The 288358-nt window shown below is 39.0% G+C and overlaps 8 protein-coding genes across 10 annotated transcripts in view; 2 read left to right on the top strand and 6 right to left on the bottom strand.

Annotated features, from left to right (window-relative positions):
* The window catches only part of LOC5565610, a gene marked incomplete in the record, with an annotated part of 686619 nt that extends 611378 nt beyond the window's left edge, over positions 1–75241 (bottom strand). The window contains 2 exon segments of the mRNA XM_021838090.1: positions 51350–52348; positions 74708–75241. Coding sequence (XP_021693782.1) covers positions 51350–51521 — 172 coding nt within the window.
* Positions 75242–121885: 46644 nt separating this feature from the next.
* Positions 121886–123555, bottom strand: LOC110674166 (signal peptidase complex catalytic subunit SEC11A). The gene is made up of 3 exons (XM_021838089.1): positions 123374–123555; positions 123153–123289; positions 121886–122575 (listed from the first exon to the last, which is right to left on the bottom strand). Exons 1-3 carry the CDS (start codon positions 123440–123442, stop codon positions 122227–122229), a joined length of 555 nt encoding a protein of 184 aa, XP_021693781.1. The 5' UTR covers positions 123443–123555; the 3' UTR covers positions 121886–122226.
* Positions 123556–136029: 12474 nt separating this feature from the next.
* Positions 136030–136843, top strand: LOC110674684 (NTF2-related export protein-like). Its single transcript, XM_021838731.1, has 2 exons — positions 136030–136461; positions 136520–136843. Exon 2 carries the CDS (start codon positions 136554–136556, stop codon positions 136836–136838), a length of 285 nt encoding a protein of 94 aa, XP_021694423.1. The 5' UTR covers positions 136030–136461; positions 136520–136553; the 3' UTR covers positions 136839–136843.
* Positions 136844–140046: 3203 nt separating this feature from the next.
* Positions 140047–276154, top strand: LOC5564378. 3 transcript variants are annotated; one of them, XM_021838087.1, is made up of 6 exons: positions 140047–140275; positions 167753–167788; positions 187753–187793; positions 259523–260668; positions 275716–275895; positions 275946–276154. In XM_021838087.1, exons 4-6 carry the CDS (start codon positions 259541–259543, stop codon positions 276132–276134), a joined length of 1497 nt encoding a protein of 498 aa, XP_021693779.1. In that variant the 5' UTR covers positions 140047–140275; positions 167753–167788; positions 187753–187793; positions 259523–259540; the 3' UTR covers positions 276135–276154. The 3 variants fall into 3 exon arrangements, with proteins under 3 accessions (XP_021693779.1, XP_021693780.1, XP_001648724.2); XM_021838088.1 differs by lacking the exon at positions 187753–187793; XM_001648674.2 differs by lacking the exons at positions 140047–140275; positions 167753–167788; positions 187753–187793 and adding an exon at positions 237786–237935.
* On the bottom strand, positions 140247–156377 carry LOC5564382 (probable cytochrome P450 304a1). The gene is made up of 3 exons (XM_001648677.3): positions 155642–156377; positions 141173–141444; positions 140247–140970 (listed from the first exon to the last, which is right to left on the bottom strand). Exons 1-3 carry the CDS (start codon positions 156289–156291, stop codon positions 140345–140347), a joined length of 1548 nt encoding a protein of 515 aa, XP_001648727.1. The 5' UTR covers positions 156292–156377; the 3' UTR covers positions 140247–140344.
* Positions 166637–180634, bottom strand: LOC5564381 (probable cytochrome P450 304a1). The gene is made up of 3 exons (XM_001648676.3): positions 179893–180634; positions 167432–167706; positions 166637–167375 (listed from the first exon to the last, which is right to left on the bottom strand). Exons 1-3 carry the CDS (start codon positions 180543–180545, stop codon positions 166750–166752), a joined length of 1554 nt encoding a protein of 517 aa, XP_001648726.1. The 5' UTR covers positions 180546–180634; the 3' UTR covers positions 166637–166749.
* On the bottom strand, positions 192595–213492 carry LOC5564380 (probable cytochrome P450 304a1). The gene is made up of 4 exons (XM_001648675.3): positions 212802–213492; positions 194061–194358; positions 193501–193784; positions 192595–193443 (listed from the first exon to the last, which is right to left on the bottom strand). The coding sequence occupies exons 1-4, from the start codon at positions 213154–213156 to the stop codon at positions 192815–192817; spliced, it is 1566 nt and encodes a 521-aa protein (XP_001648725.1). The 5' UTR covers positions 213157–213492; the 3' UTR covers positions 192595–192814.
* Positions 276155–282277: 6123 nt separating the features above from the next.
* The window catches only part of LOC5564379 (eukaryotic initiation factor 4A-III), a 21900-nt gene continuing 15819 nt past the window's right edge, over positions 282278–288358 (bottom strand). Inside the window, exon 3 of the mRNA XM_001648673.2 lies at positions 282278–283028. Coding sequence (XP_001648723.1) covers positions 282521–283028 — 508 coding nt within the window. The 3' untranslated portion in view covers positions 282278–282520. The remainder of the gene's footprint in view (positions 283029–288358) is intronic.

Raw genomic sequence — 288358 nt, 5'->3', positions numbered from 1 at the left:
TCCGGAAGCAAGCTTTCTCATAACCTGGAAGTAAGCTTCTGGAAGGAAGCATTTCCAGATTGGAAAAGGATTCTCTCAGCTACTGATACTGATAGCTGGGTTCTCCTCAGAATCCTGAGAGGATTCTCCTCAAAAATCGTAAATCTCCTAAAAATCCTAAGAGGATAGTCCTCAGAATTCTGAGAGGATTCTCCTAAGTATCCTCAAAAAATTCTTTTCAGAACTGATTCAGAAGTGATTTTTTTTCAAAAGAGAATCCTGAGAATATACTCCTCAGCATTCTCGAACGATTCTTTTCAGAACCCTGAGAGGATTTTTCTCAAAATCCTGAGATTACTCTTCTTACAATCCTGAGAAGATTCTGCTCAAAATCCTGAGAGAATTCTTTTCACAATCCTAAGAGGATTCTACTCAGAATGCAGAGAGGATTCTCCTCAGAATCCTGAGCGGATTCTCTTCAGAATCCTGAGAGAATTCTGCGCAGAATCCTGAGAGGATACTCCTCATAATCCTGAGAAGATTCTCCTCAGAATCCTGAGAGGTTTCTCTTCAGAATCCTGAAAGGATTCGTCTTAAAATCCTGAAAGGATTCTCCTCAGCATCCTGAGAGGAATCTCTTCAGAATCCTGAAAGGATTCTCCTCAGAGTCCTGCGATTCTCTTTATGATTCTCTTCAGAATCCTGAGAGGATTCTGCTCAGAATACAGAGAAGATGCTGCTTAGAATACTCGCTTCAGAATCCTGAGAGGAATTCTGAGAGGTTTCCAGTCAGAATTCTGAGAGAATTCTCCTCAGCATCCTGAGAGAATATTCCTGAGAATCCTGAGAGTATACTCCTCAGAATCCTGGAATGATTTTTTTCAGAATCCTGAGAGAATTCTATTCAAAATCCTGAGAGGATTCTGCTCCGAAGCCTGAGAGGATTCTTCTCAGAATCCTGAGAGGATTCTTCTCAGAATCCTGAGAGGATTCTTCTCAGAATCCTGAGAGGATTCTTCTCAGAATCCTGAGAGGATTCTTCTCAGAATCCTGAGAGGATTCTTCTCAGAATCCTGAGAGGATTCTCATCAGAATCCTGAGAAAATTCTATTCAGAATCCTGAGAGGAATCTTTTTAGAATCCAGAAATGATTCTCCTCAGAATCCTGAGAGGAATCTCTTTAGAATCCTGAGTGGATTTTCCACAAAATTCTAAGAGGATTCTCCTAAGTAAACTCAGAAAATTCTTATCAGAACCTTGAAAGGAATCTCTTCAAAACCCTTAAAGTGTTCTCTTCAGAATCCTAAGAGGATTTTCTTCAGATTCCTGGGAGTCGTCCTCTTCTTGGCATTAACGTCCTCACTGGGACAGAGCCAGCTACTCAGCTTATTGTTCTTATGAGCATTTCCACAGTTATTAACTGAGAGCTTTCTTTGCCAATGTTACCAGTTTCGCATTCGTATATCGTGTGGCAGGTACGATTATACTCTATGCCCAGAGAATTCAAGTAAATTTCCTGGGAGCATTCAATTCAGTATTCTGATAGGATTCTTCTCACAAACCTGAGAGGATCCTCTTCAGAATTCTGAGAGGATTCTTTTCAGAATTCTGAGAGGATTCTCCTCGGAATCCTTAGAAAATTCTCCTCACAAACCTGAGAGGATTTTTCTCAAAATCCTGAGAGGATTCTTCCCACAATTCTGAAAGGATCCTCTTCAGAATCCTGAGAGAAGTCTTCTCTGAATCCTAAGTTGATTCTCCTCAGAATTCTGAGAGGATTCTTCTAAGAATCCTGGAAAATTCTTTCAAGAACCCTTAAAAGATTCTTTTCCAAACCCTAAAAGGAATCCTGAGAGGATTCTCTTCAAAATCCTGAGCAGATTTTCTTGAGATACCTGAGAGGGTTGTCTCCAGAAATATGAGAGGATTCTCTTCAGAATCCTGAAAGGATTTTCCTCAGAATCCTGGGAGGATTCTCTTCAGAATATGAGAAGATACACCTCAGATTCCTGAGAGAATCCTTCTCAGAATCCTGAGCGGAAAGGACTCTGCTCAGAATCCTGAGAGGATTGTCTTCAGAATCCTGAGTGGATTCTCTTCAAAATTCTGAGAAGATTCTTTTCAGGATCCTGAGAGGATTTTTTTCATAATCCTGAGAGGATTCTACTCAGAATCCTGAGTGGATTCTCTTCAAAATCCTGAGAACATTCTGCTCATAACCCTGAGAGGATTCTGCTCAGAATCCTAAGAGGATTTTGCTCAGAATCCTGAGAGTATTCTGCTCTGATTCTTGAGAGGATTCTGCACAGATTCCTGGAAGGATTCTGCTCAGAATTCTGAGAGTATTCTGCTCAGAATTCTGAGAGTATTCTGCTCAGAATCTTGAGAGGATTCTGCTCAGAATACTGGGAGGATTCTGGTCAGAATACTAGGAGGAGTCTGCTCAGAATACTGGGAGGATTCTCCTCAGAATCTTGAGAGGATTCTTCTCATTATCCTGAGAGGATTCTTCTCAGAATCCTGAGAGGATTCTCTTCAAAATCCTGAGCAGATTTTTTTGTGATACCTGAGAGGGTTGTCTCCAGAAACATGAGAGGATTCTCTTCAGAATCCTGAAAGGATTTTCCTCAGAATCCTGAGAGGATTCTCTTCAGAATATGAGAAGATGCACCTCGGATTCCTGAGAGAATCCTTTTCAGAATCCTGAGCGGAGAGGACTCTGCTCAGAATCCTGAGAGGATTGTGTGAAGCTCAGAATCGATGTTGGCAAGCGGGAGCCCCACGAAAAACCTTTCATTCCATTCTGACGTTACTATAGGAGTGAGACGTCAAAGTTGTGCCATGCCTACTAGATCGTTTGATGTTCGATCCGCTGCTACATCCTCGGATATCTTTCAACAGGCTTTTGATTGTCAGCCATCATAACAGGGTTGGAAGACAAGATCTATGACAATGTTCATTCAGTACCACACATCCTCCCTCTTCTCAGGAAAAAAAAAAGTTTTAAGTGATGAGTTTTCACATCGTTTTCGTCATCACGAAAGCTTTTAGGAATTCAGGATATATCTTTCACATCGCTAAGAACTTCCCCGATGTATACTCTCTCATATCTCAACTGTTTACTTGTACATGCGACTTGGAAACATTTTTCCGCTGTAGGATACGGTGTTGAACTTATTGATCGGTTGAATGTCGTTCCATTCATTAAAAACGGCAAGCTAATTCTATGCAATGACATCTCTAAGACGAACTAATTTCGGACAAAATATTGCTATTAATAAACTGACATATACATGTTGAACGGAAATACTCACTCGAAGACTTGTTTGGCTGTTGTTACTTGTTTTGATATAACATACCTTGATCTACTAAGTTACTAGACATCATTGAGCTTACATATATTATTCTATAGATACATTTTCGACCGCCAGTCGCGCATGCATGTGAGCATCACTTTTATTAGGAACTAATTTGTGACCACTAGTCGCGATAGCAAGTGTACACCACCATTGCTTAGAGCAAATATACGACCACTAGTCGAGCTTAAAACATCAATAATACTTGCTAAGAACAAGCATACGACCACCAGTCGAGTTAACAACATTAATAGCAGTTACTAAGAACAAGCATGCGATCACCAGTCGCGGTAGCAAGTGTACACCACAATTGCTAAGAACAAGTATACGACCACCAGTCGAGTTAACAACATCAATAGCAGTTATTAAGAACAAATACGCGACCACCAGTCGCGGTAGCAAGTGTACACCACAATGGAACAAGCATACGACCACCAGTCGAGTTAACAACATCAATAGCACTTCATAGGAACAACCATGCGACCACCAGTCGCGGAGGCAAGTGTACACCACCATTGCTTAGAACAAATATGCAACCACCAGTCGCGCTAGCAATATCAATAACATAGATTGATAGGAACAAGTTTGCGACCAACAGTCGCGTTAAGGACATATTTTGCAACCATTTGTCGCGTTAGACATTACTTTTATATTGCAACCACCAGTCACTTTTAGGGACATTTTTTTTATTGCAAACTCCAATCGCGGCAAGAATATTTATTTTTATTGCAACCACCCACGTTAAGGACATTTTTTTTGCATTGCAAATACCAGTTGCGTTAAGGACATTTTTTCCATTGCAACTACCAGTCGCGTTAAGGACATTTTTTTGCATTCATACTTGATGTTCGATCCGCTGCTACATTCTCGGATATCTTTCAACAGGCTTTTGATTGTCAGCCATCATAACAGGGTTGGAAGACAAGATCTATGATAATGCTTATTCAGTACCACACAGATTGTCTTCAGAATCCGGAGTGGATTCTCTTCAAAATTCTGAGAGGATTCTTTTCAGGATCCTGAAAGGATTTTCTTTATAATCCTGAGAGGATTCTACTCAGAATCCTGAGTGGATTCTCTTCAAAATCCTGAAAACATTCTGCTCATAATCCTGAGAGGATTCTGCTCAGAGTCCTAAGAGGATTTTGCTCAGAATCCTGAGAGTATTCTGCTCAGATTCTTGAGAGGATTCTGCTCAGAGTCCTGGAAGGATTCTGCTCAGAATTCTGAGAGGATTCTCCTCAGAATCCTGAGAGGATTCTCCTCATAATCCTGAGAAGATTCTTCTCAGAACCTGAGGAGATTCTCTTCAGAATCCTGAGAAGAAACTCATCAGAATCCTGAAAAGATTCACCTCAGAATCCTGAGAAGATTCTATTCCTGATTCTCATCAGAATCCTAAGAGGATTCTGCTCAGAATCCTAAGAGGATTCTGCTCAGAATCCTGAGAGTATTTTGCTCAGAATCCTGAGAGGATTCTAATCAGAATACTGAGAGGATTCTCCTCAGATTCCTTTCAGGATTCTTTTCAGATTCCCGAGAGGATTGTCTTCAAAATCCTCAGCGGATTCTCTTCAGAATCCCGAGTGGATTCTTCTCAGAATACTGAGTGCATTCTCTTCAGAATCCTGAGAGGATTCTGCTCAGAATCCTGAGAGGATTCTCCTCAGAATCTTGAGAGGATTCTTCTCATAATCCTGAGAGGATTCTTCTCAGAATCTCAGAATTCTCTTCAGAAAAGTATTATTATCAGAATCCTAAAAGGATTCTCTTCAATTGCCCAAATTCCTCAGAGGCTTTAAGTAACACAGGGGTTCTTTTCAGTATTCCTTCAATGTTATCAAGTAAATCTTTGGATGCGACTGGCAAAGCGCATGGTGGGTAGGTGAAGTAATACTTCTTAATGGGAACATTTTTTCGAGTAACGTCGATAATGCATCCATGTCTCGGTTGCCTGCCAAGTGCTCCAATGTTTCGCCCAGAATTGGGAAGTAGTGCATCACACATCGCAGCATGTTTACCGGAAAGTGCTCCACTCACGTAGCTCACGTTTTGCAACGTGCGCCTCGCCAAGCAGAAGAAACCATTCCGTCCGCAATGATAGATTTCGGTGCTGTTGATTCACCAGTAAAATCGATCGAAATCCATCAACCGAACGATAACACACTATCAGTCAGTGTCTGACTGTATGTGGCTGTGTGTGCAAGCACCTCAAGTATCAATTTCCGATTTGTAATTTTCCGCAACATTCCGCTCTCGATTCAGTTGATCCTGCCGCAATCACAATCGCAAAGTTAGAGAGGAACGAAGACCGAGAAACCACTTCACACCTCTCCGATTCAATCCATCACCTCTTAGTTTGCAAAACAAAGTGCGCGAGCCAACCAATGAGAAAAAAAAATCGGAAAATCGCAACCATCTCGAGGCATCTTCTGGCGTCGGTCGGCGTCGAGTTGGGTCGTGTAGCGCAGCTTCGTAGTTTATAATTTAACGCTTTGTTTCCCGTCAGCTTCTCGCATCGATTTCAGCAAAAAATAAGCAATACTCTGATCGATCCACCTATAGGTAAGAATGCTTTTCCCATGCGCACCCAAGAAAGCATTGTTCACTGGAATAAAATCATTGCCTACTAAGATACCACAGCCTTTCCGCCTACTGAGACCCTTTGCAGTGCCGTTCGCTCTCTGGAAGAAGTTTGAAGCATTCACAGCATGAAACTGACCGTGTCGGGCAGCGCAATCCAATCGCACTCGCTCGCATTCACATTACATCACAATTAGCTGCTTCGGAGCAGCCCAGCCCGTTTGGACCCTAACAAAGAGGATGGGTGAGTGGGGGAGGGAAAGGGGTTTTAGTTCACTCACACCATTACACCCAGATTGGCATCTTTTTAGTTTTTGCCTCATGGGTACTTGAGAGGTGAGAAGTGTCTACAATTGAAAGTACTGAATCAGATTGGTTTGGATATGAAATTGTTTGAATTTGATTTTACTTTTGTGCTTGGCTCAATGTTCGTCCAAGCGAAGGGTTGGATTTGGATTAGATTTGGATTGGATTTGGATTGGATTTTGATTGAAATTGGATTGCATTTGGATAAGATTTGGATTGGATTTGGATTGGATCTGAATTCTGGATTTGGATTGGATTTGAATTGGATTTGGATTGGATTTGGATTGGATTTTGATTGGATTCGGATTGGATTTGGGTTGGATTTGGATTGGATTTGGATTGGATTTGGATTGGATTTGGATTGGATTGGATTGGATTTGGATTGGATTTGGATTGGATTTGGATTGGATTTGGATTGGATTTGGATTTGGATTGGATTTGGATTGGATTTGGATTGGATTTGGATTGGATTTGGATTGGATTTGGATTGGATTTGGATTGGATTTGGATTGGATTTGGATTGGATTTGGATTGGATTTGGATTGGATTTGGATTGGATTTGGATTGGATTTGGATTGGATTTGGATTGGATTTGGATTGGATTTGGATTGGATTTGGATTGGATTTGGATTGGATTTGGATTGGATTTGGATTGGATTTGGATTGGATTTGGATTGGATTTGGATTGGATTTGGATGGATTTGGATTGGATTTGGATTGGATTTGGATTGGATTTGGATTGGATTTGGATTGGATTTGGATTGGATTTGGATTGGATTTGGATTGGATTTGGATTGGATTTGGATTGGATTTGGATTGGATTTGGATTGGATTTGGATTGGATTTGGATTGGATTTGGATTGGATTTGGATTGGATTTGGATTGGATTTGGATTGGATTTGGATTGGATTTGGATTGGATTTGGATTGGATTTGGATTGGATTGGATTTGGATTGGATTTGGATTGGATTTGGATTGGATTTGGATTGGATTTGGATTGGATTTGGATTGGATTTGGATTGGATTTGGATTGGATTTGGATTGGATTTGGATTGGATTTGGATTGGATTTGGATTGGATTTGGATTGGATTTGGATTGGATTTGGATTGGATTTGGATTGGATTTGGATTGGATTTGGATTGGATTTGGATTGGATTTGGATTGGATTTGGATTGGATTTGGATTGGATTTGGATTGGATTTGGATTGGATTTGGATTGGATTTGGATTGGATTTGGATTGGATTTGGATTGGATTTGGATTGGATTTGGATTGGATTTGGATTGGATTTGGATTGGATTTGGATTGGATTTGGATTGGATTTGGATTGGATTTGGATTGGATTTGGATTGGATTTGGATTGGATTTGGATTGGATTTGGATTGGATTTGGATTGGATTTGGATTGGATTTGGATTGGATTTGGATTGGATTTGGATTGGATTTGGATTGGATTTGGATTGGATTTGGATTGGATTTGGATTGGATTTGGATTGGATTTGGATTGGATTTGGATTGGATTTGGATTGGATTTGGATTGGATTTGGATTGGATTTGGATTGGATTTGGATTGGATTTGGATTGGATTTGGATTGGATTTGGATTGGATTTGGATTGGATTTGGATTGGATTTGGATTGGATTTGGATTGGATTTGGATTGGATTTGGATTGGATTTGGATTGGATTTGGATTGGATTTGGATTGGATTTGGATTGGATTTGGATTGGATTTGGATTGGATTTGGATTGGATTTGGATTGGATTTGGATTGGATTTGGATTGGATTTGGATTGGATTTGGATTGGATTTGGATTGGATTTGGATTGGATTTGGATTGGATTTGGATTGGATTTGGATTGGATTTGGATTGGATTTGGATTGGATTTGGATTGGATTGGATTGGATTGGATTTGGATTGGATTTGGATTGGATTTGGATTGGATTTGGATTGGATTTGGATTTGGATTGGATTTGGATTGGATTTGGATTGGATTTGGATTGGATTTGGATTGGATTTGGATTGGATTTGGATTGGATTTGGATTGGATTGGATTTGGATTGGATTTGGATTGGATTGGATTGGATTGGATTGGATTTGGATTGGATTTGGATTGGATTTGGATTGGATTTGGATTGGATTTGGATTGGATTTGGATTGGATTTGGATTGGATTTGGATTGGATTTGGATTGGATTTGGATTGGATTTGGATTGGATTTGGATTGGATTTGGATTGGATTTGGATTGGATTTGGGATTGGATTTGGATTGGATTTGGATTGGATTTGGATTGGATTTGGATTGGATTTGGATTGGATTTGGATTGGATTTGGATTGGATTTGGATTGGATTTGGATTGGATTTGGATTGGATTTGGATTGGATTTGGATTGGATTTGGATTGGATTTGGATTGGATTTGGATTGGATTTGGATTGGATTTGGATTGGATTTGGATTGGATTTGGATTGGATTTGGATTGGATTTGGATTGGATTTGGATTGGATTTGGATTTGGATTGGATTTGGATTGGATTTGGATGGATTTGGATTGGATTTGGATTGGATTTGGATTGGATTTGGATTGGATTTGGATTGGATTTGGATTGGATTTGGATTGGATTTGGATTGGATTTGGATTGGATTTGGATTGGATTTGGATTGGATTTGGATTGGATTTGGATTGGATTTGGATTGGATTTGGATTGGATTTGGATTGGATTTGGATTGGATTTGGATTGGATTTGGATTGGATTTGGATTGGATTTGGATTGGATTTGGATTGGATTTGGATTGGATTTGGATTGGATTTGGATTGGATTTGGATTGGATTTGGATTGGATTTGGATTGGATTTGGATTGGATTTGGATTGGATTTGGATTGGATTTGGATTGGATTTGGATTGGATTTGGATTGGATTTGGATTGGATTTGGATTGGATTTGGATTGGATTTGCGATTTTGGATTGATTTGGATTGGATTTGGATGGGATTTGGATTGGATTTGGATTGGATTTTGGATTGGATTTGGATTGGATTTGGATTTGGATTTGGATTGGATTTGGTATTGGTATTTGGATTGGATTTGGGATTGGATTTGGATTGGATTTGGATTTGGATTTGGATTGGATTTGGATTGTTTGGATTGGATTTGAGATTTGGATTTGGATTGGATTTGGGATTGGATTTGGGATTGGATTGGATTGATTTGGAATTGGATTTGGATTGGATTTGGATTGGATTTGGATTGGATTTGGATTGGATTTGGATTGGATTTGGATTGGATTTGGATTGGATTTGGATTGGATTTGGATTGGATTTGGATTGGATTTGGATTGGATTTGGATTGGATTTGGATTGGATTTGGATTGGATTGGATTGGATTTGGATTGGATTTGGATTGGATTTGGATTGGATTGGATTGGATTTGGATTGGATTTGGATTGGATTTGGATTGGATTTGGATTGGATTGGATTGGATTTGGATTGGATTTGGATTGGATTTGGATGGATTTGGATTGGATTTGGATTGGATTTGGATTGGATTTGGATTGGATTTGGATTGGATTTGGATTGGATTTGGATTGGATTTGGATTGGATTTGGATTGGATTTGGATTGGATTTGGATTGGATTTGGATTGGATTTGGATTGGATTTGGATTGGATTTGGATTGGATTTGGATTGGATTTGGATTGGATTTGGATTGGATTTGGATTGGATTTGGATTGGATTTGGATTGGATTTGGATTGGATTTGGATTGGATTTGGATTGGATTTGGATTGGATTTGGATTGGATTTGGATTGGATTTGGATTGGATTTGGATTGGATTTGGATTCCATAAGAGGATTTTCTGCAGACTCCTGAGGGAATTCTCCTCAGAATCTTGAGGAAAATCTCTGCAGGATCCTGGGTGGATTCTCTTCAGAATCCTGAGAGGATTCTCTTCAGAATCCTAAGAGGATTCTCTCCAGAATCCTAAGAGGATTCTCTCCAGAATCCTAAGAGGATTCTTTCCAGAATTCTAAGAGGATTCTCTCCAGAATCCTGAGATGATTCTCTTCAGAATCCTGAGAGGATTCTCTCCAGAATCCTGAGAGGTTTCTCGTCAGAATCATGAGAAGATTCTCTTCAGAATCGTAAGAAGATTCTCTGCGGATTCCTGAGGGGATTCTCTTCAGACTCCTTATAACATTTTCTTGGGAGTCCTGAGAGGTTTCTCTTTAAAAACCCGAGAAGAATCTCTTTAGAATCCTGATCCTGATGTACGTAAATAAAAGTTTATCACTGGCAGCCAGCCAGCTGCCTAGAACTCTAAAGAATGAGTAAAGAATTAGGGATGACGCAGGAAAATCTGCACTCAAAACATACGGTCCCAACAGATTGCCGGCTCCAGATCCTGTTTTTTTTTTCTTCAACAAAACACTCTTCGTCATCATCGTCATCGCGTCAGGATACGCTTCCTGGAGTGCAAGGATTTGCTCCAACAGGATTGTGAACGCACTCCAAACCCGACGACGAATGGATGTTCCGTTTCCGTGGAACAAAGTGCTGACTCGATATGTGTCCGAGTTGGTTGTTGGATTTGTCACACGAAAAAAAGGAAGAATCATAAAATGCAATCTTTCTCTTACGGTGCTTGCTCGACCAGTTCATCCTAAGTGGCTGCTGCACAGTAGTGTGTGAGTGCAAGAAAAGGATTACCACAATGGACACGTGGCAGAAGAGAATGACGTTGGTAATGTGCTTGGTTTAGAGGTTTAAAGTGGACATCATATTGCTGAGAAGCCGTAAGAAATGTGCTTTTGTAGGGGCGATAAGTACTGGTTATTTCAAAGCAAGTGTTTATGGAAGATGTATTATCCTGGTGATACCGGAATCAGGGGAATCGCAAACAATGAATGTGACTTATTATTGTGTTTCTAATCCTGGAAGGATTCTCCACAGAATCCAAGAAGGAGACTCCACTGAATCCTAGAAAGATTATCGACAGAATCCTAGGAGGATTCTCCACAAAACCCTGGAAGGATTCTCCACAGAAGGATTCTCTACAGAATTCTAGAAGAACTCTTCGTAGAATGCTAGAAGGACTCTCCACACAATTCTAGAAGGATTCTCTACATAATCTCAACTCAATCGTAGAAGTAATCTCAACAAAACTCTATAAGGATTCTTCAAAAAATCCTGAGAAGAATTTTGAGGGGTTTCTCAGCAGAATTCTGGAAGTATTCACCACAAGATACTTTCTGAATCTTGTAAAAAATTTCTGGAGATAATTTTCTCAGGATTCTAGAAAGGATTCCCTCCGGATTATAGAGAAAACTATCTGAGGGAGTAGTTTGAATTCTTTGAATGTATGCATTGACTTCTTGGGCATGAGATCCCCACACATCATCATGTTCGGTCAGGATCACTCACTAAAACCACAGAATTTGCGTTCCAAAAATCGATCCAATAAATTACTCCCAATCTGTTCGGGAAATCTCATTTATCTTGCCCTCATTTCCACTTGTTACCTAAGTAAAGTTTCGCAGCTGGAGTTTTTTCCCCCTAACCTCGAACTTTTGCACCACAGCAGGGACCATTATTACACCGGAAGTTGCATAGTTCTTCATTAGCGTTACCCTGCTAGCGAGGTTTTACGGCGTGAATTACAATCCGGAACACCGCCCGACTACAATGCAATACTCTGTAAGGTTGTTATGGAAAAAGGAAAAGCGGGGGCTGTGAAGGAGATTCGCTTCGAACGTTCGCCTGCTTTGAATACTAATATCGAACGGAAGCGACCCTCTCTCCCTCCCAATCGGTTCCGAGCGTACCTTCAGCAGAAGCAGAACTATAGCAAAATGTTTTCGCAACTGCTGCAAAACGCAATCAATTTTTAATAAACTTTCCCATGATCAATAATTGCATTTTCGTCCAAGTTTATAATTAAAATCAGCGAATCGGAAGTGCCTGGCCGTGTCCCAGCTTGGGCGCGAAATCCTTCCCCCCTCCCCCGAACCGTCCACCTTTTGTCAAGCGAGTGTAAATTCAATTCCTGTGACTCGGAAGGATTGTTACGTCGATTCTCGCCTCGTTAAAATAGTCCCACTAGAGGTATATGGTATGAATATTATTCATACCGGTACAAAACCAAACGATCAGGCATTGCAGAATTCGTTCTCATTTGACTTCGAAGCACGATTAAAGCAATAAATTCGTTCCTCTACTAATCATTGAGAATTTTCTCCACTGACTATTTCTGATCAATCTAAAAAATCATCAAGTAATTTCTTCAGTAATTCTTCAGGGCTTAGTCCAAGGTTTCTTTTAAGATCTCCTCCAGAGATTCCTTCAAAGGTTCCTTCAGGAGTTAGTTCCAAGGATTCCATCATATTCCAGGAACTACATCACAGTTTTTCTGGTGGTACTTCTGATGAAATTTCTTTAAAAAACTCTTCTTTTTTTGATTACAGTGAAATAAATCGAGAAAAAAAAGGTGAAATCTACATAGGAAATAATGGTCAAATCCAGGGCTGTTAAGAATCATGACCGGCTTGCGACACTGACGAAACAAGTCTAGGCGAAGCTATATTTCATGAGCTCACTCCGTCAGGTCGCAATGACTGGGCTCTCATGAGAGCAATTTTAAAGTTGTTTTGCTTCTAAAACTACTATCTAATTTTGGAAAATTTCGGGAAGCAAATGTGATCGATGATTCTAGCACTATAAATAACAATCATATCTGATAATGAAATAAAAATGGTATAGTTTCTGGTAGGACACCAATTCCATGTTTCATCATTACGATTCCGCAATCTGTTATAAAACTGTTAACTTGAATCTTGATATGATCCTGAAAAGAAAAAAGAAAATTCAGTATTTCCCAAACAGCTTTTTGAATTCTTTGAGTAGTGTTCGTTTCCTGTATCCATCACGATTGAAGATATTATCAGCTGCGTTTTTTCAACGTTTGCTTCAAATTGTTTCTTCTTCGGATACCTACTTCTCCTAGAAAAAATCAAGGTTATAATTAGTTTTTCTGCGTTGCCTTGAATTACATTCGAAACAATTTTTACTTCCATAATACCTATTCCTTAACACCAAAGTGAGCTTACAAAAATTGAAGTCTTCTAAAATTACAATAGCAAAAAAACGGTTTATACATTTAAATACCATATTATACTGAGTATCAATGCTTTTGGAAAGAGCTTTCTCGACTCGTGACGTCAAAGTGAGCATAAAACTTCAACAGCACAAAACGCGTTAAACATTCCAATACTATTGAACTGGCTATACCTATTTTCAATAATTAAAGTATAATGAAAGAGTTTTCCAGGTTCCAATATCAATGTGAGAACGAGATTTTCGGAAATTTCAACAGCAGCTCAAAATGTTTTACACATACTCATTCTATGTAACTGGTTATCATTGTTCTCAAAATACTACTTCGTGAAAAGTTGTTCAGACTAATAACGTAAAAGTGATCATAATAGTTTGAAATTTTCCAATACTTCAACAGCAGAAAACGCTTTAACATTTTAACCCTATTTAATTGTATATGTGGTTTCAAAATATTTCTTCGGAAAGAGTTTTCCATGCTAATAGCGCTCATTCGCAGCCAATCTCTTGATAAACTTGCTTTTTTTGCCAATACCTTCTCAGGGGTCTCACTTTTCGTAATTTACCTTATCAGATTTAGTTTTATCAGACTAGTTTTTTTTTTTTAGTTTATCCTCTTAGAGGATTTGTTTTTTTTTTTTTGTTAGCTACCCTCTCGAGGGACTCGCATTTTATTTTTAGTTTACCCTCTCAGGGTACTTGTTTCAATTCAGCTACCCTCTTAGGAGACTCTTTCAGAACAGTTATTCTGATCTCAATTATGAACTTATTTATTTTATTCATTTTTAATTACTTTTTTGAATCGAACTTAAGCGGGCACAACAAATTTTAAAAATGTTAATTTTAACAATTTGTATGCATTGATTTTTATTTCTTTTAAATAATAAAAACGTTTTAGCTTCGTATTCTATTTTCTCTATCTATTTTTCAGGCTCATAACGTCAATGTGTGCTTAACTGATCAAAATCTTCCAATATTTAAGAAGCATTATATGCTTTACACTTCCTAATCCTTTGTAACTGGTGCTCTATTTTCTTAGCATACTACCTATAAAAGTTTTTTTTTAAGCTCTTTACCCTTTTTTCATTTTGTGTTACTGGCTATATATGTAACGTAAATACTTGTTCTTCTAGCTCATTACTTTAAAAAAAGTATGAGAGATCGAAATCAGTTAAAGCTTCAATTACACAAGTCGCTTTATACATTCTCATCATATTTTTACTAATTATCTACTTTGGAAGAAAGGGGACTCGCCTTGGAACTCGCTTTCTGAAAGATATTCTCTCAGAGAACTCGTTTCGTGTAAACTATTTTCTCAGGATCAGGGATTGAATCCTGAGAAAATTGAGAGAATCTCTCACGTATCGCTCTCTGTAACTATCATAACATGCTGCACATTATGAGAGACTGTTTATCGTATACTGCTACAACTTTGATCAGATTGGGGGGATAGTAGTGCATGATAAAACCCCTCTAAACATGCTCCAAGCCTGGGGGACACTATTGCTATTGGAAGTTCGTGGATTGTTTATCGTGCCAGTAAAGAAAAACACCTATCCCCAATGGTAAACAAGCGAGAAAAATGGATTTTATCATCGCTTTTGGACCGCAACAGATGGGATGTTTTTCTTTGCTTGCTTTGATCGTGCTTCATACTCAAATGAGAGCGAATTCTGCAATGCCTGCTCAGGATTCTAGTTCTTTTTTTACAGTGGCTATTTCAGAAAACTCACTTTGTCACATATCAATTCAGGTAGTCGTATTATTTATGTTATTTTTTTACAGGTCTCCCTATTTTTCTCTTCCCTTTCAATAAACTCACTTTATCTCAACTACTCTTTCATTATATTCACTTTTTGTTAGGTACTCTTTAGGTAACTTATGCTCTTTTTAAAATTTGATCTATATATGGTCTCAAGAGACACGCTTAATTTACCTATTTAGTTTATTTTTTTAATTGCCTTTCGTAGTCGCCCTTTTAAAAAAAAAATCGCTTCTGCCAGTGACCCTCTCAGGGGATTCACTTTTATCAGATACTTCCATTAGAAACTCGCTCTTATCTAAAAAAAATACCTTTTAAGGACACTCACTTTGTGTAGCTTTTCTCGCCGTCCAATGACAGTGAGAGAAGCATCTATGTAAAAGTCGCGCGACATCCTCTATTTACGATGACGCTTTCCAGCACTGGTCAAATCCCTTGAGAATTTTCTTGTGTTCATCCCTGGAGATAATCCGGGAGGAATTGTTTGAGAAATTCCGTGAGGCCTGCTTCGAGGATTTGCGGCGATTAAATGCTTATAAGAAATTGCTGGTAAAATCCATGGAGGAATTGTCGATAACCCACGAGAATTATTGAAGATATTCTAGGATGAATCCCTTATGGAATTCCAAGAATAATTCTAAGAGGAATTTTGAGAAGCATCCCTTTATTAATTCCAGGAGGAATCTCTTGAGGAATTCCAGGAGGTCTTCCTAGGAGAATTTCTCGAAGAATTTCCTAGAGAAACCCCTGGCAGAATAAATCAGCAGTAAATAACCTGCTGGAACCCAGAATGAACGTAGAGAAATACCCGAAGTAACCTTTAGAAGAATTTTATATTTTAGAGGAATATCCGGAAGAGTTTCTAGATGAATTCCTGAACGAACCTCTGGAGGAAGTTTCACAGGAAATTAATGAGCAAAAATCCTTCCGTAGGAACTCCCAGAGAGAATTCTGGGTTAACGTTCGAAGAAATTCCTGAGAAATCATACGGAGCTTTCGAAATAACATCAAGAAGAACTTCCGGAGAAACTACTCGGGGAGCTTCCGGAGGAAATCCTAGAGAAGCTTCCAAAGAAATTTCAGGAGATACTTTCGGAGAAATTCCTTCTGGTAGGTCCTCCATGAGAACTTTTAGTTGATCTTCTGGAGGTGGTCCTATTTAAACTTCCGGAGAAACTCCTTGTGAAACTTTCGGTGTTACTCCTAGGGAAACTTGCGGGCAGTGCTGGGAATGGTAATAGTAGTAGGCTTGACTTTTCGCGAAAATCACGTGGTTCTCCCAGTACAGTAGTTCAAAAACGTGAATCTCATCAAGTAGCTTCTGTTGGGTGCACGAATTTTCTAAATCATGAGTGTCATTGAAGGCTCTAAATGCGGGAAATGCAGCGGGAAATAGAACATTTTTCTACAGTAATTTCGGGTTGCCCTTAGCAACGGGTGTTTTGCAATTTTCAAGGCATTTTGCCTACAGCAGCGATGGGCGTGAGTTTCACTGACTTCGCTGACTGTGATTGGCTTTGTTTGGCTACTGTAGAGTGAGTTTCAGATTTTTTCCCAACCTTGCTTGCGGGGGAACTTCAAGAGGTTTTCCAGAGAAATTCTCACATGTGGGGGAATTTTAGAAGATATTTTAAAGGAACTTCCAGAGGAACTTCTAAGGGTTCATTCACTCCGGGTCCAGCTAAGCGTAACAAGCCTTACAAAATTGTCAGAGTTCTCGTACAAAAGCGTGATAGAGGGAGGAGTTAGTCAAAGAAGTTTAAATTTAACGTGGTATAATTCGTGTACCATCCCTAAGGTAATTTCCGTAGAAATTCGTTGCGGAACTCAGAGGAATTTTTGAAGTAACTGCTACTAGATATTCCTAAGAGAACTCCTAGAGGAGCGTTCGAAGGAACCTGCTGAATGATTCCTAGAGGAGCAGGCGGAGAACGAATTCTCGGAAGAATTCCAAGAGAAATTTTTGGAGAAACTACTTTCTGGAAGAAAATTCAGAGGAAATTCTGCATGAACACCTAGCGGAACTTCTGGAGAAACTGCTTGCAAAACTTCCGGAGGAACTCCTAAGAAAATTTGCGGAAGAACTGCTAAGTACACTTGCGAAATAACTCCTAGATGAAGTTCTCAAAGACATACTAGAAAAAAATTTCCAGAAGGATTAAAAAAATTAGAAACGTTCGCTAGAACTCCTACAGGAACTTTCGGAGCATCTTCTGGAAGATATCCTAGAGAAAATTCCAGAATGAATCTCTTGAGAAATTCCAGGAGACCTACCTGGGGAACTTCTGTAAAAACCTCTAGTGCAACGTCTGAAGAAACTTCTAGGGAAATGTTTTTAGGAGCTTCTTGAAGAACATCCGGAAGAAATTTAGCATTCCTAGCATAAATTTTTGAGAACTTGCTAGCAGAACTTCTGCAAGTATACTTAGGGGAACTTTTGAAGAAACTACTAGTGAAATTTCTAGAAGCTCCTAGTGGAACTTTCGGAGTAACTCGTGGGTAAACTTCTACAGGATTTTCCGAAGGAACTTTTGAAAAACTTGAGGAGGAACAATTAGGGGAACTTATGGAGGAACTTTTAGAAGAATTCCAGAAGTGGGGAATCTTCTGGAGGAACTGGAAAACTGGAGAAATTTTAGAGCAATCCTTAGCAGAACTCCCAGAATTAAATTTTTAGGGAAGTTCTGTAGGAACTCCTGGCAAAACGTCTAGAGCAATTCCTGGGGAAGAAATTTCCGGAGGAAATCCTTGACGTATTTCCTGAGGAACTTCTTAGCGAACTTATGAAGGAACTTCTGGTTAATTTCCGGAGTAATTGGGTCCTAAAATGTTTAATGAATTCTTGTTTTTAATAATACGAAAGAGCATGTTCTTGCAACTACTTTAGCATTTTTTCTAGCTCAAATAACGGCTATAACCTTTTTAAAATTCAATTTTAAAAATAGTTCCAAACATGAACCTTGACACTTGTGATCATGTTTGACATTCACTTTTTCAACAAAATTGCCACAGGGCTTATAGTTTTAACAATGGGGTTGTTCCTATCTGACATTTCGGAAGGGACACGGAAAACAAAATATACCCAAAATTTTAGTTTAAACCAAGGGGCGTGACAAAATCTCAAAAATCATAGAAAAATGTTTTTTGTACTTAAATCAATAAAAATCATTTAAAAATTGACTAAACATGTGTTTCTGCCCTAAACCTAAGCGTTTGATACTAAAATTGGGACAGGGCTTTAGGACCCTATTCTCGTTGCATAAATCATAGAAATTTCCGAAAGAAACTTCTACAAGAACATCTAAAGGTATTCCTAGAGGAACTTCCGAAGGAACTCTAAGGAAAACTTCCGGAAGAACTTCTAGAGAAGCTTCCGGAGGAATTCCTAGATGAACTTCCGGAGGACTTCTAGAGGATTAGCTGGAAGAACTCGTAGGGGAATTTCTGGAAGATTTCGGGGGAATTTTTGGGATAATTTATACTGCAACTTTCAGAAGAATTCTCTAGATAAAATCCAAGATAAACTTTCAGAAAATCAGCTAGAGGAATTTCAAGAGAAACTGCAAGCGAAACTTCCGGAGGAAATCCGTTAAACTTTCGGAAGAACTAGAGGAGCTACTTGAGAAATTGCTAGAGAAATTTTCGGATAAACTGCTACAGGAACGTCCAGAGGAACTCCTACAAGAACTTCAGGAGGAACTCCTACGGGAACTTTCGGAGGAAATCCTATACAAACTGTTGGACGAATTCCTACAAGAACTTTCAGAGAATCTTCTACAGAAACCAACGTACGAACTTCTACCGGAACTTCCGGAAAAACTCCTTCCGAAGAATGTCCTAGCGGGACTTCCGGAGACACTTCCAGCAAAATCCAATAGAAAGATCCGAAGACCTCCTAGAGGAACTTCAGGAAAAATCCTGGAGGAATTTCCGGAGCAACTTCCAGGAGAAATTCTTGAGAAACTCTCGTAAAAACTTTACGAGGACTCGCTGGAGGAACTCCTACAGGAACTTCCAGGAAAAAAAATAGAAACTTCCGGAAAAATCCAAGAGAAACTTCCGAAGAACCACTAGAGAGACTTCAGGAAAAACTCCTAGAAGAAATTCTGGAGGTACTTCCGGATGAATTTCCAAGGGAGCTTCCGGAGAAAATTTTATGATTTCCGAAAAAAAAATTTAGAGCAACTTACGGAAACACTCCTAGAGGAAGTTTCGGAAGAACTCCTTGAGCATTTTCCTGAGAAACTACTACAAGAGCTGCTGGGAGAATTTCAGATACTGGTCTTAAAAGAAATTCTACATGAACATCTAGGGGAACTTCTGGAGAAACTCCTTGCAGAACTTCCGGAGGAGCTCCTGGGCAAATTTGGGCAGGAACTATTGAAAAAAAACTTGCAAGAACTCCTAGACGAAGTTCCCAAAGACATACTAGAAAAACTTCCAGAAGAACTTCAAAAATTAAGAAAATTCTGCCAAAACTCCTACAGAAACTTCCGCAGGATCTTCTGAAAGATAACCTAAAGAAAATTCCATAAGATCTTCAAGAAAAATTTCCATAAGTCTACCAGGAAAACTTCCGAAAAAACTTCTAATGCAACGTCCGGAGAAACTTCTAGGAAAATGTTTATAGGAGCTTCTGGACGAACATCCGGAAGAACTTTAAGGGTAACTTTCAGAGGAACTCCTAGCAGAAATTTTGGAGAAATCTCTGGTAGAACTTCTGAAAGTATTCTTAGGGGAACTTCTGAAGGAACTCCTAGCGGAATTCCTGGAGTAACTCCAAGTGGAACTTCCGGATTAACACCTGGGAGGGACTCCAGATGTGGGGAAACTTCTGGAGGAACTTCAGAACTGGAAAAATTTCTAGAGGAACTTTTAGCAGAACATTCGGAATGAACTTTTCAGGGAACTTCCGAGTGAACTCCTGGCAAAACATCTAGAGTAGGTCCTGGGGAAGAAACTTCCTGAGGAACTCCTTGGCGAACTTTCGGATGATCTTCTGGTTATCTTCCGGAGTAATTCGTTGCAGAAATCAAAGGAATTTCCGAAAGGAACTTCTACAAAACCTTTTGAAAGTATTCCTAGGAAGACTTCCGGAAGAACTCTTAGAAAAGCTTCCGGTGGAATTCCTAGATGAACTTCCGGAGGACGTCTAGGGGATTTCCTGGAAGAACTTATAGAGGAATTTCCGGAAGAAATCCGAGAAACCTTCGAAAGAATTTCTAGAAGTGCTTTTTGAGAAATTCCTAGAGGAATTTTCGGATAAACTGCTACAGGAACGTCCAGAGGAATTCCTATAAGAACTTCCGGAGGAAATCATACGGGAACTTCCGGTGGAAATCCTACAAGAACTTCCAGAAGAATTCCTACAGGAACATTCGGATGAATTCCTACAACACTTCCACAACACTTCCAGCAACATCCAATAGCCTTCGATCTCCTGAACAACTTTATCGAAGATGGTTTTTCTATATTTAATCTAGAACGCGAGGTATTTCATGTAGAACATGAAAGTCTAAGGGTTTTGCCATGGAAATCCCTTTAGAGATTTCGCTTACAAGTTTTTGAGAGATTCCCTCAGGTTTTTCTCCGGGGATTGTTCTAGGGAATCCTCCAGTGTTTCCTCAAAAGATTCGTTCTGAGATTTCTTCAGGTATTACTTCAAGAATCTACCATAAATTCCTCCGAGGATTCCTAATGAAATTTATCCATCAATTCCTTCCAGTATTTCTTACAGGATTTTTTCCAAGGAATCCACCAGGAATTACCAGGATTAGGAACCCCTTCAGGGATTGCTTTAAAAGTTCTTCCAGTGATTTCTTTGGTGATTCCTCTAAAAATTTATCAAGAAACTGCTCCATGATTTTTTCCACAAATTAAAAAAATCTTCAGGTGTTCCTGGAGGAATAATCTTTTGGAATTTTGTAGAAGCTTTCTGATGGAATACCTAGAGAAATTATTGATAAGATTTCTGAAAGAATTCCTGGTGGGATCTCAGGAGGAATTCCTTATGCAATCCTTAAAAGATATTCTGATGCAGTTCATTGAGGAACTCCGGATATTATCTATGGAGAAATTCCAGGCAGAGTCTCTGAAGAAACTTCTGATGGAATCTCTAGAGGAATTCCTGATTGAACACCTGATTGAAACCCTGGAGGAAATCCAGATAAGATTCCTGAACAGAACCCCTAGAGGCAATCCTTATGATATCCCTAGAAGAAATCCTGATGGACTTCCTAGTGGAACTCCTGTTGTATTCTCTGGAGGAACTCCTGATAGAATCTTTGCAGAAAGTCCAGGTGGAATCTCTGAAGGTACTTCTGATGGAATCCCTGAAGGAACTCCTGATGAACTCAGATGGAAGCCCTAAAGATACTTCTGATAGCATATCTATAGAACTCCTGATAGAACTCCTGGAGAAATTTTAGGTGGAATCTCTGAAGGAGTTCTTGATGGAGTCCCTGGTAAAACTTCTGATGGAATTGCTAGAGAAACTCCTGATAGAAAACTTAGAGTGGTTCCAGGTGGAATCTCTGAAGGAATTCCTGTTGGATTCCCTGGAGGAATTCCAGATAGAATCTCTAAAAGAACTCCTGATGGAATCATTGGAGGAACTCCTGAAAGAATACTAAAGGAACTCCTGAAAGAATCTCTAGAGGAATTCCAGATGGAATCACTAGAGAGACTTTTAATACAATCTCTGAAGAAACTTCTGATGGAGTTGCTAGAATCTACTCTTGATGAAATCCACAGAAGAACTCCTGTTGAAAAACTTAGGGGAACGCCTGATGAAATCCCTAGATAAACTTTTGATAGAATCCCTGAAAGAAGAAATCCAAAGAAATTATTGATAAGATTTCTGAAAGATTTTCTGGCGGAATCTCTAGAGGAATTCCTTATGCAATCCCTAAAAGAAATCCTGATGCATTTCCTTGAGGAACTCCTGATAGAATTTATGGAGAAATTTCAGGTGTAATCTCTGAAGGACCTTCTGGTTGAATCTCTTTACAAACTCCTGATTGAACACCTGATGAAATCCCTGGAGGAATTCTAGATAAAATTACTGAACAGATTCCCTAGAGGCAATCCTTATGATATCCCTAGAAGAAATCCTGATGGAATTCCTCATGGAACTCCTGATATACTCTCTGAAGGAACTCCTGATAAAATCTCCAGAAGAACTCTGATGCAAGCCCTAAAGGTACTCCTGATAGCATATCCCTGGAGGAATTCCAGGTGGAATCTCTGAAGGAACTCTTGATGGAGTCCCTGGAGAAACTTCGGATGGAACTGCTAGAGGAACTCCTGATGGAATCACTAGAGGAGTTCCAGGTGGAACCCCTGAAGGAACTCCAGATGGAATCTCTGAAGAAACTGCTAATGGAATCCATGAAGAAACTTCTGGTGGAATTGCTGGAGGAACTCCTGATGGAATCACTAGAGGATTTCCAGGTGGATTCCCTGAAACAACATTTGCTGGAATCCCTGGAGGAACTCCTGATGGAATCCTTAGATGAACTTCTGATGAAATTCCCAGAAGAAATCTTGATCGAATCTCTAGAGAATCTAGAAAGAGACTGGCACCTTGTACGATGCATCACATTCGGTGAAGCTTCATTGTCATCAATGCCCCACATCTTTCTAAGATTTCCGGGCCATTCCGCAACTCGATTTCGATACAATTTGTTTCCTGCGGTATGTCAGATCCGCAAGACATACAATCCACTATCCCTAGCCGCTTGTACATAAGCCCCCTACATTGACTTAAATTCAAGATACTTCTGTCAGATGTCTTTAGGAAAATCGTGGCTATCTCGATGATATCATAAAAATAATATACCGTTTTGATTCGAATCCCGGACAGCTTCAAATTCCGGACACTCTACTTTGTATGGGAAAGATTTCACTCGAAATGTTTCGAAATGGGCCGTCAAAAAGTTTCCAATTTGAAAGATGATTTTTATAAACATGTTACATAGCAATCCATGAAAATTTACAATGTTCAACTAGTTTTGACGTCTTTCTAACGGAATAGTGCATTTAGTTAATGATTCGACTATTCTAATTGTGTTTTTTATGAGCTGTCCGGAATTCGAATCAATGTGTCCGGAATATGAAGCAAAAGTGTGGTTGTGTCCGGAATAAAAATCATGAAGAGGCCGAACATTTTTGTTGATTAAAGTTAATTAAAGCTGTGGAATCCAAATCTTCACCCAGCATTCGAAATGTAAGTGTTTGCAAGGCCTGATTACGCTAAAGTTGTATAGGGAACGATTCAATTTACATATGTTTCGATTAGTTGAAGTTCACTGAAGCCTTAAGTGTCCGTAATATGAATCAAAACGGTATATTAATCCGTATTAACGGATATTATTACCAATATTAATGAGTGTCTTACCCCATGGGATTTCTGTTGTAATCCCGGTGGAAGGAATCTGGTGGAAGTTTTGGTGTATTTTTGCCGTATTTCTTGTAGAATCTCTGAAGGTTTCCTGGTAAAACCCTTGGAGGAATTATTGGTGGAATCCCTGGATTTCCTCATGATTTTTTGGGTAGAATCACTGTTAGTTTCTGGAGTGAGTTTCTGCATATATTTCTGAAGGATTTTTCCCGGAGAAAGTTTTGGTTGAAAATGTGGATAAATTTCTAGAATTATTGATAAAATTCCAGGTTGAATCCCAGGAAGATTTTTTGGTGTAATCCCTACTATATCCCATGGATTCCTGGAACAACTCCAAACAGAACTGGACAGAATATTTAAAGAAATTCCTATAGCCTAACTGTTCAACATAGTCCCCGACAGAGACCCCATATAATTTTAGAGTTGTGCCGGAATATTTCGTGCGAATTATAACTGAAATTCCTCATCAACATCCATTTCTTTCAGTACATAAATTTAGAAAGTTCTGCTTTTTATAACTACGATTCCATAGAAATTTGAGAATCAAAATTTGAACAATTACGAGTCAGATTCAATCTATTTTAAATAACAATAACGATTTTTTCAGGATTGTGTGCAGATCCTTTCAATCTGTAAACATTTTTTTTTTAATTCTATGGAGAACATCCACACAATTCTATGAAGACACCTATCTGATTTCCGTGAAGAATCGTTTCAGTATACTGTTCAAAATCCTCTAAGGAATTATTTGAAATATCGCATACCCTTAGCCCAACAGTGGATTCAGCACGACGACGACGATGGTGTGGGTGCAGGAAAGTTTTCCACCCTCCTTTTCACGGTATAACTCTATGGTGCAAAGTGCGCGCTCCCGCTTCTATAGGAGCAGAGCGCTCACGAAGGCAAGGCGAAAAATAGAACCATTAAAATTGGAAAGTTATTGCTTCCGATGTGTAATCTCGCCGGCACCTGACTAAGGATGGAACCCGTCGTGGCACATCGATTGAAAAAGTCGAGGCTGCAGATAACAACGTTTCTAGCGATGGTAGACACATTGGTCTCAAAGTCATAGCTGGGAGGACAAGAATGTTTGCGCCTAAGCCGCCAGTTTTAGATATAGTGCTATTTAACGACTTATTGGCATTATATCAGCCATAAATCAATATTTTGGCTCAATATACGGCTTAATGGTTACCTGGGTGATGTCCATTTCATTATCAAGTTCAATTTTTCCTTTGAAATGAAACATGTTCTCCCAAAAAAGATGATCTGTCTAATGGCATTAAAAGATTTAAGATCTGTTTGCGCCCTTCAGGGATATCAACATTTGAAAACAGTCTTTTAATAAGAAAAATAAAAAAGATCTCCGGTGCTTCTGTAACTATAAGAGACTACTTGCGCAATCGAAAATTATAAAAGCGATCGCAACAAAGATTTAGCGAGAAATTATTAAATAAAGATTTATCGAGAGAAAACTGATTCTTTAGGAACCATCCAAGTAACCAGCAAGCAATATAATGTGGCATTATAACAGCATTTTATTCACATACAGGGCAGTCAATTGAAGCTTGACAGCATAAAATCTGCGATTGTGGTAGTGAAAAAAAGTATGTGTTGCTTCCTCTTACCACTACATGTAAACACTGAGCACGTGATATATATGTGAAAACAATGGATAGCATTTAAACATGCTCTATATGCGCCTTTTCATTGCATGTATGCATCAGGCTTAGAAGCATTAATGATGCAGTAATACAGTATGGCCCATAAACAAATGCGAAAATTGTTTGAACGTGAATTTAGCATCCACATGCGTTATTTTAATTGTTTTTGTTAGTGAATGTAATTTTTGATTATTGTAGTATATTCTGACATAACTTCGCTATCCAGGACAATTGTTCATATTTTTCTTACTGTCCTAAATAATTTATTAAAGCAAAGAAGCTCAAACTTTTTGTCCGCCCAAAGCTAGAAACAGCGTCTGATTGTCGTATACTCTGGTGATAAACTTTCCACCTTCAAATATCACACTTTATTGTTAAAAATTTGAGTTTGTTCAGTATGGAGGAGTTCTTACAGAACGTGATCACAATAAAATATTTTGCTAAGGTCATAGTTTTGAGATCGTTTGCGTCTTATAGGTTTAATATGCCTTTATTTTCTGTTAAAGTTGAATAAAAAATACATATGGAGCCCTATAATAGATTTTTGAGGATGAAATTTGTTCCTTCGGTTACAGACAACTTATATCAATACTAGCTCATAGATTTTGATCAAAACGGAGCCGCTTATCACACTTATATGACAATGACCCAGGTATGAACCATTTCTATCATTTGATATGGGCGTATGCTGGAGACAAGGCCTGTGAAGTATCTCACGCCATCGTTGGTGTTTTAGAAGATTTCATCAAACAGATATTAAACTCGACGTCCGCATGATAAAATTTAAAGGGATGTTTCCAATTCCTTTCTGGTAAGGTGAAAGTAACAGATAAAAATCATGCCCAAAGCGAAAAACTGAGTCTTAATAGATTTAACAATACACGTAATGAATAATATTTATATTTCATTCACGTTTTCCATGTAAAAACTTGGGGCCTAGATAGCCGTAGCGGTAAACGCGCAGCTATTCAGCAAAACCAAGCTGAGGGTCGTGGGTTCGAATCTCACCAGTCGGATTGGAAATTTTCTCGACTTCCCAGGGCATAAAGTATAATCGTACCTGCCACACGATATACGCATGCAAAAATGGTCATTGGCATAGTAAGCTCTCAGTTAATAACTGTGGAAGTGCTCATAAGAACACTAAGCTGAGAAGCAGGCTCTGTCCCAGTGGAGACGTAACGCCAGAAAGAAGAAGAATGTAAAAACTATCATAAAACATGATGTAACAATTTTCGTATTTTTTATGGGCCATACTGTAGAGTGAAAAGGAAGTGCTGTTATTAAGCGTGTCAGCAGTGCTATTATGATGCCTGTATGCATCTGTGATGCTGATTAAGTGCTTATTATCAGTGTTTTTGATTACTTGGACACACTAATCTACTTGTTGAAAAAAATCTTGACCTAAATCAAATCAAATTGATCTGCAAAGTTACTCGAAAGTGGTTGCTCTAAAACATTGTACGGAATTGAATGCGTCAGAAACCGGCTTATAATCTGATTGCTAAACCTTTACAGTACTTGGTCTCGACTCGAAGTTTCAAAGTTCTCTACTTTCACCAGCGTTAAATCGATTTTGATGAGATTAATAAGAAAAACCACAAGAGAAATATTTTTGCTTGGAGAAATTATGCCGAAGATATCATACAGGGCTGGTAGCAGTCAGACAGTAAAATAATAGTGACTTTAGTGACCAAAATGATAAAAATAGTGACCAAATAGTGACCTAAAAGTGACGGGGGGACGCCATTTGGCATAAAGCCGTTTGGCATACAATAATTTGGCATAAGTCATTTGGCATAATGGACCTTCGGCATAATCATTGCAAACTGAGTTGCTATGTTTTTGGCATTACCTTTGAAAACATTCTCATATGTGATTTTCCCTTCTTTTGGTCATAGGCTGTTCTTTCTCAATACGTTATTAAACTAGTGGTTTTCATTGTGACTACTAACATTTTCATTGGCAATTTTGCCTTCTTTCCTACGTTGGCATTATAACTACTAACATTTTCATCGACGATTTTCCCTTCTATTGATCTCCGGATCTTTTTTTAAGTAGCACTACATAAATTTCTAATTTCTTTTCTTTTATGCCAAACGTCCATTATGCCAAACGACTTTATGCTAAATGGCATTATGCCAAATGACTTTATGCCAAACGGGGTAGCCCGAAAAGTGACTTCAAAACTACATATAATAGTCATGAAAATGACTATAAATGAAAATACGTTCTATGTGGGTATCAACCAATCTACATTTTGGGTGAATTTAGAGTGTAGAGAACTGCACTGCCCATGTTCGCATAGTCGCAAAATTCATATTTTCGTTGCTATGCAAGTTAACACCCATTAATTCGAGTCATCAAAATAACACACCGGATACCGATCGCCTGCGATGCGCTGACGCTGCACCACGCGCTGCAATCAACCCGTGTGGAATCTAGGCCGTTGTCAACGCCGACTTGCTGCTTAGGTTGCATTTTATGTTCTCATTATAATTGAAATAAAATTATTCCTCACTTCTGTTTCGACCGTCAACGAGTCCGCGTTCTTTTTTAAAAACCCGAACAGGCCCCTCAGGTCTTAACTGGCGCCCGAAAACGGGACCCTTTTTACCCAGTAATCGTATAAGTGTTTAATCACGAAGCTGTCTTCAGCCTCCGGATAGGATCCTCATCGACCGGACCCAGCTCCACTCGCTATCAAATTGGCGACTTGCGTCTTCGAGGAACGGCGAAAAGACACACTGGGAAAAGGAACACCCGCTACCCCGCATCAGTGGCCACAAGAAGTCGAATCGCTGCCACCGACAGGGATATGAACACCCTGCTTCTCTATTTGTAAGTAAATACTAAACATAGAAAGAAATTAGATTAAGATTAACACGACACTGCTTGCCGTTAGTGTCTTAAAACATAATCCCTACTAATTCAGAGTGACTAGGCCGGACCAACCGTAACCGAATCACTGAATATCACAGATTAATCCGAAAAACTAACCCTAAAAACTACTGCAAAAGATAACCGAGAACAAACCGCGAGTGACAGTGAAGTGAAGTGCTAGTGAAATCTTAGTTAGAAAAAAATGGCAAACCCACCAAATCCAATCCCTCTTTTGCAACCTGCACGTTTAACGGTGCGAAATAATTCTTCAAATCCAAATGCCACCCAGGCAACACAAAGATATGCAATCGATGCTTCTGTTAGCTTTTTAGATAGAGGTAAAATCCCGAGTATTGTGAAGGATTTACCTGAGTTCAATGGTAATGCACGAGATTTATCCACTTGGATTCTCGATGTTGAAGATTGCTTGGAATTGTTTGATGATTTCCGGGACAGTTTCGAATATCATCTCGTGATGAAAACAGTCAGGAGAAAAATAAAAAACGAAGCAAATGACATTTTAATTTCAAACAATACATCCAACAATTGGGATGAAATCAAAGGGTTCTGCGGTTATATTATGCCGATAAACGGGACCTCATGACACTCGACAATCAATTGAAAACCATGGTTCGAAGGCAAAATGAAACTATCGAAACTTATTACAGTAGAGTGCGAGAAATGATCACCTTGATCAGCTCAGCCATCTCTACAGACGAAACTTGGAAAGGACATGAGGCCGCCTTGATAAAACTGTACAATATGATGGCGCTAGACACATTCATTAGAGGTCTAGGTGAACCGCTATCACTTTTTTGCAAAAATTACAAACCAAAATCCCTTGCTTCAGCCTATCATTATTGTGTTGAGTTCCTAAATTTGAACGCTCGCAATGCACCCTTCAAATCACATCCTCTACCACCTATCCCAGCTCCTCGAGGTAACATTCCGGTACCACCGCCAAAACCTATTCAAAGGCATCTTCAACAAGCACCACCGCCTCCACCTAGAAACAATTATCAGCCTCCACCAATAAATTTCAGACAACCACCCCCTTTCCAAACACAAACTCAAAACAAACCCTACATTCAAAACCAAACTCCATTTAGAGCGTATGCTCAAAACTCGCCTAACGTCTTTGCTCCTAATAGAAGCATTTATCAACAGCAACCCAAGCCTGAACCAATGGACGTTGATAGATCGATCCATTCTCGTATGTTAAATTACGGAAATAGACCAAATTTCAAAATGTCTAGACCAATAACCGAATCAATGCAAGCTCATAACCCCCCGACAAAACGAGTTGCTCATCAACTGGAAGATTGTTCAAGAGAGGAATATGACGAAATAAGAGAATACAATTTCAACCCTCCCGCAGAATTATCAGATACTTTAGAACCACAAGAACCAGTTGAGCCTCAAGAAGGTGAATCTGAAAACGAGCCAAATGTGAATTTTTTAGAGAACGATCTGGAATGGGTGAGCAAATGGTTCGATTAAAATCTACAATCTCTCCCCTTCCATACATTAAAATCCCTACTACTAGAGGTGAAATGAAGTTTCTGATTGACTGTGGAGCCAACGTAAATTTAATTTCAAAAAAATGGGCATACCACTCCGGTAAACCCGTATTCAAAATTCCAGATGCACCCGTAAAAGGAGTAACCGGTAAAGGTTTTATTTCCGAAATGATGCATCTTTCATTATTTGAGCCAGTAAGAAAAGAACCTTCAGAATTTTTGGTTTTTGACTTCCGGTTCGGTAACGACACAACCCTTAACATTCCTTTGCATTTTTACTTCCCTTCACCGAGCCCACGCAAAATTAACCACGTTAACCAAACTTCCGATATTAGAACTTCACATCTCACCGAAGAAGAAAAAAATGCTTTACTACCAATTTTGAATTCTATCAAACAAGTTTTTCACAATCCGGACAACAAATTATCGTGTACAACTAATGTTGAATGCGATATACGCACAGAAGATGATATCCCCATCTACCAAAAATCTTATCCTTACCCCGTCGCTTATAAAGAAGAAGTTAATGCACAAATTACAAAACTATTAGATGATGGAATCATTCGACCATCCAGATCTCCATGGAACTCACCAGTTTGGATTGTTCCAAAGAAGATGGATGCGTCTGGTAAAAACAAATTCAGACTTGTAATAGACTTTAGAAAACTAAATCAGAAGACAATATCTGACAAATACCCGATGCCGGAAATTTCTAATATACTAGATCAGCTTGGAGGTAATTAATACTTTACTACTTTAGATTTAGCCTCTGGGTTTCATCAAATAAAGATGAATCCTAGAGATGTTGAAAAAACAGCATTTTCCGTTAACCAAGGCAAATACGAATTTGTTCGTATGCCATTTGGTTTAAAAAATGCTCCAGCGATTTTCCAAAGGGCAATAGATGACGTTTTACGTGAACACATTGGCAAAATTTGTTATGTGTACATGGACGATGTCGTTGTATTTGGAAAAACATTGGAAGAAGCTACAAAGAATTTGAAAATAATTTTAAAAACATTACAGGATGCAAATTTGAAAGTGCAACCTGATAAATCTGAATTTTTGAAAAAATCTGTTGAATTTCTCGGATACGTAATTACAAAAGACGGAATAAAACCGAACCCAAAGAAAATAGAATCAATAGAAAAATGGCCTGAACCTAAAACAGTTAAAGAATTAAGAAGTTTTTTAGGATTAATCGGATACTATCGAAGATTTGTAAAAGATTTCGCTAAAATAGCAAAACCTCTTACAAATCTCTTCAGAGGGGAGAGAGACCCTTCATCTAACAAAAAAATTACCTTTGGAGATACAGAGAAGGAAGCTTTTGAACAACTCAAAACCATACTTACTTCCAGCGATATATTAACGTACCCAAGCTTTGATAAAAAATTTCTTATTACGACAGATGCTTCTAATTACGCTATAGGAGCAGTTCTTAGCCAAGGTGAAATAGGGAAAGACAAACCAATTCACTTCGCTTCTCGGACGCTGAACAGAACCGAGGAAAACTTCTCAGCTACGGAAAAAGAAATGCTTGCCATCTATTGGGCTTTGAAAGTTTTCAGGAACTACATTTACGGTCAAAAATTTGTAGTAATAACAGATCACCAACCCCTAACTTTCTCTTTATCTTCAAAGAACACTAATGCTAAATTAAAACGTTGGAAATCGTATTTGGAGGAACACGATTACCAAATCATATATAAACCTGGACGGACAAATGTTGTAGCGGATGCATTGAGTCGAATTCAAATTAATTCTCTCACTCCAACACAACATTCGGCCGAAGACGATGACAGTAACTATATTATATCGACTGAAGCCCCACTTAACGCATTTAGACTTCAAATTATAATTGAGCATACCAAAATTAATCCCGAAACGATAGTTACGACTCCCTTCCCAGGTTATAAAAGAATTTTGATAAAACGGACTCAATTTACGGAACAAGTACTTACTACCATTTTAAAAAACTTTTTTGTACCTAGTAAACTCATTGGCCTACATACATCTGAAACCATCCTCGGACAACTTCAAGAAGTATACAGAAAATATTTTAGCAGAGCAAATTTATTAAAAATCCGATTCACACAAAATCTCCTTATTGATGTAACCGACCCCAATGAACAAGATAAATTAATTGAAAATACTCACGAAAGAGCACATCGAGGCATCAACGAGAACAAGCAACAAATTTTACGCACACATTACTTTCCAAAACTCTCTGCAAAAGTGAAAGATTTCATACGAACCTGTGACACTTGCAATACAACGAAATACGACAGACACCCTTTAAAAATCCATATCCAAGAAACTCCTATCCCTAACCATTCTTACGATATCATTCATATAGATATTTTCCAGATTGACAACAATTACTTTTTGTCCAGCCTAGACAAGTTTTCAAAATTTGGAAGAATGATACCTATTAAATCACGCCATGTTGTTCATATTCGTCGAGCATTTGAAGAAACCATAACGTCTAATATCATTCCTTCAGCCGTGACAACGGATAACGAGAAAGCATTTCTGTCGCCGGAAATAAAAGGCATTATGTTAGATCTGAATATTCAAGCATACGTTACCCCCAGCAATAAATCTGAAGTTAATGGACAGGTTGAACGATTTCATTCAACCATCACTGAGTTATACAGAATTCAAAAATCCCTAAACCCATCTTATCCTTGTAGAAGATTGATGGCAATATCCGTGAACAAATATAACGACACAATTCATTCAACCACCGGGAAAACTCCAAAAGAAATTCTTTTCGGTAAATCCAGTAATCCTGTCCCTATTGAAGAAATTGACCATGTAAGAAATAGACGCTACGACGAAGTTATTGTACAATTAAAAGCGAAACAAGAAAAACTTTTGGAAACACATAACAGGAAAAGACAAGAGCCCCCAGATTTAGAAACAGGGCAAGAAATTCTTGTAAAAGACAAAATTTTCAAAAGCAAACATAAACCCCTCTTCAAAAAACATTTTGTTCAAACCAATCAAAGAGTAACGGTGAGAAACGAGAAAAATCAAAATTTACATAAGTCAAACATAAAGAATATCAACATACGAAATCAAAACTTGTAAGATTCCAGCGAACCAATAATCCTTCCTCTAACACCGCACCATTCTTTTCATTCCAGCATACCCCCTATCCTTGCATCCCTGCAAATCCACAACCTGGATAAAAATCCCATTGCTATAGTAAAATTAGGAAACGGAAGAATATTAGAAGGCTACACAAAATTCATACACACTGTCAATGTGACGTCTATTCAAACTACTGTAACCTACCTTGAAGATATTGTAAATGAAAAAAATTGTTCTAATCCAATACTTACTCATAGAATCGAAACATTAAAAAATAACCTAGCACAAGTAAAACCCTTAAATAGCAAAAGAGTCAGAAGATGGGACGCTTTAGGTAAAGCATGGAAATGGATGGCTGGATCTCCTGATTCAGACGACCTCAAAAATATAAATAGTTCGATAAATCACCTTGTTGACAATAATAACGATCAAGTAGAAATCAACGAAAAATTAGAGAAAACACTTACAAATTTGACTATCTATTTGAATGACATAAGCCTCTTAGATTCTCAAAATTTTAACGAAATATCAAAGGAGTTAGATTCACTGAAAATTATGTTTCATCTAGATCTAATAAATGACGAAATCGAAGCTATTAGAAATGCAATAATATATTCAAAATTGAATATTTTAAATAACAAATTGTTAAGCCCAACAGAAACCGAAGAGATTACATCCAGATTAGAGACACAAGGAATTCACCAGAACCTGATAGATGAAGCCTTGCAGTTCGCTACCACATCAGTCGTCACCAACGGAGAAGTCATCTTGTACATTGTAGGCATCCCCAACTTCAGCAACACTACATTTCAACAACTTCGAGTCGAAGCTGTGATCAATCAAGCAGAACGTATTATGATACCCGGCAAAATCTTCTTTAAAAGCGTGTCAAACCTTTATCTGTTGATAACACCATGTACGGAATTGGCAAATTGGACCATTTGCAAAACATCTGAACTTAAAGACGTGTCCACCGATGGTTGCATTAGCAACGTCATAACAGGTTCTCCAAGTAACTGTTCATACGAAGTCATCTACAATCATATTCCAGTCATCGAAATGGGAACCACAACAGTACTTCTAAATGATGTACACGACACTCTACAAAATACCTGTGGAGCGACGAACAGACAGTTACGAGGCTCATATCTCATCGTATACGAAAACTGTTCTATCACCTTTCAGAACTTTACATTTACAAACGCTGTAACCAGAATCGTAGAACAACCGTTCTTTGCACCATCAACCGACCTAAACATATCCAGGACCCAAACTTATCAAACTGTTGGCATTAACAGAATACACCAACTTCATCTGAAAAACATCAAAAAATTGGAATATCTGCACACAAAGACAGATGTAACATCGTGGTCATTGTGGGGAGGATTTTCATTCACCACAACATTGATCATTCTACTAGGATTCTACATCTTCGTTAAGGCACGTCAACAAACAGCTTCAGTTAACATCATCACACCTCAAGAAAAACCACAAGCCACTCCGCTACATTACATTTATCAACCACCGACACTTGCTGACACATACAGTTCTTCCAGTCGTTGATCCAGGAGGCTCAACACTTCAAAGGGGGAGTAGTTAACACCCATTCATTCGAGTCATCAAAATAACACACCGGATACCGATCGCCTGCGATGCGCTGACGCTGCACCACGCGCTGCAATCAACCCGTGTGGAATCTAGGCCGTTGTCAACGCCGACTTGCTGCTTAGGTTGCATTTTATGTTCTCATTATAATTGAAATAAAATTATTCCTCACTTTTGTTTCGACCGTCAACGAGTCCGCGTTCTTTTTTAAAAACCCGAACAGGCCCCTCAGGTCTTAACTTGCATTCTATGCCTAGTAACATACTCGTTGGACATGCGAACAGCACTTACTTGTTAGCACATACACTACCTTATGAGAATATTCACACGGTTTGTCTAGTGTTTGTTCGGATAGGTTAGCGTATAAACCAGTCTGCTATGTTCATGATTGAAACTTACTGTTTGGTCGCATAAAATACCATGCGAATATGGGAAATGCAGCAGTTAGGGTGTCCATTCAAAATCAGTTTTTCAAATTCCCGAATGTCCAAAACAAATTTAAAAAAAATATTTTAGTTTTTTTTATACAAAATAGTCAAAATCGGAAGACTTGAGATTATGAAATAAATTAAAACTGCAAAGTTCAATAACAAACCTTTTAAGACTGTCTTCGAAATTATGCGTTAGCCATAGACCATGATTGATTCCTGGGAAAAAAATTGATCTGGTGAAACTTATGTTGGATCTTTTTAACAGAAACGGTATCTTTGAAAACATTTTATTTTTCTCCTTTGAAGCTGGCTAAATTTTTGACATAAATCTAAAATTGCATCTTACAAGCAATCTGTCAAAAATATGGCTAAGAATTGCGTAAAAAACTTAACAAAAATCTGACCAAGATTACCTAAAGGACCTCGCATTTTATTTACGTTAAAAGATTTTTCCATGAATTTTTGAACAATTTTACATGAAATTTGTTGGGAATGAATGGAAAAATGCACCGTAAATCTGCAGAAATCAATGCAAAATCTCGTCAGGGGCCTCATGAAAACGTTGTCATAGATCAAGGAATAACTAATAGGTAATCCAGACAAGACTTCATCAAAAATCAGTATTATCTCAGAAATCCGCCAATCGTACTTCTGAATTAATCTAAGATTTCAGTGATTCTCCCAAGAAATTTGTCAAATATTCATTTAGCTCAGGTTTTCATAAATGGCAATATCATCAACCATAACAACTTACTACAACTTATTTTGGTAGTTTGTAGGTTTAGTGCTTGGAGATGTTCGTTCCAAATTATTTTCCCGGTGACCATCTCAAATTTCCGGTTTTCCCGTCTTTTTCCCCGGTCCAGTAGCCACCCTGGAATTATTGAAAACTAATCGTATCACTTAGTCACGACTCGTAGGTTTTATCTGTTTTACGACCCGTTTTGTATAGAAATAGTTGACCTAAGATGAAGTGATTCCTATCAATATTAGTACTCGCCAGCCCTGTACCATATGACGAATTCCATGTCAAATCGGACAGTCACAGGGCACGGCCTTCTTCGATTTGCAGTTAATTTTACAAATATTTTTGGATTGGTAGAATCAGTATTTTCCATATATAAATCAATCATTTCCAAAACTGTTGATTTGGAAGAAAAATATTGTATGGAAGAGTTGTAGTGAACCATTTAAGCTTAAAAAACCAAATACACTTTTTTTTAAATAAATTGCATGCAACAACTCATAATTTCATTTTCAGAAGCTAATCTTGAGTCAAACATGTGTAAAATTCCCAAAATCAATGTAAATCAAAATTATTGGGTACAACATATACAAAATATCTAAAGCTGACGGTTTATGAGCAAACATTTTTGTCCTCCTCAATATTGCTTCGGGATCGATGTGCATCGGTTGGTTAGTCGTTCGTCGTTTTGCAACGTTGGAGTTGTTCTGGGCTGTTGCGGTTATTTAACGCCTGGCAGAACTAGTCAACATCGAACCATGGAATGGCTGGGAAAAGTGGCCCAGGCCGGGACGGAGAACTTTACCCACCACACGTTACTGTTAGTTAACTTCAGAACATCCCCAGAGTATGGAAACCGCGTGGCGAGAGAGTGCAATGGACTGGCGGAGTAGATATACGCACAGTTCGCCGGAGAAAGCCTTCTGCTTCTGATAATGCGTAGCAACTCTGATGGGCCAAGTGCAGATGCGAACGGCGGTGTGAGAATCGCATATAATAGCATAATGAAGAGCCGTTGCTGCGTTGGCTGGATTGTTGAAAGATTGGGGGGAAGAAGTTTTGCCCAAGAAAATTGATTCGCTACTATTCAATGGAACAACGGCTGGAACGCGTTTTCCACACCTTATCGCGCTTTTGAAGTGGGAGTAGGTGGGCGGGCTGCTAGCTGAATGTGATTATGATATACACAAGAGATTCGATCAGGGTCCGGAGAATAGTTCAACCGTTTCTCAGGGTTCATCGAACGCGGGGTTTATTCGACCGTATCAAAGCTATTTCTATTTGAAAAGCTTGTAGCTGAATAATGGATATAGTTATCTGAGAATAACAGAAATTTTACCTTCTATGACTCGAGATGTTACAGCTGAATTATCATTTTCCGGAAAACCAGAGTTGATTGACAGTTAAACAAGGATTTCGTCAATAAAATAAATAGCCAACTCATGACTTGAATGTTGACATTTGGGAAAATTTGCAAGAAATTTTATCGAACAAATTTATTTCTTGTCCAGACCAATACTTAATATTAATATTCGATGTCTTCAAAAAAAAAATCGCCTGGGGATTTTCAAAATTTAAGGAATTCTGAGAAGAATCCTTTCAAGATTCTGAGAAGAATCCTACCAGGATTCTTTGAAAAATTATCTCAGGATTCTGAGAAGACCCCTCAAGAAGAATCCTTTCAGGATTGTGAGAAGAGTCCTTTCAGAATTCTGAAAATAGAAAACCTCTCAGAAGATACCTCTAATAATTCTGAGAAGAACCATCTCAGGTTCAAGAATATAACAAGGATACTGTACAAAATCTGGTGGATCAATCGATCAAGTTTGTACTCTTGAAAATTCAATCAATCACAAGATTTTTTTTCTTTGAGTTAAGACTGCTTGTATCAAACCCACGTCTATTTCTCGTCGTTCAATTATAAATCTGGCTAAACATAGATATGAGCAAACCAAAACCTCCGCGAGTTCATCCAGATAGGGGGAGATCCCCCAGTGCCGGACAGCACCCAATACCGGACAAAGTCGAAAAATTGAGAAATCATGGTCCAATTAAGATGGTGTATTAGTAGAAAAGGAAGCTATTATGGAGACTAATGTTTGCGTAGAATAACACATCCTTGAAAAATGCACGCCTTTTTAAAAAAGTACAAGTTTGAAAATTTTAAAAAAATTGACGTATCGCCTTAATTTTAAGCCTATTTAGTTATTATTTCGATTATGGAAAAATAATTTGGATCACGCAAGCATGTTCGAACATAATCCTTATTTGATAGTATGAATGTATTTTGTACCATAATTGAACTAAACATGGACACATTACAATTTTGGTTGAGCACCTCCTGTCCCCCAGTTTCGGACAGCTTGATTTGTTAGATGATATCTTTGTAATTATTGCACCATTGTCTCAAAATACATTATTTTTTATGGATTCCGTCGATCATGGTATCAAACATGCAATAAAATTAAGAAGAATGAACATTCAGAACAACATCGTAAAATGTACTTATTATACCATCATATATGATTTCGATGGACATCTTGCAAACTAAGAAGAACTCAAATTGTTCTTGTAAATGTTGCAAATGCATAGAATAAGCAATTATATACTATTCCTATAGTAAATACATTCAATGATGTTCAAATTCACATAATTCGAGACATTTCCAGATCGTGTCCGGTATTGGGTGCCACCTTTCAAGATCGATCAATTTGGTACTAAAATACATCATCGAAATGCAATGTCAAAATTCATATTTATATTTTCAAATTTATTTTTGTACACCATAAAAATGATAATATTTATCATAAATGGGTAACACGAGCACATGAAACTAATATTTTTCTAATTATAAATTTACTGGCTTAAGTGTCCGGTACTGGGGGATCAATCCTGCCTTCGTACCTATTCATCAAAAAAGAGCCAAACTCATGAAACCTAAATAATGCAAAACTGGTGAAACCGAACGAGACACTCTGACCCAGTTTATGCGAGCTTGGTTCCCTCGAGCTCACGTCTCACTATCCCAGCTTGCCATCATTCCAAATTACTAGGATTTCTTGCGGAGCAAAACCTAAAAACGCACTATACCAGGCGAAACACCACCTCCCTCCCCTTCATAAATCACCCCCCACATAAAGAGTCATTGGCGCCCAACGACCCATTCAGTATTCAGTCCAGTCATCCATCACCATTAGTGCCCCTGATGCAGCTGCAACGAGCGCGAACAAGCTCACAGGAGCACACCTGGGTCCGAATTCCGTCCGTTCTCTACAGTCAAAATTGTCGAACAGAACAAAAAAAAAGGTCCGACACCGCGAATACAACAGAGTTCGCCCTTTTTGACAGACCAAAAGACAACAAAGTGCAACAAAGTGCTACATTAGGGTGGTGCAAATAACAAAAAATGGAAATCCCATCTTCCATTCCTTACAATCTTTATGATAAAAATAGAGGCCCTGGCCAACCTTTTCGAACCACGACACAGTGGTTTAAAACGCCATTCAATTAACAGCTCCCTGGATTGAAGAGGTGGACGTAGGTCATGACGTCTTTAGCAAAATTGATCGGTGGCATGTGTCATCTTTTGGAAGTATTGATTAATCCCCCTAAAAAAAATAGAAAGTTGGTGATTGCAACAAAGTTGTGGCATTCGTTACTAGCTGAAGACATGAATATCCTATATATTACTTTAAACGTTATCAACTCAAGAAGATACTCAAACGGGCTCCATCCCATTACCCCGAACGCCATTACCCCGAACGCCACTACCCCGAACGCCACTACCCCGAATGGGTCACTACCCCGAACGCCATTACCCCGAATGGGTCATTACCCCGAACGCCACTACCCCGAATGAGCCATTACCCCGAAAAGTACTATGCAGTATCTTGTTTTGCGTGCAAAAATGATGTATGGTCATAACGTTATAGAGGATTGACCATTCGTAAATGCGTCTCTAATGTAAACTGGAAATCAGTGGTGTGTAAAATTCGTCGGTGAAATGCTTTCCCTTTGCTTTCTATTTTCCCTTCTTTCATATGTCAGCTATTCTTTCGAAATATCTTGTAGGCAACTATCTTCTTCTTTTTCTTTCTGGGACAGTGCTTTCTCTCAGCTCAGTGACTACTACCGCAGTTCAAGGGTTTATTCACAAATTTCATAACGCCAAAAATTGTCATGTTTGACACCTATCCATTCGTTACCATTTTGTATGGAAATTCTACAAATGTTGTATGAGGTGTAACATTTCGATGACAACCACCCATAACCCCCCTTAGCGTTATGAAATTTGTGAATAGGCTTCCAACAAAACAAGAATTTTATTGACTGAAAGCTGTCCTTGTCAATTTATCATTCTTGTACATGTGCCTCTAAGCCCCGGGATGTCAAGGAACTTTTTAATGCAATAAGATCCACAATTGGAGAAACTCGAACCCTTACCCTCAATATGGTCTCGCTTAACAGCTGCGTGCTCGCCGGCATTTGGACTTCTTGGTGGTGTTAATGGACCAATGCACGGGTTCACTATTTGACGTTTCAGCGGTGCCGTGTTATTTATGTGACCATGACAACTAGTGAATTCGGCACCGCTCAAACGTCAAATTAGTGAACTCGTGCATTGGTCCATTAACACCACCAAGAAGTCCATCAATCAGCAAAGAAAGCTCTCAGTTAATAACTGTGGAAGTGCTCATAAGAACACTAATCTGAGAAGCAGGCTCTGTCCCAGTGGGGACGTAACGCCAGAAAGAAGAAGATTCTTAAATTTCTATCGAAACTATTCTGTCAGAATTCGACCTTGTATATTTTTAAAATCATGGCCTTGTTTTTTGGAAATACAACGAAATATTCGATAAAAATTTTCCCTAAGTTTCCGTTATAATCTCTCAAAAGATGTTTTTTTTTACATACAGTTTGTTTCTGTAATCTAGAGAATGATGCCCAGGATTTTATGAGAATCCTACATAAAATTCTGTGCGAAATATCCTAGGATTGTGTGAACACTCTGCCCACGACTACCTTGGATTTATTGGTATTCCTGTCTAGTTTTTCGTAAAAAACATGTCAAAATTATGTTGTGAAATATCTGCGTACAATTGTGTTCTAAAATTCATGCTCATACTTGTGATTGACTACTTCAACCATTTGGCAACAATAATTTTGAAAATGTGTTGGAATTTTAGTCATGTCTATCATATAGTTAAGAAAACCCTTTTACCTAATCTTCCTTAAATGAATTGAAAATCAATCTCTTTTAATCATTCTTATCTAACAAATTACAGTAGAAACTCATTTTCACGACAACTTTTCTAGTGATTTGTCACTCTCTATAGCGAAGTGTTTCGGTCCCTTGAAAAATATTTAGATGTTATAACTATTCTTTATAACGACTTTTTCCTATAACGACGGTCCCTTGCGATATCATAATACCAAGCTTCGACTTTACTAATCACCTCGATATATTCTAACTTCGAGTTGGGTAATGGTAACTTGCCAAGGGCGAAAATCAATGATAATTAAGTTAAATACTAGAAATGGGCCAGATATGAGAAGATCCACGTCAGCCCTGGTTCACATAAAAAAAAATAATGCAAAATAAGCTAAAATGGTAAGGAGACGTACAGAACCGGTTCAACTATTCTGTCCACGTTGATGCTAAGTCGCAATAACTTATTTCTTCTGCTTTTTATGAGAAAAAAACTGAATAAATCAATTGATTTAGATCTGACTTTGTTTGAAGTTCTTGTATGAGTTTACACAAATATTATACCCATAGAGTAAGGTGGGACGAAAGTTCGACCTTAGTGGTATAATCAAGATTTCCATAAAAACCATAGCAGTTGAAAAGAAATAAATACCACACAGTGATCATTCAACATATTGGCTAAAATTTGGCTGAATAAATTTCTGTCAAATTTTTTGCCCATTTTTAGTTATAACTGTAAATAAATACATATATAATATATATATACAGTATTGGACAAAACATTTGCAACTTTTTCGATTTTCCATAAAAAATGACCAACTTTGGTAAGCTAGATCTTAGTTATTTATGAACCGATTTGAACGAAATTTTCACAGAACATCAGATATAACTTGAATTTTAACATATAGTTTTGAATATTTTTCCAAACACGAGTTTATAAGTTATAACGGTTTATCTAAAGTGTAATTTTCGACGAAAAATTCAAAACTATTTATCTCAAAATCTGATAGCCCTACACAAAAACTGTCTTCAACAAACTTGTTCATCTCGTTAAAATCTACAACTTTGCTGAAGATACCATGAAGCTATTCCTTCAATATGAATAGTTATGTCATTTATAAAAAATCGTCAAAAAATTCACTTTAGTCAAACCGTTACTACTTCTGAACTAGTGATTGGAAAAATCAATCAAAAATATATGTTAAAATTCAAGTTATGTCTGATGTTCTGCCAAAATTTCATTCAAATCGGTCCATAAACAACTGAGATTTAGCTTACCAAAGTTGGTCATTTTGTATGGAAAATCGAAAAAGTTGCAAATGTTTTGTCCAATACTGTATACATATATATATATATATATATATATATATATATATATATATATATATATATATATATATATATATATATATATATATATATATATATATATATATATATATATATATATATATATATATATATATATATATATATATATATATATATATATATAATTTATAAAAACAAATACACACTAAATTTTCATCAAAAAAATTACCCAAACAGGCCTAATTGTAATACTAAGTCAAAATGCGATATTGTGGTAACTTTTTTCGCATGATCAGGCTAATTTCGCTAAATTTCAAGATAATATGTGGTTTTGGGCAATTTTTATTTTTTTCCGTTAGTTTATCTATAGGTCGAACTTTTGCCCCACTATGGGCCAAAAAATGATTCTAAGAATTTATGTAAAAACAAATACACCTCTAAGCATCTTTATAATAGGCAAAAAAACGCCCTTATATAGAAAATCGAAAAATATTTTATCTTCATTTGGTTCCATGCAATGAAAATTTGACCAAATATTAGAATTTTTACGGTAAAAAACAACAAACTTTTCCAAATCTCTATCGATTCTTATGATATTTGTAGTGAAAGTCTCTTAACTGAATAGCATTCGTACCACCATGGCATTTATAAGTTTTGTTTTGAATTGAGCAAGAAATCTTAAAAAGAAACTTTTACCCCACTCGTTCATTTGCCCCACTTTCCTCTAGGGAACTAAAATTAGCAACCAAATTTCCCAGACAACCAGAATGTACGTATAGCGAAATCACCTTTTGTGTTATGCGATGCTTGTATGTGCAAACTTTCCGTATGTCGTTCACATGCCTTATACGTACGAAAGTGGAAGTGGTAAATGTACATATACTCTATGATGAGAAATGGAAATACAGTCATACTTCGACATAACGTAACCTCTTTATAACGTAACTCGATATACGATATAACGTAACTTTAACCTCGATATAACGTTTTTTTTTTGTCTCCCATTTATTTTTCTAAATTTTGTTGAAAACATGATTTATGAACTACAATAAACATTCTTCAAAATTCAAACACTAATCAATACTAAATCAGAGCAATTAAAACGTTCACTCTCAATACAGTCATGAATTTATATCGAGAGAGCTATGAGCTCAATGGTAAAACCATTTTTTTTTTAATTTCTGTACATTTGTATACATTCTTTATTTTTATTGCATTTACGCTCCCACTGAAACCAAGCCTTTTACTTCATTTTTTATAAAAACTTTAATAATTATTGATTTAGTCTTTCCATTCAAAACGACACTAGATCAAACTCAGATTAGACTTGTGTATCGCCGGGCCATGCTGCCTTCGCCGATCCATTTAACGTATATTTGATATTTTGTCTAAAAAATTCTTAAGTGAATATTTAGCTATTGCTTTAAGAATTCCTACAGATATTCTTCATATAATTTCTCCAAGAATTACATGTTTCTCCTGAAATATCTCCACAGATTTCAACTACATTCATTCCGAGGATACCTCCAAAGATTCCTCCAATAATTTTTCCATGGAATTATCCTTAACCCTCTTGATAATCATGTTTGTAACTTAAAACATATTCTTTAAATAATTCCGACAGTGATCTCCCAGAAATTCCATTAGTTTAAACTCCTGATATTCATGTATAAAACTTTTTGAGATTTTCTTCAGAAATGATTCAAGGGATTCGACCAGATTTGTTTTCAAAGCGATTTCAGATATTCCTAGGAACATTTGATCAGTATTGACCTAACGCGGCATTCCTTTAGGAATTTCATCAGAAAATTCTCATTCAATTTTACCAAGAAGTCGTTGAAATATTTCTCCAGGAATTTCTCCCAACTATCCAAAAACTATTTCCAAAAAATTCTGGATTCTAAAAATTTAAAATTTTGAATTTCTTCAATAGTTAAAAAAAATGAATTCTACTATGCCTTCGGTCAAGAACTTCACAAGTAATTTCTCCAGGATAAGAAGTGAATTCAACTTCGAATTCTTAAAACCATCCCCCCTACGATACCTTATTTTTTCTGAAGTGTAGAGATTCATAAACTATTCCAGCATTTTTTCGTGAATTCTTCCAGCAACCCTTTTAAAGAACAACCCAGTAATAATTTTTTGAATGTTCAAGAAATTATTCCAAAAAATCGTACAGGTATTCGTCCAGAAACCAGAAAAAAATCTTCTCGAAATATCTCCAGCCATTTCATTATGAATTTCTGCAGAACGTTACAGCTATTTATACAAGAACCATCCTAGGTACTAATTAAGTTTCTTCAAGGATTCTTTCATTGATTCCATAAGAAATTTCTAAAGAAAGTTCTCCTTATTTATTTTTTTCAGTTGGTTCTCCAAGTAATTCTTGAAGTATTCGTGTAGAGATATTCCTCGGGATTTTTCTATTACAAAAATATATTCAGGGATTCATCCAAAAACTGATCAAGTTCCCCAGATCCCCCATGACTTCTTCTAGAATACTGCCCTCAAGAGAGTTTTAAGAGTTTTTTTTAATGATTTCTTTCATACATTTTTTAAAGAATTTTTGGGAAATGCATTCTAAAATTCTGTCAAAAAAAGTAAATGATTTTTTTTATTTCTTTATTTTTTTTGAGAATTTTACCGCGAGTTCTTCATAATAAAGCCACAAAATGGCTAACCAAACAGTGCTACCTCAAATTGCCTTCAAGCTTCTGAACATCTTTCTATGTGACCAGGATCATGAGCTGAAGTATGCTGAAATATAATCAACTTTATATACATTGGCTAATAACAGTGCTGTTTCAAAAAGCATTAAAACTTCTAAACAACTTTACACGAACTTTCTAGGTGGTCAGGATCATCAGCTAGAGCCTGCTAGAGTATGATCGAATTTACTTGCAGACTAGCGCCACATAGCGGCAAAATTGTCAATAAAAATGCCACCTTATGAACGCTATAAAGCTTCTGAAAAAAAATGTTGAGCCGGTCTACTTTGGTGGATATCTATATATCAATCTATACCTAAAACAAATGGATAGGTGTTTGTATGTCACGAGTTGGCTTGAGAATGGGTCAATGGATTTGAATTTGAAACCTTTCATTGTCGAAAAAACGAGACAAAACTAATGTATCATTTTGTAAGGGAAATTTTATGCCGTTTTTCAACAATTTACTTAATAGACCAATAAAATTTTGCCGGGACTACTAGTTGCATATACAAAAAAAATCTACCGTGTTATAAATTTTTCAAAACTTCTGGATAGTAATATCCAAGAGGGCCGCGAAGCCACATTTTCTCGTTTTTAAGTAGTTTTTCTCATGAAGCAATGTTTCCTTGCTTGTCTTCCAGAATTGCATCAAACATTTCTGATGTCAACAACAACATTAAGTTTTGACCGGTTTTCTGCGCCATGACACCTTGAGCTTAATTGAGTTATGCTGAGCGAAATCTTTACGAATACTTCAGCAGGATATTTGATAATATTTTGGTGATATCTGTATTTGTCAAAATTAAGAAGTCTTCTGAAGTTCCTTGGTTGATTCCTAAGAAGCCAAATAAAAAGATTCTTAAAACACACAAAACAGCTTTCAAACAGCTCTCAAACTATTTTAAGATTGTTCTCGTAGAAATTGCTATTGTGCACCTTGGAATATCTTTGACACTTTGTTTATTAGATTTTAGCAAGCTCATTTTCAAAATTTCCTCATCGAAACTCATGGAAAATTCTTAGTGGATTTAGTGCATTCATATGATCTTGGTTTCATTCTGGCATTATTTGTGACCTGTAAGTAATATCTTTTGATTTATTATGAGACTTAGGAAATCTTCTTACTTCCTATACTTTCATTTCAACACAAAATAATGTTTCAGAGTCCGTGGCATGTTTGTAGGGTTGCTGCATCAAAAAGGTTTGGAACCACTGATAGCTTTTGGGCCAAGCTTCAGAGGAAAATAATCATCAGCGTTTTGCTAAATTTCTAAACCAGATGTTTTGCTCACAATCGAGGCAATGTTCATGAAAATCTATTATTGCACTGAGAACAAATTCTGAAATCTAGTGAAATAATTTAGAATTGAACGAAAAAACTGGTTTTAAATTTTTGATGATTACTGATCATCAAATGATAGATTCTGGAGCCTTAAATCACCTCCAAAGTGACTGAAAAATTGATAGAACACTGTTTTCATCATAAAGATTGTACGGCAGATATGGTATATTGATTTTTCGAACTTTTTATAATATGAACCACCCTAGTAGTTTGCGCTAGTGTGGCGCCCCCTGGAGGCGATTCGTTTCCGTGTTTGCGTCGTCCGTCGTGTCGCTTTCCGGTTGTTTCGTGGCGAATGGGCACCACACTAGTAACAAGCAGCAACAGCTAGATGGCCAGGTAGATGAAGCGGAAAGTAAATAAATCATTATTCTTTTCTCGCGCACACGGCGAATCGTAATGATGACGACGAGGAAGGCAATGGTTGACCCCGATGGAACACATAAAAAAGCAAGGCAACCTACGAACAAAGCAAGCCATGACGAGTTCTGTCCCGTTTTGTTTTGTTCTGACTTCTGACCCTTGACATGGACGACTTGGATCGTTTCTGGGGAAGCAGGGCTGAGGAAAAGCAGGGGTTTCTCGTGCCCGAACTGGACAAAGAATCTCAAGCTGCAAGGGTACCTAGATACGATGAAAAGTTAGTTGTAGAACCAAAGTAATAGTTGGTTTACATGGCTACCTCGATGGTCTCAGTTGCTCTGGTTTTGTGTTTCATTACTCAATATCTTCTTAACCCAACTGTCTGGAAAAGCTTCGTGTCCAGAAACCGGAAAAGCTTCTCGTATATAGAAGTTGGAAAAGCTTCTCTTCCAGAAGTTATAAAGCTTCTCCCAGATGCTGGATAAGCTTTTCTCAGAGGCTGGAAAAGCTTCTGCTAGAAGCTGAAAAAGCTTCTCCCAGAAACTGTTAAAGCTTCTCTTAGAAGCTGGAAAAGCTTTTCGCAGAAAGTGGAAAGAACCTCCCAAGTAGCTGAAAAGCTTCTCCCCAGAAGCTGGAAAGCTTCTCCCAGAAGCTGTAAAAGATTCTCCCAGAAGATAGAAGAGCTTCTCCCAGAAGCTGGGAAAGTTTATCTCAGAAGCTGGGAAAGTTTTTCCCAGAAGCTGGGAAAGCTTCTCCCAGAAGCTGGGAAAGCTTCTCCCAGAAGCTAGGAGAGCTTCTCCCAGAAGCTGGCACTCCAAAACAACTGGCACTCCCAAAAGCTGAAAAGCTTCTCTCAGAAGCTGAAAAGCTTCTCTCAGAAGCTGAAAAGCTTCTTCTCAGAAGCTGAAAAGCTTATTCTCAGAAGCTGAAATTTTTCTTCTCAGAAGCTGAAAAGCATCTTCTCGGAAGCTGAAAAGCTTCTTCTCAGAAGCTGAAAAGCATCTTCTCAGAAGCTGAAAAGCTTCTCTCAGAAGCTGAAAAGCTTCTTCTTAGAAGCTGAAAAGCTTCTTCTCAGAAGCTGAAAAGCTTCTTCTCAGAAGCTGAAAAGCTTCTTCTCAGAAGCTGAAAAGCTTCTCCTCAGAAGCTGAAAAGCTTCTCCTCAGAAGCTGAAAAGCTTCTCCTCAGAAGCTGAAAAGCTTCTTCTCAGAAGCTGAAAAGCTTCTCTCAGAAGCTGAAAAGCTTCTCTCAGAAGCTGAAAAGCTTCTCTCAGAAGCTGAAAAGCTTCTCTCAGAAGCTGAAAAGCTTCTCTCAGAAGCTGAAAAGCTTCTCTCAGAAGCTGAAAAGCTTCTCTCAGAAGCTGAAAAGCTTCTCTCAGAAGCTGAAAAGCTTCTCTCAGAAGCTGAAAAGCTTCTCTCAGAAGCTGAAAAGCTTCTCTCAGAAGCTGAAAAGCTTCTCTCAGAAGCTGAAAAGCTTCTCTCAGAAGCTGAAAAGCTTCTCTCAGAAGCTGAAAAGCTTCTCTCAGAAGCTGAAAAGCTTCTCTCAGAAGCTGAAAAGCTTCTCTCAGAAGCTGAAAAGCTTCTCTCAGAAGCTGAAAAGCTTCTCTCAGAAGCTGAAAAGCTTCTCTCAGAAGCTGAAAAGCTTCTCTCAGAAGCTGAAAAGCTTCTCTCAGAAGCTGAAAAGCTTCTTCTCAGAAGCTGAAAAGCTTCTTCTCAGAAGCTGAAAAGCTTCTCTCAGAAGCTGAAAAGCTTCTCTCAGAAGCTGAAAAGCTTCTTCTCAGAAGCTGAAAAGCTTATTCTCAGAAGCTGAAAAGCTTATTCTCAGAAGCTGAAAAGCTTCTTCTCAGAAGCTGAAAAGCATCATCTCAGAAGCTGAAAAGCTTCTTCTCAGAAGCTGAAAAGCTTCTTCTCAGAAGCTGAAAAGCTTCTTCTCAGAAGCTGAAAAGCTTCTTCTCAGAAGCTGAAAAGCTTCTTCTCAGAAGCTGAAAAGCTTCTTCTCAGAAGCTGAAAAGCTTCTTCTCAGAAGCTGAAAAGCTTCTTCTCAGAAGCTGAAAAGCTTCTTCTCAGAAGCTGAAAAGCTTCTTCTCAGAAGCTGAAAAGCTTCTTCTCAGAAGCTGAAAAGCTTCTTCTCAGAAGCTGAAAAGCTTCTTCTCAGAAGCTGAAAAGCTTCTTCTCAGAAGCTGAAAAGCTTCTTCTCAGAAGCTGAAAAGCTTCTTCTCAGAAGCTGAAAAGCTTCTTCTCAGAAGCTGAAAAGCTTCTTCTCAGAAGCTGAAAAGCTTCTTCTCAGAAGCTGAAAAGCTTCTTCTCAGAAGCTGAAAAGCTTCTTCTCAGAAGCTGAAAAGCTTCTTCTCAGAAGCTGAAAAGCTTCTTCTCAGAAGCTGAAAAGCTTCTCCTCAGAAGCTGAAAAGCTTCTCCTCAGAAGCTGAAAAGCTTCTCCTCAGAAGCTGAAAAGCTTCTTCTCAGAAGCTGAAAAGCTTCTTCTCAGAAGCTGAAAAGCTTCTTCTCAGAAGCTGAAAAGCTTCTCTCAGAAGCTGAAAAGCTTCTCTCAGAAGCTGAAAAGCTTCTCTCAGAAGCTGAAAAGCTTCTCTCAGAAGCTGAAAAGCTTCTCTCAGAAGCTGAAAAGCTTCTCTCAGAAGCTGAAAAGCTTCTTCTCAGAAGCTGAAAAGCTTCTTCTCAGAAGCTGAAAAGCTTCTCTCAGAAGCTGAAAAGCTTCTCTCAGAAGCTGAAAAGCTTCTTCTCAGAAGCTGAAAAGCTTATTCTCAGAAGCTGAAAATTTTCTTCTCAGAAGCTGAAAAGCATCTTCTCAGAAGCTGAAAAGCTTCTCTCAGAAGCTGAAAAGCTTCTTCTCAGAAGCTGAAAAGCTTCTTCTCAGAAGCTGAAAAGCTTCTTCTCAGAAGCTGAAAAGCTTCTTCTCAGAAGCTGAAAAGCTTCTTCTCAGAAGCTGAAAAGCTTCTTCTCAGAAGCTGAAAAGCTTCTTCTCAGAAGCTGGAAAAGCTTCTCTCAGAAGCTGGAAAAGCTTCTTCTCAGAAGCTGAAAAGCTTCTTCTCAGAAGCTGAAAAGCTTCTTCTCAGAAGCTGAAAAGCTTCTCTCAGAAGCTGAAAAGCTTCTCTCAGAAGCTGAAAAGCTTCTTCTCAGAAGCTGAAAAGCTTCTTCTCAGAAGCTGAAAAGCTTCTTCTCAGAAGCTGAAAAGCTTCTTCTCAGAAGCTGAAAAGCTTCTTCTCAGAAGCTGGAAAAGCTTCTCTCAGAAGCTGGAAAAGCTTCTCTCAGAAGCTGGAAAAGCTTCTCTCAGAAGCTGGAAAAGCTTCTCTCAGAAGCTGGAAAAGCTTCTCTCAGAAGCTGGAAAAGCTTCTCTCAGAAGCTGGAAAAGCTTCTCTCAGAAGCTGGAAAAGCTTCTCTCAGAAGCTGGAAAAGCTTCTCTCAGAAGCTGGAAAAGCTTCTCTCAGAAGCTGGAAAAGCTTCTCTCAGAAGCTGGAAAAGCTTCTCTCAGAAGCTGGAAAAGCTTCTCTCAGAAGCTGGAAAAGCTTCTCTCAGAAGCTGGAAAAGCTTCTCTCAGAAGCTGGAAAAGCTTCTCTCAGAAGCTGGAAAAGCTTCTCTCAGAAGCTGGAAAAGCTTCTCTCAGAAGCTGGAAAAGCTTCTCTCAGAAGCTGGAAAAGCTTCTCTCAGAAGCTGGAAAAGCTTCTCTCAGAAGCTGGAAAAGCTTCTCTCAGAAGCTGGAAAAGCTTCTCTCAGAAGCTGGAAAAGCTTCTCTCAGAAGCTGGAAAAGCTTCTCTCAGAAGCTGGAAAAGCTTCTCTCAGAAGCTGGAAAAGCTTCTCTCAGAAACTGGAAAAGCTTCTCTTAGAAGCTGGAAAAGCTTCTCTCAGAAGCTGGAAAAGCTTCTCTCAGAAGCTGGAAAAGCTTCTCTCAGAAGCTGGAAAAGCTTCTCTCAGAAGCTGGAAAAGCTTCTCTCAGAAGCTGGAAAAGCTTCTCTCAGAAGCTGGAAAAGCTTCTCTCAGAAGCTGGAAAAGCTTCTCTCAGAAGCTGGAAAAGCTTCTCTCAGAAGCTGGAAAAGCTTCTCTCAGAAGCTGGAAAAGCTTCTCACAGGAGCTAGAAAAGCTTCTTTCAGAAACTAGGAAAGCTTCTGCCTTTTTCTGAGCATTATTCCAACACATAGGGCTTTGCTAATTGCTCAATTGTCAATATTTAGCCAACTGTCGCTCGTTCGCTTGAGACAGTAACCAACGTACATGAAATGTCGCTCACCCGAACCGTGAAAAAAGCATTTCTCTCGTAACAATTAACCCTTCAGCTGCAACGAATTGCACAGCGACCGACTTCCAAAGACGACAATTAGATAATTGGGTAAACGCGACGACAAGCACAGCAAAAATTCCTTCTGCACCTCCTCACCGTATATTTTGCGCAATGAAAACAATTTCTTCGAATTAATCGAATGCATCTCGTATAATGAGCGCTCTGGCAAGGAGTTGCGTTGCGATACGGTGCGCTATGATGTCGGGCACATTTCCTTCACGGCTTGACGCGTTTTTGGGTCAATCGTCACACACAAAGCCGCTAACCACACGCGACGACAACGTGTGTGTCTTCTCGCGCCTTCGCTAAACCCGCAACCAGGGATGCCAAGTTGGAAGACATTCTAGAATTTGCAAATACATTTTCAAGACAATTTTTTTTTAGTTTTCAAACCTAGATATTCATCCGCGGTTTTCATTAGAAAAGATTTTTTGGATTTTTCCAAAGATTTCTTCGAAGAATAAGCTCTTTTACGCAAGTTTAGATAACAGACTTTTCGTCTTTAACCCAACATAACAAACATTATGTAGAACATTGGCAGACATTTTTCCTTCAATTCTAAAAAATCACCTGGCATCCCTGCCTGCAACCAAAGCAATGGGTTGCTTTGATTGCGGCCAGCTGTTTTCTCAGTAAACCAAAAGGTGACGCGCCAAAGCAGAATACACACTGACACTACTATACTGGACTAACCTGAAGTGAGTGGTGTCCCCTGGACGGCTGCAATCTGTCCGCCATGGTTCAGTAGGCTGACGAGCAGCGACGGGGCCGACGAAGGCGAAGACTCCGCCAGCGAGGAGGGATCCCGGCGAAGCTGCGGCGTTAGGATGAAAACCACCCCGAGTATAATCCAATTCATTATCATCCGCTAGTACTGACATCACCAAATGCTCATTTAAATTTTAATTGAAGGGAGCACATGACTGGCTTCTGCGGCTTCCTACTACTGCTTCAGGTGCTGCTGGAGATGACGAGAACAGCAACGAGTAAACGACGCGAGGAATTGAGACGATGCATCTGGCAATACCACGCTTCTTGCTTTGATCACAAACACTAGGAAACATCTGGCAATAGACACTGATTTGCTAATTATTTGCCCGGCGGAACTTTTGATGAAATCTCATACACTAGCACTTTGATAATTACGAGCTTCACACGCTTCCAATAATGGGAAGAAACAATTACAAACAGGGGCCCTTCATTTGCATGCAAATTTTTCGGGACTTCTCTCTCACAAATGCTACGAAACTTCTTCAAAATCTTCTATCGGTAATTTGGGGTGATCTTCTTTTGCACTGATCGTGATTTCTCGCCAAACGCGATCACTTAATGGATTTATCGGCAAAATCTGAACACTCGATTGCTTCTTGATCTTGATCTTCTCTCACACACTCACACGAACACGACGAAACACGCGCGCGCGACGAAAACGCGAATCGAAGGTGGCGCTGCCGTTTAGTTTTACATATCGGACGCAGTAGGCGGCGGTGTCCAAGCTTGATGTGGCTCCTCTTGCTTTTGCGCTATCCCCATGGGATAGTCCAATTAGACCTGGTAATTTGATCGAATTTTCGGTGTGCGCGAATTGTTTTTGATCGCGGATTGGAGCGCAGCGTGGTTTCACGTGGTCGTTGTTTGATAACGTAACTTCACCACTGTGAGCCGATGTTAGCCGGTAATGACGGTCGGTGACTGCAATGAAAATGGAGAAAGGGGAGAAATTGATAATAAGTGGATGGAAAAGTTTGGTTATGATAACGTTTCTTATTTTAATTTGAAATTGTGAGGGGTGCTAGTGGACCAGCCTGACAAGACGTGGAAATACTCAGGCCTATTGACAGTTTTCATACAAATCGAATGGTCTGCGATTTATTGTATGATTCCAGACATTGAAAGTAAAAAAATACATTTTCAATTGGTTCCCAGATGAATGGTGTCAGTTTACGATTCCAAACCCTCTCTTTCCTTATTTTGAGTGCATTTAAATCTCCTTCTGTTCGATAAAAGCACCTTTTTTCATAGAATATTCTGCTTTTTCACGATTTTTATGACAAAAATCCACAATTGGCGCCATTTGAGATTCGTGTTCTGCCAATTCAAGTTTGATAGCTTTTGCAGCGAGGGGCCCAGATAGCCGTAGCGGTAAACGCGCAGCTATTCAGCAAGACCAAGCTGAGGGTCGTGGGTTCGAATCCCACCGGTCGAGGATCTTTTCGGGTTGGAAATTTTCTCGACTTCCCAGGGCATAGAGTATCTTCGTACCTGCCACACGATATACGCATGCAAAAATGGTCATTGGCATAGTAAGCTCTCAGTTAATAACTGTGGAAGTGCTCATAAGAACACTAAGCTGAGAAGCAGGCTCTGTCCCAGTGGGGACGTAACGCCAGAAAGAAGAAGAAGAAGAAGAAGAAGCTTTTGCAGTACTTGATGATAAGCCAAATTTTCCAGCTTCTGGGAGAAAGTTTTCCATCTTCTGGGAAAAGTTTTTCTAGCTTCTGGTAGAAAATTTTCTAGCTTTTGGGAGAAGCTTTTCCAGCTTTTTTGATAAACTTTTCCAGCTTCTGAGAGACGCGTTTCCAGAATCTTGGAGAAACTTTTCCAGAATCCTGGAGAAACTTTTCCAGAATCTTGGAGAAACTTTTCCAGCTTCTGGCAGAAGCTTTTCCAGATTCTGGAAGAAGCTTTTCCAGCTCTGGGAGAAAATATTTCAGCTTCTAAGAGAAACTTCTCCAGCTTCTGGGCGAACCATTTCCAGCTTCTGTAAGAAATTTTTCCAGCTTCCGGAAGAAGCTTTTCCAGCTTCTGATTGAGAAGTTTTTCAAGCTTCTGAACGAAAAGCTTTCCCAACTTCTGAACGAGAAGCTTTTCCAGAATCTTCGAGAAACTTTTCCAGCTTCTGAAAGAAGCTTTTCAAGCTTCTAGAAGAAGCTTTTTCAGCTTCTGGGAGAAGCTTTTCCAGCTTCTGCGAGAAGCTTTACCAGCTCCTGGAAGAAGCTCTTCCAGCTTTTGGGAGAAGCTTTTTCAGCTTCCGGGAGAAGCTTTTCTAGATTTTAGGAGAAGCTTTTCCGCTTCAGAGAGACGCTTTTCCAGGGAAACTTTTCCAGCTTTTGGAAGAAGCTCATCCAGATTCTAGGAGAAGCTTTTCTAGCTTCTGGAAGAAGCTTTTCCATCATCTGGGAAAAGCTTTTCCAGCTTCAGGGAGAAAATTTTCTAGCTTTTGAGAGAAGTTTTCCAGCTTTTGGGAGAAGCTTTCCAGCTTTTGGGAGGAGCTTCCAGCTTCTGGAAAGAAGCTTTCCAGCTTCTGGACGAGAAGCCTACCAGCTTCTGGACGAGAAGCTTTCCAGCTTCTGGACGAGAAGCTTTCCAGCTTCTGGACGAGAAGCTTTCCAGCGTCTGGACGAGAAGCTTTCCAGCGTCTGGACGAGAAGCTTTCCAGCGTCTGGACGAGAAGCTTCCGAGCTTCTGGAGAGAAGCTTCCGAGCTTCTGGAGAGAAGCTTCCGAGCTTCTGGAGAGAAGCTTCCGAGCTTCTGGAGAGAAGCTTCCGAGCTTCTGGAGAGAAGCTTCCGAGCTTCTGGAGAGAAGCTTCCGAGCTTCTGGGGAGAAGCTTCCGAGCTTCTGGGGAGAAGCTTTCCAGCTTCTCAGCTTCTGGAAGAGAAGCATTCCAGCTTCTGGAAGAGAAGCTTTTCAGCTTCTGGAGAGAAGATTTCCAGCTTCTGGAAGAAAAGCTTTCCAGCATCTGGAAGAGAAGCTTTCCTGTTTCTGAAAAAGCAGCTTTCCAGCTTCTGGAAGAGAAGCTTTCCAGTTTCTGTAAGAGAAGCTTTCCAGCTTCTGGTAGAGAAGCTTTCCAGCTTCTGGTAGAGAAGCTTTCCAGCTTCTGGAAGAAAAACTTTTCAGCTTCTAGAAGAGAAGCTTTCCAGCTTCTGGACGAGAAACTTTCCAGTTTCTAAAAGAAAAGCCTTCCAGCTTTTGAAAAAGAAGCTTTCCAGCTTCTAGAAGAGAAGCTTTCCAGCTTCTGGTAGAAAAACTTTCCAGCTTCTAGAAGAGATGCTTTCCAGTTTCTGGAAAGGAGCATTCCAGTTTCTAAAAGAAAAGCCTTCCAGTTTCTGAAAAAGAAGCTTTCCAGCGTCTGGACGAGAAGCTTCCGAGATTCTGGAGAGAAGCTTCCGAGCTTCTGGAGAGAAGCTTCCGAGCTTCTGGAGAGAAGCTTCCGAGCTTCTGGAGAGAAGCTTCCGAGCTTCTGGAGAGAAGCTTCCGAGCTTCTGGAGAGAAGCTTCCGAGCTTCTGGAGAGAAGCTTCCGAGCTTCTGGAGAGAAGCTTCCGAGCTTCTGGAGAGAAGCTTCCGAGCTTCTGGAGAGAAGCTTCCGAGCTTCTGGAGAGAAGCTTCCGAGCTTCTGGAGAGAAGCTTCCGAGCTTCTGGAGAGAAGCTTCCGAGCTTCTGGAGAGAAGCTTCCGAGCTTCTGGAGAGAAGCTTCCGAGCTTCTGGAGAGAAGCTTCCGAGCTTCTGGAGAGAAGCTTCCGAGCTTCTGGAGAGAAGCTTCCGAGCTTCTGGACGAGAAGCTTCCGAGCTTCTGGACGAGAAGCTTCCGAGCTTCTGGAGAGAAGCTTCCGAGCTTCTGGAGAGAAGCTTCCGTGCTTCTGGAGAGAAGATTCCGAGCTTCTGGAAGAGAAGCTTTCCAGCTTCTGGAAGAGAAGCTTTCCAGCTTCTGGAAGAGAAGATTTCCAGCTTCTGGGAGAGAAGCCTTCCAGCTTCTGGAAGAGAAGCTTTCCAGCTTCTGGAAGAGAAGCTTTCCAGCTTCTAGAAGAGAAGCCTTCCAGTTTCTGAAAAAAGAAGCTTTCCAGCGTCTGGACGAGAAGCTTCCGAGATTCTGGAGAGAAGCTTCCGAGCTTCTGGAGAGAAGCTTCCGAGCTTCTGGAGAGAAGCTTCCGAGCTTCTGGAGAGAAGCTTCCGAGCTTCTGGAGAGAAGCTTCCGAGCTTCTGGACGAGAAGCTTCCGAGCTTCTGGACGAGAAGCTTCCGAGCTTCTGGAGAGAAGCTTCCGAGCTTCTGAACAGAAGCTTCCGAGCTTCTGGAGAGAAGCTTCCGAGCTTCTGGAGAGAAGCTTCCGAGCTTCTGGAGAGAAGCTTCCGAGCTTCTGGAGAGAAGCTTCCGAGCTTCTGGAGAGAAGCTTCCGAGCTTCTGGAGAGAAGCTTCCGAGCTTCTGGAGAGAAGCTTCCGAGCTTCTGGAGAGAAGCTTCCGAGCTTCTGGAGAGAAGCTTCCGAGCTTCTGGACGAGAAGCTTCCGAGCTTCTGGAGAGAAGCTTCCGAGCTTCTGGAGAGAAGCTTCCGAGCTTCTGGAGAGAAGCTTCCGAGCTTCTGGAGAGAAGCTTCCGAGCTTCTGGAGAGAAGCTTCCGAGCTTCTGGAGAGAAGCTTCCGAGCTTCTGGAGAGAAGCTTCCGAGCTTCTGGACGAGAAGCTTCCGAGCTTCTGGAGAGAAGCTTCCGAGCTTCTGAACAGAAGCTTCCGAGCTTCTGGAGAGAAGCTTCCGAGCTTCTGGAGAGAAGCTTCCGAGCTTCTGGAGAGAAGCTTCCGAGCTTCTGGAGAGAAGCTTCCGAGCTTCTGGAGAGAAGCTTCCGAGCTTCTGGAGAGAAGCTTCCGAGCTTCTGGAGAGAAGCTTCCGAGCTTCTGGAGAGAAGCTTCCGAGCTTCTGGAGAGAAGCTTCCGAGCTTCTGGAGAGAAGCTTCCGAGCTTCTGGAGAGAAGCTTCCGAGCTTCTGGAGAGAAGCTTCCGAGCTTCTGGAGAGAAGCTTCCGAGCTTCTGGAGAGAAGCTTCCGAGCTTCTGGAGAGAAGCTTCCGAGCTTCTGGAGAGAAGCTTCCGAGCTTCTGGAGAGAAGCTTCCGAGCTTCTGGAGAGAAGCTTCCGAGCTTCTGAAGAGAAGCTTCCGAGCTTCTGGAGAGAAGCTTCCGAGCTTCTGGAGAGAAGCTTCCGAGCTTCTGGAGAGAAGCTTCCGTGCTTCTGGAGAGAAGATTCCGAGCTTCTGGAAGAGAAGCTTTCCAGCTTCTGGAAGAGAAGCTTTCCAGCTTCTGGAAGAGAAGATTTCCAGCTTCTGGGAGAGAAGCCTTCCAGCTTCTGGAAGAGAAGCTTTCCAGCTTCTGGAAGAGAAGCTTTCCAGCTTCTAGAAGAGAAGCCTTCCAGTTTCTGAAAAAAGAAGCTTTCCAGCTTCTGGACGAGAAGTTCCAGCTTCTGGAAGAAGCTTTTTCAGCTTCTAGGAGAATCTGCTCTAGAATCTTTAAGACGCTTTTCCAGCTTTTCGGGAAAAAATCCAGCTTCTGGGAGAAGATTTTCAAGCTACTGGAAAAAGCTTTCCCAGCTTCTTTGGGAAGGTTTTCAAGCTTCTTGGAGAAGCTTTTTCAGCTTCTGGGAAAAGTTTTTTCAGCTTCTGGGAAAAGCTTTTCCAACTTCTGGGAGAAAAAAATCAGTTTCTGGAAGAAACTTTTCCAGCTTCTGGGAGAAGCTTTTCCAGCATCAGGTAGAAAAATTTCCAGCTTCTAGAAGAAACTTTTCCAGCTTCTGAAAGAAAAGTTTTCCAGCTTCTGGAAGAGAAGCTTTCCTGCTTCTGGAAGAGAAGCTTTCCAGCTTCTGGAAGAGAAGCTTTCCAGCTTCTGGAAGAGAATCTTTCCAGCTTCTGGACGAGAAGCTTTCCAGCTTCTGGAAGAGAAGCTTTCCAGCTTCTGGAAAAGAAGATTTCCAGCTTCTGGAAGAGAAGCTTTCCAGCATCTGGAAAAGAAGCTTCCCAGTTTCTGAAAAAGCAGCTTTACAGCTTCTGTAAGAGAGGCATTTCAGCTTCTGGAAGAGAAGCTTTCCAGTTTCTGGAAGAGAAGCTTCCCAGCTTCTGGAAGAGAAGCCTTCCAGCTTCTGGAAGAGAAGCTTTCCAGCTTCTGGAAGAGAAGCTTTCCAGCTTCTGGAAGAGAAGCTTTCCAGCTTCTGGAAGAGAAGCTTTCCAGCTTCTAGAAGAGAAGCCTTCCAGTTTCTGAAAAAAGAAGCTTTCCAGCTTCTGGACGAGAAGCTCTCCAGCTTTTGGAAAAGAAGCTTTCCAGCTCCTGGACGAGAAGTTCCAGCTTCTGGAAGAAGCTTTTTCAGCTTCTAGGAGAAGCTGCTCTAGAATCTTTAAGACGCTTTTCCAGCTTTTCGGGAAAAAATCCAGCTTCTGAGAGAAGTTTTTCAAGTTATTGGAAAAAGCTTTCCCAGCTTCTTTGGGAAGGTTTTCCAGCTTCTGGGAGAAGCGTTTTCAGCTTCTGGGAGAAGCTTTTTCAGCTTCTGGGAAAAGCTTTTTCAGCTTCTGGGAAAAGCTTTTCCAACTTCTGGGAGAAAAAAAAATCAGTTTCTGGAAGAAACTTTTCCAGCTTCTGGGAGAAGCTTTTCCAGCATCAGGTAGATTTCCAGCTTTTAGAAGAAACTTTTCCAGCTTCTGGAAGAGAAGTTTTCCAGCTTTTGGAAGAGAAGCTTTCCTGCTTCTGGAAGAGAAGCTAGCTTCTGCAATAGAAGCTTTGCAGCTTCTGGAGAGAAGCTTTCCAGCTTCTGGGAGAGAAGCTTTCCAGCTTCTGGAAGAGAATCTTTCCAGCTTCTGGACGAGAAGCTTTCCATCTTCTGGAAGAGAAGCTTTCCAGCTTCTGGAAGAGAATCTTTCCAGCTTCTGGACGAGAAGCTTTCCAGCTTCTGGAAAAGAAGCTTCCCAGCTTCTGGACGAGAAGATTTCCAGCTTCTGAAAGAGTAGCATTCCAGGTTCTGGAAGAGAAGCTTTCCAGTTTCTGGAAAAGAAGCTTTCCAGCGTCTGAAGAGAAGCTTTCCAGTTTCTAAAAGAAAAACCTTCCAGCTTCTGGAAGAGAAGCTTTTCAGCTTTTGGTGGAAAGCATTTGTAGTTTCTGCGAAGAATCTTCTTCGGCTTCTGATGTAAACTTTTGCAGTTTGTGCATGGGGCAGGACACTAGATCCAGTATTAAAATATTAATATTTATTAATGATATTAATATTGATATTGAGAAGATTTTCAAGTATGCATGGAGTTTTGCTGTTTGCCTGTTGCCGGAGTTGCCATGAGAAATACGTCCGATGCAACATAGACCACACTGTTTGATGCCAACATCCATCTGGTAGTCTGGCTAGAAGGAGATTGGCACCTGTACGATGCATTAATCAGTGAAGCTCCATTGTCATCAATGCCCCACATCTTTCTACGATTTCCGGGCCATTCCGCAACTCGATTCCGATGCAATTTGTCTCCTATGGTATGTCAGATCGGCAAGACATACAATCCACAATCCACAATCCCTAACCTCTTGTTTATAAACCACCATTGACTTAAACTCAAGATACTTCTGTCAGATGCCTTTAGGAAAACCGTAGGTAACTCGATGATATCATAAAAATAATATATATTAATCCGTATTAACGGATATTAATACCAATATTAACGAGTGTCTTACCCCATGAGTTTGTGAGAAGAAGCTCTTCAAGCTTCTAGAGAGAAGCATTGCCAATATCTGGACAGAAGGTTCCCTAACTTCTGGAAAGAAACTTTCCAGCTTCTGTACGATAAACTTAAATTTTTTGGGTAAGAAGCTTTCCACCTGATGAACAAATGATTTTCTTACCCAGCTTCTAATGAGATCATTCGGGGTATTTTAATTCTGTGATCAGCCTATTTAGATTTTAGAAGAAGCTTTTTCAGTTTCAGTAAAAATTCTTTCTAATCTTTGGGATGGTTCTGCTATCTTTCCCCAAACGCCGGTTCCCCGAATGTCAGTTACCGTAATTTCGGGTGAAATTGATTATTTTTCACGGTTCTCCTTGTCTATTTTCCATAATGTTGATAATGCCATACAATTAAATGCAGGAAAATAAGTGCTAATAAATATCTATAAGATAAAAAAAAATCGGGGGATCTCATTTCGGGGTGAAATTGATCTTGTCATTGCGATTATTGTTATTTTTCCAAACAACTCTACATAATATATTTAAGCTCCCTGAATCCGAATATGCTTGCTAAATTCTTAGAAGAATTAAGCGGAAAACGCTTAAACGTATGCAATTTCCTAAGGAATTTGTAGCTTTTGTAGCTTGATCAAGAGAGCGCATTTTTCTGAGCATAACACGATTTTATTGTTTATTGTTTACATAGTGACAGCTCGTCCTGCAGTAAAATTTGCCGACGGGTGATTCAAAAATAATTTCCATACTAATTTCAAACGTGTTTTAAAAATAGTTTCAGGTCACGGAAAATTGTGAAACATTGGATTATAGTTCAATTTTTAACTTAGATTAAGATTATGTCAGAAACTTGATAGTTCTAAATAAACCAATTGACCGTGGGGGCGATTCAAATCTGACGTCCATAGTTTTTCGGGATTTCTAGACCCCCCTCCCCCTCTGTCACGCTTTTTCCAATACCTAATACATGCACTGTCACACTTTCATAGACCCCAAATGATGGACTTCTTTTTTTTTGGATGACCCCTGATTGGAAAAAAATCGAAGAGCACTAGATGGAAAAAAGTGCAAATATGTGCAGCTAAATTGTACACTATATTTTTGGTCACATCTCATAGTATCCTTGGAAATAAATTTTAGCCTAGGACAACTTGAGACAAAAATGTATGTAAGTTAAATATATTTTTTTCAGTGTAGTTCTCACATTAACCCATAATTAAGTACGATTTTGTATTTTTTTATTTTTTTCCTAAGATAGCATTTTTAATCAGCTTTCGAACAGCGTATGAATATCTGTATAAAATATTACGCTTTAACTGTAAATTTCATCTAAAATTCACCTTGTGTTTACATTTTACATGATTTTTCTATTTTTCCTTGAAACTCTTACTGACATACTGTAACTATGAAACTACAAATGATCTTGCTCTTATAATCGAGGAATGTCTTAATAGAAGTGTTTACTATGTAATGAATTACAAGAAAAACCTATCAGAAACAGTCATTTATTCGATTATTGGCCACCTGATCGTCCATAGTGGGCTGCCCAACGTACGGCCTTCATTTTGTGCGGCTCGAGGAGGATTTGAAGATTCATCTCATATTTGGTCCGTTGACAATCCTACCAACTTTAAGTTAGAACGTACCAAGACTAACTTTTTTAGTTTCAAACTTATATTTCAGCTCGATGGATATTTAAATTATATTTTAACTAAGAATTTGTCATTTAAGAACAAATAAGAGGGCTAGGGCTAACTTGGACCCAGATAGCCGTAGCGGTAAACGCGCTGCTATTCAGCAAGACCAAGCTGAGGGTCGTGGGTTCGAATCCCACCCGTCGAGGATCTTTTCGGGTTGGAAATTTTCTCGACTTCCTAGGGCATAGAGTATCTTCGTACCTGCCACACGATATACGCATGCAAAAATGGTCATTGGCACAGTAAGCTCTCAGTTAATAACTGTGGAAGTGCTCATAAGAACACTAAGCTGAGAAGCAGGCTCTGTCCCAGTGGGGACGTAATGCCAGAAAGAAGAAGAAGAAGAACTTCTTCCACATTCGTTAAAAGCTGCATGAACAAAAGTCATTGCCAAAAAACTTTATTTTCTAACACAATTTGACTGAGTCATATTTTCACATAATCCTGGAAATGAAGCCTATCAACTCCTCGGAGTAATGTACTTCTTTTTTGATTGAGTTTAAAAAACTACACATACTTACCACAAAATTTGGGAAAGGATTTCCAGAAAATATTCAAAAGAATTCTTTAAACTTCTAGTCACGGTTTTCTTCGAATTCAACACGTAGTTTTATAAATTTCTTGGCACATATATCAGATGCTATAGTTATGTACGAATCCTTGTAACTTCCTAACAAAACCAATTCCCGATACCGGTATGCGCAAACGTCAGCAATCCCAGCACGTGGAGACAGTGATCATCGAGTTACCAGCAGACGACAAGGTATGCAGACATAGCAACTTACATCCGGCCATCATGATTGCATCAGCCAGGAGCAAACCGAAGAGTCAGCAGTTGATCGCCCAGCAACGGAAGCCAACGGCCAATACTTCGACACGACGCACCCGGATCAGCTGAGGTAGCAGTTTCCATGTCAGTCAGTTAGGACCTAGGAAGCTTTTAGTCAGGGAACAGTCAGTCAGTTCTAGTTTTGGTTTAAGTGAAGAAGGTGTACATCAAAGTGAATAAGTGAATAAAGGGTAAAAACCCTAGAACAATCTTTTTTTAAAAACTCAGTGATGATAATCCATCCATAAGTCTATATCAGGATTTTCAGAATCGTGATTGTTAAAATATCCTATGCAGGATTTTGATTAATACTAGGTGAGATTCTAGAAGAATTCTGATTATGTATGCTTTTTTATGAAACACTGGCAATATTTGCATTGCATTTACAATCATGAAAAAATGTTGAGATTTTAAATTTCATTCGTTTTTTGAAAACAGGCTAATGCAAATTGTTTGGAATTTTAGAAAATGTGTATCAACTCAAGCTCTAACGATCGTTTTAAAATTTAATATAGATCCTTACAGCCCATGAAAGTTTAAGTGTCCCATATGTATTTTCAAACTAACACATATTTTCATAGCAACAATCATGATACGTTACAACGAAAATTAACTCACATTGTTTGAAAATGTTGTGGAAAAGTATAAAGTAAGTATAGTCCCATCTTCTTCTTCTTCTTTTCTGGCGTTACGTCCCAACTGGGACAGAGCCTGCTTCTCAGCTTAGTGTTCTTATGAGCACTTCCACAGTTATTAACTGAGAGCTTACTATGCCAATGACCATTTTTGCATGCGTATATCGTGTGGCAGGTACGAAGATACTCTATGCCCTGGGAAGTCGAGAAAATTTCCAACCCGAAAAGATCCTCGACCGGTGGGATTCGAACCCACGACCCTCAGCATGGTCTTGCTGAATAGCTGCGCGTTTACCGCTACGGCTATCTGGGCCCCTAGTATAGTCCCATATCGAAGCATAAAGACATAAGAGTCTCTATTACGAACTTAAAACTCCAATAGGCAAAACTTGAATTTTATGTTCTTGCTGATCAGTAGTAGCAGGAAGAGTCATATGTCACTAAATTAAAATGGCATGCGGAAATGTATTAGAAAATTTTAAACATTTATATAAGAAAGCGAATTTCAAACTTCGAGTGTTATTAACTCAATGCCTTATTTTATCATGTGTGAAAAAGAAAATATTAATCCCAACTGAAATGCCCTTCAATAATGTTTCATCAAATCATTTATAAAGTAAACAAACAAAAACTCCAATTAGATTATGCACAACTACCATATAATTCCCAATCTACAGGTTTACACACGCATATGCACCCCCTATCAATGACCAGGTGATTCCAGTAAGAATTCACCTTCCTTACTTTCATTCTGTTGAGTGTGTCATACATATAAATTTCATAAAACGCAATACACATTCGTGCACCACAGGGACCATCATCATTGAACGATCTTATGTGTAGCGCACCACTAACAAAATTTGATGTGGATGAGACACTACGACGACGATGACAAAACATGTTTCTTCCTTGTCGCTCACCAGTACTGACTGCTTCTCCAACCGGTTCTTTTGTGTTCCCTGGAGTTTTGATTACGACATAGGTATAATAACAATCCCATATGAAATGCACACCATTCTATTAATAATTTGTTGTCAAACGAAAACCACACTAATTTTAACGTTAAATGTTAAATTTTTAAGCTAAATGTATCAAATTTCTGTATACTTTTTCAAAGTGTTTGGCTAACCCCACTTTTAAACTCAGTAGGTTTTTGTTTACGAATTGAACCCTTTTTATAATTAAAGTGTTATTATGAACAGGCCATTTTGATCGAGAAAATTTGCAGAAGTAGTTACAAGAACATGCTCTATCGTGTCATGGAATAGAAACAGAAAGATAACAAAAGCTTTAGAATCCTATTGTCATTTTCTATCGTTTTCATAGTGTTTAACCTGAAAAGAATGAAATACAGTATCTTTAGTTTGACTTTTTTTTTCCTTCGACAGACAACATTTATCCACTCCAACACTGTGCGAGAGAGCTTGCCATTTCCCTGTTAGACAAAAAACATTGAAATCTCTTCAAGACGCCTTCCAACAGAGGCCGCCCAACCCCTCGATTATCCCATTTCCCAATTGGATTAGTCCCCAGACCTTACTCGAGCATCTATCATCTTGTACCTTTCTTTTCAAGAGCAAAGTGTATTTGTATGTTCAATTTAATATCCAATTTCGAATTGCGTGCGTGATTTTATTCTTCATTTTGTTCCATCTCCCCATCCGTCTCACCCCCATCCCGCTCAACGAACGGATTTCGCATCACCCCAAGAAAAATAAAAACCGGCTCACAAGGTGCCCAAAAGAATCATAAATTAGAGAACCCCTCCCCCCAAGCACGGTGCTCCCCTGACCGTTATTATCAGAAAAAAATCTCCATCAAATCTGTGCTCACAAGTCGATTTCTATAGCTAAGCTGCATGTCTGGGCAAAATTTAAAAAAAATCGTAGGGCCCGTTTTGAAGTTACGCCCTTTTGAATGTGTAAGTCCACTAATTCTAAGGAAATTTGATATATTCAAACGAGTTTTCATTGGCCGTGATTATCAGGATAGATATAATATTAAAATTTGAACCAAAGTAGGTTTATATAGTTATTTGTAAGTTCTGGGAAGAGTTTTGAATGAGAAGATAGACGAAATTTGGAGTTACGTCCTTTTGGAAGGGTAACCATTGAAAACACTAATTTCCAATAGTTTAATTAGGCATTCTTATACTTTTGAGCATATTCAAATGTTTTCAATGGCACATTGCACTTATATGCCGCCGAAGTATTTCACAATTAACTGATTTTCCATAGGCTCCAGTGTTTTAAGGCATTACGGAGCTAATTTCATCATGTAACCAAATTAGTTCTTGTAGCACGATATTTTGGCTAGCTTGGTAAACTTATGTAATCACGATTCAGTTTATTTTACATGCAATTATTGTTACCTGTTGTACATCGAAGAGAAGTATACGTCAAGGAATACTTTACGAGGTAAGTTTTTGGTTATGGATAACAGTGTATGGAATAAAATAAAATTAAAAACGTAGAAAGCAGCGATACAAAATGGAAGAAAACAATGCAAAGTTTAGAACATCCGTTGTTATTTTGTTAAATGGAGTTCAAATTTGTAGCATTTACAGAGCTTAATTTTATATGTTTGTTTTTGTAAATTTGGAAAACTTTGTGAGGCTCCAAAGTTATGATTTTTTTTACTTCACAAGCACAGTCTGCGATCGAAAACAAATAAGTTTAAATGGAAATCTTCAGATTGAGTGAAATCGAAAAGACCGAGAAACCCCATGGTTAAATTGTAGATTTTTTTAAAAATATAAATGTAGTAATGCTACAAATGATCACAAAAGTGTTGACAGTGGTCTAGAGTTCTATAGTTTGGCCAATTGTGCATTACTCAGCAATTGAAGTTTATGTTCTAAGGTAGTACAAATAAGTCGCAATAGCTGGTAGCTTCTGCCTCTTCTTATTGGCATTACGTTCCAACTGGAACAGAGCCTGCTTCTCTACTTAGTGTTCAATGAGCACTTCAACAATTATTAACTGAGAGCTTTCTTTGCCAAAGTTACCATTTTTGTATCGTATATCGTGTGGCAGGTACAAACATACTCTATGCCCAGGGAAGTCAAGGAAATTTTCATTACGAAAAGATCCTGGACCGACCAGAAATTGAACCCAATCACCTCTAGCATGGCTTTGCTTGGAAGCCACGGACTCTAACCACTCGGTTAGGGAAGGCCCAATGTAGCTAGTTGGGCCATAACAATATTTTATGAACAATAATAATGACACGAACATTGCTCCGTAATGCCTTACAGCGCTTGAGCCTTTGAAATGATAATCAATTGTAAAAGACTTTAGCGACATATAAGTGCAATGTGTCGTTGAAAACATTTGAACAAGCTTAACGGAATGCCTTCTTAAAAGAATGCCGAATTAATCTATTGGAAATTAGTGTTTTCAATGGTTACACTTCCAAAAGGACGTAACTCCAAATTTCGTCTATCCTCTCATTCAAAACTCCTCTCAGAAGTAACAAATAACTATATAAACCAACTTTGATTCAAATTTTCATATTATATTTATTCTGATAATCACGGCCAATAAAAACTCGTTTAAATATCTCAGGTTTCCTTAGAATTAGTGGACTTACACATTCAAAAGGGTGTAACTTCAAAACGGGCCCTACGATTTTTTTAAAATTTTGCCCAGACATGCAGCTTGGCTATAGAAATCGACTGGTGAGCACAGATTTGATGGAGATTTTTTTCTGATAATAACGGTCAGGGGAGCACCGTGCCCAAGACGAGTTGCAAAATATTGCACGCCCCAGTAGGCCTTGCGCTATTGTCTGATAACGAATTTTACTGCCACCAAAGGGCCTATGAAGCGCAATTCTGCTGCTGCTGCTGCTGCTGTCTTCAGTCTTTCCGAGGGGTCGCGCATCATTTTTCCGTCTTTTGTTCATTGCCTCCGCCAACGTCTTCGACGGCTTTATTTATTTACCGATGAACCGGAAAATCCCATCAAAACTCAGCAAAAACACGGAGACCAAATTGAATTTTTGGGGGTGGGGTGAGGTTGAGTCAGCGCGATGGATGAAAAAATCGATTACATGACTGGTGGTGAATCGGGCAAAAATCAGCAGAATAAAAGTGCCTCACCCCTGCACCTAACTGTCATCGGTAGGGGTGGATTGCTTCGCCCAGTGACTGAAGATAACGGGTGGTTTGGTTGGTTTTTGCGGTTTGACGCAAGAATCGTTTGATGTCGGGGAAAAAAAGGGCCGAGAAAACAAATTTAGTTGCGAAAAACTGTTTGGCGATTGGTGCGGTGACTTGGCAATAGCGAATAAATTGACTTTTCGACAGTTCATGTCGAGGGGATGACAAAAGATAAATGAAGCTTTGAGGTTAAGTAGTCCGTTTTTCGTTTTGGCAGCCATGAAGAAATTGTAAGTTGCATTGTCAAAGTAATAAAACTCAGTCCATAAGTTTATATTGATTGAAAAAAAAGCATCACCAGATGCGTATACATGACGAGAGTATGCTGGTTTTTCAGCAGATTCAGTAAAAAGCCAAATGATTTTCATTAATTTGAAACCATAGGATAGTTCAGTGGAAAAAGTTTCCTGCTTCTATGGAGAGAAGATTTCCAGCTTCTGGCCGTGAAGCTTTCCAGCTTTTGGATGAGAAGCTTTCCAGCTTCTAGACGAGAAACTTTCCAGCTTCTGGACGAGAAGCTTTCCAGCTTCTGGAGAGAAGCCTTCCCAACTTCTGGAAGAGAAGCTTTCCAGCTTCTGGAAGAGAAGCATTCCAGCTTCTTGAAAAAAGCTTTCCAGCTTCTGGAGAAAAGAAGCTTTCCAGCTTCTGGACAAAAGGAAGCTTTCCAGCTTCTGGAGAAAAGGAAGTTTTCCAGCTTCTGAAGAAAAGAAACTTATCCAGCTTCTGGAGAAAAGAAAGCTTTCTAGCTTCTGGAGAAAAGGAAGCTTTCCAGCTTCTGGAGAAAAGGAAGCTTTCCAGCTTCTAGAGAAAAGAAAACTTTCCAACTTCTGGAGAAAAGGAATCTTTCCAGCTTCTGGACGAGAAGCTTTCCAGCTTCTGGAGAGAAGCTTTCCAGCTTCTGGACGAGAAGCTTTCCAGCTTCTGGAGAGAAGCTTTCCAGCTTCTGGAGATAAGCTTTCCAGCTTCTGGAGAGAAGCTTTCCAGCCGAGAGAAGCTTTCCAGCTTCTGGACGAGAAGCTTTCCAGCTTCTGGAGAGAAGCTTTCCAGCTTCTGGGGAAAAGCTTTCAAGCTTCTGGCGAAAAGCTTTTCAGCTTCTGGACGAGAAGCTTTCCAGCTTCTGGACGAGAAGCTTTCCAGCCTATGGAGAGAAGCTTTCCAGCTTCTGGAGAGAAGCCTTCCCAACTTCTGGAAGAGAAGCTTTCCAGCTTCTGGAAGAGAAGCTTTCCAGCTTCTTGAAAAAAGCTTTCCAGCTTCTGGAGAAAAGAAGCTTTCCAGCTTCTGGAAAGAAGCTTTCCAGCTTCTGGACAAAAAGAAGCTTTCCAGCTTCTGGAGAAAAGGAAGTTTTCCAGCTTCTGAAGAAAAGAAACTTATCCAGCTTCTGGAGAAAAGGAAGCTTTCCAGCTTCTGGAGAAAAGGAAGCTTTCCAGCTTCTAGAGAAAAGAAAACTTTCCAACTTCTGGAGAAAAGGAATCTTTCCAGCTTCTGGACGAGAAGCTTTCCAGCTTCTGGACGAGAAGCTTTCCAGCTTCTGGACGAGAAGCTTTCCAGCTTCTGGAGAGAAGCTTTCCAGCCGAGAGAAGCTTTCCAGCTTCTGGACGAGAAGCTTTCCAGCTTCTGGACGAGAAGCTTTCCAGCTTCTGGAGAGAAGCTTTCCAGCTTCTGGAGAGAAGCTTTCCAGCTTCTGGAGAGAAGCTTTCCAGCTTTTGGAGAGAAGCTTTCCAGCTTCTGGGGAAAAGCTTTCAAGCTTCTGGCGAAAAGCTTTCTAGCTTCTGGACGAGAAGTTTTCCAGCTTCTGGACGAGAAGATTTCCAGCTTCTGGAAGAGAAGCTTTCCAGATTCTGGACGAGAAACTTTCCAGCTTCTGGACGAGAAGGTTTCCAGCTTCTGGACGAGAAGCTATCCAGCTTCTGGAAGAGAAGCTTTCCAGCTTCTGGACGAGAAGCTTTCCAGCTGCTGGACGAGAAGCTTTCCAGCTGCTGGACGAGAAGCTTTCCAGCTCCTGGACGAGAAGCTTTCCAGCTTCTGGACGAGAAGCTTTCCAGCTTCTGGACGAGAAGTTTTCCAGCTTCTGGACGAGAAGATTTCCAGCTTCTGGACGAGAAGTTTTCCAGCCTCTGGAAGAGAAGCTTTCCAGATTCTGGACGAGAAACTTTCCAGCTTCTGGACGAGAAGGTTTCCAGCTTCTGGAAGAGAAGCTTTTCGGCTTCTGGACGAGAAGCTTTCCAGCTTCTGGACGAGAAGCTTCCCAGCTTCTAGACGAGAAGCTTCCCAGCTTCCGGACGAGAAGCTTTCCAGCTTCTGGACGAGAAGCTTTCCAGCTTCTGGACGAAAAGCTTTCCAGCTTCTGGACGAGAAGCTTTCCAGCTTCTGGACGAGAAGCTTTCCAGCTTGTGGACGAGAAGCTTTCCAGCTTGTGGACGAGAAGCTTTCCAGCTTGTGGACGAGAAGCTTTCCACCTTCTGGACGAGAAGCTTTCCACCTTCTGGACGACAAGCTTTCCACCTTCTGGACGAGAAGCTTTCCAGCTGCTGGACGAGAAGCTTTCCAGCTCCTGGACGAGAAGCTTTCCAGCTCCTGGACGAGAAGCTTTCCAGCTTCTGGACGAGAAGCTTTCCAGCTTCTGGACGAGAAGCTATCCAGCTTCTGGAAGAGAAGCTTTCCAGCTTCTGGACGAGAAGCTTTCCAGCTTCTGGACGAGAAGCTTCCCAGCTTGTGGACGAGAAGCTTTCCAGCTTGTGGACGAGAAGCTCTCCAGCTTGTGGACGAGAAGCTTTCCACCTTCTGGACGAGAAGCTTTCCACCTTCTGGACGACAAGCTTTCCACCTTCTGGACGAGAAGCTTTCCAGCTGCTGGACGAGAAGCTTTCCAGCTCCTGGACGAGAAGCTTTCCAGCTTCTGGACGAGAAGTTTTCCAGCTTCTGGACGAGAAGATTTCCAGCTTCTGGACGAGAAGTTTTCCAGCCTCTGGACGAGAAGATTTCCAGCTTCTGGACGAGAAGTTTTCCAGCCTCTGGAAGAGAAGCTTTCCAGATTCTGGACGAGAAACTTCCCAGCTTCTGGACGAGAAGCTTCCCAGCTTCCGGACGAGAAGCTTTCCAGCTTCTGGACGAGAAGCTTCCCAGCTTGTGGACGAGAAGCTTTCCAGCTTGTGGACGAGAAGCTTTCCAGCTTGTGGACGAGAAGCTTTCCACCTTCTGGACGAGAAGCTTTCCACCTTCTGGACGACAAGCTTTCCACCTTCTGGACGAGAAGCTTTCCAGCTGCTGGACGAGAAGCTTTCCAGCTCCTGGACGAGAAGCTTTCCAGCTTCTGGACGAGAAGTTTTCCAGCTTCTGGACGAGAAGCTTTCCAGCTTCTGGACGAGAAGTTTTCCAGCTTCTGGACGAGAAGATTTCCAGCTTCTGGACGAGAAGTTTTCCAGCCTCTGGAAGAGAAGCTTTCCAGATTCTGGACGAGAAACTTCCCAGCTTCTAGACGAGAAGCTTCCCAGCTTCCGGACGAGAAGCTTTCCAGCTTCTGGACGAGAAGCTTTCCAGCTTCTGGACGAAAAGCTTTCCAGCTTCTGGACGAGAAGCTTTCCAGCTTCTGGACGAGAAGCTTTCCAGCTTGTGGACGAGAAGCTTTCCAGCTTGTGGACGAGAAGCTTTCCAGCTTGTGGACGAGAAGCTTTCCACCTTCTGGACGAGAAGCTTTCCACCTTCTGGACGACAAGCTTTCCACCTTCTGGACGAGAAGCTTTCCAGCTGCTGGACGAGAAGCTTTCCAGCTCCTGGACGAGAAGCTTTCCAGCTCCTGGACGAGAAGCTTTCCAGCTTCTGGACGAGAAGCTTTCCAGCTTCTGGACGAGAAGCTATCCAGCTTCTGGAAGAGAAGCTTTCCAGCTTCTGGACGAGAAGCTTTCCAGCTTCTGGACGAGAAGCTTCCCAGCTTCTGGACGAGAAGCTTTCCAGCTTCTGGCCGGGAAGCTTCCCGGCTTCTGGACGAGAAGCTTTCAAGCTTCTGGACGAGAAGCTTTCCAGCTTCTGGACGAGAAGCTTTCCAGCTTCTGAACGCGAAGCTTTCCAGCTTCTGGACGAGAAGCTTTCCAGTTTCTGGACGAAAAGCTTTCCAGCTTCTGGACGAAAAGCTTTCCAGCTTCTGGAGAGAAGCTTTCCAGCTTCTGGACGAGAAACTTTCCAGCTTCTGGGAAGCTTCTTGTGAGAAGCTTCCCAGCTTCTGGGGAGTTTCTTATGAGAAGCTTTCCAGCTTCTGGGAAGAAGCTTTCCAGCTTCTGGGAAGAAGCTTTCCAGCTTCTGGGAAGAAGCTTTCCAGCTTCTGGGAAGAAGCTTTCCAGCTTCTGGGAAGAAGCTTTCCAACTTCTGGAGAGAAGCTTTCCAGCTTTTGGAAGAGAAGTTCTCCAGCTTCAGGAAGAGTAGCTTTCCTGCTTCTGGAGAGAAGTATCTGAAGGAAATTGTATATCAAGAGCGTTATAGGACATCTATCAAATATTCTCATGTAGTTGTTATCTAAAACCACGTGCTTCCGTTAGAAAATTAGTTACTTCTACCAGAAGCCTAGAAATTTCGATGAAACTTAGGTTCAAATCATAAAATCTTCAAATCTTATTCTTGCCAAATTCCTAAATTTACTAGCAAAATTTGAAAGAATCTGTCTGAATCAAGCTTTTAAGCCTTGTGTTTCGTTCTGGATTTCAACAGCTTCCGATGTTTTGCATCAATTTCCACTCAAATTCATGAGTTAACATCCCTCCCCTTGGTTATGCGACCTTGCCGCGATGGGAGGGCATAATCCATTAGCCCATATGATGGAAACCAAAGGCGTAACCTGTAGTGGTGGTATCACATTTTGGCATTTTTTGCTTAAAGCCACGCCATAATTCATATGGCATAGACGCAATAATATCTCGGATGTGATCCAACGGACATTCTGCGTCATTGATAGAACTGATGCCCATTTCAAATAATTAATCTATTCGAAGTGGACATTAATACTATTGGTGACGTTCAGTTTGTCTTTTGCTTACCAGAATGATCCGTAGCCACTCTTACTATTAGCTAGCTAGATACATCGTTATCATGTACGACGTAGGGAATAATACTCTGAGGAAAATGACTAGTAGATTCACTGAGTAGAAATAAGTGGCGACAATTTAATTTATTTTAATATGGTTTTTACATTGCCATAATAAAAAATACCTCTTTTGTAACAGCGGTATAAATAATCTAATTCCAGCTTCATTTTCGCAAAATTTACAAGTAGAAAGTAGGCGTTGTGAAGCATTACATTTGCCACCGAAAAGTGAATCTTGTAGGAGATTGTAATAGAAGCCTAAGGTAACTTTACTCTTCAATATTCACTATAAAAATGACTATGGAAAGTAAGACGCTGAAATCGATCATTAGGGTACTTGCTAGTTTCGAAAAATTGTTGAACAGACAAGGAAAGCGACTTTTTTCTTTAAGGATATATGAACGTAATGACCAATAAATACTTTTAACAACAAATAATGAAATCAACAGCCTAATTTTGTTAAGACTTGACGACAATTGACATTTAATACTCTAATCTTACGTAAAAGACAGGAGTAATCAGAAATGACAAATTATTCAAAATCATTTCGGCTAGACAGTATTAGTAATGACACTACTACACTACTATTTCAAACAAATTCTGATGGAGCTGCTGATTTTCACAATGCTTCCTTTTCTCAGAAGCAAGGGAATGTGGGTATTTTTCAAAAACTACCATGTCACAATACTAATAAAAAAGCAGTGTTCATGTGGGCGCCATTGCCTAGTTCGTCTGAGTATTGGTCCTGGTAGAGGGGAAACTTGGCAAAAGCCAGACCGAGGGTTCAGCCTTGACAAGTTAAGCTGTCAGGCAGCTCCAACTGAATACCATACAAAAAAAAATTTATGAGTTAACATCGATCTGAGAGTTTTTTGTATTCTCAATATACTGATGTACTAGAGCACAACGCCTAAATTCAAACTGTTCTATTACCTAATCTATTTTTGGATCCGATGCTACGCTGTCTCTTTACGCTTTCTACTTTTCGCAGGTAGATCGAAGAGCACGCAGGGATTCTTCTCTCAGTCCAAGAGAGGTCCATTTGTTCATAGCCGTTTTTTGTCGATTGCCATCTTCATCCGGGTGCCGTTGAGCGTTTGCCCAGAGGAGGGTCAACATTTCAGTCCGCTTCCAGACGGCCGTGACATGTTGGATGGATGGGCTCGTGTTGTTCTTGAGCGGACTGACGAAATTTGTTGTTGAGGAGGCTGGGAATCAAACCCATGACCATCCGCTTATGAAGCAAACGTGTAGCCAACAACGCCACGTTGCCCCCTGATTTGAGAGTTACAGCCGTAGTTCTGTTGGAAATTACAGACATTTTTCAGAAATTCTACAATGTTTATCTTGACAAGGATTCTTCTTCTAGAATCATAGTCTTTTCTTAAACTTTCTGTCCCGATTGAATTTCTACTGTCACAATCCAAAACATTCACTGCAATTCTGTAGATCCGATTGTAGAGCATCGGATTCCTGAAGGAATGTTGAAAGAAGACGAAGGTGCTTCTTTTCAAATTCAGTTGATTCTGTTTTTGGCCAGAATTCCATAAAAATGTGCATTTCTTGGACGTATTTGTCGATCTTTCTAGTAAAATATTACACCTGTTTGTGATTATAGGCTGAAAATTTGCTGAAGTTTTGAAGTTTCCACCACAGATTTGATGCTTCCGTTTGCAATCCGATTGATTTTCATAGTATATCTGGCTTCTTCGAAAACTTCTGCGGTAGACATCAGAATCTACTCAAAATTGAGTTCTGCGGAGCTCTAACGGTATTTCGCACAGATGAATCGCTGCTCGATTCAATTTTTTTCTATTAATGACACTTTACACTATAAGTGCATTCGTGTCAACACCTAACTCTACATTGCTCTATAAACATCAATTACAATATTTAGCGATAAATTTGTCTTGTCGTTCCTCATTATTAATTATCATGTGAACGATCCTCTATAAAGCTACTTGCTTCATTGTGATCGGTTTCTACTTAAATGGCACTTACAAATGAACGAAAATTACAATCACGTTTGGATAGCAGTTTTTTAGATACTTTTAGGTTATCTTCGACCGTTTTTCCACTAGAATATGTTATTGCTCATTATCTCAATAATCGAATTGACACATTTTCATGTGAAGCTGTCGGCCTTGGGGAGCTTTGGCAAATTGTTATATTGTTATTTCATTATATTTCCTGCGTTTATTCGGCTTTTCATTTTTCTAGTTCGGATTCGAAGAACACTTTTCCACCTAAGTTTATTCATTGTTTTCAACACCTCACCAATTGCCTCGTAATTCAATCTAACACCAAAGGCTCTAACAGCAAATTCCACCACAAAATTCCATTCAAAGTTTTTTGTTGCATGCGAATCTGCTTATCCGGTCTGCTCTGGCTTTCGCAAGCATCATTCCATTACAGCAACACCCCCGCCAGTACACAGAACACTTCGTCAACTGTATCATCATCACCGCACCATCCAACCATCCATCCAATATCATATTCCAAAAGTCCGAAATCTATCCTCTTCGTTCCTATTGGAACCGTCCCATTGAGCCTCGCATCGCAAAGCCCAATAGTTCAACACCCCCCGTTCCACGTCGTTCTTCTTGCTGTTGCTTTGCATCTATCTTCGTCACAATCGTCGTTCTTCGTCACACCGCTCCTCTTCGTCTCTTCGTCCAGATCTGTCCTCCTAGTCATCGACGGCAACAGCAGCAGCAGCAACAGCTACTAAAACACAAAACATGGCCCGTTCCGTTTTACCTTTCGCAAGAGTGCCCATCAACCCACGGCTAGCACTATAATCCCATTCCTATGGCTGAGCCATGCCGAAGAAGGAAGAAGAGAGCTTTCACGCACACCATCGCAAGGAACACTGCCGTCCAAGTAGGCCTCTCATTATGGTCGCGAAGAATCGCGAAAATTTGCTTGGTTTACTTCGATTCTTTCACGCAGCGATCAGACGCCCGTCAAGGATGACTTGACGAATCCATCGCGAGCACAGACATTTGTTGATTTCGCAATGATTTGGCTGAATTTCTGAACGAATCATTCTCCGCACACACACACCCGCAACTTCCCAAAACACACTCCAATTGGACACTTTTTTGCACAACGAGAACATAAAACACCCGAACATTGCGATGGGTCGATTGATGTATGATACGTGTTTTCCCTAGAAGTGGATCATTACCTTTTAGAAACTGAAACTTCCGCGTAGCACAGCTTGTCCTGCTTCCTTTAATTGCCACGAATTACGTCACGGTCACAACACCAATTCTGGTTCCACCAAAGAACCAACCAAACAAACTCATACACAAAAACACGACTTTTTTGCTTCGTTTCTCTTCCACGGAACGGCAACTAGTTTGTCGCCTGCTTGTTTCCTCCTGCTGCAGCAGCCCACCCCCGTGGAATACGCGAACTCTTCAGCTACAAACGCAGCAACCCACACGCACTTCCCCGCGAACCATCGAAGTAGGCTCCCGCGGGAGCACAAACAATAGAAAAATCACCGCCACCGCAACTTTCAAGTCAAAGACTGAGCATACAAAAACACGGCAGCTTTTTCCACCTTGCCCCCTAGTCCTACACCTCTATACGGAGGGGGGTCCTATTTGGAAACACACAATGCAGAGCAGACAAGAACCCGGCGCGACCACGAACGGCCGTGGAGACGTCCTACCGAGACTAAAGTTCCACTACAACTGACGAGCGCCGAGCAGCGCCACGATTGCGACGACCGAATCGCCGCCGCCGCAAGTTAACAACACAACACCACCAATACAGAAGCAGCTGGTGCTAGAGCCGAGCGAATGACACTTCGAAAGCACCCGAAGTAGGCGGTGGGCAGGGGGAAAACCTGTTTTTCCTCCAGCTTGGCACAGCTGCTCTGAACCGACCGACCGCCAGTAATCACCACAGTGATCACGAAAACACGGATTTAGAATCGCGCAGAGAGAGCTTTTCGATGGTTTTGGGAGACAAAAGCTTTGGACTATTCTCTCTCACACACAATCAAGTTTCACGAATGGATTCGTTTTGATGATTTCAGGGCGCCATCCATTGAAATAGTGACAATTTTACAAAGTTGGCACTCAATTTCGTAAAATATCAATTATTATGTTTGAACCAAGGTTTGGACCCATAACCTAACGGTGACGTTAGTGACGTAATTTATGAACGTCACCCGGCTCACTTGCACCATCGCAAGCAAGTTGTGTTGAATTTCCATCCATAGAGTGGTGATATAGGTGAAAATGGCATGCTTCGATTGTGTTGACATGTTTCGGGAAAATCGCCTCCCGAGAAAGCATGGCACACTGCCATGCCGCGAAGGGTGGTGGGGTGGATAATGTTTTAATGGTATTCACATTGTTTACTACCCTAACGGACGACGTGACAGCTCCCGAGAACGAAGGGATGTTTGCGATGGTGAGTGATTTCGATGCCTTTTGGTCGGTTCATGCGCAAACGTCTGCGAGAGCGAGAGATTTGTTGTGATGGTGGGTTTCTGACAGGGAACCCGGAAAATTGCTATCATCTGATAGCCGGTTGAGAGTCTAATACTATGCTCTGCTACGAGATGGCAGCAAAGCTACGGAAAGTTTAGCGATGGGAAATGGGACTGACACTTAGGGAAATTGTTTCCTTCATAATTTTTTCCAGGATATTGAATCTCCCATGGAGGTCCTGGCATTTGGGACTTACGCTGATACAGCTCTATAGCAGGGCGTGTACTACCTGTAAAAAACTGGAAAACCTAGAATTATCAGGGAATTTTATTGAACCTGGAAAAACCTGGAATTCTCAGGGAATTTTGGCTACAGTCAGGGAAACTATTTTAAAGCAGTAGAATATGGTAGAAAATGTCGTTCATTCTCTTCCTGAAAATGTGAAACATTCCACATTCTCTTCCTCATTCTTCTGGAATACTTCCAGAGGGCTACCAGATAATTTTCAATGGATGCTTAATAGAATTTCTTCAGAACTTGGTTCAGAAAATACCAGAGCACACCAACGCTTTCACAAACGTTTATTCCACAGAGATAACTCTAAAAAAAATCCTAGCGATTATCCCAGGATTTCCTCCAGATGCTTTTCCACTAATTTATTCACAGATATCTCCTGTTGTTACTTCTAAAAGAATTCAAACAGATTCTTCAGGTTATCTTTTTATTCAAGAGTTCTTGTAAAAAATCGTTTTCACATTTTTCCAAGAAACCCTTCAATAATTTCTACTCCGATTTTCCATTTATTCTAGGCATTTTCATTTGGATTCTTTTTCAAAATTCATCCACGATTACTCTCAGGATTTGATGAAATGTATTATAAACTTTTCCAATGATTCTTCGATAAATTTGACCTGGGATTTCTAATTAAGTTCCTGCAGAACTTTCTCATGGCATTTCTCCAGCATTTCATCAAAATATTATTGCTAAGGTTGAAAGATTTCTCAAACAAAACAAAATCAATTAAAATTTCCAAATCTTCATGCATTCTTCAAAACATTACTCAAAACTCCACACAAGTTAATACTACAGCAATTACTACAGTTATTGTTCCGATTATTCATCGATAGTTTTTTCAGGGATTCAGTCCGAATTGCATCAAAGAATTTCTTAGAAACGTCTTGTAGGACATTACTTAAAGATTGTTATTGTTTTCAGTTATTTTAGCAATTTATCAAAAAAATTCTAAGAATAATTTTATTAAAAATATATGGGTTCTTTCAGAGATCCTTGTAGAAATTCATCAAGGCATACTTAGACCTCACACAAGTTTCAACAGAGGTTACTTTAAGATGTTTTTTTTTTCGAAATTTCTCGTGAATATTTTTAACAGTTTTCTCCAAAACAATCTGAAAAATTTCTTTGACATTTCTGTATAAATGACTGGAGGAATTTCTGAAATACTTTTGAGTTTTTAAAGGTATTTCAATCGGGAATGTTGGAGGAAGTCCAAGGGAAATTAATGACATATTTTTGACGTAGAACTACGTCTTTCTTCTCTATACAGGAGTGAAATTGGAATTTCAAAACCAAGAGCGTTACGTTGGCATGAAATATTTTAAACGTTTATAACTTTTTGCTGGTTTAACAAAATTCCTTGATTAGCACCTCAATCGAAAGACAAGACATCGAAGGTTCATGTCGTTCACTTACTGAATCCCACATACCTGTCCAAATAGTTTAATAACTGTTTTAAAAGAGAACGTTGATTTCAAGCAAATCTATAAATAGGGGTGCTAGAAAAATTTTGACGTCATTTGCTTTTCACTCTCCGATTGGCTCGCATCTCAGCAGGCAACAGATCGGCTTGCTCTGACCGGGCGTGCTTCTCAGGCACAGACATCGATAGCGAAGAACCCTCCCGTTTCTCTTGCTTCGCCCAAATCAAACTGTCAATCGAGCAAGAGAAGATGCCGTCCGAAGCCAAAGCCATCACCCAAGGTGTCACCAAGAAGAAGAAGAAGGGGAAGCAGTCCAAAAGAGAATTTGCGGTCGAGATGTGAACACGGTCGGGCGAGTCATTCTCGCACGGGTAGAAATCAGAATCCAAAATCATGATTTTGCACCCGGATATCATGATTCCAGTGTGTTTTCATCTTATGAAAATACACCATGATTTGGACTTACGATATCATGAGTCAGATTGTCGTAACGCGACACAAGTTGCAGCGGAGTGCTCGAAATCATGCATCGTATGCTCGAAAATCATGACTCGCGCATCCGTTTCGGATCTATTTATGAAATATGAAAATACATTATAAACATACATTAATGTCAGTTCTGTTCATTACTATCGTACTAAATACTGAAAAAAAAACCTTTTTGACAAATTTTTAATCGACTCAATAATATTATATTCGTACAAAGTCGACCTTTTCAGAGCCCCTCCTGGCTACACCACTGGTCCATCACCCGAAAGGCTTTAGGCTTTTTCATATTTCGACATGTAGAATCTAACAAAAATATTCCGGTTGAAAACCCCGTGTAACACCATCGTGACCTTCTCTTGTCAGCATTGCATGGCATTTCTAACAGCAATGTTGATTTATCATATAGTGGGGGAACACTTCCTAAATTCTTGAGTACGGTAATTGGGAAATGTATCAAAATTGCAACAGATTTTAAATACTGTTTACTAAACTGTTTCTTGACCAGTTGTAATAAGCATCTATTAATCTGCAATTTTTCTACATGTTAGTTTCAATAAACAAATCCATTGAAAATGTCATTGTAAAGCAGAGCATACATATTAACGCTTGTATTGGGTTTCGAATTCCGATTTCTCTAACTTTTACGTACATTGATCAGACATGTTTAAAATTTGCTCGAAGGCAAAACATTCGTGATTTTCATTTATCGTAAACTATTGAAATAATGTTTTATCGTCCATCCGAACGAGTCCATGAATTTTCAAAGATATGTAAATCCCTAACCAAGACATCAACTTTATATACCTTATATCCCAGATTGGTCGATCAGAAGAAGGAGAAGAAAACGAAAGGGAGGAACATCGTCTGCTATTCAAATTGTGGAAACATACTACTTTCGACTGATTCGGTTCGTTTCATTTAAACTTTCGAGCTAGTAAGAGCTCCTCGTGATAATCGCAGCATCGGAACAGTCAAGATACAATCCCGTTAGGCACCACTACAAGAAGCCTCATGATCGGCTGATCTGAAAAGCTGCCAATCTTGGGGTATGTGAAATTGCTCAAGATTGAGCTACGTTTCCAGATTTTGACTTAATCCATGTGGTTGTCATATAGCTTATTTCCCAGATCAGGAAGCGAAGAAATAGGCTAAATAGAAAATAGGCTATATAAAATTGATGTCTTGGCAAGGGATCTACAAGATGAGCATTATGCTGTTATTGCATCCCGACGGCACTGCAGCTGCGTCCTCGGAAACATCCTCAAATTGTCAATTATTCATAATAAATCAGATATTGTATGATGCTACGAAATGAATTAAGAGATTATAGCAAGTATGTGGCAAACATATTAGGAAATATTGCACAAATAACTCTTTAGAACACATTTGTTGACTCTGAAAAGGGCCGATAGAATTGTTGAATTCGAGTCACACGGACGAATTTTGACGGCGCACTGGTTGAAATCCTCCTCGCCCGATGAGGTTTGCGGTGGCGCCTTCTTCAGGGTCTTCTTCATCACGGTGGTCTTTGAAATTTGGTGGGGTTTTGCTGAGGGACTGCCTTCTTCTTCTCCTCCTTTCTCGCGGATACCATACCAGCCACAGTCTCAGTTTAGGACTGCGATGGCGGCCACAACCATCTATTCTTCTGTGGACTGCTTCCTCTTCTTCTTGGCGGCGGCAGTGGTGATGACTTTGGCTTCGGACGGCATCTTCTCTCGGTCGCTCAACAGTTGGATTTGAGCGAACCACGACAAACGGGGGGTTCTTCGCTGTCGATGTCTGTGCCTGAGAAGCACGCCCGGTCAGAGCAAACCGATCTGGTGCCTGCTGAGATGCGATCCGAGCGTAGAGTGAAAAGCAAATGACGTCAACTTTTCTCTAGCACCGCTACTTATACACTCAGGCAAATGGACTATCGATAAACATAGGAACCCCTTATGAAAATTCGCCACAAGAAATCGGGTTGATTTTCATAAATTTGCCTTATGAAACCAGAATTTGAAAACAAAAAACGTTTACGCGGCAACCTGGAATCGAACCAAGAACCTTATGATCGATAGGCCCGAGCGTACACCACGCGCCTATCGACGCCTTGATGTGGAGTGATACTAAAACGATACATTAAGCGTTCGTATTGCAATAACCGTTCCACCTTTCATAAGGCAAAATGTATGAAATTCGATAGTCCAGTTCGCTGCGTGTAGATTTGCTTGAAATCAACGTTCTCTTTTAAAACAGTTATTAAACTATTTGGGCAGGTATGTGGGACTCAGTAAGTAAACGACATGACCCTTTTATGCCTTGTGTTTTGAATTTCGTTGAGACAGCAAACAGTTCCTCTTCTTCTTTCTGGCGTTACGTCCCAACTGGGACAAAGCCTGCTTCTCAGATTAGTGTTCTTATGAGCACTTCCACAGTTATTAACTGAGGGCTTTCTTTGCCGATTGACCATTTTTGCATGTGTATATCGTGTGGCAGGTACGAAGATACTCTATGCCCTGGGAATCGAGAAAATTTCCTTTACGAAAAGATCCTCGACCAGCGGGATTCGAACCCACGACCCTCAGCATGGTCAATGCTGAATAGCTGCGCGTTTACCGCTACGGCTATCTGGGTCCCAGCAAAAAGTTATAAGAGTTTAGAATATTTCATGTCAACGTAACGCTCTTGGTTTTGAAATTCCAATTTCACTTCTGTATAGAGAATTATTATTTTAGTATCAAACTGAGCGGCATAATCAAATGCAAACGCATTCAGTTTCCGCTGGTTAGTGCTAAAGCAGCAATTCTCCCAAGATGGTTGACTGGAGGAACGAGCACATTGATGAGTATTAAAGTACAGAGCCTAAATGCTCATGCAATGGATATTTCTACAGACCAAATTCTGACCAGTGTAGGATTCCTTGCACGGAGTGAGACTTGGCCAGCCGATCAATCCTCCGTTGACATTGCTGCCCACTGCTGCATAACCAGTTCGAACGCCCAGGCGTGAGAGCTGGAGGTGTAGCGATTTACCAGAAGGATACGGCCTTTAACGTAGCTGTACCTCACACAGTTCAAAAGATTAGTGAGAAATATGATGCAATGCTTGGCGTAGCATATCAGGTTGGCAACATTTGTTCGGTACCAATTTATTATAATTATGGACATTGAAATACTGCTAATAACAGTGTACATTTCTACAGGTACTAGGTACTGTGCAAGATACGAAAATGTTCATGATCCGTAATTTATTCAATGTTCAATTATGTAAAACAAGATACTCCTATTGTAGTCACCGGTGGCTTTAATATTGATGTTTCCAGACAAGAAAACATTAATTTGTCAATTTCATGAATAATAGGGTAACACAGTTTATCTAATGATCAAAACAATTAAACAAAATTATCTGTTATTGTTAATGTATCACAAACAGTTGCTTTTTTGTTGAACAATACGAGTCCTTTAGCTTTAGACTATAAACTACGGTTTGAGTAAACTATCCCAGACAGTGCAAATATGCAATAATGTCCAAATATAGTTGAATGATACGAAGATAAAAAATGTTGAGAAATGGTAGAAATATAGCTTTACCATTTGCCAAACGAATTTTCTTCCAATTTTCACTACACACTCACCCATGTGAATTTTACTGTATACAACGTTTGTTTAACAGTTAGACAAACAGTAAGTTTTCATTGATTCAACACACTTTCAAAAAAATACATTCTGGATGTAGAATGTTCCGCAAACCGGTGTTTTATTTTTGTTTTTTTTTTATTATTATATACCATTATAGTCTAAGGTAGATTAAATTTAATGCATCAAATATATTTTTCAATATTCTGTATCTTTTCAGTAAACATGTGTAAAAACTAAATTTTATGGGACTTTTTTTCGTGAAAATTACTCCAATAACTGGGTTAAGTTTTTCGAGCGTGCATTTTTGCATTCTTTTTTTCCAAAACCGTGAGTGCAAACAAAAAAAGGTTTGAGAAACAGAAGTTCCAGAAGTCCAGAAGGAATACCGGAGAAAGCTACTGGTAAATATTTAGAAGTGAATGATCGGTTCTTCAGCGGCTTACAAAAGTGCACCATCCAATGCTGGGAGAAGATCCGGCGACCTTTCAAAATCAACGGTAGCTTCTGCTGTTTTATCTTCGTTGATCCGGAAACGTAAACATCAACGAAGTAGGAACTAGTGATCCTTTATAGAGAGATAAGCGGAAGTAAAATGGAATGATTTGGCAACAGACCAGCAGTGCTAATTTTGCTTGGCGTCGAGAATAATATTGTAACACGGACATGACTTCCTCATTGCTATAAAATGTATTTTGTTTCAAAATATTCAAAACTAATAAACAGGTTTTTTGCTGTCGCGTTTATATCGGAACCGTAAAATATTGAATTCGGCTGGTGAAGTGCTTAAACGGTTTTGGTGCTATGCCACCCGGAAGATAATTCGAAGAAAGAAGTGATGTGAAGTGATATTTTCTGCAGTTTGGCTAGTGATACACAATTTGAATTATAGCCCATGGGTGAAGTACCGTTTTGTCTCAAATTCCGAACAGACTCATATTCCGAACACTTGGTTTTTGTATGGCGATTCGGTTGAAATGTTTCGCTGAAATATGTCACCAAATAACAAGGAAATGGCAGTCAAGTGCAATTTAATTTTAACATCCCCAATATAATTTATACCACGGGAGTAGTGATGATTCTCTAGTTTGAGACCAGTAGAACAAGCTCAGATACATTTATTTGCGAAATCATTCATTTGAATACGATTTATTCGTGCTGTTCGAAATTTGAATCAAGGTGTTCGGAATATGAGACAGAATTAACACAGTGTTCGGCATTTGAATCAAAATGATGTTCCATACTTTAACGTAAAAACAATACTAAAACTAATTAAATCAACATTATTATCGGTACATCCAATAGCTAACAATTAGGCTTTGCGAAGAAATTAAAATTTACACAAATATCAGTTAATTTATGCCAATCAGATGCATTTGAAGTCACTGTTGGCCTTAAGTGTTCGGAATATGAGTCAAAACGGTACAAAGTTCCTGCAATCGCGTGGGTTTGGCTGTGTTGTTGTGTGTGTTGTCACGGTTTTTTGCGACTTAGCGGCTTTCGGCCGGTGAATATGGTGCTATGCAACCCGTCATATGTTGAAGAAACAACTGTTTTGTGAAATAATATTTGCGTATGCTTTCCATCACAATGTTGAGAAAATGAACCGTGTGTTTTACGTTCGCTGAATATTTGCGAATATCTACGGCATGATGAAAAAAAAGATCAGTGAGGCGCTTGGCAGGTTTCCATGGTGATGACGGCGCCGCGGCCGACTTGGATGAAATCGGTGAGATTGTTCTGGTTATGATTGTTGCTTTGATAAACTTAATACGAGCCAATTCTAAAAAGTATATTTTTAGAATTTGGAAGTGTGTTTGTATTATCATTATCCATTTGATAACGGTAATGCATACATGCGGGGCTTATTGTAAGTGAAGGTGACTTCTGAATGGACGTGTCTCTCCAGCCATTCTGAAATGGGTCACTGGATCTGCAATAGGATTTATAAAGGATTTCTAGTAGGAACCATCCTCCAAGTCGCCACTGTACAGACGGTTGGATTTGATCACAACGTAAGTATTTTTCATATTTATCGTGCCATTAGAATTGGAATTAGAAATTCAAATGCCAGCACTAACGTCTTATCGATTTTTTTTTTTCAGGATGATTGACATGACGACGAAACTTCCGAAGCATCGAGTGCAAACAAGTGGCACAAACTTACATCCGCTGTGGTGAGGATCCAATCCAAGAAACCAATAGGAAGCTGCCGGAATATATTACCCCGAACCACATTTGCGAGATGAATTCCTGCATAAAGGTTATTCTGGCTATGATGTCCTGAAAACTTCCAAAGTCTGCAACAAGTGAGAGGGAAAGGCGTCATCGAGAGCTATTAGTGCAAATAATCGACTACAATATTCAAATGATGTATATATGGTGAAATATGAACACTAAAGATAACCCTATATATAACAACTATTGAAATAGTATAATAAAATTTCAAAAATAAATAAATAAAATGCATTTTATATTTTTTTCTTTTATGGTATGAACACAAAGGAACAGTACGGTAAAGGGTAGAAATACAATGTTTCACAATTAATCAATCATTACACATACGTTATTTGTTTCATTTCAATTTTATAGTCAGACCATTCAACAACTGTTTGCATTACATTGGATTTGGGTAAAATGGATAGTATATAAACAGCTTCACAAACTGTATACGAAAAATTTTGTTCGGAAAAATCAAGGTTTTTTTTATGGTTACATAACTTAACCGCCTATTACCCATATTGTGAATTTCCTAATTACAATTTCACAAACTGTAAAAATCGTTTGCGGTAAGGTTGGTTTATTGTTTTTTTGGGTGTTATACCAAATTATTCAGATACAGTCACAAATGGTTCTAAACAGAATAGGAAATAGTTGAAATATGAATCACAATTATGCGGGAAACATTTTAATTTAAAGTAGGCAAATCGCCCAATGAAGCGACCACATTAGGTGGTTCTTGAATTGATTTAACGTTTATTAAAAATATAAGTGTAGAGTGCAGTCGATATTGTTCATACTTTTCTTACCATAGACCGATTCTATCGATTATCACGATCGAAGCACCCGTGCTATCAAACGTCTAATCTACTGCAGGAGTTTGGCAAACTACAACTGGAGCCAGAAGTGAATCCTATCACCCATCCAAACAACACAAAGAAACGACGACCAAACAAACAAACTTAATCATCTGGCACATCACTAAATTATTCCTAACACCAAACACTGGTTCCCGGAACCACAGAACGACAATTGGTCCTTTTCAGGACCACCAAAATGAGTCCAAAAAGCGTTATTTTCTGAAAACTTCATCCGATCAATAACAACACAAAACTAGTACACTTACAAATTCATACACATGACAAAATTTTTAATAATCTTCCAATACACTCATACTCAAACTTCACTGTCATTCAATCGTCATAAACAAATCAAATCCTTTTTAAGTATTCTACTTTGAAATCCGAAACTCTGAAAAAGCTTCCAAACCAAGTGACAGATCTCCCTTAAAACCATAACATTATTGATTACTCACAATCACATGGCTTTTAGGGCGAGATCACAAATTAGAGAGAATTCTCGCATACTCTGAGATAACGCCCTAAAAGCCATTGGTAGCCACGTGTGTAGCTCGTTGTTTCTGAGCAAATGAAAGAATAAGCATCCAAACCAACGTCACGGGCAGGTAGATGATGATCCTTTCTTCCCCATAGCGTTGTGAAAACCATTCAAATGCTTAGAAATAATGAGCTACACACATGGTTACCAATGGCTTTTAGGGCGAGATCAGAAGTTATGCGAGAATTGTATGCTTTAACTGCATTGTATGTTGCCTAAATGCGGTTGTAGGGTTCTATCCTCATGTTTCAAGCTCTCACAAAAAAAAACTTTGTAGAGTTTTGTTTTTATTTAATGTTATTGAATGACTATCATATCCATCGTGACTAGACACGTTCCAACGAATTTTGAAAGTTAAAAACTATGTATTATCTTGCAAAGATTGATAATGTCTATGTTCAACTGCAAAATGACAAAATTTCTTCGGTAAAAACTGTGAAAGTGCTAAGTGCTCTATGAATACTAAGCTGAGAAGCAGACTCCGTTTTAGTGAACATATAATGTCAGAAGTAGAGGATAATGATTATGGATTATTATGACCCGACATCGACACGCATGATTCTAATAACCGCAAAATCGCCCAAATTTATGCTCTGAGTATACTACATTTGACACGTGGCCTTTATACTGTTGTAATGTTCTAATCTGAATTGATTACAGCTTTTAATGTTGTTGTAGTGCTTCTTATGCTGTGAAACATTTCAAGAGTATTCTATGATTTGTACATAACATTTTCGAAAATCTTGTGATGACTACGCTCTGCTACCAAGCGGGGGTATTGAGGTGGACAATCCCGTAGTCCTACGTCATTCGACCTAAGCGGCGAAACCCCTTCGCGCGCATTTTTTTCGTCAGTAGCAACAACAACAACATTAGCTGAAAAACGTTTCTGTGAGAAACACGCGTTTTAATAAAAGTTAATTTTCTTTTGCTTTGTAACAACGTTTGTTACTTTTATTTCGACGATCGAACCATTCCCTCATTAGGTTATGGGTTCCAGTATTCGCGAGTGTCGGAAATTCGGTCGGAAGTAAAAGTTTTGCACGGTACGGAATCATGGAACGAGAGGGCGATCTTGCGCGTGTGCCACTTTTTGATGGCTCAAACTACCCGGCATGGAAGTTTCGGATGCTGGCCTTGCTCGACGAGCACGAGCTGATGGACTGCATCGAACAGGAGGTGGCGGAAGTAGAGGAGCTGGAGATCAAGCAGGAGGACACGGCTGAGGAACGCCAGCAGAAGACGAAAGCGGTGGAGAAAAGGAAGAAGAAGGACAAACGATGCCGATCGTTGTTGATTTCCCGCATCCACGACAGTCAACTCGAGTACATCCACGACAAACCGACCCCAAAAGCGATTTGGCTAGCGCTGCAGCGAATTTTTGAGCGACGGAGCATTGCTAGTCGCTTGCATCTGAAGAAGCAGCTGATTACTCTTCGGCAGGACGGTGCCAGCCTGCAAGAGCACTTCCTCCGGTTCTGTGGGAAGGTACAATGTTCACCTCTTACATCAATATACTTTGTACCTCTTTCGCCAAACCTTGATGTATGCACCTTCCGTGCGCACGCACCTTGTTTATGGTGTGTGCTTCGCTAGAGAGAAAAACTCACAAGTAAAAGTTCGCTACTAAGTGCGCGACGTGTTTTTCATTCGCTAAATAAAGTCTCTGTTAAATCGTAGTTCTCACGTGCAATTTCTACTCAACAATTCCGAATATCCTTCGCTGGTATTCCGCTGTGTGATCCTGTACTCCGCCGACAGGTTATGGGCCCAGCAAGTGGCCAAAGAAGGAATTAATTCGGTAGTTGGAAGATTCGGCCGGGAAGAGCCGAATAGTGCTTTTGGGACTTCGCCACTGCATCGGCAGGGCAAGCGTCGTTCGAAAGCGACGGGGAAAAGTGTGCGTGTATTGGTGAGAAAACGGCCGACAAGTCTGCTGGTGTGAAAAGCGAAAGTGGTACAGTATTGCAAGTGAGAAGAGGGGAACTGCATTTGTTCACCCCGTGCGCAGTGTGTTGGTGACGATGAGTGAGGCAAAATTTTCGATCGCCAAGTTGAACGGTTGCAACTGGCAAACGTGGAAAGTGCGGGTGGAGATGCTTTTGGCTCGGGATGATTTGTGGGGCATTGTCGAAGATGCTCTCCCCGACGAAGCAGGCCGCACCGAAGAGTGGAAGAAGAACGATCGTAAGGCTAAAGCGACGATTATTTTGTTGCTGGAAGACAGCCAGTTGTCGCTCGTTAAGAACTGTGTTTTCGCGCGCGACACGTTCAACGCTTTGAAAAGTTACCATCAAAAGACGACTCGGTCCGTTCGGGTTTCGCTTTTGAAGAAACTGTGTGCGTCGAATCTCGCCGAAAACGGAAATATCGAAAATCATTTGCGCGAGTTTGATGATTTATTCGATCGCCTTGATGCAGCCGGTACAACCTTGGACAAGGACACTAAAATTTGTATGTTGCTCAGGAGCCTACCGGTTTCGTACGACGGTTTAGTTACCGCGTTAGACAGTCGGTCTGACGATGACATCTCGCTTGATGTCGTCAAGTCGAAGCTTGTCGATGAATATAATCAGCAACTCGAAAGAAAAGGTAGTGGATCTGTTAAGATCGAAAAGGCGATGCGATCCGCGAAAGGCAAGTCGACTGGTGATTTTCGCACTTGTCACTTCTGCAAGAAGGCCGGCCACATCAAACGAAATTGCCGGAAGTTTCTGGCCACTCAGAAGAAGGAAGGGGATTCGTCCAGTGCAAGTGGTAGTGGATCCGGAAAAGCCAAAGCTGCCCAGAGTGAATTGCGAGGGGTTGCTTTTGTCGTCGGTGATGGGAAATCGTGCAGTTGGGTCATTGACACTGGCGCCAGCGCGCATATGACCAACGATCGTTCGTTTTTCGATTCGTTGGAGGAATTTTCGGGTGGATTTATCACGATGGCAGATGGCAAGAAAACCCAAATCCTGGGTGAAGGAAGTGGTGTAGTGTTTGGTGTTGACGGTTCCGGCGAAACCATGAAAATTGAAGTGAATGAGGTGAAATTTGTGCCAGGACTCTCCACAAGTTTGATTTCGGTTGGAAAATTGAACTTCCGTGTGTCGTTCGATAATGACGGATGTGAAATTGTGGCTGCTGGTGGTGCTGTTGTTGCCACTGGATTTCGGCATGGTGGTTTGTATTACCTTCGTGTAGCAGAGGCGTCGTTGGCTGCGTCGGTAAACCGGCATAAAGTGAACTGCCAGCATCAGTGGCATAGGAGGCTCGGCCACCGTGACTGGGCCGCTGCTGAACGGCTTCTGAAGGAAGACTTGGCTACAGGAATCAAGGTGAGTGATTGCGGTTTGAGAATAGTTTGTGAGTGCTGCCTGGAGAGTAAATCGGCAAGGCTACCTTTCAATCCGGTCGTCTCGTATTCTGGACATCGTCTACACAGACCTTTGTGGACCGATGGACAATGAGACACCGAGCGGAAACCGTTACGCGATGACCATAACAGATGACTTCAGTCGGTTTACGGTGACTTACCTCCTGAAACACAAATCCGAGGCTGCTGGGATCATTAAAGAGTATGTAAAGTGGGTTGAGAACCTTTTTGATCGCAAGCCATCGGTTATCCGATCCGATGGAGGGGGAGAGTTCATTAACAAAGAGCTCCGCAGTTTCTATAAGCAGCAAGGAATTCAATCGCAATACAGCGCCCCCTATTCACCGCAACAGAACGGCGTTGCCGAACGCAAAAATAGGTCGCTGACGGAAATGGCGACATGTATGTTGGTCGACGCGGGAATGGAAAAGCGCTTCTGGGGCGAAGCAATGCTAACCGCCACATACATCCAGAATAGGTTGCCATCAAGGTCAATCCAGAAAACCCCTCACGAGCTCTGGTGGGGAAGAAAGCCCGATCTCAGCCACATTCGTGTCTTCGGTAGCCAAGCGTATGTCCACGTGCCGGATACCAAGAGGAAGAAGCTGGATAGCAAAGCAAGAAAGCTAACGTTTGTTGGCTATGCGATGGAGCGGAAAGCGTATCGCTTCGTGGATCTCGAGACGGATCGGATCACGGTGAGCCGAGATGCTAGCTTCATCGAGATGGACAACGGGTCGACGTCAGTGGAAGTATCGGCTGAAATGAAGAAGAAAACTGAAAGTGTGGAAGAAAAAGAAGAAGTGATTGACTTGATTCCCTTCAAAGAAGAGAAGGGAGAAGTGTTTGATGAAACTGACGAAGATTACTATGAAGCCGAAGTAGATGATGAAGTCGAAGAACCTGATGCAAGTTCCAGTCCGAGAGTTCGTCGGTCGGGTAGACCGAACCTTGGAGCAAAGCCGCGACATTTGGAAGACTACGACCTGGAATATGCCGTAGATTTTGCCGCCTGTGCAGTTGAAGGTCCAGCCGACCACAAGGAAGCTTTGCAAGTCCCTGTGTGGCGCGGAGCGATGCTGGAAGAGCTGGAATCTCATCGAAAGAACAAAACTTGGAAGTTGGTCCCGTTACCAGAAGGCAAGAAGGCTATTGGTTCGAAATGGGTGTACAAGGAGAAGAGGAATGAAGAGAACCAAATCGTAAAACATAAGGCGAGGCTGGTAGCCCAAGGCTACGCTCAGCGCTCCGGAGTTGACGTTGGAGATGTTTTCGCACCCGTAACTTGCCAATCAACTTTCCGTACCTTTCTTTCGATAGCGGCGAAGAGCAATATGCTCGTTCGTCACCTAGATGTGAAGACGGCCTACCTGTACGGTTCACTCGAGGAGGAGGTGTTCATGCGACAACAGCCAGGTTTCGTCGTTCCTGTGGAAATGTACATCGTCTACCACTACACACATCCCATTCAACAGTGCGCACCTTCGTGTGCACCCCTACCTTGCGCCGACTGCAAGACGAGAGAGGAGAAAGACAATAACGTGTTTCATTCCTAAAGTAGCGCTTCCCGCAATCAGTTGTGTTTTTCATTATCGCTTATTAAACGAATCTAAACGTAGTTCTCGCGTGTGCTTTATTGCTGCTGCTGTTCACTCCGAATCCCATTACGCTGTCTTCCACTGCTGTGTCCCTGACTTTGCCGTCAGGTTATGGTTCCCAGCGGGATCGGTGTGAGGATTTTGTGACCGGTTTTTCCGAAACGGTGCAAATCGAGTTTCCGCCGCGTGTGCGAAGAGCAGAGTGAAAAAATCGCGAAAGAACGTGTTCGGACGGAGGCCATTTTGTTGTGCAAGTGGTTGCTCTCCTGCCGGAGGATAAAAGAAGAGAAGAAAGCGACCCGAAGAAAAAGGGAGTAAAAAGTGTTCCGTTTTTCCCAGTGTTCCGCTGATACAGCGAAGAGAGGGAGAGAAGAAAAGTGTACCGAGCGAACACTGCTCGAGATCCTGAAAAACGAAAAACGAGCGGTGTGTTGTGTTGCCGTCGGTGCGGGAAGTACGTTTGCCTGAGTGAGAAGAACGCAAACAGGCATGAGTGATGCGAAGTTTTCTATTCCACGGCTCAATGGGGCAAATTGGGCTACGTGGAAAGTGCGCGTAGAAAACTTGTTGTGTCGAGAAGATTTGTGGGACGTCGTCGCGAATGACATCCCCGCCGAAGCGGACCGTACGTCGGCCTGGGTAACGTCGGATCGAAAAGCGAAAGCGACACTAGTGCTGCTACTCGAAGATAGCCAGCTTTCTCTGGTGAAAAATTGTGCCCACGCTCGCGAAGTGTTTGATGCGTTGAAAGCATATCACCAGAAGGCCTCTCGTTCGGTGCGCGTTTCGTTATTAAAGAAACTGTGTTCGACAAACCTTCCGGAGCGCGGTGATTTAGAGCATCATTTGCTTGAAATCGATGAATTGTTTGATCGATTGGATGCCGCCGGAACAACTCTCGATTCGGACACGAAAATTTGTTTGCTTCTTCGAAGCTTGCCCCCATCCTTTGATGGACTCGTGACAGCTCTCGATAGCCGGTCGGGTGATGACATCTCGTTAGATGTAGTGAAATCGCGGTTGATGGACGATTATCACCGACGGCTAGAGCGTGAAACCGGTAGTGCGCGAAAAGTGGAGAAGGCGATGCGGTCTGCTGAAAGTCACTCGGAGAAGGAGAGCCGGGTCTGCCACTTCTGTAAGAAGGTTGGCCACCTCCGGCGAAATTGCAGGAAGCTTCAAACTTCGAAGAGAGAAGAAAACCCTGTGAAGAAAAGTGACAATGCGAAGGCAAAAGTGGTCCAGAGCGACAGCAAAGGCATAGCCTTCACCGTGAGTGACGATAAAAGTCGATCGTGGGTAATCGACAGTGGTGCAAGTGCACATATGACAAACGATAAATCGTTTTTCGCCTCGCTGAGAGAATTTGCCGGCGGGTGGATAACCCTTGCCGACGGGAAGAAAACCCAAATTCTCGGCGAAGGCAGTGGTGTGGTTTACGGAATTGACGGTGACGAAGAGCCGATCAGAATTGACATTGGTGAAGTGAAATATGTTCCGGGCTTGTCGACCAGCTTGATTTCCGTGGAAAAGCTGGCGCAGAAGAATTTGGAAGTGTGCTTCAACCATGAAGGCTGCCGAGTGGTCAACTTGAAGGGATCTGTCGTAGCGACGGGCGTTCGTTACGGTGGTCTGTACCATCTTCGTCAAGCTGAGTGTTCGATGCAGGTAACGGTAGGTCAGCATAAACCCGACTGCCAGCATCAGTGGCACCGTCGTCTAGGTCATCGCGACTGGGCGGCTGCCGAGCGGCTTCTCAAGGAGAATCTTGCCACCGGAATAAAGGTGAGTGACTGTGGTCTAAGATTGATTTGCGAATGTTGTATGGAGGGAAAGGCCGCTAGAGCCCCATTTCCGGCTGTTGTCGAGAGGAAGGCGACCCAGGTCCTTGACATTATCCATACGGACTTATGTGGGCCGATGAAGACAACTACGCCGAGCGGCAATCGGTATGTAATGCACCTGGTGGATGATTACAGCCGATTCACCGTTACCGTTTTGATGAAGCACAAATGGGAAGCCACGCAGAATATCATCGATTACGTTCTTTGGGTGGATAATATCTTTGGACGAAAGCCCCGTGTAATTCGGTTGGACGGTGGGGGCGAGTTCGACAATAAGGAGCTAAGGAGTTTCTACAAGTCCGAGGGAATTCAGCCGCAGTTCACCACCCCTTATTCCCCCCAGTCTAACGGCGTAGCAGAGCGGAAGAATCGGTCGATCAACGAGATGGCGACCTGCATGCTCGTTGATTCGGGACTCGAGAAACGGTACTGGGGTGAGGCCGTTCTAACCGCCACGTACCTGCAAAATCGTTTGCCCTCTAGGTCGGTCGCGAAAACCCCTTACGAACTGTGGTGGGGTAGAAAACCGGACCTTGGGAATTTGAAGGTGTTTGGGAGTGAAGCCTACGTCCATGTCCCTGAAACTAAGAGGAGCAAGCTCGACTCGAAGGCGAAAAAGTTGCATTTCATAGGCTATTCGATGGAACACAAGGGCTATCGGTTTGTAGATCGAGAGACGGATTCCATAACCATCAGCCGGGATGCGCGTTTCATCGAACTCGGTAATGGGACGTCATCTGTGGAATTGCCATGTTCGGTTCCAGTTACCAAGAATGATAATGGAGGGAGCGAACCTGAAGAAGCGATCAAGCCGCCTGTGAAGCCTGTGAATCGTGAAGATGATGACGACACCGAAGGAGAACAGTACGACACTGCCAGCACGGAAGATGAAGATGAAGGTGCTACTGGCGGAGCTCGACGGTCGAAAAGGAAGAACCTTGGAGCAGTACCAAAGCGATACGATGATTACGTCGTGGGGATAGCGGCGTGTGCTTTCGAAGAGCCGGTTAGTTATCGAGAAGCAATTGAACATCCGGAGTGGCGAAAAGCTATGGTCGACGAAATGGACTCCCATCATCGCAATGGTACTTGGGATCTAGTTCCGTTGCCAAAAGGACGCAAGTTGGTCGGATCCAAATGGGTGTTCAAGCTTAAACGCAACGAAGTCGACGAAGTAGTGAAGTTCAAAGCGAGAGTGGTGGCGCAGGGATACACTCAACAATTCGGGGTCGATTATGACCAGGTGTTCGCACCGGTTACTCGTCAAGCGACACTGCGAGCATTTTTGACAGTAGCTGCGAATCGGAAACTAGTGGTCCGCCATCTAGACGTTAAGACCGCATACCTTAACGGGACGTTAGATGAGGAGATTTTTATGCGCCAACCACCTGGCTTCAAAGCAACCGGACAGGAGGAGCTCGTTTGCCGACTCAAACGCAGCATTTATGGGTTGCGCCAATCGGCACGTTGCTGGAACAGAAAGCTCAACGATGTCCTGGTCAAGTTGGGATTCAAGGCATCGTCAGCGGACCAGTGCCTATACGTGAAGACAGATGGTGATGTGAAGGTATTCCTGTTAGTTTATGTCGACGATATGCTGCTTGCATCGAGCGAAGAAGCGGAGGTGAAGCGTGTTTACGAAGGACTTGCCAAGGAATTCGAAATCACCAGTCTGGGCGAGATCCGGCACTTCCTTGGACTGGAGGTGCGTCGCGAGGACGGAGCGTATCAGGTTCGGCTGAAGCAATACATTGAGAAGTTGTTGGACAAACACGGTATGGATCAAGCCAAGACAGCAAAGTGTCCCATGGATCCGGGGTACTTAAAGTCGCAGGAAACCAGCAAGTTGCTCGATGATGTCACCATGTACAGAAGTTTGGTTGGAGGATTACTGTACCTGTCAGTCATAGCTCGGCCGGATATCGCGGCTGCAACGGCGATTCTCGGCAGGAAGTTTTCCACGCCGACCGAAGCGGATTGGACCGCTGCCAAGCGCGTATTGCGCTATTTGAAGATGACGAAGGAGAGCTACCTACGATTAGGAGGAGATTTGAGCCAACAATTGGTCGGGTATTCAGACTCCGATTGGGCTGGAGACCCCCAGAGCCGGCGATCAACTTCCGGTTCCGTGTTTTACTTCGGTGGCGGAGCAATATCCTGGGCTAGCCGCCGACAGTCGTGCGTAACGCTCTCATCAATGGAGGCGGAGTATGTTGCGCTTTCCGAAGCCTGCCAAGAGATGATCTGGTTGCGGCAGCTTCTGCGAGATTTAGGAGAGATCCAGAACGAGCCAACGGTCATGAATGAGGATAACCAGGGATGTCTCGCGTTCGTGAAGACAGAGAGAGCGAATCGTCGGTCAAAACACATCGACACCAAAGAGAAGTTCATTCACGAGTTGAGCGAGAAGAAGGAGATCAAGTTGGTGTACTGTTCAACGGAAGTTATGGTGGCCGACGTCTTAACAAAACCTCTGGGCCCTCAGAAGCATAAGCAGTTCTTCGAGATGCTCGGGATGGTGGACGACGTGTGAAGCGGATACCCGATGAGGAGGAGTGTGGAAATGTACATCGTCTACCACTACACACATCCCATTCAACAGTGCGCACCTTCGTGTGCACCCCTACCTTGCGCCGACTGCAAGACGAGAGAGGAGAAAGACAATAACGTGTTTCATTCCTAAAGTAGCGCTTCCCGCAATCAGTTGTGTTTTTCATTATCGCTTATTAAACGAATCTAAACGTAGTTCTCGCGTGTGCTTTATTGCTGCTGCTGTTCACTCCGAATCCCATTACGCTGTCTTCCACTGCTGTGTCCCTGACTTTGCCGTCAGTTCCAAGGAAGGAAAATCTCGTGTGTCGTCTACAACGCAGCATCTATGGGCTGCGGCAGTCAGCTAGATGCTAGTACCGGCGATTGGATGAAGTTTTAGTGAAGAATAGGTTCAAGGCTGCCTCGGCAGACCCGTGCCTGTATATCAAGGACATTGGAAGTGCCAAAGTGATTTTGATAGTGTACGTGGATGATCTGCTGATTGCGTCTACGGACGAATCGGAGATCGACAAAATATGCGACAAGTTGAAAACGGATTTTGAACTGACATCTCTTGGAGAAGTGCGACATTTTCTGGGGGTTGAAGTTAAGCGTGAAGGAAATGTGTTCAAGTTGGGACTGCGTAACTATATTGACAAGTTGTTGAAAGCCTTCGCTATGGAACAATGTAAAACGGCAAAGCCGCCAATGGACCCCGGATATGTGAAGATGGTGGACAGTAGTGAACCGTTCGAAGATCCAACTGGATACCGTAGTTTGGTTGGAGGGCTGCTTTATTTGGCCATCGTTGCACGGCCGGATATTGCAGCAAGTGCAGCGATTGCGGGATTGTGATTGGACTGCGGCGAAGCGTGTGCTTCGATATTTGAAGTTAACGAGGTGCTACCAGTTACATCTTGGAGGAGATCAGCAACAGCAAAGTCTTACCGGTTTTTCGGACGCAGATTGGGCTGGCGATGTTGCTAGTCGTCGCTCGACATCCGGTATTCTGTTCAAGATTGGAGGAGGTTGCATTATGTGGGCCAGTCGTCGTCAACCATGTGTAAGCTTGTCGTCGATGGAAGCTGAGTACGTGGCACTCAGTGAAGCGTGCCAGGAGGCTTTGTGGCTCAGACAACTTCTTCGTGACATGAGTGAACCTCAGAAGCAACCAACGATCATTATGGAAGATAATCAAGGATGCTTGGCGTTTGTTCATTCGGAACGGGTAAGCAGGAGATCCAAACACATTGACACAAAGGAGCGTTTCATAAAGGAGCTTTGTGATCGAGGAGAAGTTCGTTTGCAGTATTGCCCAACAGACCAAATGCAAGCCGACATCCTGACTAAACCATTGGGTCCCGTGAAGCACCGAGAGTTCTGCGAACTGCTTGGGCTGTACGAGGAACGTTCAAGTGAAGAGAGTTCACATTGAGGGGGAGTGTGGGAAGGTACAATGTTCACCTCTTACATCAATATACTTTGTACCTCTTTCGCCAAACCTTGATGTATGCACTTTCCGTGCGCACGCACCTTGTTTATGGTGTGTGCTTCGCTAGAGAGAAAAGCTCACAAGTAAAAGTTCGCTACTAAGTGCGCGACGTGTTTTTCATTCGCTAAATAAAGTCTCTGTTAAATCGTAGTTCTCACGTGCACTTTCTACTCAACAATTCCGAATATCCTTCGCTGGTATTCCGCTGTGTGATCCTGTACTCCGCCGACAGGTTCGACCGGATCGTTCGGGAATACAAATCCACCGGTGCTGGTATTGATGATCTCGATATCGTCTGTCATCTGCTGTTGACGCTGGATTCAACATACGCGACGGTTGTGACAGCCATCGAGACTATGCCGGAAGATGCATTAACGCTGGAGTTCGTGAAGTGTCGATTACTGGACGAAGAAACGAAGCGGAAGAGTGCAGATGTCGAATCCCTTTCGACGAAGCCAGATGCAGCAGCTTTCTCTGGATCGCGAGGCCGAAACTCATCGAAGCAGCAGCAGAAGAAGAAAGTGTGGAAGTGTTTTGGCTGCGGCCAAGAGGGACACAGAGTCGCTGAGTGTCCAGAGAAGAAAAAGAAGAACGACTCGAAGAAGACGAGTGCGCACTACGGTGCAGGCGGAAAAGGTGTGTGTTTCGTCACGGCGGAAACGATTCCGAATAAGAAGAAAAACGTAGTGACGTGGATTATCGATTCCGGCTCATCGGAGCATATCGCGAATGATAGTGAGCTTTTCGATGAGTTGATACCGTTGCAGAAGCCGATAGAAATCGCTGTCGCCAAACAGGGACAGTCGATCGTCGCGAAACATCGCGGCGTGATTCGTTTGTGTTCGGTTGTAAACGGTGAATCGATTCCGATAACATTGCGGGACGTACTTTACATTCCGGAAGCAAGTGTCAATCTCTTGTCGGTGCGTAAAATTGAAATGAACGGACTGAGAATAGTGTTCGCTAGTGGCGCAGTCAGCATCGCACAAGAATCGGGTGTAGTGGCGATTGGGAAACGACGTGGAAAACTGTACTAACTGAGCCTCCACCGAGAAGAGGAGTGTGGGGAAAAATCGTCGCTCTACTCGTGCGGTCGCGTACCCAAAGAGCTGGAACTGTGGCACCGTCGGTACGGCCACTTGAGTGCGAAAAATCTAGAAACTTTAGTGCGAGATAAGATGGTCGTTGGACTTGATGCCGAACTTGGTACGAAAGACAGTGACGAAATAGTTTGTGAGTCATGCATCGCCGGGAAGTAGACTCGAATGCCCTTCTCCGCGCGCGAGGGTAGACGGTCGTCGCGAGTTTTGGAACTAATCCACTCGGACATGTGCGGCCCTGTATCGCCTGTGGGGATCGACGGTGAGATCTACTTCGTCACGTTTATCGACGATTGGAGTCGGTTCACGGTAGTGTATCTGATGAATTCCAAGGACCAGGTCACCAGCAAGTTCAAGGAGTACGAAGCCTACGTGTCGGCGAAGTTCGGAAACAAGATCTCGCGATTCCGCTGTGACAACGGCGGTGAATACAGAGCTGGCGCATTCCGGAAGTTCTGCAAGAAGATGGGAATTCAGATTAAATGGACCGTCCCTTACACTCCGGAACAGAACGGCGTCAGCGAACGGATGAATAGGACGCTAGTCGAGAAGGTGCGTTCCATGCTGGAGGATTCCGGAATCGACAAGAAGTTCTGGGGTCCGGCGATCCAGACTGCGGCGTTTTTGTCAAACCGCAGTCCAGCGAGTGCTCTCGACAGCAAGAAAACCCCGTTCGAAGTATGGGAAGGACGAAAGCCAGATGTGCACAAGCTGCGAGCGTTCGGAGTGGATGTTTACGTGCACATTCCAAAGGAACACTGGAAGAAGCTGGATTCGAAATCATGGCGAGGGGTGTTTATTGGTTATTCCCATAATGGCTACCGCGTATGGGATCCAAGGCGGAAGACCGTTGCAGTCGTGCGTGACGTGATTTTCGCCGAAAATGGTAGAAGCGATGTTCTCTTGGATCGGGGGAGTGCAGCCAGTCAAGACTACGTTCGTGTGCCGGGAATACCGGAAGAAGCTGACGACGACAACGAAGTAGCTGTGGAAGATGTCATGGATGAAGAAAATTTTGATAGCTGTGTAGAGGAAACCATTCGAGAAGATGGAGGAGAAAGCACAACGGAAAATGATCAGGAGGAATGGCGAGGACAACGTCGTCGAAGCCAGAACTCACGGCGTGCGGAAAGCACTCCGAAAAGTACGCCCCGTCCGCGGCGAGAACGTCAGCCTCCAACGTGGCAACGGGACTTCGAGATGGATTACACCGGATTTGCTCTCAGTGCTACCAGCTTCGTGGAGAATCTTCCGAGTTCGCTGTCGGAAATGAAGAAGCGAGCTGATTGGCCGAAGTGGGAAGTAGCTGTTCGGGAAGAAATGGAAGCCTTGGAGAAAAACAACACCTGGTCGTTGACGAAGATTCCAGAAGGTCGTGTGCCGATTACCTGCAAGTGGGTGTTCCGGCTGAAGCGGGATGAAGACGGCGGCAAGAATCGCTACAAGGCCAGGCTCGTAGCCCGCGGATTCACTCAAAGGTATGGATTCGATTATGCGAAGACTTACTCTCCAGTTGCGAAGTTAGACACACTTCGGACGGTCTTAGCGGTTGCCAACCACGAGAAGATGGCGGTCCATCAGATGGACGTAAAAACCGCCTTCTTAAACGGAAAGATTTCGGAGGAGATATATATGGTCCAGCCGGAAGGATTCGAGAAAGGTAAGGGTCTGGTGTGCCGCTTAAACCGTTCACTGTACGGCCTGAAACAGGCGTCGAGGGCCTGGAACGAGCGGTTCCACGTTTTCGTCGAGAAGCTTGGGTTCAATAGAGGAGCAAGTGATCAGTGCCTTTACGTGAAGCGAACCAAAAACGGTCCACTGTTTCTGATTATCTATGTGGACGATATTTTGATTATCGGTTCGCAATTGAAGGTGATTGAGACGGTGAAGAGATCCCTGGCCAGTGAATTTGAGATGAAGGACCTTGGGGAAGTGAAGAGCTTTCTTGGCATGAAAATTGAGCGCGACGTCGATGAGAGGTACCTGCGGATTAGCCAGCGCATTTTTCTGGAAGACCTGTTGCGGCGGTTCAATATGCAGGAGTGCAAGCCGATTTCCACACCAATCGAATGTCGTTTGCGGTTGTCGAAAGGAGAAGAGTCCCAACGAACGGAGAAGCCGTATCGCGAGTTGATTGGGTGCCTTATGTACGTCGCCCTGACGTCGCGACCCGATCTGTGTGCGGCCGTCAACTATTTTAGTCAATTCCAGAGCTGCCCAACGGAAGAGCACTGGGTGCACTTGAAGCGAGTGTTGCGGTATATCCGTGGCACGTTGGACCTAGGACTGGAATTTCGAGGAAGCAACGAGGCACCGGTTATGGAAGCATTTTGTGATGCCGACTGGGCAAATGATCCGATAGACCGGCGATCACTCACCGGATATGTGTTCCGGGTTCATGGATGCACGGTTGGTTGGCTTACCAGGAAGCAATCGACTGTGTCCTTGTCATCGACCGAGGCCGAGCTGGTTGCACTTAGCGTGACCGTGTGCCACGGTATCTGGATGAAGCGACTGTTGCAGGATTTGGGCAAAGAGCTCGAAGGACCTGTGACTTACTACGAAGACAATCAGTCAACCATCAGGGTAGCAGAGGACGAGAGGGATGCTGGTCGTATGAAGCATGTAGACGTGAAGCACCGTTTCGTGCGAGAGCTGATTCAGCAAGGACAAGTTGCCCTACGCTACAAGTCTACCAATGATCAACTCGCTGATGTCATGACCAAGGGATTGCCAGCAGGAGTGTTCCAGAAACATCGGGCCAGCCTTGGATTGATGGCCTCCGGGAATTGAGCGGGGGTATTGAGGTGGACAATCCCGTAGTCCTACGTCATTCGACCTAAGCGGCGAAACCCCTTCGCCCGCATTTTTTTCGTCAGTAGCAACAACAACAACATTAGTTGAAAAACGTTTCTGTGAGAAACACGCGTTTTAATAAAAGTTAATTTTCTTTTGCTTTGTAACAACGTTTGTTACTTTTATTTCGACGATCGAACCATTCCCTCATTAGCTTGGTGCTTCCTTTGCCTCCCTTGTCTGGCCGTGTGAACTAATTATGACGAATTATAATGATGCTCGGCCATTTTTTGTGCATTGAATTCATGCTTATTTTGATTAATTTTACAAAGTAATTGGTTTGCATGTTATGAGATTGACCGAGAGGTCCTTCAGCTTTGAGCTTAAATTTGTAATTTTTAAAAATGTTATCATTGTTGTTGTTTTTGCCTTAGTCGTTTATCTCGGCCAGACGGTAGACCTCAGTTATTCTCACTCTCGGAGGACTGTTGAGGATCATCCGAAGGAATTTGTTCTGAGTCCTTTGGAGCCTCAGATGGTGGGTTTTGGCGCAGCTCTCCCAGATTGGTATTCCACATTCGATGACCGGAAGAATGACCTGTTTGTAAACAGCAAGCTTGTTCTTCAAATACAAGGTTGACTTTCGGTTGATCAGTGGGTATAGTGCTTTACGCAAGATGATGTATTTGGTGACCGTTTTGTCAACCTGCTGTCTGAAGAGAAACTTGCTGTCTAACATTAAACCAAGGTAGTCGGCCACATCAGACCAGTTCCACCGTTGATCCACCCAGTGTGATTTTACAATCCTCAGCCGGAACAAGTCTGGGGAATTTGGAATAGGGAAAGAGAATGACCTGGGTCTTCGCCGCGTTGATACAGATCTTCCAGCTATTCAAGTAATCTGACAAGACATTCAGGCCTCTCTGGAGTTGAGATTTTAACGATCTCGTGTATCTGCCGCTGTAGACGACTGAGGTGTCGTCAGCGAACAGCGATAGAGAGCCACCTTCAGGGAGCTGAGGCATGTCCGAGGTGAACAGGTAATATAGTAGGGCACCTAAAATACTTCCCTGTGGAACACCTGCGGGGATGTTGAGTGGGTCTGAGTTAACTCCATTGAGGGAAACCCTGAACGTCCTGTCAAACAGATAATTTTTGATGGTTTTCACCAAATAGGTGGGAAGATTGTATCGGTGCAGCTCATGCCAGACGTTGTCGAATGCTTTTTCAACATCGAGCCACGCCATGACAGATGATTTGGCGAGGGACTTGTTCTGCCTGAGAATGTTGGTTACTTTTGTTTCGAGGCCCAAGCTTTAAGTAGATATCTTTTACAGTTTAGTATTATTCGAAAGTTTTCGTAATTTGTGCCTGCCATGCCTGCATGTATAATATGTATTAAGTTGCACACCGTAAAAGATTGACACTCAAAGCCCAATGTATTTACTCAGAAATAAAAAAAAAGCTTACACGCAAACAAATTTTGTTGTATAATCTACCGAATCCATGGTAGAATTAAGAACTGCACCAAAGATTTTCAACCGACTTCAAAAATCTGTTAAGTTTACTATAATCTGGTGAAAATCACTGAGCAGTGCAGTAAATTTGACTATGTTCATAGTAGCATCCACTACAAAGCATTGTATTTCAATCCGTGACACCCACCGTACAACACAGTGTGGTCAAAAGTATGATGCTAAACTTCTCAAATCAAGAATGTTTCTAGTCAAAAATACTACAACTCTGGTTAAATCAACAGAAGAAATTTTCTTGTGTAGTGATGTTGACTATGATTTGGTAGAGTTAACAGATTAATGTAGTCGGTTGAAAATCGTTGGTGCAGTTCTTTATTTTACCATGGATTCAGTAGTTTCTACAATAAAATTCATTTCAGTGTATGAATCTAAATTAAATAATGTACCAAAATTTCGAAGGCACAAAGCTTACAATAGAAGCATCAAACAACAGTGTAGCTCAGACACAAATGCCATGACAAATGGCAAAGTGTCTTAAATAAAACATATTAATAATTGTCGTAATTCATCGTGACTCGACGTCGAAAGGTTCAAACGAGGAACCCGATGAGTGAGCTAGTAACGAGGCCTACCGCTCGGATCGATGTTCCGCTTCGAAAAACCCGTCGGCAAGATCACGAGCCTAACGCACGACTCGCTGCGCTATCTGGATCGATGACCACCCACTCGGTACGAAGACTGACGCACAGTGATGGTTACGAGACCACACGCTCGTTTCGATGCTGCTGTTTTTTTTCTTCCACTGCAAGACCTTTCGCTTGCTGCTGCGGTTCCTTTCCGACCGATCTGCACTCGCCGAATTTCACCAATAGAATGAGCGCTCCCTTTTTTTTTTTCATTAAATTCATTTTTATTTTCATTTGGATTTTTTGGTACAAAAGTATTTTACATATTAAGAGTTTGACCCCGAAGGGGTCCTTCAACTTTGTTTGTCATAGTTTTTGTTTGGCTGGTTTAATTTTGTGGTGTTACCCTAGTTTTTTTTGGCCTTATGGGCTCTGGTAGTTTTTATAAAAAGAGAATTTGATAACCTAACTAACTATTTACACTACAAGAAAAATTTGATAACCTAGGGGGGAACGAGGTCCCGGATGACCTGCTGGTCCGATTGATGGCAACGAGCCCTAAATCTGCCGATCGAGTCACCAAAGCGCTCCTCTAGTGTTTTGATCTCAGCCAGACGGTGGACCTCGGTTGTCCTCGTTCTCGGAGGACTATTGAGGATCATCCGGAGGAACTTATTTTGGGTCCTCTGGAGCCTCAGATGGTGGGTTTTAGCGCAACTCTCCCAGATTGGAACGCCATATTCAATTACTGGAAGAATGACCTGTTTGTAAACAGCAAGCTTATTCTTCAGAGACAGAGTTGACTTCCGGTTGATCAGGGGGTACAATGCTTTGAGCAAGATGTTGCTTTTAGTGACCGTTTTGTCAACCTGCTGTCTGAAGAGAAGCTTGCTGTCTAACGTTAGCCCAAGGTAGTCGGCTGCATCAGACCATTCCACCGTTGATCCACCGAGGGTGATTTTACAATCCTCAGCCGGAACAAGTCTGGGGGATTTGGAATAGGGGAAGAGGATGACCTGGGTCTTCGCTGCGTTGATACAGATCTTCCAGCTGTTCAAATAATCTGACAAGACGTTCAGGCCTCTCTGGAGTCGAGATGTTAGTGCTCTCGTGAATCTGCCGCTGTAGACGACTGATGTGTCGTCGGCGAACAGTGACAGAGAGCCGCCTTCAGGGAGCTGAGGCATGTCCGAGGTGAACAGGTTGTATAGTAGGGGACCTAAAATACTGCCCTGTGGGACACCTGCGGGGATGTTGTGAGGGTCTGAGTTGACTCCATTAAGGGAAACCCTGAACGTCCTGTTAAACAGATAGTTTTTGATGATTTTCACCAAATAGGTGGGAAGATTGTATCGGTGCAGCTTGTACACCAGGCCGTCGTGCCAGACGTTGTCGAATGCTTTTTCAACATCGAGCAACGCCATGGCGGAGGATTTGGCAAGGGACTTGTTCCGCCTGAGGATGTTGGTTACTCGAGTCAGTTGGTGCACGGTTGAACGACCGCGTCGAAAGCCAAACTGTTCCTCGAGCAAGATGTTGTTTTGATCGGCTGCCGAAAGCAGCCGTCTGTTGATCGCTTTTTCAAAGAGCTTTGATAACCCTGAGAGAAGGCTGATGGGTCGATAGCTTTTGGGGGAGGAAGGATCCTTCCCAGGTTTCTTAATGGGGATGACTTTTGCTGACTTCCACGACGAGGGGAAGTAGCTAAGTCGAAGGCACTGATTGAAAATCAGTGCCAGATGTTGGTAGAACTGGAGACTCAATTGCTTGAGCTCCAAGTTCAGGATGTTGTCGAAACCTGGGGCCTTCATGTTTTTGGATGTTTTGAGATAGGCCAGCAACTCGTCAGCAGTGATCTCCAACTCCTCCGAGAAGTCGTTGGGAGATCGGTGTAGGTTAGCTGCGTGTTCGGAAACAGCAGCGTCGTGTGGGCTAGGAATGTCTAGCCCTAGATTGTGGGAGCTGACGAAATGCCGACCTATCTCAGCAGCCTTCTCCGCAGGGGTTATCAAGCGATCCTTAGAGTCGGTGTTGTCTAATGGGATCAACGGTGGAATAGGTCTGGGTTTGGATTTCAAAAGTTTGGTCATCTTCCAGAATGGCCTAGCACAATCTGGGAGAGAGCGGATCTTGTTGGAAAAATCATCGTTCCTGAGGTCCACCATTCTGGCCTTGATTATTTTGGATATGCGATTGACTTCGCTTTTCAACGCAGGCAGACCAGAGCGTTGGTACTGCCTGCGTTTGGTGTTCCTTAAACGAATGAGATCTTTGGTAACACGATCGATAAAAAGGGTGTTGCTCACCTGACCAGATGCTGGTACATGCTGTTCTCGGGCCACGGAGATGGCCTCTTCGACGCTCTGCAGGTGCCGGTCGATGTCTTCAGCGGACGCCAGGGGGGCCTCGTACTGGATGTTAGCGTCGACACACCGCTGGAATTGGCCCCAGTCGACACGGTGGTAGTTGCGCCGGGTGACCCGATGCCGGTTGACCAGGGAACCAACTTCTGCCACCACCGGGTAGTGGTCCGAGCTCAGGTCCTGGTGAACGACCGGTTGGGAGATGTTGTCGGCCATGTTGGTCAGGAAGATATCAATGGTCGCATGGGCCCCGGACCGGCTCAGGCGGGTGGGTGAATCCGGGCTCAGGATGGTGTAGTGGCCTTCCTCCAGGTCCTGTTGTAGGATGAGGCCGTTCCTATTTCGCCGGGGGTTTCCCCAGATCTCGTGCCTTGCATTCAGATCGCCAGCCAGGATGAACTGCCCCTGCCGCCGTGTCAGTTTGACGATGTCTTGCTTTAGGGCCGCCGATGTTCCGTCGTTGATGTTGGTTTGCTTCGGGCAGTACGCCGCGATGATCGTGATTGGGCCGATGGAGGTTTCCACCCGAACACCTACGGCCTCGATGACTTTTAGTTGGAAGCTCGGCAGCAGGGTGCAGTTTACGTTCCTCCGCAGAGCAACCGCAACGCCTCCACCTTCGGATCCGCACCGGTCAAGCCGCACGAGCCGGAAGTCGGGGATGAAGATGTTAACTTCCGGCTTGAGGTGCGTCTCCGTGATCACGGCTATGTCGATGCCTTCTTGGTCCAGGAAGGCGGACAACTCTCGGTTTTTGCTCCGGAGGGAGCAAGCGTTCCAGTTGAGGATCTTGGTGGTGGCCTCACGGGCCATATTTGGCGAGAAAGGCGAATACCACCGAGTTGGCGGCGTTGATCTGCTCCGACTTGGAACGGCAGGCGCGCAGCCGTTGGAACAAGTCCCTGGTGTACTCCAACATTTGCTCCGGAGTGTACAGGGAGCCGTCGTCGGAGGGAGGAGTGCCGGGGACACTGCGTCCAGGATTCCCCCATCCAGGAGGGGGCGCATTCTGCACCGGTGGGGCGGCGGCGGCGGCCGCGAGGCGATGCTGAACGGAAGGGGCCGACTGGCGGGATGCCTGCCGGTGGGTTGGTTGAAGCGGTGGCAGATTGGGCACTTGGTAGCGGGGCGTCGGGAAGTGCTCCTCAGTCAGCGGTGGGGGTGGTTGGCGCTGGCGTTGCCGTCCCAGCTTCTTGGCGGACGCTTGCTGGCGGATTGCCAGAAACTCCGCACGTTTGGGGCAGTTGCGGCTGCTGCCCTCGTGGTTGGCGCCACAGTTGGCGCACTTCGGCTCGATGCCCTCCTCCATTGGCTGGCATGTTATCGTGGCGTGCGCGCCGGCACATTTGCCACAGCGAGGCTTCATGTGGCAGTTCCTCGTCCCGTGCCCGAACGCGAGGCAGTTGCCACACTGCGTCACGTCCCGTTTCTTCGGGCGGTAGCGCTCCCATTCCACCACGATGTGGAAGAGCGCTCTCACCCTCGTCAGTCCCGCCATGGTGGTGGACCCCTTCTCCAAGTGGGCCAGGTAGAGCTGGTCCCGATGTCGTCCTCCTTGTGCTCTCCGGATGGGGAACACATTCGTCGGCTTGAGTCCAGCCGCCTTCATTTCGTCCACGATTGCCTCCGGGGTGAACTCCGGCAGCCCTCGAACGAGAACTTTCAACGGCTTGCTGCCGGGGGCATCGTGGGTGTAGAATTCCACCCCTTTTGCCTTCAGCAGCTTGCCGGCCTTGTCGTAATCGGCGCCGGAGGCGCACATGATCTTAGTGCCGGTATGGCACAGCTTGAACAGCGGCCGGATGTTGTTGGCCGCTAGCTCGGATCGCAGCGCCGAGAGGTCCTTCGACGCCGTGAAGAGGGGGGGAACTTTCGCGCCCGGGGGGGCTTGGTCCACAGGCAGGGAGGCAAACTGGTTGTTTGCCAGCAACCTGCTGTACGCCGCCGGGTTGGCATCCTCATTTCTTGCGCGTTTCGGCGCGCTGGTCTGCCCACTGTCGGCCAGCGGGGCGGGGGTCGAGGCGGAGTCCGCCTTTTGCTTCCTGTTGCGACCCATCGCTATGGGCCGCGGTTGCTCTGCTTGCAGAGATGCCTTTTGGCTAGCCACCCCAAGGAGGTAGGTTAGCGCCGGAGAGCAGTCGCGGGAGCGGGAAATCGCGGAAAGTGCACTTCGCACACGAACGGGGGAGAATTCGAACTTGTCTCGCAACTCAATAGACACAACCGTTCACAACGGCAGTTCGATTCGGAATGAGGATGAGCGCTCCCTCCGTAGCGTGCTGCTTTTATACACCTGAATGATGCAATGAACCGATGAATAATGCGACCCGTTAGGCACGCCCCACATGGATACGGAACGATTCTGTTGCTGAATGTGAGAGTGGGGTATTGAAATATTAGGAAAAGCCGTCATTCACAGCATTAAGCTTTGCTAATGGGAAGTTTGTGATATGAATATTTACGATACGCGTTTTTCAGCTCATATTTGTAAATTTAGATGTATATTATTTTCAATCAGTATAATATCCTACATTTCTTACTATGTCTACTCTAATTTATAACTGTATAAACGAATTTGTCGTCAAACCTCGATGGTTTACGTAGAACGGCTCGGGGACGAAAATTTCTATTTTTAGCCGGGTTGTTACCCGAGAAAGTTTTCTAAGAAAAACCCGAATAGAACCCGAGTTCGAAAAGATGATAAATTCATCGGTTCTGATGCATAGGGAAGCTTTCCGGTTGTTACTTTGTGAACAATTATCCCCAAACCCGACCCAAACCCGGCAAAACCCGATTTTTTTCAAGCCCGAACCCGACCCGTACCCGATATTTTTTTAACCTTCAAACCCGACCCGAACCCGAACCCGAAAAAATAAAAAGTTTCAAACCCGAACCCGACCCGAACCCGTCGGGTTCGGGTTCGGGTCGGGTTTCGGGTTTGAAAACCCGAGACCCGACCATCTCTAGTTGTTAGGTGCGGCATCGTCTCGGGAATCGTCAAAACCTTCGTTGTCATGAGCCGGGGATGGTAGTGATGAGAAGCCTTCTTGATCATCTTTGTCTGCATAACTTGAGTTGTTGTCCGTGTCGAATTCTGGCGGTTGTATTATTGTTTGCTCTTCGAAAAATGGTACACGTTTTACTTCCTGGATGTTTCTGGAGTATTGAATACCATTTTTACTCATCACAGTGATTTTTGGTCCATCGATAGCAATAACGCGGTATCTGTCTGCAGGAAAAGTAGGATCAGTTTTGCTTTTTTTATGTTGCGCCAATAGAACCCAATCTCCCATCACTATATCGGAGGCCGTAGCGTGTCGTGTTTTGTCCGCATATCGTTTGCTTTTCAGTTTGGATTCGGCGTCTCTTTCTCGAATGTCTGTTCGATCCAATCTCTTAGCTGACCATAACGAAGGAAACGTTCCTCTGAACTTCCATCCTACTAATAACTCGAAGGGGGTGGCGTTCAAACGAGAATGTGGTACTACTGTGTTGTGATGGTGTACATACTTCTGAACGGCATTCCTCCAACTGAGTTTGTCAATTTTTGAAGCTGCTACCGCTTTTATAATGCCCTGATTTTGGCGTTCAACTGAGCCGTTAGACTGAGGGCTCAGTGGAATCGACTTACGAACTCTTACTCCTCTATCTTCCCACGTAGAAACAAAATTAGATCCTTGAAATGGCGGGCCATTGTCACTTTGCATAATCTTCGGGAGTCCCCAGAGCTGGAAAATACTGCATAATGCTGCATTCGTACTTTCCGCATCCATGCATCGCATTTCGACCACGGACAGGTAACGTGAATATATGTCAACGACGATAAGAAATTCTCCAGAGCCACAACCAGGAAGGGACAAGAAATCGATTTGTATTACTTCCCAAGGTCCATCAGGAAGTTCGCGGGATGATAATGGAACTGGTGGATTCTTCTTAGATAACCTTATACATGTTTCACAGTTTCTGACAAACTTTTCCACACCTGCTGACATACCTGGCCACCAAAAGAATTCTCGCATAATCCTTTTCATCGCCATTTCTCCAACATGTCCTTCGTGTGCTGATTTCATCGCTTCATTTCTTAAAGACAAAGGAAGAATCACTTTATTGTCTTTGAAAAGCAGATTACCTAGAAACCGCAGCTCTTTCTTATGAGGCTCGAATTTGGTCAAATCGGATCCCCAATAACCACTCTCGATGGCCTCTTTCACCGATTGCAACTCATGGTCATTTTCGGAAGACAATTCAATGCGATGCCATGTAAGTTCCATACTTGCGAAATTGAGTGAATACAAGAAATGGTTTTCATTATCACTTTCAAATGGAACTGCTTCCTTTGCATTATGTACCAATCTAGAGAGCGCGTCTGCCACATTGCAGTTACCTATTATAAGAAATCGGTGAGAACATGTTTAAGGTCTGTTACCACAGGAACTCACCTGGAATTCTTTCGATGCGAAAATCGTATTGCTGTAAACGTAAAGCCCATGACTCAGCCCTGGAGACTGCGCGTCTTCCCAATCTGTACTTGCCATTGTAGATGAACTGATTAGCTTCTGAGTCCGTTCGCACGATGAAGGACTTGCTCAAAAGGTAGGTCGCAAATCGCTCCACTCCCCATACCACGGCTAGTGCCTCCTTATGCGTTTGGGGATAACGTTGCTCTGTGGCTGTCAGTGACTTGGAAGCACACGCGATCACTCTAGGTATGGACTGGCTGTTGAACTGGACAAGAATGGCTCCCAAACCTATTGGGGAGGCGTCAACAAAAAGTTCCGTTCTGTCTTCCGGACTATAGTACCCCAATCTTTTGATAGTATATGTTGATATGTTGCGAAGTGATTCAAATTCGTTATCTTCATCGGTGGTCCAATAGAAGCTTTCGCTATTTGCCAACCTGCGCAAGTATTCCGTTTTCTCGGCTCGACTGATCAAGAATCGATCAATGTACGTAACCAGTCCAAGGAAGCTTTTCACTTCTTGGCACGATGTTGGCTTTCTAAAGTTTTGTATTGCGTTAATCTTTTCTTCCTCAACTTCCCATCCATCTGCCGTTAATTTAAAGCCTACAAACGTGACTGACTGCTTCTTGAAGTGGCATTTAGCATCGTTCAGTTTTACATTATGATCATTCAATCGGGCCATGACTTGTCGCAGATTTTCATCGTGCTCTGCTTCTGTACGGCCGAACACCAATACGTCATCGAGGTAGTTTTTTACTCCGGGACATCCTGCCAATACTTTCCGTTCCAAAGCCTCCTGAAACAAATCCGGGGCATTGCATAATCCAAACGGTAATCTGACACATCTGAACGTTCCAAACTCAGTAAAAAAGTTCGTGAGATGTCGGGACTCTTCTGCTAGCTCGATATGAAAAAACGCGTTTGAAAGATCGATGGTCGAAAACCAACGGGCTCCGCTAAGTTCAGCGAGGATACTTTCAAGAGTTGGCATGGCGAAAGGTGTTCTCATTATATAACGATTTGGACCTCTTAAGTCGATTACCAATCGAATGTTGTCCTTGCCTTTCGGAACCACCAGCATCGAAGAACAAAATGATGTATCCATATTTGGTTTTACTGGTTCAATGATATCCGCTCTGACCAATTCCAACAGCCTTTGGTGCACGATTGGTTTCAATGAAATCGGAATATTCGTGAAAATATTCCTGCATGGTGGCGCTGACTTATCATAGTGTATTACAACAGGCGGAATGTTGAACTTAGGAAATGCTACACCTGTGTTTAACGATCGTATGCTTTTTATTTGGTCATTGGCCTCCGTGTTGCTGGAAATTGAGTGTGCTGGAACTTTAAAGCCCAGTAATAACACGCAGTAGCGGATTGCGGTCGACCTTCCGAGTAAAGAGTAACGTTCATTTACTATGTAAAACTTTTCTAGGAGTACTGGTCTGTCATCCGATATATACAGAGGAGCTTCGAACGTGCCGAGCACTTTAATGTACTCAGAAGATGCATATGGTTTCAAAGAACGATCCGTCTGCCTACGGAAATTGAAAATTTGTTCTCGGTATTTCCCGTCACTGTTCAATTTTATGAAATTTTTCTCAGAAATTGTGTTAACTTGAGCCCCGGAGTCGATCAGGAACTCGCAGGGCATGCCAGCTAACGTTACTGAGATCATCCCATCATCTCCAATGTTAAGTGCAGATACCAATTCGAATATATCAGATGATATTACCTGGACAAAAAATAATCAAAATGCTTCAGTTTATTATATTTATCAATAAGTCAAAAAAAAGATACATGATTTCATTCAAAAAAAAGAAAAACCAATATTTCAGAATTCAAATTTAGCGACTTGAAACTTTAGGCTTCGTCAAATCCACTTACTTCTTCTTTGTCAACGTTCTCTACTTTTGGAGCTTCGATAGCTGCCATCCGCTTCGCACTTGGACCATCTCCAGTGATGTCCGCTTCCGAATACCTCTTACGTGATGACGAACTTGTGGGGAATCGTCGGGTACATGCTCTCGCAATATGTCCCATCACACCGCAATTTCGACATATTTTGTCTGCCGCATCGCAATCCACCGGCAAGTGGTAGACGCTGTTACACCGCCAACATCTGCCTTCACGTTCACGAGATGCACCGATGCTCCTATCACGAGGTGGTACTAGATTCCTGTCACGAGGTGATCTGTAGTACCTGCTGAACTCACGGCGACCGCCAGTGGAATTCGCACGACTTCTCGAGTACCTCCCCGACCCGGTGCTCGAACGATTGTAGCTTCTTGCTGGGAAATAGTGTTGTGGGCTTCTATGCTCGTATCTTGGTTGGCTTGGAAAATCCGCTCGTACTGGTGCTAGCGCTGCTGCAGGCTCAGACTTCATTCGCTTCTTCATGAAAAACTCTTCGTTTAGCCGAATCGCCTCCAGCTCTCGGATTTTATCCACGAGGTCCGTAAATGATGCGTTTCTACTCAACATTTTGAGAGCAATGGCACGAACTTCCTTACTTGTAGCATGTTCGGCGATGGTACTTACGATCTGTTCAAACTCTTTGCCTTCTTCATAGTCGCAAAGCCGAGCCACTGCTCCCACACGACTGATGTAGGAGAGATCGGATTCATTCGATTTTTGATCCATCACGGCCAACTTTCGTCTTTGCAATAGAACGTCTGAACCAGACCCGAAGTACGACTTAAGCCGATGTAGAGCATTCGAGAAGGGAAACTCATTTTCATCCGGCGCAAGAGAGTCTGACTTCGTATTTTTAAAGATTTCAAGAAGTTGTTGTCCAGCTTTCACTCTAAAAATGGTGAACATGGTCGGTTCATCATTTACTCCCAGCAACTTCATCGAATCAATCAGTAAGTCTCGCCACATTTCGAATGAATGGCGCTGTATGCCTTCACCGTCTACATCCGGTTTGCATTCCGGAACATTTAAAGAAGAAATGGAAAGCTGATGAACACTAGACAACAGCTTCGACTCCTCATTTTTGACCGCCGACTCGGTTTGTTGAGTGCCACTTGGAACCATATTGGTTTCCACATCATTACTATTCGTAGCAACCGCAAGAACATCTGCGCTCGATTTGCGCAACTGTTCATTTTCCTCCCGCAATTGTTTGATCTCTTCGAGCAGCGCAGCAGTACGAGCTTTTTCGGATTTTAGTTTATTTCTGAGTTCAGTTTTTGTAACTTTTGGTCGCGTGATGTAAATCGTGTCCGGCGATTCGCTGCGAAAAAAAAACAAAGACACTTCATAAGATGTTTGTTTCGTTTTTCTTATCACAGATACAAGAGGCCAAACGCTCTGACAGTTTCCAATTCTAACACGCGTTCCAAAGTCTTTTAAAATTAGCGAAAAATCCATACATTTCGATTTTTCATCTCGGAGAGTCCACTCACATCTTCCGAATGAAAAAAAATCCTATAATTACTCTTTAATTCTTGTAGCTCCATGACAAGAAATAAAATTTCTACTGACATCACTTTTATCTGAGATTTTTCTTGCAATCTCTTGCCAAACCCTATCGCTTGTCCTAAAATGCTTCAATGTCTTAATGGAATTTTGATGCTGAAATCAAATTGACACTCTCCGTTTTTTTTTCTTTTCCCAGGAGGCCGCTCGCTCCTTCCAATTGTGAACAAAAAATCAATAAATACTCTCAAATTCTTGATTCAAAAAAAATCATCGCACGGACTTCACATAGATTCTTCTTAAATTCTCTTGTCAAGTCCTATCGCTTGACCGAGCATACTTTAATGTCGAAATAAAACTTTGATGCCGGATGAAACCCACACACTCCGATGTTTCTTTTCGAGGAGGCCTCTTGCTCGTTTTAATTGATAAAATCAATAAATAAATTGAAATTCTCATGATTCAAAATCAATTTCTCATTACACTTCACTTTCGCCGGAGATTCTTCTTGCATTCTCTTGTCAAGTCCTATCGCTTGACCTAGAATACTTCAATGTCTTTATGGAATTTTGATGCTGGAATCAAATTGACACTCTCCGTTTTTTTCTTTTCCCAGGAGGCCGCTCGCTCCTTCCAATTGTGAAAAAAAATCAATAAATACTCTCAAATTCTTGATTCAAAATCAATTTTTAATTACACTTCACTTTCGTCGGAGATTCTTCTTGCATTCTCTTGTCAAGTCCTATCGCTTGACCTAGAATACTGCACTGTCTTAATTGATTTTTGATGCCGTCGTTTCTTTTCACTTCACTTCAATTATAAAAAAAAATACTTACCTCCGCCGAGAACTGCTTTCCTCCACTGCGCCATTGTCGTAATTCATCGTGACTCGACGTCGAAAGGTTCAAACGAGGAACCCGATGAGTGAGCTAGTAACGAGGCCTACCGCTCGGATCGATGTTCCGCTTCGAAAAACCCGTCGGCAAGATCACGAGCCTAACGCACGACTCGCTGCGCTATCTGGATCGATGACCACCCACTCGGTACGAAGACTGACGCACAGTGATGGTTACGAGACCACACGCTCGTTTCGATGCTGCTGTTTTTTTTCTTCCACTGCAAGACCTTTCGCTTGCTGCTGCGGTTCCTTTCCGACCGATCTGCACTCGCCGAATTTCACCAATAGAATGAGCGCTCCCTCCGTAGCGTGCTGCTTTTATACACCTGAATGATGCAATGAACCGATGAATAATGCGACCCGTTAGGCACGCCCCACATGGATACGGAACGATTCTGTTGCTGAATGTGAGAGTGGGGTATTGAAATATTAGGAAAAGCCGTCATTCACAGCATTAAGCTTTGCTAATGGGAAGTTTGTGATATGAATATTTACGATACGCGTTTTTCAGCTCATATTTGTAAATTTAGATGTATATTATTTTCAATCAGTATAATATCCTACAATAATAATAATAAGTGTAGTTTTTATTTCAGCTTTACGCACTAGTAGAAAGTTTGAAATAGAACTTAGTGCGTTCAATATTGACCGTTCAGTTCCTAACTGTTCGCGACCGTTTGAAACAGTCGTCGTTCTAAACGGTCGGTGAAACAGTCGCTGTCAGATTTGGCAGCAACAACGAGCGAGAAGATTTTCGCGCGCAAACTAGCTCCCCTACTCTTTCAAGTAGAGCAACAAGGACAGCAGAGTGGGCGTCGAGTCAGATTTCCAAAACAGCTGTTGTTGACACTCGGCTGCCGGCTGCACGGCTCGGAAAATGAGGGGTGGTTGAATGGAATGTTTATCAAAGTATGTTTCACTAAACAAAATTCAACTTGTGACAAATGTTTCTAATGCTCAAAATACAGGTTCAATGAAACAATTCAATAAGTGGCAATAGTTATGTATAGTGTATAGTATGTATAGTTATCCTAATTATGTGTTTCAACAACATTGCCAACATTGTTTCATCTGGATGGAATACATTGAGATTCCCCTCGATTTCCGACGACTGCTTTGAACAGTCTTCTAAATAGACGGGATAATCCAACATTGAAGTGGATTTACAATATATCTATAAATTAGTGCCTTTAAAATCGTGAATAGGGGCTGTACTGATAGTACTCTATACGAGCGTTAATTTACAAAATAATTCGAAAGATAAAAAAAAATCTGAACGCAACAAACCACTACTTTAACAACAACCTTCTATTTTATACTGTATGTACTGCCCCGTTTTCTTTAGCCCCTTTTTGCAGTTGCTGTTCCACAATCAAGCTTTTTTCAAATCTTTGGTAATCCTGTTCAAGTTACATAACCTAGGACAGCTCTGATAAATTATTCTGATATTGTGCTCTGCAAGATAAATCCACGTAATGCGATTATCTGAAAATGTCGATATACCGTCGCAGTGATAATGAAAATCATCCAATTTTTCAGAATTAGCAAATTTGAAACATTTGTGTCCTTGAAGGACGAAAAATCCAAGCCTACTTGAATTTTGACGTTGCGTTTGAATTGCGCGCATATCTTCTGCGCGTCGCCGCCGCCGCTGGATGTGGATTTAATATAAGCGCCGCAATATTGACGGGGATCTGAAAAACGTTTTGAAAACGGGGCTGACAAATTCGTGTCCTCTATATGATCCCAGATGTAAACTTTTGTTAGTTTCGCGCAGCAGAAGGGATAGCGTTGATTTTTTTGATATTTCTCTACTTCAGTGCTTCCCAAGCTTTTTTGACTTTCGCCCCCTTGAGGTCAATATTTTTCAAAATCGCCCCCCTAATATGTAATTTATATTTTTGTCATGGGCGTAAATAGCCATCAGACTTGAGGGGGGCCACGGCCCCTTCTCATGAGAGTTAAAAGTCGTAAAAAATTTAGATAACTTAACAATGCTTGTTTCGATAATATTTGAGAACCGATTATAGTCGCGTACTTTCATACAGAGGTAGATCAAAACCTAAAAATTGACCAAAACCGACTGATCAATTTTCTTCGATACAAATGTCACTTTTATGGAAAAATAGTAAAAATTTATTTAAAAATCTATGTTTTCGTTTTATATTTTCAAGATGACGTATTCAACCCAATCTTATATTTACATTTCGAATAGAATACAAGGATTAAAAAGCAGATTGTTATCAGGATTTACCTTTCCAATTCGATTTGAACTAGATGTTTGCAAAGTTATAAAATAAGATAAAAATTTAAATGTATCACCCAAGCCTTTGTAAAAAAATGCTTGCTAGTTTGAAAATATGGATTATTGTCGCTCAGCATTTCTGTAGCAAACGATTCTCTAAACCTCTCGAATACAAAATTTGAACATAGGATTGAATAATACCTTTTTTTGTTAGAGTTAAAAACTTTAAATCCTATAGCTGCTTGGCTACCATCGTATTGAAGGATATGATTTTTTTGTATTCAAATAAAGCTGTTGTCAGAAAATTCGTACGATAACAGTTATTTGAAGAAACAGGATGGAAGGTATTTTGCTCATGGATTTATTAATATCCAATCATAGTAAGGCAGAGCAAAAGTTCCACCTTAGTGGTATAATCAATTTTTTTTATAAAAACAATAGCAGTTGAAAATAAATACCATACAGTGAACCTTCAGCATATTTGCTACAATTTCGCTGATTGTCTTAAACAAACTTTTGCCCCATCGGTGGGGCTCGACACTTTTACGATAGACATACTTTATATAAACTTATGTTTACAGATAAATACACTCTAATTGGGTCCTAAAATGTTTAATGAATTCTTGTTTTTATTTAATAATACGAAAGAGCATGTTATTGCAACTACTTTAGCAAGTTTTCCAGCTCAAATAACGGCTATAACATTTTTAAACTTCAATTTTAAAAATGGTTTCGAATATGAACCTTGACACTTGTGATCTTGTTTGACATTCACTTTTTCGACAAAAATGCCACAGGGCATGTAGTTTGAACACTGGGGTTGTTCCTATCTGACATTTAGGAAGGGACACGGAAAACAAAATATACCCAACATTTGAGTTTAAACCAAAAGGTGTGACAAAATCATAAAAAAATATTTTTTGTACTTAAACCAATGAAAATCAATTAAAAATTGAGTAAACATGTGTTTCTGTCCTAAACTTAAGCGTTTGGTACTAAAATTGAGACAGGGCTTTAGGACCCTATTTTTCAGCAAAAAATTGCCCATAGCCCAAAAAAAACGGTCTTTTACAAAACTAGGTGAAAATGTGAAATGTTGGTGACTTTTTTCGCACGATTAGGCAAATTTTGCTAAACTTAAAGATAATATGTGAATTTGGGGTAATTAGTAAATTTATCTGCTAGATTATATCATGGGTCGAACTTTTAGCCCGCTGATTGAACTTTTGCCACACTATGGGCCAAAAATTGATTCCAAGCAATTATGTAGTTATTAATACACCACAAAGCATCCCTAAAAAATCGAAGAAGATTTTTATCCTTATTTATTTTCATGCAATGGAAGTTTGATAAAAAATTATAATGTTTACGTTAAAAAACAACAAATAGTCATTATTTTTCCAAATCACAATCGGCTCTTACGATATTTGTAGTGAAAGTCTCTTACTTGAACACTATAGCATTTATAAGCTTTGATTTGATTTGAGCTAAATCCTAAATCAAATCCTAAACATTCGATTTCTTATCATTAATCTAGAAACAAGTTTTATCTATTTTTGTTACAAATAACGCAACGTCTTCTAATTGGTGGGGATTGCTCATCAAACCTTCCGGTCCGCCTCATAGTTACGTACTATTTGGTGCTGGGTGTAGTTCTTGTTTTTCCAGCTGTATTGAAAAGCATGAGCCATAGTCTTTGGCATACAATCGGATCTATCTTTAGCAGAAAAGAACCGAAATGTCTATCGACGACCGGTGATTGCTAGCAGATATAGTGGAGAGCTTGTCTTGAAACGTTCATCGCTTCAAGCTAGTTGAAAAACTGAATACACTAATTGCCTGTCGATCAGAGCCGAACTAGGCATAGATCGTATACATACATCTGAATCTACATGTCTCCGATGTATTACATCGTTCCAGGTGGAAGTTATCTGATATGTGAATATGGTACCATAACAGAATTTTCCATCTGAACGAAGTGATAAATCATAATATTCCGCAAACTGTATCACACATCTACAGAATGTATTGCGTGAAGTTAAGACACAGCAGAGTATTGGGTACATAGGACCAAGTCCCTGCCGGGTGGCGCGAAACTGATGAGCGATAGACAATAGAATCAACAACACTGCCATAAGGGATAGTAAGCATGTGACTATTGTCGAAACTATGATCAGGAGGCAAATCAACATCCCAAGATCAAATTTTTGTTACAACCCAATGTAGGTATTATTAAATTAGGCTGTAGAAAATGATAAATATCTGATCACTTAGGAACCTTGCAACAGGTAATAAATGCTCGTAGTCTGTTTTCTTCGAATACACATGTATAAATTGTTAAAATTGCCGAATCATACGCGGAATTTATTAAACGGATCATGAAATTAGGACTGAAATCATAATGATGATAGATTATCAACTTTCCTTTCGTCGTGCTATTTGTTACCGTTAGCGTTCACCAAAGAACGTTAGAATCACCAAACTGATTGGTTTCCCACTACATACACCAATACTACAGCACGAAAACTGAAGTATTATAATCGCGCGTTGGAACTTTCAATATCCATATATTACATCAATAGTGAATTCTTGTATGTAGCCAGTATAAATAACAGAATCATCAACTTCTTGAACATTCTTTAACTGAAAACAGGATGCTTGTTTTATCAAACATGCTCAATCTGCACCTAAAATCTCGGATCCAAATAGTTTTCTAAATAAAAATTGTGTCTAAATAAAACGTGTAGGCCAACAAAACATAATTGAGTAGGAGTTTACAAGTTACTTAGCACATGAAAAGCAGTTTAAATTAATCTATTACTAGATCAACACTAATGCTCACATTTTTATATTCTCATTTCATCATGGTCCTCATTGCTCGAGCGGAGACGAACACCCTGGAGATGGAAAAAATCGACAGCGCTACGATAAGGAAACGTAACAGATGAGAAACTATCGATACATTTATCAATTATAAAACCCCGTTTTAATGTTAACACTTTGTTTCTGTTTTTTCTGTTTTTTTTTTTTTTTCGTTTCAGCAATCAAATAACCGAACCAACTCTACTATCTTTTCATTTCCTCTTCGTTATACTTATAGTCCTTCTGGCACTGAACCGAGTGGTGCGCCTTCCGCTTTCTTACTGGTGCTGTTTTTCCTGTACATTTGGCATAGTGTCGGAGGTGGTGTACTGTATTTGCTATACAACGCGCTACTTTCGATATTGTGCTTGGCGTGTGGGGAGGCAGTACTAGTGGTGAAGCGGAGGGCGCCATTCGGTTTAGTGCCAGAGGGACTATATCTATTTAATGTATCTGAAGCTTGTGGGACCGCTTTAATTCCGGCGCCTGCTTGTGGAAGATCCCGGTGTGCTAAACGGTATAGGACATGTTAACGGGGGAGGCTTGGTAGGTCCTCACCCAGCCCGTGTCTAGATGGGCGGATAATTGTCTGCCAGGGTGTGGATTGAGCAATTACAATTACAAATAACGCAACGTCTTCTAATTACAGAAATTTTACATGAATGCATATATATTTATAACGAAAATAACATCTCTGAACCGAATTGATGTGGTTCCCATTCTGGAGATAGTCACTTATGACTTAAAAAGTTATTGTGGCAACTTCATTTGGAAGCGTAGTGAAACTGTTCTTCTCGAAATGAATTATCCCAGGGTTAAAAATCTCGTTAGCAAAGACAAACAAAAATCGTGTCTTAAAACAATCTTCAGTATGAATAAGGTTTACGTTTATTCTACAGAAACAAATAGTAACATGGTCTTATTATCTTTCCAATCAAAAAACTTCAGAAAATTGGTGTCAACATAGCATAGAAAATTGTTGCGACATTTACGATTTTACATGGTTCGATGTGGTTTTTTGTACGAATCCGCCACTATCTTACTATATGTAAAGGAATTTCAATGTTCACAGTTTTGTTGTCACATTTGAATGCAACTGCTTCACTGTCGTCTACGTACGAACTGATACGCTTACTGCACAATTTTTGTTTGTGTGGAACTTTACCATAACTCTCATACACAAACATTTTCCAGTAACAACGATTCGTTCTAGATAATTGATCACAAAATATCCCAGCTTGTTTTAAAATATGAAAAGACTTTGGTTTTCTAATTAACAAAACCACTACAAATGGATCAAGCCAATTCTTATAGTTCTAAAACAAACAAGACAAAAAGGAAACAGTATGGCAGTATGTGACGTTTTAAAAGTACATATTGCTATTGCCTGTCAAACAATGATCATCCATAAATTCATATTCAAAATGCATTTAATGCGTCTAGTACCATAAGTGTTTGATACTAAAAACTAGTTTTAACTGTATTGTCATTTCTTCTCCAAGGGCAAGGCCATGGTTCGGGGCGGCCAGGCCCCCCCTGGCCCCTCCCTATTTACGCCAATGATTTTTGTTTTAAACGATCGATATACTGTGTTGAGATTATGATCAAACTTTAAAAGTTACTAATGAAGTATTTTATATGTAATAAAAATGTTTAACATTTTTGATTTTAAAGCATATATGGATTTTGTTGTTATAAATGCTTAGAGTACGTTTTCCAGAAATCACTAAAAAACACTTAATCCGGTCTTTCCAACTTCATTGAATCTATCGTCTTTCTTTCCAATATCATTTAATCTATCGTCTCCATTTTCTCTACGCCAAGAAAACTTTCCAACATATGTATCTTTTTTAAATTACGATAATGTACAATTATAAAACAGTCAACTAATCAGTAACTTATAATTGCAAATGCTCAATCATCTTGCGTTAATAGGGTCCTAAAGCCCTGTCTCAATTTTAGTACCAAACGCTTAAGTTTAGGGCAGAAACACATGTTTACTCAATTTTTAATTGATTTTCATTGGTTTAAGTACAAAAAATATTTTTTTATGATTTTGTCACACCTTTTGGTTTAAACTCAAATGTTGGGTATATTTTGTTTTCCGTGTCCCTTCCTAAATGTCAGATAGGAACAACCCCAGTGTTCAAACTACATGCCCTGTGGCATTTTTGTCGAAAAAGTGAATGTCAAACAAGATCACAAGTGTCAAGGTTCATATTCGAAACCATTTTTAAAATTGAAGTTTAAAAATGTTATAGCCGTTATTTGAGCTGGAAAACTTGCTAAAGTAGTTGCAATAACATGCTCTTTCGTATTATTAAATAAAAACAAGAATTCATTAAACATTTTAGGACCCAATTACTGGCTTCAGAATCAGTTTTCACTCAACCGCGTCCATCGATATACTTTTGGTCGACTTCCTGCTTTTCAAATCGTATGAAGATTCGTAAATATTCCATTTTTAAAAACCTGATATTGCTAGGATTGTGAAAATAAATTTTAGAAATTTTGGTTAGATTTTTGACAATTTTGAAGACGCCTTTTTATCCTTTTCAAATCATGAAAGAAATATTTGAAAATCCAGAATATTTGACCCCTTCTATTTCACTGCAACATAACATATTTAAAAAAAATCAAGAGAACTCAGTTTTTATCTGGGTGCTGCGGTTTGACTCAATTTGCTTGTCAAGCGGGAGCCTGATTGTCGGAGCCAAACATTCCAGATTGTGGTTATGTTACTTGTGAGAGAATAATGTGATCTCGTGAGAAAGTATTGTAATCTCAGAGATGAAAAATATATTTATTTTTGTTATTTTCTTTATACTGCAACAAATTGTTTAATAGTCTAAATAATATTTAAGATTTATTTCAACAGTGTACCTAATATTCACACAAGGATAAATACTTGACACTCCATGCGCAACATTTTGTCGGTTGAGTATTTCTTCTCCTTTTGGCTTTTGGCCACCCAAATAATCTTTAAAATTGAAGCGTTCGAGATGCTGACGCTATCGGTGTTTCCGAAATTGATTAATCAGAATCGTCGTTTTCGATGTTATTCGGTTGGATGCTAGGAATCGAGTTTATACATCTTTTTAGCTCACCTTCTTGATTGAGGGGGTATGCTACGGCCGAAATAATAAAACCATCGACATGATCCTTTCAATTGCTCCTCCGGCAACTTTTGCACGAACTCAGCGTTGTAATCCAAAGGCACAATCACATAAAAATGGAATAGATCCACGAACTTCTAGCAGACCCACTATTAGCCGATTTCACAATGAGAAAGTCATTCGAGCTAGGACGCATGTTGAATTCGCCCACTTTGGGAATCACTGCTCTACTTTGATAGGGAATGTGAAGAGATGTATAAGTATACGGTACAGTAAGATTCAGTACGGTTCGAAGAAGTTTGACCAGTTTGTGTATTTTCGTTCTTATTTCCACATTTTACATATTGTAATTCAGTTGTTCTATTAAAACCTAATACTTAGCATCGAACGAGCGTAACCGCAATTGGAGCAGATGTGCATCGCATTTTTCAATGTTTTACAGTTACAACGAAATGGTTTCAAGTCTCAAGAATTTCTTACATTTGTTTAAGTTACACCAGTACGACGCGAAATGCAAGATTTCTTTTAAATTGTCTCGGAAATCGAACAATCTGCTGGTGATCATTGAATCTATAGAAAAAATGCGCCTCTTTTTTTTCCTAAACAACTAAAACGAGATCTATTCCCTATGCAGCAGCACATACAGCGCCAATAACCCCAGAATGCCGTACTTCAGGTTCGGGTACTCGTTCATGTAGATCGTGATCATTCCGACGTAGGGCAAAAATCCCCTGGCCCTGCCCACGATGTCCTTCTTGGTGAGCCAGAGCTGCCCGGGCGCATACAGGCCCCGATCGTCCACCGAGTTGTTGTCGCCCTTGGTCAGGAACTTGACCGTGCCGTTGTTCTTCTCGTGCAGCTTGATCACCCGATGGACGATCGGAATGTCCCGGCCCTCGATTTTGAACACAACGATTTCTCCTACGCGCACCGGTTCTTCCTGGTTGGTCAGGAACAGCAGGTCACCGCTGAAAGAGACGATTTTTTTTTAACTTATAAGTCTACAATTGTTTGAATTTGGACGATGAGTGACCTGGTAGCGAAAAAGTTTGTCTAAAAAAGTTATAGTGACTTACGGTTTTTAAAAAAAAGTGACTAAAGGAATATCAAAACGTAATAAAATAATTTCATTAGAATAACAGAAAAAATCGGCGTGAGAACTCCTTGGGGAAATCTTGTAGGGGTTTCTGAAATAACTCTTAAAAAAATTGTTTAAACACAGGAAGAAATCCTGTAGAAATCACTGGAAGATTAAATACTAGAATTGGTGAAAAATAGGAAGGAAATTTGGAATAGTATTGTGAAATATAATTTAGAGAGATCCGTGTGAACATTCCTGTTTAAGTATTTCGAAAAAGTATTCACTGGAAGTATAATGTAAATAATCCCTTTAGAGACCATTTTAATTAAAAGAAGAGCCTAGATAGAAATAGTAACTTGCATGTCTCCAAAAAAGATCTGCTACCAGCCCTGCATTTATCAATTTGGACCCATTCACTTGTTACGCTACATTCAAAAGCAAGTCCGATTGCCAACCAAACTCACCGATGAAAAGCCGGTTCCATACTGCCACTCAGCACCACCACAATCGGCGATTCGCTTCCGGTGACCACCATCAGGCCCTTCCAGATCATCAGCGCCGAGGAAACGATCATTCCGAAGCTCAGAACCTGGAAGAAAAACTATCGGACCGAAGCCGGACCCAGAAAAGCATCGCTCTGATAAATCTTCCCTCGTCACAATAATCCTGACTTATTCGAACCAACCTGTCGTTTGTCCATCCGCTGGACATCGCTGAGCAATCCGTCGACACCGAGAGATTCCATGACACCCATTTTTGTGCGATTTTCCGAGGTAAAATTCACTTTCCAGCTAAAAACGATGGCGTGTCCCTTCGAAAGTCGCGTAAACTTCGATCGGCAACGTACTTTGACAGCTTCGTGACGTGTCTCGCGCAAGCAAAACTGAAACATACCATCGATTTTTCTATGGGGAAGTTGTGTGTTTTTGCCAGATGTCACGCACACTAATCCAAATCATTAGGGTTCATTCAAATATTACGTAACGCAAACTTTGCCAATTTTGGACCCCCTCCCTCCCCCACGTAACAGCTTTTGTATGGGAATTTTTAAATTTTTGTATGGATCGTAACACTAGGTAAGACCCCCTCCCTCCCCCTGTTGCGTTACGTAATATTTGAACAATCCCTTAGCCGAGATACGGGGGTATTGAACGATTTGGTCGAATTACGCTTGATGCCGCTACGAGGAAAAAACCGATTGCACGGAGACGGAATTAAACTCAATTTTGAGTTGTTTCAACGCAATTCCGTAGTTGAGCCCAATAACTCAATTTTGGCTTAATTTCCAAGGTCCCCACTAGGTAGTTTGGCTTTAATTAGAAAAATATACTCAATTTTGGGTTGATTTAACGCAAAATTGAGTTATTTCGACCCAAACATAAGGAAAGTTGCATTTACCCAAATTTGGCTTATTGGGCCAAAGTACCCCCATTGGGGTAAATTAAAAGCTTACGCGAGGTGCGCGCGTGGGTCAAATAAAAATGTTTATTAAAAAAAAGTTAAAAGGTAAAAATATATACAAGAGCGCCGAGACAGCGCGTCCGAACACAACGGAGGTTCGTAATGCAATCAACCGGATTCCAACCGGAATCCTGAGGATTCCAACCGGAATCCTGAGTATTCCAACCGGAATTCTGAGGATTCCAACCGGAATCCTGAGGATTCCAACCGGAATCCTGAGGATTCCAACCGGAATCCTGAGGATTCCAACCGGAATCCTGAGGATTCCAACCGGAATCCTGAGGATTCCAACCGGAATCCTGAGGATTCCAACCGGAATCCTGAGGATTCCAACCGGAATCCTGAGGATTCCAACCGGAATCCTGAGGATTCCAACCGGAATCCTGAGGATTCCAACCGGAATCCTGAGGATTCCAACCGGAATCCTGAGGATTCCAACCGGAATCCTGAGGATTCCAACCGGAATCCTGAGGAATCCAACCGGAATCCCGAGGATTCCAACCGGAATCCTGAGGATTCCAACCGGAATTCTTGGGATTTTTTGGATCCTTTTTTTAGAATTCCAGTCCCCTCAGTTGGAATCCTCAGGATGTCCAGTCGGAATCCTCAGGATGTCCAGTCGGAATCCCAAGGATTCCAGTCGGAATCTCAAGGATTCCAGTCGGAATCCCAAGGATTCCAATCGGAATCCCAAGGATTCCAGTCGGAATCCCAAGGATTCCAGTACACTGTTTGTCAAGTGTGCAAATTTTTCCACACGCATAAACTAACACTTCATTATCCACTTGACACTTCAGATGTTTTGTCATTGTTGAGACCGACGTTTGCATATTGGTTTATGCGTGCGGAAAAATTTGCACACTTGACAAACAGTGTACTGAGGGCTTAAGAAACAATGAAACAAAGAAAAAGTTTGTTCGCATACTTCCTTGTTTCATTTTTTTCTTATTTATTCTATTTATTCAATTTGATTCGCATATTCATTTTTTATAATATAATCACAACATGACAATACAGTATAGTGTAAAAATACATTAAAGAACCGTAACCTAATAATTACACATACGTTATTTGTTTTTCTAATAAATATATGGTTGAACTGTTCCTCAATTGTTTGTCGTATGATGAATTTAGCAAAAAATGGATAATGAAGCTACCGTTTGCAAAATTGTCGATCTAAAATTTTGTTCGAGAAAATCGATGATTCTGAATGGTTACATAACTTAACCGCCTATTCCCCACATTGTTATTTTCCTATTTACTGTTTGCCGAATTGTGAAAACCGTTTTACGTAGGGGTGGTATATTGTTATTCAGCAAACTATACGAAATAGTTCAGATACTGTTGAAAATGATTTAGGAAGCTATGGGAAACAGTACTGAAACGGTTCATATTTATTCGGGTAGTTTCTTTAGTAATCTAAACCAGTTTTGAACACGCTTATTACTTTACTTTTTTGCTGGTAGTAAAAAGATGGTGTATCAGCAAATTTGACCATAAGGAATAGATCACTAAAGTGACTCAGCGTCAGGAACTGATGGAATATTATTGATGTTTTTAAAAGCTCTACCTTAAGTTGAATAGTAAAGAAACCAACATACAATTTGTTCATTAAAATTAGGATTTTTTTCATGCGAAAAATAATGCTTAAACTTGACGAACAGTTTTTCTTAGGAGTTTTGGCAAAAACTATTTAGTTCTTCAACCGAAAGCATTTTGTAAGTTTCTGTATTTTCATAACATTGTAGAATAATAGTTGAACGATACACAGAAAACCGTTTACGATTTCATCAATAAATAAAAAAGATATAGCATAAACAAGGTGTCCACTTTATAAAATGAACAGTCCTTACTAACTACAGTCGGAATCCCTAGGATTCCAGTCGGAATCCCTAGGATTCCAGTCGGAATCCCTAGGATTCCAGTCGGAATCCCTAGGATTCCAGTCGGAATCCCTAGGATTCCAGTTGGAATCCCTAGGATTCCAGTTGGAATCCCTAGGATTCCAGTTGGAATCCCTAGGATTCCAGTTGGAATCCCTAGGATTCCAGTTGGAATCCCTAGGATTCCAGTTGGAATCCCTAGGATTCCAGTCGGAATCCCTAGGATTCCAGTCGGAATCCCTAGGATTCCAGTCGGAATCCCTAGGATTCCAGTCGGAATCCCTAGGATTCCAGTCGGAATCCCTAGGATTCCAGTCGGAATCCCTAGGATTCCAGTCGGAATCCCTAGGATTCCAGTCGGAATCCCTAGGATTCCAGCCGGAATCCCTAGGATTCCAGCCGGAATCCCTAGGATTCCAGTCGGAATCCCTAGGATTCCAGTCGGAATCCCTAGGATTCCAGTCGCGGAATCTCGAGGATTCCAGTTGAAATCTGGTTGGAATCCTAAAGATTCCGGTTGGAATACCAAGAATTCTTGTTGGAATCCCAAGAATTCTTGTTGGAATCCCAAGAATTCTTGTTGGAATCCCAAGAATTCTTGTTGGAATCCCGAGGTTTCGGGTTGGAATTCCAAAGATTCGAGGTGAAATCCTGAAAGATAAATTCTTTCGAGGAATCGAATATATCAAAAATTTCTCCCGGATTTCCAATAATCACATCAGATTCCTAGTATTCTTAAAAAACCTTGAAATTTTACTCGAATTCCCAAAATTTCATAATTTCCACTTTATGCGCATCAAATTTTCAAAATTCCCACCAGAATCTCAGAACTCCCACTGTATGCTTAAATTAAAATCGAATAGCAGCGCTACTATCGCGCAACTAAATTTACTCACCCGATGCTTCCCGAAAGCAGCGCTGTCTTTTTGCTACCCCGGTTAGCAGCGCCCGGTACGGATCAGCGTTATGATGCTGCGCAATGTAATTTAGTTTAGTCGCGCACCGCTAAAGTTGCTCTTAGCCGAGATACGGGGGTATTGAACGATTTGGTCGAATTACGCTTGATGCCGCTACGAGGAAAAAACCGATTGCACGGAGACGGAATTAAACTCAATTTTGAGTTGTTTCAACGCAATTCCGTAGTTGAGCCCAATAACTCAATTTTGGCTTAATTTCCAAGGTCCCCACTAGGTAGTTTGGCTTTAATTAGAAAAATATACTCAATTTTGGGTTGATTTAACGCAAAATTGAGTTATTTCGACCCAAACATAAGGAAAGTTGCATTTACCCAAATTTGGCTTATTGGGCCAAAGTACCCCCATTGGGTAGATGCAGCTCTCTCTATTTTTGACAACATTCGTGTGGGAGAAAGAGAAAACCGAGACATTTTTGGTTGAAACTATAATCGATATACTTAATTTTGGGTAAAGTAAACTCAAAAATTAGGTAAAAATATATCTCCGTGTGGAATTACGGTTTAGCTGAATAGGCCTTTTCATGTGACAGATCCGTCTATGGAACGATGCACGAGTTCGCTATTTGACGTTTGAGCGGTGCCGTGTTATTTATGTAGCCATGGTAACGGGTGAATATGGCACCGCTCAAACGTCAAATTAGTGAACTCGTGCATTGGTCCATGGACCGGTGCAAAGGTTCACTATTTGACGTTTGAGCGGTGCCGTGTTATTTACGTAACCATGGCAACAAGTTGTGCTATACACGCATCGACCCAAAACATCCTTCCAGCATCTATCAGCCAAGCAATAAATACAACACAGAATGTTTTGTCACAAATTGACTAGGTCAGGTCAGCATGGGTGCGATGGCCAACATGCGTAAGCAATTTGCATCAAGGCACTCGAGTGCGCTACATGTTATGCTGACTGCATGTTTACTCGTTGGTGGTCGTCCGTTTGGACGATGCGCTAGGCTCATATTTCAACCCAAATTGTTATTGCCAAATATTGTCACCGCCGACCCAGGCATCTTTGCCATTAGCATAAGATTGTATGATTGTATTATTTGTGTTAATGTATTACAGCAAGCCACTAAATAAAAGGAGCTGATGTTCCAATGAAAGAACAGTCTTGTTCTGACTCTGAATCTATGCGTTTCAATGCACCTCTGGTGTATACCGAAACATCCCTCTAGCAACCTGGTAATCAGGTACTGCTAACTATTTAGGAATAGACTAAGATCAGTAACATATCGATGTGCAATACATAGTCCACGGACGGGCTATGAAAAAGTGAATTCGGCACCGCTCAAACGTCAAATTAGTGAACTCGTGCATTGGTCCATGCATTTGTTTACATCGGTGGAGGACCGGTGCTAACACAAGCCTGTCATTTTCATAGAAGAACTGTCAAAAAGCTTCCGGATCAGCTGATTTGAAACGTCATGTGAAAAGGCCTATGTACAAGGAGAAACCACCCAAGTAACCATGGAGCATTATATAATTGCATATATAATGCAGCTGCATTGCCGTAAGCCTACCATTAAAGTAGTTTAAAAGTGGAAAAGGGCACTTTTACAGTTAAATTAATGCAAAAAGGACGATAAAGCAATGAAGCAACTTATAAAGTAATATTAATGCAGCAGTACAATTTATAAAGTGATGTTAGTGCATTGATACATTTGTAATGTAGGGTTAATGCTTTATTGCTTGACTAAGATAAAGATCGGACAACTGGGTATAGAATTTGATCCAATTTTTGATCCAGTCGCTGATTGGTTGATTTTGATGTCTCCGAGTGTAGGGCTGCGTGTAGAAAATTACCATCGGACGCGTTTGTTTTGGTTTTGCCTGTGTTGCCGGATTACATTGTTAGCCTGTTATTTTTTTCGGGTGTTCATAAAAGTTCGTGTCAACCTGCCGACTGATGTGCATCAAAGAAAATATTGAAGCAAAATCAGCTTGAAAATATAAGAAATTAAGAACAAAGCTTTAAATTGTGTACGGGATAGTAAATTGCATCCGGATCATCTTCTTTTTTTTTTTTCAAATGAAGTGGTGTATCGTCTTCCACATAAATGGCATCACTGTTTAGCGTAACACGCAAGGGTGGGAAATTTCAAACTGGGCTCATGGATGAAAATAAGAACAACTAAAAGAAGCCAGTTGTCCGATCTTATCTTAGTTGCTTGACAGCTCTTGAAATTTGTTGAATAAAAGCAATGTTGCATCAATGGTGTTGATATGCAGTAGAATACGTGCAATGTTATAATGCTTGTGGTTACTGTTGGCAAGCAGAGTTCTCACAGAGCACAAGCGGACACACACGTACTGGTCTCGGAACGATTAAATAAAACGGAACAAACACCGCGATACTTTTACGAGCAAGGACGAACTATATTTACATACAATGGCGGTATCGAATTCACTAGTGCTAAAAATAAACTTTGTTGTTGTCGTCTTCTTTAAAAACATAAACACTTACAGTGTTGCCAGAAGGGCCAAATATAAAAGGGGTAAGAATGTCAAAAACTCAAAGATGTAGTAAGGGGTGAGACATTGCCATATCCCATCAGTTACTTGGGCAGACAACCCAGAAAATAAGTTATTTTAACTTAAATTTTATCAAACTGTATTTAGTTTTTACTCACGGCAGGGTTGTTTTGTCACTCTCGCAAAAGCAATGTAGTCAAAAACAGAGAGAGACGCACCGACCCAGCGTCGAATGTCCGTGAAATAAGCCGAATGGGGTCCTAAAGCCCTGTCCCAATTTCAGTGCCAAACGCTTAAGTTTAGGCCAAAAACACATGTTTACTCAATTTTATAATGTTTTCCGTTGATTTAAGTCTGAAAAATATTTTTTTTAGATTTTGTCACATCTTTTGGCTTAAACAAAAATTTTGGGTGTATTTTGTTTTCCGTGTCCCTTTCGAAATGTCAGATAGGAACAATCCCAGTGTTAAAACTAAAACACCTGTGGTGTTTTTATCGACTAAGCGAGCGTCAAACATGATCAAAAGTGTCAAGGTTCATTTACGGACCCAATTTTTAAATTGGGTCCTAAAATGTTTAATGAATTCTTGTTTTTATTTAATAATACGAAAGAGCTTGTTATTGCAACTACTTTAGCAAGTTTTCCAGCTCAAATAACGGCTATAACATTTTTAAACTTCAATTTTAAAAATGGTTTCGAATATGAACCTTGACACTTGTGATCTTGTTTGACATTCACTTTTTCGACAAAAATGCCACAGGGCATATAGTTTGAACACTGGGGTTGTTCCTATCTGACATTTCGGAAGGGACACGGAAAACAAAATATACCAAACATTTGAGTTTAAACCAAAAGGTGTGACAAAATCATAAAAAAATGTTTTTTGTACTTAAACCAATGAAAATCAATTGAAAATTGAGTAAACATGTGTTTCTGCCCTAAACTTAAGCGTTTGGTACTAAAATTGAGACAGGGCTTTAGGACCCTATTAAAGTTTAAAAACATGATATAACCGTTATTTCAGCGGGAAAAATTGCTAAAGTAGTTGCAGTAACATGATCTTTCGTGTTGTTAAATAAAAACAAGACTTCATTAAAAATTTTAGGACCCAATTTGCACATCGTTCAGATTAAAAATGGTTCAAATGTCATTTAGCTCATGGAACGAAGTGAAGTGAGATGGAACACCGTGTAACCAGGTCCGTCACACTCGCGCTTAGATTGGGTACCACTTCTAGTACTGCATTTGGTCCCTCGGTAGTGCAAAAGGTACCCAAGTTTGACACATCGCAGTACACTTTTCACGGCATTCTAGATTACCTTATGAGCCATAAAATTTTAGGCATTTGCAAGGGACATGAAGGTCTTTAATTTGTCTTTGGTGTAACGGAACGCAGAATCAAAACAAAACAGTGAAAGAGGTAACCAGAAACACGTTTCTAGGGTGACTAGATGTTCAAATTAAAAATGAACCCCGATGGTTTGCATGAGGTACACGGTGCACGGTATCCATAAAGGGCCCATTCATAAATTTCATAACGCTAAAGGGGGTGGCTGGGTTTTGTCGTGATGTTACGGCTCATACAAAATTTATAAAATATTCATACAAAAAGTGTTATGAGGGGGTGGGTGGGTGTCGAAAATGGCCATTTTTGGCGTTATGAAATTTGTGAATAAACCCAAAGGATTGTAACCCATTCAAAAAGAAATTTTAAAATATCAAATTTGACATCATATCATAACGAAATGCACCTCACTGAAAAATCTCAAAACCACCGAGCTGAAAGTTACATCATTTTGAATTTTCCAAAATCTTAGTTTTGGTTGATATTCTCACTTCGATTGACCTCTGTATTAAGGCGAAGTAGGCCGTCATTGAAATTTGTACGCGTCGTTGATGATTGTTGCTAATTCATCTCACGTTTTCGAATCAAAGAAAATCATTTGGTTTTGCACTGACACAGCTGAAAAAGTATCAGCATACTTTATGCATGTTAGCGCATACAGTGATACTTTTTCAAGTCAATATAAACTTTCAAGACTGAGTTTTATCACTTTGTAATGCAAGCTGAAAAGTAATCATTGATGCCAAAACGAATGACGGGCTACTTATCCTTAACCTGAACACTTCGACTTATGCTCTAAGTCATCCGTGCGTGATAAACATTAATTGAAATTAGTTTTTCCTTCGTAAGAGGCGCGGTGTTCATTTTGCCACCACTTCCTCTATTGTAATCTCACTTTCAGGCAAATAAATTAACGAATTTCATAAATTTTCCATTATGATGCGTTGAAAATTATATAATAGTTATTTATGCAACAAGTTGCAAAATGATGATTTTTTCAGCACGAGTTGTACAACGAGTGCTGAAAAAATCGAGTTTTGCAACGAGTTGCATACAACATTTTTTGCTATTTCAAAAAATGCCGTTTCAACTCGATGAACTCTAAAAGCACAAACAAACATTGCAAGAGAACCCACATGGGCATACAGCCATGCGTAGTTTCAATTCAGTATTTTTCAATCACGTAGGCTGTGACACAGTAGTACCCATGAATGTCACAATTCTCGCGGAACATTTCTAAAGGACCTATGTACAAATGAGAGATTCTCTCCTCTCTCGTTCTCTTTCGATTATAACAGTGGAACACTAAAGATTTTGGGAAGTTTTTCACTATAGATCGAAAGTCAATTTCCTTGACTAGCGTTTCATACAAAAAACGCAACAGAAGAGATTAATGTGACTCAGTTATTAATGAAAGAGAAAGTAAACAAAGAGAGCCTCTCAATGTTAGATAGGTCCTTTAGTAATGTTCCGCGAGAATTCTTCTCGTTCCCATCGGTATCTTGTAGATCTATATTCCCTATTAGATGAATGAACAGGTAAGAAAACACAGTGACTACAAATGCTGGGCGATCCGACCCCACATCAGTATCGCCAACCTGTGTCGGAGCCTGATCGCACAACGGATGTAGACTCTAGTGAAGAGACTCGCCGTGTAAACCAAATGGAAAGTCACTTCGCTCGAGTCGAGAATTGTCACCTCGCTATAGGACACCGACAATAGGGTCCTAAAGTCCTGTCTCAATTTTAGTACCAAACGCTTAAGTTTAGGGCAGAAACACATGTTTACTCAATTTTCAATTGATTTTCATTGGTTTAAGTACAAAAAACATTTTTTTATGATTTTGTCACACCTTTTGGTTTAAACTCAAATGTTGGGTATATTTTGTTTTCCGTGTCCCTTCCGAAATGTCAGATAGGAACAACCCCAGTGTTCAAACTATATGCCCTGTGGCATTTTTGTCGAAAAAGTGAATGTCAAACAAGATCACAAGTGTCAAGGTTCATATTCGAAACCATTTTTAAAATTGCTAAAGTAGTTGCAATAACATGCTCTTTCGTATTATTAAATAAAAACAAGAATTCATTAAACATTTTAGGACCCAATTCTCACCTCACGCCAGACATAGAACAAACTCAAGAATCAGATGCAATTGTGCTTTTTCTGTGCGGCATATAAGGCAAGTATAAGGCAAGACGATCGGTGAGGTGTCGGCTCGCTTCCATTTGATTAACATTAGTCGCATCACGTCACCCGTGGTGAGAACGACTCGTCTCGACTCACACACCGAAAAGAGTGCTGAAAAGTAGCACTTTTCAGCACTGTTTTATTTGGTAGGAAAAGTAGGCCGTTATGTTGATCAACTTCTCAATGAAAAGTTGATTGATTTGCAACGGAATAGCAAAAAAAAACCTTTTTCAGAAGGCTTTTCATCCCGTTGAAATGATAATCATAATTGAAAAAAAGGTTAATAATAATGAACATTCTTAAATTTTATTGCGCGTTTTATGATTTCTATTGCTATTATTAGTCATTTCCTTAATAATACCATCTTTCATAACGCTATTATGGATTTCATATTAGAAAGATTTCATATTATGAAAACCATAATTGCGAAGCATGTTATACCTCATTAACGTATATCAATTTCATTAAGCCACCTTATGAAGCACATAGCTGTTACTAGTGTGAAAAACTCATACGGTTAAGGCTGGTTTGCTACTGACAAGAAAAGGAATCGCCTATCTCGATGCGAGGGAAATTTCTTCCCAGAAATTCACGTTTTCCTGATCGCCGTACGCAGTTGAGAAGAAATGTCATTTCAAATGGGGCTCTCTCTAGGAAATTTCTTGACCCATTCAGTCAAGAAATTTCTTTACTTTTCTTGAGCGAAACAGCATACTTAGCTTTATTATGAAAATTTGCAAATTGAAGCATAATTGGACGCTGGTTGCGGATCCATTTACGGAATTCGTTCGAATATTCTCAAAGGTAATAAGTTGGTAATTTTTCAGATAATTTGATATACTGCTTCGCTACTAAAAATGGATGAACCAACGTGCGAAGTTCGATTTTGAATTTTGAATCTGTGGAGGAAAATAAATTTTCCTAAAGGAAGACCTGAATCGGGTTGGGGTTGAAACTGTGAACAACTGTCAGAACGGGTTGCGCAAGTTCCAACCTGGTTCTAAAACGTTTGTTTGATTAATTTCAGGTTAGTTTCGTTGGCGCTCCTGTTTGGGGCGCCCTGACCGGGATCACGGTCAGTTTGAGCGCGCACCTGATTTGGCGTTTCCAAATGTAAACAAGCATCGCAATGCAGGGGTGGAATCATAAAACTGTAGCAAAATCACCACGCTGATACCCATAGGGTTGTGCCGCATCTCGAATTATTTTTCAAAATGTGTTGAGCATCCATGTTTTCAAAAATTTGTGAGAAAATCAGGAGTGCATATAATCAAAATCTGGAAGCGTTAATCTATATAAATAAAAATGGAATGGTGTTTGTATGTCACGAAATGGCATCCAAACGGGTCAACGGATTTGAATGATTATAATTCCGTTTTGTTCGTCAAGTGTTCCGACGTGTTTGTGTGTATAAAAATCCCAGGATATTCACCGGGAAAGTCGGAAAAACGAGCGTTAACGGAACTGTCATATTGTATGGGAGGTTCCATGACATGTTTCAACAGCCTACTTGATGGCAAGACGAAGTTTGCCGGGACCACTAGTATTCATTAAAAATGATTATCTTTCGAAGAAAAATACAACAACTGGGGGTTAGATCTGACGGAAACGGTCTATTGATGTGAACATATCAACAAAAACAAAAAGATTTTAGAAAACCGCGTTTGAAAATAGGGTCCTAAAGCCCTGTCTCAATTTTAGTACCAAACGCTTAAGTTTAGGGCAGAAACACATGTTTACTCAATTTTTAATTGATTTTCATTGGTTTAAGTACAAAAAATATTTTTTTATGATTTTGTCACACCTTTTGGTTTAAACTCAAATGTTGGGTATATTTTGTTTTCCGTGTCCCTTCCTAAATGTCAGATAGGAACAACCCCAGTGTTCAAACTACATGCCCTGTGGCATTTTTGTCGAAAAAGTGAATGTCAAACAAGATCACAAGTGTCAAGGTTCATATTCGAAACCATTTTTAAAATTGAAGTTTAAAAATGTTATAGCCGTTATTTGAGCTGGAAAACTTGCTAAAGTAGTTGCAATAACATGCTCTTTCGTATTATTAAATAAAAACAAGAATTCATTAAACATTTTAGGACCCAATTAGAGCAAACGTTACTTTTAGCTCGGAAGACTTGAGGTTTTTTCAGTAAGGTGAATATCGTTGTGATATGATGCCAAATCTGATACCTTTAGAATTATTTTTGAAAGGGATACACTCATTAATGGTCATATTTTCGGGAATGCAATGAAAATTTTCAAAAATATTTGTTTTCCTCACGTTTTTTGCATGATGTTCATATTACCTCCAACAGCTGTTCATTTAACCCACATAGTGCAGGTAAAATGAACATTTGCATCGTTTTTTGCTCGCGATGAATATATGTGAAAAAAAAACTATTACAGATTGAATTCGTGTCACCACTGTGGATAACATCCCTATTTTTGATGTTGTGCTATAGAACTATACAATTTCCTCGTTTTTCTATCAGAAACAGGATGATACCCTTAAGGTATTAAGGTGTTCATTTTACCACCCCTTCCCCTACTTGAGCTTGAGCTTGAGCTTGATATGGCCGCCCGTGGTTGCTACTCCAGTATCGTCAGATCAGCTGCACTTACACAAGGAACCAACCAGATGACTGCTTGGGATTAACAGACACCCTCAGTGTATAAATACTGGTGATCTTCTATTTTTTAGAAAACAATGGTGTCTGCCACGTCAGAATGCAGACCAATAAGGAGAAGGGGATGGAGTTGATGATGCATTCAACTGGTTCTCGCGGTATGCTGTATATACCACTGTATCTACGCCAGTTCTTGTGGGAAGGGTGAAGGGGTGGGGTATTTTTTATGGCAGAGAGGCTTGCTGGTTTGGTTAGCAGACTGCCTATCCGCATAGCAAAATACAGTTTGTCTTACTTTAGGAACAATAAACATCTTGTAACGGTTACTGTTAATGTATCAGAAATAGTTGCTTTTATGTATAACCATATGGACTTCAAAACTGTTCACCATTTCAAACAGTAAGATTAACCCATACCTATCAGTAACAATATATGATACTGCTCTGATATTGTTAAATTATATGGGAATGGATTCAAGCAAGATATGGTGGAAATATACCGCCACCATTCGGCAAATTGTTTTTGTTAAATTTGTGCAACACACTCACACATTTGCATTTGACAATATTGAACTACATTTTAACAGTTCGACAAATAGTTACATTTTGTTGGTATTTGTAGGCGACATTTAATCTAGCGTTGAGTGCAGAAAAAAAAATCGCCGTCGGATTGCCGTCGAAGGAAAACTGTCAAGCTGAATTGTTTACTTCTTATTCTAATATTAAAACTGTTCAAGGCTTGCAATTAATTTATAAAAGTCGAGTTAAAATTAAGTTTACAAAACAGCAATTCACATAAAAAAATGACAACTGCGATCGACCCAGTAAGTATATATCTTTCGCCAATCTGTTGGATATTTGGTTCAAACCCAATCCCCGTAGGAACTGCGCACCAAAAATCGATACCGCTTGCCGGATGGAGGAGGAATTCACCAAACTGTACAACGAAAAAGTAGACAAGAAGCGGCATCAGATGACCCGGCTCTACATGGACAACGGTTTGCTGGTGTGGAACGGAAATGGTGCCAACGGGAAGGACAACATCCAGAAGTACTTCCAGGAACTGCCCCGCTTCGAACACATTATGAACACCCTGGTCGCTCAGCCGATCATTGGCGACACTGTGCCCTCGCAGCTGACGTTCATCGTCAAGGTTTCGGGAACGGTCATCTTCCAGGACAATTCTACCAAACATTTCTAGAAGACATTCACGGTTACAGCCCAGGGCGACAAGTGGAAGATTGTGAGTGATTGCAGCGCTGCTTCTGGTTGCTAGATGCTATCTTTTAAGGGAATCGATCAATACATGGATGCATTGGAAGACGATATTCCGTGAGTTTCAGAAAGAATGAAAGAATATTCTTGAGGTGATATTTAACTGCAATTGAATCATCGTAGGGCTGGTAGCGGGTCTAGTTTTTTCTATTTTAATTCGAATCTTCAAAAAGTGAAAAATTAAGAGGTTATTTATTGCGCATTTCTTTCACCACTGGACTATCGCAGTAGTTTTTACAAGTGCTGGAACGCTAATCAAAGTGCGCAATTGAATCAAATCGGGTAGGTGTCTTCGGGGGACTTATTCTTCGTAAATCAAAGAATAAGTGCTCTGAAGACACCAACAAGATTCAATGCGACCCCGCACTTTTATTGACACTTTCGCACTTATGAGGTCGCACTTCGCAGTCCAGTAGTGAAAGAAATACACAATACATAACTATTCATCTGATTCTTCAAAAATTTCTTCTCAAATTCCTCGAGAAAAACCTCAGAAATTATCCTAGTGGATAGGGTAAAAATACAATAAAGAACCGTAATCCAATAATTATGCATACGTTATTTATTTCCCTTAGAAACATATGGTTCAAATGTCGAAAAAAGGACAGTATATCTACCTTTTGGAAAACTGTTGATGAGAAATTTTGTTCGAGAAAATCGACGTTTTCAAATGGTTACATAACTTAACCGCCTATTTCCCACATTGTGATTTTCCTATTTACCGTTCGTCAAATTGTTAAAAACGTTTCGGGTATGGTGGATATACTGTTATTTTTCATTGTAACCAAAATCATTCAGATATTGTTGCAAATGGTTGTGGACCTTTCGGGAAACTGTACTGATATAGTTTTTGTTTATGCGGGTATGTATCAGGCGTAAGGATAGGCATGCTATAATGATGAATGAATGGAAGCGTAGGGAAACGGTTTATTTCTGTCCGTCTCGGGTTCTAGCAAATGCTATGAACTGTGATAGGATTAACTGTGATATATTATTGCTGTTTGCGTTTGACGTGCAAACCTTGGCTAATTGAGCATCAAATGCGGTAACACAAAGCAATCAAAGGATACTTAGCAACCATGATCCAAATCACCGCCAACCTAGCAAAGAAAATCAAATTTTGACTTCGCCTTCCTTGTGAAAAATCTCACCGCATTTGGTGTTACCGCATTTGAAATTTGCGTTTCAAACGCACACAGCAATAAGAGTTGTAGATAGAAGCAAGTGAAAGATACAACTACAAAGTATGATGAAAGGGACGGGCCTGGGATTGAACCCATGACCTTCTGTTTATGAAGCAGAAGCGGTAGCCATTAGACCACCAACCCCGTCATTTTACCACCCCTTCCCCTACTAAAAAAAACTTTGTGTTTTACTTATAGATTTGCGCAATGAGGAAAACCACATGATTTTGTTGGGCAGAGGTGGACAAACCACAACGCAGAACAGGGTCACCGAAGCGGAACGTGGAACCAGGATTTCGGTAGGAAAGAAACAACTACAACTTGACTACTGTACGCAACGAGAAAGCTTTAATAAACACGTCTGAACGGATCGAACATCACATTACGGATGAATGGCAAAACTTTCCATTCTCCCTTTCTTCCTTCTATTTGGCGCTCTCGCCGCCTGCCCTACTGGCGCATGCGTCGCAGCCTCATTCTCCAAATTCTACACATTCAGTGTTGCCGCTTTGCATACGAGGCACAATCATTGCATACTCCAACAGATTTGAGTGTGGTAGCCATATGGATTTCATCATTGATTTCACGGTATAATAACATGTGTATCAACATTAGGTTGTCATGTGAAACAAACATGAATTTCCAAATATTAAATCATGAAAACCAACTGTCATAAACGTCATGGGACTGAAAGAAGAAATTTGGTAGAAAAACTTTTGCTCCCCAAAATATGGATCCGAGGCTCCTCTGCTTGTCGAGCTCTCTTGATTTTTTTTCAAACCCGTGAGCCAGCAACAAGCGGGGCGCCGCAAATCCATAATTTGGGAAGCCAGGGATAAGCACATTCCATTTTTTTTTCGAAACTGAAAGCCGGGAAAATCTGTTAGTGGAATCCGATTTTTCTACTAAACTATACATTATAATCAATGTTTTCTTATAGAAAGGTAGAATTCTCGTATATCGGTCAACTTCACTAATAAAAGAAAAATCGAATTCACAAATTTTCATCTAACACTTTCAGCTTCAAAATTTGCTTCTTCTCTTTGGAAGCATGATGATGACTGTCGTTCGACACGAGGTCCAACCGCAATTCAGTTCACTATGCATCCCATGGGTTGATCACAAAGGGTCCTAAAATGTTCAATGAAATCTTGTTTTCATTTAATAACACGAAAGAGTATGTTACTGTATCTACTTTAGCATTTTTTCCCGCTCAAATAGCGGATATATCATATTAAAACTTTAATTTGAAAATTGGATCCATAAATGAACCTTGACCCTTGAGATCATGTTTGACGTTCGCTTAGTCGACAAAAATACCACAGGGGTTCGCCTTTTTAGCACCGGGGTTGTTCCTTTCGGACATTTCGGAAGGGACACGGAAAACAAAATACACCCAAAATTTGAGTTTAAACCAAGGAGTGTGACAAAATCTTTGAAAAAAATTAAAAAAAATTGTCTTGGACTTAAACCATCGGAAAACATTACAAAATTGAGTAAACATATGTTTTTGACCTAAACTTAAGCGTTTGGCACTAAAATTGGGACAGGGCTTTAGGCCCCTATTTAGAAGCTTTGAACATGGAAATCGATAGCATAGCTAATGGATTTCATCATAACAATCTCATTGCGCATTTCAATGAATCGACCAACTTGAACATGATGATTATGACACAAGATAAGCAAAACAAACTGAATCCGTGTTGGAGTGATGATCTATGCGTCCATAGGTTGACACATACGAATCTGAAGAGAAAGCTTCGGGAACTTATGTGGAAAAAATATGGAATCCCTGTTGTCGGTTGATGAATCAATCCATGAAGCAAAACACAAGAATTTAATGTGTAACACACACGAAGTTTGCAAGAAAATCATAGCAAATCGATATGGACGTTCATGAATCGAACCATAATTTTAAACACACAGATCGAGCGTGTGGATTTTTATCAGTGTGGGCACAAACGGGTTTTCGATTGGCTTGTTCAACACCTCTTTTGTCACGTTGTTTACGGCAACAGTGCTTATTTACATTTCCCAATCATAACAAAAACAGTCGTCTTTTTCGGATGACTCGTCGCGGTTCGTTTTAGGTGAAATTTATTCAAGGATTTTGGATAGAAACGGCTAGAATCTAAGTGAAACAGTGAACCGACGATAACAGATCAACATTTATTCTTAGGTAAGTCTCTGACTGGCACTTATATTCTTGGTTTAAAATCCTTACAACTACCGGCATAATTTCCGCTCCCTATCTCGCCTCGAACCGGAGCCAAAAGGGTTCCATCGATGTGACCACCCCGGTTATCCTCTGGCCCAGGTCCGGCAGGGGATCGCCCGGTCTTGGCTTAATGTTGAAGTTTTGCATCAAAGCGGTAAACATCAGAAACAGAGTATTCCGGGAGAAAGTTTCCCCAACGCAAAGTCGTTTCCCACCCCCAAATGGAACGGAGATGTCCTTTTTGAGCGACAGTTTGCCACTCTCGTCCAGGAAGCGCTCCGGCCGGAAGTTCTCCGGATCGCCCCAAAACTCCCGCTGGTTATTGATCACATCTAAGCTGAGCATGACGAAACAACCCTTCGGGATATCATACCCGCATAGCTTGGTGTCCTCGAGGGCCACGTGGGAAATTCCGGACGGAACGAGGGTATCGATCCGGAGGGCTTCCCGTAGAGTTGCCTCGGCGTAGGGAAGATTTACGCGGTCGTCCAGAGTGGGAAGCCGCCCGTGTCCGACGACTCCGTCCAGTTCCTGTTGGACTTTGGTGGCCACTCGAGGATTGAGGAGTAACCGTTCCAGAAGCATCGATAGCTGGATGGCCGAACCGGAAAGGGTGGGCAGAAGCATGTCCCACAGGATCATCACCAACTGGTCATCTGGAAACCGAATTGAAAGAAGAGATATCTTCTTATTAATATATATAATAATCAACTAGATAACTCGAAAATCATCGTTTTGAGTAAAACGAATTTGAAAACTTGACCGTTTTTCAAGGACATGGTTCTGCGTTTCGGAGAGTTTCTCAATATATTATATATATTTTAATTGTTTTTGGCAGGAAAAAGATCGTAAACTCACATTGAAAAGTGAAGGCATCCCCTTCCAGCGGTTTGCTCTGTTTCATCTCGTAGATGTACCGATCCAGGAAGCACCGCATATGGTTCTCGTCGTATGAGGCCAGGTATTTCTGGACCATTGCTTCTATCAGGTCGTTCAGCCGGTTGTTCACCTCCCGGAGAATCCGATAGTTGGTCGCTTCCGGGAAGTAGTCTTTCAGCCAGGGCAGATAGCTCAGAATGGTACCGTAGTCGTCGCCCTTCTGCTGGAAGTTGATCGCGTGGCGGCCGGTTCTGAGAACGAAGGAAACATAGAAATATGAGAACTAAGGTAACCTATTCTTCTATGGAGAATATCAACTTGTAAAAATGGTTATCCTTTTTTTCCCACAACTTTATTCGACTATTTCTTTATGAACAAAGCGTTTTGATAAAAAGTTCTTGAATTAATGTTATACCTATGGAAACTGAAACAAGGACACCTTTATGCCAACAAAATAATGGTTTAATGTCTTTGAATAATGATTTCATACGACTGCCAGGCATATCGCATAAAAGCCCTAATTTGTTTATACAGTTAACTCTCCCTTACTCGATATTCCGTATCTCGATATCGAGTTAGAGAACCATAGTAAAAGTTGGTTTTCATGGCTAACTCGATGGTCCCTTGAATCGCAGTTGCACTGGTTTTGTGTTCTGTAACTCGATACCTCCCTAACTCGATGGTCCCTTCAATATCGAGTAAGGGAGAGATGACTGTAGTATAATAGTCGTGATGTAGCAAATCATGACGACTTTTATATACTGTTGTGAAAGCTTACTTTAAAACAAAACTTAAATCGTGCACATGACTTTGGACGAAAAAGAAGGAAATAATTCTGAAGATATTTTACAATTTTTTCACAACATATTTCTAAGAAATTTGAAGAATCTTTTTTTCCACATTTTTGTGACTTTCCAAGTGATGTTTAATATTTATGTACGGGGTTTACACTTTAGATCAATCAATCAGCAGAATGAGTTAACACGCGGGAAGAGTACTAAACTATCAAAGTACTGTGAAAGAGACTTCTTTCGGAGCATGTTCGAGAAACGTCCTTATCGTTCGGTGTCCACAACCCAAGAGACCCGACAAATATCGGTTTGAAGGCATTCATTATAAAACCTTTTATAGTAAATGCACTCATATTCGTATGAAATTCATGTACAAATCATCAACATTTTCGAGGACATATCAATGTTGGCGTTAGTTTTATGAATATTCATGACATTTTATCTGTCCGTAACGATTTGAATGCAATCAAAAGATCAGGAAAAAATCATGATTTATGAAAAATTTAACTCTGAACTCACATTGCCATAATTTTGATTATTAAATATCCCAGACAACCAGAAGTCGTATAACAGTTTACGAACAAAGTCGTTTATTTATACAAATGGCATCACACCCGCACTACATGATGGAAGAAATCGTTTGATCGATGGGTTTCCTCGCATAAGACGTTATTTTATGAGTTCATATGTATATTTTTTTGTCCCGTATACTCGTACAAAGTTAGTCGGATCAATCCGTAGCAGCTGTCAAATGAGCTTTGTTATCATAAATTGAGTCGCATAAGAGTACAGATTAGTTCGCAATAAAATCTACACACTCGCATTGTATGCTATTTTCCATCATATAAAAATGCACGTATATCGCCTCCACTTTTGTACGTATAAGGCCTTTTCGCATCATCTTATACGTGAAACTTTCCACATATAAGCATCGCATAACGCAAAAGGTGATTCCGTTATGCGTACATTCTGATTGTCTGGGATGTCTCTTCCAACTGGTAGATTGCCAAAGGGCTGGAAAAACATCATTCCTAATACAAATATAGAAATCAGATAAGGTACCGTGGGGCAAGTGGGTAATGAAAATCGTATAGTGGAAGTTCTTCAAATCATAAAGACTTTAAATTGAAATAACTGAGGCCGTGTATATTTTTTAGCTTGACTCCCACCAAATATTACCGCTTATATTATGCTGAAATAGATTTTTATGTAAAATTGATGAAAAAAATACAGACATTTTTATTTTGGAAAATGTATTTCTACTTTTCATTTGACCCACAAATGGGGCAAGTGAAAAGTTTGTCGTTTCCACGACTTCTACTAACTTCAACATTTGTTAAGGAGTCTCAAAGAACAATAACATAAGTAGCATGTGAACAACGAAAATTGTATTCTTGTCATTTCAATTTTCTTCTGTTCAGTTACCTGCCGTGAATCGCAAGTCAGTCTCATCTGCATTTTCGTCAAAATTGAGTTAAGTTCAGTTTTCAACATATCTTCCAATGCTCTTTCAGCCGAACTAATGAGATAATATGATTTGTTCGGGAAAAAAAATGAAAAAAACAGCAAGTCAAGTTGTCCCATAATGAAAAGTAATCGCATATCAGTCTCACTACAGATTTCCGCATCGTGTAATACAGAAATGAATCGTGTTTTGATCATCTTTATATTTTTCTCGGAAAAATTTCGTAGGAAAAAGCATATTGTGAAAGTTTCATTAGGATTATCGAACCTATCGAACCTACGTGAAAATTAGGTACAAGGTTCAATTCATTCCGGTCGAGTTCATTTCTCGAATCATTTTGTGTTGTGAAGTTGGCGTCAGTTGTAAACAAACATCGAGAAGTAGATGAGTGCGCATCGTACCTTCGTGCTGTGCGTACACGAATTCTCTCTGCTCTTGGAAGTTTTCTTAAAAACTACCTAAAGCAATAAAACAGTACTTTTCAGTGCTACAAAAACAGTACTTTTCAGTGCTAAAATTAAAAACGGTACTTTTCAGTGCTACTAAAACAGTACTTTTCAGTACTATTTTTCTACTATTGATCCCTTTACGATCCTTGTTTGGACCCGTGCCTTCGATTTTTCGTTGGACCCGTTGGCGAAAGCTAGCGGTGGTAATCCTTCTTGGACACCGTCTTGGGAAAAAACCTTTCGAAGGTCACGTCTTCTTTCGTTTATTAATTAAACATGGTATCAACAACAAACAAAAGGAAGGGTGAATCTCTGAATTCACTACTTCCTTCCAAAAAAGTGGGTTTTAAAACTGTCACTACACGTGGCAAGAATGGAAGAAAGGACGCTTCCCCGGAATGCGAACTTTCTTCCAAGGGTGAAATGAATAATTGTATCGAAATGAGCAATCAGTTCGATGCTCTAGACAAATTTTCCGAACACCAAATCGAAGCAGCCTCTAGCCCAGGCTCTTTGATTCAAGTGAGGAAGCAAAGAGTGCCGCCTATCGTGGTCAGTTGTTCCGAATTTGGGGGATTTAGGCAGGAGATCTTGAACTCCATTAGGGGAATCAAGGTTTCCTTCCAAATCGCAAAGAAAGGAGACTGTCGCATTTTGCCGGAAACTCTTAAAGATCGTGAACTTCTTCTCAGACATCTTGAAGAGAAGAAGCACAAATTTTTTACTTATGACGACAAAACTGAACGTTTGTTCAAAGTTGTCTTGAAAGGTCTCTCAAGTGACTATAAGTCACCTGAAGAGATCAAAAATGGAATAAATGATTTACTTGGATTTTCCCCAGTCCAAGTAATCATTATGAAAAAGAGAACCCAATCTGGCATTGTTCGGAAAGGGCTTTCTCAAGAATTTTATTTAGTTCACTTTAACAAAAAAGAACTAAATAATATTAAAGCTTTAGAAAAAGCAAAACTTTTGTTTGATGTCCGTGTGACATGGGAACATTTCCAGAAACCTGGAGGAAATTACCAGAACCCCACTCAGTGCCGTCGGTGCCAAAAGTGGGGTCATGGTACAAAAAATTGTCGCATGGATGCTAAATGCATGATTTGCGGAGGTTCTTCTCACGCCAAAGACGTCTGTCCAGTGAAGGAAGATACCACCAAATTCATATGTTGTAATTGCGGGGCTAACCATAAGTCCAATTTTTGGAATTGTCCTTCACGCAAAAAGGTCATTGAGGCTCGTGCCAGGCAGATGAAAGATAATATCCGTTACGATAACGGTCGTTTCCGGAATTTGCCTGGTAGAGTATCGAACAATGCTCATTTTTCAGTTAACGATCGCTTGATCATGAATCATACCCATCAGGAAGATCATAATCATGCTCATTCACAAACTAATTTTAATCCGTCGGGTAGCCGTTCGAATCTTTCTATTTCGAATGTATCTACCCACGGTAAATCCTTTGCCGATATCGTAGCAGGAAATTCGAACTCCTCCCCTGTTCGATCCATGGGTACCCATTCTACTTGTTTCAAATCAAATGGAAAAAACCCTACCGCCACAGGTAACTCCGCTTCTTCGTCTACCGGAAATTCCAATGGGAAACCACATGACATGTCTGCCTCTGATTTTAATTTTCTAACTGAACAATTGAATCTAATGATTGATGCAATGTTCAAAGCCACCACTATGACTGAAGCAGTCCAAGTAGGTGTAAAATTTACAAATCAAATTGTTATTGGATTACGTTTTTCTAATGGATCCAAATAATAATTTAAATATTTTAAATTGGAATGCTCGTTCTCTGAATGGTAAAGAGGACGAGCTGTTTAATTTTCTTACAGCTAATAAAGTGCATATAGCAGTTATTACCGAAACGTATTTAAAACCTGGATCTAAACTCAAAAGAGATCCTAACTTTTTTGTTTATCGTAATGATCGACTTGATGGGGCATGTGGGGGAGTTGCAATCATCATTCACAGGCGTATAAAACATCAACTGTTTTCATCATTTGAAACTAAAGTTATTGAAACTTTAGGTGTTTCTGTTGAAACACAGTTTGGTAAATATACTTTCATAGCTGCCTATTTGCCTTTTCAATGCTCTGGACAGCAAGTTAATTTGCTCCAAACTGACTTGCGTAAATTGACTCGCAATAAGTCAAAATTTTTTGTCATTGGTGACTTTAATGCCAAACATCGGTCATGGAATAATTCTCAAAGTAATTCCAACGGCAGAATTTTATTTGATGAGTGCTCTTCAGGATATTTCTCAATTCAATACCCTGATAGCCCCACATGTTTTTCCTCTTCTAGAAATCCATCTACGATTGATTTGGTCTTAACCGACTCTAGTCATCTTTGTAGCCAACTGATTACTCATGCTGATTTTGATTCTGATCATGTCCCTGTTACATTTCAAATATCCCAAGAAGCGATTCTCAATCCTATCAGCTCCACTTTCAATTATTTACGAGCCGACTGGAATATATATAAAACGTATGTTGACTCCAATCTTGATGTTAACATTTCTTTAGAAACTAAAATTGATATTGACAATGCTCTTGAAACTTTAACAAATTCCATTGTTGAAGCCCGGAGCATTGCAATTCCAAAATGTGAAGTAAAATTTGAATCCGTGATTATAGACGATGATCTTAAACTCTTGATCCGTCTTAAAAACGTGAGGAGAAGGCAATTTCAACGCACTCGCGATCCTGCTATGAAAATTATATGGCAGGATTTGCAGAAAGAAATCAAGAAACGTTTTGCTCAATTAAGAAACAAAAAATTTGAAAATAAAATTTCTCAATTGGACCCTGGCTCTAAGCCCTTTTGGAAATTATCGAAAATCTTGAAAAAACCTCAGAAGCCAATACCGGCATTGAAAGAGGGAAACAAATTATTACTAACTAATTGCGAAAAAGCTCAAAAACTTGCTATGCAGTTTGAAAGTGCGCACAATTTTAATTTAGGACTTACTAGTCCAATTGAAAATGAAGTTACTCAGGAGTTCGAAAATATTCTCAATCAAGAGAACGTTTTCGAAAATGCCTGGGAGACTGATTTGGAAGAAGTGAGAACTATTATTAAAAATTCAAAAACATGAAAGCTCCTGGCGATGATGGAATTTTCTACATCCTCATCAAGAAACTTCCAGAAAGTAGCTTATCATTTTTAGTTTATATATTTAACAAATGTTTTCAATTAGCATATTTTCCTGACAAATGGAAAAATGCTAAGGTTGTTCCAATTTTAAAACCAGACAAAAATCCTGCAGAAGCTTCTAGCTATCGTCCAATCAGTTTGCTTTCCTCCATCAGTAAACTTTTTGAAAAGGTTATTTTGAACAGAATGATGGCCCACATCAACGAAAATTCAATTTTTGCCAATGAACAGTTCGGATTCCGCCATGGACATTCGACCACTCATCAACTTTTACGTGTAACAAATTTGATCCGTTCCAACAAATCTGAAGGCTATTCTACTGGTCTTGCTCTTCTAGACATAGAAAAAGCATTCGACAGTGTTTGGCATGAAGGTTTGATTGTAAAATTAAAAAACTTTAATTTTCCAACATACATTGTTAGAATAATTCAAAGTTATCTGTCAAATCGTACACTTCAGGTTAATTATCAGAACTCCAGATCTGAAAGACTTCCTGTAAGAGCTGGTGTTCCTCAAGGCAGCATTTTGGGACCAATATTATACAATATTTTCACATCTGACTTACCTGAGCTACCTCAGGGATGTCAAAAATCTTTGTTTGCGGATGACACAGGCCTCTCCGCCAAAGGACGAAGCCTGCGTGTCATCTGTAGTCGATTGCAAAAAAGTTTGGATATTTTTTCTTCATACTTGCAAAAATGGAAGATTTCTCCTAATGCTTCCAAAACTCAACTAATAATATTCCCACATAAACCAAAAGCTCTTTATTTGAAACCTTCAAGTAGACATGTTGTCACGATGAGAGGGGTTCCAATAAATTGGTCAGATGAAGTTAAGTATCTAGGGCTCATGCTAGATAAGAATTTAACTTTCAAAAATCACATTGAGGGCATTCAAGCCAAATGTAATAAATATATAAAATGTCTCTATCCCCTTATTAATAGAAAATCAAAACTTTGTCTTAAGAACAAGCTGTTGATATTCAAACAAATTTTCAGGCCAGCCATGTTGTATGCTGTACCAATATGGACTAGCTGTTGTAATACCAGGAAGAAAGCTCTGCAGAGAATTCAAAATAAAATTTTGAAAATGATTCTGAAGCTTCCTCCCTGGTATAGTACCAATGAGTTACATAGAATATCCAATGTTGAAACATTGGAACAAATGTCAAATACAATCATTAATAATTTCAGGCAAAAATCGTTCCAATCTTCTATTGCCACGATTAATGCGTTATATGTTTAGGTTAAGTTAGGTTAAGTATATTAAAAACGTTTTTTTTCTCTTATAAGCAGGTGAAATCAACTCACCTGTAAAAAAACTGAACTGCTACGGCAAATGAAATGTAATATGTTGTTAACAAAATGTTAATAAAATCTTAAATTTGTGTTACCAAATTAGGATGATAGTGTTGTCAAATAACACAGAACACCTAGATATAAGAAATGAATGTAATGTTTGGAATGATACTAATAAAAAAAAAAAAAAAAAAAAAAAAAAAAAAAAAAAAAAAAAAAAAAAAAAAAAAAAAAAAAAAAAAAAAAAATCGAGAAGTAGATGGTGAATTTAAATACTTTCCCATTTTGGCAATAGTCAAAATAAAGCGTGAGTAAAACATTTATTCAGTGTGTGATACGCTTACGAATGTTATAGCTGTTACTATCTTTTTTCGGTAATCTTTTTCTGAAACAGGAACGTTGCCTATGACTATGCAGTGGAGGGTTCCGTGCTCTTTGACTTCTGTTGGTACACGCCAAGGCAGACGAAGGCCGTCCACTTCAATATACAGCTGTGTTCTAATACCTAACCACCTTGATTAAAACTGTGCATCGAAGATTGAATAAAAGTGAAAATGTACACAGTTTAGTATCGTTTTATAAAAAATATAATGATAGTTTAGAATACAAAGTAAAACTAAACGTATTACATCTCAACGAAATTCTATTGAAATTTACCGGAAACATTCTGTAGGAATCATCAAATCGCATGGTAAGAAGAATGGGAAAATCAAGTAGCTATTACGCGGTTCTTCGATAGAGTGAAGTAAGTTCATTCATTCATTGGTTCATTCTTCGTCTCCTATGGACCAACGCACGAGTTCATTAACTTGACGTTTGAGCGGTGCCGAATTCACTAGTTTCCATGGTCACATAAATAACACGGCACAGTTCAAACGTCAAATAGTGAACTCGTTCATCGGTCCATGATTCCCGTGAGAGCTACGTAAAAAGTACGATGGAAAAAAACCACGTATGCTTTAACGTAACAATTACGTTTGAATTATTTTGAGTGTATTCTAAACAAGCTGACATACGTGTTTTTTTTCCATCGCACTTTTCACGTAGCACTTACGTAAATCGTAGGTACCACAGAATGAACGCATGAACTACTGAGTCTCGTCCGTTCCACCAACGATACACGTAAGAGCTACGTGGATTCTCCCGTACTTTTTACAAAGCGGTTCAGTAGGCCCGAGATGATTTTTCAATGGAAGTTATTAAAATATTTTGATATCAACTGCCTTGGTACTGTTTCTCATCTTTCAATTTGGGAATAAAAAGATTAAATTGGCGAGATTTTAAGACATTTATTCTACACAGTACCAAAAAATAATGTGATTTACATCTTTTGAGATGCACATAAAAGAAGCGAGCAGAATGACGTAAATTTGTGTCGAATTTCAAATACGTTGATGTCTGATTCGGGAAATGTCGATCACAGTTCCATTGTTTTCGTGTCCTTTAACATGTACAATTACATTTTTCGTTCAATACATCTTCAAGGACACGTTTTCGTGTCGTTCCATCACTTACATCATGTGTCATTCAGTCATAACCAGAATTACAGTATTGGACAAAACATTTGCAACTTTTTCGATTTTCCATACAAAATGACCAACTTTGGTAAGCTAGATCTCAGTTATTTATGGACCGATTCGAATGAAATTTTCACAGAACATCAGATATAACTTGAATTTCAACATATATTTTTGAATAATTTTTCCAATCACGAGTTTATAAGTAATAACGGTTTGACTAAAGTGTAATTTTCGAAGAAAAATTCAAAACTTTTTATCTCAAAATCTGAGAGCCCTACACAAAAACTGTCTTCAGCAAACTTATTCATCTCTTAAAAATCTACAACTTTGCTGAAGATACCATGAAGCTATTCCTTCAATATGTTCAGTTATGTCAATTATAAAAAATCATCAAAAAATTCACTTTAGTCAAACCGTTACTGCTTTTCAACTTGCGATTGAAAAAATCACTCAAAAATATATGTTAAAATTCAAGTTATGTCTGATATTCTGTGAAAATTTCATTCAAATCGGTCCATAAATAACTGAGATATAGTTTATCCAAGTTGGTCATTTTGTATGGAAAATCGAAAAAGTTGCAAATGTATTGTCCAATACTGTACGTCCAGAGTAATTTTCATTATTTTTAAGAGTGTATGCAATCACTGCTCAAGTAGTTCGCTCACGGGTACTTGTGCACTGACGGTATATAGATCAAGAAACTTAAAGTCGTGGTTAAATCAGAACACTGCTTGGATTTGTTTGCCGGCAATTGTCATTTATTAATGCTCTTCATCTCTGGGGTTATGTTGAATTCTCCTTCAAAAGTATCCATGTTCCAGTTAACTTTGCCGCTGTATGGAATAACATCAGATATAAAACACTAATTAATATGTAAACTTTGCAAATCCAAACTCTTTTTACCTTGAAATTGTTTTTAAAATTGTTGTCAAGTCCGGCAGCTCCTCATGCTCTTAGAAAAAAAAACAGTGGACGTCTTCTTCGCGCTTGAACACAACATTGAATGAATGCGAAATGCGGTTGTCAAAATGATAAACATTACCGAGCCACCATTTGGTGTTTAATAATAGCATGGTAAACATCAACTTCGCCAGGTGAAGTCGAGGCAAAATGAATTTCAAACGGTCTACGTGATTTTCCACGTAGCAACGACGTGTCGATTTTTTTGAGTGTATGGATTCTAGGCGAAACAAACAGTGAAAACGGCTAGTGTCCGATTCGACAATTCGATGCAGCACGGTATAGGGAGCCGGATCCTTTTCGTGGCACTTTTCACCTCGGAAGTGGGTCTTTTTGAAAGCTACAAATCTTATATTTGGCCATAATATGCGTCGTATCCAGCTTTTTACGCTAGCTATAAATCAACAAGGGGAATTTCAATTTTGACATTTCTTGCCTATACATTTTATAATTAAGTCTTAGCAGGCAATGATTTTATGTTGTTGATTGAACTGTCATCAATTTTCATTCGATGTGTTTGACAACAAAATTATCTTCGTGTTCAACTTTTTATATTAAGATAAACCATTTTCTCATAATTTTTAATTATTTTGTATGATTTTAGGCAATCAAGAATTATATTCCATCAAAAGTTTCCTGCTGTGAACGAGTTCCCATACAGTTTTTGGATGGTCGGACTAATCGATGTGTAGTGTAGGCAAGAAATGTCAGAAAGGGGTGATTTAACCATTATGGCATGCTAGCGTAAAAAGCTGGATTAAAACGTTTCTTATAGCAAAGTTTCAGACAATTCGGCCGAGAAGAACCCCCCCATGCCAAAGTGAATCATGGGAGTGCCTAAGTAGCTCTGCACCCTACCTAAATGCTGACGAAAGGTATCTTTTTTAATAATAATAAATGACGATGATCATAATGTTTTTCGAATGAGATACAATTTTTTTTTTTATAATTTACATGATGAAAGCAGTTTTTATTATACGCAGCCTGAATTACGGTTTGTCAGTAGGGGTGACCTGAGCAATATAAGCCACCTAAGGAAAACGTAGAAAAACTAAAAAAAAAATGTTTTAATTTAAAACGTAAGAGACTACAGATTATTTGCTTCGAAGTTATGTCCAAACTCATGTTTTTTAGCGTGTTCGTCAACCAGATGGGGCATAATGAGCCACCTAACGGAACAGTATGAACCATATTGAAAGCATCACTACGTAAAATGTTGTAAATCGGTTTAAATCATGTTTTTAGTGGCACAGTGACCTGTCACTATGGTTTCCTGAAAATGTTCTTCATTTTTCGAGGTTCTGGGAATGATCGCGGGACAATTTTCCTATAAAAGTTAGGGTGTCCATACTGCCCCATGGGGTGTCCACTTTGCCCCGCTAGCTTGATCGTGACTACCAAAAATAAGCTTTTTTTAATCCTTTTTTTGGATACAAAATATTTTTTTCTAAATTATGCAACAATGTTTAACAAATGCTTAAGAACTCTATAAAGCATACTGCAAATAAAAAACAGTATAATATTCATGTCTTTACAGTCAAAATTGGCAAATTCCTTAGGGTGTCCATACCGCCCCTACATTGCAAGAACATACATTAATGCAATAACAGCGCTCAGAATTGACATTTATAAAAAAAGTGCTAAAATCTTAATATGAGTATACCGTGTACGCACCAAACTTTGCGTCAAATAAGGCTAAAATATGTATTTTTTAATTCAAACTTCTGGCAACGATAGGCTTTTACCCCTTTAGTAGAACGCATGATTTAAAAAGAATAAAAATAATTCATACAAAAATTAAAAAATACAAAAGGTGATACAATATCTTGTGCCTAACATTGCGCACAAAATCTGAATTGTTCCTAACTTTGCGCATGAAGTGCCAAACTTTGCGCATGCCTTAAAATGCTCGTTTGCTCCAAATAATGTTACTATTTTACTGGTTTTGTATTAAGTACAAAAGGGGTATAACTAGTATGAGTTTCATCAGAAGTTTTTCCGTGAATTTCAATTTAATTTGTTCATCCACCCCAAACATAGAATGGCCACGAATGATGAATTACTCTGTTCTTCATTGTTTTATTATATATTCACAAGATTACAATCTGAACAATATAGTTTACAGCCGTAGTTTATGCTTATTTGTTTTCGTACGTTGCTTTATATAATTTATTCTCTTTTTTTTAAATTCTTTACCTTTTTTTTCTTGTTGTTTCTGTTTCTCGTTTTTCTTATTTTATACCATCTCTTTGAATAACTATCAGAATTCAACGTTCGTATTCACTGCTAATGGTCGTGAACAATTCGATTTCGCACAATTTGGAAGCTTTAAAAAAAACCTTCTCTGTTGTACATGTCGTCAGCTGGAAGTGGGGGATTTCCAGATGAACTTGACGAGTTTTTAGCAGTGATGTGCTTCAACTGATGCTCAGGCGAGCTATACTCGAGAGTTTTCTCGTTTGCAGTACTGTCTATTAGGTAGTATTTCAAGCTGCAAATTGCTTAGGGGCTTTCCCTTAATAGACGGACCCTTACTTTCCACTGAAATCGAATCCATAGAAAGCATCAATTAGTTCGGGAGATGTATCGTTGATCACTAGCGATTCATTATTTTTTATTGCCATACGTACCTGATATTGAATCGTTGTCCATCAACTGGGAAGCCAACCGCTATCAATTATCCATGTTTACAGTAAAAGTCTCCTCCTGCGTCCAAACAGTGGGTTTTCCGAGATTTTTCGATGCACACCTTGCCTTCAGCTTCATGCAAAAGGTACTTTCAGGAATATTAAATGTATCCGCTGACTTATGGATTGAGTGACCATTCCTGGTAAGATCGACAGCTTTTATCATTTGCATTGACGTACATGCATTGCTAGAAGTGCGCAAAAATTAAGACCCTTATGTAAAAAATGGGTCCTAACATTGCGCATCGTTTTTTTTCAAATAAAAATTCGACACATTGTATGGAAAATTAATGGAATTACTAGAATATTACCTTTTTTGCAAATACACCGCAAATATACTTCCCACAATATAGTTTTGTTCAGAAAAACGTTGATTTTTGGCAGAGCCACTCCTTAGCGCTTGTGCTAAGACGGTGTAAAAGTTGAGTTTTATACGTGTGACGATAAGGTTTTTTGATTATTTACTAACATTAACAAGGGTTTCTTAGTAAACAAATGTATGTCAAATACTTATTTCACACAAACAAACATGTTGCTGAAACAGAATTGTTAAAAAATCATTGATAAATTATATTTTTTCATGTTTGTTAAAAATGCGCAAAGTTTGGAGCTGCGCAAAGTTAGGTGTGTACACGGTACATGAACGTAATGACCAATAAATGCTTTTATCAACAAAACATGAAATTAACTAGAACTACTACTAAACAGCCTTATTTTGTTAAGACTTGACGACACTTGACATTTAAGACTATAATCTTACATGAAAGACAGGAGTTATCAGAATAGTACTTGAATGACAAATTATTCAAAACCATTTCGACTTGACAGTATTATTAATGACACTACTACACTACTATTTCAAACAAATTCTGATGGAGCTGCTGATATTAATGTTTCCTTTTCTCAGAAGCAAGGGAATATGGGTATTTTTCAAAAACTACCACGTCACAATCAGGGCTGTTAAATGTCATGAATTTCACGTGACTTTAACATTTGAATATTGCTAATATCATCGCTCCTAGTGGAAAAAGTCATCGGAAAATGTTTTTCTTGGTGAACTTTTCCGAATTACTATCGATTGCCAATATTTGCTGATGCGATATTTCGCATGCGAGGGTGCTATAAGCATTTTATTTTTTCCAAAATTTTGACATTTAACTGCACTGGTCACAATACTAATAAAAAACAGTGTTCTTGTGGGCACCATAGCCTAGGCCATCTGAGTATTGGTCCTGGTAGAGGGAAAACTTGGCAAAAGCCAGACCGAGGGTTCAGCCTTGACAAGTTAAGCTGTCAGGCAGCTCCAACTGAATATCATACAAAAAAAAATGGACGAAGCGAAAATAATACAAGCAATTGAGTAACAACCATAAAATTTAATCGTAAAACAAGGTCAAACAATAACTTTCCTTAAAATGTTAGCTTTTTTGTACCTATACGGATCGCTAAGCTCAAGATAACTCATCTGAGCATAAGATATCAACTAAAAATCGATCACAGAGCTTTTAAAATAATATCTCACAATTCGATCCATATCATGCTCAGAGGATCGAAAGATGGGATGAAATGTAATGCCTGTCCTATAGTGGTGCATCAGTACCCATACTGGAGGTTCCCATAAGAAATCATTAATTATGCAAGGATTTATACATGGAAATTTTGAGGGAACCGTGATTTTCATGCATTTGAATGATACGTTAAAATAACATATTTTATGATTTGATCAACATATTTATTTTAGCTGATTTCTTTTAGATGCACCACTAATGGTACATTTACCCTATAAGAATAACAAATTCTGCAATTTGTAAAAAAAATGCTGAACAATTCTCCAGAAATGACTGAAGGAAGTGTTTAGCGAATATCTCCAAAATTTCTAAGTCAAACAAGGTATAACCGGATAGCATGCTTATCTGACCTAATTGGAATATTACTCAACAAAATCGCATCCAACAACAGGCTCATAAATTTGGGCCAGTTTAGGTTGCAAATTATTCCCAACAATGAAGGAGCATTGATAAGCGACTATGACCAACGGCATCTATTTGCACAATTTCGGCTACCTGGGATACCGATAAGATTGACCTTTCCATCCCGCAATACTCACTCATACAACTGCGCCATATCTTTCCTCTGGAAGCGTTCCCCGCAGATCACTTGGAAGTAGACGTTGCCCAGCAACCCGTAGAATGCATCCGGACACTTCACGCAACCATCCTTCGCAAATAACCGCTCATGCTCGAACTTTGGCCCATATCGCAACACATCCAGCAGCGTCATCAACTCGCTCCTAGTCTCCGCTTCCAACTCATCGAACCGCCTGCCGAAACCGTAATCCCTCAAATGCCTCAGCACAAAGCGTCGCTGCTCCTTCCAGTGGGGTCCATCCGTGAAAAATATGCCCCTCCGTTGGAAGTTCCTCTCCCTCATCCTGGCCAGAAACAGATCCGATCGGCCATCGAATTCCGACCGGGCAAGTACTTCCTTGGCGATGGCCAAATCGTTCACCACAATCGAGGGAAAATCCCCCAGATAGATGCCGAGGATCTTGGTCCGGTAGAACTGACCCAGCCGCACCGCAGCCCTGTGCAAGTGTCGATAGTTCACCATCAACAGGACCAGATAGCTTCCGAGCAGGGGAAACCTCGGAGGTCCGCTGGGAAAGTTTGGCGGTCGGTCGAACATGAATCGGAAGCATCGATATATGAGCAGCCCAGCGGCCACGGTCCATAGGATGGCACTCGGATTCAACAGCATCTTTTGGACACTCTCGAGAGTAAATCACATACGCGGTACGATAAGAAACTAAACCTGTTTAGCGGCCAGCGGCTTCGTTATATACCCGGCGTGGTACAATTTCAGTCACTCAGGTAGTAGCAGCCAGCACACCATTAGTAGGTAGCGCTCATTATTTAGTTGCTTGCATTGCAATTCATTTTTACTCACACGAAGTAATGCGAGGGATGATGGTAGATCACTCAATTTGACTTTTCTATGCATGTCGTCTCTTGCGTGACAGTTTTTAGGTATTGAAGAACTTTTGATGTATCTTTATTACAGAGGATGTTGAAGTGTTGAAACACATCTTCAGCATGCAATTCAAAACTTGCATATCGTAGGTAAACCCTTCTTTGATCTTCAGACCTGCCCAAGTAACCACAAGCATTATATTATTGCATTAATTTGGTCGAAAGTCAACATTTTTTGCATTAATAATGTTATCATGCATTTATTCAATAACTGTCAAGCAATGATGCGTTTGATTAACATTATAAATGCTTTGTAGCATTATTTTAATAGAGCATTATGCTAAGCGTTTAGAGTGAATATACAGTTATGCTGTCATACAAGATTGCATAACATCATTAAACGCACTTGAATCTCTAATAAATAAGTAAGACGATCGAGGACGTTCGCTCATTACGTTTTGTGGGATATGGAAGAATAATGAAATGACTTTCTTTCATCTCGAACCCCCATTTCATGATCTAAGGATATATGTATTCAATCAGAATTGTTGTATTTTATCTATGAGACTCTTTTACTCATAAGGAGCGAGAAGAAATGTCGATCAATTTCTCTCCCCTGAAATCTTTTCAATGCGCTAGGGCTTTGTTTTGTGGGTTAAGTTCTGTTATTTCCTCTACGAGAAAGAATGGTGATCAAATTCTTTCTATTGATGTTTCATTTGGCGAGGAAAGGAAATCAATCGCCGAAGAGAATTCTTTCTATTCGCAATAACTGGGCGAATAGTAATGTTAACACACACAGTGGCTTTGTTTATAAGGAACTTTTATCCTACCTTATTACATCAGCAGCTTTAGCACAGGACACCAACGCGCCAGGCATCCAGCACACCATCATCCTAGTTGTGGGTTCGAATCCTGATTCCAACAAAAAAAACATTAGGCTGGTAAAGAAAACCATTGAAAGGTAGTCAATGGATTCATTGTTTTGTTTATTTTTAACGCAAGCCCTAAACATACATTATTTTAAGCTAATATACATCATGAACCCTAAATATACAAACATAAATGCTTTAGTAGGGCTTGTGCATTAAAACTGCTTTACCAAGTATTGCATTAATTTGGTTGTTGTGGGGCCCTTTCGCACTTTAATTATGCTTTATAAACCTCTTAAAGGTTATGTCACTTTTGAACAAAATCTTATAGCACACTAGAGAGCAAACATAAAGTATGCATATATAGCTTCGTGGTTACTTGGGTGTCCTCTTTAGAATCATCCCTTCAGCATTATGAGAACAATGAATAACTTAGAATTAATGGCGACCATAGAATTCGGCCAGATACTCGAAGCGTTTTTACAGAAATGATGTATCTGAGATAATTATAGGCTGGTTTAAGTCGATAAAGCATTTGTCTCGATTCGAAGGAAGTCGGGCCTAGTACACGACAACGGAGACGGCCTTATGCGTATCTGTCAAAGGATACAAACCCTAGTGGAATTTAATGAAATAGTACTAAATTCGGTTTTCATTTTCTTATAGGTATTCCACTAAACAGCTCGTAGATTTATTGTAAAGGATTTAATTATCTTGTTGCTGGTTTTTATATCAAACCAAAATATGTATGCCTCAGTGAGTAGGTACCTCAAACTCGGGTGATATTGATAAGAAGGGTGAATACGATTTGTATACGATACGATGTATACGTTGTATACGATTTCATATCTAACAATTAGAGCACTAATATCAATATAACGAGTAGTAAATGAACGATGTGTGTCTTAAGTATTGACAATTTGAGTGTTGTGATGTTTTTTGGCGTTAAAATTATTTTTATAAAAAAAATAATTAAAAATCCTTAAATTATGTCCGATATAGTAATGGCATACATTCAGAAACTTCTGTTTCTAAACAATAATTTAAATATGACAACTGCATCCATTGTCGTAAGAATGCTTGAAATATATTCAGAAATGTTTATTAATTTTTAGAATTCGTACCAATCTACTCATTTTGATGAAATAATTATCAAATTTTCGTTAGATATTGAGAAATTCAAATGGAAATTGACTACATTTCGGCGTTGTATGCGGTATTCTTGAAATGTAATTATGAATTGTTCTCGAAAAGTTTAATTCGTATTCAGAAATACATAATATAGTGTTAAAAGATGTTTTTGAAACAAAGAATCAACGTATTAGCACATGATCAATTTCACCCCGAAATCAGATCCACCGATTTTTTTGTTTTAGAGATGATTTTCATCAAAAAAAAAGTTTTGTTAAAGAATTTTGATACATGAGTCAATGAGGTTCACCGTCGTACATGTTTCCCTGCATTCACCTCAGAGACATTGGTAACATTACAGAAAACAGACATGAAAAACTGTAAAAAGTGATCAATTTCACCCGCAATTACGGTATTTGCTCTCAAGCAGAAACAGTTTTCCATTTCTTCTTAATTGTGATTTATCGTTACGGCTAACCAGCCGAGTGGAAGTTTTAACAACTATCTAAAATCTAAACATTGCATATACTTTGCAATTGGATTAAATGGACAAATTGAAGTGAAATTTGCGAAAAAGTCACACGTCTTCTTGGTGCGAATCGAACTCACGCACCCTGTTCACTAGATAAGGCGCGTTACCCCTACGCTACGAGAGGAGGAATGAACGCAGAAGTCAATCCGAATTCGATTTCATCTCAATAATCACTTTTCACTCAATAATTCAATTCAGTTTTCAATTTACTCCCACCGATAGCTAAAATAGTTTTCCAATTGATTTCTTGAGAACATTTTGCTGCTCTTGATTTTGATATTTTAACCGTTAAAACGATAAAAAAAAACGTTAAAACGAGTGTGTTACCATACTGGGTTATCGAAATCTGCGATCACAGCATTAAAATAAGTTTTCGATGTCGTCTGAAACTTTACTTGTGAGGTACATCATTACTTAGAATTGTATCAAAACTACCTCTGTATCCTATAAAAAATGCCCTCAGCATCCTAAACAGGATGTGATCAGAATTCCGAGAAACATTTGCTCAGAATCTTGAAAAGTATCTGCTTAGTATAGATTACTTCGGAATCCTGAGAAAGACTTGCTCAGAATTCTGGGAAGAATTTTCTCTGAATTCACAAAAGGATTCGCACAAAATCCTTAAAATAAATCGCTCAAAATCCTTAAAATGATACGCTCAAAATCCTCTGAAAGATTTGCTCAGAATCGTGGAAAGGATTTGCTCAGATTTTTCAAAAGGATTCGCTTAGAGAATCCTGAGATGGATTCGTTCATAATTCATGGAAATATTCGCTCGTAATCCTGACAGAGATTTGCTAAAAAAAACCCGAAAAGGACTCGGTCAGACTCATGAGAAGGATTTGCTCAGAAATCTGGCAAGCATTCGCTCGGAAATCTGAGAAAAATATGCTCTAAACCCTGAGGATGGTTTACTTAAAACCCAGATAGGATTCCGTCAGAATCCTGAGATTCCCTTAAAATTCTAAGAAGTTGTCTCAGAACTTTGAGAGGGATTATCTTCGAATACTGAGAAATAGTCTTTCAGAATTCTCAGAGAGGTTTCTCCAAAACTCAAAGAGATATTCTTCCAGAATCGTTTGAAGGATTCACTTAGAATCCCGACAACTTTCTTCAAAGACCTTAGAGAGAATTCTGAAAGACATTTGTTCAGAATTCTAAAAGGGATTTTCAGAGATGTTCCTCCATAATTCTAAAATAGAAATCCTCTCCGAATTCAGAGAAGAATTTCCATCGAATCTTGAGATGGATTCTTTCCTAGTTATGAGAAGAACTCTCTCCGAATTTTAAAAGAGATTCTCTCTGAATCCTGAGGATGTTCCGCTGTGAATCCTGGGAAGGATTCGTACGATTCTTGGAAAGGATTCTCTCTGAATTCTGAAAATGACAGCCACGAATGTCTCAAGCCGATCGTTATTGGAGATCTCAACGCTCAGGTTTGTCAGGTTGAAGAGTTCTGATCGATTTAAGAGAAGTTCAGCGCTCACCACCTTACGAACGAATACGGCCTTATACTCATTGATTTCAATTTTAGCGTTACGTAATAAATGGACGCTGCTTTAGTGGAAAAAAATAGGGTCTATACTCTCCAAAACGTATCATTATTGAAGGAGAATCGCGAATAGCTAATGAAAATGGCCTATTTTAATGATTAAATAATACTTTTTTGCATTAAACTCGATATAATTCAGAAATGGCTACTTCTAGAGAAGTTATCCGTATAATAATTATGGTTTAGAACAGTGGTTCCCAACCTTTTTGAAGGTGCGCCCCCTTTGAGGATCTACAAACATCTCGCGGAACCCTAAAAAAATGTTCTTGAAATCAATGCTTATGGAAGCTTTTCGAAGATCTCTCGATACAGATCGAACGATTTAACAGATATACTAAGCAGTCACAGCTGAACATCAAGCCTGTAATTAACCACAGATAATACAAGAACTCCGATGAATACTTGAAAATTTTTTTGAAGAATCCAAAAAAAAAAACCTTGAATCGTACAGCTACTACCACACTGCAAAACAATCAATTGGGCAGCTGTATGATTTGACTGGCAAGTTCGCCAAGGACCCAAAAAATTTCCGAATGTCTCTTCCAAAATAAAATTAAAATTGCCGGGAATATTTGGATACTTGGGAACACTTCAACAAAAATCCCATCAATAGCTTGGCAAGATATTCCCGAACATTAATTGAAGATTTTTTCAAGGTATTCTTCAGCGATTTCACCAGGAATCCTAGAAGCTTTCAACAAACATAAATTCAAGTAATTCACCACCTCTGGAAGCTACCAATTATCAGGATTGTTAGAAATTTCTTCCGGAACTTCCCGGAAATCTGTTAACAATCTTAGCAGCATTCTACCAAAGATGACTATGGTTTACATAAGTCAAAAATATTACCAAATATCCTGATGATTGGAGTGCCAAAGGGAAGAATTTTATTTTGTTCTCCATCCTGTGAATAATCGTTAAGGTACCTTGAGGAGTTTTTTGAAGGTCTCGGATTTTTAGTTTTTGTTCAATTCTGTCAATAATTGTCAGAGTCCCAATGAATTCCTCGAACATCTCGCCAGGAAGATGGAAAGAACTGCCAAGGATTAAATATGCCGTCTTAGTTTGATTTCAAGCTCCCATTGAATAAAAATTGCACAAATGTGCATCAAGTATACCTGACTATCTATCTGTGTTGGTAAAAATAATCGAAATGTCTTACATTTCCAAAATGTTTGAAATATCTACAATTCAGTAATAATCCTCTATTTCTTAACAAAATCTGGGTAGAAATTCGTTACATTTATTGGTCAATTAATAAAAAAACGAACCTTTTCTCAATGGCTTCGCGGACCCCCTGCGAAGTCGTCACAGCCCCCTAGAGGTCCGCGGACCACCGCTTGGGAACACCTGGCTTAGAATCATTTCAAGATTCTTTTTGTTTTCTTATGTATTAAGTTTAACAAAAACCAAAATTTTGAAAATTGAGCAAAAATTGTTCTTAGACAAACTTTTTTTATTAAAAATAATTGAAAAAATATTAAAAATGGGTTTTTGTGTAATTTAAGCTTTATGAATTGTTCATGAAAAAACATAAAATATTTTTTCAGAGTATATTTTTTTCTTGTAGCCCAAACGATTCATTACAACTTCTTCATAGAACATTTTTGTCTGAAATCAACAGTTTTGGGGTTAGATTTAAAAAAAAAAAGTTGCTTGCAACAATTTATAGGCCATTTTTAAAAGTTATTCTTGAGACAAAATGATCGATTTTCTATGGAAAACACTTATTGTACCATACCAAAGGCGGATGAAGGATACATGCCAACTCCCACAATAAGTTAAATTAAGGATGATACCAAACAGCTCTAGAGCAACAAAGCAGCTGAGAGTATGGATTTGGACCGGAACTTATTTAAATGGGCTCGTACAGGTTGGCTATGTGTCTACACCGATTGATAGCTTGGATCTGTGATACAGAACAGATACCGGAGGAATACAAAAAGAGTGACAAGTTAGAATTTTAGAACTTTCGAGCGATCACTATTCTTACCGCAGCCTATAAAGTGCTCTCCTAAAAATCCGTGGTCTATCGCCGCTACCAATCAGATTTGTTGGAAGTTACCAAGCCGGTTTTGGGATGGGCGATCGACAACGGACCAAATCTTTAGATCCTCTAAAAGTATTGCGAATATCAAGTTTCTACACACCACCTATCCATTGATTTCAAAGCGGCCTATGATACCATCGGCCGTGAGGAGCTGTGAAAAAATATGCACGAGAACGGTTTTCCCGGGAAACTAACTAGACTGATCAAGGCAATGATGGATGGCCTCCTGGCTCCTGTTCAATTCTCATCGATTCTCTTCGAATCTTCGGAAAGATTCTCTTCAAACCCTGAAAAGGATTTCCTTCAAATCCTGAGAAGGATTCTCTTCGAATGCTGAGAAGGATTCTCTTCGAATCCTGAGAAGGATTCTCTTAGAATCCTGAGAAAGGATTCTCTTCGAATCCTGATAAGAATTCTTTCCGAATCCTGACATGGATTCTCTTCGAATCCTGAAAAGGATTCTTTCCGAATAATGAATAGGTTTTTTATGAATCCTGAAAAGTATTCTCTTTGAATCCTGAGTAAAATTCTCTTTGGAACCTGAGAAGGATTTTACTATAATCTTGAGAAGGATTCTCTTCAAATCCTGAGAAGGATTCTCTTTGCATCCTGTGAAGGATTTTCTTTGAATCCTGTGAAGGATTCTCTTCGAATCCTGAGGAAGATTCTCTCCGAATCCTGAAAAACATTCGCTTCAAATCTTGAAAAGGATTCTCTTCAAATCCTGAAAAGGATTCGCTTCGAATCCTGAAAAGGATTCGCTTTGAATCCTGTAAAAGATTCCCTTAAAATCCTGGAAAGATTTCTCTGCGCATCCTGAAAAAGATTCTCTTCAAATCCTGGAAAGATATCTCTTCGAATCCTGAAAACGATTCTCTTCAAATCCTGAAACGATTTCTCTTCGAATCCTGGAAAGATATCTCTTCGAGTCCTGAAAACGATTCTCTTCAAATCCTGGAAAGATTTCTCTTGGAATCCTGAGAAGGATTCTCTTCGAATCCTGAGAAGAATTCTCTTCGAATCCTGAGAAGGATTGTCTCTGAATCCTGAGAAGGATTCTCTTCGAATCCTGAAAAGGATTCATTTCGAATACTGAATAGGATTTTCTATGAATCCAGAAAAGTATTCTCTTTGAATCCTGAGTAGGATTCTCTTTGGAACCTGAGAAGGATTTTCCTAAAATCTTGAGAAGGATTCTCTTCAAATCCTGAGAAGGATTCTCTTTGCATCCTGTGAAGGATTCCCTTCGAATCCTGAGAAAGATTCTCTCCGAATCCTGAAAAGCATTCGCTTCAAATCTTGAAAAGGATTCTCTTCAAATATTGAAAAGGATTCGCTTTGAATCCGGGAAAGATTTCTCTGCGAATCCTGAAAAAGATTCTCTTCAAATCCTGGAAAGATTTCTCTTCGAATCCTGAGGAGGATTCTCTTCGAATCCTGAGAAGAATTTTTTTCGAATCCTGAGAAGAATTCTCTTCGAATCCTGAGAAGGATCCTCTTCAAATCCTGGAAAGAATTCTCTTCCAATCCTTAGAAGCGTGCTCTTCGAATCCTGAGAAGCATTCTCGTCGAATCCAGAGAAGTATTCTCTTTTCGAATCCTGAAAAGGATTCTCTTCGTAACTTGAGAAGGATTCTCTACGAATCCTGAGAAGGACTCTCTTTGAATCCTGAGAAACATTGTCTTCGAATCCTGAAAAGGATTCTCTTTTCGAATTATGAGAAAAAATCCCTTCGAAGAGAACGACTCTGCCAGAATCCTGAGAAGTATTTCTTCAGAATCCTGATATAGATTTCGTAAAAATTTAGAAACGGATTCTTTCAGAAATATTATATGAACTTCGTCGGAAATCTGACATGAGTTCTGCCACAGTATTCCGGAATTCTGGGAAGGATTTCTTCAAAATTCCGATATAGATTTCGTCAGATACATGCACACTAAGCTCTGACGGTGAATTTCACCGTAATCGCAACAGCTGAACAGTTCGGTGAAATAAAACACCGTAACTTCGTCGGAATTCAACGGATTCCGGTGATTTTTTACCGAATACTGTAAAAATTTACCGTACTCCGTTAATTTATTTTACCGAACTGTTCAGTTGTTGAGATTTCACAGGAATCCGTAAAATAATTTAAGTGTGTGGGAAGAATTCTGTCAGAATCATAGAAAGGACTTCCATAAATCAGAAGAAAGATCTCGTTGAAATGTATAGAAAAATCCTTCACAATCATGAGAGAGATTCCTTAGAGAGCATCCTAAAAAAGCAGTCCGTCAGAATCCTGAGTATTCCTCCAGAACCTTTTTAACACGTTCCTCGTAGAAGTTCCTTCCGATTGATTATTTTCCAGGAATAGGTAACTACACTTTTCTTCACATATCCAATGATGGGTCATCAATTTTACAAACCCGATTGTCTACCGATTTCAAACACGTGCACTCGAGAGTCGTCACTATTTAAATAACTATCATTAAGAGAGCAAAAATTCAATTCACAAACAGTTTGCATCGACGCAGTGATCTACCGTGATATTTATACTATTTACTTCCATGCACGCAATCAACCATCCGCTAGTGGCGCTCCCTCTGGGATTGTAGCCACGCTAATTGTGCAATTTAACTTGAAAACAAACAAGATGGCTCATTATCATCGTTGCTGGTCTCGTTTGGAATCCAGTTTTGCGTAGAATGAAATCTGTTTGTTTTGGTTTGTCGGAGAATGTATCGGAAATTGAAATGCGCAACAATCTTTCTACTGGGGATGTCGATTTCCTTGTTTCCCAAGAATTGTTTGGATTTTCATTTGAAACGATTGGCAGGTTAGTTATACAGTACCCATTGCTGGTAGTAGGTCTTTTTTGGAGAACTGGCTATAATTTTCATGCAAGTCTCCAAAAAAAAAGGCCATGGATGGTCTCTAAGGTCGACTTTTCCCAGGTTCTTCCGGAATTTCTTCTCCGGTTCCTCAAGGAAAAGCTTCATGAATCATCTAGAGATTTTTTCTTGAATACTTTCAAGATATTATTACTTCAAACGTTTTTCTAGAGATTCCTTTACTAATTCTCCCAGAAATTCGTTCAGAAACACCTCCAGTGGTTTTAGGAAGAATTCTTTAAGAAATTTCTCAAGAATTTGCTCCAGACAATCCTCGAGCAATCTAACGCTACTTCTTTCTCTTAGCATTACGCTCCCACTGGGACAGAACCAGCTTCTCAGTTCAGTTTTCAATGAGCACTTCCACAGTTATTATCTGTCAGCTTCCTTTTCCAAAGTTTCCATTTTGCATTCGTATATCATGTAGCAGGTACGATGCAGTACGATGCAGGTACGATACAGTCAAGGGAAAATTACCATCAGCGCACCAGTATCCGCTCATGCCCCTATTTCCGCTCACTAGTGTAAAAATTGGTTTTTCGTGTCAAAAACCAGCATTTTTCGCACGGATATATTCTAACAATATTAAGAACTTTCAAATGAAGTCATGTGACATTATTTTCCTTTGATGAAATAATTCCATATATTGAAAACACAAGACCTCGTGAGCGGTTATTGGGTCACTAGGAATTTTTGTGTGTTCCAATAACCGCTCATGCAAAAAATTTAACAAAATTTTAAAGAAATGTTGATTTTAGTATACAGCATAGTAAATAAAAAAGCATAGTCATAAAAAATATTAGGATAAATAACGAAATTCGAAATAATGCATTTTTTAGTAAGTTCGTCACGAAATGTATTGTGAGCGGAAATAGGAACACTTAGATGCAGTAACAAATGCAATTACATATTTTTTTTATGAAAGTCTTTCAAATTCTTTTTTGTCGCTGATTACCTATACTTGGAGCTTGATCGACACAATTGTTATTTTGTAATGAACATTTGAACACATAACTTCCCTTAAATGAGTGGAATCTGGTGCACTGATCGTACCACTCAAACAAAACACAAGAAACTGAAATTCAAGCCTTTAAACTTGACCCTTTTTGAATGAAACACGGTTAATGGGTACTATATTCTGTCAAGTACCGTAATATGTTGATTTCTTTATTAATAAATTCAATGATTTCTAGACTTACAGTCTACTCTTAATCTAACCTCAAAATTCACCAGCACCTTCATCGTGGTTCAAATTTGACCCAATAATCCGCAGGCGATATAATAATCCCCGTTGATCGCTTCCCCATATCCGGTAGCTTATCGCCCAGTCGCTGCCGTATATTGAAGTTCTGCACCAGCGCCGAAACGATCAGAAACATCGTATTCCGGGCGAAGGTTTCTCCGGCGCAAAGTCGTTTCCCGGCTCCGAACGGTACCGATACGTCCTTCGAGAGCGAAAGCTCTCCCCGGTAGTTTAGGAATCGTTCCGGTCGGAACCGCTCCGGATCGCCCCAGATGTCCTTCTGCATGTGAATCGAGTCCAGCCCTAGGACCAGAATGGTGTCCTTTGGAATGTCGTACCCGCGTAGGGTCGTGTCCTTCATGGCCATGTGGGCAACTCCCGACGGTACCAGCGTATCGATGCGCATTGCTTCGCGAAGGGTTGCTTCCGTGTAGGGGAGGTTGATTCGATCGTCCAGCGTCGGGAGTCTACCGTGTCCAACGACGTCGTCGATCTCGGCTTGCATCTTCTGGACCACCTCTGGATGCCAGAGAAGTCGCTCCAGGAGTAAAGCAATCTGTGTCGTTGCGCCGGAAATGGCCGGGAAGAAGAAGTCCACAATGCCTAGAACTAGTTGATCGTCTGCAAGAAGAATTCGTTTTGGATAACTCGGTAGTTGATAAGATCGCTGAACTCACGTTGAAAGGTGAACCGATTGTCCTCGGTTCGTGGGACCGTTTTCTTCATCTCGGTGAAGTACAGATCCAGGAAGCAGCGCACGTGGCCTTCCTCGTGCGTTTCCAGTCGCTTCTGAATGATGGACTCGATGAAGCGGTTCACGCCGAGGCTTCCCTCGCGGATCGTCCGGTAGCGGGTTCGGTTGGGGAATAAGTGGCGCATCCAGGGTAACAGGCTATAGATGGTCCCGTAGTCGTCGCCGGTTCTTTGGAACATCATGGCGTACTTGCCGGTTCTGGAAGAATGGATAAGTAATTGAATCTTTTCTTGTTTTGTTGCAGGTTCAGCAATATCTAGAGGGCAGATAATTGACCAAGGTAAGTGCCAATTTTTAATGAGCTTGTTCAGTATGTTACAAACAATAGAGTAGTTACGATAAAATAAATTGAATGAAGAGTTACTGGACAAAAATGTTGTCTTTGCTCATCTCATGAGAAATTATTTTAAGATTTGGTCAAGAATATTCCAAAGATCTTGCAAGGATCATGATTTTTTCGTTAAATGTTACAATCAAATTAAATAATATTCTCACCCTGAATCTTCTCAAGAATTCTTCGAATGTTTCGTCCAGAGATACCTTCATGAATTTCCAGGGAACACCCTTAAAATTCTTCCAGATAATTTCATGGTATTTCTTCTATAATTCTTCCGGAAAGCCATCCAAGGTTTCCTCCAGAGTTTCTAAAAGAACAACTTCATCTACAAATTTCGCGACAACGTCCTCAGCAATTCACCAAGGATTTTCTCAAGGATCACTCAGAAAATATTTCCAAGAATCTTTCACGGACTTCTTCAAGATTGTCTTCGATATTTAACACAACAGGAATTTTAGAAATAATATCTCTAAATGCCTCTCCCAAAAATCATCAAAGAATTCAAAAACATATTTTTTTCAAAAAACACGAAGATAGATTGGTAGATTGCTCCAGGAACTATTGTCAAAGAATTGATCAATGACACTTCCAGGAATTTTTACAATAATTGTTTAAAGCAATTATTAGCTGGATGATTACCGAAAGAATTTCTTTGAAGATGTTTTAGTGAAATCATCTAGAAATTTCTCCAGGAATTCTTAACAAACTCTTTCGAAGTTACCAAAATTCCTTCAAACAACCAGAAATCTTTTCAAGGATTCCTCCAGATTTTACTCTAAAATTTCGTACATGAAACACTTTAGGATTTATCGAAGGATTCGATTTGAAATGTATCCATGCGGACGTCTGAGACTGCTCTTGCGATTGCCAAAACAAATAATGAATTGCTCTGGACACTGAACCAGAAGTTGTTCTAGGAAACATTGAATACCTATAGCATCATCTATTATGACCAAACGATAGTAGTTCAGAGTTGGTAACAAAAACAAACATTTACAACAAAGAACAGACATATTAGAACGTGATATTCATAACATTGATTAGCCCTGTCGGAAATAATGCCAGATATTCGCGCAGAATATTTCTTCACAAGGTATTTTGCTTAAGAAGACAAGCTTTCAAGAACTCCCAATATTATCGGATATTTCTCAGACTTACTTCAGAAATTCTCTGATTTTTATCAGGAAATTGTTCCAAGATTTGTTTTCCAATATGCTTTTCTAAAGAATTCTCAATCCGAGCACTTTAAAAAAAATTGGGGTCTCAGAAATGTATAGCAAATTCCATCAGTTTCTTTTTGATTCTCTGTACTTAGAATGTTTCGAAAAAAAAATTCTAAGGCTTTAAGAAATTTCTCTTTAAGGAATCCGCTTAAAATTACTATATGTGTTTTTTTATTTTTAAAATTCTGATTGTATTGTGAGATAGCCAAGAACGCTGAAAGTATCACTCGAGAAATCTCTGGAAAAAATTAGAAGTAGTTATCTTTGGACACATTACAAGTTGCAGAAACGACGTAATGTCGAGAAGAAAATGAGAAAGAGAATTGGAATTGTAGATTCTGATTGACAATTTCAAATTCAGATTCAGTATGTCAATTATAGAACTGGAGTCACATCACAGGTTCGAATCTGAGAGTCAAAATGTGGAAGTATGAATCCCAATCCAACCCATCATTTTTGTTGTTGTCGTAAACAAGCAATGTAGGGATTGCTATTGTAAATCCAGCATTTTTTCAGCAAACCTAAAATTGTTGATCATGCTGCAAAAGCGATTTTCAATAAAATAACAGCTGCAGTACTGAAAGCTTCCTTCCAAATGTTGGAAGCGCTTTCCGCTAGGATCCGAAATTTTTGCCAAGGGTCGAAAAAACGTCTATCAAAAAGCTGGAAAAGCTTACAGACAGAAGCTGCAAAAGTTTCCAGCAAGAAGCTGAAAAAGCTTCCTGCTAAAAGCATCAAGGGTTTTAGCAATGAGCTGGAAAGGGATCAAGACAGAGGCTGAGAACGATTTCAGCTAAATGCAAGGAAAGCTTGAAAGATTCATGACTGAAGCGTAAAAAATCAACTAGATCCTGGAAAAACCAACGGTTCGAATCTTAAAAAGCTTACATTTCAAATCCAGAAAAGGTTCTACACAGAAGTTGCAAAAACTCTACTTCTCTACTGATTACATACGTACATCCAGAAGGTATCAACCAACAGCTAAAAGCTAAAGCTTTCAGCCATAAGAATTCCAGTCGAAGCTCAAGCCGAAATTGGAAATGCTTGAGGAAAGAAGTTGTTGAAGCTTCCAGATAGAAATGGGGAATGCTTCAAATTACAAGCTGGAAAACTCTTCATCCTGGATACTGGAAAAGCATTCAATCGAAAACTGGAGATCCAATCGGAAGCTGGAAGAGCTTCTCTCACTATATAAATACACCAAACTTATTCGAATAAAAAAATCAGCATGAGCAGACCGCGTGTTCCGGTCCTTAGGATTTCAGGACAGCTTATTGGTTAAACTGAGCGGTTCCACGCGCAATCGTCCATAAAATGCTGAAATCTGACATGTACCATTCCGATTTGGATGAAACTGCGCAGATGTATTAAGTATATGAGACGAAAATTATCTCATACAATTGGGGATCGTTTAGAATCGAGAGTAACTTCTGATGAGGGCGTATGTATTTTTGGCACCACCATTTAAAAAAAATTGTACCTCGGAAACCGTTTGTTATAGAAAAATAGTGTCTGAGGAGGGATGGTAGACAATCAAATAGGCTTTGTAAAAAAAATATACACTGAAAAAAATAATTTAATTCTCATGAAAAAAATCGATATTAAACCTTATACACAAATTGCAAAAAATAGGTATCTTCGATTTTTTTCAAATTTTTTCTGTAAAATTTCAATGTAAAACCAAATGTTTTAAGCACAGTTTCAACATGGTGCAATCTAAAATAAAAAAGTTTTTCTAAGAGCAACTTTTGGTGCATTTCTGAAAATTCAATTCTGGAATAATGCAAGAAACGGGCGTATTTTCTTAAATTTTATGATATTAATATAATTCAATCCCAAATATCTTGAAGCGGTTACTTATAGGAAGATCATTGATATTAGAATTTTGAATTGTTTTTGGATAAAGAATCATATTGCAGCATCAAAACACCTTTTCTATAACCAGAAATTGAATTTTCAGAAATACACCAAAAGTTGCCCTTAGAAAAACTTTTTTATTTTAAATTGCACCATGTTGAAACTGCCCTTAAAACATGGGATATTAATGTGGAAAGAGATAAACGTAACATTGTTGGTGGAGCATCTGGAGTAACTTATGAAACGGGCGTATTTTCTTAAGTTTTATGATATTAATATAATTGAATCCTAAATATCTAGAAAACGGCTAGTTTTAGGAAGATCATTGTTATAAGCATTTTGAATTGTTTTTGGATGAAGAATCATATTACAGCGTCAAAACGTGTTTTCTACGGCCAGAAATTGAATTTTCAGAAATGCACCAAAAGTTGCTCTTAGAAAAACTTTTTTATTTTAGATTGCACCATGTTGAAACTGTGCTTAAAACATCTGGTTTTACATTGAAATTTTACAGAACAAATTTGAAAAAAATCGAAGATACCTATTTTTTGCAATTTGTGTATAAGGTTTAATATTGATTTTTTTCATGAAAATTAAATTATTTTTTTCAGTGTATATTTTTTTTACAAAGCCTATTTGATTGTCTACCATCCCTCCTCAGACACTATTTCTCTATAACAAACGGTTTCCGAGGTAAATTTTTTTAAATGGTGATGCGCCCTTATCAGAAAAAAAATCAGGAAAAAACTTATTCTATTATATCGAAATTATGTGCAAAATTCCATTTGAATCCAAGGTAGTCGAGTTTCATCGTTTACCGATTTGGTGTGGAACCGCTCAGCTTTTAGTAGTATTCAAGATAATCAGAACTCCAAGATGATTTTTTCGATCAAATCTTAAACTAATATCTCATGTGATTTTTGATAGATTCAAATTAAAAAACAATAAATAATGGTAAAATTCCCACGGGTTTTTGAATTTCAGAAAATGTTGTCTGAAATATATATCTTTAAGTCTAATTCCTTTGCTGTCCTGAAATTTCCAGGACTTCCTGGAATCCTAAGATTCTAGATTTTAACAACCATCTGTTCCCGAATAGATATGAAAACTTATCCCACAAAACATGTGGATCTTAGAAGTGAAAGCGAGTTGACAACTTGTACCCACTTCCAGCTGCTGGCAAAAAGTATAGAGGTCCACAAGCAAACTGCCACGACTTACAACGCACGATCAATCTTACACAAGTCGATATCCTCAGAGTGAAAACGTATCGATGTTTGTTTGACGTCATTTGAGCTTTCGGTCAACATCAGTCCAACACAAAAGTGAATGCTAGGCATCAATTCTGTTTATGCTTACTTTCTCACAGCAAACAAAAGCAATGATGTGACAGTTCTCACAGCAAACAAAGAAAATTTTATCAACATTACACTACTGCGCAGGCAATTGAATTGGTCTATACACGGCATAAAAAATAACAAGGCAGGCTCTTTACTGGTGTAAACATCTAGATTCATTATGAACATGACGTCATTTCTATCATACCATATGGCATCCGGACCATCATTGTTTTCGCAAATTTGTTCTAGGTGGATAGGACGTCGTCAAATAGCTTTCAGTTTTCGCAATATATCACCTTCTCAATAAAGTACACCGGGGGTCTATACACAACTAAAAATATGTTGTAATTTTATGTTTATTTTCATGCACATATTTGGAGCATCAAAATAAACTGAAATGTCAACGATAAATCGCTTATTTTTCAATCAAATGCACTTTAAATTTACACGATCATGTAATATTCAAGCATCTTTGGTTAAAAACTAAACGATATGCCGTAAAAATAGATGAATTTGGTTTATTTTTACTCTAGGCCCTCAGTTTACACTACATTGGAATTTAAATATTTTTATCTGTGTAGAGCTAAGTGAGATTTGAACGCACGAACACTAGCATATTCTCGTCATACACTCAGAAACACGGGTAGTCACAGAATTACTAAATTTTTAGTAAATAATGACTATTTTCTATCTGCCTCTCTTTCATTTCGTAGGGAATTTTATTTCTGTTTGTCAATTCGCATGGGTTGAAGCATCGCTAAGCTAAACAGCGTTGCAGTTATAAATACAGTAACATAGAATCAAATTGAATGCACAACGCCACTTAATTTTTTGCAGATTAAGGCGCCATCCACACATTACGTAACGCTGTATGGGGATGGGCAGTAAGCTCAAATGTTGCGGCTCATACATTTTTTTTCAAACAAAGACCGTTACGGAGGAGGAAAGGGGTCGAAAATTGAACAGTTTAGCGTTACGTTATAAGGGGTCATGCACAAATAACGTCACGCTCCAAGGGGGGGGGGGGGGGGGTTGATTCAAACCAAGCGTGACAAGCCTTACAAAATTTTTCGAATGACTCATATAAAAAACGTGACAAGGGGGGGGGGGGGTCAAAAAAGTCAAAATTTAGCGTGACATCGTTTGTGTACCATCCCTAAATGGACGCTGCCTGTCTGCCTGTTTCGTTTCCATTTATTTCATCGAATATTTTTTATCAAGTCTCACTGTGGCAGCATTTTGGCTGTGAAAATTGACATGCCATGGTTATAAACTTGCAGCAGGTGCGATTCTAATTAAGAACCAACCAAACAAACAAGAACTTGCAGCGTGACGTCATTGTTAATTGGTTCATAATATTATGCTCTGCAAGGAAAATCCACAGAACGCAATTATTGGATAATATGAATTTCAGAATTGCGTTTGAATTGCGCGTAATATTGTCTGCGCGTTACTGCCACCGCTTGATGTTGATTTAAAATTAGCGCCGGAATATTATCCTTTTTATTCGCTCCTGATCCACACTATCCGTCCGCATTCAAACAACACGCATGACTTTTGTCGTCACGAAAGGAAGAAATCACAAAAGAGGAAAAGATGGACACACTGTCCTCTAGTTAGTGCCGACGACTGTAACACATTACTCGCTACACACTGATTTACTCTCCTTTGAAAGAACTGAAATCAACGGCACCAGTGCCTGTCAAAGTTTACAGGTACCGTCGATGGGGGTGACAATGGGTCTGGGGGGTGAGATTGGGTCAAAACGGAAAAATATGATTTATGAAATATTTCAGCTAATAACGATGATATTACTAAAATTAATAATTCATATGTTAGGGAACATATTATTACACATAATTCATCACAATATACATTTTTAGAAATAGTAGTTTTTGTTTACTATATCAATAAACTTGTATGTTGAATTTAGATAAAATTTACAACATTAAATTTCTCCTGTGCAAAGTATCACGCATGTACTTTAACCTCTACCGTTATATTAGTAGAAGGTTTAAAGTCTTTTCATTACACTTCTTCACACGTATTTTCTGGAATCTATTTGATTTTTCAACAAAAATTTTATTTTTTTCGGTACGGTGTCTAAAACATCAAAAATGGGTGTGAGATTGGGTCAAGCAAGAACGACAGTAAATGAAATTGCAAGTCCACTTTTTTGGCATTTTACGGTGCCGGTAGTTCTCTTTTTCATTAAGATGTGTTTATTCTTTCTAAATACAGCATCTCTGAAACATCAAACTAGTCTACTTGAGGATTCCGTACATTGAATAACAATGCAACGCATTTTGACAACTTCTCAATCCAGCAACTGTGTTTCGTGCGCAGCAACATCGTAAATTTTTATCAAATGGATTGTTTTTTTTTTAATTTAATCATTTATCAGTGTTTTCATTTAATAGAAACATCTCACGGAAGTACAAATGAGTTGGATCGCTGAAATACTGGGATTATGACGTCAACTTCTGCCTGAAATTTATTGATCGTGGAATGTCGCACCGAAATTTAACTATTTGTGAAGGTTTAAAATAATCACTGTTTCAGTACACCTTTGGGGAAACTGAATAGGCTTCATGGCAATGGGGATGAGACTTTGAAGACAATTCGAGGGGAAAAAAATAGAAAATTTATGTAAACTTGACGATAAATGTTGTGTTTACTTATTTTTCTCATAGCTCTTAAATTTTTTGGTATAATCGTTGTTTTAAGTGGGTTTATCATACTTGTGAAACATCTTAGATGTCTTTTCGTCTTGTTTGCATCGTATTTCATCAATATTCTTCAGCTGTGAATGGTTTTGCAACCATATTATCAAAAACAAGTTATTTCAATTACAGTGACCCAATGTCACCCCCTCTATGGGGTGAGATTGGGTCATTTTTCATTCACTTGTGGTGCCGCTGTGAATAAATATTTTCCTTTAATGTTTTGAACAGTTGTTAATGTACCATCAAAGTACATACACACCAAATTTGAAGTTTATTGGAGTTAAATTGCGATAGTTATTCAATAAATAATTCGTACACATCCCTTTTTGACCCATTGTCACCCCCAACGACGGTACTGTCGTCGAGAGTGACATTAGGCCAAATTATAATCTGAAATATCTCAGCAAGCATTGGGAATATTAAAAAAACTTTAATGTAGTATTCCTCACGGCATGTGACATGTGACATGTGACGTCACTTCTATCGTACTATATACCATTAGGACCACTACATCATTTTCTTCACAAATTTGTTCGAGATAGATAGGAATGGCGTAATCAAGTAGCTGTCAGTTTTCGGAATATATCACCTTCTCAATATTGTAAACGTGGTAATCCTTGAAATTATCTACAACGACAGTCGAATTTCGTTCGTTGCACTATCTTTAAGTTGGCTACGTTTCAATTGGGCTCCCGCTAGTTGGGCTGTGGCCCTCCAAAAAAGAAAGCAAACGTCATTTTCAGAAATAATACGCAATTTAATAATGTTTATAGCTCCGTTTTTTTTTTTTTTTTTTTTGTTATTTGACGGCTCGATACTCAGCCCGATTAGTCAAAATCTTGCACTAAGTGGGCTATAGGTTTAGCGCAACGACGAAGCTTGATTGTACCATCAAAATATTAGATTCGTGGAACTAGTAGTTTATTTTTAATAAATCTTCGAAAAAGCTTGAAAAACGCCTTTTTAAATTGTCACTTTTGAGGCTTCAAAGATAATCTCGCTTTAAAGTGTACGAATACTATTTTGAAATACTATTTTGAAATTCCTGTCCATCGTATTATCCATCATATTGGAAAGCTCTAGAAAACTTGAAAGGAAAACGATTCTCTTGATTTGTTCTTATTGCGTATCAATTCTACACGCAGCGAACTGGACTATAGAAATTCATATAATTTGCCTTAAGAATGATGGAACGATTATTGCAATACGAAAGCTGTAGGTATCGTTTTAGCTTCACCCCACATTAAGGCGTCGATAGACAAGGGGAGTGCGTACAAGCCTATCGATCGGAAGGTTCTTCGTTCGATTCCAGGATGCCGCGAAAACTATTTTTGTTTTCAAATTTCGGTTTTATGACGTAAATTTATGAATTTCAATCCGATGTCTTGTGGCACATTTTCATAATTCATGGATTACTATGTTTATCGATAGTTCACTTTCCTGAGTGTAGTTTGTTTGGCGCAATGTCACCCCCTCGAAGGGGTGAGTTTGTGCCAATTTTCATACGTTTCCTATTTAAAGATAAATAATCAAATTTCAACCATTTGTTCAGCATTTGCAAAGTATTCTCATATTTAGCCGAACATACCATGCAAATTGCGAAAGTTGTGGAAAAATGAATGAGGACTTACGCATTTTTGGCCAAATCTCACCCCCAAACGACGGTACTTGCGCAGTTGTTTTCAAATTTCTTTAAATGCAAAAGGTAAATAATTTCACCGTGAATTGAAATATTCGCTGAATGGCTCGGTATGGTTGTGGTCTGTAAAGGATGCTGCTTTTGAATGCTCTATCATCATGTTATTACCGAGAGAGTGAATGATAACATTAAACAAAATACCGGTTGCGATGTTTCACGATTTTTTGTTCCGAATATTGTTCGATCGGATCAAAATCCAAACTTTGCCAGTAAAATTTATTTGCGTTCATATTATTCTCAGTGTATGAGAAAATCAGAATAGACCCTTTGTAAATCAATTTACTTAAGACTTGACACATAAACATCATCCTCTGATTCGCGACTATGAAGCTGCTGATGTTTTCTTCTATTTTCTGTGAAAAAAACAAGAAGAGATGTTTTTTGCTTTTTTTTTCACGCACACGATGACAGTTCCTTACAAGGTTTTCCGTTGATGCGAATGCTTTGTGGAATCTCTTTTTGCTTCGTAGTTGCGAATTGCCTGTAGAACAACAGGAGTGTTGCCAAAGTAGTTAACCTTTTAAAAGACGTATATTTTATATGTTTCTCAGTATATTGATGTTTATGCGCTACAATACGCAGATAAGGAAAGTATTGATAGGCTCAATTATTACCAATGCATGCTTTGTTGCCTAATTCCAATAAATTGATTAGTTGTGTTCGGCTTTTTCAATGAGTTTAAATTGTGAATAATAAATACACCGCAATTGAATATAGTTTCCTGGAAACCTTGTCCAGTAATAAAAAGTGATTGCCGAGAAAATCAAAGTGCATTAATTTTGATTTGTGATTTGAAGCATTAAAATTAAGTATTTTAGAGTTCTTTATATACAAATCGAAAGTTTAATAATGCATAAGTGATCGGTGCGTTGCTTCTGTGAAAAAAATTGGAATTGAAGCGGAGAATTGGATCGTTAAAGTAGTGAGTTTTTCTTAAGCTTTTTTTGTGTTGTTTTATTCGGCAGCTCACGAATGACGACAATTTCGTAAGCATTTTTTTCGTTTATAGATTAAACCCATGTTATATAATATTTTTGTGAAAGATGAGATTCACATGGAAGATTATAGTTCAAGGAATATGTTGAGTATATTGAAGTCAACTCTTGTTCCGTAGATAAATTTAAACAAGGACGATAAGTTAGTGCTGCCGAAAATACCCTCAGGGTGCCGAAGCCATCATTTACCCTATCTTTTGAAAAACTATTAGAGAAATTCAAAATTCTTAAGTTCAAAATTCCTTGAATCAAAAATAAAACATTTTCCGGACGATATTTTTTGAATAATTTCTAGTGGAACTCCTGAAGGAATGGTGTTTCATTTCTTAATGGAACTCCAGGAGAATTTTATGATGGGATTGCTCAAGGAATCCTCAAGGCGGGAATCCATTAAGTCCATACTATTCAAAAGTTGATAGGAACTTTTGGAGAAATCACTTTGGAAAAAAAGTCTGGTGGAATTCTTATAGATATTTCAAGAGACTTCAAAGATAAATTATTGAAGAAATCTTTTGAGGCATCCTAGGAAGGATTCCGGTTTAAATCTGGGAAGGAATTGCAGAAGAAACATAAAATTCTCGGAGAACTTTTTTGAAGAATATCTGAAGCTATTGATAAACCCAACCTTAACATTTCTTTGAGCATTAATTATTGAAGTTTTCATAGAAAACTTAGGTGAGTAGCTAGCAGGCTTTATAAATATACGACAATGAGAAAATATTTGTTTTAACATTGAGCCTATACATAGCTAGCTCACTCGATTTCGATTTATGACTATATTGAGTGATAGCAAACGTTTGTATTGTTCTTTTTGATTGGTGGTTGAATCTTCAAGAATGTTGCTTTTAGTTTATAAATCACCATTATAATAATGACTGCAAAAATAAATGGAAGCAAACAAAATTTTTCGTTACATCGAGGTAAAATTTACGTTATATCGAGCTACGTTATAAAGAGGTTACGTTATATCGATGTTTGACTTAGATCAACGCCTAGCCGAACTATTAATCCAGACAAGGCTCCATCAACAAACAGTATCGTAAGAAAACCCAGAAATTTGCCACTCTAAATGAGTCTGTCCAGGATTTCAGTAGGTCTCCCACGAAATATGCCAAATATTCGCCAACTTATACGAATTACGACATTATAGCCCAGATATTTTCTAAAGTTACCTAAAAACGTTATAATCAATTTACTAATAACCATTTCAGTGATCGCTCAGAAATAACATTGAAGAAACTGATCAATTATTGATTCGATTCCCGTTGAAATTTTAGCAAAGTAGTCAAATGGAAATCTTTGCATCTCACCAAAAATCTTTGCAGTACCCTTCTAGAAATGCTTCGAACATCTTATTCGTTTACTATCTTCCTACCAACTTACTAAAAATTAGTCATGATGCGAAGTACGAGTGACAGACAGTCGTGCATCTCGTAGAAAAAAAAATCTAGTTTCGCCCATACTGCCCCTACTCGCATAAAAGTCCCATGTTCTATGGGATTTTCTATACAAGTAGGACTGTTTTGCGAGTTTTTTGTTTGAAATTTAAATAAACCGGTAATCTTTACATGTTTTTCCGGGATGTTCGAACTCTGATGATGTTGAGGAGTATTATCAAGCCTGGCTAGAAGAGACTGCAACTTTCTTCAAGAAATATAAGAGGTATACGTATCTGTTATCTGTAATTCTGTTTTCATCGTGAGTGATGTGGGAAGAAAAAATCAGTTTTAGACCACCAGAATTGAAAAAGGACACACCCAAACTTCCAACCCAATTCCTTCAAAAATTTCTCCATCAATGTCTTTTGGAATTTCCTTATTGTGTGTTTGCCGAAATGTTTCTAGAAGTTTCTTGAGCAATTCGTCCTGAAGTTTCTTCAGTTCATCACTCATGACTATCTCCGAGGAGTTCTCTTGATATTTGTCCGTGAATTCCTCCAAAAATGCTTCTTAAACTACTTCTGCGAATCCCAATGAAAAATCCTTTTAATATTTGTAGTTTTTTTTTCAAAATATTCCTTAGAATCTTCTTATGTGATACCTCTATAAAATACTTCAGAAATTCCAGTGGAAACCATTTTGGTATTTTGAATTTCTTCAACCAGAACCACTCAAATTTCTTCAAAGACTCATCTTATTTCTTCAAAATCACTCAGAAGCACAATATTCATCACCCCACTCAACAGTATCCATCCAATTCACACTTACTCGAACAACGCCCCGGCCTCGTCCCGATTGATCCTTTCACCGGTTAGCACATACAAAAACGCATTGGCAAAGCACGCGAAAAACACATTCGGAACCATCGCACAGCCATCTTTCGTCATAAACTCCGTCTCGTGCTCATGCCTCGGCCCATACCGGAGCATCTCCACCAGCGTCAGAATCTCCGCGTTGGTTTCCGCTTCCAGTTCGTCAAATCTCCTTCCAAAACCATAATCGCGCAAATAGCGAAGAATAAACCGTCTCTGCTCCTTCCAATCAGGGCCCTGCGTGAAGAAAATACCCCGCAGCAGGAAGTTCTTCTCGCGCATCCGCGCTATGAACAGATCCGGACGGCCGTCGAACTCCACCCGGTTCAACACTTCCTTCACGGTGGCAAAATCATTCACGATCACCGTTGGGAAGTTTCCCAGATAGATGCCCAAGATTTTGGTCCGGTAGTACTCGCACAGCTTGTTGGCCGCCCTGTGCAGATGATAGAAGTTGATCAACAGCATCACGGCGTAACCGCCGAGCAACGGAAACTTCGGAGGTCCATCGGGGAAGTTCTTCGGTCTGTCGAACAAGAACCGGTGGCAACGATACGCGATCAAACCGATCGTCACCAGCCACAAGAAGATCGTCGGCGTCACGAACATAACTTGGATTTACAAACAAGGTACACTACTTTGAATTTTCGGAGTTTCGAATCCGATGGAAAAATTGCGACGGAAGTCCGGCAGTGACTGAAAGCCCCGACGGCATCGTTGGTCAACTTATAGACTCACAAAGGGCTCTGCGCTATTGATGACGCTTCCGACTGGCCAAACAAGCTTGAAGGAGTCTGATAAGCCGCGCACCACCACTGAGAGTGCTTGCCATACTGTGCGTGTGGACTCCTTTCGGTTTCATGCGTTAGCAGGTCAAGCCTCCCGCCGGCCGAGCGGGCAGAGGGTTTCAAACTGCTTTCTTTGTGTGACGGCGTATACGTGTTTGAGCTGTGAATGTGCTTAAGTAACAACTAGTTTGCTTATTAGCCTTCTTCGACTTATAGGACAGTGTAGGGCATGTCTCGTCCAAAATGCTATCGTGTCCTATTCAGAATTCCGTTCAGGATTCAATGCTGTATCTTGCTGTTTTAAGATTCAGTTTAAAATACTCCTCAAGGATCTATTAATAATTCTACTCATGCCACTGTCCAGAACACTGTACAAGCTTTCATATAAGATTGCAACTAGAAGCAAGAAACTAGCTATAAGCTAGAATCTTGAATTTAAAAGTTATAAGTAAGAGGCTAGAAAGCAGAAGCTTGAAGCTAAATGTCATGAGCTAGGAGATAGAAGCAAGAAGCAAAAAGCTAGCAATAAAATGCTAGATACTAGAAGCTAGAACCTAAAAAATAGATGTTGGAAGCTAGAAGCTAGGTGCTAAACTCAAAAAGCTAGGAAAGTGAACTAAACAACTAGAAGCCAGAAACTAGAAGCTAGAAAGTAAATACTATAAATTAGAAGCTAAAAATAGAAGCTAAGACATTAAAACTACATGATGAATAAACGCCAAAAGCTCAAAGTTAGAAACTAGAAGCTAAAAATTAAATGCTCAAAGCTGGGATCTGTAAGTATAAGATAGAAATCTCAAAGCTAGAAATACAGAAGTTAGCCCACAGAAGCCAGAGGATGCAAAAAGAAACTAGGAGAGAGAAGCCAGAAGACGAATTCCACCCAGAATGAGTCGAAAAAAAATTGAAATCGTGTTCGATAACCTTCGATTTGGATTAAGATTTGCACATGCTTCTGGTATAGTAGAATAAGCGTTTTCCATTAGAGATGGGCAAAATGGCTCATTTTACTGAACGAATCTAATCCGAATCACTCATTTTAGTGAACCGGATCTTTTGAACGGTTCAGTGGCTCAGCGGCTCACAAAGAAAGAGCGAACGGAAATAGAGCGGTTCACTCCCTGTCGCGCGGCATGTCGTATTTTCGTATCTTTCGCTCTCTCATTCTTCGTACATTCTCCCACAAAAACTCACGATATAGGGTGCCTGGGCCGATTTCCCCTACCCGAACCAAAAGGAAGAAGCAAAATGTGCTTTGCCATTCCAGTTGGCACTTTTTCTCGCTATCATTCATCTGCCAGTATGCAAGTGGGCCGGAAAATTGGTTGTTTGGCTGTGTATGCTTAGAGTGCGGAACTGCAGCAAACTGTGTTTACGTATATGCCGTGGCGCGCAAAGCAAAGCACGCGTTATAATAAAGTTAACAAATGAACGGAGGAGTAGGTATAGAGGTGAATTATCGTTTCGTTCGTTTTCCGAGTCATTTTTTGTCTGACCCATGCTGATTAAATGAATCGACTCTCGCCAAAAAAGAGCCTCGGATCACTGGCTCTTTTGAGTGATTCGAATCTTTGTAACGGCTCCGAAATTAAATACGTTTTGATGATACAATGGGATTCTTTAAATCATTCTAAACCATAATGATTATCATGATCACTTCTCTAGAAGTAGCCATTCTTGAATTTTATCAAGCGTGATTAAAAAAAATTGAATAATAAAATAGGCCATTTTTATTAGTTATTCGCGATTCTCCATCATGAAAAATGAGTAATTAGAGATCAATATGCCCTATACTCTTGAAATCGTAATGTTCTTGATGAAGAATGGCGAATAACTAATGAAAATGAAATTGACATGGAATTTATCAGAAACTAAAATCTAGAAGCTGAATTTGAATACTAGAGGCCAGGAGTCAAAATTAAGGAGCCAGATACAAGACGCTCAAAAGTAGAATATAAGGTAAAAAAAACTAGAATTCAAAATTAAATATCTACAATCTATCTATCATCGAATTCAAAATCTATCGAAAAGCAAAAAGCTGAAAGATAGAGTCTTAGAAGTAAAAACTATAAGTAAGGAGCCAGAAACCAGAAGCTGTAAATAAGAAAGCAAGTAGACTAAAATTCAAATCCCAATAGCCCGCGCTACTTTCTTTCATAATCTACCTTGTACTTTTATGCTACCATATTTCGCCCATGCTCGCTCACTGCCATTTTATCCATATTTGTTGCTATATATTAGACCATATGATTGCATGTTGACTGAGGTAGAATTATTCAAAATATACCAGCCGAAAAAAAAATATTTCGCTAAATACCTACTTTTAAAATGTCTTTGAGCGAAATATGGGTACATTACGGTATACAGGGTGGCCACCGAACCGGGAAAAACGGGAAAAGCGGGAAAAAGACGGGAATTTGAATCCATCGGGAAAAAGACGATTCTATTTCTTGTAGAAATAATCTACTTTGCTACACTATACTTCTTAGAACTGTTTCACTTCACTCATTGATTAGCAATGTTTCGAAATATTTTATGATTGTTTTCCTCTTACTATTGACTTGATTTTTCTCTTACTTATCTGACTCGAAGTTTTGAATTAGAGTTTCAAAACTTCTTGCGGACAGTTTAAGCACTCAAAATTTTCTTTAGTTGCTTTAAATAAATCAATAAATCCAAATGTTCTTGAAAATCATTCATAAGAACTTCTAATGTGTCATTCGTTACCTAATTGACCAAAAGTTGTATAAACAAGTTGAGATACATGATTTAACACCGTTGGCTTTGTTTGCTTTATTTCATCCTTACCTTAAACTCTTCATTTCTATGAAGATAAAAAAAAGATTATGTATTGAAATACTTTTAAACATTGTAGTAAGATGCACAAAAAAGGCATATTTATATAAATAAAAATGGAGTGGTGTTTGTATGTCACGAAATGGCTTGAAAACGGCCTAGCGGATTTTGAAAATTCTTCCATTGTTATGTTCCTTAAGTGTTCCGACGTGTTTGTGTAGGGGGACATGGAGCAAGAAAAACACCCGGGGCAAGAGTGCCACCTCTCATTTCACGTAGTTCAAATCAATTTTTTTATGTTTAACGCAGGATAAGTATGAATTGAGTACTAATTGAGGGTTGTGTAAATATTACAGTTAAAAATGTTTAGTACAAAAAATTAGAAGAATGTCTTTAACTCACCAACGGAAAATATGCGAAATATTATAACAATGTAAGACTGGAAAACAAGGTTTGACTCTCAATAAATACAAAACATATTGATTTTTCTGCACAGTATTGATGATTTTCAATTGATGATAGCTGTGAGGAATTTTTTTCGAAAAAGTCCTTTTGACATTAAATTTTACATATATAATAAAAGTATGTCTTATGGGACAAGAGGGACACCGCAATTTTATCATATAAAATGAAATGAACTTTTATTTTTCTTGTTTAATATTGCATTCAATCAATGTTTCATACTAAATAAAATCAAAATAAACCATCTTGGACATTCAAAATGGTTTCTGAAAATGTTTACCATTATTGTTACAGTCAAATGAGATGAAAACTAAATTAATTTCTTAAAATTTTTTTTAACTATAAGTCAACTTTTATCCCTCAGTTTTTATCTTTACTTACTGTACAATTTATCCTTTAGGCGGGGAAATAATAATATACAAATTTTGTGGCATTTTGCTCTGGTGGTCTTCTTGCCCCATGCGAGTGGCACTCTTGCCCCGTGCCTCGTTTAAAAACCTCATAAGAAGGGACATTTTCAAAAATCTCAAATCATCATGTGTTTCTTATATTTTTGTAATCTATCGATAACATCATTTAGAACAAGAGCTGAGCTTGCCCCTACACTGGAATAATCTTCAAAAATTGTGCCAATCAACCATGATTTGAACCTATATATCTTAAGGTGTCCTTCTTGCCCCCAGCCCCCCTATATAGAAAGCCCAGGATATTGAACGCAAAAGTCGGAAAAACGGGAGTGAACGGAACTGTCATTTTGTACGGGACGTTTTATGGCGTTTTTCAACAGCCTACTTGATAGCAAGACGAAGTTTGCTGGGTCCACTAGTCTATATAAATGAAAATGGAATGGTGTTTTTATGTCACGAGTTGGCTTGAGAACAAGACGATCGATTTGAACAATTTTTTCACTTTTGTTTTCCTCAAGGGGTTGGACGTTTTCGTGTGAAATAATATTTCTCAAAATCCTCCGAGAAAGTTGAGAAAACGAATACTATAAATTTGACACAAATTTAGGGATTTTTTTAACGCCCGCTGTACGGCCTACTGGACAATGCAACGTTTGCCGGGACAACTAGTTGTTGGTAAACATGGGCTTGGTAACTTTAAAAAAACAAAACCCTGTCAAAGTGAATTAAAAGTGCCAAGAATAGAATAACACAAAGCTGAATGAGGGTATAAGTGACAAAAACCTAGTTTTGAGAAAAAAGACTTAAGTTTTTTTTTCAGTTATTTTCCATTTTATACTAATTGTGTGGAAGCCAAAAACAAGCCAATCTTCTACAAATAATATTATTTTTCCGATTGGTCGTAAAAATTTCCTTAAAATGCCATTGAGCTTGAAGTAGATTTTTTTCAGTTTGGGCCCCTCAATAAAAAACCGGGAAAATAATGAAATTTGTACCGGGAAAACCGGGAAAAAAGCGGGAATTTCAAAATGAATATTTGGTGGCCACCCTGGGTATACTAGCAAATGCGATTTGTTTTGTGTTTTCCCCCATAATTTAGAGTTAATTATCGCAATGTAATTTCTTACATAATGATCGTATTTGCTTTCAGTTAAAAGCAAATGGAAGCAGTTAAAAATTCTTCCTCTTTCTCCTTGCAAATTTGCGTCTTCCTCCTTGCAGTGAATCTTGGTGCATAATTCTATAGGCTCCAGAGAAATTTTCACAGACTCTTAAATAATTTTTCTTATTTTTCAGATTTTTCGAGGGAAAACTTCAGGAACTCCTCTAATAATTTATCTAGAGATTTCTTTTAAAATACGTTCTGAATTTTCACAAGAATCACTCTGAATTGTTTTTCATTTACTCTTCCAGCATTTCTTCCAGCGATTTTTCCACTAACACTTCAATCGATTTCCCTATTAGAGTTGCTTTAGCAGACCTTCCAAAGATTTCAAAAAATCCTAAATGTTGATTCTTGAGTTTTTGAAAGAATTCGTCAAATGATTGTCCAGTAAATTCCAAGAAATTTCCTAAAATTTCTCAAGGAGTTCCTACGTTTATTTTTACAGTTCTTGTTTCAATCATTTCATGAATTCATCAACGATTTGTCGCAGAAATTGCTACAAAATTTCTCCAGTGCTTATTCCAGGAAATTTATTAAGAACTCTTCAACGAATTCAAAACGGAAATCTTGGATAAAATCCCAGCGAAATAGATGGTCACTTCATGAACTCGTAGAAAACTTAGAAATTTCTTGAGAAATTTGTGAATGAATATTTGAAGCGATTCCTTAACAAGTCAATGGTGGAATCTCTAAAGTAATGTCTGAAGTTAAACTTAATAAAATTTCAAAATGAACTATTAAAGATATTTTGAACGGAGGATTTCCACCAGTAGGCGGTTTCACAATCAATAAATGAAATCCTTAAGAAATCTTCGGAGCAACACTTAAAGGAAATTTTAGAACAATACCTAAATAAGTGTCTAATGAAGTTTCTGGATTTATTTTCTTTTAAATGCCCACAATAATGTTATCGTTACAAGCCTTGCTTAGAAAAAAATGTCAGGCCGTATTTTTTTGAAAAAAAAAAAAATCTTTCAAAGACTCTGGTTCCTGTTTGGTCTATTTAATCCTATTTGGTCTCTTATAGGACCGAAGTGGGGTCTCATTTTGGTTTCTTTTTTCAAGCATGAGGTCTCAAAAGTTCCTATTCTTAAGTCACTCAGTCGCTACCTGCCTTGTCACGCAGGAACAATTAAAATACAATTAGGTTACTTGGATTGGGGCCTTCCTTAGCCGTGTGGTTAGAGTCCGCGGCTACAAAGAAAAGCCATGCTAAAGGTGTCTGGGTTCGAATCTTGGTCGGTCCAGGATCTTTTCGTAAAGGAAATTTCCTTACTTCCCCGGGCATAGAGTATCAACGTATCTGCCACACGATAAACGAATGCGAAATTGCAACTTTCGCAATGAAAGCTCTCAGTTAATATCTGTGGAAGTGCTCATAAGAACACTACGCTGAGAAGCATGCTCTGTCCCAGTGGGGACGTAAATGCCAAGAAGAAGAGGTTACTTGAATGTATGTTATATCATTGTTGTGTAAGAGATATCGAGAAATTCAAAGTCTTAAAGCATAGCTTGGGACGAAAAAAGTTGTTAAAAGCTCAGTAATCAAGCTCCAAACTCGTTGGTCGTACACAGCATAAGTATCTACAGATCTGTATATAATAGTCATTACGAGATTCCACACTTGAAGACCTTAGATACCGGATTTGAAAGAAATTTCTTGTTGATCTTCCATTGAAATCAATGGCTGATTCGTGGCGAAATTTCTCCTGAAATTCTCTGTGGCTTCTTTTTTGAATCTTCAGTCAAGGATTTTTAGCTGATTTATGCCGTGATTTTAGCGGATTTAATGAGAGTTGCAATGGATGCATGCGAGTTCCTTCTGAGGTTTCTTCCCAGCTTTTAAGTGAGTTCCTTGCATTATCCCCGGCGGATTCCTGATGTGACCCACAGCGAGTTTATAGAGTGAACACAGGTACTTCAGTAGAGATCCCCTGTGGATTTCTGAAGAGATCGTCGATGAGTTTGTTGTGATATTGTTGGCATACTCATCGCTTTCGGTTTTGGATTTATTCATAAACAAAATCATTGGCGGGAAGATTCTCAAGGATTGCTGGTAAACTCCTTCACGTTTCCTTCCATTTGTTAAAATTAAGCAGGTTTCCAATATGTTACAGTAATAAAACGACACCCCTTCATTAAAGAGAAAAACAATAGAACTAACATTTACTATTTACTATTTTTTTTTCAATTTACAGGTTTAAGAGTCCGCATGCTAGATACATCATATTTCTAAAAAGTAAGTAACAAAGTATAAAGGCCCAACCCGTTCCGTGATAAATTATTGTAAGCAAAATTTGAAAGCTCTTTGCAAGATGGTCGTTATGTTCCAAAGTTTGAAAACCCCTGTGTTTCCTATTCGGTTCATTTGTTCAATGTAGTGTCACTAAGTTGCACATTTACCTTCCTGTATTTGCTTTTCCTTCGAAAGCGATAGAGGCACTGGACCTAATCTGAACGCCGCTCGTTTGTTGCCGTTAGATTTTACTGCTGTGTTGAGTGAGAATCATATTTGGAAGGAGCTTGTCTCACGTGAGACGAAGTTGTCTCGCTACTAGAGCTTCCTAACTGTAGCCGGTGCGCTACAGTTTCAGAGCGTTAGCTGTGTTTACTCATATTTTAAACTGGTTAAGCGGCATCTAATTAATCGATTAGCGGTGAGGAAGTGCCTAACCGTCGTCTGACTGGTCGTCCGGTGCTATATGCTTGGCTCATATTCGAGTGCTTGACTTATGATCATGAGCATGCGAAGGAATCTCTCTATAAATTAAGAAATCTCGTAGGTTCCATAATAACTCTTCTGAAGCTAGACAATTGGAGGACTAACTTCTGTTTATGATAAATATTTTTGCTAGCAGATTTGTAATATCAAATCATTTCAAAAGTTGCCTCACAAGCTTCTTAAGCCTCATAAGCTTGAAAGCTTCTCCCCAGAAGCTTGAAAGTTTCTCGTCAGAAGCTTTGAAAGATTCTCGTCAGAAGCTTATGAACGATATGTCGGCATTATGAGGAGAAAATTAAAAAGAAACAAATATTTTGCTCTTCTCGCCCACAAGTTCTGGTTATTTATGATAATATTTGTTTTAGAACGCCTCCTCGACATTGTTGAAAATATCTCTTGATAAATATGTGCATTTCGACCTCGAATGGACTTGACTTCAAGTGGTCGAGAAGATACCAGCCACAAGTGTCTACTTGCATTCGACGACTAAGACAAGTACTGGGGACACTGAAAGCGGTCAACGGGGTTTGAGGTCGAAATATACGTATCTGTCATTGAACCTCAAATAAGACACAGTCCCTTCCCTGTACTAACTACGCCCGTTACGATTCCACTAGGAAAAAGATGATAATTATTAACTAGGTTGCAGCGAGATAACACTATTGAACAACGAAAGTCAAAGGTTCGTCCGAAACGGGGTGCGTTTAGTAACTATTTGTGTTAGCAGCTAGTGGGCTTTGATGTTGTTTTTGTTGACTGTTGATTGTAAACATATTCGGGTTTTCCCGAAACCCGAACAAATCCGGTCATATTTTACTGCGAAGCAGTTGAATCCGAATATTAAGTAGTTGTTTTTCTCTAGCTTGAAGATACTCGAAAACAGTCAACCTGGAAACTGTTTATCTATTCTTGAAAGAGCGATATTTCAAGAGCCATTTGTACTTTGGGTTGCCTTGTTTGTAGGCAACAATGTGAAAAGAAAGACTCTGAAGGTGCTTAGGGTAGGTGTACCAATTATGGATGCAATATGTCAACAGTAGTGATAAAAATCAAGTTGTAATTGCGTTTCTAAGACGCAAGCATGACTTGTTGGTGTCAATTACTAGTTTAAAGCCTTGCGAATCTGTTGATTTAAACAGTTTTAGTACTAAATTGACTTTAAGCTTCTAAAAATGGATTTTAAAAAGCGTTGTATTTGTACCAATTATGGCAATAGCGTTCCTAGCATTCGACATAAAAGAGTACCAATTATGGACTATCGAATATTTGCACGAAATGAACTCAAACGCCATGAAGAGCGAATGATAATGCAACGCAAATATGTAATGAAGATATTTCTCATAAAATTTTCCAAAAATTTTAGGTTAAATAGATGTTAAATCAATTTTTTGCAATGGGTTCATGGGAGAAAATTAATTTTCGAAAAAGAAGTCAAAATGTAGTGTAAATGCAAATTATGATACAAAACAGCATTAATGATCTCACATTACCTTTCCAGTGCCAATTTTTAACGAAAAAAGAGGGAAAATTCAAAAATCTAGTGTCGCTGAAAACCCCTCTCTACCATGAAATTAGCATCTTCCGCTCGCGAACGTTTTCGAACGTGTGATTGAAAAATCTTAGTAATTGAGTACAAAACATGAAGATAATGCCTTACCGAACCGTCCCGTCGTGGAAGTCACCCGTAAAATAGATTTACTTCTTTTATTTCACTGATCAAAAAATGTAAACAAACCGCCTCCAGAGTATTGCCATAATTGGGCTCTCTTACACTCTTTGTACCAGTTATCGACATAGTGGAAATAACACGATTTCCAACTTAAAACAGTAGAATTGATTGCATACCAGCTAAATTTATTCATTTGTTCTTACTAGGCAACATACATTCATCGTTTGAAACAGTTTATCCGGATGAAAACATACATTTCGTAACGGAGGTCTCTTAGCCAACTGCTAAGAAGGTGACATATATGTGAGGCAAAATTTTCAAATGTTCATTTTTCGAAGCTTATTGCACGAATGTTCTTTTCAAGGTTTAGTTACCATCAAAAATTAATAGTTTAATCATTCCTGTGAATATAAGCCATTATAGTCTAGTGAAACAATAAGAAAAATCTCTTTTTGTTCCCACTATTGCCATAATTGGTACTACAGCCATAATTGGTACTTCTACCCTATATAACAATGTTTATTAAGCCTTGAATAAGTATTTGTACAAAGAACACACGTTCATCGGTGTTGCTCATATCAGTATTTGAAATTTGGATGCTTTTTCTTAGAAGGATAGAAGCTTCTCCTCAGAAGATTGGAAGATGCTCTCCAGAAGCTCAAAAGCTTCTCTCCAGAAACTTGGAAGCTTCTCTCCAGAAGCTTGGAAGCTTCTCTCCGGAAGCTTGGAAGCTTCTCTCCGGAAGTTGGAAGCTTCTCTCCGGAAGTTGGAAGCTTCTCTCCAGAAGCTCGGAAGCTTCTCTTTCGAAGCTCGGAAGCTTCTCTCCAGAAGCTCGGGAGCTTCTCTCCAGAAGCTCGGGAGCTTCTTTCCAGAAGCTCGGGAGCTTCTCTCCAGAAGCTCGGGAGCTTCTCTCCAGAAGCTCGGGAGCTTCTCTCCAGAAGCTCGGGAGCTTCTCTCCAGAAGCTCGGGAGCTTCTCTCCAGAAGCTCGGGAGCTTCTCTCCAGAAGCTCGGGAGCTTCTCTCCAGAAGCTCGGGAGCTTCTCTCCAGAAGCTCGGGAGCTTCTCTCCAGAAGCTCGGGAGCTTCTCTCCAGAAGCTCGGGAGCTTCTCTCCAGAAGCTCGGGAGCTTCTCACCAGAAGCTCGGGAGCTTCTCTCCAGAAGCTCGGGAGCTTCTCTCCAGAAGCTCGGGAGCTTCTCTCCAGAAGCTCGGGAGCTTCTCTCCAGAAGCATGGGAGCTTCTCTCCAGAAGCTCGGGAGCTTCTCCCCAGAAGCTCGGGAGCTTCTCCCCAGAAGCTCGGGAGCTTCTCCCCAGAAGCTCGGGAGCTTCTCCCCAGAAGCTCGGGAGCTTCTCCCCAGAAGCTCGGGAGCTTCTCCCCAGAAGCTCGGGAGCTTCTCCCCAGAAGCTCGGGAGCTTCTCCCCAGAAGCTCGGGAGCTTCTCCCCAGAAGCTCGGGAGCTTCTCCCCAGAAGCTCGGGAGCTTCTCCCCAGAAGCTCGGGAGCTTCTCCCCAGAAGCTCGGGAGCTTCTCCCCAGAAGCTCGGGAGCTTCTCCCCAGAAGCTCGGGAGCTTCTCCCCAGAAGCTCGGGAGCTTCTCCCCAGAAGCTCGGGAGCTTCTCCCCAGAAGCTCGGGAGCTTCTCCCCAGAAGCTCGGGAGCTTCTCCCCAGAAGCTCGGGAGCTTCTCCCCAGAAGCTCGGGAGCTTCTCCCCAGAAGCTCGGGAGCTTCTCCCCAGAAGCTCGGGAGCTTCTCCCCAGAAGCTCGGGAGCTTCTCCCCAGAAGCTCGGGAGCTTCTCCCCAGAAGCTCGGGAGCTTCTCCCCAGAAGCTCGGGAGCTTCTCCCCAGAAGCTCGGGAGCTTCTCCCCAGAAGCTCGGGAGCTTCTCCCCAGAAGCTCGGGAGCTTCTCCCCAGAAGCTCGGGAGCTTCTCCCCAGAAGCTCGGGAGCTTCTCCCCAGAAGCTCGGGAGCTTCTCCCCAGAAGCTCGGGAGCTTCTCCCCAGAAGCTCGGGAGCTTCTCTCCAGAAGTTGGAGAGCTTCTACTCTGAAGATCGTAAGCATCTCTCCAAAAGCTCGGAAACATCTCTCCAGAAGCTCGGAAGCATCTCTCCAGAAGCTCGGAAGCTTCTCTACAGAAGCTTGGAAGCATCTCTACATAAGCTTCGAAGCTTTCACCAGAAAATCGGAAGCTTCTCTCCAGAAGTTGGGGAGCTTCTACTCTGAAGATCGTAAGCATCTCTCCAAAAGCTCGGAAACATCTCTCCAGAAGATCGGAAGCTTCTCTCCAGAAGCTCGGATGCTTCTCTCCAGAATCTCGGAAGTTTTCCTTCAGAAGGTTGGAAACTTTTGCTCAGAAGTAACAAAGCTTCTTCTTTAAAGCTCGAACGCTTCTCCCGAGATCCTCGGCAGCACATCTCAGGATGTTTGGAAGCTTCTGTCGAAAAGTGCTGTAACTCGGAATACACGATTTTAAACTGAAATCCAACATGATTCTATTAGCAAGAGGATCTGAACAGAATCACGAAGACGGGAATCGTGCCGTAAAAATTCCAATAGATTTGACGATAATCAGGGATTTTTAGAGATTGATGACAATTATCCAATGCTTTTGAGAGTTGGTGATGCTTATCGGATGGCACTACATTCTCCCGGGATCCCTAAGGTTAAATATCATCTTTATTGTGATTCCAGTAAAATGTCTTATCCACTACACAGTAAATATTACATACTATTATTACACGAAACAAAGTGTGGTGACTTAACGGCTACTCTTACGATAGTTGTTCTGGTCGATGAGAAGATGGTTGATCCATGTGATGTCGTCGTGGTTAAAGGGTTAGTTGCGCATGTTCTCTCTCGCTCAGCGATCTTCCATCGTCTAGCGACGGCTCACAAACTTTAGCCGGAAGTCGGGCGTAGTCTGGATGACTCCAGTGATGCGGCCGTCCAGATCGGGACAGGCACGTCCGGCCGGCAGCTGGAAGGTGAAGTTCTGTACAAGCGAAGTCACCCCCAGGAAGAGCGCATTGCGGGCGAACTGTTCACCGCCACAAACGCGCTTACCCGCACCGAATGGAAGGGTTTTATCCTGATCGAGGGCCAGTTTGCCATCTGGGGTCAAGAAGCGCTCCGGCATGAACGAATCCGGATCCCGGAAAATTTCCGGCTGATGGTGGATGAATTCTAGGGAGTTTACGATGACGGTTCCCTTGGGGATCTGATAGCCATTCAGCTGGGTATCGGTGACGGCCATATGTGGTATTCCTGAGGGGACCAGAGCATCGATACGGAGGCCTTCCCGAATGACGGCGTCGCAGTACGGGAGATCTGCTCGATCGTCCAACGTCGGTAGACGGTTCAATCCAACTACTTCGTTCAACTCGCGGTACATTTTGGTTTGAACCTCGGGGTATTGTATGAGGCGTTCCAGGATTAGGCAGATCTTAGCGGGAATGGCTGAAAACGGTGGCACCAGGAAATCAGCGGCGCCTATAACCAGTTGATCATCTGGAATGGAAAAGAAACAGATCAGACCCAAATTCCGGTTGAATGAAGCAAACTTACATTGGAATCCGAACTCGTCCTTTCCGGTAGATTCTCCCTTGCTTCCAGTTGCTCTCATCTCTTGGATGTAGGCATCCACAAGGCAGCGTATATCGTTTTCATCGTACGAGCTCTCGCACTTCTGAGCCAGGCTGAGTATCACGGCATTGGCCTGCTGGTTGACCTTCCGCAGCAGATCGTACTTGGTGGTCTTCGGGAACAGGTGCCGAATCCACGGGATATAGCTCAACAGCATACCGTAGTCGTCGCCGTTGCGGTGGAATGCGATGGCATTCTTACCGACCCTGCAAATGGGTTTAAGCGTTATTTAGACGAAGGTCAATGGGGACGGACCTGGTGTAGTGGTTAGAACACTCGCCTCTCACGCCGAGGACCTGGGATCGAATCCCATCCCCAACATAGTCACTTATGACGTAAAAAGTTATAGTGACGACTTCCTTCGGAAGGGAAGTAAAGCCGTTGGTCCCGAGATGAACTAGCCCAGGGCTAAAAATCTCGTTAATAAAGTCAAACCAACCAAACCAACGAAGGTCAATCCCGTGCGGTTCCATAGAACTTACTCAAACATCACCGCCTGATCCTCCCGCGCCAGTCGGACGCCGACGATCATCCGCAGCAGAACGTTCGAGAACACGGCGAAGAATACGGTCGGACAGAGGGCAAATCCGGCACTGTCGACGAGGGCCTTCTCGTGCTCATACTTGGGTCCATCGCGCAGCAGACTGATCACATCCTCCAGGCCGGCTTGGATGTCCGCTTCGGCTTCGGGACTACGGCGTCCAAAGCCGAAATGGTGCAAAGTTCTCAGGAAGAAGCGACGCTGCTCGCGCCAGCTTTCGCTGTCGGTGAAGAAGATTCCTGATAGATTGAAAAAAAAAAAGAAAAACGAAAATTGTGTAAGAATTGAATCAAAGCTGATTGTTATAACTCAGATTGCTGGATGATGAGGAGAATTCCTGCAAAGTTCCAAATAGAATACGATAATAAGAATAGGGTTATGGAAACATTAGGTTAAGGTTTTCTACAGAACTTTGACGAGTATGTAAGACATATAACCAGAATTTCAAAAGCGTGACAGGATTCTGGAGAGAATCCTACGATTACTTCGGAGAAGCACCTGACAAAAATCTTGAGAGTATTCTGAAGAATTTAGAATAAAATCCCGTAAAATTCCGAAAAGGATGGATAAATGCCGACAGTATTCTGAGAAGAATCTCTACAGGGTACTTAAGAGAATTGGACAATATTCTGAAGAAAACCATGAAAGGATTCAGGTGAGAATCTCTAAACGATTCTGAAAAGAATTCCTAAAGTATTCTGAAGGAAATCTCGAATGGATTTCGAAGAGACACAATTTTGATAGAACTCTGAAAACAATCCTTACAGGATTCTAAAGAATATTCCCGCAAAATTCTGAATAGAATCCTATCAAGATTCTGAAGAGAATTCTACACTATTTTGAAGAAAAGGTTCTGAAAAGAATCCCTACAGAATTTTGAAAAGTATCTTGACGGGATTTGAACGGAGTCCAGACAGGATTCTTAAGAGGATTTTAATGCGATTCGTGAAAGAATCTTGAAAGGTTTCTGAAAAAAGCCTTGACAGGATTTAGAGAATAATCCTATCAGGATTCTAAATAGAATACCCTCACGATTCTGAAGAGGGTCCCGGTTCCTGATGGGAATCCCGAGAAAATTCTGCGGAGAATCCCGTCAGAATTATGAAGATAATCTCGTCAGGATTGTGAAAATCTATAGAATTTTAAAGAGTCTTGAGACAGGGTGTCTACTACCTGAAAAAAAAACCTGGTAAACCTGGAATTATCAGGGAATTTCGGCCATAATCAGGAAAATTATTTTGAAACAGTAATACAAGATAGAATGTGTCCTTATTTTAATAGAAAATCTTTTCAATCATAAAATTTTTTGGCTGCGCCGCTATCAAGGCGCTACTAGAGATGTTCAGTCTTTATCTTTTTGTTAACGATTTTTTTTTTTTTAGAATTTGGATTGGAAAGTTGGTAAAGGTAAATTTGTTTAGACGAATTCCATCTAGAATGAGTCGAAAAAAATTAAAATCGTGCTCGATTGGGATTAAATTTTGCACATGTTTTTGGTATGGTAGAATAAGTGTTTTCCATAGAAAAAATGATCATTTTGAATCAAGAATAAAACTTAAATTTTAAATTACACAAAATTTACAAAAATAATATTTTTTAAATTTTCACCATGGAATCTTAATAGTTAACAGATGTTTGGGACAATATTTCATGACGGAGAAATTTTTAATATTTTTTTTTTTTCGAAGAACAACTTTTGGTCGATTTTCAGAATTTTGATATTTTGTCAAAATAAATACGTTCTGAGGATACGGTAGGTATCTTGAAATCATTCTAAGCAATGATGATTATACGAATAATTTCTCTAGAAGTAGCCATTTTCGAATTATATCGAGTTTTATGCAAAAATATTATTTATATATTAAAATAGGCCATTTTCATTAGTTATTCGTGATTCTCCATCAAGGAAAATAAGTAAGTGGAAAGAAATATGGTCTTTTAATGGAGAAACGCGAATAACTTATGAAAATGGCCTATTTTAATATTTAAACAATATTTTTTGCATTAAACTTGATATAGGGGGAGATCCCCCAGTACCGGACAGCACCCAATACCGGACAAAGTCGAAACATCGAGAAATCATGGTCCAATCAAGATGGTGTATTAGTAGAAAAGAAAGCTATTATGGAGATTATTTTTTGTGTAGAATAACATATCCGTGAAATATGCATGCCTTTTCAAAAATGTAAAAAAGTTTGAAAATATTAAAAAGAATTACGTATCTCCTTAATTTTGAGCCTTTTTAGTAATTATTTTGAATATCAAAAAATACTTTTGATCACGCAAGCATGATCGAACATAATCCTTATTTTATAGTATGAATGTATGTTGTACCATAATTAAACTAAATATGGACAAATTACAATTTTAGTTAAGTACTTCCTGTCCCCCAGTTTCGGACAGCTTGATTTTTTATATGATGTCTTTGTAATTATTGCACCAGTGTCTCAAAATACATTCATTTTTCATGGATTCCGTCGATCATGGTATCAAACATGCAATAAAATTAAGAATAATGGACACTCAGAACAACATCGTAAAAGGTGCTATTTTTCATCATATATGAAAGAGGTTTTTGATGGACATCTTGCAAACTAAGATATACTCAAACTGTTCTTGTAAATGTTGCAAATGCATTAAATTGGTAATTTTATACTATTCCTATATTAAACAAATTCAATGATGTTCAAATTTACAGAATTCGAGGCATTTCCAGATCTTGTCCGGTATTGGGTGCCACCTTTCAAGATCGATCAATTTGGTACTAAAATACATCATCAAAATGTAATGTCAAAATTCATATTTATATTTTCAAATTTATTTTTGTACACTATAAAAATGATAATATTTATAATAAGTGGGTAACACGAGCACATAATACCAATATTTTTCGAATTATGAATTTAGTGGCTTAAGTGTCCGGTACTGGGGGATCTCCCCCTAGTTTGAAAATGGCTACTTCTAGAAAAATTATTCATATAACCATTATGGCTTAGAATCATTTCAAGATACTTACTGTATCATTAGAACGTATTTATTTTGACAAAAAATCAAAATTTTGAAAATCGACCGAAAACTGTTCTTAGAAAAACTTTTTTATTAAAAATTTCTCCAACATGTAACTTTGTCCCAAACATCTGTATACTATCAAGATTATATGGTGAAAATTTAAAAAAATATTAGAAAAGGGGGTTTTTGTGTAATTTAAAATTCAAGTTTTGTTTTTCATTTTTCTCTGAAAATAAATAAAATATTTTTTCAGTGTATATTTTTCTCTTATAATCCAAACAGTTCACTACAACATCTTCATAGAACATTTTTCTCTAAAACCAACAGTTTTGGAGTTAGAATTTTTCAAATAAGTTGCATGCAAAAATTTATAGGCCATTTTCAAAAGTTATACTTGAGTAAAAATGATCTATTTTCTATGGAAAACACTTATTCTACCATTTCAAAAACAAGTGCAAAATTTTATCCAAATCGAAGATGGCCGAGTTCTGTGACTGGCCGATTTTACATGGAATCCGTCTTTACAAAAATCTTTTTTGACTATTCCACAACTTCAAGGAATGCTTCAGGTATTCTATAGATTATTTCTGGAATACCTTTATGAATTTCTACAGGAATGCTACCAGCAATTTTTCAAGGGATGCTTAAATGAATTCCTTCACAAATTTTATCAAAAAAATCGTAGAGCATTGCATCATTATTACCTCCAGTAATTTTCACATAGATCACTCTGAAAAAAAGAATGACAGCGATTATCCCAGGATTTCCTCCGCATATTTTTCCACTGGTTTATTCACCAATTTTTCCAGTTGTTACTTCTAGGAGATTTACCAAATATCACAAAGAAGTTCGTCCACAAAGGTTTATTCTTGATTTCGATATTTTTTCCAAGAAACCCTACCAAAATTCATACGCCTATTTTTTTATTTGATTCTTTAAAAAATCATCCACGATTACTTTCAGAATTTGCTCCGAAAATTCCTTCAGGATTCAATGAAATCTTTTATAAACTTTTCCAAGAATTCCTCAAAAAAATCGACATGGAGTTCCACATAAGGTTCCTCAGAATTTCTCCAGCATTTCATCAACATATTATTGCTGTGGGTTTCTCTATTTTTTTTTTTCAAATAATATTTTCAAACTCCATGGACTCTTCAAAACTTCATTCAAGGTTCCACATCAGTTATTACTACAGCCATTCTTACAGGTATTTTTCTAATTATTCATACTTAAATTTCTCTAGGGAGTCTCTCCGAGATTCCTCACGAAGTCTTGTAGGACATTATTCAGAGATTCGAGGGTTTTCAAGGTTATATTAGCATTTTATCAAAAATATCCCAGGAAAAATTTCATCAAGGAGTTCTTTCAGAAATCCTCATAGTTATACTTTGAACTCACAAAATTTTCTTTACAAATTCTATGCGATTTTTTTTTTCAAAATTTTCTTTAAAAAATCTGAAACAAATCCTTGACATTTCCTTGAAGATATCTCTAGAAGAATTAATAGATTTTCTTAGATTTCTTTGGAAAATAACAAAAAATAGGAATTTCTGAATAAATTTTGAATTTTGAAGAAGCTCTAAACGGGAATGTTGGAGAAAGCCCTAGGGAAATCAAAAGACATATTTGTTGAGAACATGAGACTTCCTTTGAAAATGTCTCCAACGGTCTTTGGAGGGATTCCTGATGGAATCTCCGAAGTTGTTTCTATAATTATCTTCACAAAAAATCCAGATTGAGTTCTAGCTGTCAAAAACTATAATCTTGGAAAATTTTCTTAGAAAGTTTTTGAAATATCACAAAATAAACTCCAGAAGAGATCGTTGGAGTAACATGTGAAAGAAATCCACAGTAAAACAAGCAGTAATACTTATCGTACTGTCAAGGGACTCTAAAAAAGTCTAAAAAATCATTCTTATAGAAATTTATGCATGTACACTTAAATTATTTTACGGATTCCTGTAAAATCTCTTCGGAGTACGGTAATGTTTTACAATACTCGGTAAAAATTCACCGGAATCCGTGAAATGCCGACGAAATTACGGTGTTTTATTTCACCGAACTGTTCAGCTGTTGAGATAACGGTGCAATTCACCGATTTCCGGTAAAATGAACTTAGTATGTGGTCTCTTTTGGTACATGTTTGGTTTTTTTTTTTTCAGGCAAGAGGTATCTAAAATTCTTATTTCCACGACAATCAAGCACTACCAGAGCCGATTTCCCCAAGGTATCATCTTGGAAAAAATACAAAACGCCCTCTAAAGAAATTTTGTGGGTGTATCGCTGATGTCCGTAAGTCAGAATCCCATTTTAAGGAAAAGGTTTTTTTTACCTTAAGTTCGAATAAAATAATTTCTTCAATCTGATTTTGATGATTAAAGGCACTTTCAGATCATTTGGTTAGAATATTTTTTTTTGCAGAAATCAAATAGAAATCACCAATTGTTTTTTGTCTAATGTTGTTTACACATTAGAACAAACTAAAGATAAAATGAAAAATACCTATTTTGATATTTATCTTTTTTTCAAATTTGGGTCGTTTAAAGCACTTTTAAAAAAATAAATTTTTCGTTGCGGAAAATGAACTATTCGTTAATCATTTATGTATTTTGGAGAATATCTAAAACTTGAATTGTTTTTCTTTAAACCTGGTAAAACCTGGAAATCTCTAAGAGTATCATCTTGGAAAAAATACAAAACGCCCTCTAAAGAAATTTTGTGGGTGTATCGCTGATGTCCGTAAGTCAGAATCCCATTTTAAGGAAAAGGTTTTTTTTACCTTAAGTTCGAATAAAATAATTTCTTCAATCTGATTTTGATGATTAAAGGCACTTTCAGATCATTTGGTTAGAATAATTTTTTTTTTGCAGAAATCAAATAGAAATCACCAATTGTTTTTTGTCTAATGTTGTTTACACATTAGAACAAACTAAAGATAAAATGAAAAATACCTATTTTGATATTTATCTTTTTTCCAAATTTGGGTCGTTTAAAGCACTTTTAAAAAAATAAATTTTTCGTTGCGGAAAATGAACTATTCGTTAATCATTTATGTATTTTGGAGAATATCTAAAACTTGAATTGTTTTTCTTTAAACCTGGTAAAACCTGGAAATCTCTAAGAGTTTCATTTCTGTAAATGAGTAGACACCCTGTAAGAGAATCTTGTCAGCATTCTGAAAAGAATCCCGTCAGTATTCTGAAAAGAATCCCATCAGGATTCTGAAGAATATCCCGTCAGGACGCTGAAGAGAATCCCGTCAGGATTTTGAAGGGAATCCCGTCTCAGAATTTTGGAGTGAATCCAGTCAGGATTCTCATCAGGATTCTCTAGAGAATCCCTTCGGGATTCTGCTGAGAATCCCGTCATAGTTCCGAAGAGAATCTCGTCAGGATTCTGAAAAATTGTCAGGATTCTGAATAGAACCACCATGTCAGGATTCTGAAAAGCATCCTCGACCAATGGATTACAACAAAACTATAGCACAATTGAATCAAATTTTTTTACAAACAATTCGGATTGATTAAAGAAATTATAACATAATTAAAACAAAATATATCTCAATTAGTTGTAAAAAAATTGAAAAGAATTGCTTATAACAAAGATTGTTATAATTCAGTTATGGGAATTAACACATTTAGTTATATTTTTGTTTGATTTGAAACATAATGAGTTAAATTTTTGTTTAAATTACAACATATTTTGTTTAGTGTAGAGGACATTTTGTTATGTTTTTTGTTATTTTTACTAATAACCATCCAAAATTATAACATACATATTTTGTAAGAAAAAAAAACGCTAACTGAATAACAAAATCTGTTACAACTCTGATGTAATCCACTAGTCGGGTCCCGTCAGGATTCTCAAGAAAATTTCGTCAGGATTCTGATGAAAATCCCGTCATGATTCTTAAGATAATTTTGAAGAGAATCCTGTCAGGATTTTAAAGAGAATCTGGTCAGGATTCTAAAACCGAACCCTTAAATGATTGTGGACAGTTTACGTTAGAAGTTTTCGAATTCTATTCCTACAAAGATTCAATTAAATAATAATTACCATAATCGTTTCCGCTTATTTTTTGATTAATTTATTCTTGTCAGTTAAAGTAGTTTTCTTCTCAAGAACTGAACCAAATCCATTGAAGAGTTTTTGCCGTGAGTTAGTGCTTTGCCGGCTTCTTCTATCAGCAAAGCACCTTCAACCCAACGCCACATCCACTCTCGACAGAGTAAACGGATACTTAATTGAGATTGCTTCAAGTACATACTGCCCCAGCCCCCAATGCAACGGAGTGTCAAGTTGTGCCGCCTTCTCGTTTCAATTTATGGCTCAAACAGTGAGTAAATCGCATAATCCGATTATAAGAAAGTGCTTCTAGTTCAAAGCCGGATGGTAATCTTAACACTCGCTCTAGGTGAGCCTCAGCTGATGAAAGCCCGAGATTTGCGATGGAAGCGCGTTAGTATAATCGTGTCACAGAACCATACTTTTTAGTGTGATGATGATGGTCGAATTATCGTAGCAATGCTAAGTTCTGATATACTAGGGCGTTTCAAATTACAAAAACGTTTGAATATCCCATCTCCCATAAAATGTAGAGTTCCGTCACATTCGCTTTTCAGCTTAGTGTTCTTATGAGCACTTTCACAGTTATTAACTGAGAGCTTTCTTTGCCAAGGTGCCATTTTAGCATTCGTATATCGTGTGGCAGGTACGATGATACTCTATGCCCAGGGAAGTCAAGGAAATTTCCATTACGAAAAGATCCTGGACCGACCGGGATTCGAATCCAGACACCTTCAGCATGACTTTGCATTGTAGCCGCGGACTTCAACCATTCGGCTAAGGGAGGCCCCCTAAACATATTCTTCAAACCATAGCGAAGAAAGTTGCTAAAAAGAGTGGATCATTCTAACGGATAGGAGAACCATAAATTAATGAGCTATTTTTTAGTTCATATGAAGGTCCATATAGTCCAATAAACTTCAATAAAAACCTCTAATAGAATTAGGTAAAATGTTTTCTACATATTGTAATAAAGATATGGGAGATGGGATTTTCCAACTTTTTTGTTATTTTGAATCACCCTAATCTATACTCAAGGACCGTAAAAAGTGTTTACCTATTCTGAACCAAATCACGCTGCCTCGCTTCTTGAAGTGAGAGATCATTCTATTCCGTCGTTTGTTTCGTTCGCATGCACTACAGAATAGGACCGAACTCTAATCAGTATTCTGGTCTCGACTCTTTAGGTATAAACAAACCGGTTCTTGTTTCGGCGCTGCCGGCTAGTTTGGCTGCCGGTTGCCGAAAAGATTTGTATTTTCATTCCGAGTTTGGGTGTTGTTTACGCTTTTCTAGCTCCGATGGCTGCTGACCTTCCGTGCCGTTGCGTCTGTTTTGATCAGTGGAAAGTTACCAAAATTGAGTTAGCCGCTGTTACATTGTTACATGTTTGAAAGGGAAACCTTGAATGATATTTTTCTAGTACTTTGCCACTGATACTCTACAACTCTTTGATTTTGTATTTAGACGTGGCTAGCAACGTTCCAACATAATTTGGAAGCGAAAAATCAACTCTGCAAAGTAAACTTTGTACTCTGTAAAGTGGAACAATGTTTGCTAATTAGAACAAATTTTGCAAATTGAAATTCTAAACTTTGCGTTTCATCCTGCCCAACCCGTTTCTAAGCATGGCGAAAAAGAAATGTCCAGTCAATCATATATATCATTGAATTTCAGTCGACCACATATTAAAATTGATCCAACCATATCAGATATGGAATTATTAGGAACAAGAATGAAAACCACTACCATGGGAGTGCAAGCCCATTAACTTACAGTATTGGACAAAACATTTGCAACTTTTTCGATTTTCCATACAAAATGACCAACTTTGATAAACTATATCTCGGTTATTTATGGACCGATTTGAATGAAATTTTCACAGAATATCAGACATAACTTGAATTTTAACATATAGTTTTGAGTGATTTTTCCAATCACAAGGTGAAAAGCAGTGACGGTTTGACTAAAGTGAATTTTTTGACGATTTTTTATAATTGACATAACTAAACATATTGAAGGAATAGCTTCATGGTATCTTCAGCAAAGTTGTAGATTTTGACGAGATGAATAAGTTTTCTGAAGACAGTTTTTGTGTAGGGCTATCAGATTTTGAGATAAAAAGTTTTGAATTTTTCGTCAAAAATTACACTTTACTCAAACCGTTATTACTTATAAACTTGTGATTAGAAAAATTATTCAAAAATATATGTTAAAATTCAAGTTATATCTGATGTTCTGAGAAAGTTTCATTCAAATCGGTCCATAAATAACTGAGATCTAGCTTACCAAAGTTGCTCATTTTGTATGGAAAATCGAAAAAGTTGCAAATGTTTTGTCCAATACTGTATATCTAGTCCAACTCCGCTTGTTGGTAACCAGTGGCTATTTGAGGTACAACTCATAATGTTTCGAGGTACTAATGTGCAGAAAGCCGATTCAACAATAATATATAGGGTGTTCGAGAAAGTATGGGCACGACTTTGATAATGAAAATCATAGTACTTTTCCAAAAAATCAAATATTTTTATATGTTTGTATTGTTCTATAAGCCTTTTCAACTAGTATCTGTGGTAAATTTATTTGATTTAATAATCGTCTACATTGAAATTTTTGGTTTTAGAAAATCACTTCTTATCTGGTCAGCACAGACCCTACATTTTGTTTTTGTTGAAAAATAACTATTAAAATTTGATTTTATCAAAATCTTTCGCCGTGGTGAGGTCAAGTATATTGTCAGCCATTCCATGAAAAACCGATCTAGTGGGTCTCCAAATTCCGTGAAAATTTGCTATTTTGTTCCTTATCCGAAATAAGGATACACGCAATTTTGTAGTATAATCTACTGAATCCATGGTAGAATTAAGAACTGCACCAACGATTTTCAACCGACTACAAAAATCTGTTAAGTTAAGTCTGTTACTATAATCTGGTAAAAATCACTGACCAGTGCAGTAAAAGTGACCATGTCCATAGTAGTCTCGACTACATAGCATTGTATTTCAATCCGTGACACTCACCTTACAACACAGTGTGTTCAAAAGTACAATGCCAAACTTGTCAAATCAAGAATGTTTCTAGTCATAAATGCTGCAACTGTGGTTAATTAAACCGAAAATATTTTCTTGTGTGGTGATGTTGACTATGTTCTGGTAGAGTTAACAGATTAGTGTAGTCGGTTGAAAATCGTTGGTGCAGTTCTTAAATTTACCATGGATTCAGTAGTTTCTACTTTAAAATTCATTTCAGTGTACACGTATTTTTGGATTTTTTGATTAGGGTGACCATTTCCGAAATAGGGTGACCAGAAAAATCGCGATTTTGCAAAAATTTTATTTTAAAAAAAATTATAACTTTTGATCCGTTTGACCGATTTTCAATCTTTTTGGACGAAATGAAGGCTAAAGATTTTGACTTTTCGGGAAAAATATAAAATTTCACAAAAATTGTGTTTTTTACATGAAAAAAACTCAATAGTTTCCGTTTTTTCGTGTTTTGAAGGCCTCGGGACCAAAGGGGCTGCTCTCATTTTTTCTTAAAAGTTCAGAAATTTTTACGTAAACTGTCAAATTTTCAGCGATGTATGTTTTTTAGTTTTTGAGATATATTTTTTTGAAAATAAAATATCAGTCATTTTTCATCGGCACACACTGTAGATCTCAGCGCATTAGATTTGTAATGTTCAAAAAAAAAATCATAACTTTTGAACAGCTCAACCGATTTCCAATCTTTTTTTATGGAATGAAAGCTTAAGGTCTGAACTTTTCAGAAAAAATAAAAAAAAATAGGAAACTTTGAAAAAAAAAAATTTTTCACATTCAAATATATGAAAATTTAAAAAAAAAAACTAGAAATTTTTATATTTTTTCACGTTTAAACATATTTTTATCAGATTTTTCAATTTTGTCTGTATAGTTGAAATTTTAAGCTTTCAATCAATACAAAAAGATTGGAAATCGGTTATGCTGTTCAAAAGTTATAATTATTTTTTAACATTACAAATCTAATGCGCTGAGACCGTGTGCCGATAAAAAATGACTGATTTTTTATTTTCAAAAAAATATATCTCAAAAACTAAAAAACATACATCGCTGAAAATTTGATAGTATACGTAAAATTTTCTGAACTTTCTAGAAAAAAATGAGAACAGCAATAGCCTCTTTGGTCCCGAGGCCTTCAAAACACGAAAAAAACGGAAACTATTGAGTTTTTTCATGTAAGAAACACATTTTTTGTGAAATTTTATATTTTTCCTGAAAAGTCAAAATCTTTAGCCTTCATTTCGTCCAAAAAGATTAAAAATCGGTCGAACGGTTCAAAAGTTATAATTTTTTTTAAAATAAAAATTTTGCAAAATCGCGATTTTTCTGGTCATCCTATTTCGGAAATGGTCACCCTAATCAAAAAATCCAAAAATACGTGTATCCTTATTTCGGATAAGGAACAAAATAGCAAATTTTCACGGAATTCGGAGACCCACTAGATCGGTTTTTCATGAAATGGCTGTTGTATAAAGGATATTATACATATATTTTTGTTTGAAATTTTATTTGGCTTTGTTAGATAACACTTGAAAAAATGGTAAAATTCGAAAAATCTCGTATTTCTCTCTACACGGATAAAAATCTGATCCCCACACCATGATTTACAAATCATGAAATTCATAAATTGGTTAGGTCATAATATCAGGATCACAAATCATGGTTCCTGGAGTCATAATCATGATTCCTCATAAGCGTAACATCCAGTGCGAAAACACTAAGCGGCGCACTTTGCTTCATCACATTCGTATCGATCACTCTTAATTCAAGATGATGAAGCGGTTGAGTGGTAGAGTACGTGGCTCACAATCGAAAGGTTCTTGGCTCGAAGCTCAATGCATGCTATTTTAACTTTTTATTTTATTTTGTCGATCATAAACGGATGCGCGACTCAGCATTTTTGGTATTTGAATCATGATTCCGAGCAATCAGCTACAAAAACCTAACGCGTGTGTTGCGTTACGGAAATCTGACTCATGATATATTTGAGTCCAAACCATGGTGTATTTTCATAAGACGAAAACACGCTGGAATCATGATATCATGAGTCATAATCTAGTTTTTGGATTCTGATTTCTACCCGTGTATATAAGACAACATCACGAAGTTCTAACTCTTCAAATATTTTAAATAGTAATAAAAGAAATATACTTCTGTTTCACGAAAGGTTAATCCCTATTTTCTTGGATAGGCAACTTTAATTTTTGATTTACTTATATTTACTTATAAGTATTTGTTTTTTGACCATTTTCAAATCGACGACGGCTGGAATCGGATTTTTAATTCTAATGCAAATTTTACACGCTTTAGTTTAAAATTTCAATTTGAATAAGTGATAACCCGATCAATTATCATATCGTCGCTGATAAATATATTTTTCAGATGTTTTACACGCACTTTCTGACATAGAACAAATTATGTAATACAAAGTCGCTCAAAAATACCGCGATTTGTGCAAGACTGGAGATGCTTCAAAGAAATGTTACGTAATCAACCCAATAATAATTATAATATTCATTAAAAAACCGCAATCTACTCTTGTTGGGTACAGTAATCAAATGTGTAAAAATCAGATTTTTATCTTCACTAGTCTTGAAATGGCAGTATGGTGAAGTCGTGCCCATACTTTCTGGGACACCCTATAATTCTGTTTTTTTTTCCATAAGGGCTTATCTGCATTTATCAATTTCTCTTCATCGTTGCTCTCTTTGCGTTATTGCAGAAAACTGATTCTTTTTTCGTAACATATTTTTGTGCTATAGTGTCACTATATCTTGCTTCATTAAAAAGAAATATTTTAGATTTATCTAATTTAGCGAAGTTATTAGCGAAAGAGAGGATAGATGAAGAGTAATCGCTCATGTCAGGTATGCCCTATTGAAGTAACAGCACAGAATTGAATTATTCATGTGAAGGAAGACATAAACAAAATCAAAAGTGATTAGGCAAAGATACTGTCAGTCTAGAAGGTTGTGTAAATCTAGGAATACTTCCCCTCCATGATTGCCCCGTTGTACCTTATGACTTTTCTATAAAAAAAATCGTTTAAATTTATGATCCTGCTCTACATCTTTGGGCGTGTTGACTATAGCTGTTGTAAGGTTTTGATTTCATACTATTACGGTCTTAAATGATGTAGTAGTGTTTTTTTTTCTGTGATAAAAAAGATCGAAACATACCATGAGGCAAATGGACCATCGAAATACATAGAAACCCCTTATGAAAATTCGCCACAAGAAATCGGGTTGTAATTGATAAATTTGCCTAATGAAACCAGAATTTGAAAACAAAAAATGTTTCAGAGCTCAACCTGAAATCGAACCATTAAATTAGCGAATGATAGGCCCGTGCGTACACCACGTGACGCCTTGATGTGGAGTGATGCTAAAACAATACGTAAAGCGTTTGTATTGCAATAAGCGGTTCAACTTTCGTAAGGCAAAATGTATGAATATCGATAGACCAGTTCGCTGCGTGTACGAATTTGAGGGAAGAATGATATAAGATTTTCTCGAATATTCTGCTGTTGTAGTGTTTAAAAAATTACACCATAGTGCTCCCATGCATTTTCTCTGGATTTCTCCCAATTTTTTCAGTTATTCTTTGATCGAACTCTCCGTAAAACAGCAGGAGGTTTTACGAAGTTTCCTACAGGAGTTCTTACAAGGAAATCCCTTAGTGTTAATTCCAGATTTTTTAAAGGGGATGTTTCAAGAACCTAACAAAAAATTCTCCAAGAGTCCATGCATCGATTTTTTTTTTGTTTTTTTTCAGAAACTTCAATTTAATTCAAAAATTTGGTCCATATTAAAAAAAATGAATTATTCCACGAAATCCTGAATAAAATAGGTCATTAATTCCTCATAAAGTTGCTTCCAACATATCTCTAGCAATTTCTCCAGCATTATCTGCATCAATTACTCCTGCAGTTCTTCCAAACATAACACGAGTAAATGCGTTAGTTAGTTAAGTCTCCACAGATTCTTCAACAGTTCGTTTATTGTTCCAGTAATTTCATAAATCATTCTTAGGCAAATTTCTTAAGGGATTAAGTCCGATGTTTTTCATTGAATTCTTTTTGGGAAATCAGCTTTTAAATTGATTATCTTTCCAATAGTTATCTTAGCAATTTATCTAGAACATCCACCAAGACATCCTCAGAAGTCCAGGAAGTTACTTCAGAGATCAACAGAAATTTTCAAAGAAGTTCATTAAAGATTACTATAGAAATTTTTGGAATTTTTTTTTCGATTTTTTCAGAAATACCTTCGATGATTTGTTGAAAAAACATCCTTTACCATTCGTTTTTTCGTTCTTGTGAAAATTAAAAAAAAAACTAAAAAACTAAGTTAAAACTGTAGGAGATTTTACGAAGATTCCTACAGGAGTTCTTCCTGGAAAATCCATAGATGTGAATTCAAAATTTTTCAAATGGAATGTTTCCAATGTGTTGTTTTTTTTTCAGCTATTTTTATAACGCATCATATTTTCATCTATTTTTTTCAGCTATTTTTATAACGTATATCATATTTTCATTCGTATATCATATTTTTAAATTATCTCAGAAATAATTCCAGAACTCTGAATAAAATAGACTAGGGATTCCTCGTGCTTCAAACATATCTCTGGGAATTTCTTCAGCATTACCTGCATCAATCACTCCTGCAGTTCTTCTAAACATAACACGAGTAAATGCGTTAGTTAAGTCTTCATAGATTCTTCAACAGTTCTTTTATTATTCCAGTTATTTCCAGGAATGATTTGATTCCTAGACAAATTTCTTAAGGGATTCCGTTCGAGGTTTTTCATTGAATTATTTGTGTGTTTATTTTTTCCATAGTTATCTTAGCAATTTATTGAGAACACCAACCAAAGCATCATCAGCAGTCCAGGAAGTTATTTTAGAGATTTTTATAGGAGATCATCAGGACCACAAAAGTTCCATCAGAGATTTTCTTTTGGAAAATTACTTTCGATTTTTTCAGGAATTTCCTCTCTATTTTTTTGAAAATACATCCTTGACAATTCCCTGGAAACATTCTTAGAAATATTCGTTGAGAATTTCTTGTGAAAATTTCTCCAACAATTTCTAGAAGACTTTCCGATTTTTTTTTGAAGGAATCTCTGCTTTAATTGTTGTAGGTATCCTTAGGGAAATTCTCGAAGCATCTCTGGATAAACTACTGTTTGGATTGTAGAACATGTCCTAAACGAAATCCTGGGTGAAATCCTAGCGAAATCGATGAAAAAGTCACAGTCAGTTCTGAAAGACTTTCTTGGACTTTTATGGTAGAATCTTTGGAAAAAAAATCCTAAGCACGTTTCTGGTGCAATCTCTGGAGTTCTACTAACTTGAAGTTAGAATATATCATAGCATATATTATTTCAACTGTTGATTGATTTTTAAGTTTATATTGTAGCTTAATGATTCTCTAAATTCCTATTCAACTATTCTTAATTTACTTCATTTCGTTAATTTTTTTAAGTACTAAACATGAACATCCAGAGTTGAAATACTTTCTTCTGTGATTTTCTATTTGATCAAATACAATCTCTTTGAAACATCGAAACTCTTGGATTAATAAAAAAATTTCGGGATGCTCTATCAAAGAATCCTGAACACAATTTTCAAGAAACTTTGGAAACGAGTTTTTACAGAAGGTTTAGCAAAATCCACAGAATCCGGATTTATAAGGATAACTCTCAAGATATGTTCGATAGTATTCTAGACACAAATCTCATAGAATTCTGCTTAGGATTTAACCTTATCCAGGAGAGGAACTAAAAAAAAAAATGGGTGGTGTTCTTAAAGAATCCTAGACAAGTTTTTCAAATAATACTGGATAAGATTCTGACACAATCCTATACGGAGATCTACCAGAAATTTGGACAGGTTACTCACAAACGAGATTTATAAAGAATTCATGATTATGTTCTGACAAAGCACAACTCAGTTTGAAACCTGCACGTCCATGTATAAGAATAGCTCAGAATACTGGGTGAAGGTTTAACAGAATATTATACAACATTTCTCTTTTTTGACTTTCCACAAAAAGTATTTTTGGGATGGTAAGCAAATTATCCAATGCTAGCTGCACAATACCGCTAGACAAGCAGTTGGAAAGAATCAACGTTTCTGGATATGTCAATAGCTTGTGGGACGCTATCCTCGAATCTGTGACCACAACGATACGGGAAGTGATTGGCACTGGTCAACGAAGACGACGGAAGTCGATGAAGAGTGTCATAGAGTGACAGAAGTGAAGAATGTCGCCAGAAGCCGCCATGTGCAATGATCGAGAAGGGAATTTGCTGACCGATAAAACGGCGGTGACTGCCAGGCGAAAGGAGTACTTTCAGCAGTCGTTGAACGGTGAAACTGAAAATGTAGCGAAAAGCAGAAAAACAGATGACGACGATTGAACTGTGGACCCACTGCCCATAGGTGACGTTAAAAAGGCTGACACCGTGCTGAAGAACTGTAAGGCTGCTGGAAATGACGAGCATGGATGGCATCATACTCCCAATCTACAAGAAAGGGCATAGACTGTAGTGGGGACAGAGGGATTACCATGCTGAATTCGGCGTACGAAATATTGTCGCGCATCCTGTTTAACAGACTGGAACCGCTAGAGGAGTCCTCCGTCGGCGAATAATAAGCTGGTCTTTGTGAACATGGATTTCCGGCGAAACTAATTAGGCTGATACGTTCAACGCTGGATGGTTCGGAATCAAGTTTTTGGATTGCTGACGAGGTGTCAACCTCGTTTGTGGCATTAGACGGATTGAAGCAGGGAGATGCACTTTCGAAGTTCAACATTGCACTCGAGGGTGCTATTGGGAGATCTGGTATGCAGAGTAACGGCACTATCATCACACGGTCGCACCTGCTCCTAGGCTTTGTGCATGATATCGACCTTATTGGAATGAAAATACGTATTGCGGCTATGAATAGGACGGATTACGTAACACGGACAATACTCGGTGGAAAACTAGAAAATGGTGTGAGGCGCATACGCATGAATCACAAGTTATATCAAGTGTATAAACAGGCGAATATTATTAAGCATGTAAAATACGGCAGACTTCAGTTGGCTGGTCACTTAGTGCGAATGTCGGAAGATAGAATTGCGGAAATAATATTCAGCAGGGAACCAGGTAGAGTTAGGGACTTCGTGCAAGACCACGAATGTGCTGGCTATACACAGTGTCGATCCCAAATAATTCGGGGCAACTGGAGAAGTTTCGCCCAAGACCGACGAAGATGGAGCTCTACAATACGCCCGGAAATGGCGTGATTTTGTTATCGAACCTGCCTTTCCATGCAGTAGAGCTAACTCATGGAGCCGCTTGTTTGCTGGATATCTGTTCTTCTTATCAAATGGGGTTCTTTTCCTAATGAGCTGAATTAGGCCATTTTTCAAAATAAGTCTTTCAATCATTTTTTCGTCGTCATTTAAATGTAAAAAAAACAAATTCTGGAAATGTTTACATGGTGATAGCTATCAAGCATTGTATAGCGGCTCAAGTAATATATCTGGGTTTTTCATGGTGTTATAATCGAGTAAACCCTAAAAATTAATAATTGATATTGAACCAATATTTAAAATGGCATCTCGCACTACTTTCCCATACATAATCTAAATTAAAGTTATTGGGGGTATAGCGTTACGTGATTTCCAAAAACCTATGGATTAATAAGAGCTAATCGACAATTTGATATACGATGAAACAAATCAAACAGGAATGACTTTCAACACGTGCCGATTTGACTCCACAGATAGCCCAGGAAACAATTTCGGTAAATATTATCAGGTCCCAGTTTTGTCTTATCAGATAGGCTCCACCATATTAATATTCGATTGCATCGCGCCGCAACACTGCATCAACCATCCACCAATTAAGGTTTTTCGTCATCGATATTGTTGGAATCGAGCCAAAGTTCACTTGCTCGAATGGTGGATGCATATTTCCCCAGTGAATCAAATTGATCTCGACAGTTAGAGCATTCAATTTTCAATTGACCCACTGTTGGAAAATTGATTTTGACTTAGTCACAGGGTAGCTAGGTTATCAGTTTATGAAGCTGTAACTCTCTGTCATGCTGTTAGGTAACAACGAATGACGCTAATTGCACCACATTTAGGTAGGTGATTGCGACTAAGTGCTTTACAACCGTGTTTGCAATCGTTCTTCGCTTGATCTTCCCATACACTTCCACAGTTGATTGAATTAAGTTAGTTGAAGACGATTTATCGGGATTAGCAACAGAACGTTGGTCCAAGCGAGGAGTGTGAGAAGATAATCAAAAGTAATGAATGATAACAGGCAAATAAAAACAGTAAGATAACAGTGGTTGACATTGATTTGGATGGTGAAAACCGCTTTGCTATTCGAAATCACAGGGCTGGTAGCAGGTCTCCCAAGTATTTTTTGGCTCAGCATATCTCTGTGACTGTCCTCTTATCATGATTTCGGTTATGTTCTTGTCCATTTTCACTTTGAGTAGCTTCGAGACTCACTCTAGTTGAAGTCGATTTCAAATACAAACACACACAAGTACAAACCTCTCCGCTGGAAGTGCTGATCTCGCAATCTGGCCATAAATAGATCCGGACGTCCATCGAATTCGGGCCGGGTCAGGACCTCCTTCACCGTGTCGTAATCGTTGACAATGACCGCCGGCAGCGGTCCCAGGTAGAGCCCAATCAACTTGCTCTTGTACAGCTGTGACAATCTGGCCGCTGCTTTGTGTAGATGCTTGTAGTTCAGGGCCAACATAAAAGGGTATCCTCCCAGCAGGGGCAACCTCGGAGGTCCCGGCGGGAAGTTCTCCGAAGGTCGTTCGAACAGATACCGATAAAAGCGATAGATTAGCAGCCCCAGCAGGGCGGCGATAATGAGCTCACTTATCAACACCATGACTCTTGACCGGATCGACCGTCGACAAATACGCAAACGAACACTGTGGCGGACAAACTCTGGTCAATTGGCAGACAGACTACGGAGAGTTCGACACAGTCGTGAATTGCACGCGGAACGCGCACTGCACACACAGAAATCCCAAAGGTAGTTCACAGTTCAACAGAACAATCTTCAGCTGCACACTCGAAAAATTCAAACTGCCGTTTGTCTATGTTTCTTCAGAGGGGCACGATTTGTATGAGGATGGGTAGTGTTGCACCCTAACACATGTTGGGAGACACATTGGGTCACATCTGTTACCGTCGAACGCGAATATACGACTGAACCGAGCGACTACTACCAAGACCGTCCATCCAAACGACACGACCGAAACAGTAGAACAGGAGGAGGTATGTTTGCATTTCGTTTTTTGATGCTTTTGCGCTTCCTCCATCCATCCATAACACATCCGACCTTCGGCCCGGACTCCCGTTGCCTTCATCTAGTCCAGAGTGGCACAGTGCTCTGGTAGACGACATCACGGGCGTGGTCAGAGAGGGGCAGGAGGGGGGCTCATTGTGCTTGGTGAAGATGGAATGAGTGAAATTATAAAAAAAACCCACGTTCTCAGGTGTAGATTCGAACCGACGACTCTTGTATGCTAGCAAATCGCTATTCTTGATGACTAGTGAAAGCCACTCGAAAGTTCTAGTGCAACTTTTTCTACAAACATAATGGTTTTGAAGTTAGGCTTCACATAACATATATATATATATATATATATATATATATATATATATATATATATATATATATATATATATATATATATATATATATATATATATATATATATATATATATATATATATATATATATATATATATATATATATATATATATATATATATATTAAAAATTTTCAAATCTTTTGTACTAATAGTGTATTTGACTGGTTGAGGTACAACAATTTTAAATTAATTGTAGAAAATTCCTGGAATTGTACTAAAAAGGTATTCGTTAAGTTTCAAGATCTTTTTGTCGAAATTTAATTAAAATACATTTACAGTATTGAACAATACTTTTGCAACTTTTTCGATTCTTGGACCAGAATGATCAACTTTGGTAGGCTTGATCTTAGTTATAAGGACTGTTCATTTTATAAAGTGGACACTTTGGACATGCAATATCTTTTTAATTTATCAATGAAATCGAAATCGGTTTTCTGTACATCGTTCGACTAATACTGTACAATGCTGTGGTAATAAAAAAGTTATCAAAATAATATGATTTCACACTAATAAGGCACAACGTTTAGAACGGTCGATTTTTGGAGGTTATCAAAATCAAGGATTATTTATATTTTTTATTTTCAAAAAATGGTTGTACTTAGAAAGCATCATCAATTAGAAGCTTGCTAAAAAATATCAAGTTATTTTTGTAGAAGCAATTTTGCAGATATCATAAAATCATTTTTTATCATTTTTTTTTAAAGAACGCATATTTTAAGCACAATAGAAAATCAAATAATTTATTTTCAGAAGACCACTCAAAGCACAATGACAATCATCAAGATTGGGAACACTGCTTGAATTAAATCAAATTTATTTTGCATGTATTATTTTCAGAATGTGTTATTCTGAGACTACCTATCAAAATATTTTGAGAAAAACGCTTACAGTTTGCTCTAGATCGATGAACATGCGTATATAATTTTAAAAGTATGGTATTTTTCAATAAAACGACCATAAAGAGTAAATTTGGTACCCAAGAATGCGGTTAAAACTCAAGATTTTGCTTTTTTTATACATATATAGTTTCTTTAATAATCTAAACCAGTTTTGAACACGCTTATTACTTTACTTTTTTGCTGGTAGTAAAAAGATGGTGTATCAGCAAATTTGACCATAAGGAATAGATCACTAAAGTGACTCAGCGTCAGGAACTCATGGAATATTATTGATGTTTTTAAAAGCTCTACCTTAAGTTGAACAGTAAAGGATACCAACATACAATTTGTTCATTAAATTTAGGATTTTTTTCATGCGAGAAATAATGCTTAAACTTGACGAACAGTTTTTCTTAGGAGTTTTTGCAAAAACTATTTAGTTCTTCAACCGAAAGCATTTTGTAAGTTTCTGTATTTTCATAACATTGTAGAATAATAGTTGAACGATACACAGAAAACCGTTTACGATTTCATCAATAAATAAAAAAGATATAGCATAAACAAAGTGTCCACTTTATAAAATGAACAGTCCTTACATTAACCGATTTGTTTGAAAATTTCACTGCACATCCGACAAATCTTGAATTTCAACATATGATTTTGAGTAGATTTTTCAATCACAAAATCAAAAGTAGTAACGGATTGACTTAAGTGAGCATTGCCAAGAAAAATAAAATATATCCCAAAATTCTATAAATTTGAAATTATATTATTAAAAACGTAAAAATAGCCATAGTGTCCAACTTCCGAAGCGTCCGCCAATTCGAAGCAAAACGGTACAAAGCTTTGCTGAAGCTATGAATAAAGAAGCTTCTTCTTCTTCTTCTTGGCCTTAACGTCCTCACTGGGACAGAGCCTGCTTCTCAGCTTAGTGTTCTTAGGGAAACTGAGAGCTTTCTTTGCCAAAGTTGCCATTTTTGCATTCGTTTATCGTGTGGCAGGTACGATGATACTCTATGCCCAGGTAAGTCGAGGAAATTTCCATTACGAAAAGATCCTGGACCGCAGACTCTAACCACTAGGCTAAGGAAGGCCCCCTAGAAGCTATTACTTCAAATTTCCAATGCCTAGTTTCCTAGTTTTTTAAAAAAATGCTCTAGCTTTCGAGCTCGTGATTGTGAAAATCAATGTTATAATTCAAGTAATATCTGATAGTAATAATAATAAATCTAACCCTCTAAAGTTGACCATTTTGTATGGAAAACCGTAGAAGTTGCAAATGTATTGTCTGATACTGTAGGATTGCTTTTTTTGTCTAGTAATTCACCTGATGGAACTTCCAAGCAATATGTTGTATGTTCCGTAGGATTTTTTCTCAGGCGATCCTTTCAAAATTCGTCTAGGAATAGTTACATATTCTTTACGAATCCCACTTAATTTGCTTACGGTTCATTACCAGAAATTAATGAGCATTTCTATCAGATTTTTTTCCAAAGATTCCAGAAAAAATGGTCTATAAGCATAGGACAAAACCATCAATATTTTTTAATATAACAACCTTCCAACTCAGCTTTTTCAGGAGAACTGTAATGTTTATCAAAGCCATTTCGCAAGAAAATTTCATATAAGTTCAACAAATATGTGATCATGAATTCTTTTGAATATTTTTGAGCCTTTCTTGCAGGAATGTTCCAAAATTTCCAAATGTTCATATTTTGCGTATATTTTTCCTGTGCTACCTTTACGGATTATTTTAGGATTTTTTCGAGCCATTGCACCGGCGAATGCTTGCTGCGCTTCCTGCAGGAAACCTTTCTGGGGATTGACAATGATTAAAAGAGAAATTACTTCAAAAGTATTGGTTAAGAATTTGTCCAGAATTTCTGTTGGGAAATCCCTAAGAAGTTCCTCAAGAAATGAAAACAGGGATTCTAGGTATTTATTCTGTTATTTTTCAAACGTTTCTCTAGAAAAAATCCAGTAATTTGTTCGTTTATATATTTCTCGCATCGTATTGATTCTCCTAATTTATTAAACAGTTTAAATTTTTATACTCCTTCTTTGTAATTGAAGAAACGTAACTCAGTTTCAATTAATTGCGTCGAAATAATGATGCAAAATTTTCTCCTCTTTATCGAATAATGAGTTTATACACTTTTGATTGACGAAATAAATGAATAAATAAATAAATGTATAAGTGCTGATGATATTCTATTTTTAGGCAACAATGGCGCCTGCTACGTCAGAATTCTGACCAATGAGGGGAAGGGAGAGAAATTGATGATGTATTAAACTGGCTCCCACAGTAGACCGGATATACCTCTGCATCTACGCCATGCGGGAAGATGTAGGGGTAGTGAATTTATAGCAGAGAGCAGTGCTGGGACTGGTAATAGTAGTAGGCTTGAAATTCGCAAAAACAAACAGTAGTTCAAAAACGTGAATGTCATCAAGTAGCCTATATTGAGTGTATGAATTTTCTAAACCATTAGTGTCATTTAAGGCTGTTTATGCGGGAAAGAAATGCAGTGGGAAATAGAACATTTTTCTAAAGTCATTTTGGGTTGCCCTTAGCTACGGGTGTTTTGCTACTTTCAAGGCTTTTGCTTACACTGCCTACAAAGTACAGTGCCTACAGTGAATTTCACTGGCTTCGCTGACTGTTATTTGCTTGGCTACTGTAGAGTGAGTTTCATGATTTTTCCCAACCCTGGCAGAGAGTCTTGCTGTTTGGTTAGCAGACTGTTTGTGTATCAGGCGTAAGGAAAGGCGTGATATAATGATGGAAGAATGGAAGCGTAGGGAAACGGTTTTTGTCTGTCTCTGGCTCTAGAAAATGTTATGCACTGTGGTTGATCAACTGTGATATATTAAGTGTGGAAGATAGAAGCAAGTAAAAGAGACAACTACAAAATACGAGGGAAGGGGCGGGCCTGAGATTGAACCCATGACCTGACGGACAATTTTTCACTTTTAAGCTAAGTATGCTGTTTCGCTCAAGAAAAGTAAAGAAATTCCTTGACTGAAAGGGTCAAGAAATTTCCTACAGAGAGCCCCCTTTGAAGTGACATTTCTTCTCAACTGTGTACTGCGATCAGAAAAAAGTGATTTTCTTGACCATTTCTTGGGAGAAATTTTCCACGCATCGAGATAGGCGATTCCTTTTCTTGTCAGTATCAAACCGGCCTTTATAAACAAATTATTCTTGCTAACTTGTTTCGCTCCAAAATGCATTGCACTCTTCATGAGTTGTTACCTATCGAGAATTGAAGACGGAGAGAAGTTATACAAAAATCAAGTCCTGAATTAGCTGTTTAAAAAAAAAATAGTGTCCAGCATAATTGTGCTGGTTCGACTCGAAAGGGATATAATTGCTAGAAGGATTCTTAAAAGAATCACAAAAAGATCTTCTGAGGAAATTACTGTCGATATTTTAGAATTTTCTAATGCTATCCTTCAAGACTAATTCTGAAAGAATCTTAGAATGAAACTCTTAAACGAACTCTTAAAGGTGTTGTCAAGATTATTTCTTTGGGATAAATCTTAGGATGCATTTAATTGAAAATCCAATGAAAAATTCTTGGAGAAACACCACAAATCACCAAACAGTAGTGGAGTTTTTAGACGAATGCTTTATGAAATCCTTGGAAAATTCCTGAAGAAATCGTTTAAGTAATTTCTCTAATAGGTTTCCTTCCAATCCACCTGAAACCGTAAGCTGTAATCGACAAATTAATTAGATTCGCACTTTGAGTTAAACTTTACTAGGAGTTAAACATTGTCAGGAGTTGAATTCTGAGAAAATTGAGAGCTTATTTCTCTTATCGCTCTCTGTATCAATCATGATCCGCAACAAATCATATGACAGATGCTCGTGGATTGTTTATGATTCCAGTAGAGTAAAACACCAATTCCCAACAGTTAGCTAGCTAGAAAAATGGGTTTTATCGTCGCTCTCTCTTTGGGGCTCTCCTTCGCTGCTGCTTTATCAAACTTATTACCCCAAGTAACAACGAAAACATCTTTTTAAATAACAGATATCAAATCTTGTCATATAAGTGTAATATAGGCTAAATCCTTAACATGTTTTGTATTGTTATTGCAATAAAATAGCTTTGAAAAAACATACAACGTTGATGAAATAGTCGGAAAGTGAAAGCTTGTCATAGTTAAATTATTGCTCTATAAACTTAAATATAACTCTAATAAAACCTTAGCTTTATATATTGATGTGTATAGAAGTCATGTTATAATAAAGTTTTTTAAATGTATTTTACACAAGATTCAAACTTGACGCATTTCAAAACAAGAATAAATCGTAATAAATTATTGCCATTAATTTGCCTGCTTATAATAACAATATGTCTAAAAAATCCCTAGCGTCTGCAGGTACAAGATAGATTTTTACACTCGTATATCGTATATCTTTTTGATTATCATCTTTGCCAATTGAATTGCCATGCCAATTGAATGCTATACTCATGATTTTCCAGGTACATTAGGCCGGAGTATTGTGGTCTGAATTAGCATGATGTTTGTTATACATACAAATAAAGACGTAACAATAATAGTTTCGACGGTAACGATCTGGAAAAAGCGCCACGAGCTGATATTCGAACAGCTGAAGAAAACACGGGATCTTGAAAAGAACTGCAAGTTGCCAAATCAAGCAATACAGCACTTCTAACAGAATCCGATGCCTTGCTGCCTGCTGCATGCACAAGAATTCACCTACGTTTTCAAATGGAGACAGTTTTTGGCAACAAATTCATAAATTAATCACTTCCTGATGCCACGGATGAAGTTGAAGATCATTTCGAGATGCGCAAAAGCAGCAAACAGCATTAAAAATAGATAAAACACTAGATCGCAGAAATGTGCGATTTTTGATTACCAATATTGTTGAAGAATAAACAAAACTGACATATGAAAACAGATGTTTGACGTATGACGGATGAAATCATTCCTCCAAACAGGAAGCTATATTTAAGTTATTTTGATGTTATAATTGTTATCGGAAAACGAAAAATTTCACCTTCTGCTAAATAAATGAAATAGATTACAGCACCGGCTAAGAATATGAATAATTATGTAATATTAAGCCAGCCAAGCTGCAATCAATTATTTTACTTAACACACGAGCGATCGCGCATTCAGCTATTGCCGACACCACCTCGCTCGAGCTGTACATGAAAAGCGAACTTTTTCCAGGGTGCGTGTACTCAGTACACGCATGTGACCGATCTTGGGTTAATTCGATTTACCTTAGTATATTATGCGGTGTAGGCATGGGATATTGTAAGTAGAGAAACATTTTAATGTGTAATCAATGCGAATGTGGAGCATTGCTAAAATTAATTTTAAAATCAACCGTCCGAAAACTTATCACCAGCGCTGTAAGCTTTATGCAAAACCTGCCATATTGTATCTTTGTGGGGAATGAAATAAATTTCACGAAACATAAGAATTTGAGTGAACTTGTATTGCATTTTGGACATTTTATAATGGTGCGTGAATTATTGAAAGGTGAAATTGAAATTTACACCATAAATTTCAAAACGCATGCTAAACATCCCTACTATTCCTGAATATGATACACTTCCAACATTTTTCATCATAGTTTAATTCAGGATTAAATATATCCTAACGTAGACATCATTTTTCTAGATGGGGAAGCCATTATTTTTTTAATGCAATATCATTTTTGTTTTTCTGTAGGCTTGCATGAAATTCGACATGTATCTGATTATTCAGTAACAAAAATGTTTTTTGCAAGGTATACCACTTGCAAATAGCTGTATTCCAACCAATACATTGGCCTGTGTTATTGATAAATCAGCTTGTGTCGTAAAGATGTTATTTGTGGTTTTAAATAACTCAATATCAACAAATGAAATATTTCACAGCTTACATGTGTTCTATGTATATTTAATACTGGAAAATAATTTTATTAGAACTTAAAATCATTTTAAATCGTCCATTGAATATTAATATAAGTAGTTGATAGAACTATAAGATGTTATATAAGCCGCCATTTTTCGTGCTTTTTTAGCTATACAAGTGTCAGATATATAGTTAATTATTCCAGAAAAATACAACATATGATGTACTAAACGTTAAATAATAACTCATATACAACTAGCTGTGTTACTTGGGTACAACTTACAAAACTTTGTCGATTATGGACCGATACAGATGCGATGTTTTTCTTTCTTTGTTTTAATCGTGCTTCGGAATCAATTGAGAACGAATTCTGCAATGCCTGTCCACAGTATAGAAATGAGGAGATTTTTTAAATTTCATAGCGTTACGTTTCATGCAAACGTTTAGAATAACCACACACATAATAAGCGAATAGTGACTCAAATCTCGCTTAATTTATGATCTAGCCCTAAAAGTGATTGGTAACCAATTGTGTAGCTCGTTGTTACTGACGAACGAATGGATTGACACGTTTCTCAACAATGCTGTGAAGAAAATCCTGCTCAATCTCCCAGTAATTATAATGTTTACTTAGTTCATTCAGTTGCTTAAAAACAATACACACTAGGTTACCAATGGCTTTAAAAGCGAGATCATAAGTTATGCGGGAAATGGTCATTTTGTGAGAAATTGGAGTTTGTCTTTGAGTACCCCTCCCTTTGATGGAAATCCTGGCTACGCCCTTGGGCGACACTGATGATGATGCTCTCTCTGTTGTTGAGCTGGATAAGAGGTCGTCGGTCGGTGTGGGTGGTCGGTGCCCAGCCTATGCTTCCTTGTTAGTGAGGAAATCTTCGCGAAGGTGCCGCGCCGTTCTCAAATAGCTATATGTAACAATTTCTTTGGACGTTTTTCTAGTAAGTCACGTGTTGCTTGCTGGAACAACTTTCATTCGTTTCCAAAATCTTCTGTACGTTATTCGTGAACGACCCCCTCAAAGCGATGTGGTTGGAACGGTCGCAACGAAGAAGATTCCCTCGAGAAATGTGGGTGATTTTCCGTTCATCGTCGATCTTCCGCCGCTGGTTGGACGGAGGACCGTGACACGATACGCGTGCAAGCGGGGATCAAAGTGGGGGGATTATGTGAGAGACCGACTTCTTCGAACGAGGGCGTTATTGATGAGCGGCAAAGGCGTTGTGTTGTGAAATTGTATTTTATTTGAAATGTGTTGAGAAATTGATTTATGTTTAGACGTTGAAATATCGCTTCTGAGCGATTAATGGGTCAAATAAATAATGCGATAGATATGCACTTCAGTTAAATAAAGCATTGACAATAAAAGATCTGAGGTATTTTTGTAAAGATTGCTTTTGATCTTTAGAAAATGCAAACGAACCTTGTTCAAAACTTAAAAATAATGTAGCGGATTGTTTTGCTCACGCATTTTGCATAATGTTCATTTTACCGCCAACAGCTGTTCATTTTTTTTTAAAATGAACATTTGTATAGTTTTTTGCAGTAAAAACATGTGAAAATTTAGCTATTGGCGCTTTGTGCACTAAATTGTTCTGATTTTAATATGCATTCCCAAAAAAAAAACAGAATTTGTATGAACTGCGTAATAAGGTCATAGCTACCCGGATAAAAACGTATCATTCAGTGAATGGAATAAACCATTAATGTACAATATAACATATTGGATACAATACAGCGTATTGTAATTGAATGTCGAAGCAATATTATTCTTGTTTGGATATACAATTCAAAAACAATATAATATATTGTAACAGAACATTGTATTGTTTTCAATTGGTTTTATACCTTACAATTTTTGTCAAATTCCTATTTTCGCGTAAAACAACTGTTGCTTTTTTCTATGTAGCTTCGCTGAAAGAAATAAACAAAACAAGTTCAGAAAGCAAGAAATGTTAGGTGAAAAATATTCAAAAAGTAAAAATAAGTAGTTTTTTAGAAGTCACTTGACATTAGCTGTAACGACGAATGCAACCATGATACAGTTCGTTGAATTGTTTTTGTATTGTACAACAATACACGAATTGCTAATCAAGACAATACATGAACATTATATCGTATTGTATTTTCAAAATGTTTGTATGAGAAAATATCTATATTTGTATTGTTACGATACTTAACCACCCATACATTATATTGCAAAAATCTCATATACCATACAGTGAACTGTTCAAAACAATATATTGTACTGTAATTGTATTGTCATTTTACATATACTGTATTGTTTTTCCAATATATTGAATGGTACTGTTTCAATACGTTATATTGTTTTTGTATTGTATTTTTTATACGGGTAATCAAAACTACTTATTATGGATCTGCATTATCAATACATACGCCTAAACGAGTTACACAAAGTTGAGTACGATTCGCACAAAATTGAGGTTTTCTGGACCAACACATCATGCGAGGAAAGCTTCGGAAAATCCCAGCAATGAGCTTCATTTTCCGGTCGCCGGAAAAGTTCTCTTTTTTCTATTCGCTTTCACGCGGGTTTACTGGGCGTAGTTTTCTACGAAGGTTCAAGCAATCGTTTTCGTTTAGCGCGCGTCTTCAAAGTGGTTTAACCCTTAAAAGATGTGGACGATTTTTTTTTGCACTCTTTTCCTCATATCTTTTGACTCAACTGATCAATTATCAAAATGTTAACACTATTCTTTTTCTTCTTCTGAGAGCTTTCTTTGTCTAACTTGCCATTTTCGCATTCGTATATCGTGTGGCAGGTACGATGATACTCTATGCCCAGGGATCGAACCCAGACACCTTCAGCATGGCTTTGCTTTGAAGTCGCGGACTCCAACCATTCGGCTAAGGAAGGCCACAATAGTGTTAATATTGTAGGAGAATAGTTGGACCTCCGAATGCATACACAAAGATTTGGATACCGGTGGCCAATCCGGATAAACAACCAGAAATGTAAAGTACACCTTCTATCCCACCAGTATTTATGTATTTATGTGAAAGTATACGAATATAATATGTATTAAGTCTTGTGAGCTCATGTGAACCATTTGTGAACCGTAATATTTGCTTGGCCATTTGACATGTTCAGATACAGGAAACTTTTCAAGCAAATTGGAACTCATTAAATTGAAACATTCTGAAGATATATAGGAGTCATTTTGAGTTTTGTTAAGTAATTCCGGCATTTAGTTCCGGAATACATTTTTTTTTTCCAAGAGAGAATTATCCTGTGGCACAAAAACACAAATTTGAGTGATATTCTCTTCATGAGAAATATAAAATACAACTGTTCCGTAATAAGAGTATTTAGGATACGGTCGTACAGCATTACGGAACTCAGGTTTAGTAACAAAGTTCCACTTTTTGATTTCGAAAGATCATAGGCGTATTTTTGAATTTTTACTTACACTGGGAGGGTTCTTGTGTGAATCCTCAAACGTTTTCAATAAGAGGAAATGATTTCGATGAGCATCCTGAAGAAATCTGATGAGAATCTTGAATGGATTCTGATAAAAAATACTAGAAGGCTTCTAATCATATCCATCACATCCCTGGAAGATTTCTGATAAAAATTCTGGAAAATCCAGGAAGAATACTGACACAAAAATCCAAAAAGATTTTTGATAAACATCCAATAAGAATTCTTATCAGAATACTGGAAAGATTTGGATACAAACCCTGGAAGTATTCTGTTGCGAATATTTATTCTGAAATAATCCTGATAAGTTTTCTGAAGAAAAAATTGGGAACGTTTCGATGAGAATCATGAAAATGTTCAATGAGGCATATGAGAATTCTGTAAAGACTCCAATAAAAATGCTGGAACGATTCTGATGAGTATCCTGAAAGAATTGTGATGAGAATTTGGCATCAATGCTGAAATCCTGAAAGGTTTCTGATGAGATATTTGAAAGGATTCTGAAAAGAATCATGGGAATCTGGTTTCTACGAGTATTCTGACAAGCATCTCGAGAGATGATCTCTGAAAAGAATCCTAAGAGGATTCTAATATGAATCCTGCGTTGATTTTGATTAACTCTGATTAGAACCATGAATATATTCTGATGAGTAACCCACGAAGAATCTTATGTCAATCTTAAGAGGAATCCAATGAAAATCCTGAGGATTGTGAGAGATCCCTGAGAGCATTGATCAGAAGCTTTCAATAAACTTTGAATGCTGTTGGCCGAGTTATGGAAGAAGACACTTCAAACTCTAACTTAACCTTATATGACGATTAACTTCTGTTGTGTTTCTTTGATTTTCAAGACCTTTTCTTAAGACCCATACTGCGCTTATCGACCCCAATTCCAAATTGCCATTCCAGCTAAAATGAACGTTTAGTTTCAAAAAGTATGAATTACGGACTAAACGAATGTCTTAATTAGTATTAGGGTATGTGTACCAGTATTCGCCAATCTAAATGATTTTTTTATTGCTGTTTGCATTTGGGATGCATATTTAGACTAAATGTCCTCCAAATGCGGTAATACAAAACAATCAAAGGACACTTAGCAACAATTAAATAAATCACCGCCGCCCTAGCAAGAAAAATCTATCTTTGACATCGCATTTCTTGTGAAAAATCTTACCGCGTTTGGTGTTCCCGCATTTAATATTTGCATTTCAAACGCACACAGCAATATATAAATCATCCACAAGACTTCTTAAAACTGTTAATGCTTTGCTTTTGTATTATACATTGGGTTGGCGAATACGGGATCACATACACAAGTGTTTGCTTTTTTTCAATTGCGCTTCCTGAATTCGCTACTTATTCGGATGTCTCATGGAAGGTGTGGAATTTAGGAACACTATCGCGAAATATGGCGCTAAGGAGCTCAAATTTTAATCCAAATGATTTTTTTTTTCTATTTTAGTTTGTTAGCAAATTTTCAGGTTTCTGGAGATGTTGCCATATCATTTCAAAGCGATTTTGTGAACTCTAAACGGGTTATGGGAAATGGTCGGGTTTCATATTTTACAAATCGAACTTGATTCGTACCCGACTCATTTTATTATTAATTATTAAAAAGCCCGAAATTGTTGTTAAAACCCTAACCTCACCCGAGACCCGATAAATTTTCGTGAGAAAAACCCTTATAAAACCCGAGTTCAACTTTTGAATTTCAATCTTTAGTAAATGCACAGAATACACAGCGTAACAAAAATGACAGTTTTACGTGTCTCAAGGATCAAATTAAGTGTCTCTAGAAGCTTCGGGATTGCTGAATCTGATGCCGTTCTCAGAAATGTTCCAGCACGTTACAATTTTTAGCCAAAGTTGTACAAAACACTAGTTTCATAATTGTTTATATAAAATTTAAGGTATGATTTCTCAATCTTATTAGTGATCTGAATCACCAAGCATGTAAAACAAAACTTCAACTTTCATTTAAGATATGATTTAGTTGAAATTGCACAAATAAATATAGATTAAATCGATTTTTCTCAACATGTTTGCAGTTTCCATATAAAATTCCGTTTCTCTTATAAGGAAAAACACAATACTTTCCTAAAGCATCAAAAAATAACTTTTTAACATCGAAAATGTTTTGAACTTTGTTAATAAGCATTGTTATACATTGTTATGTTATAAGGCCATACAAGCTAGGAAATTTACATGCAAGTTAGCTGAGATAGTCAAATTTTGCATTTTCAATAACCAATATCTCAAAAGCTACACCTGCTATGACATTTTTGAAAACGGCAATGGATTCAGCAACCCTCAATTAAGTAAATAGCGATATTTTGGTTCTTGAGACAAAAACGTTACCCAAAATTACTGTAGAAAAATGTTCTATTTCCCGCATTTAGAGCCTTCAATGACACTACCCAGTCCACAATTTGGTTGATATAACTTTTGTTATACATCATTCTATATGTAGCAATTCAATCGTAAATAATGCATGAAATAGTAGTTTACGGAACAAGTTGCAGAATGACGATTTTTACAGCACGTTTCGTAAATTACGACGAGTGCTGTAAAAATCGAGTTCTGCAACGAGTTACGTACAAAATTTTTTGCAATTTCGTAGAAGACCACTTGAGGATATCAGAAATAATATCGGAATACATTCACCATCATTTCACAATTTCTGAAAAATGGTTGTGTAATGATTCATTACGCAACTCAAAACAGCTGCGAAATGCGAGAGCGTTGCGTTTTGAATTATTACAGAACTGGTTTCAGTCGCGTAATGACTATTCCCGCACTGCATACTTCAGTGCAGGAAAGCAGGCCGTTTCATGACAGATTGGCGTGATGAAAATCAGCCTATTACGATGAGAAATTGCAAAATAGTTATTTATGCAACAAGTAGCAAAATGATGATTTTTTCAGCACGAGTTGTACATCTCTTACGTTTAATTTGGCACATTGTGCGATTTGATTTTTGACGCACAAATATATGATTTTGGACGCACATTCTTATACAACACGTGGTTCACTGGGTAATGATTTAGATAAGTCATGCACTCAACATAGATTTCTTAACGAGATTCACGTTTTCAAACTACTGTACTGGGAAGAGCCACGTGAGTTTCTCGAAATTCAAGCCTACTACTATTACCATTCCCAGCACTGCGTGTTACTTGCTTTATGGAAGCCGAGAAGACCTTTGCACTTTCACAAGAAAACACTGGGAGTTTGGATATGGAAAAGGATTCGGTAACCGATAAAGATATCACACAACGCGAACCTAACACTATTGATCAGATTTCCGTCGCTCGCTTCAACGGATTAAACTCTACTCACGCACTTCATTGCACATTGGACCGAATCGACAATTTAGCCGGAAAAGTGTTATCTCTGTTCTCGTCGATTTTGAACGTTCGATGTCTTCAGAGAAGTTATTCCTAATTGAGTTTTGCATCTTTTAAGGAAAAAGTTAAATAGGGTGGCCCATATTTAAGCTAAAATGTTGACTCAAACTTTTTTGTTTGATTAAATTTGTGGCTGCGTTCTTCTGCAAACTTTTAGAAAATGTTATTTTGAGCAACTTTTTTGATCTAACTCTTCATTTAAGCTAAGTAAACTGATTTTGAAAGTTTTAACATTGGGTAGACCCAAAAAATCAGTAATTTTGATCTAACTTTTTTGTTTTCAGTTTTACGTGAATGTGGTCTTCAGAAAAGTTGCAGAGGAAGTAAAGATACACATTTTTGCTGAACATTGCAAGTTTGTAATTCTTGTGATTTTGAAGTTATAAGCAAATTTAAGTGAAAAACTGTGAAATCTTAAGATGCCCATAACTCATGGAGTTGATTCGATAAAATTTTTCTTTTAGTGGCATTAGAAAGGCCATACAATAGGCAACTTTTGCTGCAAAAACTGTAAGAACGTATTTTTTGTAAATTGAGAAAATTCACTTCAAAATATACTTAAAAACTCGAAATTCGCTTGTAACTCACAAGTTTGTAAAGTTAACGGCGTGCTGTATTCAGCAAAGTTGTAGAATTTAACTAGATCTATAACTTTCCCGTACACCAATTTTAGGATAAATGTGAAACAAAAATATGTTGAACTTATAATACATTTTACTATTAGTTAATACAAAATTATTCAAGTAGTAGCAATATAATTATACTTTTATTCTATCAATAATTTTCCAAACCTGCACACTTTTTGATTACCTTGTCTTCTTCAATAATGTTAGATTATTCCACCATTTCCACAGTTCTGTATACCAGGACACTATTGTATGTATTCAGTCACAATAATAGCAGTCACAATGACGAAACAGTTAAAGTTTCTTATATTGCATTGGCATCATTTTACATTTTGAATTATACCACTGAGTACTGATAAAATAATAATAAAATCTGGTATTATGATTTTATTATTATTTTATCAGTACTCAGTGGGATAATTCAAAGTTTACAACAGCAAGTATATAAAAGCGACTGCTGATATATTAGTTAAATGTTACCACATCAGGGAAGTCTTTTTAAAAAAATTAATATCACTACACAACTTAGAACTACACGAACAGACTGCCACGAACGGACTGCCGGTTTATTCAATCTTAAAACCCTAGCTGGCCTGCCTTCTTCCCTAAAACTGTTAACCTTGCACCTACTGACGATGGGCCTCCGGTCACGTTGTTCACTCTGGTCGGTTCCATCGGTCGTCCGTTGTCTCCGGTTTCATTCTTGAAGAATGTTGCTGACTTCGGTGTCTGGGTGCATGTCGGCGCTGGTTCCGTGGAAGCGCATGTTTTGCCAGTCAAGTGTGATGGCGAAGATCCGCGCTTAACTTATTAACTGAATGTTTTAAAGTAAACAATATAAGGTGACCTACATCTGAATCGTATCATCATTTCTACATATTTTGTTTCACATTTCTCTAAAAATTGGTGTATGGAAAAGTTGTAGATCTAATGAAATTCTTCAACTTTGCTGAAGATAGCACGCCGTTAACTTTAAAATATTGTGGGTTCACCCTATGTTAAAACTTTCAAAATCAATTTACTTAGCTTAAATGAAGAGTTAGATCAAAAGTGTCTTCGACAAAACTGTTCAAAATAACATTTTCTAAAAGTTTGCAGAAGAGCGCTGTTGAGGCCGCCAGCAAGCTGCCGGGAAGTTTCGACCGGCAGACGATCATGCCTCATGCCGGCAGCCCAACAAACACACCACAACAATCAACACAACATACTCACCATCTTTACCACCTGGATCGTTCTCGAATGTACCTAAAATAGACGGAAAACAATTAGAACTAATGAATTCATACTCACCTTTATGCTAATGATGCCACTAGAACCTACCAGAACTATTGTTTTTGTTTTGCTTGAATTGACAATATGCTAGAATGTTCGGGCGCTGCTACACTTTGCATTCGAATACACGCTAATAATACGTAAGGCAACAATAGTGTATTCAGCAAATGGAAAGTTCTACACGCTTATTGTCTAACCGAGTATAAATATCACCCAGTTGGCATGGGTCAAATCAGTTTCGAATAAACCGTTGAACAGTGAAAATCGGATCAGCAAGCGTTTTAATTTATCCTCCGGTGTGGAAGTCGCGTTAACATTAAAATTTGGCGCTGTAGACAGGATAGTAAGTGAAAGTGAAGTAGTGATGGATAGCCTAGTGAGAAAACGTACCGCCTTGATGGGCCGTCTCGCCGGTATACGGTCCCGAGTGAGTGCTATGGATCCCGCTATAGCACGAAGTGATGACCTAGATGCTGAAATGGAGTGCCTGAAGGAATGGTGGCTGGATTATAGGAAGCTTCAAGAAGGAATTTTGGACCTCTGTGAAGACGACGACTTGCTAGAGGACATTGTCAAGATTGGGAATAAGGCAGATCAAGAGCACAATTCGGTGAAAGCCATGATCACACAGTTTCAGCGTGTGGTTCAACACCGAGAACATCCGATCGTCGCAGCCTCGACCAGTACTGTGAGTCAAGCACCCGAACCAAACGCTACAACGGTCGGTCTACCCGAGTTGAACCTTCCGAAAGGAATTCTCCCAACATTCTCGGGAGATTACGGAGAATGGACGTCGTTCTACGATCTATTCACCAGCTCGGTCCATAACAATCCACGATTAACTGACGCACAACGACTACTGTACCTCAAAACATATACCTCAGGTGCAGCAGCAGCGTTACTTCGTCACGTCAAGGTTGAAGACCGAGCCTACCAAGGGGCGTTAGAGGCATTGAGGAAACGTTTCGACAGAAAGGATCAGATCGTGAGTCACCAGATTCAGCGTTATCTCGACATACCCACTACCAACGTCGCAACGGCCGCCAATCTCCGACGAGCGTACAGTACCGCCGACGACGTAGTACGAGCTCTCAAGGCGTCTGAAAGAGAGGAGAGAGACTGTTGGCTCATCCATCTACTACTCGCCAAGCTGGACCCAGAAACACGTCAACTCTGGGCGAACAAGACTTCCATTACCGATGTATCAGCTGACCCGTCTACCATCAACGACTTTTTGGAATTCCTCGATCAACGAGCGTATACCATGGAATCGGCTCATCGACCATCGTCGCATGTGAGTGGCAAGGTTCCACCGAAGACAACGTCATTCCGTAAAAGCTCTAGTTTCATCGCAACCAACGAGCCATCGACAACGAATTGTGTTTTGTGCAAAGAGCGAGCACATCTATTGTATATGTGCAGAAGGTTCCAAAATCTTCAACCATCGGAGAGACTACAGTTAGCGTATCAACACGGCTTGTGCCTCAACTGCCTCCGAGAGGGACACGGAAGGAACTCATGCACGTCCATCAAATGTAAAAAATGCAGCCAACAGCATCACACCCTTCTTCACGATGCCAGCCATCGTTTCCACGAACGGACGCACCAAACACCCGTCCGTACCATCAACAACCTATCGTACAACAATGCGTACACATCGGTTTTCCTTGCCACTGCAGTCGTACACATCATCGATGCGCAAGGGAAGCCACATGCAGCACGAGCTCTGCTCGATTCAGCTTCGCAAGCTTGTTTCATCACCACAGCTTTGAAATCACGCTTGGGCTTGCGAAGTGAACAAATCGACATACCACTACAAGGCATTTCTGGACTATCTACCAGAATCACCGAAGCAGTAACGATCGAGATGCGATCCCGCACAAGCAAGTATCGGCAGCAGTTACAATGTGCGGTGCTCTACAAGATATCGGATCAGATCCCGCACAAACCGGTCGACATCTCGGAGTGGGACTTGCCCTCCAGTAAACAGCTAGCAGACACTGGATTCAACATTCCCAGCAACGTAGATCTACTCATTGGAGCAGGAGTTTTCTACAAACTTCTCGGCAACGAAAGAATATCGCTTGGAGAGACGCGGCCTATTCTGCAAAGCACACAGCTTGGATGGGTCGTGGCCGGCATCTACGACACTGAAACTTCAGCAAATACTTCATCAACTTCTTCAGCCGCACTTTGTTTCACCACTTCGCTACACCAGGAAGAGACAAATGAATTGAACAATTTGGTGGCACGATTCTGGGAGTTGGAAGATCTACAACCAACGAAACATCTCACCGAAGAAGAACGTCTCTGTGAAGAACACTACACACAAACCACCGTTCGGGATTCATCTGGAAAATACATCGTCAAGCTTCCGTTTCGTAAGGACCCTGCGGTCATCGGAGAAACTGCTTACTCTGCCTTACACCAGTTCAACGCAGTATCACGTAAGCTGACGAGAAATCCAAGGCTAAGCGAGTTATATCACGACTACATCAACGAGTTCATCGAGGCTGGATACATATCCAAAGCAGAACCAGCAAGTCCACCGGATCGCATCATCTATCTACCCCACCACGGAGTATTGAAGGAACAGAGTACCACTACCAAGTTGCGGGTGGTGTTCAATGCTTCAGCAAAATCCTCGAACGGCGTGTCCCTCAACGATCTCCTCATGGTGGGCCCTGTTGTTCAAACCAATCTCTACGCAATTTTGCTGAACTTCCGTACGCCAAAAATAGCCATCACTGGGGACATCGAGCGAATGTATCTTCAGATCAACGTCAGTGACGCAGACAGGCATCGCATCAGAATGTTGTGGCAAGAGAGGGATCAGCATCTCGCCGAATACACTCTGAACACTGTGACCTTCGGAATGGCTTGCGCACCGTTTCTGGCAACACGAACATTGAAGCAACTGGGCGATGACGATGGACACTTGTATCCTTTGGCTCAGGAAGCAATGGAGGACTTTTATGTCGACGACTGTCTGACTGGTGCATCATCCATTGAAGAAGCAATCGAAAAACGTCGACAGATCACTGAACTCTTGCAACGCGGCGGCTTTTCTATTAGAAAATGGGCAACTAATGAACCAGCAGTACTGCATGACATTCCCCCACCCGACAGAGCAGTCAGCCTGAGTCAAGAGCTCGATCCAGATGCCAGTCTCAAGACACTAGGCATCCGTTGGCACTTTGGAGAAGATGTCTTCACGTTCAGTTCAACCTGCGACAAGCAAAAAACGGTCTCGTGCAAGCGAGACATATTGTCCACGATTGCCAAGATTTTCGACCCTCTGGGGCTCATCGGACCGGCCATCATTCCTGCAAAGGCATTCATGCAGGAACTCTGGCAACTTCAAATCGACTGGTCGGATCCTTTGCCAGAATCTATGAAGCAACGATGGCAAAACTACGTAGAAAATCTCCATGACGTCGAAAGCATCAAAATTCCACGCCGATGCATGAACATCGATCATCCAATGAGACTACTTCTGCATGGCTACTGCGACGCATCAAACATCGCATATGGAGCAGTGCTATATCTTCGAGCCATCGACAAGGCAGGAAACGTCAGCTCTCGGCTGCTATGCTCCAAATCTAAGGTTGTACCACTAAACAGACCTACGATCCCTCGACTAGAGCTTTGCGCAGCCGTACTACTAGCCCGTCTCATCGATACCGTAAAGGCAGCCCTGCGAATCCCAATTCATCAAACGGTTGCCTGGAGTGATTCTACGACTACACTGGCCTGGATAGCTGGTAGCCCAACACGATGGAAGACCTTTGTCTCAAATCGCGTCGCAGAAATCAACGCTTCTCTTCCCGCCGTGAACTGGAGGCATATCCCAGGAACGGACAATCCAGCGGACTTGCTAAGTCGTGGACTAACACCAAGTGCCTTAGAATCGTCTCAATTATGGTGGGAAGGACCCCAATGGAATGACGCCTCATGCATGGAATCGACGGGTATTCAACTAACGACAGAGGAAGAAGCTATTGTCCAAAAGGAAATGAGGAAACAAGATTCGGTTCAAACCTTTGTCGTCATCACCAATGAAGTTATCGACCAACTAATGCATCGTCAGTCATCCTTCATCAAGCTAGTTCGCATTGTAGCTTGGGTAAATCGATTCATCAAAAACTGCCAGCGTTCTGACGAAGCACCTAGCGTTGGACCGCTTTCCGTGGAAGAGCACGAAACAGCAAAGGCAATACTCGTTCGATACTCTCAACAATTAGCATACCCAGCGGAGATACAAGCCCTAGCACAGCAGAAGGAGTTACCAAAACACAGCAAGCTGCTTTCGTTATCTCCATTTTTGGACGACGGTCTGCTCAGGGTGGGCGGTAGGCTTGCCCGATCGAAGTTGGCGTATGACATCAAGCATCCCTTAATTCTTTCACCGACAAGTCGTCTAGCTCAACTAATTTTCCACCACGAGCATCTTCAAAACCATCATCTTGGCGCACAATCTCTCTTGGCTACAGTCAGACGCACCTACTGGATCCCACATGGTCGAAATCTTGCGCGCAACACAGTGTGGAAATGCGTGCCTTGCTTCAAATTCAATCCAACGCGTGGCCTACAACAACAAATAATGGGGCAGCTACCACCAGAACGAACCCAACCTGTGCCACCCTTCTACATTTCCGGAGTCGATTACGGAGGACCTATCACGCTAGTACAACGACGAGGACCAGGATCACCAACCACAAAAGGGTATATTGCCATGTTCGTTTGTTTCGTCACTCGAGCCGTCCATATCGAGGCAGTCAGCAAACTTTCATCGAAGGCTTTCTTGGCGGCGTTACGAAGGTTTGTCGCTCGGCGAGGCCATTGTGGACATCTATACAGCGACAACGGGACAAACTTCGTCGGCGCAGCGAAGGAGATGATCCAGTGGTATCGCACAATCCAAAGCCCTGACCATAACAACTCTGTTGCCGATATGTTAGCACGAGGAGGAACACAGTGGCACTTTATCCCACCTGGATCTCCACATCTGGGTGGTCTCTGGGAGGCCGCCATCAAGTCTGCAAAGCACCATTTGAACATCGTCACCAGAAACGTCCGGCTAACATTTGAGGAATTTAGCACTCTCTTGACAGAGATTGAAGGTATCCTAAACTCACGTCCCATATCACCAGCTTCAAGCGACCCAAACGATGTCCAACCATTGACTCCTGGACATTTCTTGATTGGACGACCATTAACCACACCGAATCAACAACAAATCATTCCAAGTTCAGACGAAACCTACGACATACGCTTCAAATATATCCACGAACTGAGGCAACATTTCTGGGATCGTTGGAGTCGTGAGTATGTTCCTGAGCTACAAATTAAGGGAAAATGGCATCAGTCAACCAAGGGGCTACAAGTTGGAGACTTAGTCCTGCTTCGACATCAGCGATTAGCGCCCACTCAATGGGCATTGGGAAGAGTCGTTGAACTTAAGCCTTCATCGGATGGCCATCCTCGACTCGTCAAGCTAAAGGTAAAGGATGGCGAGCTGCTACAATCAATCCACAATCTCCACAAACTACCGATGAATTGACTGCGCAATTGATGGGCGGAATGTTGAGGCCGCCAGCAAGCTGCCGGGAAGTTTCGACCGGCAGACGATCATGCCTCATGCCGGCAGCCCAACAAACACACCACAACAATCAACACAACATACTCACCATCTTTACCACCTGGATCGTTCTCGAATGTACCTAAAATAGACGGAAAACAATTAGAACTAATGAATTCATACTCACCTTTATGCTAATGATGCCACTAGAACCTACCAGAACTATTGTTTTTGTTTTGCTTGAATTGACAATATGCTAGAATGTTCGGGCGCTGCTACACTTTGCATTCGAATACACGCTAATAATACGTAAGGCAACAATAGTGTATTCAGCAAATGGAAAGTTCTACACGCTTATTGTCTAACCGAGTATAAATATCACCCAGTTGGCATGGGTCAAATCAGTTTCGAATAAACCGTTGAACAGTGAAAATCGGATCAGCAAGCGTTTTAATTTATCCTCCGGTGTGGAAGTCGCGTTAACAAGCGCAGCCACAAATTTAATCAAACAAAAAAGTTTGAGTCAAAATTTTAGCTTAAATATGGGCCACCCTATTTAACTTTTTTCCTTAAAAGATGCAAAACTCAATTACGAATAACTTCTCTGAAGACATCGAACGTCTAAAATCGACGAGAACAGAGATAACACATTTTTCCGGCTAAATTGTCGATTCGGTCCAATGTGCATTGTTTTTATACGAATCCACACACTTCGATTGCAGCTAGGAACACAAAAACGTATTTTCCCAGCAAAGGTAGTGCTGGTGGTTACGTCGACCATAGGGGAAGAGGTGGTAAAATGAACACCTTAAGGAAATCATCATGTTTCTGATAGAAATGCAAGGAAATTGTATAGTTCTATCGCACAACAACAAAAATAGGGGTGTATTCTATAGCAGCGACATGGATTCAGACTGAAATAGCTAAATTTTCACATATTTTCATCGCTATCAAAAAGCGATGCAAATGTTCATTTTACCTGCACTATGTGGGTAAAATGAACAGCGGTTGGTGGTAAAATGTACACCACGCAAAAAACGTGTGCAAAACAAATATTTCTGAAAATTTTCATTGCCCCACCGAAAATACATCCATTAATGATTGGAACCCATTCAAAAAGAATTCTAAAGGTATCAGATTTGACATCATATCGTAACGATATTCACATCACTGAAAAACCTCAAGTCTTCCGAGCTAAAAGTTACTTCAGTTCTTATTTTCAAACGTGGTTTTCTAAAATCTTAGTTTTCGTTGATATTTTCACTTCAATTGACCTACGTATCAACTCGAACACTCAGATTTATGCTCTAAAACGTCCGTGCATGATAAAGATACATCGACATTTGTTTTTACTCGGTAAAAGGCACGGTGTTCATTTTACCACCCCTGTTCATTTTACCATCACTTCCCCTACACATATGGGCACGATAGTTTTTAAGCCTTTCAAACCCGACAGAAATACGAATCCGGAAAACTTCTAATTCTGAAACAGTATAGACTTCGGGGTGGCGAATACTGGTACTATGACGAATGGTGCATCTATCCTATAACATGAGCCTCTGCTTTTTTGTGATAAATCAGTGAATCAATTATCACCCAATCAGCAGCAACAAAGACATTGTCATCTCCTATTCTTGTTGCAACAATTTTATTCCGCAACATCAGTTTGTCACCACTTGACCAGAATATGACAATGATCGATCACCACGTGCGCAGCGATTTTCTGGGCTTCGCATTGCATTTTTTGAGAACTTTCTGCGTATTGATAAACATTGACACATTATCAAACAGCATCCATAAAACAAATTTGGATTTGTGTTTAAAATAACTGACTAATCGCGAGTTGAAAAGGTTGCAACAATGTTGCGCTCTTTGATTGTCATGACAATTTTGCTTTTGATTGTGTCCTTATCCGCAACAGTTGCGATAAACGGTTGTGAGCGAGCTTGCTTTGTTGTTTGTTTTTTGTCTATTTTGATGATAATTTGATTCCATGGGATAAATATTTCATTGTAGCTTCATCCTTGGACAGGATTTCCATCGCAGGACCCCCCGTTCGACTTCGTATACTTCCTTTTATTTTGTTTTTGGAAACACGATGCTGTCACCTCGCACCCTCCCCCATACATCCCGTTTGTGGTTTCATCGTTTCCGACACCACGTACATACACACACAATCCTCTTAAACTCAATCTCGCATTTCAGGCAGCACTCTTCTCCATGCCTGATTCACCACCTGTTGGATCTCCGAATAAGGCCCCGCCAAACCTCACCGTAAACGAAGGAAGGCTTGCCAGTAGCAACAGAGTGTATAGTCCATTCGCCTTATCTATCTACACCCCCATACTCGTAGCGGGTGGGCACGGCAAAGATCGTCGCCAGCTACATATTGTCAACGCAGTGGCGCGTGACTGCGGCGGTGATGATAGCGGCAAAAATTGCTTGCATAGCTGCAGGCGAGAGCAAATTGCGATTCCGACCGCGTGCGAATTATGCTAATTAGATAAAATTCTCCCCGCGCATTGTCGTGTTTTGCACGGTTCAACACTTCCACTCTCAATTTGGGCTCAGCTGTTCCGTAAAAGGTCACCGGAAGAGCTGTAGCTGGTTTGGAAACATAATGAAGCGTGGTGGTTGTAACGATTAGAACATTCTTAAATGCGTCTTAACTATTTGAAATCCAACGAGTAAACAACTATACTGACTCTATCTAGCTCTCAAGCGGGATGTGTGTAGGAATCAACAGGCGTCTTTTTCTACTATCATCGTCGTAGTCATGTGATATTGTACAGCATAAGTTGAGCTACAGAAAGGACAGACTCTTGAGGTTGGAAGATCTAATATTAGCTAGGAAGTGGAAATAAATAATATCGTTGCGGAGGGAAGGCTGGCGTGTAGTAGGTAACTCCTTTTCTTCGTCTTGTGGCATACGACGGAGAACTCTAGGACAGAGTGTAGAAAGGGTTGTGTGGAAATCGAGTGGAAGATACAACACAGGAGACACATGCCAATCCACAAGAAGTGGTTTCATAATGGTGCTTATGACAGAGTTCTCGGGGAGTTTCCATGAATCAGGTTGAGAATGTTATATATAGTATAAAAAATTTCTTTTTAATGTTCTCCATGTTCTAAGATTTGAAGGTGCTGAAAATGGTTGACTTTCGCAAATAGGGTGGCTGATCCAGTGGTAGTGTGTGTACAAATAATAGTGGTAATGCGGTTTCAAGCGTGTTATAGGTTTATATTTTTATGTGTATTTTTCAAACACGGCCCTTGTTAAATTGATACGAATGTGTATAAAATTTGTTTTAAAATTAGTAAGGAAATAGTAGAAAACAATTAAAAACCTTAATTGGTTTGCTCCTCTGCACCAGTAATAGTGGAACGTTCCTATAATAGTGGGTTTCAATGGGAAATCAATGTAAACCACTATTATAGGAACAGACGTTAGTAAATACCACTATTACTGGAACATGTTCCAACATGAAGGAAATTCTTTTTTGAAAGATTCGATGATTTTATCATTGTAAGAAGATTTTTTACGTGAAATAGAATAGAAAAGCTTTCGTATGACGTATTCAGATATGAAAAACGAGCTTCCGTTATTTCCTGGCGATTTTTTATTAGTTATCCCGTTACTATTGCCACTATCACTGGTACAGTACAATAATCAATACAAAAGACAATGTTCTACATTGCATGAAGATGATCAATTCAAGTCTATTCTTTCAACTTATCTACATTTATTTTGCTCTCTAGATGGAAGAGATCCAGCTTCTGAGGAGAAGTAGCTATTGGGGAGAGACTTGCGAGCTTCTGGATGAAAAACTTACAAGCTCCTGGAAGAAAAGCTTTCCAACTTCTGGAAGAGAAACTTTCCAGCTTTTGGAATAGAAGCTGTCCAATTTCTGGAATAAAAGCTGTTCAGCTTCTGGAAGAAAAGAGAAGCTTTCTAGCTTCTGAAGAGAAGATTTATAGCTTCAGAAGAGAAGCTTTCCAACTTTTGAGGAGAAGCTTTCCAACTTCTGAAGAGAAGCTCTCCAGCTTCTGAGGAGAAGCTTTATAGCCAGCTCCTGAGGAAGAACTTACCAGCTTCTGGATGGGACGCTTTCCATCTTCTGGAAGAGAGGCTTCCCAACTCCTGGAAAAAAGCTTTCCAGCTCCTAGCAGAGAGGCCTTCCAGCTTCTTCAAGAGAAGCTTTCCAGCTTCTAGAAGAGAAGCATTCCAGTTTCTGGAAAAGAAGCTTTCCAGCTTCTGGAAGAGAAGCTTTTCAGCTTCTGGAAAAGAAGCTATCCAGCTTCTGGAGAGAAGCTTTCCAGCTTCTGGAGAGAAGCTTTCCAGCTTCTGGAGAGAAGCTTTCCAGCTTCTGGAGAGAAGCTTTCCAGCTTCTGGAGAGAAGCTTTCCAGCTTCTGGAGAGAAGCTTTCCAGCTTCTAGAGAGAAGCTTCCCAGCTTCTAGATAGAGAAGCTTTCCAGCTACTGGAAAAGTTGCTTTCCAATTTCTGGAAGAGATGGTTTCCAGCTTCTAAGAGAGAAACATTCCAGCTACTGGAAGAGAAGCATTGCAGCTTCTGGAAAAGAAGCATTCCAGCTTCTGGAAGAGAATCGTTCCAGCTCCTGGACGAGAAGCTTCCCAGCTGCTGGACGAGAAGCTTTCCAGCTTCTGATTGAGAAGCTTCCCAGCTTCTGAACGAGAAGCTTCCCAGCTGCTGGGCGAGAAGCTTTCCAGCTTTTAGAGAGAGAAGCTTTTCAGCTTCTAGGGAGATAAGCTTTCCAGCTTCTAGAGAGAGACAGAAGCTTTCCAGCTTCTAGAGAGAGAGAGAGAGAAGCTTTCCAGCCACTGGAAGAGAAGCTTTCCAGCTACTGGAAGAGATGCTTTCCAATTTCTGGAAGAGATGGTTTCCAGCTTCTAAGAGAGAAACTTTCCAGCTACTGGAAGAGAAACATTCCAGCTTCTGGAAAAGAAGCATTCCAGCTTCTAGAAGAGAATCTTTCCAGCTTCTGGAAGAGAATCTTTCCAGCTTCTGGAAGAGAAGCTTTCCAGCTTCTAGAAGAGAATCTTTCCAGCTTCTAGAAGAGAAGCTTTCCAGCTTCTGGAGAGAAGGTTTCCAGCTTCTAGAGAGAAGGTTTCCAGATTCTAGAGAGAAACTTTCCAATTCTAGAGAACGAAACTTTCCAGCTTCTAGAAAGAGAAGCTTTACAGCTTCTAGAGACAAAAGCTTTCCAGCTTCTAGAGAGAGAAACTTTTCAGCTACTGGAAGAGAAGCTTTCCAGCTTTTGGAAGTGAAGGTTTCCAGCTACTGGAAGAGAAACTTTCCAGCTACTGGAAGAGAAACTTTCCAACTTCTAGAAGAGAAGCCTTCCAGCTTCTGGAGGATAAGCTTTCCAGCTTCTGGAAGATAAGCTTTCCAACTTCTGGAAGATAAGCTTTCCAGCTTCTGGAAGATAAGCTTTCCAGTTTCTGGAAGATAAGCTTTCAAGCTTCTGGAAGAGAAGGTTTCCAGCTTCTGGAAGAGAAGGTTTCCAGCTTCTGGAAGAGAAGGTTTCCAGCTTCTAGCGAGAGAAACTTTCCAGCTACTGGAAGAGAAGCATTCCAGCTTCTGGAAGAGAAGCTTTTCAGCTTCTGGAAGAGAAGCTTTACAGCTTCTGGAGAGAGACGCTTTCCAGCTTCTAGAGAGCGAAACTTTCCAGCTTCTAGAGAGAGAAAATTTCCAGCTTCTAGAGAGAGAAGTTTTCCAGCTACTGGAAGAGAAGCATTCCACCTTCTGCAAGAGAAGCTTTTCAGCTTCTTGAAGAGAAGCTTTTCAGCTTCTGGAAGAGAAGCTTTCCAGCTTCTGGAGAGAAGCTTTCCAGCTACTGGAAGAGAAGCTTTCCAGCTTTTAGAAAAGAAGCTTTCCAGCTTCTGGAAAAGGAGCTTTCCAGTTTCTGGAAAAGGAGCTTTCCAGCTTCTGGTAGATGAGTTTTCCAGCTTCTGGAGATAAGATTTCCAGCTTCTAGAGAGAGAAACTTTTCAGCTTCTAGAGAGAGAAGCTTTCCAGCTTTTAGAGAGATAAGCTCTCCAGCTTCTAGAGAGAGAGAGAAGCTTTCCAGCTTCTGGAAAAGGAGCTTTCCAGTTTCTGGAAAAGAAGCTTTCCAGCTTCTGGAAGAGAAGCTTTTCAGTTTCTGGAAGATAAGCTTTCGAGGTTCTGGAAGAGAACCTTTCCAGATTCTGGAAGAGAAGCTTTCCAACTTCTGGAAGATAAGTTTTCCAGCTTCTGGAGATAAGGTTTCCAGCTTCTAGAGAGAGAAGCTTTCCAGCTTTTAGAGAGATAAGCTTTCCAGCTTCTAGAAAGAGAGAAGCTTTCCAGCTACTGGAAGAGAAGCTTTCCAGCTTCTGGAAAAGAAGCTTTCCAGCCTTCCTTAGCCGAGTGGTTAACGTCCGCGGCTAAAAAGCAGTTCTGGATCTTTTCGTGAAGGAAATTTCCTTGACTTCCCTGGGCATAGAGTATCATCGTTACTTCCACACGATATACGAATGCAAAAATGGCAATTTAGGCAAAGAAAGCTCTCAGTTAATAACTGTGGAAGTACTCTTAGAACACTACGCTGAGTAGCCGGCTCTGTACCAGTGGAGACGTTAATGCCAAAAAGAAGAAGAAGAAGCTTTCCAGCTTCTGGAAGAGAAGCTTTTCAGTTTCTGGAAGATAAGCTTTCGAGGTTCTGGAAGAGAACCTTTCCAGCTTCTGGAAGAGAAGCTTTCCAGCTTCTGGAAGATAAGTTTTCCAGCTTCTAGAGAGAGAAACTTTCCAGCTCCTAGAGAGAGAAGCTTTCCAGCTTCTAGAGAGAGAAGTTTCCCAGCTTCTAGAGAGAGAAGCTTTCCAGTTTCCTGAGAAAGAAGCTTTCCAGCTTTCAGTTTTGTAAAAAACTCAATTTCTCATAACTCACGCTTGAGATTTTTCATGTGTGAGTTGTCAATCACGCAACTCAGCAGTCAGAAAATCGTGGAAGAGTTGGGTCACCTTTTTGACTCATTGCACAGTGGTCCAGGAATCAGTTTTACGCGGAAAGATGCATTTTGAGCTTTAAAATGAAACATTAGACAAAAACGGTCTTCTGCAAAGTTGTTTGTATTAGTTTAGCACTTTGTTTGGTGTTATTGAAAATTAGGGTGGACCACATTTTCATAGAAATTGTGTAACTAACTTTCTTATTTGTAGAAACTATATTATACATGCTTCAGCAAAGTTATAAACCATTCAATTTCAAGCAACTTTGCTGAAACAAGTTTTTTTGTATGTCTTAAATTGACCGATTTAGAGCTTTTTTCCTGCAGTGACATAGGGTGGTCCGAACAAAACTGGTTTTCTGGCTCTAGAGTTTTCAATTCAAGTTTCTCATCAAAGTAGTCTGTGAAACACTTTTAGAGCTTTAAAAAATGCGTAATTTGGTGAGTGAAGAAACTCGCTATCTCCTTCCGTTTAGGAGTTATTGTTGTTTTTCTCTCAAAAACATGCCTACTTTGATTGTGAATATCTCTGATTGGGGCAAACATAAAAAACATCTTTTGACGGCATTCAAAAGACAAAATAAAATTGTATATTATATCAAAAAATTACAGATGTGTTATTTTTGTAACTCTGATAAAATGCCTTGAAAAACGAAGGATTTTAATCAGAAAAACTTTAATAACTTTTGAACTAAAATAGATATCATCAATATTTTTGCATGAAAATTTGCGTTTTGTTAAGTTCCTCAAGTCGTTCATAGACAACTTTGACGAGAAATCTGAAATAAGAAAGATAGGGCTCTAAAACTATTTTTTAAGATTTTCATGGTATGTATTTCTTTAGTATTTTGCATTTTGAGCATGAAAATGAAATTTTAGACAAAAATGATCTTCTACAAAATTGTTTCTAAAAATGTAAGCTTTCATACTGTGTCATTTGAAACTAGGGTGGTCCACAATATCACACATATCATATAATCAACTTTTTTATATACAAAAATACTGGTATATGCTCTTAGGCAAAGCGGTAGAACTTGAAATTTTGATCAACTTTGCCAAAAAAAGTTTTTCTGTAGCTCAAAATTTGACCAATCTAGAGCATTTTTTCCTAATCATCGCAGGGTGGTCCAACAAAAATAAGTTTTTTAACTCTAGTTTTTTTAATATTATTTTCTCGTCAAAGTCGTATATGAACGACTTTTAGAACTTAACAAAACGCAAATTTTCATGCAAAAAGATTGATGATATCTATTTTAGTTCAAAAGTTATTGAAGTTTTTCTGATAAAAAATGTTTGACTTTCAAGACGTTTTATTAGAGTTACAAAAATAACACATCTGTAATTTTTTGATATAATATACAATTTAATTTTGTCTTTTGAACGCCGTCAAAAGATATTTTTTATGTTTGCCCCAATCAAAGAAATTCACAATCAAAGTAGGCATGTTTTTGAGAGAAAAACAACAATAACTCCTAAACGGAAGGAGATAGCGAGTTTCTTCACTCACCAAATTACGCATTTTTCAAAGCTCTAAAAGTGTTTCACAGACTACTTTGATGAGAAACTTGAATTGAAAACTCTAGAGCCAGAAAACCAGTTTTGTTCGGACCACCCTATGTCACCGTAGGAAAAAAGCTCTAAATCGGTCAATTTAAGAGATACAAAAAAACTTTTTTTGGAAATGTTGCTTGAAATTGAATGGTCTACAACTTTGCTGAAGCATGTATAATATAATTTCTACAAATAAGAAAGTTAGTTTAATCATTTCTATGAAAATGTGGTCCACCCTAATTTTCAATAAAACCAAACCAAGGGCTCAACTAATACAAACAACTTTGTAGAAGACCGTTTTTGTCTAATGTTTCATTCTAAAGCTCAGAATGCATCTTTCCGCGTAAAACTGATTCCTGGACCATAGTGCATTGTCTCGTATTTCCACAGTTTACTCACAGACGGCCATAAATTCTTGTAAGTCTGTTAAAATTATAGTAATCCTTTCTAACGTAAACAACAATATTCGGGTTTCACGAGTTTTTGACGGGTATTGCGACTGAATCATTTTTTTACGGTTTGAGTTGATTGAGTGATTTTGCTTCAAAATCTCAAGCGTGAGATTTGCGAAGCAGATCTCTAATGAGTTTGCTCTCGCGAGAGAGCGTATTGATTGAGATTTGAGTGTGAGTCACTGCCAGCTTTTAGAGAGAGAAGCTTTCCAGCTTCTATAGAGTACAGCTTCTAGAGAGAGAAACTTTCCAGCTACTGGAAGAGATGCTTTCCAATTTCTGGAAGAGAAGCTTTCCAGCTTCTGGAAGAAAACCTTTCCAGCTTCTGGAAGAGAAGCTTTCCAGCTTCTGGAAAAGAAGCATTCCAGCTTCTGGCAGAGAAGCTTTACAGCTTCTGGAAGAGAAGCTTTCTAGTTTCTGAGGAGAACTTTCCAGCTTCTGAGGAGAAGCTTTCCAGTTTCTGAGAAGAAGCTTTCCAGCTTCTGAAGAGAAGCTTCCCAGCCTCTGAAGAGAAGCTTTCGAGCTTCTGAAGAGAAGTTTCCAAGCATCTGAAGAGATGCTTCCTATCATATGACTTTCAAAATACGCATAATAATACTTCTTTCAAAAAGTCCTTGAATCTGTTGAACCTCTATAAAAAGAAGTAATTTTCGGACGATCCCCGTCCTTCTAAGCAAACTTCACAATGTACCCAATGGGAACGGCTCTTCCTTTGCCACCAGCTGCTTCAGTGTTGGCACTGTTGCTACGGTGATTGATTCGGAAATCGATTGTAATCTGATTTAGAGAATATTGTCTCTTTATACCACACCCGTCATCGTCGTCTATCACTTGGTTTGGTTGGTTCGTCGTATTAGACCGGGGGACCGTACCATTATTGTGTCATCCACCGAAGTGCTTTCAAGATAGGCACGCTTTTCCTCCGCTCTCTGTCTCCAACCACAACACCAAATTCAATCCAGCCAACGTCTCATTTCCTCCTCTCGGAGGGACTACGACAACCGACACGACCAACCGACGTTTTCTTCGGGCGGGAAATGCGACCGACTCCTCCAGTTAGGTTATGAATTCAGGGAAATAGATTTTCCGTGTCATGCCCTCAACCTTTCCTCCTAGGGGAGGGAAGCTTTGCGTTTTGCATGAAATTGGAATAATGCCATTTGCGCTCAATTTACATGCTATTTGGATAATTTCGATGTGCGTTATGTACTTTACTGTGTACAGCAAACCGGAGCTGGAAACTCTAGAGAGAAAGCATCCGTGGGAAATTGGCTCTTCATGAAATTTCTAAATCTATCAGGCAGCTTGTACTAGAACTACTCCGGAAAAGCGGGTAACGTTGTAGAAATGGAAGGGCTGGTAGCAGATCACTTTTTAGAGACTTAGTCTTTAACAAGTATCTATTTTAATGGAAGGTCTCTGAAGATCTGCAACTATGAGGTCTATTTTTAAGACACTGAGTCGCTACCAGCCCTGGGAGTGGAATATGCAGAAACTCATAAAACTAGTGCAACTAATCGTCATTTTCACGACCATACGCTTCACTATATTTCAACAGAAACTTGGAGAGATTTCAAACCTTGTTCACGGCAAAGTGAGCACATGTTTCGCATAAAATGCGTCGTTACAAAAATTCGAAAAAAAAAGAGAGGGGTGAATCATTTGTGATACGTAATATTTGGCTTATGTTGCTACCACAAGTGGCTGCGTCTTGAGCAAGGCCGTTTGATTCTAGTTGGATTGTTACACAAAGGGTGTTTTATGCGTAGTTTCCTATGCTCGAAACCAAGTGAAGGCGAATGTTTCCTTTTGTTACCGTGAGCATGTTGTAGGGGAATAGTGAGAAATTGCGTTTCGATCGAGTTCGAAGGTTTTATGTTCGGTTCGTGGAGGACGTAATTAGATAGAATCTTTGTTTTGATATTTAAAACGTCGTGCTGCCAAACGAATTTCGTGTAGATACAATTTGATGAACAGAGGTATCGAAGCGTAGCGTTCAAGCTGCTTCATCAACGAAGTATACTAATTTGGAGCTATATTTGATGTGACATGCTTATTTGCTTTGATTGTCACCTCCAGTGTCCTCTAGAGCCAGTCATAACTATAATTACGGCTGCGTGATTGATGTACCCATAAGGTTTTTTTTTTCGTTAAATTTTCAGCTTGTTAGATTTAATAACCAGATTGTTTTAGTAATGCTGCAAAGAAACAATCATTTGGGGACACGTACAAGTCAAATTATGAACTCGTAATTCTGAGTCTTTTCTTCTCACAATTTTGATCAAATTTTCTTCAAGCAAGAGACAAAACGACAAACGACTTTAGGCAAGGTTTTTAGCAAGGCGGGTTTACTTCACTCTGGCTATAGAGTACAATGCACACACCTTGGTTTATAGAGTTAATGGTACTCAAGATATTGAGCGAATCCTGCTCATTATTCTGAGCATATCTTGCTCACAATTCAGAGCAAATTAAGCTGGTGATTTGAATCGAATAGTGATACATAATAACCATAATTTGGCAAAATATTTCATAGGATTATGAGCAAATTCTGTTTAGATTTCTTTTTCTTGGCATTAACGTCCCCACTGGGACAGAGCCGGGTACTCAGCTTAGTGTTCTTATGAGCACTTCCACAGTTACTAACTGAGAGCTTTCTTTGCCAAACTTGCCATTTTCGCATACGTATATCGTGTGGAAGGTACGATGATACTCTATGCCCAGGGAAGTCAAGGAAATTTCTGTTACGAAAAGATCGTGGACCGACCGGGAATCGAACCTAGACACTTTCAGCATGGCTTTGCTTTGTAGCCGCGGACTCTAACCACTCGGCTAAAAAAAGGCCTCTTCTGTTTAGATGTTTCCGCGAGCGATTCTGATTTGAGCTGAAATTCACATTGAATTCTGTACCGGATTTGAAGTAAACGTTGATCGGGGTTGAACCGAATTCAACTAAAAAATCGAAGCAAATCCTGGACTCTTTACTACGAATAAATTCCGCTTATAAAGCAGAGCGAATGCTATAAATTATTGGAAGCAATTCATTCTCAGAGAAAATTCTGCTCGTGATTAGAAAACAGATCGAAATTCAGATCATGACCTACACAAGATGTAAAGTAATAGTCTTAGGTTCGAGGATATTTTTTGCTCAGGTAAAGGCGAATCCTACAAGCAAATCCAGTCCAGGGTTTAAAACGAGTCCATAAAACAAAGCGAAGCGTGCTTTTGATTCGTAATGAATTCTGCCCATGAGTCGGAACGAACTCAACTCAGGGTTCGGAGCAAACCATGATGAGAGTACGAAGCGAATCTTGCTTAGGATATGTATGTACTGCCCATAAAAGCATAACTGTCCCATATGGATTTTCGCACCAACACCTTTTTTCATTGCAACATCCATATTTCAATACATAGTTTCCTATGCATATAAAAATTAACACACTTTGTTTGAAAATGTTGTGAAAAAATATGAAATTAGTGCAGTCTCATATTGAAAAATAAAGGCATAACAGTCTCTATATGAACTATCAACCCTAATAGCAACTGCAACATGTGGATTGTGTTTGTTTTTATATTTTTGCTGATCAATAGAAACAAAATAAGTTATCTGAACGGTTGTGTTAAATGAATATGACATGTATAAATGTACTAGAAAATTAGTATTATTTGTATGAAAAGACAAACTTCAAATTTTGAGCGCTATTTTCTCAATGCCTACTTCTTCCATATGGGACAGTTATGCCTTTATAAGCAGTGTATTAAATATGCACAATTTTAAAGAAAACTTTGCTCACAATTTGGAGCAAATTATGCTCTTGATACGGAGATTAGGGCGCAGAGCTACTTGGGCACTTCCATGATTCACTTTAACATGAGGGGGTTTTCTCGGCCGAATTGTCTGAAACTTCGCAATAAGAAGCATTTCAATACGGCTCATCTTCTTCTTCTTTCTGGCGTTACGTCACAACTGGGACAAAGCCTGCTTCTCAGATTAGTATTCTTATGAGCACTTCCACAGTTATTAACTGAGAGCTTTCTTTGCCGATTGACCATTTTTGCATGTGTATATCGTGTGGCTGGTACGGAGATACTCTATGAAAATTTCCATTACGGAAAGATCCTCGACCAGCGGGATTCGAACCCACGACCCTCAGCATGGTCATGCTGAATAGCTGCGCGTTTACCGCTACGGCTATCTGGGCCCGGCTACGGGGCAATACGGCTCATATTGTAGCCAAATAAATAATTTTCAAAATAAAATAAAAAAAGACATTGATGCAGTGAATCAAAAGTGCCAATAATAGAATGTACAGGATTTTGATCAAATTGCGTTTTCAATTCAGAGAAAACCTTGTTTAAGTTTCGGAGGACATCCCTTTAAAAAAAATTAGGTGCAAATTTGGCTCGAGATCGGAGATAAATTCTAACCAATCGAATCCTGTTAATGACTCGAAAAAAATCCGGCTCGGAACTTTAGTCGAATCGTATCCTTGATTTGAACTTAATCCGCTCAAATCCAGCAAATCTTGCTCAAGGTTCAGAGTAAGTCCTGTTCAGCATTTGAAGAAATACTCACTTATAGTTTAAAGCAATTCCTAAACTGAGTCAATTCTGCTCAAGAATCGGGTGAAATGCTGCCATTGAAATTTTAGATAGAATTCGAAGCAAATCTTGGTCTGATTGCGAAATCAATCCTTCTTAGTACTCTAAACGAATCGTATTCCAGATTCGGAGCAAATTATCTTCAGGACCTCAACTCACTTCTACTCATGAACATTTACAAAAATTTCAAAGCAAATTCTGCTCAAATCCTGTTCAGGATTCAAAGCAAATCGGTACTCAAAAAAATTTTCTCATGATTCGAAGCAAATTCTTATCTTGAGTAAGAGCAAACGTTGCTCAAGATTTGTAGAAATTCGTTGTTCAATATTTAGCAACAAATTCGACTATCAACTATTCGTAGCTAATTCTGAACAGTACTGCCCATAAACGCATGTCAGTCCCATGTTTGCTGGATTGTAGCGGTAAACGCGCAGCTATTCAGCATGACCATGCTGAGGGTCGTGGGTTTGAATCCCGCTGGTCGAGGATCTTTTCGTAATGGAAATTTTCTCGATTCCCAGGGCATAGAGTATCTTCGTACCTGCCACACGATATGCACATGCAAAAATGGTCAATCGGCAAAGAAAGCTCTCAGTTAATAACTGTGGAAGTGCTCATAAGAACACTAATCTGAGAAGCAGGCTTTGTCCCAGTTGGGACGTAACGCCAGAAAGAAGAAGAATAATTATGAGTTTATGGGCAGAGTACCTAATATGGTCAAGGTTCAAAGCAACTTTTGCTCGGAGTGTGGAACATTTTCTGAATAAAACCTGATTAGAGTTTGGAGATAATGTTGCTTAGATTTCGAAATCAATTCTAAATTCAAAATCACGCTCCTAATTTGAATCAAATGTTACTCCAGTTTGTAAGCGAGTTCAGCTCGCCATCCAAAGAGCTCATTCACATATTTCCTCAGTTACCTGCTGGAAATCCGCAGAAAATCCTGTCCAGGATTCGAAGTAAACCCTGCTCAGGATTCGCACTGTGTTTAATTAATGCTCAGGATTAAGGTGAAGATGTATTGAAGCCAAACCTCAAATTTTCAAGAGAACAAATCTAGAAAACCAGACAGCAGATTGAGCTGAAAACATGATCAATTGATCACACGCTGGTGGTGACCAATCGATCACGGCTGTTTAGTTCTCTAGATTTGTGCTCTTCAAAATTTAAGGTTTAGCTTCGATGCACCTTAAGAGCAAATTCTTATAAAGATTTGGAGCAGTTCACGCTCAACCTTCGAAGCAAATCGTGCTAAGGATCGTAAGCGACTCCATTAAGGGGGCAGGATCCGTCATTGATTTCCGAATTTTTCGAAGTTTCGTTCAAAATCAATAAAATTTACACGAAATTCTCCAACCGAAACACAGTGAACACATTTTCATAGAATAATTTTCAGGCTTGAACAGAAAAACTGCTTTTGAAGTTTCGATGATGACGATGATTACGATGACGGATCCTGCCCCCTAAAAAAAGCAGATCAAATACTAGTTTTTCAAAACCTGCTCAAAATATTAATCAAAACCTCCATCTCAAAATTCGAAACGATACCTATTCAGAATGCGGAGCAAATCAAACATAAGATTTGGAGCGAATTCTGTTTGTTAGTATTTGAAATGCATTCTGCTAAAATCTCCTCAAAATCTTGATTTGGTACAAACCCTGCAATGAATTCGAAATGCTGTTAAGAATTTGAACTGAACCTTTACAGCTTTTGAAACCTTCGTGAGATTGAACTCGATACTGCTTTTTTCCATGGTCTGATGCAACACAAAACTCGCATCAAATGCGATCAGGTTTCGAAAGAAATCACCATTAATATTGAGTGCAAATCCTGTCTAAGATTTTGAGTATTTTTTTCTAAATACTCGAAGAAAATCCATGAAAAATTCTTCCAGGAAACCCCATAAATATTTTTCTATGGTTTTCAAAGAAATTCGGTTAGAGATGTGCCAATTATTTGTAGAAGTAATACTGAAATTCCCTGAGTGTACTCCGAGGAACTTTTCACGATTTTATGAAAAATATCCCGAGATTCCTCTAGGGATTCATAGCAGGGATTTCTTGATAAATTTTCCCCGGGATTTCTCATGAATTCCGTTCATAGATTCCTCTAGGGATTAAGCACATGTTGTTCGCCCCCCTCTAGAGATTATCCAGTAGTTCATCTAGGCATGACTTATTTATCACGTTAATTTTCCATATGGTCTTTGTTATATTTTTTCAGAGATTTTTGTAAAATTTCCTTTAGATTTAACTTTCGGATTTTGTCTAACGAATTCCTCCAAATATTCTGAAAAAAATGTATTGAGTTCCATGGAGAGATTGGTGAAGATATCCTTGGATGAATTCCTGTAATTTTTTTTCATGTGCTGCCTTTGGATATTTTTTAAGGAATATCTGAACGATGTTCTGGAATAATTCCTCAGCAGATCTTTAAAGAACTTATTTTGTGAAGAGAAATCCTGAACAAAAATTCTGGAGAAAATAATCAGAAAAACCTTAGATGAATCACTGTATTATGTTAGAGGGATATTCCAGGAAGAGATCTAGGACACATTTATCAAGAAATTTCTGAAAGAATGCCTGCAAGTATTCTTAATATTTCCTGAAGAATCTCTGAAGTGATTTCTTTAAATATCCTTAGAGAAATTACCGATTGAATGCTGCACGACTGGTGGTAGGTCTCTTTTTAGAGACTTGGTCTCTATTTTAATAAAAATCTCTTAAAAGTATCTATTTTTAATGAAAGGTCACTAAAGCCTTTTTTGCCAAAATGGTCATAAAGTCACTATTTTCCTCTTCTTTGCAGTGAATATGGATACGTAATACCTATTCAGCAATTTCCACAAGGATTTTTCTAAAAATTTTCTTAAACGCTATTCCAGGGTTTCCTTCAGAGATTTCCCCCTCATTTTTCCAATAGTTACTCTAACAGCTTTTCCAAGTAAATCCATAAGGGTTTATTCCAGAAGAAATTTGTTCGAGGTTTTCTAGAAACACTCACAAACTCCACAAGAAAAATCCACCGAGAACCTTTCGGGAGATTTATAAGACATAATAATGCCAGGAAATAAAAGTAGCATTCCTCGAATCGTAGTTATGCAGAGAGAATGCTAAGAATCTTTTTAAGAATTTCATAAAGAAGCTTCCGTTAAGTTTTCATGAAGGTCTCGTAAAAAATCGCTAAGGATCTTGCCAGGAATTCATGAAGAGCTCTACAAAAAATTAATCAAAATTTTTAGGAGAAATCCGTCAATGATTTTCTTTGGAATCCTACAGTTTTTTCTACACGATTCTCCAAAACATTCGTAAAGGATCTCTCCAGAAACTTTGATTAGACAGCACCTTATGCCAGTCTGCGTTGTGCTGCGTGCCAGAGGAAATACCTCTTTGGGATGCATCAAAATATTGAAACAAAGATAGGAAATCTTATAGTTGCTACTCTGTGCTGAAAAGCAGGACAAATCTTAAAAAATGAAAAATAAATCAGGACGCATCAAAAGAAACTCAAAATCAGGACATGTCCTGCTAAATCAGGACGGATGGTAACCCTACGCATATTTGTCCCGCGGTCAGTAAAGATTACCTAGATCTTGGGACAAGTAGGCATAGAAGGGCAGTGATGATTAGGTCAGTAGAAAAAAATATGGTGAACTAGTTATTTTTTTTTTTTAATTTTTTTATTAGTATCATTCCAAACATTTCATTCATTTCTTATATCTAGGTGTTCTGTGTTATTAGACAACACTATCATCCTAATTTGGTAAATCAAATTTAAGATTTAATTAACATTTTGTTAACAACATATTACATTTCATTTGCCGTAGCAGTTCAGATTTTTTTCAGGTGAGTTGATTTCACTTGCTTATAAGAGAAAAAAAAAGTTTTTAATAGACCTAACTTAACCTAAACATATAACGCATTAATCGTGGCAATAGAAGATTGTAACGATTTTTGCCTGAAATTATTAGTTATTTTATTTGACATTTGTTCCAATGTTTCAACATTGGATATTCTATGTAACTCATTGGTACTATACCAGGGAGGAAGCTTCAGAATCATTTTCAAAATTTTATTTTGAATTCTCTGAAGAGCTTTCTTCCTGGTATTACAACAGCTAGTCCATATTGGTACAGCATACAACATGGCTGGCCTGAAAATTTGTTTGAATATCAAAAGCTTGTTCTTAAGACAAAGCTTTGATATTCTATTAATAAGGAGATAGAGACATTTTACATATTTATTACTGATGTGCTTAGCACTGCACTTTGTGTGGGGACTCTTCACTACTCCCGCTGGCGTGGTGATATCTCAGAATAAGAACCACTCGCTAGTACAGTCTCGTTAAGAATGAACGAATTGAAAAATATGTTTATTTAACTTACTCGAGTGTGGTTGGCAGCTACGTGACTCTTTTCGCTGCCGTCAGCATAATTGCAATCGTCCGATCGTTGATACTTTGGACTGTGCGTATTTATGCTGATCTTGCGACTAAAAGAAACAGTAAGGCTGGTAGGCACCACATTACATTTGGCTTGAATGCCCTCAATGTGATTTTTGAAAGTTAAATTCTTATCTAGCATGAGCCCTAGATACTTAACTTCATCTGACCAATTTATTGGAACCCCTCTCATCGTGACAACATGTCTACTTGAAGGTTTCAAATAAAGAGCTTTTGGTTTATGTGGGAATATTATTAGTTGAGTTTTGGAAGCATTAGGAGAAATCTTCCATTTTTGCAAGTATGAAGAAAAAATATACAAACTTTTTTGCAATCGACTACAGATAACACGCAGGCTTCGTCCTTTGGCGGAGAGGCCTGTGTCATCCGCAAACAAGGATTTTTGACATCCCTGAGGTAACTCAGGTAAGTCAGATGTGAAAATATTGTATAATATTGGTCCCAAAATGCTGACTTGGAGAACACCAGCTCTTACAGGAAGTCTTTCAGATCTGGAGTTCTGATAATTAACCTGAAGTGTACGATTTGACAGATAACTTTGAATTATTCTAACAATGTATGTTGAAAAATTGAAGTTTTTTAATTTTACAATCAAACCTTCATGCCAAACACTGTCGAATGCTTTTTCTATGTCTAGAAGAGCAAGACCAGTAGAATAGCCTTCAGATTTGTTGGAACGGATCAAATTTGTTACACGTAAAAGTTGATGAGTGGTCGAATGTCCATGGCGGAATCCGAACTGTTCATTGGCAAAAATTGAATTTTCGTTGATTTGGGCCATCATTCTGTTCAAAACAACCTTTTCAAAAAGTTTACTGATGGAGGATAGCAAACTGATTGGACGATAGCTAGAAGCAGGATTTTTTTCTGGTTTTAAAATTGGAACAACCTTAGCATTTTTCCATTTGTCAGGAAAATATGCTAATTGAAAACATTTGTTAAATATATCAACTAAAAATGATAAGCTACTTTCTGGAAGTTTCTTGATGAGGATGTAGAAAATTCCATCATCGAGCTTTCATATTTTTGAATTTTTTAATAATAGTTCTCACTTCTTCCAAATCAGTCTCCCAGGCATTTTCGAAAACGTTCCCTTGATTGAGAATATTTTCGAAGTCCTGAGTAACTTGATTTTCAATTGGACTAGTAAGTCCTAAATTAAAATTGTGCGCACTTTCAAACGGCAGGGTTTTTTCCATTTAATTTGAAACAAGTAGAATGGGTACTCCTAGTACGAATAGGGGAGGAGTTCAAATATCCTGCTACGATATCGGCAAAGGATTTACCGTGGGTAGATACATTCGAAATTGAAAGATTCGAACGGCTACCCGACGGATTAAAATTAGTTTGTGAATGAGCATGATTATGATCTTCCTGATGAGTATGATTCATAATCAAGCGATCGTTAACTGAAAAATGAGCATTGTTCGATACTCTACCAGGCAAATTCCGGAAACGAACCGTTATCATAACGGATATTATCCTTCATCTGCCTGGCACGAGTCTCAATGACTCTTTTGCGTGAAGGGCAATTCCAAAAATTTGACTTATGATTAGCCCCACAATTAGAGCATATGAACTTGGTGGTATCTTCCTTCACTGGACAGACGTCCTTAGCGTGAGAAGAACCTCCACAAAGCATACATTTAGCATCCATGCGACAATTTTTTGTACCATGACTCCACTTTTGGCACCGACGCACAGTGGTTCGATCTAGAACAAATGTCGGACAAAACCTCAAACTCTCTTTAAAATAGCTGAAATCATGTATTTGACATATTTTATGCCATATAGAACTATTATGGACTTTCATTTTCGATTTTTTCTTGTTTTAGACTGATAATTAGAATATTCAGGTTTGGACGATACATTTTCAACTTTTCCAATCTTCCATACAAAATGGTCAACTTAGGCAGGCTGGTTCGCAGTTATTTATTGACGGATTGAAATGAAATTTCACAGCATGCCAGGCATTACTTGAATTTCAACATACAGTTAACTCTCCCTTACTCGATATTGAAGGGACCATCGAGTTAGGGAGGTACCGAGATACAGAACACATATTTTTCAAATTTCAAACTTTTTATTACTTTTAACAAGATACATTCAAAATAGTTATTTTAACGTGAAAAACAATACAATTTTACCACATTTACCTATGTGATTTTTTTTACCGATCAGCAAAAATTGAAAATTTAAACTCCTAGAAATTGGCAATAAACCTTAATTTTACTATCAATATAATCATAATATTCAAATTCATTAAATTTATTAACGTTTGGAGGACATTTGGAACTTTTCATGAAAATATCGAGTTACTTGGAAAACTGAAACAGGTAGCATCGAGTTAGGGAACATCGAGTTAGAGAGGTAACGACTTACAGAGGTATCAAAGCATGCTAGATTGAAGGGACCGCGCATTCCATCGAGTTAGGGGAAATATCGAGATACAGAATATCGAGTAAGGGAGAGATGACTGTATATTTTCAAGTATTTTTTCCATGCACAACTCCAATAGTAAAAACAACTAAACTAAAGCGCAATTTTTGACAAAAATATTAATTATTCATCCAAAGATATGGAAGCTCTACACAAAAACCATCATAAGTAAATATGTTCATCTCGTTTTAATGACCACCAAATTTGTAAAAAAAAACTACGATGAACTCGTGATTGGAAAAACCACTCAAAAATATATGTTGAAATTCATGTGACGTCTGAAAAAAAAAAAATGTAAAAATTTCATGCACAACATTTCCATTAATATCTCAGATCTAACCCTAACTTTATGCAAGTATCATCCATTTAATCAGTTTCAGCATGATTGTCATGTCTTTAGCTTCAGTCTGTTATCATACTTGTTTTAACAGCTAAAGCAAGTCCACGTAGGGAAAGATTTTTCCAATTTGTTTCATTTTATCTAGAGGCTGGATGTCGAAGGAAATAGTTTCGTTCAACCATAATTTGTGTTATTTTATTTAGTGACAGCTTAAAGTTAAATTCAAGGTAGTTCAATATCCTAATAATATCAAATAAAGGTAAAGACAATATTTAATTAAGGTATAACACCAAAATATTGCGTACATAGGGGCTCAGAGAGTCCAACCGTAAACGCGCAGCTATTCAGCTAGACTAACCTGAGAATCGTGGGTTCGAATCCCACCAGTCGAGGGTCTTTTGGTAAAGTAAATTTTCTTGACTTGCCAGAGCATAAAGTATCACCGTACCTGAAAAACAATATACACATGCAAAAATGGTCAATCGGCCAAGAAAGTCCTTAGTTAATAACTGCGGAAGTGGTCATAATAACACCTGCCTGCTTAAAAGCAGGCTTTCTCCCAGTTGGGACGTAACGCCAGAGATAAAAAGAAGAAGGAGAAGATTGGAGTGAGTTTTTCGTTTCTTCTCGGGACGGGATGCAATTCATGGCTACTGCGATTGCAATGCACGTGCTAGTGTATTACAGGTTTATTATTATTTAATTAGAATTGCACTCCGTACACCTTCAAACGCGTTGAAAGTGGTCTATCGCAAGTTTTCGCAAAATAATTTGTACCCTACTTGAAAGCTCTTGTTTTTAGCTTTCGAATGAACTTGTTCTCATCGCGGGCATTCGCGGGCTACTAATGTCTTAGGGTACTTTTATTAAAAATAATATGTTTTTTGAACAATTTTAACTTTTATTCACTTTGTATGAATATAATGAAAATTTTTATTCAACTCAGGTATGCTATATGTATATACAAACAACTTCTCTGAAGACACCATTGCGGCTTGAGCTCTCTTTAAATTCATAAATAGCTTGTGAAAAGTGGATCGTAAATATTGATTATCTTGAAAAATCATGTCCATGGTTCACTCAAGGAGCTATATAAAAGTCAAACTCCAATGAAACTGCTTCAAACTTTGGATTTGAATAACAGAAGTGTTGAGGAAGTCAAGAAAAATATTACTGTTCGGATAAAATAAATTTGAATTTTGAGGTTTTGGCCGCCCTCGGACCATTGTGCGACGGCACTGAGTGGGGTTCTGGTAATTTCCTCCAGGTTTCTGGAAATGTTCCCATGTCACACGGACATCGAACATAAGTTTTGCTTTTTCTAAATCTTTTATATTATTTAGTTCTTTTTAGTTAAAGTGAACTAAATAATATTCTTGAGAAAGCTTTTTCCGAACAATGCCAGATTGGGTTCTCTTTTTCATAATGATTACTTGGACTGAGGAAAATCCCCCAAATTCGGAACATCTGATCACGATAAGCGGCACTCTTTGCTTCCTCACTTGAATCAAAGAGCCTGGGCTAGAAGCTGTTTTGATTTGGTGTTCGGAAAATTTGTCTAGAGCATCGAACTGATTGCTCATTTCGATACAATTATTCATTTCACCCTTGGAAGAAAGTTCGCATTCCGGAGAAACGTCCCTTTTTCCATTCTTGCCACGTTTAGTGACAGTTTTACATCCCACTTTTTTGGAAGGAAGTTGTGAATTCAGAGATTCACCCTTCCTTTTGTTTGTTGTTGATACCATGTTAAGTTAATAAACGGAAGAAGACGTGACCTCCTAAGAGGTTTTTTCCCAAAACGGTGTCCAAGAAGAATTACCACCGCTAGCTTTCGCCAACGGGTCCAACGAAAAATCGAAGGCACGGGTCTAAACAAGGATCGTAAAGGGATTAATAGTAGAAAAATAGTACTGAAAAGTACTGTTTATGTAGCACTGTACTGTTTTATTGCTTTAGGTAGTTTTTAAGAAAACTTCCAAGAGCAGAGAGAGTTCGTGTACGCACAGCACGAAGATACGATGCGCACGTTGAAAACATCGAATTTCTGGTAAAATGATGCGTATGAAAAAATGTTAATTTTAGCATGCTGATAGTAAAATCATGCAAATGTGTGAATTACTGAGTATCTTCGTCAACTTTCATGGTTTTTCAAGATCATTCAAGAGCATAGAGCACTTGGGTATTTTGCCCCTTGAAAGACCCCCCTCCCCCTCCCGATTTGGAAATTTCTGGATAAATTATTTGAGAAGTAAAACAATCTTCGTGGAACTTGTCAAAGAATTTCTGCTGGACTTTCAGAACAAATCATAGGAGCAATCTCTGGATGAAGTAAATTCTAAACGAAACTGTAAGTTGAGATCTTAGAAAACTTGACCCACAATTCTAGATGAAATCCTGAGAAATCAATGACGGCATCTCTGGAGAAATTATTGCTTGAGTTCTTAAAAATGACCTAAACGGAATCTTGAACGAAGCGAAATACATAGAAGAATCATTGAATCAACTCCAGAATTTTCTTGACAAATTTGTGAAAAATCTTTGAGGGAATTCCTGAATTCTTGAAGGTATCTTGAACTAATTTCTGGATGAATTCCTTAAAAAGGCCATTGAAAAATCAATGGCTTATTTTACAAGTCGGGTGAAGTGAGAAATCTCGGTTTCGTATAACGAGATGACAATACTCGAAATCAAACGGAGACTTGCCTCATTCGAGCCGAATATTGTTACCTCACTATACGAGACCGAGATTTCTCACCTCACCTCACTCGTAGAATAAGCCCAAATGAATTCTTTAGATATGTAATACTTGCATTAGTTTCTAATTAAATTTCCTGAAAAAATCTTTTTCTAGGCATACCGTAATGTAAGCCATAATACTTGTAATTCCCTGAAAAAAAATATCCATAAAATAAAGCCTGGCCGGATTTCCTGAAAAACTCTTATTGAAATTCAATTTCCTAAATCCTATTTGGATTGTTTTTGTTTTCTTGATTTCTAATGGTCTTTTTTTGATTGATGTTCAGTCTCTATTTTAAGCATAGAAAATTATGGGAAAATTCATGGAAAAATTACTGCTTGACTATATAGATAATTTTTTAAGCCTTACACATTTCTGGAAAAATCCCTGGAGTAGTCTCTGGAGCAATCTAAACAAGCGAGAAGTCCCAGATCTCCGAACTTATTTTCAGGCTGCTTTAAATTTCATAAGCTTTTCATAACTAAGAAACAAGTTATGGAAGCAGTTACCTACCTACCAATGTGATCGATTCATTGCGTTGTCTGATATCACTGCGTCGTAAAACAATCGACGTTCGAAAATATGTCGTGCCCACCAACCGTCACATCAATTATGCCAATGAAGATTAAAGATTAAAATGCAATCGACAGCGATGACTTAATTTGGAAGACCAATAAAGGTTATTTCATCAACGTGTTACACACGCTTGATTAATCAACCATTCCTTGTTTTCAGTACAGCCTTATCTCTTTTCAGATTGACTCAGAACACTAAGATTGTTATTAATCTCGGAATGTGGGTCACACCAAATAATTTTGAACAAACTTCCCAACATGGTCCCTTGAACACGTGTCCTTATCATCAAATGACCATTCCCTACCCACTAACAACCGATTCTTTTCCTCGTTCCATTCCAGACTGCAACTTCAGGCCCCATGGATGACGAAAACGCCCTTCTGCTGGAACGTGCCACCGGTCTTATCAAGTGTTGCAAGCTGCCCCGGTTGACCCACAGCATCGACGAGGCCCAACTTAAGCCGGAAACGTTCCGCGCCTTTTTGGCCATTCTCGATGAAACCCTGCCGAAAGTGTTCGATCTGTTGGCCCGGTACGAGAACCAGCTGCTGGGGCACGATGAGTTCAATCAGGACAATTTGGAGTTTCGGACGAATCTGGTGCTGATGGCGGTCGAGCAGATTTACATTCCCGGGGAGATGTATGATTTTCAGACTACGAGTGTGGCCTATCGGGAACGGTTGGCCGACTTGTATCAGAATGGACAGTTGGAAAGAGTTTTGATGGGAGAAGGTAGTGCGAAGGTGTTCAAAAGAGTTTGGGACCATTACCAAAAGGTTCTTCAAGGGAAGGAGTGGATGTACCATCCGGGAGACGTCGTTGGCTTCGTCAGAGTTTGCGAGTTCCTGTATGGGAACATGCTGGAAAAACCGAGCGAGTTGCCCCAAGCAGTAGCGTCTTTCGTCCTATCGATAGGGATATCTCTGGTTGAATTCCATGATCCAGAGTACGAAATTCTTGGATTGCGATTATTCAACGTTCTGTTGAGCGGTCGCCACCGAAAGATGCTCAAGGAGAGCAACATCCACGAAGTCGTATTCCAGCACTCCTTCCGATTGAGCGCCAAAGCTAAGAGTGAACTTTTTCTTCGGGAGCTTTGGACTTGCCTGTTCCAGTATGTCAAAATGACAGCCCTGGAACAGACCGATTTCAGCGAGTGGTCCAAAGTGGACGACGTGATCGAAGCTCTGCTAGAAGCACTATCCTTCGAATCGAACCTCGCCCTATCGTCCATACTCATCTTGTACCTGCTGAAGCTTCTATCGCTGGACCTGACGAATTTCGTCATCGACGATCTGGATGACGTCCAGGCGCTGGACAGCAAGTGCCATCTGTACGAACCGGTGCTGGAACAGTTGCGGAAGTACTGCGCGCTGGAGTTCCGCAATCGTCGCTTCTATCGGTGGCACAAGCGATTGATCGCGATGCTTCCGTTCGAACTGGAGAAAGCTTGCGGTGGGACTCGCGAGTGCGGGAAATATATGCACGTGAGTAAATTATTATCTCTGAAAGTTACCGGTACCGTACATGTACCATATTCTGAACGGTTGAAAAAATCGATTTTTTATAACCTAAGAGTAAGTGCGGTAAGAATTCGACTATACGAATAATCAATATTTCCAGAAAAACTATAACAGTTAAAAAGAAATAAATACCACGCAGTGAACCTTCAATATTTACTACAAGTTTAGTTATAACAGTTTCAAAATTGATAGTCTTAAACAAACGTTTGCCCTACCGGTGATGCAAACATTCGAAACTTGTGTGGGGCAAAACTTCGCTGACTGGAACACAAAATATCGATACTTTTATAACAGGCATACGAGACAACGAAAACGACTATAAACTTAACTTGCAGAAAAATACGATTCTATAACATTTCTCTGAATGAATCAATATTTTTATATAAACTATGAATTTACTATTTTGCACAATATAATAATAATCTCTTCTTTCAGTCAAATCTAAGAAAGTTCAAAACATTCATTTTTGCAGTCTGTTCGAAAAGAAGGTTAATAAATATGATGGATTTCTAGTTATGTTAAATGATCATTACAACATATTCTTTTTTAAACTTTACAGAAAGAAGGGTATATCTCTACATTGTATTCTCTATATAGCTTTTTAGGGAATGGTACATCCTGGAGATTGGTTTTCTGGGAGAATGGTGCATTCTGGGACATGAGATTCTGGAGAACGGTTTTTGGGAAAATGGTATCTAAATAAACGTATAGAATGAAAAGCTATAGGAAAATCATCTTCGACAAAGTTGTTTAAAAGATCAAGGACTGACATGCGGTGATCCGCCACCAGGCGGCGCTAGTGTGCATGAAATTTTTGTTTTGTAAATATCTCAGAAGCCTGCTCACTTAGAAAGATGGCGTCTTCGGCAAAGTTGTTCAGTAAGTTAAGGTCTTTCTTTATTTGAGCCATGAGATTTGATTTTGTCGTCAGGTGGTGCTAGTAGCAGTTCAGTGGTGCCGTAGCAGTTCAGTTTTTTTTTACAGGTGAGTTGATGTCACCTGCTTATAAGAGAAAAAAAATGTTTTTAATATACTTAACCTAACTTAACCTAAACATATAACGCATTAATCGTGGCAATAGAAGATTGTAACGATTTTTGCCTGAAATTATTAATGATAGTATTTGACATTTGTTCCAATGTTTCAACATTGGATATTCTATGTAACTCATTGGTACTATACCAGGGAGGAAGCCTCAGAATCATTTTCAAAATTTTATTTTGAATTCTCTGCAGAGCTTTCTTCCTGGTATTACAACAGCTAGTCCATATTGGTACAGCATACAACATGGCTGGCCTGAAAATTTGTTTGAATATCAACAGCTTGTTCTTAAGACAAAGTTTTGATTTTCTATTAATAAGGGGATAGAGACATTTTACATATTTATTACATTTGGCTTGAATGCCCTCAATGTGATTTTTGAAAGTTAAATTCTTATCAAGCATGAGCCCTAGATACTTAACTTCATCTGACCAAGGGAGCGGGCCATTTGGCATAAAGCCATTTGGCATAAGGTCATTTGGCATAACGCCATTTGGCATAAAGGACATTTGGCATAACGGTCATTTGGCATAACGGACATTTGGCATAATTTTTAACTAAGTGAAAGATGAGGGTCATTTGGCATAACGGACATTTGGCATAATTTCAATATATTTTCTGTACATACTTAAATTGAAGATTTTAGCATTTTATTACTGTTTTATGTTAGTAACAGCTGAATCTGTTCTATAATAATTTATTTATTCTCTTCTCTGGCAAGCCGCCGAAGAAGCCAATAAGTGCGATATGAATCCATCAGAAGAATCCGGTTAAATCATACCACCGAATTCAATCGGACTGTAAACTTTGTAGATGTATTTTATACGACTTATGTTGACTTCCAATCCGGTGATATCGCTTACTAATAGACGAAATACCGATAAAGAAAAAGATGGTGAATTTCTTTCAGAAGCTTCCAAGTTAATCAAAAACAACTAAAAAACGATGCACTTTTTCTTTCTATATAAATACACGTTTTATATTTGATTTTATATGCTCTGTAAGAGCTCTAAGAGAATGATAAAATCAACCCGTTAATTCAGGACGAAGTTGTGAACTCTTTACATCGCGTCAAGACTCTGAGGTGACGGTTAATTCGCCTCTGGATTACCAAAGGTATAATAAGGTTTCAAGTGTTTTATTGATCTCATCAGATTTTTTCCTTCTTTTGCACATAGACTATTCATTCGAGTTATACTTGTTTCATTACTATTGAAAATAGTTCAGCTTATATTTTAATTGGGAATTTTACCTTCTTTAAATAATCGGAAGTTCTTTGTAGTTGTCCTGATAAAACTATTATATGCATTAAACTTGCCTAAATTTTCATAAGAGATTTTTCCTTCTTTTGATCATAGGCTGTTCTTTCAAGAGTGAAGTATTTCTCATAGTTATTGATGTTAAAGCTTATAATAAGGGCATCAGGGGTAATATGCACCCCAGGAGTAAAACTACTTTTTGGGGATTCTATGAAAATTTTAGAAAAATTTAGACGTTTTCCTGGAAGTTGAATTTGTAAAATCGCATGTTGTGGGCAGAGCCTAAACGCAGACTAAAAACGTGCCAATTATTGAACAACCCGTGTATTCCTTATGGATGTGCAATAATTGGAGTGTTTTTAGTCTATGCTATATTTTGCTATTTATCCTAAATGTTATTTGAAAAATTCCCAAGAATATTACAATTTATATAATAAGAAACAAATATGGAAAATCGGTGTTCTAACAATTTTTTGGTGCCAATTTTAGTAAAATGTTTATTTGAAGAAAAATTCTTCTAAACATTTTAAAAATATTGATTAAAAAAATAAAAGCTTCTTTATCCGATATTTATATCATATGACACTAATAGTACAACCTAGAAAAAAAACCAAAACCATACGCTTATGTGTTACACTTTTCACCACACTGCTGCCGTATAAGGCTTGCGAGCTTTTCTTAACAGTGTTGTACAAAATAGAACAGCACGACTACTGAAGTGTTAAAAACGTAAATAAAAAAAATCATTTTTCATAAAAAAAATAGTGCTAAAAAGATTTTTTTTCAATTCACGTTGTCTTGGCCAAGACATTTTCATAAAGTATCATTTAAAAAAGTAATTTTAAATGAATTTTTAAGGAAAGGTACGATGGGTTACGTCATCTATAGCTTTCTGAAAACCAAAAATGAGTATATCAATCCTACTGATTCCATTTTTTTGTAAAATCAAATGGCTATCAGCTAGCGTACAATATTTTTAAGTGTTATTAAAAATGTACCACTGATTTGGGAAGAATAATTCGCAGAATGCTGTGCGGATTTGGCCGGAGTTAAATTCTTAGAAAACCACACCCTGGATTGAATATGTCATCAAGATGGTTTAAAAAGTTCAAAAGTGTCGGTGAACCGCAAAGCGTTCTATCATAACCACACATAGTTTATATAGAAGACCTTGATTATTTGAGAATCTCGACAATTTTTTGGTTGAATCCAGTCAAATACTATGTTAGATTCATGCTCAGTATTTCATGAAAATTTCTTTCAGGATCCATATTGTGATTCATAGAGATTGTGTTTGAATTCAATATGTATTTTCAAACTTTACCATTTGTGTCACGTGTGTTGGCGCCCCCTTAAGGCTGGCGCCCTTGGCGGGTGCCAACCTGGCCAACCGCACGCTACGGCACTGGTTGTGGGTCACTCCTATCCGCCCTTGACGAATCTTTTCCAATTGTTTTACAAATATTCATAAAAGGCACCGTGGGGTTGTTTTGCCTCAAGAGTGCATATTACCCCAGAATGCCTTACGTCTTATTCAATTTTTTTTCCTCAACTTGGGTGAGATGTCATTCTCCTCCAAGTTTAAGATTGCAACTTGTGAACTGAACTCTGCATCGTTGCTTGCGTATAGCAATAAACTACTCGGGGAATATTTAAGTCAAAGAAACCAAGACTTGTGGTTGCTAGAGCTATGACATATATTACTTAGTACGATCCGAGGGATCAAAGCAACCCGATCTAGCAGAAGGACGAAAAAGTGTTAAACCTTTTTGGTTACTGTCAAAATCTAACTACAAACATCTGTAGGTGGCTATCACCGCTAGCAGAGAAGTGAATAAGTGCTTACATTTAGGATGTACTTTTTTCAGCACGAACTGTTTCTTGAGCTACTACTCAAAAGCTAATTATGTGTATATCAATGATGGTGTAACTTTCTTCATGAATAAGCTGAATAAGTTCTTTGAAATTCATTATAAATCCATGCTAACAGTAGTTCACTTTTGTTTTCAATTTCGGCCGAACGGCATTCGGCCAAATGACCCGGAACCGAAAATGCTGAACATATTATCAGAAGCAACTATGGCTCTAAAATCAATAAATCGAGACGAAAACCTCATGTCCGCCTAAACTAGCTTCCTGAACCTGTGTGCAGTGCTTGATCGGGTTCGTTTTTAATTTCAAATTAAGAAATATTGCGTCACTGATTGACACCCTAGTTCATCTTCTGTTATCCTGTTTAGTCATGATATTTATCTAGAGATTTACCCTTCTTTTAAACATAAGGTATTCTTTCGAGGGTTATTGCTATAGCGATTCGACGCGTTATTTTATTATATAGGAATTTGCCCTTCTTTCTAACATGACTTTTTCTTTTGCGTAATATTTATTACAACAGTTTTTTCACATAGAAGAAGGAGTATCTGAATAAAATATAAAATACCAATAAATCATAAATACTAAATAACCCTTACTTTTCAGATGGTTTGATATTATGCCAAATGTCCGACATGCCAAATGACCTTTACTTCACATATGGTTTGATATTATGCCAATTGATTCTTACTTTACATATGGCTTGATATTATGCCAAATGTCCGTTATGCCAAATGACCCTTTATTTTCACATTGTTCAAAATTATGCCAAATGACCGTTATGCCAAATGGCTGTTATGCCAAATGTCCTTTATGCCAAATGGCGTTATGCCAAATGACCTTATGCCAAATGGCTTTATGCCAAATGACCCAGACCCTCTGACCAATTTATTGGAACCCCTCTCATCGTGACAACATGTCTACTTGAAGGTTTCAAATAAAGAGCTTTTGGTTTATGTGGGAATATTATTAGTTGAGTTTTGGAAGCATTAGGAGAAATCTTCCATTTTTGCAAGTATGAAGAAAAAATATCCAAACTTTTTTGCAATCGACTACAGATGACACGCAGGCTTCGTCCTTTGGCGGAGAGGCCTGTGTCATCCGCAAACAAAGATTTTTGACATCCCTGAGGTAGCTCAGGTAAGTCAGATGTGAAAATATTGTATAATATTGGTCCCAAAATGCTGCCTTGAGGAACACCAGCTCTTACAGGAAGTCTTTCAGATCTGGAGTTCTGATAATTAACCTGAAGTGTACGATTTGACAGATAACTTTGAATTATTCTAACAATGTATGTTGGAAAATTAAAGTTTTTTAATTTTACAATCAAACCTTCATGCCAAACACTGTCGAATGCTTTTTCTATGTCTAGAAGAGCAAGACCAGTAGAATAGCCTTCAGATTTGTTGGAACGGATCAAATTTGTTACACGTAAAAGTTGATGAGTGGTCGAATGTCCATGGCGGAATCCGAACTGTTCATTGGCAAAAATTGAATTTTCGTTGATGTGGGCCATCATTCTGTTCAAAATAACCTTTTCAAAAAGTTTACTGATGGAGGAAAGCAAACTGATTGGACGATAGCTAGAAGCTTCTGCTGGATTTTTGTCTGGTTTTAAAATTGGAACAACCTTAGCATTTTTCCATTTGTCAGGAAAATATGCTAATTGAAAACATTTGTTAAATATATAAACTAAAAATGATAAGCTACTTTCTGGAAGTTTCTTGATGAGGATGTAGAAAATTCCATCATCGCCAGGAGCTTTCATGTTTTTGAATTTTTAATAATAGTTCTCACTTCTTCCAAATCAGTCTCCCAGGCATTTTCGAAAACGTTCTCTTGATTGAGAATATTTTCGAACTCCTGAGTAACTTCATTTTCAATTGGACTAGTAAGTCCTAAATTAAAATTGTGCGCACTTTCAAACTGCATAGCAAGTTTTTGAGCTTTTTCGCAATTAGTTAGTAATAATTTGTTTTCCTTTTTCAATGCCGGTATTGGCTTCTGAGGTTTTTTCAAGATTTTAGATAATTTCCAAAAGGGCTTAGAGCCAGGGTTGAATTGAGAAATCTTATTTTCAAAATGTATGTTTCTTAATTGAGCAAAACGTTTCTTGATTTTTTTCTGCAAATCCTGCCATATAATTTTCATAGCAGGATCGCGAGTGCGTTGAAATTGCCTTCTCCTCACGTTTTTAAGACGGATCAAGAGTTTAAGATCATCGTCTATAATCACGGATTCAAATTTTTGCAATGCTCCGGGCTTCAACAATGGAATTTGTTAAAGTTTCAAGAGCATTGTCAATATCAAGTTTAGTTTCTAAAGAAATGTTAACATCAAGATTGGAGTCAACATACGTTTTATACATATTCCAGTCGGCTCGTAAATAATTGAAAGTGGAGCTGATAGGATTGAGAATCGCTTCTTGGGATATTTGAAATGTAACAGGGACATGATCAGAATCAAAATCAGCATGAGTAATCAGTTGGCTACAAAGATGACTAGAGTCGGTTAAGACCAAATCAATCGTAGATGGATTTCTAGAAGAGGAAAAACATGTAGGGCTATCAGGGTATTGAATTGAGAAATATCCTGAAGAGCATTCATCAAATAAAATTCTGCCGTTGGAATTACTTTGAGAATTATTCCATGACCGATGTTTGGCATTAAAGTCACCAATGACAAAAATTTTTGACTTATTGCGAGTCAATTTACGCAAGTCAGTTTGGAGCAAATTAACTTGCTGTCCAGAGCATTGAAAAGGCAAATAGGCAGCTATGAAAGTATATTTACCAAACTGTGTTTCAACAGAAACACCTAAAGTTTCAAAAACTTTAGTTTCAAATGATGAAAACAGTTGATGTTTTATACGCCTATGAATGATGATTGCAACTCCCCCACATGCCCCATCAAGTCGATCATTACGATAAACAAAAAAGTTAGGATCTCTTTTGAGTTTAGATCCAGGTTTCAAATACGTTTCGGTAATAACTGCTATATGCACGTTATTAACCGTAAGAAAATTAAACAGCTCGTCCTCTTTACCATTCAGAGAACGAGCATTCCAATTTAAAATATTTAAATTATTATTTGGATCCATTAGGAAAATGTAATCCAATAACAATTTGATTTGTAAATTTTACACCTACTTGGACTGCTTCAGTCATAGTGGTGGCTTTGAACATTGCATCAATCATTAGATTCAATTGTTCAGTTAGAAAATTAAAATCAGAGGCAGACATGTCATGTGATTTCCCATTGGAATTTCCGGTAGACGAAGAAGCGGAGTTACCTGTGGCGGTAGGGTTTTTTCCATTTGATTTGAAACAAGTAGAATGTGTACCCATGGATCGAACAGGGGAGGAGTTCGAATTTCCTGCTACGATATCGGCAAAGGATTTACCGTGGGTAGATACATTCGAAATTGAAAGATTCGAACGGCTACCCGACGGATTAAAATTAGTTTGTGAATGAGCATGATTATGATCTTCTTGATGGGTATGATTCATGATCAATCGATCGTTAACTGAAAAATGAGCTTTGTTCGATACTCTACCAGGCAAATTCCGGAAACGACCGTTATCGTAACGGATATTATCTTTCATCTGCCTGGCACGAGCCTCAATGACCTTTTTGCGTGAAGGACAATTCCAAAATTGGACTTATGGTTAGCCCCGCAATTACAACATATGAATTTGGTGGTATCTTCCTTCACTGGACAGACGTCTTTGGCGTGAGAAGAACCTCCGCAAATCATGCATTTAGCATCCATGCGACAATTTTTTGTACCATGAGAAGAAGCTCACGATCTTTAAGAGTTTCCGGCAAAACGCGACAGTCTCCTTTCTTTGCGATTTGGAAGGAAACCTTGATTCCCCTAATGGAGTTCAAGATCTCCTGCCTAAATCCCCCAAATTCGGAACAACTGACCACGATAGGCGGCACTCTTTGCTTCCTCACTTGAATCAAAGAGCCTGGGCTAGAGGCTGCTTCGATTTGGTGTTCGGAAAATTTGTCTAGAGCATCGAACTGATTGCTCATTTCGATACAATTATTCATTTCACCCTTGGAAGAAACTTCGCATTCCGGGGAAGCGTCCTTTCTTCCATTCTTGCCACGTGTAGTGACAGTTTTAAAACCCACTTTTTTGGAAGGAAGTAGTGAATTCAGAGATTCACCCTTCCTTTTGTTTGTTGTTGATACCATGTTTAATTAATAAACGAAAGAAGACGTGACCTTCGAAAGGTTTTTTCCCAAGACGGTGTCCAAGAAGGATTATCACCGCTAGCTTTCGCCATCGGGTCCAACGAAAAATCGAAGGCACTTTGGACCCGTGGAGGATCGTAAAGGGATCAATAGTAGAAAAAATAGTACTGAAAAGTACTGTTTTAGTAGCACTGAAAAGTACCGTTTTTAATTTTAGCACTGAAAAGTACTGTTTTTGTAGCACTGAAAAGTACTGTTTTATTGCTTTAGGTAGTTTTTAAGAAAACTTCCAAGAGCAGAGAGAATTCGTGTACGCACAGCACGAAGGTACGATGCACACTGAGCGTGAAACTTTTGTTTTGCAGATATCTTAGTATCCTGATTACTCCATAGAAGATGGCTTCTTCGGCAAAATTGTTCAGTAAGTCAAGGCTATCATTGTTCGAGCAAGTTGATTCAAGATTTTGCCACCAGGTGGCGCCAGTGAGCATGAAACATTTTTTGCAGATACCTCAAGAGCCTGAATACTTAAAAAGATTGCGTCTTCGGCAGAGTTGTTTGAATGTTATTCTTCAAGATTTTGTCAACCGGTTGCGCTAATGAGAGTAAATCTTTTGTTTTGCAGATATCTCTCAGAATCTTGACCACTTAAAAAATGGCGCATTGTGAGTATTTTCATGTAAAATTTCTTGCTCACAAGCGAAATTTTGAATGAAATAACTCCAACAATGATAGCCTTTCACTTTCTAAACAACTTTGCGAAGACGCCATTTTTCTAAGTGGACAAGCTCCTGAGTAGAGTGTGGCTTATTTTTCAAAAGTTCTCAAAACCAAAAATTTGTGTGCTCTTCTGAATTAAAATCACATTAAAAGAGAAACCTCAAAATCTGAGCCGAAAATATTAACATTTAGAGGTTGCGCAAGCGTCTTGAAGGTGAATTTTTAGGTTATAAAACTTCATCGGATTTTAAAACTTTTAGCACCAATACCTTCAAAATTAAATTTATGAAATCTTTGTTGAACACCAAATTTGTTTAAAATCAAAACATGTTTTATTTAAAAGTAATTTATTCCAAATTTTTCCTCATTTTACTAAAAAAATCAACTTTGCTTGACCATAACTTCATGATTACTCAACCGATTACAAATCTTTTAACATGCTTTTAAAGCTAATTCAATTGTTTTCAAACCTTTCATACATCACATTTCACTAAAAAAATGTCTTGACCAAGTTATTCAGCAAAAACTGCACAAAAACATGATTTTTTAACGAAAAATGCCAGTTATTTTTAATTTTGGCAGTTAAATATTATCTCTAAAGCTGAAACTGGTTTTTCTCATTTTTTAAACCTTTGGAAAGGACTTTGCAACAATTTTGAAACAAAAATATGTTTGCGTATGTTAAAAAAATATTTGCACTATTCAACTCTTAATTAAGGGAAGATGCTTTATAAATTTAAGTTTAATAGAAAATATGCAATTTCTGGCAAAAAAAACTGAAATAATCCAAAGAATTTTGTTTTTTTTTTTTCATTAAAAAATCATGCTTTTGGGTAGTTTTTGTTAAATAACTTAGTCAAAACCATTTTTGAGAAAAAATGTTGTATGAACAGTTTGAAAATGACTAAATTTGCTTCAAAAACTTGTAAAAAGATTCGGAATCGCTTGAGTATTTATGAAGTTATAGTCAAACAAAAATTATTTTTGTAGTAGAATGAGGAAAAATTGGGATAAAAGTATTTGTAACTAAGACAAGTTTAGATTTCAGACAAAATCGATGTTCTACAAAGAATTTATAAATTTAATTTGGAAGATAATGGTGCTAAAAGTTTCAAAATCGGTTGAAAAATAACAAAGTTATGTTTACTTCACTGAAGGTCATTTTTTATAACTAGAAAATTCACCTTCAAGACGCTTACGCCACCTCTAAATGTTAATATTTTTGGTTCAGATTTTGAGGTTTCTCTTTTAATGTGATATCTGTAATCAAAAGTAAAAGTTTCATGTCCACTAGCGCCACCTATTGGCCAAATTCTGAATTAAATGAGGTACCATCAGCTGAGTTTTTACTCGTTTTCAGAAATCAAATTCCCTAATATTTCCAGGTTTTACAAAATAATTCCAAGTCAAAAAATACCGTTTTGATTCATATTACGGACACTTAAGGACTCAAGGAAGTATAACTCTGCATAGAACATACAAAATATGCTTCCTCACTTTTGCCTCATATTCCGGACACTCTGATTCGAATTCCGGACAGCTCATGAAAATCATGATTAGAAAAGTCAAATCATCAATTGAAATCCTCAAACCACTAAAGAGACGTCTAAGGCAGTTGGGCATTATAAACTTGCATAGATATTCATTGGAGAAGCTAATTAAAACGAGCCTCGAAAGTGTGAACTATCGAACGGCGAAAATTGAAACGTTTCGTGTGAAATGTTTCCCATACAAATTAAAGTGTCCGGAATTTGAAACATTATCAAAGCTTAAAGTTTATTCAACTGAATTGTATTTGATAATTAGATTTTATCATTTTTATATCGTTTGTAAGAGCTCTGATCTACAATGTGAACAAAACGGAGCTTTCAAGTGCAAAGCGTGCGAAAACAGATCATGAAAAGTTAATTCTTGGCCTGCTTTCAGTGAAGGAAACTCGGAAAACTCAAATAGTATCCAGTAGTATTTTCAAAAGAAATTTCATCAGAAATTATTTCAGGTATTTGCCCAAATATTCAATTATTACTCCGAATATTTCATCAGGTTAGGATAGATTTCTTTATTTGAGAGAATGTCAGCCCGCGGCTGACTCATCTCTTAAATCTCTTTAGGAGTCCATCTAGTGATTATTTTCTTATTTCCCATGGAATCCCTCGAGTACTTTTCTAAGGAATTCATCAAAGAATTTTGCTTTAGGAATTTCTCTAAGGATAACTCTAGGCATTACTCAGAGATTTCTGCAGGAATTCCTACAGTAATTCTTCAAGATTTCTCGAGAAAGTCTTTGAAGGTTTGTCCAAGTTTTCATCTAGATTTTTTTCCAGGCATTTACCAATGGTAATGTGAATGTGACATTTTTCAGAAATTTGGGAAAATGTTCAAAACAAAAAATCGTGGATCTTTCTACAGCAAATTTCAAAGTAACCTCTGATGAAACTTTTGTAAGTTCTATACTTGATGAATAAGGGTTATTTGAAGAACTCATAGACCCTAGAGGAAACTAATTTTCTGAATGAGCTTCATGAAAAACATCGGACGGAATCCCTTAAAAAATTGTAGGAATGATTGGAGGATTTTCTAGAAAAAAATATGTTGTTTAGTACGGAACCTTAAATAAATTTTTGCAGATCCCACGGGTGTGTTTGAGAAATTTTGGAAGAAATGCAGTTCTAATTATTGGATGAAATTTTGGAGAAATTCCTAGAAAAAAAAATCTAGAAGAACTCAATGATGAAACACAGGGTCGAAATTAAGGAATTCTTCGTTAAGTTCTTAATAAATGTTTTCGAATAATTCGTCGAGGATTTTTTAAAGAAATTCTTTGGAGTTGGGTTTCTTGGAAAAAAGTCCATCACATTTGAAAAAAAAAATAATAATAATAATAATAAATCTTGCGGGTTTTCTTGGACAAAAAATTTGAAGACCTCCTAGAGAGTAACAACTGGTTTAATTCGGTTAAAAATAAGTGGAAAAATATCTGGAGGAAGTCTTAGGACAGTGTTTGGAAAAAAAAGTTCAAAGCAATCCCTGAGCAAACTACTAGCGCTAGTGACGCACTCCAACTCGAGAATTTCCTGAAGCAAATTCTGGAGAATCTGTTGTGATGAAAACATATTCTACCATGAATTACTGCATCAAAGAAATTTTCCTGATTGTTATCGAAATTTCCTGAGAATTCTAGGTTTTTTTTCCAGGTTCAATAAAATTTCTTGATAATTTCAGGTTTTTCAGGTGGTAGACACCCTGATCAGATAGCGCTCCACCTCCAGAACAACTTTAATGAACAGCTCTAGTTTCGAAATTATCCGCATTTTGAGATATACGTACACTCAGAAATAAAAATACCCACAGAATAACTAAAGTTTATGCATTAATGACTATTTTCTATCTGCCTCTCTTTGATTTTGCTGTCAATTTTCACACTAACTATCATTTAAGCATAGCTAAGCTTCAACCCAGGCGAATTGACAAATAGGAATAAAAATTCCAGCAGAATGAAAAGCTTTTTGCGAACAAAAAAGTCTGATAACCGCTTTTCAACTACATTGTTTTGTTTAAGTATTCAATATTTGCAACATTTGCTAATTAATTCTTTTTGCAATTTTTAATTAAACTTCTAGAGGGTATCTTGGTAAGATATTCTTTGAAGTCTTCTTTTGATCTCTTTGAGTATTACCTAAAAATAAAACTTCCTTCAATATTTTACACTAATTTTTGCGATACTTTTACAACTATTCTTAAAATTCTTGAAGATGCTAAGAAAATAATATTCGACAAACTCTTAAATCTTAGTGAAATTGATCAAGAAAATTTTGAATATATTCTGCATATACTCCTTGGTTGCTAGTCACCAATATATGACTAATAAATCACAATAATGAGGTCTTATTAAATTTTTTTTTTTTTTTTAAATTGACAAGAACCTTGGGAATTTCAGATAGTTTACCTTTAAAAGAGATTTGAAGCGTGTTGTATGCCATCTTCAAAAAGTCTTACTAATGTGAACTAATTTTTAAGCATAACTTGAGCTTTTTCATGACACTTTTTAAGAATTTCGATTTATGATTTTACGGAAGTCGCCATAGGTTTTCAAAAAAATTCTCGAAATTCTCTGTAATGTTTCACGTAAACCTGCAGAAAATGGACTTTGAATAGGAGGCGCTCGAATGGCCATATCAATGGTCCTTATTGTGGACTCGCATTGTTCATTATAAGGTACAAGACTGGTAGCGACTGAGATTCTCAAACATATGAATATTTGAGACCTCATGCCGGACCAGAGATTGGACAGAAAAGCCCGAAAAGAGACAAAACAGAAACCAAAAAGAGACCATACAGGAAACAAAAAAAACGAAAGGAAACCAAACCGAAACTTGGGGATAAGTGTTTTCTAGCAGTTTTGGTGATTTTCTTGTGACATAACGACAAGAACTACAGTTCGTATTGCTGTATGCATATTTAGTATTATTTTCTCAAGGAATTCATCAAAAACAGGTCCAGGTACTTGTCCAATGATTCTTCCAGATGTTACTCGGAATATTGTTTCAGGAGTTCATTTATGATTTTTCACGGACTTCCTAGTTGATTTTTCCAAGAATTTCATTCAAGATAATCAAATTCATTATTTATATGTTTTCTTGAATAATCCTGGAAACACTTTGAATGAATTCTCGATAAACAATCTCTATCAAAATGATTAGAAGAAAAACTGAAAAAAATGGTGTAAAAACTTCAGGAGGGATTCTTAATGGGTTTCTTTGGAATAAAACGAATGTCTGTTAAAATTCTGGTATAAACCTACGTGGATTTTCTTGGAAGAATTCTTGTACAAATGAATAAACTGGTGAAACAGTGAGTAGAGGGAATCTTGGGATAATACTAGGGAAATTGATTAGAGTATATCATATTTCATATAGAAATCATTAAGGCTAGTAGCGTTGAAGGGCTGATTTTATTTTGTACGAAATTTGAGAAATTCATTTAAGTATCCCTTGAGAAATCGCTAGAGAAATTTCTGGACGAATTCGTGGAGATATCCCTGTTTAAGTTCCCGAAAGTATTCTAGAAGAGAAATTCTTGAAGCATTTCCTCAAGGTAGGTAATGCCATGCCTGAAGAAACTGTGACATAGTCACGTAAAAATCGTTGAAGGTATTTCTGGAGCTTCTGTAATTATGTACCAGGTTCCATTTACAAGAATAAAATAGAAAAAAAGATACTTTAGATACCATTTTAATAAAGAAGACTTTTTAGACTTGCATAAAAAAAAGTGACAAAGTTTCTATAAAGAGACCTGCTACCATCCCTTTTATTATGGACAGCAAACTAACATTAATTAGATTAAATGTTGAAAAAGCAATTCAATCTTGTCTTTTAGATTCTACGTTTTATAATGAATCATGTAATTGGACACAGTTTACAATGTCGCATATAAAAAGAATAATGTTCAGAATATGAAAAAAACAGACCGTTCAGAATATGGCAATGTTTATGATATAATACTTGCATGATATATATATATATATATATATATATATATATATATATATATATATATATATATATATATATATATATATATATATATATATATGTATATATATATATATATATATATATATATATATATATATATATATATATATATATATATATATATATATATATATATATATATATATATATATATATATATATATATATATATATATATGTATATATATATATATATATATATATATATATATATATATATATATATATATATATAATATATATATATATATATATATATATATATATATATATATATATATATATATATATATATATATATATATATATATATATATATATATATATATATATATATATATATATATATTCCCAATGAATGACAATTTATATTTCACAGGGCGTAAATCTTCTCTTCGTCCTAGCAGTTTTCCCTGTAGAACCGGAAGCCGTTGGCTTCCTGTCGGATAAGCAATCGGCTCTGCTCGATTTCATGATCGCGTTCAAACGACACATGCGCGATCAGTACGGACGGATACAATCGCTCACTGGGAAATGCGATTTCCTGCATTCCTTGAAGGTAAGATATTCAAGTCTTAATATTCCTTACTTATCATGTTCATATTGCAGGCGTCGGTATCGTGCGACAAGACGATTGCCGTTTTCTGCCGGAGTGTGGCGCAAAACTATTTCCCACAGGACCGGCAGGACTTTTGGACCGTGGTCGGAACGGCTGGGGACGGATCCGACGAAGCGAGCTATCAAGAAGATCGCATTTTCTACGAGTGCTTGAAGGAGTTACAAACGAGACTAGTATAGGCTCTGCCAATGAAGTATAATGTTCCATATTGCTTGTCAATGCTTCGAAATGCCTTCAAATAAGTTCCACGGTGCAGAATAGGTATCATAAATTTACCGCGGGTTGTTTTCGACTTGCCTACTTCTGTAGGTTTTTGACGTTACCTCCCAACTGGGACGGACCCTGCTTCTCAGCTTAGTGTTCTTATGAGCACTTCCACAGTTAGTTCTCAGTTACTTTGCTCAAGCTACTTACTCGGTTACCAATGGCTTTTAGGGCGAGATCATAAGTTAATCGAGAAGTGTCCGTCGCATGCTGTTTTCGTTAACTTACCTTACCAGTCAGGCTAAGGCCTGAGTGGCCTCTGCTGTACGTAGGAGACGTCTCCATTCGATTCGGTCCATGGCTGCCCGTCGCCAGCCACGCATTCTGCGAAGAGTCCGCAGATCGTCCTCAACTTGATCGACCCATCTTGCTCGCTGCGCACCACGTCGTCTTATGCCGGTCGGATTGTTTTCGAGAACCATTTTCACCGGGTTGGTAGCCGACATTCTGGTGACATGCCCGGCCCACCGCAGCCTCCCAATTTTTGCGAGGTGGACAATGATTGATTCTCCCAGTAGCTGGTGCAATTCATGGTTCATCCGCCTTCTCCACGTTCCGTCTTCCATCTGCACTCCGCCGTAGATGGTCCGCAACACCTTCCGTTCGAAAACACCAAGGGCGCGTTGATCCTCTGCACGTAGGGTCCATGTTTCGTTCCCATAGAGGAGTACCGGTCTAATCAGCGTCTTGTAGATGGTCAACTTCGTGCGATGGCGAACTTTGCTCGATCGGAGCGTTCTGCGGAGTCCAAAGTAGGCACGATTTCCAGCAACGATGCGTCTCTGGATTTCTCTGCTGGTGTCGTTGTCAGCGGTCACCAGTGAGCCCAAGTACACGAATACTTCGACAACCTCGATTTTATCACCGTCAATATGAACTCGAGGTGGGGGGCATGCCGTGTCTTCTCTTGAGCCCCTCGCTATCATGTACTTCGTCTTTGACACATTGATGTTCAGTCCGATTCGCCTAGCTTCAGCCCTTAGTCGGATGTACGTGTCCGCCATCGTCTCAAAGTTGCGTGCAACAATATCAATGTCGTCGGCAAAACCAAGTAACTGAACGGACTTTCTGAAAATCGTGCCACTCGTGTCTATCCCCGCTCTTCTTATCGGTTCCGGGTCATTTGGCCGAACGCCATTTGGCCGAATGCCGTTTGGCCGAACGCCATTTGGCCGAAAGGGTCATTTGGCCGAATGCCATTTGGCCGAATGCCGTTTGGCCGAAATTGAAAATAATTGACGATAGATAATAGTTAACATGAATTTTTAATGAATTTCAAAGAACAATTTATTCTTAAAGAAGGATAAATCAGCTCTTTAGTATTAGTTCAAGAAATAGTCAATGCTGAAAGAAGAACATCATAAATGAAAACAATTATTAACTTCTCTGCTAGCGGTAATAGTAGCCAGCAGAGGTTTTCGCATTGCGTTTGTTGTCAGCTTTTGACAGCAACTAAAAGACAGTTTAAGACTTTTTCGTCCTTCTGTAGCATCGGTTCGCTTCAATGCTTCGAATCGTGTTAAGCGATTTTATTCATAGTTCTAGCAAACACGAGTTTTGGCTTCTTCTTTTCTCGACGGAGAAACAGTGAGCCTATTTCAGGGTGGCCACCATATTTTCATTTTGAAATTCCCGCTTTTTTCCCGGTTTTCCCGGTACAATCGCCAACATTTTCCCGGTTTTTGATATAGCTAATTGAAGATATTTCAACTCAATCTCTAATCTTTTGATCTTTTCTTCATGAAAGTAAAGAGTTCTCCAAAGCAAACAACACACTTAGAATGAAAGAAAAATCTGTGTGGTTTCTACATAACTGTCAAAAATGCGGTGAAAGTTAAAATATTACAAAAGTTTGTGAAACTGACATGAAGCTCGAAGAAAATCAATCTTTTTACCATATACCGAAATTTACACTGAAAATCTGTGAAATCATAAGGTGTGGCCGGCGTATTTATAATTACGAATTCTGCTAAAGTTTTTGTTTTTTGTATATTTATATAAATATATTGGACTTCACTTCAATCATCACATGTCTAATTTTGTTCTCGCTATTCAGAAGAAGAAATCACCGGAAATTCGTAAAATATCTCCGAACTATTCAATACTTTTGACAGCTGAAGCTGGAAAATTCATGAATTGATCGATGAAATAAAACATCAATATTCGGTGAAATAGCACAGAAATTTGTGATTTATTCTAAGTGTGAAATTTAAGGTGAAATTTAACGAAGCCACACATGTAGAAGCATGTATCTCTACCTTATTTATTATTATTTTTGTCGATTTTTTAAAGCATGAACTATTAGATACTTTTTTTTAAATACAGTCATCTCTCCCTAACTCGTTATTGAAGGGACCATCGAGTTAGGGAGGTATCGAGTTACAGAACACAAAACCAGTGCAACTGCGATCCAAGGAACCATCGAGTTAGCCATGAAAACCAACTTTTACTATGGTTCACTAACTCGATATCGAGATACGGATTATCGAGTAAGGGAGAGTTAACTGTAATTGATTGTAAGAAAAAAATATTGTACCTTGATTCAAAACATCGTGTCAAAAATATTAGAGAAAAGATTAAAAAATGTTACCTTGACAGTATTAGAAAGATTTGAAAAATATTTCGAAACATGGTCAACGATGTTGTGAGGATAGTCGAACATTTTTAAGACACATAGTGTAGAAAGTAGAAATTAATTTATTAAAAAAATTAAGCATTCCAATGTGTTATTCGAACATAACGGTTTTCTACGACTTCTGGTCTGTAGCTCCAAAATTTCGTCCAACACTATTTCCCGGTAGTCATATCAAATTCCCGGTTTTTCCCGCTTTTCCCGTTTCTCCCGGTTCGGTGGCCACCCTGCTATTTGACGTTCACTGAATCGTACGATTTATTGATATACGAAAGCAACGGTGCAGAGTTAATCTTGGAGGAAAATGAAATCTTTCCTTAGTTAACCCTTGCGCTAAAAAATATGTTTTTAATTAGACTCTTTATGAGCGTATTAGAAGCCATAATTCCAATAAACTATGAAAAATATTCAAATATGAAAGAACAGCCTATGATCAAAAGAAGGAAAATCTCTTATAAAAACTAAAGCAAGTGTAATGCAAATAATTATTATATCAGTATAACTACAGTGAGAGGCAAAATAAAGTGCCCACCTTACCAGTTTTCGAATTTCTCTCATTGATTTGGTTCAAATTAAAGTTAACACACCTAAATCTTTTGTGATATTTTATTTTTGATGTTCTTTTAAAGTTGCACTTACGAAATTTTGATAAAAAAAAGAATTTTACTTAAAGAAAAAGAAAATCAATTTATATTGAAAAAAAAGTAGTGACAAAAATAAGTGCCCACTTCCTTCTTGGCCCCAGAAAAGATGATTTAAGAAAAATAAAAAGCAATTTAATAGTTAATGTGTCCTCCTTTGGCCTTAAGGACTTGCTGGAGGCTCTTCGGCATGCTTTTCACCAGGTTTTGTAGGTGTTGTGGATCTAGTTCTTCCCAGGCGCGCTCCAAGGCTTCAAAATAATTATTTTTGTTGGTAACACCAGTTTTTTCAACCCTGGCATCGAGAATCGCCCACAAATTCTCGATGGGGTTGAGGTCTGGGCTTTGTGGAGGCCATTCCAGCGGTTTAATCCGACAAGACCGGAAAAAAGACTTGGTCTTCTTTCCAGTATGCTTCGGGTCGTTGTTCTAGAGAAATATGAATTTCTCTTCAAGGCCCGTCTGGATCAGCGAAACCTCCAGATTTTCCAGCAAGATGTTAATGTAGGAATCTGCCATCATTATTCCGTCGATTTTCACGAGGTTTTCTACTCCACTCCATGAAAAACACCCCCAGACCATCACATTTCCTCCTCCATGCTTCACCGTTCCTTGGATGTGGTGCTCTGCATCACACACGAGCCCGCCGCTCTCGGTTAGACAGCTCGAGCTTCAGGAGCGCCACATCCAAGGAACGGTGACGCATGGAAGTGTGATGTGATGAAATGTGATGGTCTGGGGGTGTTTTTCATGGAGTGGAGTAGGAAGCGTCGTGAAAATCGACGGAATAATGACGGCAGATTCCTACATTAACATCTTGCTGGAAAATCTGGAGGTTTCGCTGATCCAGACGGGCCTTGAAGAGAAATTCATATTTCTCTAGAACAACGACCCGAAGCATACTGGAAAGAAGACCAAGTCTTTCTTCCGGTCTTGTCGGATTAAACCGCTGGAATGGCCTCCACAAAGCCCAGACCTCAACCCCATCGAGAATTTGTGGGCGATTCTCGATGCTAGGGTTGAAAAAACTGGTGTTACCAACAAAAATAATTATTTTGAAGCCTTGGAGCGCGCCTGGGAAGAACTAGATCCACAACACCTACAAAACCTGGTGAAAAGCATGCCGAAGAGCCTCCAGCAAGTCCTTAAGGCCAAAGGAGGACACATTAACTATTAAATTGCTTTTTATTTTTCTTAAATCATCTTTTCTGGGGCCAAGAAGGAAGTGGGCACTTATTTTTGTCACTACTTTTTTTCAATACAAATTGATTTTCTTTTTCTTTAAGTAAAATTCTTTTTTTAATCAAAATTTCGTAAGTGCAACTTTAAAAGAACATCAAAAATAAAATATCACAAAAGATTTAGGTGTGTTAACTTTAATTTGAACCAAATCAATGAGAGAAATTCGAAAACTGGTAAGGTGGGCACTTTATTTTGCCTCTCACTGTACAAAGAACTGTCGATAATATAAAAAGATGGTAAAATTCCCAATAAAAAAAATAAAATTTATTATTGCCAACAATTATGGAACCAGTACAAATCGAAAGAATAGCCTATGATTAGAAGAAAAAAATTCTGATGAAAATCAATCAGGAGTAAACCTAGCACACCGAAGATAATCCGGAAACAAACCAACACATCAGCTTAGAGTCTTGACACAAGTTCAAAACTTCGTCCTGAATTAACGGATCGTTTTAATTATTCTCTTGGAGCACTTATATAGCGACAAATATGACGTTCGGCCACATTATCAAAATCAACAAATGAATCACCTGATTAGTTATGACTCCTACTTATCAGTGTTGAAGCAATTTTTTTTCGTGGTTCGGCCAAACGGCATTCGGCCAAATGACCCGTTCGGCCAAATGGCATTCGGCCAAATGGCGTTCTCGGATGATTCGCTCCATCGTCGCCTTGACCAATCTTATCAAGTTGTCCGGGAAACCGTATTCGTGCATAATCTGTCATAGCTATTCTCGATCGATTGTATCATAGGCCGATTTAAAATCGATGAATAAATGATGTGTGGGTACATTGTATTCGCGGCATTTCTGCAACACCTGGCGGATGGCGAATATCTGGTCTGTTGTTGCTCGTTCGCCCATAAATCCTGCCTGATATTGTCCAACGAATTCTCTAGCAATTGGTGATAGACGGCGGCATAGAATTTGGGAGAGTACCTTGTAGGCGGCGCTCAAAATTGTGATCGCACGATAATTGGCGCAATCCAACTTGTTGCCCTTTTTGTAGATGGGACGCACGACACCTTCCATCCACTCCTCCGGCAATACTTCCTCCTCCCAAATCTTGGAAATAATCCCCCCTCCTGTTTTCGATAAACATATGAGAAATGTTTGCTGTTTTTTCTAATGTCAACCCATTGGCGAAAATGCTCCTACTATCCATACTTTATTAATTCTCACTTGTCCTAATTTTTTGATGAAATTTTATTTTATTTAATAACACGATAGAGCGTGTCTACTACTTTGGCATTTTTTTCTTCTCAAATAACGGCGATTAAAACTTCAATATAAATAAAAGGGTTGGAAATTTGAACCTAGACACGAAAAACATTTAAAAATAAAGTAGTAAACATGTTTTTCTGGTCTAAACTTAAGCGTTTGGTACAAAAATTGAGACGGCTTAAAAACCTAATACGATATGCATATACTAAGTATACGAGTATACGGGTTTTCTCTTCCCCAGTAGTCTTTTGGCAATACATAATTTTGAGTGACAACCCATCGGGAGAAATTTCTTTCAAACACCAATCAAACCACGCCGGTTGAGATTAAAAGAGAATTTTCCCTTTATTAGAAGTCCAATTGGTTATGATGATCATAATTACAAATGTTACCTGTGTACTACTAATCAAGCATCCGACATTTGCTCTAGTGGTTATAAATCTTGAATTTTCTTCTCAAACTCATTGCATTACTTACCAGCTAGTTAATTTTTTTAGTGTTTAAATACGCAAAACTGTAAATGTGTGTGTGTTCATGTAAAAAATAAAACTACATCCAACCATCTAGATCAAATCCGCCACATTCATGGGCATCTCGTCGATCTGCGTCGAGTAGTACTGTTCAATATCTCGCAGGATTCTGATGTCGTCGCTCTTGACAAAGTTGATGGCCACACCCTTGCGGCCGAATCGACCCGAACGACCGATACGATGGATGTACAACTCACGATTGTTCGGCAGATCGTAGTTGATGACCAGCGAAACCTGCTGCACGTCGATACCTCGGGCCCACACATCGGTCGTAATCAGCACTCGGCTCTGGCCGGATCGGAACTCCTTCATGATTTCGTCACGTTCCTTCTGGGGCATGTCGCCGTGCATGGAGCTCACGGTGAAGTTGGCCTCCCGCATCTTCTCCGTCAACCAATCGACCTTACGCTTGGTGTTGCAGAAGATGACCGCCTGGGTGATGGTCAGCGTGTCGTATAGATCGCACAGGGTGTCGAATTTCCACTCTTCGCGCTCCACGGCCACGAAGAACTGCTTGATGCCTTCCAGCGTCAATTCATCACTGAAAAGGGGAAGCAAATTGTTATTCTGCGGAATGTTTCCAAGCTTTAAAATCATGGGCGTAGTGGGGTGGGGTTTGTTGACAACTAACAAGATATCTATCAAAAATCTCACAGTGAAATAATTTCAAAGTTTCATCAACAGTATCCAATGCATATAGTAAGCAGGGGTGGTAGCGGCAGAGTATAAGAGTCTCGAAAAGGTTTTTTTAACTCTTCGTAAAATGAGCATGAGCATTGATGGCAGTACAATTCGAAGTTGGTACTTCGTGATTTACCAGAATAATCAAAATTACACAAGGGACCAACAAGTGGATCTCGGGATTAGCTTACCATCTTCATGTACAATATCGAGAATTACAAATATTATAAAGCCAATAACGGCGCAGAACATGTCTTTACGATCATCGGGGAAGAGAAAGAACGTTAGTGTGACATCCATTGTTATTAAAGACCAAGACCTCTGCATCTTCATGGTTATCGTGGGAAGGAGTTTTTGGTTAGTGGAAAGGATTCAGAAGCTACACAATCTGGATTCACTTTGGTAAGTGATGGGGATCATGTAACATCAATTCAGAAGTCATCTATTTACATAGTCTTCATCCATTCTATTCTTCTGAATACAAAACACATCTGGTGATGAACCCAGGGTGCCCATCCATCCGGGAAAACGCATCATGACTAATTTTTGGTAAGTTGGTAGAAAAGTAGTTTACGATTAAGATCATTGAAACATTGCTAGAAGGGTAAATAGGGATTCTTGGCCTGGTTCTTGATGAAATGGTTGTTTGATCTCCAATTGGATTCATTGCATTTTTTTAAAGGATCTTCGCTAGAATCCTAATGAGAATCAAGCCAATAATTTACAAGCTTCTTGAAAACTATTTTTGAGATATCACTTAGAAGGTTATTAGTAGATTATTTATGAGGTTTTTAGTGGTTTCTAGAAAAAAATCCTAGGCTGATTTTGCTTAAAAAAACTTAGTAGATTTGTAGATTTGTTGTAGAGGTTGACAAAAAGCTGGACCAAAAATTTTTTTTGGTAATTTTATCGGGATATCCATCGAAATCCTGGCCAGTACAGTTAAGAATTCCGTTTGGCGGATTTCTGTGATTATTGATTGTACTGACTCTTGATTAAGCCTTGTATGGATTACCAGTTTGACTTATCCTAGTTGTATGACAAAGTTCTTCTGCTTATCCTGATAAGATTTTGTATGGATTTCTGCAGATTTACACCGAATTTTTTCAATTTTTCCCAACAAATTTCATATAAGATTATTCATGAATTTTTGGCAAGATTTTTGATGAATAAACAAACAACTAACGGTTCTGCAATAGCTCCGTTGGCAAGCGCATGCAACTTACGATTGAGAGATCGTTCGTGAGATTCCGGACGCATTCCCTGGGCTTGGGATTATATTTTGCAGGGAGCGATGAATTTTGGTTATAGGGTCATGGCGAGCATTCGGTATGTATGTCTATGACTGATTCTTATCTAATAGGGGCACTAGAAGACCACGCGGACAATTTCGAAACAAATTATTTCTATTCATCGATCTTACGATCCGAAAGGCTCAGCTATGCTGCAAAGTCATTTTATAAGCTATTCATTACTACTGTTTAATTGTTTATCATTCTAACAAAACTACATAATAAACTCATAACTAATCACTGTTCCTATATTCTCTTTTTATTTTCTTCTTATCTGTTGCATGATTATGAGCATACCTATTATAATGCATGAGCATGCACAATAAGAATAATTTCAGGATTGAAAGCAGTACATGGATACCTGGATAGAATAGCTTCGAAAAGGGTGCTCAAAATATAATATTTCTGGTCAGGGAAGTATTATCATCGAGGGTATGTAAAATTTTCCCATTATTAACACCTAGATCACACAAACAAATTAACTAATAATATCAAATATTTTTATATAAATCAGCATCAGTCTTCAAAGATCATCCTTCTGCTCCAAGATTTGAACAAGCATGCTTTGAATTCATCTCAATAAGCGGGATCGTTTTCAATCCTGATTTTTTCAATCTCAGCGTGCGGGATTTGTGCCAGGATTCAATCTCAGGATTGAATCACTCTTATTCAGCTCACAGGATCAATTGAATTCAAGAATACAACATGCTCCCCGAATGAAATAAATGTTCCTCGTGTTCAATATGAATATTCAACGTTTCAATGGGGATTCGGATGAAGCAAGCCTATGGAACGAGAGGCGCAGCAGTAAGAAAAGCAATAAAATTATATCGGTCGTCAGGAATGTCCAAGAGTTGCATCAAACCACTCTACTGGTTGGCCCTACTGGGGGTCATTGGCCAGCCTTGGTAAAGTGTATTAAGTCAAATATTTGGTAAATTAATACATGCTCTTGCGGAAGTCAGTTCTAAAATTCTGATAGCATTTTTTTTCATATTCTCTGATTAAAATCAAGGAATCTCGTCGTAATGGGAAATCATTACTGTACATTATGTAGGTCAGAAGGCTGTCAGAAATTTACGATAGACTCATTCCAAACGTCCTGTCAGACAGGAATTTTCAGACAAAATTGCCCGAAATATCAATGCTGACTCGATTAACTTTACCATCAAACAATTGATCAAGGATTGAATCCTGGGATTCAATCATCCCATACACGTGGCATGATTCATTGCATGCCAGGATTTGAACCAAAAATGCGCGCGAAATAAATCTTGCTCTGGTGATTTTGAATCTCAGCAGCTCTTGGAAAGGGATTTTTTGAAGACTGATCAGCATCGTCAATCAGTGCAAAAACAGATAAAGTTTGTTAAGTTATCACCATCGATTGAATTGCGCTCTGTACAGTAATGTTCAATCAGTATCAAAATCTTCTAAAGCGTCGCATCGTGCCATCAGCAGCCCTTAGCATCACTCTCATATTGTTATTATTTTGTTGTTTATAAAATTTCTAGAAAGCGATCAGCATATTCTTTCTTACTTGTAAAATGGCCGATCTATTTGGAATTTTAATAAGTCAAATCAAACTTCAAAAATCAAATTAAATTGTTTTCAGCACATTTACATTTTGCAACATTAATCGCATTACTGTGTCAAGTCTTCTCCATTCCCTATACCCTGCCCCAACCCTTCTTATCCTTTCCGATGGTGTTCAAGTGGTCCGCATAGACCAGGCCTGTCCAAGGCCTGTTAAGTTGTTTCAAACTCTTCGTTACAGATGCAGTTAGGTCAAAAAATTGGTCCGGCCCGCGGGCCGGATTGATTTTTGCTTTTGTTCGCATCGCTAGCAAAGAGTATAGGGCAAACGGTCCCTTAGTGGAGGTAGCTCCAATAGTGGAGGTAGTGTGTTTTGGCATGTTTCGCGCTAATAAATGATTATGTGATATTTTTCTATTATGCGCGATGCGAAAATGATGCAAGTAATCGAATAATATTTATAAAATTTAACCGTAAAACTATTGAAAACAATTATTTTGCTTAAAATTTTTGCACCTATAGTGGTGCATCAGTACCCATAGTGGTGGGTCATATAAGAAATCAATGGATTGCGCCACTAAAGGAACCATTCTTAAAACATACCTCCACTAAAGGAACAGTGTTCCTATTGTTGAATGATAGAAGGATTTGAGATCTATCGAATGATACGTTAAAATAATATATTTCATGGTTTTATCACCATGTTTTAGCAGTTTTCCCTTAGGTGCACCACTAATGGTGCATTTGCCCTAATATAACTTTGAATTTTTATACATGGATCGACCAGATTTACTATCAAGCTTTCATTTGAGGTACAAATATTTCCAATCGGACTATTATTGCAAACGCGGCAACCATTTATGTCAAAAAAGAGCCAAAAAGGTTGGGCAGGCCTGGCATAGACTATTACGGTCATTACCTTTCCCTTCCCCTGGCTTTGGACTGACTTGCGCTCTCATTGCCCCACCAAACGCTGCAAAATGAAAATGAATTTTTGGCAAGATCTTTGATGAATAAACAAACAACTAGGACCTTGGTATCTCCCCTTGGTTATGCGACCTAGCCGCGATGGGAGGCTAATCCATTAGCCCATATGATGGAAACCAAAGGCGTAACCTGTAGTGGTGGTATCACATTTTGGCATTTTTTTGCTTAAAGCCGCGTCATAATTCATATGGCATAGACGCAATAATTGTGCTTGTTCTGCGCGGCGTGTGAGGTGAGACGAGTCGAATGAGGTGACAATTGTCGACTCGCTCCCATTTGATTAACATTCGTCAACATCGTCTCACGTCACTCGCGGTGAGAACGACTCGTCTCGACTCACACGCCGCGCAGAATAAGCACAAATATCTCGGATGTGATCCAACGCACATTCTGCTGCGCATTTCAAATAATTCAAGACTAACAATTCAAAAGGCCTCATCTCCAAAAAGTAAACAATGAGAAAAATGCAATCTTGTTTTGTCAAACAATAAATCAAATTTAAATTATGAATTTAAGCACTGTATGTTATTTTATCGTCCAGAAAGTCGATAGATAAACTGATTTATAGCTATGAATATTCATTACTATCATTTAGCAAAAAATCCTGCTAAAAAAACGAGTCAAAGGAAATGAGGCTAAAATGTGTTGAGGCCTTCTAGTTGTGGCTTGTTTTTTCATCATCTTCTGATGTGGCCTTTTGAAAATCATTTAAAATTGATGATGAAATAAGAAATCTGAAGTGTAGAAGACTGTTAAGTGGTGAAGTAAAGTACATGGAGATCCCTACAGCAAGAGGAGATTCGTGCGGTCGATTAAATATGTGATTGATTGAACCCTTCTCGCATAACTTCTGATCTCGCCCTAAAAGCCATTGGTAACCATGTGTGTAGCTCGTTGTTTCTAAGCATTTGAATGGATTTTCATGTTATTCAACAACGCTATGGGGAAGAAAGGATTAATATCTACCTGCCCGTGATGTTGGTTTGAATGCTATTTCTTTCATTTGCTCAGCAACAACGAGCTACGCACGTGGTTACCAATGGCTTTTAGGGCGTTATCTCAGAGTATGCGAGCCTTCGTCATCCATGAACATTATGTATGTGCTACGCGAGTTTGTCGTCGAGAAAATGTATGGAAATATTGGTTCAATTGAAATAATATTGCAATTGAACGTTATTTTTCATGCAATTCAACCAAATCGTGTTTTTGTTGATTGTCTGTGAAGTACAGACAGGCTGACACAGGTATTATTAGGTAGTATGATACAAAATACATCAGTCTACAGCAGTGATTCCCAAACTTTTCTGACTTTCGCCCCCTTGAGGCCTATTGATTTTTGAAATCGCCCCCCTGGGGTTTTTTTGAAATATTTGCA

This window comes from Aedes aegypti, chromosome 1 (assembly GCF_002204515.2).
Source record: "Aedes aegypti strain LVP_AGWG chromosome 1, AaegL5.0 Primary Assembly, whole genome shotgun sequence".
Taxonomy (NCBI): Eukaryota; Metazoa; Arthropoda; class Insecta; order Diptera; family Culicidae; genus Aedes; species Aedes aegypti.
This window is presented reverse-complemented; position numbering and strand designations above follow the sequence as displayed.

What these genes read in the sequence shown, in the direction of transcription:
- LOC110674166 (XM_021838089.1), bottom strand. Translation starts at nt 123,442, where the DNA reads ATGGGTGTCATGGAATCTCTCGGTGTCGACGGATTGCTCAGCGATGTC. An exon ending in AGCGGATGGACAAACGACAG is followed by an intron (nt 123,290 to 123,373) that starts GTTGGTTCGAAT and finishes TCGGTCCGATAG; the next exon opens with TTTTTCTTCCAGGTTCTGAG. An exon ending in ATGGAACCGGCTTTTCATCG is followed by an intron (nt 122,576 to 123,152) that starts GTGAGTTTGGTT and finishes CGTCTCTTTCAG; the next exon opens with CGGTGACCTGCTGTTCCTGA.
- LOC110674684 (XM_021838731.1), top strand. Translation starts at nt 136,554, where the DNA reads ATGGAGGAGGAATTCACCAAACTGTACAACGAAAAAGTAGACAAGAAG.
- LOC5564382 (XM_001648677.3), bottom strand. Translation starts at nt 156,291, where the DNA reads ATGCTGTTGAATCCGAGTGCCATCCTATGGACCGTGGCCGCTGGGCTG. An exon ending in GATATGGCGCAGTTGTATGA is followed by an intron (nt 141,445 to 155,641) that starts GTGAGTATTGCG and finishes CTTCGTTCTCAG; the next exon opens with AACCGGCCGCCACGCGATCA. An exon ending in GGATGCCTTCACTTTTCAAT is followed by an intron (nt 140,971 to 141,172) that starts GTGAGTTTACGA and finishes TTCGGTTTCCAG; the next exon opens with ATGACCAGTTGGTGATGATC.
- LOC5564381 (XM_001648676.3), bottom strand. Translation starts at nt 180,545, where the DNA reads ATGTTCGTGACGCCGACGATCTTCTTGTGGCTGGTGACGATCGGTTTG. An exon ending in GAGGCCGGGGCGTTGTTCGA is followed by an intron (nt 167,707 to 179,892) that starts GTAAGTGTGAAT and finishes CCATTCTTCCAG; the next exon opens with AACCGGCAAGTACGCCATGA. An exon ending in CAATCGGTTCACCTTTCAAC is followed by an intron (nt 167,376 to 167,431) that starts GTGAGTTCAGCG and finishes TTCTTCTTGCAG; the next exon opens with ACGATCAACTAGTTCTAGGC.
- LOC5564380 (XM_001648675.3), bottom strand. Translation starts at nt 213,156, where the DNA reads ATGGTGTTGATAAGTGAGCTCATTATCGCCGCCCTGCTGGGGCTGCTA. An exon ending in GATCAGGCGGTGATGTTTGA is followed by an intron (nt 193,785 to 194,060) that starts GTAAGTTCTATG and finishes ACCCATTTGCAG; the next exon opens with GGTCGGTAAGAATGCCATCG. An exon ending in GGACGAGTTCGGATTCCAAT is followed by an intron (nt 193,444 to 193,500) that starts GTAAGTTTGCTT and finishes TTTCCATTCCAG; the next exon opens with ATGATCAACTGGTTATAGGC.
- LOC5564378 (XM_021838088.1), top strand. Translation starts at nt 259,541, where the DNA reads ATGGATGACGAAAACGCCCTTCTGCTGGAACGTGCCACCGGTCTTATC. An exon ending in AGTGCGGGAAATATATGCAC is followed by an intron (nt 260,669 to 275,715) that starts GTGAGTAAATTA and finishes TATATTTCACAG; the next exon opens with GGCGTAAATCTTCTCTTCGT. An exon ending in ATTTCCTGCATTCCTTGAAG is followed by an intron (nt 275,896 to 275,945) that starts GTAAGATATTCA and finishes TTCATATTGCAG; the next exon opens with GCGTCGGTATCGTGCGACAA.